This window comes from Augochlora pura, chromosome 7, assembly GCF_028453695.1.
Source record: "Augochlora pura isolate Apur16 chromosome 7, APUR_v2.2.1, whole genome shotgun sequence".
Classification (NCBI taxonomy): Eukaryota; Metazoa; Arthropoda; class Insecta; order Hymenoptera; family Halictidae; genus Augochlora; species Augochlora pura.
Genome location: NC_135778.1, coordinates 35,605,627 through 35,849,339, shown reverse-complemented (window position 1 = coordinate 35,849,339; position 243,713 = coordinate 35,605,627). Strand labels below are relative to the sequence as shown.

Genomic DNA, 243,713 nt, shown 5'->3' with positions numbered 1-243,713 from the left:
CTATTATTATTATTATTATTACTACTACTATTACTATTACGATTATTATTATATTTTTCCTTTTTTTTTTCTTTTTTCTTCTACATCGTACCTACTAAATTTTAGTTTCATTTTTATATGGAATATTCAAATTTATGGTATTATACGTATACACATCTATATACACTTTTACAAGCAACAATAAAAAGAAAAAAAAACAAATGAATAAATATTTTAATCTACATAACTATATTATTACGTAATTAAAGATATATGGAGACATTTGCTACTTATATATTTGTCAAATGTATCGCACGCTCGCGCGTGTGTGCGTTTGGAAAGGTTTTTTCGCGGGACGGGCGCAAAAGGCATTTTGGGACACGCAGTGTCTGGTTATTGTTGATACGGTGTGCGTTGGGTGTTACTACATGTACCAACGACCACGGTGGGTGATAGATTAGTGTATGTACAGTTGTTCCGTGAACTTTAAACGATTTTTCTCGCCATTTTACCTGTCAATTCGCCTTCGCCTTGGCGGCCCGCGGCGATACGTTTCCAAAGCCGGTTATATTAAAAAAACTATTGCAGTTCTTTGAAACATTGTAGAAACATACGTTCTTGCCTTTGCGCATAGGCTGCAAAAATGCAATAATAATATATTGTGATGCTCACAAAAGCACATAACATAATTTACCAAAATTATAATGTTTAAAATATTTCTTGTGATTTTGGAAACTGTTATATTTTTTATTTTCCTGCCAATTGTTTAATTTGTAATGTTGTTCTTTGTTCTTTTTTCAATAAAGTAAGCAAACAGACAAGATGGAGTTTTTCATTCCCTCGTTCCGCCAATTTCTGATTCTCACATTAATTCTATTACGAATCATCTCGGAATTGTACGGCCGATACAGGTGCAGGTACCAGATACAGGCGCTGACACAGGTATAAGAACGGGTAAGAGAAACAGATGGTAGGTATGGAAAAGAAACATATTTGTTGATCCTTTGAACAAGCAATGTGCCTGTATTTCATAAATAATGCTTTAATAAATATCATTTTCTTTATTTTGCTTGTTTTATTCTATATGAGATCAATCGGAGTCGTCCGAGTCACGATGGTATTGTTGCTTGGACAGTTCCTCGTGTAACTCCAGAACATGTTCAATCGGCTTTGGTTTTCCATCTTCTCCGATCCGACATGGTGCCACTAATCCTTCCCTGAAACAATGATGTTACGATAGAATAATCTCGAATCACAATATCACCACAGATGCCAATTATCTGTCTATACTGACCTCGTTAATTTATCTACCAAACCTACAAGTTGCATCGCTTCGTATTCCTTTTGCTCCTCCGACATCCCTTCCAAAGGATTTGGTTTTGGAAGTTCAAAGCAACCGGTCACTGGGTTAATCCTTGGATGACAGTGGAATATTAAAAAGGGAACCTTTTCAAATTACCTGGAATATCTAAATTGTATATTTTTTCCTTAATGTTCATACTCACTGCTCTCTGTGCTTCAAATACTCTTCGGTTTCGCTGTCTTCCGATTCCGAAGAATAATCTGCCTGTACCTTTTTTGAGAATAATAATCCCTTATTTGCGAACATCCCGGCAGCGTTTCCATATCCTGTGTACTTTACCATGCGACTAACTGCAAGTGCCATACTATATAATTTTCATCTACTTTTCCACTATTCCATATTACATACACAAACACACGCGTACCATTCTCTTTGCAGAGTACGAACAGAAACTCGGCGACTAGATCTCGTAGCTCTGTCAAAGGAGAAGTTAACAATTTACACAGCTTTGCCCTTAGAGTCGTCCCCTCTTCAGGACGATGCATTACATCTTTCAATGGAGGTAAGATCTGAAACAGACAAAAGACCATGGTTAGAAATAAAAAATGGAGAGAGAAAAAGAAAACAACGGAAACGAAGAAATTTCTTCTACCTGTAATCTAGTATACTTCCTTATTAATCTTTCGGTTTTAGCCATCCTAATCAATGCTGTAATGATCGGACTGAGATTTCCTATTAAATCGCCCTTACTCTCCAACCTTTGGTCTAGAAATTTCAATAGAACAGACACGGCTGACATGTTCACACCTTGAAACACGTGCTTCCCTTTTTCTTTTGTCGGAGGTATGAACGTTGAGTAACAGTTGTATGGTACCACTGTCAGTAAATTTGCTATGTTACTGTGACAAAAGTTACCACGGAGTAAGAAGTACAGTAATATTAAGCCACAGTGACGGTAGCGTGCAGAGTCTACCTTCGAAGATCATCTTCCTTTCTGCATTCCAACAACAGCAACTTGTAAAGAGTTGAAATTAAATATTTATCCTTTTCTTCGTCTTCCTTTTCTTGATCGCCTATCAAGTCATCGGTATGCATGTACAAATTGAACAGTGCTTTCAATACTTCACATAGCAGCATCGTGGACTCGAACTACAAATAAAATTTCAAGAGAGTTTTTTCTGGACTCGAATGTAATTACAACTATTGTATGAAACGACTACCTCGATAATACCATTCTTCTCTTCTTCGCATTGAGTTTTTATTCTTTCCAACATTTTAACAACATACGTGTCTCCTCTCAGATTTGTCTTAACTATTTGTCTCGTGGAACTGTTTGTTGCAGTGATTAAAAATAGGATTCTTGTATCGAACAGCATAACATTGTAGGAAGTGTTGCTATCATACTGTCCCATGCGTTCAATAAGACAAGGTAGACAAGATATTGTAGGTGACGCTTGTTGTACAATTGTACTATTAAATATGAGATTGCATAGTAATTTTAAAGCTTCAATGGTAACTGTAAAACAAGGAAGAAAGAATTGGAAGGAAAGAAAGATTGCGTATATACTATACTATTGCAAAGACAAATAGCTTACCATCGGTGAAAATAGTCTGCTCCTCTATGCTAGTATCTTTCAAAGCTGCCTTTCCTAATATTAGATTCAATCTGTCATCCGTAACTAACTCGTTCAAATTTGTTTTATCACGGCTATATTAACAAGGAAAAATAGTAGAGTTACTGTAAAGTATCTAATGAAACAAACAATACCAGTAATTTTGCAAAATATAACAATTTGTTGGAAAAAAAATAATTATTCAATATGAAAGGATAGAGTGAATACGATAATAACCGCAATTATACTTTTTTTGATAATAATCGTAGTGGACATGTGTTGCACAATGGTGCACCAAATACCTGAGAATTCGTAATGCGGATAAGCAGTGTTGATGAATGGAAGATTGCGAATTGTCGGACAAATAATTGAATAGAGTCTCCCATAGCTTTTCCCGTAATTGATCTTGGTTTAATTCGTCGAATGTGGTCTTGGTTCCGTACTATAAAAACATAAAAATATAAAACATGGAAGTGCCAATGAATAATTAGTTTGAAATGCTCCTGTGGGAAAATTGAAATTCGAGTACTGACGTCTTCCTGGAAAGTAACAATGTCCTTGGAAAACTCCTCGTTCGCATCTGAGATTAATTTCTGTGCCAACGCGTTCATGTCGATTCAAGTATGTCAGGATTCTGGAAAAATTGTAAAGAAGCACGATCGCGTAGCCCCGTGGCTCGCAGGAGGTTGACAGCTGCAGTTCTATAATCGAACGTTTGCAGCAGTTTTTCGTTTTCAGAACGTTTCACGTTGCGATCGCCGATACATCTAGGTTCATTGACACTAGTGTTCATACTTTTCCCGCCAGATGACTGTAATGTTCGAAATATCGACTGAAATGCACACAGCACAGTACAGTACATGCACATAGTACAGCACAGCGTAATACTGTTCACCGTACACGGTGTACGTACATGTAATTATGAACACTATCTACATTTTACACTTGCTTTACACTATCCAATATCAATTACTATACCGTGCTATAGGCTACATCCTGTGACGGCATGTGACTATCAAGTTGCATCACAGATTCGAATACTACGAGAGGTTCGATCAGGATTCGAGAGTCTTTTTGAATCTCGTTTTGCTCGGAAGTAAATGTATTTGATTGGAAGAACCGGACCCTGTCTTTCGTATGTTTATATTCAGAAAAAGGAATAGGAAGCTATTAAATGCGTATTAAAGAAAGATATACCGAAAGGTATAAAATAACTTTTGTAAGGGAAATCGTTTCTTATAAATATATTCTCACATTACACACCATTTACACCATTCGCATGTGTGATTTCTTCGGTTCAGATGAAGAAGAACCAGAACGTTTTCTTGTAGCTAAATTCGATATGGCCTCGTGAAAACGTTTTATCGTGGATCATGATCGATAATGTAACGCACGTGGGACCCAATAAGACGTAAAACTTCCCCAAGAAACGAGAAAGGGCGTGGAACTAGCAGTCGACATGAAACAGGTTTTCCTATATTCGCGGGGCCCCTACTAATTCTTGAGATAACTATTTAATCGATCTCTCAACGTTTTTCCTAACCTACAATTTATTCGAAGCCATTCTACAATCTACAGAATCTTGAAATCAATAAGAATTCTATTTTTTTCAGGACGAAATAAATATATTTTTAGTCAAATGCAAGTTTTCATTCAATATAATACTTGTTAGTACATTTACTGAAAATCTTGTCGATACGTATATTGTATATACATATATGTAAAACAGAGTTTTACAGTACTGTACACAACTCTTTTTATAGATATACACTTTTAATGAGAAATTTTTTGAATAATCAAATGGTTTTTTTGCCAATCGTATTATGTATATACGTATACATAAACATATGCATGTACATAAGTAGTATGTACATATGTAGCTAGCAAATCTCGACTCTTGGTCAACGGTCCACCGATAATCTGGTTCAACGACTTTCTTCCAGGCATTTCTTCAACTTTCCAGCGCGGATTACATCACATCCCTGTAATCGTTCTGGCTCCGGTCGGGTTTTTTCGTTTCTTTTTTTCGCCCGGAGGAGAAATGACGATACTCGGAGTCGGAAAAAATGCCGGAGAAACGGCGTTCGAGGAGACCGCGCAGCGGCGTAGAACTTGTTTCAAGTCAATTATTTTGCTATTCGACAGGAAATGAGAAGTATCAAGACGCATTGTTGTTTCCCCGGAGGTTCTGCGCGCTACAGCAGAACCTGTATATTGTATAAGGGATTGATTTTCCATTCGCGTACAATTTCCTCATCGATTCCTCTGTGCCCTATTATTTTCTCCATCGAAAACTCTACGAAGCGATCGCAATCGGAAAGAACTTGTTTCTATGTGCATATGCATAAAGGTTGAAACTGTTTTACAAATAATCACAAGTTCATACCGTTCTGTAACAGTATCGTAAGTTCATTTCAGAGCTCAGCTGGATAGTGATTTGCTATGTCATGTTGCAGGAAGTAGTTCATAGGCGTAGCACGGCGAATTGCGATATCTGTCGAAGAAATTCCGAATCTTTGTTATGGAATTGCACAACATTGAATACGGAGGAGACCCCGGAACAGTTAAGCTCAAAGTTCAATGTTTGAACAAAGGAGACGCTTGCTTTCGAACCGTATGTACTATTCTTGTCGTCTGCATTCGCACGAATCGCACGCTACAAAGGCTTTCTCTCCCTCTCTTTCTCTCTCTTTTTTTTCTTCTCCCTCCACCGGGCTATTTTTATCCGCTTGCCGGTGGGGGCGGCGACGGAACGGGGAAAGGGGAAAAATTCTTCGTCTCGTCGATTACGTGGTTGCGTTGGATGTGCATTAGGCGTGGCTAGGAAAAGAGCAACGATACAACAGGTGCCTCACAGGAAACACGCAGCCATTGTCAGGTTCCAAGGACACATTGCGTATAAAAAAAGTCCTACCATCTCGTTTTAGGTAGGCATAAAAAGGACGGGCGGCAGTGAATAGAAAGAAGAGGGGTGACCTTGGTGGGTAGGGTTGTCCAAGCGCCGCATGCTGACGGGAACGTCGCTCACAGATCCGTAAATTATGTGGCACTTTCTAGCTCGGCCTGGCGTTGAAATCGCCATGCTTGCTCCTACGCCGTTGGAAAGTAACCAAAAGGATATGTTGGCAGTCGGTTTGTTGCGCATATAATTTTCATTGACGCCACCCTTCCGCTCTGTCGTTTTGCCGTTTTTTTGTTTTCTTCGCGGTTGGATACAACATTGTATACATCGTGGATTGTAGGTTGTACAATACATATGTTACCAGAAGTTTAAATAATTTGCGGAAAAATGTATCGCGCGTCGCATAGGACACCGGGATACACGGGATCGTGAGCGACGGTCGCAAAAAAAGCAAGTTCTGGATATTATTTCAGTTGGTGAAACTTGCCAACTCGAAGCTTCGAAGTCATAGTTTTTCTCAAAATCGTACGAACGGCGGCGAGGGAGGGGGACAGTGCACGAGTGTGCGTTCATACGTGTCTCGTGCACGCTTAGCAGGCCTGCTAGATGCATTTTTAGGAAATGATGCATATATGTGGCAACATCGCACTGCAGGCTAGCATTCCACGTGATCGGGACCGGTTTGCGGGTGTCGACCCACTGACACTCGCTTACCACGGATAAACCTATGGGCCAGCTATAAGGGTCTGCACGCTGTGACAAGGCCCCATGCCCTATGTCTATCCGATACACCTTACTAGTTTCTTTTCTTTGATTGCGAAGGATCCTTGCAGTCAAAGGATTGCAAAGGATTTATATCACATTACAATCCTCATAGCATCTAAATGTACGAATACTTTGAAAATTGATAGAGGTACGAAATAGAGAACTCTTTTACGCAATTTTAATAAGCTCGGAAGAATAAAATATTGCTCTTGTCGTGAAAAAGAGAGAGAGAGAGGGTAGTCCGATTTTTATTAACACCTTGTAGGTAGGTCGCGTCCCATGAAAGGGATCGTCGGTTGATGGTGCTATTGCAAGGCCATTGACCGAGGGGACTCCGATCGATGATCAGCTACCTGCTCCTACTGATACATTGTTCGCCATACAATGGCGAAAGTATTTCTGGTCTGGTGGGAACCCTCGTGCGTCAAGTGTAATTATTCTCTGTAACCGAAAGCATTTGGTTCTCCTGTTTAAGATCAACCTCCGCCAGGAGCCGGCTTTACCGTGCACCGTGACATGCCGAACTGCCGGAGAGATTCGGACACTGGTTACATCGAAGTGTCGGGTGCAATGCCCCATTCACCTGCGCCGCATCGCCACGACGCGTATCAATACCCCCCTCCCGCCCCCCACACCCTCTCAATAGTCTAAATCGAATGATTACGCGAGCGAACACAGCAAACAAGCAGAAGAACATAGAGAAAAGTAAACAGAAAAGTGAAACAGTTATCGAAACGGACATTTTCCGTTAGCGAACAACGATGTATCGAGACTCGCGATAATTTTGACCATCCTGAATCCAAGGCTTAGTTAGTCCAATTTGTTACTCGAACCTGTTGACTGACCTGAGTCATCGTCGCGTACTTTGCCTTGCGGTATTCCTCGACAGCCAATCGAATTACACTGTAATTGAATCGCATTCGAGATATCTATTAAAATCTTGCAATAATACGTAATGCATGACGCGCAATCGAATTATTTTATAATTTTACATAGCTGCTGCACGTTAATGTGAATTTCGGAATCCGAGCTTTTCGTGCAGGATAAAAATTGTAGGACGGATTTTGAATGTTGTAGGACCGAATACGAAATAGTGAACTGCGAGAATAACGCGCGACAACGAGGAGGGCGAACCTGTGCGAGCGAAGGGAAAACAGGTTCTCGCCAAGGGATTGAAAAAGTGCTTAGGTCCACCTTTTCAGCTGAAACTAGGCCCCGGCATCCATGTAAAAGTTTCCCCCCTAAAGGACTCTATTCCCACACCCACATCCACATATCCACATCGTCGCACACACGCGCAGTATGCGACAGCGCATGCAGTATGCAGTGTACGCAGGTGTAGGCGGTGCGTATAACGGTATATCAATTGTTTTTCTTCGTCCACGGCCTATACCTGTACAATATATTTTCGTCAGTTTCTATACAATGAATTTTTCTTATCGTTCTAGCAAGCCTCGGGAGGAGCAAAGATTTCGACGAAAATACGCGAGAATACGGAATCGAGACTACACCATGCTATCTGTAGACCCGATAAGCAAACAGTTGGTATCCCTCTATCATCGCTTTGCTCATAGATAATGTACAGCGCCGTATGTATCTATCTATCACTAATAAGTATATCCCCGATATGCGTTGCGGTTTCCGAGAATTTATTTTTCCCCGTTTTCACGGCGATGTTTCCCTCTATTTCGCTGCTATTTCGTATTTCCGTTTCCCCTGTCACCCTTCCATTTCGTGTCTACGTTCCAGGGTCCTTGGACACCTTTCGCTGGTCCTGGCTTCGCCTTTTTCACGAAAATCCGGTTGCCTTAAGACAAGAGGGTGGCCGCAGCCTGCTGCTAAATCTGGAACACCGACACGCTGCATAGGACCCGCATAGTATAGACGCGCGCATCTTAAAACACAACGATTCCTGGAGACTCCGCGTGTATGCACGCCTAACAAACATGCTGTTTCGTCCGCACTGTGTGTTTCTTCTATTCGATTGCTAACGAACTACCAAGCAACAATCTACGACCAACTATCGAAAAGTAAATCTTAGTAGTTCATGTTATCTTAAAGTAAGTAGTGTCGAATAAAGAATCTGAAAATTTTTCGGAACAGCAGCGAGCACGATGGCAATCGAAATGTAATTTCAGGTTCCAATGATAAACCAGCCGAAGAAGTAATAGCAAAGCATCGACCGATTGCTGCCTGCCGGGTGATGGGTCAAGTATCGTACACGTTTTTATAGCTTGGCCTGACCAGTTGTAGCTGTACAATGCAGTGTGCAGTGTTTAGTATGCCACTGTGCCGTAAGGACCAATAAAACTGTGCAACTTGGTCTAACTAGCATACGCTTGTCTACGCGTTGTCTGGTTCGACGATCGCGAAGAGCGAATAAAGCGGACGCATAGAAAGGGAACAAACGCAGACAATATTCTTTTCGTCCGTAACACGTAACACGTTATCGTTCCTGTTTATCGTGTCCTCTTCTTTCGTCGCACCAACTCGTCGAGATAATGCGAACAGAGAAATCCGAAACGTGTACGTTCGGTATTCTCGTATCACTTTGCGAGGCCGTGGCAGACAACAAAATGGCAATTATCAACGTTAATCGTACCCTGATTTGTTAATATTGTTATTGTTAATATTGTTATACCTTAATTGTTAATATTGTTTACAATGCTGCGAGCCATTGCTTGACGTTATTATTATTTTTATTATCATTATTAATATTATTCCTTTTATTATTGCTATTACTATTACTATTATTATAATATACGATCGTATGGTTCTTTCTACGATTTTAGGCGTCCCGGGTTCTAGGTAGCGAAGAATCGAGACACCACCATAAGTCACATATTTGATTTGCGTAGCTGCGGAGGGTTCCAGAAGCCTGGGAAAAGTCGTAGGATTTTATAAGGAGACGCAGGCGCAATCAGCGGTCACATCGCAGGACTGGGCGTGGTGGCAATTTTTGGGGACGCTTACGAACACGCGGGTTTTTCGCCCTCGATGCCTCAACGACCAAACGACGCACGGCGAGTGCATTAGCGATGGCTTCGAGCCGCTTCCAACTAATTTTAAAATAATCGAGAACGATTGATGCGAATTAGTCTACGTTTTCATAAATGAAACGACATCGTAAAATACGCGACTCGTTCGAAAATCTAGTATACCAATATCGTTTTACGATCGTGCAGTTAACTAGCTCTGCGATTAACAGCCAGTCTATCAAATCTTGTCGACGACTGACTCGATAAATCGTTAATTAACGATTCGTTTTTCCGAAAATAATTGAAAGACTGCGCGCGAGGATCGAATCGGCGGTCGAGGCTCCGACGATTGCAGCACGTTAGCGTTAAGTTGATTTTGTAACAGCATTTGTCGGTCGGAGCTAGTATCTTTTTATTAATATCGTATTGCGTTTCTTTCTCAGCGACGAAGAAGTTAAAAGATTACTGAGGGACGAACGAGATTAACGTCAGCAGGAGAAATTCGGAAATTCTCACGACTTTTTGTCGATGAAGGAAGGACAGTTGTTCGGAAGCTTGCGAGTTTGAAAAACTAGGAGTCATCGCTTTTAGCCGGTGATATCCGGGTAAAAGACGTGGGTGTACGCAGTTACAAACACGTCGACGCAACGGTGCTACGCACGCCGCAGCCGCACGCATACAACGGCACGTATGCACTGGTTGCACGTGTATGCGTCGTATCCCGCAGGATATTGGCCTAGGCGCTGTGTGATTGGCCGATCGTGCAACCAGGGTCGACGATGCCTGTGCAAGTCTTTCCTCGTGTGTGCTATTCAGTGGCGTAACGCTGTGGCTTCGCATTTTTTAGGTTTTTTTAGCTTCACCATCGGAAAATCGAATCAGCCGACGTATCTTTACAGAAAGACTTTTATTAATCTATGGTAACGCCACTCGGTAATGCAAGAGGAATCCTTGGTACATAAAGTTGAGATCGCGTAATGTCACGAATACTTTCTTGCAACAGCAATTATTAATATATTAACTAGCAGATTGCAGATTGTTTCCTTAAATTTTTATTTTTCTAGTGTGCTGCGAAAGTCGGAGTTAGGTTCATCGTTATATTCACCACAAACTCAAACATAACCACATAAGTAAACATTATCTCGCAAGAAATGATGAAAATCTTTTACGAACGAAAATATCATGAATGCAAAAGTTGAGAGCTAGAGAGAGAGAGGGGGGGGTGGGGTGAGAGAGAGAAGAGAGAAATTTGCGAATCTATTGCATTTTAAGGTAAGTCAATAGACTGTCAAAGATTGTTCTAATAGCGATGCATGCACAACAGAAATGACCCGTATTCCTTATCGACAGCGTGTACTTGACTCGAGGATCAGTTGCGCAGGTCTCCTAGAAATATTTCGCATTAGAAGCGCGTCGGTTACGCCACTGCGATGCTACTCGTGCTCTCCTCGCACATACATAGAGACAGAGGCAGAGCCAAGAGGTACACGGACAGGGAGAAAACAGACAGCCAGCCGTCGCGCGGATAGAGGATAGAGAGATGGCTAAGAGGAGAGAGAGAGAGGGAGAGAGAGTCCGAGAGATAGAGCAACGCACCAACACATGCCGGCACGGCCACCCCTATGCGAGTCGGGCCATGACCAGCTCTTGGCTGAGTACGTCTTCTAAACGCACGGTTCGTCAGTGGTCGCCGAGTAGGTCGTAGGAGAGGGTTTCTGTTCGCGCGTCTACTTCGTCCTGACTGCGGGTGTGCACTCGTATCACAACGACAGATGAGTTGACGAAAATCGTGTTGCTCGATGTACAAAAAAATAGAGGAAAATCAAGAAAAGTTGAAGGAGCTTGAAGAAAATTGATAGAAAATTTGCAAAGCTCTTCTGTCTACAAACTTGGAAAGGAAGCAAAAAACGCGCGCGCGCGCGCCCACGGACACGGAGCGAAGGCAAATAAAAAGAATCCTGCGATGAACGTAAGAGATCTATCTCGTGACTATTCCTGAGAGCAGACAGAAATTGCAAGGGAAGAAAAACGCGGACTGAGCTACGAAGATAGAGAGAAGGAGAGACCGCGCACGAGAAGAGAGAGAGAGAGAGCGAAAGAGATAGAAAGAGTGGAAAATTGTATTTTTCTCTATATTTTATTTATTCTATTTCCTCCATGGTCTCGTGCGAGCGCGCGCGCGCGCAACAGTGTGTCCGAGCACTCGTGCCTCACTTTTACGCCACTCTGTGTCCATGCACAGATCACACAGTCGAATGAGAATGAAGTTGCGAGGTTTGTTTTGATCGGTCCGTTCGCAACAAGTCGAATCGAGTTTTGCGCGCCGCACGCGCACGCGTCTTCGGTCATCATGCTAAATAACTGAAGGGTGCAAGTGGATCAGTCAGTCAGTTGGTCAACAAAACTTTGCAGCTGACCGGTGGAAACTCTGAGCGCGGATCGAGCCGCGGATGCGAGTGCACACGCCCGCAGGTTTGTGGGTCTAGTAGCGTATACACCTCGGCGGCCATTTGAACGTTCGCGGCGCCATTGCCATCGTCGTTGCCGTCGTCATTGCCATTGCCATCGCCATCAACGTCGCTAACCAGGCAAAGGGGCACCATCTCTCGCAGAGTATGTGACAGTTGCAACCATTCGTTCATGATTGTTGGTTTGTAGAGGGGTAGCAACTGTTGCCGCGGTTTCAATTTATATACGGCATGGTTAAACTAGCAGTTATTATTTGAATCGCGTGTTCGAACCTTCTCGCGGAGGGAGAATCGATTTTATCGGGGTTTGCAATCGCACAACTTCCGCGTAGTTTGTACATAGTAGTTTGCCACACGCACGCTCGTTCAGCGCACGCGCGTTGCTTTCGCCGGCTGTTTTACGCATTTTCTCGTGCACGTATTAGGCAGGGGATATAGATCAGGAGGGGGATAATTCCATGGGAGTGAGTCACGGCGGAGGTAATTACCGAATTTCGTTAACGACTTTTCACTCTCCACCGCGTTCGCAACTCTACTCCCCTTGAATTATACTCGTATCTCGCGCTCGGCTTCGAGAGTTATCTATACATGGATTGAGAAATTGCTCGATCGGTTGAGTTTTCGTCTAGCGGATCTCGACGAAGGTAGAGCCGGAATTTGGTAAAATTTCGAGCAAGGTCTACGATAGAGGTCTAGGCTAGAATATTTTCGTTGGAATATTTTAGTCGGGTAGGGCACCGGAAATCTTGGGAGAGAACCCGGATATCTCTCCGTTTCACCACCACTGATCTTCGCGTCTTTTTCCAGGATCCGCCACGGCGATAAGATCGTTCCCACGATGGCGAGCACGTCGCAGCAGTATTGTCTGCGCTGGAACAACCACCGTTCGAACCTGCTGACAGTATTCGACGAGCTGCTGCAAAACGAAGCGTTCACCGACGTAACGTTGGCGGTGGACGGCGGTGCCTCGGTCAAGTGTCACAAAATGGTGTTGGCCGCCTGTTCCTCCTACTTTCAAACGTTGTTCATCGACCTGCCGTGCAAACATCCGATCGTTGTTCTGAAAGACGTCAAGTACTCGGAGATCAAGGCGATCCTCGAGTACATGTACCGCGGCGAGGTGAACGTGGCGCAGGAGCAGTTGGCCGGCCTGCTGAAAGTCGCCGAGGTGTTGAAGGTGAAGGGCCTGGTGGAGGAGAACGGTTCCGGTTCGTCCTCGCAAGGTCGCCGGGCCGGTGTCGAGGAGGCGGAGACCTCGATGTCGCCTCCGCCGGCAATCAGCACGAGCACGACGAGCAGCGCGGCTCAGAGCAGCGGCCACGCGTCGCCCCCGCACTCGACGGGCGCCTCGTACAGCGTCTACGGGAAGTCGTCGGACAGGGGCGCGAACCGGCTGCCGTTGCACATGTGGCAACTCTCGGGGCTGCCCATCCCACACGCGGGCTCGAACCATCAGGCGGCGCCGTCGCATCATTCGCAGCACTCGCAGCATACACAACATTCCCAGCACTCGATTCTGTCCGGCTCCTACGACAACGGGTACGAAACGTCGCCGCTGAAACGAAAGAAGCTCTCGAACATGTTGATGAACCGGGACACGCCAATCCTCAGGACGGTCCTCGGCCAGGGACACGCGGACAGCTCGCAAGGCATCCCCCTGTTGCATCCGGACAGTCACGAGAACAATCACTTCAGGAACAGCAGCAGCAACGGCTCGTCCCACGAACACGACAGACGAAACAGCGAGGATATCTCGATTCAACAAGGGGTGCCCGCTCACAGCCCCTACACGGACGTATCCATGATGGACGAGGACGATAAGCAACCTTCGCCGCAATCATACCCCGGGGACGTCAAGTCAGGTAAGGGAAATTTCGGATACCGTTGTGCATTTAGTTAGATATCGTCGCATGCTTAGGCGTACGATTGCACAAGGTATAAAGTAGGAGGTGGTAGGTACAAGGTGAGCAAACCTTGGGTTAGGAACAAACGTTCCAGAGACAAAAATTGAAACACGCTCTTTGATTTTATTCCGGCAGAAATCGCGAATTACGTGCCAACGCAGAAGCCGGAATGGAAACGATACAAGCAGTACACGCGAAACGACATCATGTCCGCGATCGAGGCGGTACGTTCGGGAATGAGCGCGTTACAGGCGGCACGTAAGTATGGAGTACCATCGCGAACCCTTTACGACAAAGTGAAGAAGCTCGGAATCACGACGTCGCGGCCTTTCAAACGCGGCTCGAACGGCAGCGGCGCTTGTTTCCCGTACGGGATCGGCGGTAACGTTAACGGGAGCATATACGGCGGCGGCCTCTCCGAGAACGAGAACGAGAACAGCAACGCGGTGATCGAGAGTCCTGCCTCGATCCTAGACACGTACAAGGCCAGGGAGGCTTCCGTCGACCGCGAGATGTTGGACATCACCCGATGCAGTCCCAGCCCTCTTCTACACTCTGCGAAACAGCAGCAGGGCAACGAGGACCAGGTGGAGGATCTCTCTGTCGGTCGGAAGTCGGACGTCCGTGTAATCGTACCACCTACGTTGACCGTTAAAGAGGAGGAGGACGTTGGTTCCGATTCCTGCAATCGTAACTGAAAGCGGCGCGAGATCTCTTTACCCCGAATCGGGCTGGAACGAAGAATGAGAGACGAGTAGTCGGGGTGGGAATCGGGGAATGGGAAAACGATAAAACGAAAACGAGAAACGAAGGGAAAAATGATCGAAGGCCAATCGACTCGGTAAAGCTCGATAAAGCTCAGGGATAGGCAGCGCGTTACCCTCCTACCGCTAAGCCGCAGACGGACTAGCATGGAGTAGAGTAAAATAGAACAGAGTAGAATAGAATAGAATAGGATAGACTAGGATAGAATAGAATGGAATAGAACAGAATAGAATAGAACGTCGAGAACGATACAATGAATTACCATGAACCGGTAGAAACATTGAGACACGGGTGGGGGGGAGGGGGTTAATGTATATTATCCTCTTGGATTATTTTACGGAAGACTGATTAGCGCATCGTAGACTCGAGAGACTGAAGCACGGGTTATAATCGCAGTTTGCGCTCCAAAGTTGTTAAAGCCTAATGCTAATTTACCGAGAAAAAGTGTGCCTTGCTCCAGCGATATCGCGAAATCGCGGGAAACAAAAAAAAGAAATCGAAATTGGCGAGATTGAAATTGTACCATATTGTCGTTGATTTTATCGCGTTTAAAATTAACGCGAACGTATTCGTACTCGCTCGCCTTACACGCGAGAACATATTTTTATTATTCGAATCGCATTGAGCTTTAAACAATTTCGGTGGACCAGTGAATACACAGACGTAAAACTTTTATTATTTTTATTATTTGTGATTCGATATATTTTGATTCGTTTTTTTTTTTCTGCAATCAACGTGGGCGGTACTATTGGAGTCTTATCGTAATTTCGATTTGCTCGTATATTATTTTAGCGATATTGTTTTATTTTTCTTCGAAGAGAAATATTCCTATCATTAAGCATTAAATGCTGTTCCGTACAATAGGATTGTATACGAGTTATATACGCGTAGCCCTGTGGGAGACTCGAAACGTGGAAAGAAATTGATAGATTCGAATTTGATTAGTTTCGTTAACGACTGAGATATTGCTGTTAATTTGTTCTAACTGTAAGATATTACATTATCGTTACCGATCTTGGCCCTGGGATACAGCTGCAATATTGCTCAATATTACGCATTATACATACAGTACACATAGAACGAACTACCTCGTATCGTACAATGAACAAGAATTGTTCGCTTATACTTTAAGACTGATGAACCGAACCTGCGTTACCAGCTCGTCGGAACCGAATGGTTTTTCTTAATTTTATTTTGCATATACTGATATATATATATATATATATATATATGTATATATATATATATATATATTTATACAATATGTATATGAATATATATATATATGTACACACGGAGAAGAGAACAGTGTATGTGTACAAATAGATCGATTCTATATACATAATCGATTTATTCATATGCCAGAGAAAGATATATAAATTATGAAAAGTATATTATATATTACAAGATTTATATTTGAATCGCGACTTATCGTTAGTTGTAAACAAAAGAGAGTTGCAGTTCTCACGAGCGCGTATTATATCGCGGCACAACGGTTGAAGGACGTCATTTTACTCGGTGCTGCCTGACAAGTTGCTTCGTGTTCGTAGTTTTGTAGTTGATTTTCTCTCTCTCTCTCTCTTTCTCTTTCTTTCTTTCTTTCTTTCTTTCTATGTCATTCACAACTTTGTCACGCGTTGTCGAACGAGTAACCGACAGATTAAGATCGAAGCTCTCTCTTTATCGCGAGCGCGTGCCCGCGTTAGATCTCAATATTGTACAGAAAAGAAGCAAAGGCTGTCGTCACGACGTATGATTGTCTCGTTACTTATGGATCTCAGATTTTATAGTACAAGTTGCCAGTTTATTGCAATGACGATGTCGACAATGATCGTGTCGGGCTGTTTTGTAACAGCGAATTTATCGTGAAACGATTTCCTAGAAAGACTGCGTTAAATATCCAACTACTCGTTCAACTTCAGTTTCACTGTATAGTTTAGCAACAGGTGCAGAACGCTCGTTGTATACGGATATTTACACACCGATAAGTACAAAACCAAAGCTGCCTTGAAACATTTTCACCTCAGCATTCCATACCCTCGTTCATGTAGCAAAAAAGAAAAAAATAGCGTGAAAGGCGCGGCTCGAATTCTGATCCAACGTTTTGAATTTTGTTCTGAGAAAAATTGGGATTCGAAAATGTTTTCCACGAATGGAAAAGAGGTGTTTGTGATGATCGGCGAATTTTTTGCTCTTTCCAGTTTGTACGGATGCGGGGAAAAAAAAATTTTTCAACAGTTTGAACAGTTTGGAACGGAATTCGAGCCGCATTTTATTAATTAATAAAACACGTGACACAGAGTACCTGGACATTGATCGCGCGATGCGATCGCGAAATAGAATGATATTTATAGAGAAAAATGATTGACTTTAGACGCGACGGTTCGTCTAATTCGCCATATAGCAATATAAGCAAATATTTATAGCCGGACAATGCGCGTAGACTTGCGTGTGTTCACAGATTTTGCGAGAAATATTAAACCGAGATATATGTATACATATAGTTTGTGTTACAAGTGCTTAAACAGGGAAACACTGGTAGTTGCGCCGGAAAGGAGGAGACGATCGTAATATTTAAAGCATATCGAAAAAGTCTGATTGTTATTGTTAAAGAAACTTATATACATGCTTGTTCATCTACCTACAGTGTGATCGCAATTGCGTACGAGCAACTTAATAAAACCGGAGGTATTGAGAAGCAAATGCGAGAAGAAAAAGAAAAAGGGGAAGAAGGAAAAGAGGAAAATCCGCGATCGAAGATGTTCTTTTAAATTATGCAAAATATCTAATCTTAAAATGAAATATTATCTCTCGAGGATGAAAACTTTCCTCGACGCGTTAAATTACTTCGATAATTTTAAGCGACTCGGATTGAATGTGTGCGGAACGGAAGCAAAATTTGAACGTTTTGTATTCGCGTAGCATAATTTTAACGAACACGGTTAGACGCAATTTACGATGCCTTACGACATTCGAGAAAGTAAAACCTTAGATATACCTATAACCGTTACTGGTTTAAGATTGTACATAATCAGAAGCAAAAAGGGAGAGAATGGAAATGCCTTTGACTCGTACGAATAATTAGCATCGTATTATTTTTTAAGACTGACTTTCTCTGCGCCGAGAATTCGCCATACGTCCGTTTTTACGTCGATACCAACGTAACACGAAATTCCAACAAATCCAACGAACCATACCATTTATTACACCTTTCGTCGCATCCGCGAATCTCGGAAAGAACTATCGATACCGATTTCAAGTTCCACTGACTGGATACGTGTTACTAAACGTGTACAAGTTTGTTATTCAATAAATTATCCTTAGAAAAGCTGACCAACTATTTTGGATTAAACGCTCAGACCAGAAACATTTAATTATTGTCACGGTCCTCCTAATTACAAGTTTCGTTCATTTTTAATTTCAAGCATCGAGCATCGAGTCTCGAGCAATATATGCGCATAGAAAGCCCAACCTCCTGCAGTCTCTCACCGCAAACTGAATTTTCTGACAGTGTCGGCACTGTATGCGGTCTTTTATTATTAAAAAATCCAGTCTCGCATATTACAGTTTGATTCGATTTTTTGCGGGTTTCGAGCGACCATGCAGCGTCGATTGGACAGAGGAGAATCGGCTAGACTGGTTGTCAAATTACCGACAGAGTAAATTGACAGCCAGTAAATTGATGGCGATATTTCGAAGCTCGGTCGACGAGAGGTACAGCTCCAAACGGAATAATGGTGAAACGCTCAAACTGTTGACCGAATAGCGGCAATCGGCTACATAACCTTAACATTAAGATTTCAACGGAAGGGAACCGCTGTCGTTCATTTCTTCCATAGCGTCGGTAATTTTCCGAACAGCTTGGATGTTTTGCCACTGTACTGATTGGCGCTGAATTCCGCCGTTTGAAACTAGTCCCCTTTATCGTCATTTGTCAACGTACGATAATATAAATTGAAATATAGCTGAACGAATGCACTTGAATGTATTCGGAAGACCGTGATTTGAAAACATTTCGAATTAAATGATTCTCTTGTGCCTGCTGTTGCAATCCTCTTTTGGAAGAATCGTTCGCTGGGAAGACTAGCCGATTGGAAAACTGGTGAAAGTGGTGGAGAACGTATAAAACTGGAAAGTGGATAGCAGAATATATTTCGTCCTAGAGTAATTGTCTCAGCGCGTATTAGCCACTCGATGTCAATGTATTCCGCTCACTCGCAAAACATTCATCCCAAGTTATTTTTATTTTATTTGAAGCGCGATAAGCTTCGACCATTCATAGACAGGCTTCCGATCAAATTGATCCACACTTTGGTTCAGGTCCGGTTTCGGGATCGGGATAGGGACCGGGATCGGAATCGGAATTGGAATCGGAATCGTAGTCGGATTCATGTCCGTCACGCGAGGTAAATCCACGACGATTGACCTGCTGAAACCGGCTGCTTCTATTCGAACACGTTACTCGGTAAGGCACGTCTTGTTGTACAATGTATACCGTACGCAATGGTAAATGCCAAATGCTAAAATGCACGCGGAACAATGCGCCCGTGCATCTACGCGTTGACTACTCGAATGCACGATAAATTTTCCGGCGATTACCCGGAAAAATGCGTCAATCAGGTCGCCGTTCGGTCCTTAAACGCTACGTAATTGCAATAGATATGTTCCGTCCGTTTGACTTAAATAGAATTCGTTTCGTCGAAATTCGTTCAACGAGGTGACGAGGATAATAGATGATTCGCGGGATCGCCGAACGCGTTTCTACCATAGTCGTACACCGAGTTTGCCAGGTCGGTTTTTGCACCCTCGTCAGTCTCGTTCTCGTTTCGTAAATTAAACGTTACACAGATATTCTAGAGAGAGAGAACGATTCGTTGGTCAAATCTCGAGACTTTCAAGGAAGAAAGATCGAGTGCCCAAGCGTCCGTATCTCGCACGATGGATCGCATTAATAAACACTTGGAGGAGTCGTAATCACCGTTGACGACGATTCGAGTCGGCGCTGCCTCGGCAACCGAGATTCCAAGTAGATTTCGATGCGATTCGCGAACTAGTTGTGAAACTCGGCCACTCCGTCTGCCATTCCGTCGATCGCGGGACCCCGTAAGACGTAGGATATCCTAAATATATCGTAGAATATCGACGAGCTCGGTAATCAGCGTTCCGTAACGAAGGTACTACGACACGACTGAAATTGTCCCAGCGCTAGGAACAAGAGTGAAAAGCCGGAAAAGCTGAGTTCGTTGGGTTCGCTCGCGTTAATTTTCCTAGCAATTAGGCTCTAGCTGATTCTAGCTGTTCCGTTTTGGCCGTGTCCGTCGGCCCGGATAGACGTGCTTGCCGTTGCGTCTGCCTCGACTGTTGCGACAGCTGCGCCTCCTGCGAGGTGATGCAAAAGGGGACAGATTGCACCGCTCGACGATCTCGATCGGCTCGAAGCACTTGGAGGACATCGACGTAGTCGGGAGGCGGCGAGGCCGGCCGTGAAGCAGCCTGGAACTGCGACACGCCGTAAAGAACGCCTATGGACCTCCTCCAGATGTTGCGATGCCTATGATTCTCTTGTTCCAGTTGGTCTTCTCGTCTTCTGCACTGGGAAGATCCGCTCTCGGTCGAGTTGCTGTCCTCGCTGGTCCCAAGACCGGGGTCTCTGTCTTCGAAGACGGCCAGACTTGCCGCCGGACTAGCTTGTAGGCTCTTGACGCTTTGCGCGTTGCCTCCGGTGGTGCCACCGCTGGCTCCGCAGCCTCCGGTACCACCTTTACTGCCGCCGCCGCGGACGCCGCTACAGTGGTAGTACGAAGGCGAGAAGCTGGGATGAGGGATCGCGTACGATTGGCGAAGCTTCGAGGCCAGATTCCGATTGTCGTTGTCTTTGCCGTGCTCCTTGCCGTCGCCGCAGTTCGCGCCCGCGTCCGCGTCGTCGACCTCGCAAGAGGTGGGTCCGAACAAGGATAAGAGTACGGGCAAGAGGAACAGACCGTGCATGGCGCCGATGAATATCACGAGGAACACCATCTTGAAGAACACCATGAAGATGTAAGTGCCGGCCAAGACGAGCGCAATCAGACCAAGTATCGTGGACGTGGCGCCCTGAACTATCGGCAGGCCCAGGCTGTAGAGGCTCTCCCTGACCCTATCGTCCGGCGTTTTCTGTTTCGAGCTCATGTACGCGTAACAAATGTGAGCGGTGAAGTCGACGCTGAACCCTATACACATGATCAGATTGATCATGGAGATGCTGTCCAGATTGACGTCCCAGAGCGCCATATAGCCGGCCACCCCCAATTCGATCGAGATAATGCAAAAGGCGACCCAGAGGCAACAGAGGACGTTAGGTATGAAGACGAAGCTGATCAGCATCATGATCAGCGCGCCGAACACCATGCACTGGATGCTGGTGGGCTTGACCAGCTCGAACTGGTCGAAGAAAACGAAATACGGGTGAAACACGCTGGCGTTCAGCGGCGACTCGGCGCAGATTCGGCGGAGCTCCTTCACCATGTCCTTCTCTTGGTTGGTTCCGCTGACATTCACCGCCTGGATCAAGAATCTGCTCGCCACGATCCGCTCCTCGGACTCGTCGAATTTCACGTCGACGGAGAAGCTGTCCCTCGGCAGCATAGATTCCTTCAAGTTCTTCAAGAAGACGGTCTCGTTCCGGAGGTCGATGTCGCTGATCTTCGCGTAACCGAGGAAGGTTCGCAACCAGCTCTCCGTGTAGATCGGTGAGCTGCTGATATACCGGCTCGCCTCCAGAGACCTCGTCAAGTTTTCCACCTGCTGTTGAACGATCGGGTCGCTGTAGTCGTATTCGCCGCTCAGCACGACCTGCAACAGGATACAATTTCTTAAGTTCGGTCGTTCGACGATTCGCGTACACGTCGTCGTTGTCGCGGTTCGACGCGACAAACACGTGCGCGCGCACGCTGCAACCGTCGGCAAGGATCGACAACGATCACCTGTATTCTATACGGGAATTCTCTGAAGTAGTAGTCCTGTCGGTCGTAGAACACGATCGAGTAAGAGTCGTTTTTGGAGAGCTTGCGTCGGTCCAAGCCTTCCTGTAGGGTCGTCAGTCCGTAGAGCGCGCCGGCCAGATAGCAGGCGAATACCAGGATGACCAGGACTTTGATCGGCCGACAGTTGAGCGCGGTGGCCAGATAGTCGCGGAACCAGCTCATGCAGCCGTGTTCAGGGTTGTCGACCGGGTTGTACGGGTCGTCGTGATCGACGCCACCGGTGCACAGCGCTTTGTACAGCCAGGATCGGTGCGCTGGAAACGGAAAACGAAATCAATATGGAAATGCGACGAGGGAGAATGCGTCGAGCCAACGTTGTCGAATCCAAGTTGTTAAAAGTGTTATGTTACCAGGCCTGGCCGTTCGTTACGTTTCCATTCGATTACATTGAAACGGCATCGCAATGTCTCGCGACGCGCGACGGTCGTCGGTCGATTGCGAAGACAAGAACCGTGAAGCGGACCGGTGTCGCACGTCGCGCCGGAGAAAGTCCAGCGAACTACTTACGTAACGGTCAGTGATCTAACGAATTAACGACTCTGAAACGTAACATACGGCGTGCGAGCGTCTCGGCGTCTCAACTACTTCGGCGGCTCGCGGAGCGGCTGAGCGTCGGCTCATCCCAGCGCACCTTTTCGACGTAACGCGTACGTCACGTACGAAGTAGGTTCCCTCTGAAATCGAGCGGCAAACACGTGTTCTGGCTAAAGAGAAAGTCGAGCGCGCCCGCGGATCCCGATACCGAATGTTTCCCCAACGTCCTCTGCTTTCCTCGCTTTGCTTTCCTTTGCATTGCTTTGCTTGCCTCAGCGTTGTTTAACTTCGCCTCGCCTTCGCTTTGCTTTCTTTTCACCCTGTTTTGCTTTCGTTTGTTTTTGTCCGTTCGCTACGTAGCAGAGATCGCGTAAACGCGGACGATCGTTCGCGTAACCGAGCCCGACGCGGACCTGGTTCGAGCACCGAACCATGGAGTCCCCCGACACAGCTGCCCGAAAGATTTTCTTATTACGCTTATCCACGAAGAAGTTAACGTAGAAAGTAACCAGTCGAGGAAAATAAATGAAAGTTCAAATAAAAACACGTCGAATGATACGTTCCCGGCACGTGAAAGTATTCCGGGTAACGTCTTCTTTGCCTGCGAATGCCTTTCTTTTGCTTTTGCCTGCGCAGCGATAGGTGCGAGCGGACGAGCGGGCGGCTTCGGCGCCGAAGCAAGAAGCGCGCGCGCCCGAGCGTTTTCACATGCGTGTTACGTCTTAGGTCGGATGTGATAACCGGTCGAAGCGAAACGCGTGGCTCGCGTTTGCCGTGAAAATTCTTGGACGATGATTGCGCAACGACAGGAACGGGGAACGAAAACGGAAACAAGTATCGTCCGGTTCCACTCGAATGTTCTCTCTTTCGCTTTCGCGCACCCGATCGAATCGGCAGGGTTTCCCTCCTCGATCGTTGACTACAGTCGAAATAGCGAATTCGCGATCTCGGCGATCTCTCGGTGTTGCGTGGCCGGTAGCCGCTTTCCTCTCTCGCCACTCGCTGCTCGGAGCTCGCCACTCGAAGCTCGCCGTTCGTCGCTCGTCGCTCGCCGCTCGCCTCTCGCTTCTCGCCCCTCGTCGCCCAGTTTTCGCCCCTCTCGTAACGGATAGAAGATAGGCTAATTATTCGCGTAGATTCACGTTTCTCTGGAATGTTCCGCTCTACTTCCGCTTGTTTCCTTTTCTATTGCTTTCTTTCGTGTCTGCGATGCTCCGAGACGCTTCGAAACGCGCCGAAAATGGTCCACAGTTCGCTAAAATATGAACTTACAGGACTTGGAGAGCGGCTGCACTTTGCAGCAGACCAGGCTGTGTCGATTCTTCTGCTCGCAGTAGCCACTGATGGCCACGCATCCGGTGAAGAAGGTCAGATGAAAAATGAAAGTGAAGACCACCGCGAATCCTAAAAAGTATCAAGCGGACCGTGCAAGTCAGAAGATCGTTCGAATCGTTTCGGATCGGTGGGAACGGTTTCGTCCAACGACTTACCCGAGTAGATGCAAAAGATCTGCACCGAAGGGAACGGCGAGAGGATCCCAATGAAGAACGATATCATGTCGGTCAGAGAGGTGATCGTTATCGATACGGCTGCTTCGCTTAGCGTCGCGGCCATTCGTTCGGGTACCGGCTTCAGGATACTGGTCCGCCTCCAAGCCGCCAACATGACGAACGTGTCGTCGATTCCGATTCCTGCGAAAGATTTCGTTGATCGTCGTTAGCTCGCCTCATCGATCCTCGTCGATCGTATATACAGCGTAAAGATTTTCGGGATCGTCGATTACGATTTCGATTGCGATACGACCGAGCGGCCACCGGCGGATTCTCGTGGATTGCCGCGAAATCATCAACGACCGGACGGTGATTTACGTGAAAAGCGGAAGTCTCCTGGCTTTTCTCTTTGGTCGCGGTTGCCCGAGCACGCCGTCGATCAAATGCGCTTCGTTATCGATAATGATCGAGCAGCTGACCGAGTCCGAGCGTACCGCGCGTTGCGAAATCCCTCCCCCCGATTGTTTTGCGTCCGTCCGCCGGAGTCGCGGGCATCGCCGAGAGCCTTACTCACCGATCATGAGAAAAGGCGCGGCCAAGTTCAGGCCGATAAAGTCGACGCCGAGATAGATGCAGAGGCCGAAAGCCGCTACCGTGGCCATCGCGGCCGACACGTTGCCCAAAAGTCCCAGCCATGGTTTGCTGCGTACCCAGTCGGTCATCATGCAGGTCACCACGGAGAACAGGGCCATGAGAAGGAACGTGCTGGTGAAATAAGGCACGATCGTCTTCGTGTTCTCCTCGAGTTCGAGTTCCAGGGTCCGCGAGGCGAACCTCGCGGTGGCGATATGCTTAAACACGCCCTCCTCTTCGACCGTTTTCAGGGCGTCGAGGAACGCTTCCTCCCAAGCTGCTCCGCTGTTTCGAGAAGAAACACGATCGATAAGGAACCATTGGTTTGCGCCGCGGTGGCCACCGGTTTCGGTCCCGGGACAACTCACATGGCATCCTGACGAGCGTTGTCGACCGTGAGGAAATACGCCAGCTGCATCGACGGCACGGACTCCACCACCCGATCCTCGTTTATCACGCTCCCGCCAAAGTAAACGGGCAACAGGTGAAAGACCCAGGTGACTGGATTCAGCATCAACGGGAACGTCAGGTTCAGCTCCCTCTTCTCCACGTCCCTGGAAAATGCTATCGTCTAGTTACAAAGGAAGGTCGCCTCGCAAATTTGTCGATTTCGCGGTTTGTTTTTTTTTCTCCGTCGAACGCGACAACCCGGCCGAAACCTACTCCATGATGTAACGAAGATTCAGAATGTCGTTGGAGAAACATTCGTCCAGCCATCTGGCGCAGATCTGTTCGTAGGTGAATACTTCGCCTTCGTAGCTCGCCTTCGCAGTTCTGATGATTTTGTCCAGTTGCTGGAGCTCGTCGAACACCGCGGTCTTGAGCAGATTGTTGTCAGCGTCCTTCGAAGTGACGATCACGTGGCCGAAACGACCTGAAAATTGTTGCACGGGAGCTCAACGACCAAACGGTGGAAAAAGACGCGAGAATCGACTCGATAGGAGGAAACGCGGGAAAGGAGGTGCGGAGGAAGCCGAAAGACGGGCCGTGCCCTCTGCGCTTTCTCTTTGAACCGTAAACACGAAGAGAGTCGCTCGTCGCTTACGTAAATATTCGGAGCCTGGTGTAATTTCGATTGCGATAACGAGCCGGGTGGCAAGGTTATTCGAGGAAGTTGACGTTTACGAGTCGATACGTGATTTCGACGGAGTCTTGGGTAGGCGTTGAAGAGCGCGGAGAAACGGCGAGTCCCCCGCGTGGTTCGAGATCCGAAAGACTCACCTGGCCTCGTGATGCGACCCAGGTTGAACCGGTGGCTGTAATTGACCTTGAAGTACTGCTCGACGATCGCTCGCTCCATTTTGCTCGGTCCGTTCGTCGGCGAGAAGAGGTACTCGGGATCGATCTCGTAATGAATCCTCTGGTAGCCGGTGAAGCAAATGAAGGCTACCAGGACCGGGATCACCACGAAGTAGCCGGGGTGGTGACCAACCACGAGGCCCAGCTTGTGGAACGCTCGGTTCAGGAACTCGTCCACGCAGGTCAAATTCTTCCACATCTGCGAACAAGTCGAATCCCGGATTAGATAGTATTCCACCGAACGAACCGACTATGGATCTAATCGCGATTCAAAGCCAGTAATCGACGTCACGCGACTTTTCAAGCGACGAGAATCTCTCTCTCTCTCTCTTTCTCGTTATTGCCGGAAGTCCTAGGAAATTACAGATGCGAGACAAATAGATTAAAAAGCGAGCCCCGTTTCAACTGTATCCGAGGAAAAGGGAAAACGGACGTAGCGCAACAGGAAGCAAGATCGATTTCTTTTGCGCCTCCGCTTGGTCGTTACCATGTCGGTGAAAAGAAAACAAAGGGAGATACGGGATAGGCTATTCGAAATCGAAACGACTGGCAACGCGACGCGACAAAGGTGGTGGCGACGTTGGCGACTACCATTGTTTGTGACCGTCCGCGACGGTTGATGACGGCCCGGTGACGGTCGGTGACGGCCAGTGACAGCCAAAACGAAAGACGGAAGGAACGGAGACGGTATTGTGTTCGCAGCAAATGACACGGGCCCGCGCGGTGCACGACTCCGCGCGATTCACGATTCAGGCACGTCGCTCTTCAAATAGCACGCTCGCAATTAGTTTAACGACGTAGACATCCGTCCGTCGAGTCGTCCGTCCTCAACGTTCTCGGTCAACCGATGTTCGCCGAACGAGCGGCCAGAAACGAATACGGACGTCGGTCTTGACCCGGATCTTTTCGAAACAATGGACACGGCGTTTGGGATACCGACGCCGCGGAATGGCGCGGCGAGAAGTTTGCGGAAGGTTTGCCGATTGGTAATTGCCGGATCGCTAAAACCGCCGGCGAATTTCCGCGGGATATCGATCGCGTCTCGTGATTAAGGACTGTTCCGCGAAGGCGAAGGCGAAGGCGAACAAACCCACGTGACATTAGACGCGGGCTCGAGCCAGAGACGCGAGGAGGCGAGCAACCGTTCACCGTTGATCCCACTCGATCGAAGCGCGCGTTGTTCGATCGATATCGGTCCTTTGTTTTTTTTCCAACGAGAAACATCATCCTTCCGAGGTCGTGATTCGGAAGGAATCAACGGAACAACGTGCGCGCGTGCTCGCGTGGACCTAAACGCAATCGCAAGCGGTTCCAGATTAGCAGGAAACTCGGAAGGAGCGGTAGACGATAAGTTTCGGGCGCGAACGCGCAAGCGAACGACTTTCTAAAAGCGTTTGCGTTCGATTTCGAGTTTCGGGTACTCGCGCGCGACACAACGGACAGGGAACGGAGAGCCTGGGACACCAGGCACGAGGCGCGCGACGATGATTCGCGGGCCGGTCGTCGCGCGGACCTCACGGGGACCGAGATCTTTCTCCATCGCGGAGAAAGTAAGCGGCCATTGGGTAACAGAGGTGCTCGCGCTCGTCAGCTCGGCGGCGCGCCGCGCGGCACCCGCGTCGACTACGCGCGCCTTATTCGATCTCGGGCGATTGAATAACGTTCGCGTAACACGTTCGACGGGCTCTTTTATTCGCCTTTTGTCCGCGACCGTACAAATTCGTAACAAGCTCGGCTCGAGTAACCATTCCGACGGACACAATTAAAAGTCGATGTTACACAATACGCGTAACAATAAAGTCGCGAACGTATCAACGGGGATCTTCCCGGTTACATCGTTCCGTACAGAATTCATCCTGCGCGTTCGTCATCCCCTCTCCACGTTATCCTAATTATCGGAGATTCCTGAACGATTTCATATTCGGCCGCAACACGAACGAGCAGAGTTGTTTCGCGCGAACTCGTCCGTTTTGCCGAACAACGATGGGAACGGGCCGAGAAATTACGACAGAACCGTCGTATGATTCCGGTCGCGTGGCCGGTCATACGCGTCGGCAGGAATATCAACCGGTTAATTTCACTCGAGGCGAGGCGGTCCTTGTCCTCGAAACTCGAAAACCGTCGCGTCTAAAACCGGCGCGTTTGCCCTTCTCGGTCGGAAAAAGCCGCGAGTCGGGAAAGACCGCGACGTGTTTCGGGGACGAGAGACGCGTCCCCTCGACGACCACGCGGAATTTCTCTTCCGACGAGCACGTGGGAACGGAAGCGAGCTATTAACTGCTTTGGATCGCAGCTAAAGAGCCGCGCGACCGCCCACGACGAAAGTGCAGCGCAAAAATCACGAAATAGGATAATTCTCGGTGCTTTCACGGCGTGCTTTCGCTCCGACGCGCTCGCTCGCGTTTACGCTTCTTCCACCGCTGCTTGTTGCCATACTTGCGCAAGATCTTACGTTTTAAGAAGGAAAACTTTGAAGTATCGCCGAGGCTAGGCGAGGCGAGACGGGGCGGGACGGGGCCGAGGGTTAGACGGGGAGAGGACTGCGTGTTCGAAAGGAATAAAAACACGAGAAAAAAATTCGATGGAAGGTTGTTTGTCGCGTTCCAAGATTTTTACCGCGCTCGAGACACCAAGGAAAACTGCGTCGACTCCGGCGGTCCGTTGCAAAATCACCGGCTCAGGTTGATCGACGTTACGGTTTCTCTACCCTGCCGCGGTTCGAACCGAGCCACTTTGAACAGCTTCCGGGCAACGTAGACGTTGTCCACGACGAATCGCTTCTCGCTCATCTGCCGCGCTGATCGATCGCGAGAGTCCGCGACCCGACCTGATCCGACTTCGAATTCGAGTTGAATACGCGCGTAGCCGAGCGCGCTTTGCATCGACCTCGCGCGAAACGAAAGTAAACGCGACGGTGACCGTTGGCCAATCATCTCCACGCGCACGGAACAGTCGGAACGTAATTTTGTCGTTGGACGAATGACGAAAGAGCAGCTGTGCGCGGCGCGCGTGCCTCTTTCAAAATCGAAGAAAAGGAGAAGAGGGTATCCGGTCTCGAACGGCCCGCGACGGAATCGTTAGGTTCGTCGTGCCGAGAAACGGCGGACAGGCTGCAACGGGCTTGTCCGTCTCGATGGAAATGAAAAAGAATCGACGCCGTGGTTTTGGTCGCTTCTGGTTAAGTCCGCTCGATAAAACGAACGATCGCTGCCGGCGCGGCTAACTGTTACGACTCTCCCGCGCCATAAAACCAATGCACCGTAAAAATCCCTATTCCCCCCCGTCGAGCATCAATTTCCTTATCGGCCCCTTGCGAAATTCATTCGGCGAACCGATTTCTTTCTCCGCGAGGATCCGACGAGAACAGAGCAAACAATTTCCATTTCCGTTCACGATTTGCGCAAGCTTCCTCTTATTTGTCCCGAGGCGATACGAAGCGGGCCGCGGGTCGGGCAACGCGGACGACGCGAACGGGGCCGCGAGAAATCATAATCGCGGTGCGTTACGCCTTGTATTTTACAGCTCACATTTTGTACCTCGCGTCTCGTGAACGAAGAAAACGCTTTCGAAAACGATTCGCGCGGACGCGAACAGTGAATCGGAACTTGTAAATGTAACCGTGAAACAGACACTTCGAAGCCAACGTTCGATCGACGATCGACAGGCATAGGTTGTTTTCAGAAATCGTCACGCGACAGCCTTGTTCCGATTTTTCCACGGCTGACCCATTGGATTTTGCAACGCTCGCCACCACTGTACGAGCACAGATCCAAGGGGGAAAAAAGGGCACGCGAATGCATAATTTCCTTTGGACGACGCGTCGCCGCGTGCCGCGTCGCGTCTATCTTTCCGAGATGCGTGGCCGAGGTCGCGCGACGCACCACGCGTCTCTCGATCGGCGATCCGTGGATCGCGGTACGGCCGTTATCGTCCCGATCCGCGATAAATCGGATAAACGTCGAATCGATTGGCGACGCGCGGCGTCGGGTATTCGCGATTGGTCGATCGGGGCGCGCTTCGAAACTTGGCGGAAACGCTTGTTCGCGTAACGGTTAACGGGCGGCGGGCAGTAGGCAGCCGGGCAACGATGGAAAAATAATGAAATAATAGTTATGCCGCCTGTTGTTGCGCAAGCTGCGAGTCTCGGTGAAAGCGCGTTAAGGAAAAAAAAGAGCAACAATTTCTAGAGACTCGTCGTGAATCGACGACTTTTCCGTTTCACCGTAAAAAGCGTTAGCGTCTCGAATCGATCATCGTTCGTGGAAATAATTTTACTTGGATGAGAATTCTCGCTGCGTTACGATCGTTCGTTAGAAATTCTGCATATTAGGTTGCACGCGGCGTGCAGTTACGGCACTATGCGACGCGGACGAAACAATTCGGTGGAATAGAACATGGTTCGCCGAAGTTTCTCCGATCGTTCGCGTGTACGCTTCGCGCCTTGCTAAATTCAATTTGATTTAAAAACCAACGAAGATGGTGGAAGCGCAAAATCGGTGTGAAATGAAGACTCGTAACTCTTTCGTTGGCATTATCCTGTAATATCCTGCGGTCTACAGTCCACGGTTTACGGTCTACAGCCTACGATATAGGGCCTACGGATCACTGATTCAACTTCTCTTGACGTCACTGGGAATCGCGCAACGTGACCGTACTGCCGATGGTTTTTCGATCGCTTTTGAGTCGCCGATCTCTCGATCTTGACCGATATCTTTGTCAATTCTCCACCTTTTCTACGGGCAGAGGTTGCCGATACTATTACGTAAAAATTTTGCTGGAATCTTCGAGTTCGAACGTTAACGACACAAAATATCATTTTTACACGGCCCGTAGAAGCTATCAAATATGCAATATTAAATATTACGGCATCCTCTGTCTCTCGTTCTCGTTTCATTCGCGATTCCTATCACGTTTTCCATGGTCCGCGAACGAACGTGCAGAGAACGCAAAACGCACGCGATTGCGAGCGAACCGGTCGATTCTTGGACGCGTTCTGTCGTGACGCGTCGCGTCGAAATGATCGATAGATCGTTGTAGACTCTAGACTGTGAATTATCGCCTCGCCTCCTTCAGCCGCGGGGCCCCGAGTTTCCCAATTTGTAGCAAAATACTCGCCGATTTACACGTAGATCCTTGTTTCGCTCGAGTCGCCGAATCGTTGTTGCTCGGCCATTTTATATTAAGTTGGTGCATATGAATAATATATACTATTTAGCCTGTGTGAATACTATATACTATTTAGCCCGTAAAAACTGTCCTGAATGGACAAAATTTTAAAATAGTCAAAGTCGCTTGGCGAAAGATCCACATTTTATAAAATTTTATATTTTACTTCAGTTATTGATTTTTCAGTTATTTTATATTTTACTTCAGTTATATTTTACTTCGGTTATTTTACTATAGTTTACTGATCCGAAAAATCAGAATTTCTCGAAGACAGACACCTATGAATTAAACTCGCGTTGGGAAAAGTGTATTGAAACAAATGGGGCACATTTTGATTAACTCAACAGCTTCTGAAAAATGATATGCAGTTTTATATACTCGCGTAAAAATCCGATATTTCATACGCGCCAACCTAATACAATACTTTGATACTTTGCGCAGCGATTTGCATTTCCAACAACGTTCGAAAAACTTTCTACCAATTTTCGTCTTTCCCTCGGAATTAACGAGCGCGGCTGAAATTCGCTGAAACTTACGTGGAAGCAATCGTAGGTAATGGTTTTTACGGTGTCCTTTTAAAACGATCGAGGGACGAACGGTTCTATTGGCGCGCTTCGTTGTGAAAGCTACCGGTCGGTCGATTTTGCTCGTGAGCCGCGTTAAACGGACCAGTTACCTTCGAATAACCGGCCGACGAATCGCGGCACCGGCAACGATTTCGCTAACGATTCCAGTAACGCTTCTCGGTCTTATCGAACGATTTCGAATAAATCGCCTGTGATTGATCGGTTACCGGGAGCTCGAATGCTCGATTACTTTCGGAGTCGAACGATTACAGCGACGGCAAACGATTCGTTTCGACGGTCGATTTTGACACGGGCGATTTTGACGGTCGATTTCGACTCGGGCGATTTTGACTCGGGCGATCGGAACGGAATGGAAGATATGTCGGCCATAACGGCGGACCCGTCGACAACGAGATACGCGAATTCCCCTCTGCACCGAGGTCAACGGTTTGTTATGGGAACGATGATGTTCCGAGAGGGTAGAAACATCGACTCGAGACGCGGCGCGGCAGTTGATTGACCAGAGGCTGCGCCAGCAATCGCAGCGCAACGCAACGCGTCGGTCGTAGCAAAGCGAACATTCGCAATCAATCGCGTAATCGCGACATGCAAGATAGAAGCGAAGAAACGTGGAAATAGAGAAATGTACAGCGTAACTTCGGGACGATAACAAGAACAGCCGAGTGCGTCGAAACTAATGAGAACAAATGATACGTCGGCGCATTAACCGGTGTGCCGAGCCGCGTCTCGTTCGATCGTTCACGACCGCAGAGGCCGGACCGAAAAGCGAAACCCGGCGAAGGCGAAGGCGAAGGCAATAGGCGAAGGGGCCCGAATCGTTCAGTTGATTCCGTCGGACGATTTAAACATCGTCGAACCACTTGACGAAATCTCGCGTCAACTCTTTGAACGGTCGCGGAACAACCGCTCTCGCAGTAGGCGTAACGTCATTCGGTAATCCGGAGGAAACGATCGCCGCTAGTTTCGCGGCGCGACGATTCGTCAAGAATTCTTTTCGGTGAAAGTGACACGGAACGGTTTCAAAAGAATTCCCAAGAGATCTAAAACTTTCTTCGATCCGTCAATTTCTCAATCGTGTCTGGAATGGCGACACCTGTCGCTCTATGATCATTTACATTTCAAGGAATGTTCTGAACGCGATTCGTACGTCAGCTGTTGCGCTATATCAAGCGGCAACTTACGGAAAAGGGCGAAAGGAAAAGTTCGCGCCTTAAGGAAATTTAAGCAGTCCTTCTCCCTCTCTTTCTTTCCAGTGATACACACACGCATTAGAGAGAGAGAGGGGGAGAGAAAAAGAGAGAGAGAGAGAGAGAGCTGACCCCGTTAAATTGTTTGTTTGCCGTACAAAACTGCTCTTTAAGACGGTCGAGGATACTTGTTGCGCACGCGTTCCGTGAAACTACCTCGATAAGCGATCTACGAGGAATCGAAAGTTCAGAAAACGAAGAAATAAAACCGGAGAATGGGAGCAGGAAAACGTAGTCGGAACGATTACGTGGCTGATGCGAACTGCGGACAGTATCGGTCTTGTAATTTCTAAATTTAATCACGACATTGAACGATACCAATTCGAGTAATTTCGTTCACAGCTTCCCGAAATTCCCCCTATTTCCGTATCCCGCGGTTCGCATCAGCCGTGAACGCTGGCATCGTCGACCAGCAATCGCTTTATCATCGTCTCGATCGGTACCGTTCGTTCCATCGATCGAATCCTTCGCGATTCACTGTACGAAATCAACTCTTCTACGTGCAGACGCGTATGACCCTATTGCATTGCGTAACACGGTCGTCTCGATATTCTTCGGATACCATTTTGATATCGTTTCGATAGTAATCCTTTCGACGTCGACGATATTCAAGTCGGCACCTACGAGACCGAACTACGACTACGATAGAGATAGTCCCCCGCGAGTGTTGATCAAATATATAATCGAGCTCTTTTGTTCGCAGCGACGGCACTTCGACACCTGACTTGGCAAACCGATATGCAAAAACTGCGATGGTTAAACACGCTCGGTTCGTCACCGTCTACGGCGGTGTAGCCCTACGCGAGGCGCGTTAAAAGTTCGCAACGCGATCCTCCCTGGTCTCGAATAACTCGAAACAATCGGGACTCGTGTTTCAGCGCGGTCCTGTCCAAGTCTGCGAACTAGTCACCGTTTAACCGGGCCTCGAAGACTCGCGGCGATGCACGTGTACGTACGTGCGGCACGCACACGATTCCTTCTTATCGTCGAAATCGGGAGGGATCCGGAAGGGAAGACCGAGAATCGCAAAATGCGGGCGCGCCTCGTCCAGATGCTAGAGCCCTTTGGTCCACTCGTTTCTAAATCGACGGGCTCTCTAACCTTGGTTCGTCGAATCTTCTTTTCCAAGTTTACTATATTCAGCCTCCACGCGGGTCGTCTTTGTCGTAGAGAGCCTCGTTGTCGTTCTCGGTATTCCTTCCGTTGCTGTTCATCTGCACCACAATGTGCCCGGGCATCGACGAGTCATCGTCGACGATACAATCAACCAACAAAAGTGTCGCGAACGGGACCGTGTTTGAGCAGTGGCGCGGTGAAATGCTCGATTCGAACTGTGCGCCGATACACACGCTACTAGCCGCGAGCCGTCGGAGACTCTCGTGAGAGTTGCGAGTCCACTACTCGCGAGCCAGGACACGCGCCTCTCGCCACCACTCTCGGTCTCTTCGGTCTTCGCTCGCACCCTCTCTCCACGCTCTTGCCGCATTGTTCCTTTCGGCTTGTCGCGCGTGTCTTCCCCGGCCGAGAATTTCATATTCTTGTACTTTCGCAATTCGTCCATCGGACGCGAGGCTGGCTGAAATTTGAAACAGAACCGTATCAACGTTACGCTTCGAATCGTGTACGACAGTTTGCGGACGATGCTCGACGCGTCTCTCGCCGGCAAACTTGTTTCATTTTGGAGATAAACAGAGAGATAGACTATTGGAAAGAGAGAGAGAGAGGGGGGAAGGGCGTGTAAAAGGAAAATCAAATCGGAGATTTCGCGGATCCAATTCACGGAGCAATATACGTAACGCGCGACGACGATCCACAATCCGCTATTCGCTATCCATGCGGTAGACGGAAGCAATGAACGTCGCTGCGCTTATCTCGTTTGATACTTCCTTCCCAGCTTACGCGTGTTCGTATAACAGCGTAAGCTGACTTTCTACGCGTTCAGAGACTGTAGGAGCCATGTACATGGTCGAGCACGACGCGCGCGACGGCCGCTGAAACGAACCTTTACCGCCGGACAAGCGCGTCGCGTTGTTCTCGCAAGGTCGATTCGTAAAATCGTATACCATTTCGCAAACGCGCGCATTCGATCGGCGAATCGGTCGCGCATCCTACGTATCTCTCGCATTTTCCCGCGGGGGACTTAGACGAGCGGCGCGATAAGACCGGGGCCACGCAATGCCTGCGATACTGCGCGTATGCAATTTACGTAACGGAACTTGCGGGACACGTATGCGCAACCCACAACCTGTAACCCGTAACTCGGAGCGAAATTGCGATCGAACAGTATTGCAAGCGACGTGCGACAAGCGACGGCCGACGAACGATGGGCGACGAACGCAGGCCACGACTAGATTGATTAATGCTCATCAAGTTCGTTCCACCGGCTCGTTCTGGAACTTTCGTTCGCAAAGGGGAAAAAGTCCGCTCTAGGCGAAGTCGCGTTTCGACTTTCGACGGGCTTTTGCGACGCGATCGGCATCGATCGATCACCCGGGTGATCGCGATCGAGTCACGGCCGGGGTCGCGTCCGTCGGATAATGACGCGGCGGAAGACTAAAGTAATTCTCTGCTAAACAAAGGGGGAATTCCATGCCCGAAAGAATGACGGGAACCCCGCTTCGCGACGATGGTCACGAAGGCCGTGAATTTCGAATCGTGTCGACGATCAAACCGCAACGAAGAACGCGGCCCGATCGCGAACAATATCGCCGTGTTCGTCTCGGCTACGATTGCGCGAGGTTCGTTACCGCTGCTCGCCGTGTTGCAAGTCGCGAGGATTGAATAAATGCCCCCTTCCTACGGGAGCGATTTATTCGAATTTCATGTGTATTTTGCGAATTTTCACGAGGTCAATTTACGGTTCATGGTTCAGGATTGATGGCGCACGGCGCGAAGCCGTGCTGCTCGAGTAGACTCGCGACGAGAAGGGAAGCTTGCACCAGCATCGGCTTGGCGAGAGAGAACCGCGCCGGTGATCGCCTCCGAGAGTCTCGCGACTGAGACAATTTGCTCTCGTTTCCTTTCATTCTTTGGTCAAGTTTCACTGATTCGGGTAAAAGTCCGCGTCCGCTGATTGCGATCTCAATCCGGGCCGGCGGTGACCGAGCACGGCGCTGTTCGCTCGAACAGCTTCGCGCGCTCCGGTCCCTACCGGGAACGGGAACTGGGTCGTTCCTAGTCGACACCTAGGGTCGCAGAATCTCGAGAAGCTGCCAAAGTCGGGCGAAGCAAAATATTATGAAATCGATTAGAAATCTCTGATCGCGAACGCGTCGAGTCCGCGGACTAGCGACTCGCGAGACTTCGAAACCGCAACTTTCTCTCCCTGTCGGTTACAATGATTTTCCACGTGCATCGTGCATCGCGCATCGTGCCTCGACCAAGTCACGCGAATCCCCACAACTTTCTCGACAAATCGACGGAAATCCGAGGATAACGAAACATTGTGCCTACGCCGCGAAACGTCCCGTACGCATCGTCTCGACGAGTAGCGCTGCTGCTGGTCGCGTTGATCGCAGATCGACCGCTTTACAAACGTTTCGCGAATGAATCCGTGCTAACGCGTTCGCGACGCGGCAAGTGGAACGCTATGAAACGCAATTAAATACGGCGCGAGCCCGGATAGCGACAACGGTGGCAATGATCTTGCCAAGGCTGCAAGATGAAGCACGTTCGTCGCGGGGGTCGCTCGCGATCGGACGATGAACGATGCTATGGAACGGTCAAGATGCTTCGAAACGATCCAACGATTGGATCCCCTTGCAACGTTCGCGTTCGATTCTTTCTAGTCCGCATGGTTTCTATGTCAACCGATCGCAAAGTCTGGACGACACTCGTCGAGAATAATACCGACGAATGTGAGCTACTTTTCCATCGAACTATCGTCGACCGTCTCATTCGATTCGAAACGAGGTGGTGCAGTGAAACGACCAAGCATAGTCGATTGTTAAAATTGTTTTCTTTCTTAGGCCGATAACAATGTGATCGAACGGATGTTGATGTCATCGTGGGTCCATCTCCCGGTGGAGACCGATCCACGCACACCACGCGCACCACGAGACCCACGCGTACGTGTATAATACGCTGAGGGTGGAGCGGAGTGGAGCGAAATGTAGTAGAGCAACTGCAGAGTGGCAGAGTGTAGAGCACGCGTCTACCCGTAAATATGTTCCGTTTAAGGCTGATGGCTAGATTGTTCGTAGTTGACTACGGGCTCTCTCGTATCAGGCCAGTTACCTCGAGTTACGCGTACATCGAGCTCGAGCTCGGTTCCGAAGCAAGCTCGAGCTCGTGGAACTGTAATCGGACACGTTTACATCGTCTGCCGACTGATTGCCAATTCAACGACCCCCGCGACCCGACATTTGCGCCGACACATCTCCTCGAAAAAGTTGCGTCGCTCGCCGCCGTTCCTTCGGAATTTCTCGAACCCTGTCTTATATTTCTATTCTCGTTTTATTCCACTTCTCTCTTTTTTCCCTCTCGCACGATTCCACGAAGACATAGTTTTGGGGAGACTTGTGACCATCGTGAACACGTTTTCGTTCGCCACCTCCGGTGGCTTTCGTGCGCGGATCCCTGAAAGCACGATACCTTCGCGACCAATGCGTTTCGTGCTCGAACATCGGTGAAATCGGGACGCGTCGACGCGATGGGTAAGACAAGATTCACAGGTATGCCCGAAATCGGAAATAGATACGGCGACGCCTGCGCTTCTCGTTCACCTACTTTTACCCCCTTTAACGGTAGAGAACGAGACGGCTGCGTTTGCGAACATTCACCCGGCGTATACAATGTAGACGTTCCTCTATATCGCGTACAATATCAATCTGCGTGCGACGCCGCGATCTACGTTTATCCGTCTAAAGTTGTACTTGTAAATCTACGTTTATGCCAATCGTATGCAGTATACAGTGATTGCATTAATCACGCGTCCTTCTCTCGTAACTAAAAAGCGCTTCGAATGCCAACATAACGTTCGTAGGAATTCATCTGTCGCCCGTTGACGGGATGATCATTTTATACGATGGCCGTTGGACAAAAGTTGATTGGTGCGTGTATGTCCGTTGCTTGTGAAAGAAATCTCGAACACAGGATCGAGAGCAAGACATAACAGAAATAAAGAAACGGACGAAATATCTGATCGAACGCATAACAGGTGTTACGATAGAAAGGGATGCTAGTTCACCGGTTCGAACTTGACGAAGATGTTCGCGTCACACACTTTCGTAGGACGAACTCGCTTGTACATCGTGCTGGATCGAAATGAATTTGAAACAGAGGGCAGGCCAATAGAGAGACGAACGTTCTACGCATGCGGCCACCGATAACCTACTCCTGTCGCAAGAAACGCGGATTATCTGCCCGTGGTCGCAGAAAAATAGTCGATTAGGGCTCCCGGTTACGCTTCCGTTTCGTTCCGTACTTTAGAATCGCCTGTCGTACGTCTCACGCAAGTGCGATTAGCGAGGTGACGTTGCTCAGGTGGAAACCAGTGAGGGTGAGTTTGGCGAGATGCTAGCCAGAATCCATTACGTTCGACGATTCGCACCAGTCGCGCGCTCTCTCGCTGTTATCGCCGAGGGATAGGAAGGATAAACAGAGAGAAAGAGAAAGGGAGAGAGACGCAGCGTGTGTTAACGTTTTAACAGAAGCAGAAACGAAACCAGAAAGCAGCGAACCTCGTGGCAAGTCAAATTTGGTGTCGCAATCGATTCAACGAGTCGAACAAATTACACGAATAATAGCAATTGAAATCTAGACTGGCCAATGTCACGAGTAAAAGGCTAATACCTAAGACGATTCCGTGAGGAGCCTCGATACCGTTTGTACGACCGTTCCGCGTTGATCGTTTCTTCCTAGAGACCTCGGACAGTGTCTGGATCTCTCCGGATATTTGGGAAGTAAACAAGCCAATAATCGGTCAAAGGAATCTAAAGAAAAGTCAAGCATGTTAAAAGAGATACGACCGGCAGCGTCCTTCGACGTTCTCCCGTTCCGATTCGAGTCGATTCCGGGGTTCAGGAGTAGGCCGAAATCAGAAAATTTCCCTAGCGACTATCCAAAGATATCTCACAGGCTTTCGAATAATACGGCAAAGGGATTATGTAGCAGAGTAGCCGGTGAGAGAGGATGCATACGGGAGCGGTGTCGTTGAACCGGATTCATTCTGGTTGTTCGGCTCGGTGTCGGTGTCATCGTCGCCGGCATTGTCGTTGGCGACATCGAGGCCGCGATAACCGGATCGAGGGGATCTGGCTCGAATCGAAATCTGTCATAAAATCCAGGAAATCCATTACAAAATGTTGGCCGAAATGGTTCGGCTGTCCTACCAGCATCGAGCATTTTATTGCTACGTGATCCTCAGCGTCTGGATATTCCTGCTCGTTGCCGGTAATCTGAATATTCCTTTACACTCTACAAATTCGCTTTATTTCTCATTCTGTTTATATTTAAATTCTAGCTATTCGTTTATGTTGCTGCAAAATTCTGTATGGCACTGCATACCGCACGCGTATGCGTTCACCCGCGATAGACCTAGAACGTTGCTTACCTTGATAAAAAAAATAAACAATCGTTCAAACTCCGTGTCTTATCGCTCATATTGTGCGCTTCGTGTATCGTACCATAATATGAACGTGTAGCGCTACGCTATGCATTACGCCGAGCATACGATACGACATACGACTAGTTTCCATTGTTGTCAGTTTTCTTGACCCTGCTTTTCAGACTTTGCTGCATTTTGTGCTTTCCGAGACAAATTTTGTTTTCTATTTGTTGGAACGGCGCGCGTACGCAGATGCTGTACGAACGTGTATACGCGTCAAATTCAAAAATTCAAAGTCAAAAAATTGTATTCTCAAAATTTTCCAGGTATGTACAAATACGTTGGTATAGACGAGAAGAGTTCTGTACAAACGAGAATCCTGGGGAACGACGTTTCCGTTAGAGAGTATCCTAGAAATTTGAAAGCTGACGTAAAAACCAAGAAGATATTCCGATTTTGCAATCCACCCAATGAAATTGTTACAGAATCAGAAGGTACCGAGAACTACTCTACGCAGACTTGATAATTGCTCCGATTACCATGTATTATTCTATCCTCCGTTGTTCTCCTAGGAAAATTGGATGGAAATCTAACGCTGAGCGGTGTTTTGGTATTTATACGGCACGGAGACAGAGGCCCGTTGGGTCATGTTCGAAATATAAGTATAGTAAACTGCGGCGGAGACTTTGCTTCTACCTCCGAATTGGAAACCGTCTATCAAAACTATGTCAACTTCCTTCAAAACATCTCCAGCTATTCCAGAACGGCATGGGCACAATTCCTAGGACCCTTCCATGGTTTTCCTATGTTGCCAGCCAACTCCAAGGACTGCAGAATCGGCCAATTGACCACTCTGGGCGTATCTCAACTCCTGAAAACAGGAATCGTTCTTAGAAATGCTTATTATCATAAACTTAATTTGGGGAACGGTACGATATCCGGCAGAGACGTGGTCGTATACAGCACCAGGTATCGTAGGACTGTTCAAAGCGCCGTTGCATTGTTGTACGCGCTCTTAGAGACCGACGGCTTCCAGAATCTTGCCAAGATCAGCATGCAGGAGAGTCAAAGCTACGCATTTTGTAATACCGACTGCGCGTGTCCTGCGGCAGAGAAATATTTCAAACAGCATGTCAAGGTAAAGTTAGATCATTTCGGCCGGTTTCAATGTCCAAAGCACGTGTATCGTTGGCTCCCGATAAGACGATTAACCGGACGATTACCTGAAATGGTTTCAGGAAATGTCCGATCATCTAAAGTCTCATCCGGCGGTTGCGGAACTAATAAGACAAGCGTCGAACGCGGTCTTCGAAATACCGGATCAGGCACAGATGATGGATCCCAACACGTTGAAGGACGCATTGTTGACCTACGTTTGCCATGGAGCTTCTTTACCTTGCGTGGACTTAGAGGCGCAGCGAAGCTGCGTCAAGACCGAACACGTAACAGGGCTGTTCGCCTACAGCGAATGGGAGTCGAAGCAAGTGGCTAAAAGCAGCAATCGTCGAAAATACGGGTTACTAAGGGCGTACGGGCTTCTTCGGAACATAGTATCGTACATGTTACGCATTATATCCGAGGCGAAGCCGAAGATTGTCTTATACTCGGGACACGACAAAACTCTTGAGTACTTGGCAACCGCTCTCGGCATCTTCTCCGACAAATTGGCCACGCCCCATTACGCTTCTCGTTTCGTGATCGAGGTTTATCGCATCAATTCAAGAAACGTGAATCATGTAGCCAGTGATTTTTATTTCCGCGTAATAGTCAATGGAAAAGACTTTACGCAAAAGATACCGTTCTGTAAGAACGCCAATTTCTACAGTGCTAGTTACACGGAGCGATCGGATACCGACAGAGTTCGTAAAGATTCGAAATTGTGCCCGATCGAAACCATCATTCGCCAACTTCACGACGATTATTTTGCTCCGTTCAACGCGACCAACTTCAAAGACGCGTGCAGCAGTCGTAAACGCGGCTAATTCGAACGAAAGTACATACGATAACGATACGTTGTACGACGTACAACATACGGCATACAGCATACGATATACGATACCGAAGTCGATATCAGAACGGTGGCCGCACTTCCATCGACCAGGGCTATCGACAAATCGTTGTATTCCATTTGCACGGTCGAATCAATATTCCAGAATACTGCAACAATTATCAACGTAATAACCGGACTGCGGATTTTATGCTTTTACAATAGAAAATTACTTTCACTCTATTAACATCGTTCAAAAAAAATTTGTATCCCGCACAAAAGATCCGCAGTCTAGTAATAACAAATATATGCATGAAAACGTTTCAATTTCAAATGTATGCACCGATTCGAATTGACAAACTGTGAGAAATTGTATCGGTACATTACGGAATGTTTTCGCGAATGATTTAATCGTTCTCCGACGGTCTTCTTCTCGAGTTCTTCCGCGTGTCGATTTCGAATTTGAAATTGCTGTGACCTTGAACGGGGACGAGTAGCAAATTTGTACGTTCTACGATATTTTACAAAGAAAGTATTAGAAACCTTCGAAAGATTCCTTCGAACTGGACTGTAGATATTTATGCATTCTACTTTCTGATTTCGACACACTTGAATTCAGAAGAAATCCGACCAGTCGAACACAAATATTCGATAAACGTTCGACCAGCAACAATTTTCGAAACACAAAACCGTACTCTGGAAGTGCATAAAGTCTACAGTCTAGTAGTAATTGTAACGAACCACGAAATTACCAAAACGATAGGAACGAGTTAATATTTAAACTATTAAGATAAGATTTGCACCGTTTTAGACTGTAATTATAAACAAATAACAAAAGAGAAGCCTTATATTCTTAGGTTACGTTTATCAAAATCGAACGTAGCTTTAAATACATGCAATTTATTGTATGATATCGATGCTATACAAGGTGTCCTGAAATACACGATGCAATTTGACAATGAGAAACAACGAAACAGCTTTCTTCGGATTGTATTTGATATTTTATGACACTCTGTATGGGAGCTAGACGATTGCCATATATAATATTTTATCACTCACCTTGTTGTAAATATGTAAATACCATCGAGTATTCGTCAACGATGATCGGATTTTTCAAACATCGGCGAGAGAATCGTAATTAAGTAATGCTTAAGAAAGTGTACGAAACCATAGAATCCTGTATATCTTGCTATCTTCGTTAACCGTAATCGTACCGGTTTTAGTATTGCTTTAAACTCGATCTACTTTCTTTTCCAGTGTCAAAGTAATTTGCACTCTACCAAAACAGACCTGACCAGAATCCTTTTAAAAAACAATCCTGCTATCATGTTGTTGGTCCACGCGGGTCCACGACCTACGTCTGGTGGACTCGATCGGACTCCGGGACTCATCGTCGTACTCGATCAGACTGTCGGAATCGGAGTCGGGTAACTTCGGAAGCGTTCGGACCTACACTTACGGCTTACATTGTTGTATGCCGGATAGTCTACCTGTAGGATCCACCCGATGTAACAAATTTACTAGAGATGATGTCAAAACGAGACGTTTAGATTCACGAAAAAAATTAATTCGAAACATTGCAAGGTTTTGAAACTCTCAAAACACGGAATACTTATTCTTTTCAATCTTCCTTTTTTTTTTAAGGAAGGGCTATCTGTATGGGCAAATTCTTTTCTGTTAAAATCGAATTATTTATTGAATGTATGTAGGTGGACAAGAATTAAAGGTAGTTACAATTGAATATGTTCTCGATATAAACAATTGTTATGGATCGATGACGTAGTACCGATTAAAATCACTCTATAGACTAAACATAAACTCAATCGGATTAAATAAATAAAAATAAGTTCGTATCGTGTGATCGCAATGTCTTCGTAAGTTGTTTATATGGGCACAGATTGTTGTGTTCCCAGATTTCAAGAGTTTCCAATCACACAAATGGCACGTAGTTTCGTATTCCGAGAACTTTGCCCTTCTATTTTCTATTTTAGTTTTACTATCTTGTTTAAATATACAAACATACCGAAACAATACGAATTTGATTGATTCTTGCCTTACTAGTTTCATAAAAAGTCATTGCATAGAGTTTATTCACGTTATAAAAACTTACAGTTCAATAATAAATAAATACTAGACACTTATTGTATTATAGCATAGTTGACAAGGCACAGGTTCACATCCTTGATAGGCTTAACAAAGTACAATTACATATAACTAATATCTATCGAACCTTTGGTAAAACTTGGTATATGAGCACAGTTATTTAGCACTAAAGTTCTAGTCTTTTCCGGGTCGTTGAAAATTGTAGTAGCAACTCTTAAAAAGCACACAATGTGGTAATCGGTGACAAGTGCTCGACGCGTATCCCAACAATTGCAATTACTATGTTGCAATCTTATTTACATACCATAAGAAAATACATGCTCGCGAATGATCAAATCCCAGTAGAATATTCTTAGATTGAAATGCCCGATAATCAATTCCGCGAGATCGTGTGCAATTCGGTTTTACAATACGTCTATCATGCTTGCCTTCTCGCATGTCGAAGACTCGAATGCTTACGTTATATAATACTATTCGGGATGAATCTGAGGATTTACAGATTTATTCATCGTTAAACTTAATGTCTGTTGAACGTGTCTTAACCGTTGATAATACTGTTCAAGCATGAAACCGTCGTAATTACCATCCTCACTGGAAATTTAGGAAAATGGCAGAGTATTAAAGAAACGACGAAACAAATGACATCGTTCAAACGAATTAAATAAACTTGCTTACTTTGGGACAGGTCTTTCTCGAACAGGAGGCGAATGATTCATGGCAAGTTTTTTTACCGGCACGTACGAATGATCCACATTCCACAGCAATGTCTGGACACCTATTCTTCTGCCCATGCTAGACCGAACGATCAACCACTTCATTCTATGGATACTGATGAATACTATAGCCGCGCTCTTAAAACGTACTCGCGGAGACTTCTTGCGATGGCCTGCGGTAGCATAGGATCGTTGTTCGCTGGTCAATTGGGCGAGAATGGACAACGTGTTCTCCTCAGATATCTGATAACCACCTACAATGGTTAGCAGGTAATGCTTCTGGTAAGTCAAAGCCTTGCGCCTGCTATCAGCTTGCATATATTTCCCATAGAAGTGATGCAACTGCACAGAAAAAAAAATTAGTCTGTCGTGTATTATAACATATGTTGTATTAGACTCGTATATTGAACTACACCGGGTCAATAGTACTAAAGACACGGAGAAATCACCTTATCCGCGTAATCTCCACTGATCGTTGGGTTCACATCGTGAGACTCGATGCCCCTTTTCAGACGAGATTCGAGCAATTTGACCCGTTGACCGAGTAGCTCCTTATCCTCCAGCGCTTTCACAAGCTTCTCTTGAAGCATGCTTTTCTCGTTCAAATACTTTTTGTTGCTGTCGCTGAGATCCTACGGAAGAAAGCGTTATATTATAGGTGCATACACACAGTGCGGATTGGTAAGCTAGTGATATCCTTCTAAATACCTTGATCTTCTGCAGCAACTTGGTAGGCGTGGTGATCTTATCGCCACCGTATCTGCTTTTCAATTCTCTAGCCAACTCCAGTTCCCTTTCCGCGGACGATCTCAATTCCTGTTGCAACTCTGTGATCGTGTCTTTTAATTTTTTCTCTTCATCTTTGGCAGCGAACAATTTCTTGAGCAAATTCGTTTCGCTCTCCCGAAGACTCTCCAGCGTTTCAGCCAGTCTCATCTCGTGTTCACGCGACTCTGTCAATTCCCTCTTAGACTGTTTCATGTCGGCTTCCAAGTCCACCTGTTCAATAAAAAATTTCGTTGAAAGTATCGAGAAAACAGCGGGCAAGCAAAGAGTCGAATAAACCCGCTTACACGCGTACTAACCATCACATCTCTGGCGTTATTGAGTTCCCTCTTCAAACTCATCAGTTGATTATGTTCGCTAGTACTTTGCTCTTGCCGTTTTATCTCCGCGTCGGACGTTGTCTTGATTCTCTTCTGGAGCCATTCGCACTCTTCCTCCCGTGCTTTCAATTCCTCTTTGGTGCGACCGAGATCCGTTTGCAAATGGTCCTTGATTCCCTCGACCAGAGCAAGGCTGCTTATCAATTTCTCTTTCTCCTCCACTTCCATCTCCAGCTGTTTTTCGAATCGATTCTTTTCCGATTGTAGCTTCCTCAAAGTGTCCTTCAGTTCCGCGCTATTACGTTCCTCCTTTTCCAAGCTTTCTATCACCGACAAATACTTTTTCCTCTCAGTTTCCAAAAGGTCCGTCAGTTTTGGCAATTCGTCGGACTTTTGGGACTGTACGTGCTCCTTCATCAAACTCAGCTGTATCTCTAAGCTTTTGTGTTTTTGTCGTAACAAGGAAAGATCGTTGCGTAGTCTCGCCTCGTTGTCCAGAGAAGTCTTGAGCTTGTTCTGAAGAAAATCGATCAACTCCGAGTCCTGCATGTGACCGGACTCCATCGATCTATGCTCCTTCTCGATTTGAATCTTCAAGTTTCGAATCAAACTTCGCTCGGAGAATAATTCTTCGTTGAGCTTAGCAACCTGTTTGCACTCCACCGCTAGATCAGACTTGAGTTGGAAGATCCGGCCTTCGTATTCAGCGATCTGACACTTTAACATTCCCCTTTCGATCTCTAAGTCGTCTTTTAACTTTTTCAATTCGTCGTTGATCCTATTCGCTTGACTCAATTGTAATTTTAATTCACTGCTCCTTTGTACGTCTTCTCGACGAGGCTCTCTGGTTTGAACTTCATTCTCCACTTTACACATACCATCTTCCTGGTCGGTTTCGATTGCATTCATCAGCCGTCTGTCGAGATGCGCTGACAAATCCAACTCCCTCTGCACCATATCTTCGATGTCGGTATCTTCCTGTGACCGTTCTGTAAGTTTGAAAGTTCGTTAGCAATTGTCCAGCAAATAAAATTGATTCTTTATTGTATTATCGTATACCACATATATAAGAAATATACTCACGCGTGACCAACTTTAAATCCGACAATTCCTTGTTCAACTTATCCATCGCATTCCTCAGCTCGGCGTTCAGTTTTTGTTCTTCTTTCAGCTTCTTTCTGAGCTCGACCACATTACCGGACTCCTTCATTTTATTCTGTATAGTCTCCAAAGCTCTGTGCAAACTCTTGCTGTCGTCGTTCATTTGCCGTATGACTTTGTCCTTCTCCTTCAAGTATTCCTGTAGATGATGGATCTCTTCGTCCTTTTCGTTCGATGGCGAGGATGCCCCCGAAAAGCTAACTCGTCGGACCATTTCCTCGAGTCGTCTGATGGTCTGATCTCTGTTGTTCAAACCTTCGGTCATTTCTCGTTGACACTCGACGATTTCCTGTTTAAGCAACTCATTCTTGGTCCTGAGTTCGTGCAATTGTTTGTCCTGGAGGAGGACTCTACCCCTCATAGTTTCCAACTCATGGGCGTTTTCTCGCAACAACGAGGCACGCTTGTTCGCGTGTTGTTGCTCCTTCTCCTTGATATCCTCCTTCAGCTTGCTATTCTCCGAACTCAACTCCATGATAATTTTCTCATTGATCTGCATCTTAGATTTTTGCTCCTGGACCTCCGCGGTTTTCAATTTCAGAACGTTCTCCACCTCCAGAAGGTCCTTTTTGATTTTATTTTCGGACGTTTTCGACAACTCGTACTGGTTCTGATAGAAGCACTTGTCTGTCGTTAGCGTCTCCACGACTTCTTTAACTTCCGCCTGCAACTCGTTGTATAATTTTTGCAGGGACAGTAAGTCTGTCTCGCGTTTCGCCAAAATTTCAGATTTCGTTCGCAACTCCTCTCGCACGATCTCCAATTGATGTTCCAACCTTTTCATTTCGTTAATGTACTCGTTGATCGAAGTTTGTGCGTCTTTTGCAACAAGCGACTCGTCGTCGACTTTACCATCCACTTTATCGTCGATGTAATACTCGTTCTTCTTCACTTTGTCGTTCGTTGGCGTGCCATTGTCCTCCGAGGTCCTAGAGTCGAGTTCAGCTGGCTGCGATAAATCCATTTCCGAGGACTGTTGGTTCGATATGGCCGATAAACTCTGAGATTGAGAGCCCAGGTCCAACGGTGGCACACGCAATCCAATTTTGCCGGTGGTACTGGTAGCAATGCTATCCAAAGGCGAAGCCGCTGCGGGGTCATCTATGTTTTTGACTGAAACGAACGGCGTGGGAATTTTCAAAGTAGATACGCTTGGCAACGCTTGAGTGAAATTCGCTCCACGAACGGCTTCTGACGTTTCTTCGCATTCCGAGTGAATCGACAGAATGTCGCTCAAAGTACGGGCACTGTTCTTTGGTTCCGTCTGTCGAATCAGATCTCTCAGTTGCGTCTCGTCCAGGTTCAACGAGGAATAGAGTTGCAATTGCTTATCCTTTTTCGACAACTGATCCTTTAGGTGATCGATTTCCTCGTTTTTATCGGCCAGCATGCTGTCAATAAGCCGCGGCAGTTCCAATTGAGAGTGTTCTTGAACGCCTACTTTCGCTTGTAAAATCCTATTCTCCTCCTCGACAATCTCCAAGTGCTCTCGCAGCTTCTGGATAGTAGACCTTTCCACCTGCACGACATTCGCAATCTCGGATTCTTTCTCCTGCAACAGTTGGCTGACTCTGTCCAACTGATTCAGCGTGTCCCTCAATTCCAAGTCCTTCTCCGCTACGGCGGACTCTAATGATTGGAATTTGGTATTGGCTTCGTGAAGCTGCAACTCGAGCCGCGACGTCGCTTGCCTCTGTGCAAAGGGCGCATTCTGCTTGTGTTGCTCCAGACGACCGCGCATAGCTTCGATTTGATACAATTGCTCGGATGTGGTCTGTTGCAAGATCTCTTGTTCCGCTTGCAATTCTTCGTTCTGGTTTTTCAATGCAGCCACTTGCATCTCTAAATCTTTAATCCTCTTGAACGCGACCTCCTCGGCTCTCGCGTGTTTTGACAGCTTCTCCTTGAGCTTGAGTAACTCGTCCAGTGGCAACATCGGCGGTGAACTGGGATCGTCTGGAGTAGGGCACCGTGCTGCGTCAATTTGCTCTCTGATCGATACGTCTTCGCTAGGTTGACTCAAACTTAAATTGGAGCTGCACATATGTATCGATTCCAATTCTTTGATCCTTTTGTCCAATTGAATTTGCATCTCGCGAAGCTCAGACTTCATTTGTTTCAGAGCAGTAGAATTTGTGTTAAATTGTTCGGAACTCAGTTTATGTTTCCTCAAATCCTCCTGTAAATCGGATCGAATCATATTGTTATGTGGGCACAATGTGCATGTAATGTTTCGAAAACCGATCGAGAAAGTCACATGTCCTACCAACCTGTAAGTGATTGATATGCTCATTAAGTTGCTTAATTTCACTACCCATTTTAACTGTGTCCAACTCTTGCACCAATTCTTGCTGGTTCTTGGTTTGTGCGGCAATCACAGTTTCCAGTTGACCGATTTGAAGCTGTAAAGACTCCTCTTTTTCAGACTTGGATTGCAGCTGTTGCTCCAAGTCTGTAATAATGTCTCGCAGCACCCAGATCTTGTCGACGGCTGCTTTCAGTTCGCTCTCGGTCTCAATCTTCTTGGCTTCCGTGTCGGACATAAGTGATGACATTTCCCTCATTTGAGATTCGAGAGCCTCCACCTAAATTACCCGGTAATTTTCTCATTAGTAGTCCGTGTTTGTACCGATTCGTTAGAGTACAACACCACGTCCGATTAGAAAACAAAAACCACCAACGTATAAAGCATACAAGTATGTTGTTAGGAAATATAATCGCCACGATTTTATCTAACTGTATGCCCCAAAAACTGTTGTAATTGCATGCAAAAAATTTTTCAAAAAATGCTTAACATGTAAGCAGTATCTTGCTCTTTCGCTTTTTCTTTCTCTACCTAATATACGCTCTGCTTGCCTGCAACGATACCAGTTATTATTGTAATAAATAGTAGAATACCACTCACAGTTGCAATGATGTCAGATGTTTGAAGTACAGGTACCTCTGACGTTGGTTCAGGTGATAGTGTAGACTGCTTTGTGCGACATACAGAAAATCAAAACCAGAGTGCAAGAAAACTTGTGTTAATACAATCAGTGACGATGCGTGGTTACAAGCTGCCTAATCGCAGTTAAGTATAATATAAACAATGATAATCGTAGAAACAATAATTAATTAGCAAAATATCCTCCACGATTTATCGATTAGCCGAACCATTCTTTGCATACTCGTCGAGTCAGTGAAAATTATGGAGAGAGAGAGAGAGAGAGAGAGAGAGAGAAAACCCAGCCGGAATGTATGGAAACGATTAGTAGCTTCTTTTAGCCGAGTTTTAAGTATTATTTGAATCGCACGAAAAGTAAGTAGAAATCATTGCTATTCGAATTGCGGCAAAATAAGGTAAGATCGTTCTTGTTCGCTTTTTCCCATTTACAAACAATCAAACATGAAACTACCTCCGAGGTGATACGCAAGTCTCTTCCTTTTTCGCGTTCTCGCTCCTTCAGTTCTTCGTGCAAAAGATGTATTTGCTTCGCTGCTTCGTCCCGTTCCACTTCTCTTTCGCTCGCTTGTTCATCCAAGAATTTGCGCGTCGCTTTCAATTGTTTATCAGCTGCCTCAATCTACACATATTTCCATTGAATTAAACTGTGTAACAAATTCACCTTTAGCATAAATTATTTATATTGTATTGCGTTGTACTTTATTTTATACTATTAGAAAAGTCATTAATCCATCAAACGACAACCGAATGGTATACGGTCTGTTTAGTATTATTTTTGTTATTTGCAAGTAGCATAGATGAAGAGAAGGGACAAGAACGGATAATTAGTTAATGTACAATATTAATCGTGTGCATGCGAAAGAAAATTTGCCATAACACTACTTGGTAGTTATACGTGCTACAGCGTTAATTGTGAGACATTTTTTACGAGACGTGAGAATTTTCCAGTTTACATGTAAGCAATGCTGAGATTAACTTACGGAACAGCTTTTATAATAGTATTAGTATCTCTATGATTTACCTTTCGGCAGCAAACCCTGTGAATGTATGGGGGAGGAGTAGGTTCTAAAGGTACCTGCCGGCAAGACAATAGAATGCCAATCAATTCATTAAAAACAGTATCACAGACCCAGGCATAATTGTAATCGTCTATTATTTTATCTTGTTCTTTGTTTCTCTTGTGTTTCCACTAATACGAACATTACTAATATCCACACTCTTTGTTCTGTTCCTTTCAGACACTGGATTCAGATCCAAATCGAAATTGCATATGCATAATTAAACAAAAAAGATTGAAAAAGTGAACGGTGATGCATGAATAACGAAGAGGCTAACTAAAAAGAAGATTTTGTGCAATGTGTACAAACTATACCAGTAAGCTGATAGGTACAAATAATAAAGTACCATATACAAAATTCATTTTCAATATGCAAAATACACCACAACTTGTTTCTATATGACATACCAATTCTATGTAATAAAAAAGACATGCAATATCTGTGCACCGTTCCTCGATAAACTCCAATTCACATTTACCTGTTGCTGTAAGTCTTCTTTCTCTCTCCTGCCATCCTCCATCAACTTGTCGCTCTGTCGACACAATTCCTCTATCAGTTGCAACAAGACTGTACAGTCTCCTCCTCCGTTCGACAATACGTGCCGCGCTAAAAAATCAATTGAAATTCCGCAGAATGTTAGACGTCAGACGAGAACAATAACAAATCCCATGTGTTTTTTACCTTTCTCCTGTAGGTGCGAGAAATCTTGCAAGGTAATTTCTACTCCTACATCGTCGTTTTCACCGTAACCTTCGGTAATGATCTCTTTCTTGTTTTCTAAGTTAATCAATTTCCTTTGGAGATCAATAACAGTGAGTTTCAGCTGCTCCGTTTCCTGTTCGTAATTCAAAATCATGGATTCCGCTTCCTGCAGCTTCGCAGTCAGTTGTTCGTTCATTTCATTCATCCAGCCGATTTCCTTCGGAAAAGAGCCACTTTGGTCCCGGCCCTTTCTGTTGGTAATCGCGAGAATTTCAGCATTCTCGGACCTTAAACGTTGCACACAGCTGTTCAATTCCTCTTTCAATTTTTCTGCGATGTCGTTCTTCTCCTTCAATTTTGTCTGCCAAGTCTCGCTATCGCTGTTTATTATGGATATTATTTCTGCAGTTTGCGGAGCAAAGTGAACTCGCTGAATCTTCAAACCAGTCGAATTTAATCTCGACGAACTTGGACCATCATGTTCTTCGTTTTTCAACTTTTTAACGTCTTCCGTGTTTTCTAACGGTCTCTCATTACCGACACCATCGCACAATTGTCTCTTGACAATTTCACCGATCAGAGTATTGTTGACTTCCTCTTCGCACACAATAAAATATTTTAGCAGCTCTTCGACCAAAGTTCTCAAGGTAGCACAAATTTTGTACAAACTATTTCTGTAGAAGCAAACGTTCAATTATGAAGTCATCGATCTAATGACGAACTACTACTATAACGCAAGATAAATACCTCTCTTCGAGAACATCTGAATCTCCAACCCGGGCCAAAACTTTGTTCGAATCGATGGCGGACACACCGTCTCGAATTTTATTCAGCTCCTCCTGATGGCGATCTATCATTCTGGCTACGTTGCGCGAGTATTCTTCCTTCAGCCGTTGCACTTCCGCTATATGAGCATCTTTCAGTAACTGCATCTCGCGTTTCGCATTTCCGGTCAGTTTGTCGCGTAACTGTAGCAACTCTGGCGACCAAATATCATCAACGTCCGACTCGACTGACAGGAGAGCCTAGGTTCATAAACGATAATCATGTGAAAGAAAGCCCGATTACCATTCATCACAGAAAAATACATCGTTTTGCTACATTGGTCTTCTTTAGACTTTAGACTTTAGAAAAAAAAATTTATTGAAACACTTAGATACGCCCGTAGATGAGATGGAGAAATTAAATTCCTGTGTATCTAAAACTACCTGAATCTGTTCTTGAAGGGCATTAACAATATCCACTTTAGCTAGCCCAATTTGTTCCTCCAACTGATGGTGATAGGCTGCTCGCAGTTGAGTTAATTCGCCGTTTTCCAGCGCACCCGCATCCCACTCTGTTTGACAATGCTGCATGCACATATGTATGGTCACACAGTAGCATGTTAGTTACAAAGGAAATGGTACAATCTGGCTTTTATCGGGTACATGTAGCTTAACGAAAACTATTTAAAAACTATTCACAACAGAAACATGAGCAATCGCATGCATTTTCTTTAGATAGGACTGATCTAAAAGTGAAACCTAACAAAGTAACAGATTATTATTAGTAAACGACACATGTCATATGACACTTCTGCTGAAAAGAAGGCCACTTCAACACACAGAACATTTTAAATACAGTAGAAAGAAACAGGGCGAGACAGATAGAAAAAAGAGAAACGAAAAATGCGTAAAATACCATGTACTCGACCGGTATAGTAAAATACTTACACGAGTCACCATGTTTCGTAAGAATTCCACTTTCTCTGATTCTCTTCTGTTTCCATACAATTCTCCTTCGTACTTCATCTTTTGTTCCTCCAGCTTCTTTTCATAATGCAATTTTACTTCCTGTACTTCTATTATTTTGTTTTGCAATTCCTGTTGCAACGCTTTAATGGTTGTCTCGAGTTCGCACTTGTTAAAAGCATTGCTATTCTGTTTCAATTGTTCGTCCGCCAACGCCAACGGAGAAGCAACCCTCGAACTACGTTCGGAGAGATTATTCGAAACGTTCATGCAATCCCCGGCACCACCGAAATACAAGCTTTCCGTCAAGTCTGCTATCTCGCTGTCGTTGTCGGACATCTTCTTCGACTGCTGACTAAAGATTTCCTCCGAATATTGCTTTTCCATCAGCAGACATTTTTGCTCGAAGTAGGTCCGCAATTCCTCCATCTCCTTGGCATGTCGTGTTTCTAATTCCGTTTTCAAATCACGTAGCTCCGCTGTGCCGTCTTTCACGCCCGATACCAACGATTGAACTTTCCTAATTTCCGACGTAGTTTCGGCTTTTATCGCGCTTATTTGCTCATCGTGAACACAAATCAACGCATCGATCTCCTTTCTCAGCGATTCTTTCTCCGCTCGGAGTTGATTCACAGATTCTTTCAATAAATGCGCGGTCCTTAGCTCCTGTCTCAAAATCTCATTCTCCTCGTCGACACGATGTTTCTCGGTGATCAAGTTGTCCATCAATGTCGAGTAGTGTTTCGCTTTCTCTTTAACTTGATTGTAATCGAGCTGTGTCTCTAGCGAGCGTTCCAGTTCTTTAACCAATCTTTCGTTTTCCTCCACAGTCGATGCCAACTTCGCTCGCAACGATGTCACGACATCGGTGTCCGACGAGTCATTGTCCTCGCTGTAAAAAAGCCGGTTGGTATCTCTGCTTTGATCGTGCGTAGCATCGTTGGACAACGTCGTAGTATCATTCATGCTTCTACTGAATTTCATTCGCATCGTCGAAGTATTATCGTGCCTAGACATCAGAACAGATGAATCGAATTTGCTCTCATTCAACGCCAACGTTTGATTCAACTTCTCTTCTACCTCCGCGCATTGGGCCCATGCAATGGACAATCCGTTTTTCAGCTGCTGACACTCCTCTTCGGATTTCTGAAATTTTTCCGACAAGTCTTGCACCTGCCTCAGAGTATCGGCGAGTTCTGCTTCCTTCTGCTCCAAATTTATTTTTAGTTGTTTAATCTCCTGTTGGTCTCCCTCGGCTTTTTCGAGCAAATCTCTCGAGCAACTCTGGCTATTGGTGTCAATGGTTTTCAACGAGTTAAGTTCGGACTTGTATTTGTCGCACATGTTCCTCGTGTCCTTCAGTTGCTTTTCGTACGACTTTTTAGTCAGATTTGCTTGCTCGAGCTCCTCTGACGTCTTTCGAACTTCGCTTTCGAGATTCTCAATTTTAGCGATCAAAAGCTTTTCTAGTTCCGCTTTCTCTTCGAGTTTCTGTTTTGTTAGGTGAAATTGAATCGCAACTTCATCGAAACTTTGATAAGCGGTTTCATTCAGGCCACTGAACGTGCTAGCATTGATACCGCTAACTCTGGACAAGGATTTCTCTAGATCGAAGATTCGATTGCTCAAAGTTCGTTCGTGCACTTGACTATTTTCAATCATCGACTGAGCCGCAGAGTATCTCGACGACAAATCATCTAATTTGAATTTCAAACTGTTGTTCTCATCTTTTAGTGTCGCAGCATTCGTTAGAGCTTGTTCTAATGAACGTTCGATACTCTCCTTCGATTCCAGAATCGCGGTCGCGGCAACGTATTTACACGTGATATCTTCCAATTGTAACTTGTGCAGCTTGATCTGTTCACCTAGCATTTCTCTATCTTTCTGGTGATCCAACTCTAGTATTTGATGTGCGTTCTCATATTGAACTTTTAACTCGTTCACTTTAGCTTTGTACTGACTCAGTTCGGCTTGCGCGGTTTGCTGTGATTCCGATCTATTTACTAATTCGAGCTTTAAAGTCTCAACAGTCTTTTTATAATGACCCATCTGTGCTTGGAATATGGAAAGTTCTTTGGCGTGCCTGGTTTCGAGATCGGGCAACTCTTTGTTCAAACGATCAGCCAGTATTTTATTTTCATCTTTTAACTGTTTCAATCGTTCCTCGTATTTTTCTTGAATATTCATTATCTCCGTTTCGTGTTTCGCAGCCACCTCCTATGAAAAAGTAAATGTAGAATCATTTGTTTAGAAGAAAGCCTCCGTTGTGCTACATACTTTTAACTCCTGTTGATGTCGCGCGGTATTTATGTTTGTCTCAGTTGTGAATTTCTCTAAAATATGTTTCATGTCCTGCTTGATTTTATCGACGCGCGCCTCATATTGCTTTTGCTGTTCCAAAGTTTCTGCAATATTCAAATTCTTATCAGTTGCACCCAAACGAATCTGTTCATTCAAATTGTTTATTTGCAGCTTGTAGTCGCTGATCTCGGCATTCCGAGTGTCTCTCTCCATTTCCAATGTACGCTCATGTTCTTGAATCTGTATCAGCTGGCTGTTTAATTTTTCTATTATCGATTTCTGGTTGCTCAGAGTAGCTTCCAAAGCATCGATCTAACAAGAAACCCAATGAATTCAAATGAACTATAAACGTGTAAATACAACCGGATTCATTCAACCGAATGGTTCCTATGGTAATTCCTAATACTCACCTTGTCCTGCATGTTTGCGCTATTTACAGTACCAGCACGACTTTTGTCCGGGATCTCTATGGCATTTAAAGAACTTAACTGAGTAACAAGATTATCTCTGGCAGATAGTGCTTGCTGCAGGGACCATGTCAATTCCTCTATCAAATTGTCACGTTTGTTTATAGCTTTCTCAAATTCCTGCAACTGTTTAACAAAACACACTGTAATTTCATCAACATACGTATTAATACAAGGTGGGCAAATCAAAATCGATATTTGAATGTCACTTCATCTACCAAACACCTATATCAGTTATGTAATATACCTTTGTATGATACAATGATATAATATCTTTGCCATGTATGCTACTGTTTTGACTCTGCGAAGAATTAGGGGATGAAGCCTCTGCTCGTAAGTGGTCTATCTCTGCGTGCAAAGCTTCAACTATGGCTTCTTTTCCTTGTAGCATCTCTTCCAACTGAGCTACCCGCCCGGCTAGTCCTTCTAAATCACCGTCTGCTTCTCCCTCGCTCATACTGACGCTACTTTGGGTCACATCCCTTGATGATACACCCTCGTGCATCTACATTACATGACAATAAAAATTTCCATATTATTTGTTGATGTCGTTTGCGACAAGAAAATTGTTTGTGTACTTACATAAGACTCTCTGCGTCCAACAGATCTGTCGATACGAAACGATTCCTCGTCTGAAGCATCGTCGGTTTGACTATGACCCGCACCTTTGGCTTTATTAATTCTTTCCACCTTGTACTTCTCCAGCTAAAAAATACACCATGATCACTCGATGTGCATCAAAATTTATACTCGATATTCCAGACTGTTTCTTGTCTGTCTAAGTAGTGACATTTTGAAGAAACTCATAGTTTTGTCGAGGGAAAGAATGCAATTATTAACAATAAAATAAATCAAAATAACGTGCTCCATTTAGATGAAAAATTTGAAAGAAAAATTTTTTGAAACATGTTCAAAATATAATAGTTGACAGTTTTAAACACCACGGAAGCTTAACTACATATATAAACAGAATCGAGTCATGTAATGATTGTTTCGGGAGATAATCAACAATACCAACCCCGGTGAAGAACGAAATCTGTGAAATAGGAATTAATTGCAAACAAAGAACGAGACTTTTGGTGCTTACCATTTCTCTGCCTGCTTCCAAAGAGCGTCTTCTACGTTCATCATCGTCCGTTACTTTGCTCATTTCATTAAAAAAATCAAGTCGACAGTCGTTTAATAATCGACCAACAATAAACAATGTCAATAATTAATTGTAGAATATCCAATGGCACGATTGTCATCCATTACATTTCAAAGCATGTGTCTCAAACCGTCCACCGATTCGATAAACGTTTGACCGTTGTGGATTTATAAAAATACGAATAGCTATGTACAGTGTGGTATCGTAACCATATACCATAAACCATAAACCTTCGAAGTGGAAGATATGGGTGAAGGAGTCTTCATTTGTGCAATATCCTCTCTATATCACAGTAATGGGTCCAACTTCCACCAGACCGTAGCTTGATTCATTAGCGAGGGTCAATGTAGAAATTTTCATTGCCCTGATTGGCTGATGAACTATTATTCGAAGTAACTTTTGCCTTAGCGTAAGTGCAATCCACAGTTTTGTTTACGAGTTAGTAATGAAAAAACAATGACCAATGATAGACGGATTTGGTTAGTCCGAAGCGGTTGAGACATAACCTAGGTGAAACAAGAAATTGCGCGCGAAAAATAATTGGAGCAATTTGTCATAGATGGCGCTGCCGTCCCCTCTTTTAAATCTTTTTCATTTCGACTAAATGAATACATATAGTTTTGATCAGCAAGAAAAAATGTTATTAAAACACAATAAACGCTGTTATTTATGATTGATAATTAAATGTAAATCACACGTTCCTTCAATTTCCTAGTAGAGAGTGCAGCGTACGTCTTGTTTTAAATGTACGTGCTAATGCCACATGGAACAGTACGTATATAGTTACATAATATTAACATGTGATTCTAATCGCATGTAAATCGATTGATTCGCATCTTTTTGAAATTTAGAAACTATTTGAACTAACAGCATGAAATCGATGAAACGATATAGAATGCGCGCGTTGAAACAGTATTTGATTGAACGAATGTACATGCACATGGCACGTGTATGTAACGTACAATTCGTACAGTCATTCGCAATTGTATCGTGGAAAAGTTGGTGAATTTAGCATCGAGTGCGCAGACGCGTGGATTGTGTGCGAACGTGAATTGTGGTAGGGATAGGGAATAGGGAGCGCCATACGTCCGGTGCGGTCGATGCGATCAGTTCAGTTGCTTCCAGTTGTTTCCGAGCTTTCATACGGGTTTAGTTAGTTTTTGATTCTTTTGCGTCTCTGTCGATTGTTTCGTTGAATCATTGAGACAAGTGCCGAGTAACGTCGTCGAATCGCTGCGCTCAACGAGAACGACGTAGTTTATGACGAAGTGTAATTCGCGAAGTGTGTACATTCAGTGTCTCCGGTTTCTTGTTTTTACCAGAAGTACATGCTGCTTCCCGAGTGACAGAGGAATTGTGTTGTAGAGTCGAAGAATGCTGAATCGCGATACTGCGATACACCTCGTCGCCGGAGGGTGGGTTTCGCTTTATTCCCCACCTACGATTTTCTCATTTTCAACTTTTTGTTTTTCATAATCCATGTGAACGTAATCCTTCGAACGTGTATTCGTGATACATCGTCAACGCCGGTTACGTGCGTTTCAAATCACTCGTAGATTTTCGATTAGATGCGTTGTGCGCAGCAATGATCACACATCGCACGTGAAACGTGAGACACAAAAGACGCGCGTATTTTACGGAATCGTTACGAATCCGATTCACACATTGTTTTTGCTTCGGCCAAGAATGGATTACATAAGCCAACCGAATAGTATTAAGCTATGCTTACCAGTACTTCCGATTATGCGGGTTTCTAGCTCGATAACATTTCTCCGGAGAGCCTCGCGACAATAATAATCCTTGTTCGAGAAGAACGATCATAGGGTGTCCATGTAATTAAACTGTTGACGTTTACGAATCAAATGTTACATGACATATTTTCAAAATCAACATTACACACGATTGTGCCCAAATCCGTGAAAAGATTGTTCGTGTTTCAATATGTCCGAAACTTTATTCGAATCCTACAGAAAATGTGTGCAGGACCAGATTTATCACATTTTGTGTTGCAGTTGGAATTATTCGCAATTTTGTGGATTTTGAAAATGGAATAATATTAACGAAGGTTATAGCGAACAGGAAACTCGAGGGGAGATTCTGCGATATTGTAGCCGGCTAGATTTACGTCATCTTTACCGGTCACATCTTCCGTCTTGCGCGTGTGTGTGCGTGAGCGGGAACGCCAGCTTTGCATTCGTAATCGGGTATCTACAGTGGATCGTGGAAACAATGAAATATTCGTAACGAATGTTTTTATAATTAGGTGCTAAATTTTCCGAAATACTAACGCGATTCCAACGAAAATACCCCGTCTGGAAAAATCCGAGGAAAATCTTTTAGAGCCAGGTGTAACCGTGAAACTATACGTATAGCAAATTCCTGTTGCATCATTAGACTTTTGGCGCTAATTACACATTCGAGCCGATGATCCGTGCTATGTACTGATCTTTTGCAATCTTCTTTGCAGTCTTCATAATCAATGCATGCGTTACCAAATCTTTCGAATAGATAATTATAGAGAGAGTAACGTTAATAATAGCGAAAACAACAGTCGTTTATTTTGGTAGAAGAAATTCTACTTTGTCGTAGCAGATAAAACACCTGGATGCGTTCCAAGTTCCGATCGATTCAAGTTTTCGTTAACGAAAATTCGAGTACTTTGTCGTGCAGCTACCTGTGTGCATTGGTTATTCGCACTATAAATTGTTCGAATTTAGAAACCGGTGTGTATTTTCAAGTATCATAACGTCATTGCTGCAGATTTTTCGTGATGATTCGTACAGAGTATCGTGCGGTTGTCTCGACGTGCCAAGGCATTGATATGATTTAATTTGTGCATGTATGAAGAACATAATAAGTCTGGGGATCGCAATGACGACGAACAACGGGTCGTTACTTCGGCAAAATTTCACGCGGAAATTTCTGCAGGTTCTCGTTCTCAAACATACTGTCAATTTACACGTTTGTTAACGTGGTTATCGAGCAATAGCATTGCACCGAGTTGGCATGTGTATAGAGACAATACGAAGCGACCAAAGTTTTTCAACCCATGTTTGTTTTGCATCTTATCGTATTCGTATTCACGATTGGGGTTAATTTCATGTGCAAACTGCCGCTTGTTGTATCGCGCGATGCTATTTGTTATTTGAATATGGACTAAGTTGACCGTGTTAAAAACAACGCCAATCGTTGTTAAACGAACGACCTTAACATCAAATTAGTGGCACAGTCTCGTTATTTTGTTCCATTATGTTTTATTTTGTTATATCGTGTTCCATTTTGTTCTAACTTATTTGGTTTCATGTTTTACAGAGTGGCCGGCACCGCTGGTGCAATAGTTACTTGTCCTTTGGAAGTTGTAAAAACACGACTGCAGTCTTCTTCTTCTGGTTTTTACCCACCTCCGATAAACAAGGAGCTGACTTCTGGACACGTGACTTGCAAGAGCTTTCCTAAACCGGAACAAAGAAGGCGTTTATGCACAGGAGGCTACACTAGGTAGTTATTATATGAGAAGCTGATTCGACGGTTTGCTCAAAACAACTAAAGAATCTCTGCAAGCAGTTGGCGCTATGCATTTTTTGGACAATACCAACACGATCGCACAACAAATAGATTCTTTAATTATTTTGGGCTATCTCTTCATGTTATACTAATAATCACAACTCTTTCAGGAAATTGAAGTAAGCATTGTTGATAGATGTAAGCATTGAAAGACAAAGAAGGATTCCTGACTTGTTAAAGCTGTTTTGTCTTTAGAATACGTCGTGTAGAAGACAAAACACATCGTTTGAATTTAATTGAATCTGCTAAGACATAGCAGTACAAGAGTTCCACTTAGATTTTCAGAGGATCTACGATGACGATGAATATATTATGGTTTCGTGTAGACTTAGAAAAACGAGGGAGCAGTCTGTAGTCTGATAGCCTGCAACACGTAAGGTGCAACGCGTAACATACGTCTCCTATCAACGCTCTTTTTCCCTCTCTGTCCGTTCGTCTTTCTCCCTCTCTCCTCCCTCTCTCTCTTAATGGAATCCTTTGATCGTTGAAATTGCAATCGGCTTACTCGTTTTCCTTAGTTATCTTTAAAGTACGAACTGAAAGATTAACCCTCTTAGTGCCAGCGGGCCGACTGCCTCGCGGGCTTAAACATATTTTATAACTAAAAATTTTGCTGCCCAACATTATATTCCATATTCTTTAAGTCACAAAAGAACAAATAGTAAAATTGTCTTCCAGGAAATCGGAATTTTGTTCCTTATAAAGCTATTCATATAAGCGCGCATATCGAATCGGCCCGTGTCATTCTTCGCATGTACTCCGTAAAATGCCTGGCACTAAGAGGGTTAATTTATAACAGGCGCAAACGTTCTCGCGCGTCTGTTTGTCGATGCGGTAGGTTCGAGCAGATCTGCTGGATAGTTTTTTTATAGATTTAAACACCGAAAATATTCCATTCGGGTACTGACCGCCGGGCATTAAAGTAACAAAGTATTTGGATTTACTCTAATTTGGCCGTGTACGTATACTGGGCGTACTATCTATAGTATCTATACTACCTATGGATGCGCCCGCTACGCTTGGCTGTTTGTGTCTGACTAATTCTCGCATTCGTAGAATTCCATGGCCGAAAATAAATTCTCGGCGGTGGTACATTGTGCTCGGGAATCCCTGAGCGAAAGTTTGAACCTCTTATTAGCAAGAAGTCGGTCGTTTCAGCTAACAGTTTCGCATCGTTGATCCCCATGTACGCGAAAATAATTCTTTGGATACCCTAACAAAAATAGAAAATCTGATAATAATTGCGTACGTTTGCTGAATCTTCTGTTACATGAAGAATAAACCTTTGAAAGAATCTTTTAAACAAATACTCGAACCATGGAAACAAACACAGCAGGAGGGTGTATGTATACAAAATATGTATGTATGTACGTACGTATGTGTCTAGCATTGGAACTAACTTAGAGTTTCTGGATAGATACTAGACAAACATATCACGAAAGCGATAAATCGACCAATCGGTACTTTTTGTTACAGGCATGCTCTGGTTGCTCTATCTCATTTTGGGGTGCCCACCCCTCCTGGTGGCTCTCCTCACAGCCACTCGGCTCCGGGTATCTATCAATGTATAAGATACATCGTCCAGAACGAAGGGACTCGTGCACTGTTCAAAGGGCTTGGTCCGAATCTCGTCGGCGTAGCTCCATCGAGAGCAATTTACTTTTGCGCCTACTCGAAGAGTAAGGTCGCCTTTAATTCAATTCTACCCCCGGACACGGCTGTCGTTCACGTTTTCTCCGCATTCTGTGCTGGTAAGTTGATCCTGTTGTTTCGTTTTCGTCAGTTTCCCTACCAAGGAAAGGAGGGGAAAGGAAAGAACTAGCTGCGAGAGGATGAGAGAGGCTGAAGAAAGGGAGAGAGAGACGATCAAGCGAAAACAGGTTAGAGGCGAAAGTGGAAAAACATTGGGATGAAAAGAGGTAGTCGGCAATGTAGCGCGAGGTCTTCCGATCGACTTGTTCTACACGGAAGGAAATAGATCGTATATGGCCGAGGCATTGCCCGCCTCGTAATCTCGGACAATACACGGTCGTTGTTATCAGCTCTTTTACTTTCTTTTTTTCGTGATCGACTAATCTAGTTAGCTTTAGATAGGAGAAGCTCAGTGGGGTCACGTCGCGCGTCATTAGTCTTATCTACCGAATGGATTCGTCCCACAGAACGTTTACCGCACGGAACTGATACAAGGAGTACGAAACTGATCTCCGCTCTTGTCTTTGAAATTTTTTGATTGCGCGCATCAATTATTGTATGTACGCAGGCGTGTATAATACAGGAAGGCGCAACTGCTAGAAGTTGATCATAGTTTCGGATTTATGGTGTTCGTAAGCTGTTTTAACGAAAGGTATCTTATCCGATGAGAAACAAACTCGTACCTCGGATATTTGTCGCGAAGAGACTTTGCAGGGGTGCTTTAGCACGATAAGAAGACGATCGTAAACAGGATCGTTTACGTTTCTTTCAGCAGGGTTAGTCCTGAAATCCGAAGTGGTGTGGAACCCCTACCCACGGTCCTTGACCCCGTGTCGATACGCGTTCGCGGTCTGATAACCAGGCAGCAGTTTCTAGATTACTTTGCATAATTTCTTGTATGTAACATCGTCGGTCATTAGTCTCTAACAAACAATGGTTTTAAAGGATTGCTTTGACTATTCCCGAGACACGCGGTAGGCAGAATCGAGCGTTTCTTGCATGCGATTCGTTCTTCCGATTCAGCGAACGAAAGGGTGACTTTTAATTTCATTTTTTCGTTTCCGAGTTTCACCGCCCGTTCACATTTTCTCCTATATTTTTCTATTTTCCACAGGTTAACCTGTGCGCACAGGCTTTAGGATACGCGATAGGGGACGAAACACGGACGATTGCTTCGTTGTTTCTATTTGTTGCGTGCGCGAGAGCGATCGCGTCCAATTGCCACCGCGACCTTGGTGCACGCACGGAACAATTGGGCCTCGTTTGTACTCGCGTCCGGTGCGCGCAGAGAAACTATCGTCTAGAGTCTATTCGCAAGTCTAGGCGATTCGAGACAGCGTGTTCGCTTTGGAAACGCGGGGGTACACCTGATGCTGACCCGGTCCCCCAGGGCAGGTCTCTCATAGTTCGGATCGCGCGTACGCACGGTCTTGACAATAGTCGAACCAAAATAGTATTTCTTAAAATGACGCAATCTACCAACGTTGTTATTTCAGTCGTAGATAACGACCAACTATGTAGTTAGACGCTATTGCGTCTTTACGATCGGTGTTTTCGCGTTGCGTGCGCGCGCGCGCGTTTCTGTTTTTCGACTGACTTTCAAATGCCTGTTGGAATAATTTGGAATTAATAGGTGCACGCTCGTTAAGGCTGGTTTTGCTCGGTCAATTGGTTGCAGCGAGACAAGCGCGTAGCCGAAAGTGAAAGTGCATTATTAATTGCGTTGACGCAGGCCAGACGCGCGCGGCCTTAGAATATATTGAAAATGTTTTGATGCGTCGATAATTTCTTGGATATCGCGACTTTTGCTGATCCTGCGAATCCCTTAACGTGCGTTAAAAATGCTCGTTACGCTCGGGAATCTCGAAAAACGCGCAAAACAGATATGAGAGACACTGCCCGGTGCACGCGTCTATTTTTATCCGAACGGCCGGTCTCGGTGTTATTTACAAGTGACTGAAGCAAAACTAGCAGCGTCAGTTTATACTTTTGTACACGCCTCCGGGGAATGCGAGGCAAGGCGATGCACTCGACGTACGCGTTCCGTGTTTGGTCGAGTCGTGGGATTCGGAAATGATACTGGAAGTAAAACAACTACGCCGTGCGCTACGTCGATTCTTTTACAGACGCGCGAGTGCAACGCTCGGACGTAGCTTCCCAGCAACGCGTTTACAAAAGGGCGACGGTTTCAAGGGCCGTGACTCGGGGGACCCAGGGGTGGTACCTGGGACCCAGGAAACGTGCGCACGGTAACTTGCTAGAAATAGATGTTTGATCGAAAACCGGCACGAACGTGATCGCGATCCATCGACCTAGCTTGCGACACGTTTTACGCGACGCGCCAGCTCGATATCCGCGATAGAACGGGGAAGAGACGATTGCATCCGTTCGACCTACCTCACCAAAGTACTTTAGAGCCGCGTAGCTCTCGGATACCGGACGGAGGAGGGAATCGTGGTGCGCCGCAGAGATGGGCGGCTGGCCTTCGCTTTGGCAGGCCGAGCGACGCGTTTAGATCTCGCGTTCAGAAATACTGGTCTCGAGTCTCGGAGTCTCGGGGATCGCTTGCGCAATCCGGATGCGTCGTCGCGACGATAAACGGTGCGTTGGCCGACGACGGTTTTCGACGAACTGGGTCAACGCGTCTCGGTATACACTTACCTGATCGGAAATTCTGTTCTAGATAGCTAGCGAATCCTTCGATGCTGCGAACCTACGCGCACGCTTAGGTACAGTAAGTCGGGACTCCGTCCTGCTGCAAGCAGACGAGCTTCGTGTTCGGCGAGTCGACGAAAAGCTCTTTCACGACACCATTTATCGTCGCCATAGAGTATCGTCGGCTTCTTGTACCACCCAGCTCGGGGATCTCGATGTCCATTCCGATAGCCTTGGTGTAGGAGCCCGTCGGGTCTGCCAGCATCCTCACCTGTGTTTTAAAGTCCGCGTAATTGTACGCGTCGAAGCCGAATTTCAAGTCGCAATCACTGAGTAATTATAACTGAACCGATCCTTCTTTCTTTCTTTCTTTCTTTCTTTCTTTCTTTCTTTCTTTCTTTCTTTCTTTCTTTCTCTCTTCTTCTTTTCCTTCAACATAATCGAATCCGACCGAAATAAAAAAAAAATAAATAAATACCGAAATAAATAAAGCAGCGTTTTTGGCGAATAGTTTAACGCGTTTGTTAACACTGAGACGAGAACAGGCCGTTGCGATCAGCGGCTCGAGATGCGTGGCGCTACCTTGTTCTCTGCACCCTTGTAGTTGCCCCAGGCAGAAACAACGAACGGGTCGTTTACGGAGACGCAAACGATCTCTTGGAATCCTAGATACCTCAGGTCGGCCGATCTATTGTAATTAACGCAATATTTTTGATTGATCGTAGAGATATATATTATCCGTGCAGATTCGTCCTACTTTTCTATGAATCCTCTCAGATGGACCTTGGAACATCCTGGTACAAACGCTCCTGGCACTCCGAAAACAATGGCCCGTTTATCAGACAGCAGATTCAAAATATTGGTTCGATTGCTCGGTAGTGCTTCGTACAAGGTCAGACTGGGCAGTCTGTCACCTATTCTGATTCGGGGCATCCTCGATATGGCTTCTCGGAGCTTCGTTGACCGTTGCAAAATCAGTCGGAAAGCGAGCGATTCGTTTATTTTGTTTACCGCGGATCGGTTAGCGCATCGCCTCCAATCGAAACTAATCGAATCGAATCGAGTCGTGTCGCGCGGCGTCGATACAAATCCTTAAGATCCTTAAAGTCGGGTTTAGTGGCTCGCAACTTTGCCGGTCGCATCGTATAGGATCGCGTTACGAGTAGTCTTTACATTTGCATTTATACGGAAAGGTGATAATGGGACCAGAAAATAGAAGGCGAACTGTGTTCTAGCGGACGAACACGTTTCAGGAGCCGTGCTAGATAGCAGAGCTCTATAAAATGACCCGCGCCTTGTACAACGTGCATCTTGTACCTTATCAAAGAAAACCGTCATTCGAATGCGTTCCGGGAAAGAGTTTCGTTTCAAACGTTGACGCTCGTTGCGGAAGTACTCGAGCGTCCCCCCTGAAACTGTGCGAGTAAACCTCCAGGAAACTGTTCCCAGTGGCCACGTACCGATCGGATTAAAGACACGTGCGTTCATTTTTCAGGTTTCGTGGCATGCACGTTGACAAATCCTATTTGGTTCGTGAAGACCAGGCTACAGCTGGACCACCGAACAAACAGAATCACCGCGATGGAATGCGTGCGCAGGATATATCGTCAATCGGTACGGACACATGTTTCCCCGCTGTGCGCTGCGTAGCTAGACGAGAGGACAACGGGCACACCGCCGGTCCATTCTTTTGCGTTCACGGACTCGGTCCATCGACCAAGACTCGAAACCGAGATTAAGATGGGCAAGTTTTGTCGCGGTTCGACGGATAACTAAAAAATACGACGATCGTCGTAATTGCGCGAAAAATCTCGCTCGCTCGCAACTGGTTCATATTTTTTGCAAAACTTGTTTTGAATGTCGCGCGCGCGCGTGGGGAAGGGGGGAAGACATTGATTCCCCATTAGGACTCGTAGCGCATCCGTGAACGATGTAAAGTGTGTACTCGTTTTAGACGTTGGTCAGAAGTTTGATCACCCCGAGGATGTCGTTGCACCGTGCTTGGCATCGTAAAGGCATACAGTAGGATGCATACGGCACAAGAGTTTCCCGTCTGGTGCATGGTGTGTGGTTGATCGCGTTGCATCGCAATTCATCGCCACGGAAACCTTCGAGCCACGTTCATCGATCATACACGCTTGACTAGGCAAAGTAACATTGTACTCTTTTCGTTGATCGATACCGAGACCCGGAACAACATGAACAACTGGCACAGCCACATTTACAACTTAACAATTCTCGAACACCTATCGGGAAAACGGTATCGATCGATGACACGACTTCTCGGATTTTATTTTCCGATAAGTCCTGAACGATTTCGAGCATCCTCGTGCGTCGGTGACCGGCGCTTTGCCCGGTTAAAGTCTTGTCTCTCGTCTCGATTAGTGTCTCGATTTGTCTCGTACTATTGTTATTTCCGTGCATATTGTTGTTGATGCTTAGGGCGGAAATATTTTAAGAATGCAATATGTATACGTAGAACCATAGAACGTGAAAATTCTAGACTTGGCAAACGATATCGTTGCAACTCTATACGCTTAGGAATCGAGCAAGGAAACTACCGAATAGAATAGAGAAGAACGGTCCCCCGGTTAGGCAGCGATCGCGCTTTCAAAAACGAACAGAAACAATGCGAATGAAACGTTTACGATTGATGAGCGACAACTGTATGGGGAAAAAAGTGATTCGTTTGGAAGGCGAGTTCGATCAGTAGAAATATCCTTGGATCGTGTTGGAATAGTTTGGACAACGCGATCGCATCGCAATTGCTCTCGCGTCAGATCTATAATCGGCTAGCGCGATCTACGAATAGTAAAACGAGATTAAAATATCGATTGCGATATTTAACATGTCTCGGTTGGCGAAAACAACGAGATCGTCTTCGTCGGAACGATGCGTGGTCGGGGCATCGCTGGTCCTGTTCTATTATCTCTCTTGCTCTGTTCTGTCCGGCGCCTCAGCTCCAACGAAACACTCGCTATTCTTTTTCGAAACGAAGGCCATGTGTGTTACGGCCATGATATTTTGTAAACGCGGATAGAGGGCTGACGCCTACTTACGAAGGTGCTTGCGAGTCACAAACGATATATTATATTCGTAACTTTGGACCTCGTTCAAACGTAGAATGTCCATGTCTATCTCTAGACGGGGGACTTTTATAAATTAATACGGTGATCGACGATTGCAACATTGTTCCATTAGCCGGCCAACATTTTCACTTCCGACTGTCCAAGCGCACGCGTGCGATCATGCAGTCCAAGTGTGATCTAATAACTCTGTACCGATAACGAGGCCCATCCGACAATCCGTTTGCATCGTAACGTCGTGTGCGGTACAGATATCAATATCGATAATAGCGATACGATAAAGCGGTTTTCCAATCTTACGCCTTTACTTATAAGATTTACGTAAAAACGACGTTCGCGAACCAGAAAATTTAACGAATGAGGACAAAGCTGGCTTATCGATCGTCATTGAAATGTCAAATACAACGCGTCTGTCTTATCGCCGCGGTGGTCTGCGGATATCTCTAGTGTGCTCGAGATTATTTGCATTGTCGGAGACAAAGACGCTGCGTTAGAATCGTACAATACGAGTATAATGAGATTGCTCGCGATGCGATGTAACCATCATCGGGATGACACGCACCGGACAGATGAACACGCTTTGCTCGGATCCTTTCAAACGTTTTTGCATTTCATCTAGTGTAGGAGAACCAGAACGTGCCAAATGATTAAGCGGTTCTTCGATGTTTCAGGGGATTTTTGGATTTTACAAAGGCATCGTGGCATCCTACGTAGGTATAAGCGAGACTGTGATACATTTTGTAATCTACGAGGCTGTGAAAGCTTGGTTGGCGACGCTCAGGACCAGAGTCACCAGAGCGGACGACAGCAAAACGATCGGCGACTTCCTCGAATTTATGGCGGCGGGATCCTTCTCGAAAACCATCGCGTCCACCATCGCCTACCCCCATGGTAAGTAAGGCGTGTGTATTCTCGTTCTTTTCGCGAGTTTGCGGCAGACTTTTGGCAGTTATCGATTGTTATCGCGTTTATAGATCAACTATGGATATTTTCAAAATATGTTTTCGAGTCGTTGCCAATGCCGCGACGATTGGCTTTGATTCAAGAATCGGGTTTTAGCGCGCACACGTTTCGTAAACATGCTCCGAAGATCTACGAAATCGCGTCGGTGGCGGTAACAATGAACAGCTCTTTGACCAGCAGCAGAAGACGATGCACGATCAATTCTATAGGATTTCCTGGCTTGTCGCAGGACTAGGATGCGATCAACAGCCGCGTCTCGTTACACAGCTATCGCGGATGAAACTAAAGATAGGACGCGAATCGTATGGTTTCGAAATGATAATACCAGCCAGCGAACGTCAGCCAGAGTTGGCCGTTTCTATCGATCGTTGTACGTTTCCAGGGAATCGGCTACCCTATGTCGATAAACCCTGTTTAAAGTGCCTCATTGGGTCGTCACTTTTCGATCGACCTCCTTTATCTAGGACGAACCGGAAAGATTTCTAACGGATCCTGTCGTTTGCAGAGGTCGCGAGGACCCGATTAAGGGAGGAAGGAACAAAGTACCGAACGTTCTGGCAAACTCTGAGAACGGTGGTCGCCGAAGAAGGGCCAAACGGGTTGTACCGCGGACTGGGCACACACTTGATCAGACAGATACCGAACACAGCCATCATAATGGCGACTTACGAAGCTGTGGTGTACATTCTAAGTAGGCACTTTCATCAACGCACCAGTGGAAGAAACAGCATCGCAAGCAACACCGGATCACAGTTCTACGCGGAAGCAAAGACGAAACGAGAGCTTGCCTAGGGCTTGCTTACGGCCCCTGAATAAAGGGCCGATGGTTTCTTCGACGAGTCCCGTAGCTGTGATCGATTTGTGAATACAGACGTCCAAGTGTTGAAACGACGAGGCGTCCAGACGCCAGGGAGAGACACTCCGTTGGAACCGTGTTGTTCGCGCCATCGGTTGGTGCCATATTTCCATATTTGTTACGTTTCAAGGTAGCAAAAGGTATCGCAGCGCGTTGAACGCTCTGCACTCTGTAAGTGTAGCAAAACGTAGTCCTTCCTCCTTTCAGGTAGCATACATTCATACACGGAACACCGCTGTCTGTAGTACCCTGCCGAGAAACAAACGGAACACGAAGCGGGAACCACATCTGGATTTATCGAGTCGATTACTTCCAAGTACGAAGCGAGTTTTGCGCCTAAACCTCACATCTCACCTGACCCCGCCCCGCGCCGCCACGACTCGTCTCGTCTCGGCTCGTCTCGTTCCACAACAATCATTGAACAGTACTTGCATTGTTATTGGCGCGTTTGCAATTGGAGTTGCAAACCGCAACTGCTCTTCTGTTAGCCGTGAAACGGTCAACAATTTTTCACCCGTTTTAGGTAATTTCTCTTTTCCTTCCGGTATTCCGGGGTTTCCGAAAACGCTCCGCAGCTTTCGAGTTCAGTTCTGTTACTGCGGAACTGCGCGCGATAGTTTTCTACGGCATAGCTAAACTCACGACTTTGAACCGATGATTTCTGTCTTCTAGAACGCAAACAAATTGTTAACAATTACAGATTGGTAACCGATTACCTTTTTAACGCCTACCGAGATCACTTCTTAGCTACCATCGAATCATGCGATCATACATTTTCGTTGTTCCTCCGTCTGTAATATTTCGTATCTCGCGTCGTAATTTTCAATTCTGAACGATCTTTCGGGTGTGCTTTGTATTCAGCGTTTGCGTAAACATGTATTATTACTATTGTTATTCTATCATGACTTAGTTACGTTTTGTTTTTTGCAACCTTATCACGTATCAACGACACAGCTAATCGAACGGAACTCCTGAGACAATTGATGCTGTTTAATCGCGAAATCAACGAAAGAAGAACTCTATAAGAAATTGTACAAATCTTTAGTTTGCCTTCTAAATCAGTTTTCAGGAGTCGCTTAACGAACATCGTTCTGTCGTTAGTATTTCGAATGCTGATCCATAGCAACGATGAATTCTGTAAAACGTAGCAATAAGTGTTGTGTACATAAAATAAAATTGCGGTATATCTAGCCGTAGAGTTGCAGCCATTTGTATTTTTCCGATTGCATTGATTGTACCGTTGTTTGCACCGTCGTGGAAAGCGAAAAAGAACAATGTTTCTATAACAGAGGGCAAGTATTATTAGTCGCTAACCGATTTTTTCGTTTTATCGACGGCCATGGTTTAACTGAGAGACTTGTTGAACAAAAGGGGTAAATGTTACGATGTAAGAGAGTCGATAATAATGTTTTGTTACCGAGATTCTACCTGTAACACGTTTGTAAGTTGGTTCGCGTTATCCATTGCCCGTTGTAAATTGATCAGTTGAAAAAAGTGATGACGGTTATTACATAATATATCAGGTTTTTAATTTTTATACAGGTGTTTGGCGAAGTTATCCGCATGCATGATTAGATTTATTCGAGTGTTCTTGCTCACTACTCCTTAGAAATTCGAAGATCCAAGTTCCTCCATATTTCGAAATTTCAATGAATATTTATTATTGCATCAAGAAATTTGCTCGCGATAAATTCAAGTACGCCACGACTAATTCGTGATTTTATGTTACTCAGGTGCCGTCGGCTTCGTCTGACAAATGTAGACGATGATGAGTACATGACCGTTTGTTCTTTCCAAAAGGTGTTTCGACCTTCTTCGTTCAAAAATCTTGAATCTACTTCTCAACAAATTATAAAGCGTTGAACCGGTGTTTCGTCTTTTACGATCTTATTATCTTCCTCCTACGATCTTCGATACTTTTCACTTTTTCGTTTCGCCAAAACAAATACAACATCCAAATTGCAAATATTAAAAGTACAAATATAAGAGGCAAATAGAATGGTGCGGGAAAGACAGAGTCATTTTCAACGAAGACTGACTCACATTTATTGTACTTAGCATGCTATAAAATTGGAGGTATAAACACCACCAGTATATCTTTCGAGAATCTTGATATACGAACTGTTATGAAGTGCGTACGCGCGCGTATGTGTACATGCATACGTTTAATAAAATCAACGAACAATATTGTTGTACACCGCATATTTTTTAATTCCTTAAATAACTTGAACCAAATAGCGTATCCAGGACCGTTTAGCCTTTGACTCCACCTTTTCTGCTTCTGTAACTGGAACCACCGGCGCCGCATTCCGAACAAGAACAGGACACGGGATAAGTTATCGGCTTCTTGTATATTTTGCGGTCTTCGCATACTAATTCGATTACGCGTTTCGCGTATTCTGTGGGTTGACAACAACGGCAATCGACAACCGGATTCCAATCTGTGAGAAGAATGAAGAAAAGTAAAAAAAAAAGGGAAATGAACGCGTTTGATGAAACAACAGTTCTAGTATAGATGCTGCGTTAGCTTTACCTGCGTCAAAACGGGAACTGGATTCACATTTTCCTCGACATTGTGCGATTCCATCAATGGGAGAAACGTTCTGGCAGAGTCCGTGTCTGTGATGCGTAAAGGTAAACATGCCGAGTGTGGCGCCCGCGTCCAGGACGTTGCTTTCGCACTGGTCAGCTACGACGAAACTTTGGGACGTGAGATTACACAGGTTGCAACAATCACGAGTGTAAATCGAACCCGGAGGGCAGTCGGTTATGTCGGGACAAACGACGGTGCTGGTGCTCACGGATAACTGATTCCCATGATCGATGCAGGCATACGAGGTGCAATTATCGGGAGACGTCCAGCTCGTGTTAGCTTCGTGCAACACGTTTCCGACCACGCAATGCGTTTGCTTGCATCTTCCGCAGCATTGGCCGTCTTCTCCTTCCTCGTACGTCCAACCGATCGCACAGTTCCTTTGACATACCTCCACCTCATTGTATTTTGTCAGGCTCGAATTCAAAACGCATGATACCGTGACACAGTCGTCCACCATAGATTTCCATTGTTCGCCAGGCTCGTAGACCTTCTCGTTGTAACGGCAGCCGGTTTTCACGAGCCGTGGACAACATTGGCCTGGAATATACTGGTTTTCTATTCTAAATTCCATGTCCTCCAAAGAGTCGGCAAGCGGACACTTTTCGACGACAGACCGAACGTACACGGTTCCGTTGGTACTGGACTCGCAAGTGTACTTGGTGCAAAAGTCAGCCGAGTACCATTCTTCGTCGATATTTCTTAGTTGACTGTCAACGACGCAAGCAACCGGAACGCATCTGCCGCAACAAATGCTGCCCCTGTCGTCGGTGGATCGGTATTCGAAGCCTGCGTCGCAAACAGTATCACATTCCTGCACTCTGACCTGTTTTCGCACGCCTTTCTCGTCATGAACGCACTCCATCGAAACACAACTGTCCTCGGGATCCGGTCGCCAGACCTCTCCAAAATTGTACACTTCGTCCAAGTGTATACAGGCGGACCTCACGAAGTCGGGGCAACATTGATCGTCCGAATAAACCTCTTTGACGACGAAATCATCGGTGTCCGGACGGTCCTCGGTTCCCAAACAACCGCATTCGATCGTAACGCATTTGGATTTTGGTCCTTCCGCTGTAGGTTGACAGATGCAGGAAGTGCATGTTCCATCCATCCATTGCTCCCCTAGTTTTTTGACCAACACTTGCTCCGACAATTCGATCTTATCGCTCGTTTCGATAGTGTACAGGCAAAGATCGTCGGGCGGTGAGCATTTGTGCTCGGTGCAACAAGCGTTCTCGGACGCGATAGTTACCAATCGATGGTATTGCGGGCATGTTGGTGCCGAAGGACAGGACTTCGGATCGCAGATGGTCATCGATCTTGGACAACATCCGGAAGTGTTGGTTACCTGCACGTAGCCAGGAAGGATCGTCTCGACTTCGACTGTCGGCTGTATGGCCAGCGGATCGGGACATTCGGACAGCGGTAGACATTCGCAAATAAATTTCTTGCATCCGTCGGCGTCGGTCGATAGCTTCATAACTTGACCGTAGCCGCAATCCGGCATCGGAGTTTCCTCGCAGAATGGCGCCACGGTTGTCGCTCTATCGGCTACGGGGATACAAACGTACTTTGTGCAACAGTCGTTTTCCGTTCCATTGACGACAACCGGTTTCATGTTTTCTTCGCAGATAGTGTTCACGATTGGGCATTCGGTTTTCTGGCAATTGACAACGTTTCGGTCGCAAAAGCATCTGGTGCAGACATCTGGTGACCACTGATCACCAACCACGTGGCCTTCTTGATCGCAAACGAGACATTCATTTCTCGGAATGCAAGTGTTGTTGCGAAGAACGGAATCGCCGGGACAGAAGCAGCCCTCCTCGACGTTGTTCGCGCACCTACCGAGGCGGTCATCGTCGTCGTTCGATATCTCGTTGACGGTCTCGCACGTCTCCGTGCAACCCGTTTTGCACGGTTGATACTCGAGATTCGGCGGACAAACGTACGGGCATATCTCGTTGGTTCTCCAAGTCAGGCACACTTGCATTTGCCGGCATTTTCTCGCATACGCCTCGAAGCTATCGCAGAACCCGCCCCCGGTGCACAAACTCTCTTGACAAGCCATCAAATATGGCATCGGATCAATAAAGTTGTGACATGGTCTGAACTCTGCGAGATTCAATAAGTTCCTGCATGGATCTTGATCGGCCGGCGGCAATACGCATTCGCTCTGATTGCGCGTAGCGCACGAATCAGTGTTGAAGTCAGTGCCGCGCGGCGATTCTCTGACCAGCCAGCTGTTACCAAAGTCTTCCATGTCGTTGGCAATCTAAAAAAAAAAAAAAAACGGTAGAATCCGGTGGATAACGATCAACGATAATCACCTATGGTTATATATCCTAATATATCGTACCTCCCCGTTTTGTTTTCTCGAGTCGTCGTCGGAATCGTCGTTGCAGTTGCCGCAAAGACCCTCTACCGCTCCTCCGAAGATGTGCGAAGGAAGCGTCAGGGTAAAGGCAAAGTTCGCCGCATAAGCGGTCACCTCTAGTTGCAGCGAAGGTATCAGTAAACGCAGCTTCTCCGAGGGTGTTCGCTCGAGAATCAACCAGGAAGTGTTGAACGGATATACGGTCACCTTTGCCTGATCCACGGTCGCTTCCAACTAGCGAGAACAAATACGACGGTATAAAATATTTCGACTTGTTTCATTCTCCTTCGGTTTTTCTGTTATTTTTACCTCTCGAAGCATCGCGTCGTTGGTCACACGAACAACGTGGTCTTTGTAAAGCAGCGTGAGCGCTTCTACGCAGCTACCGGTATCAGTATCGGTATTGCAAGCTCTATTCGAGACCAACACTTGATACGCGTGACCTTTCTTTTCCTTTCTATCATCGACAACGTCTCTCGACAGAACGTACGTGCAATTACCATCAAACTGGACGTTCTTTCTATCGAAGCTAATAAATCTTGAATTTCCGAGGAATTCGCAGGTGCAATCTTTGCATTGCGTCGCAGGCACACACTCGTCGCCGTTACGAATCGTTCCTTCCGGACAGAAACATCCGGCGAAACACACTCCTTCCATCACCGGGCATGGATCTATTTGCTGCAAGTTGTCACAGCTGGTCTCGCATTTGTTTCTACAAAATCAATGAAAATTCGATGATGAACGAGTGCTACGATATCGAAATTTTGAACAAGCTACGACCAACACGTTTCTAAGCTCACCTGAAGCAGTCCTTGTGAACAAACGGTGTTGCGCAGATGGCAGGACAATCGTGAGTACTTCTCCAGGTGGACAGATCTATGTCTAAATCACCGGCCTGGCATTCGGTAACGAAACTGGTCAACGCGCGACAACGACACTCGTCGTACGTTTGATTGCTGCGCAGACAATTGCACGTGCTTTCCATGCAACAGGACACAAACTTGTCCAGATTCAAGATGTCGGAGCACATCGCAAACGACATATCTCTGACTGTGTCGCAGATCTTCCAGCTATGCGCTTGCAAGTCGTACGGACACACCTGAGGGTCGCATTCCGGCACTCCCTCCATCGCCCAGCTATCCCCGAATTCGGCTGTGCTTCTGGCTTGATTTCCATCGGGCAGTTGCTTATCGTTCCACGCGTAACCATCGAAGTAGCCGCATAAACCGTCTACCCGCGAGGCCAGCTTCGTAGAAACGCCTAGTTTCACGTTCGAATTCGAGTCCCAAATTACCCAGAACCCATAGTAATTGGACACCAAATACGTGATATCGCCAATCGAGGATATCTTGAACAACGAGTATTTGTCGCCGATTCGTGCCAGCTGATTCGGGACGAAGCTGTATTCGTTGATTACGACGCTCATGTCCGGATAGAACAGAATCACGTCGTTGTCCAAAGTCACCGCCAGATTTCGGCTGCAGTGACCCGTCCGCGCGTCGCACTGCTTTTCCACTGTAACGTCGGCGTCGTTAACGAATCAAAGAACTCGATGCCGTGGCATATGCGTCGGGCACGTGTACCGACAAGTATCGAGTGATTTACTTACATGTAATATACCACTGGTTGGTGTACATATCCCTCGCTAGAATATGGTTGCAGACGTCATACTTGTAGTCCATCCGGTCGAACGTGGTGAACGTTCTCCCTGTTACGTTGCAGACAGCTTCCACGGGCGCAGGCGGCTTGCAAGTATACTTTCGGCACTTTTCGAGTTTGTACATGCTCATCTTTTCATAAACTACTGTGTAACCCGGTGGACAAGATGCTTCTGGACAGGTTTGCGGTGTACCTTGGTCGAGAATTGGCGGTGGTTTGTTGGGTATACAGACAAATTGTACGCATAGAGTTCCGTTTTCTGGTTTTTTAACCATCTCGGCGTCGGCTACCGTCGACCAAGAGTACCGCTGCATCGACTTCCTGATAAAAAGTGTTTCCATACGTTACTGCATTACCATTGCGAGACAAATATTTGTGCGTCCAGTCTGCTACATACCCCTTAATATGACCGGATCCTTTGGTTCCGCCATGGCCTCTCGACAAAGATTTCACCCCAGACTTTCGGCTCGATTTCTTGGAATATTCGAACGACTTTGATTTCGATGGTCGTATAACGGTCTTATAACCTGCCGGACATACTGGATCTAGGCACGGTTCCGGTGTACCTGAAGCAATGCGCCACTTTCGAAACGTTTTGATTCTATTCTTCTTCCAGATCTTCTTGATCCAAATCGAATTTATCTTACCAATAGTTGACGCGATAGTGGATGCATTCTCCGAAGCAGAAGGAACGATGGTCGTAGAAGTCGTCGTCTCTCGACAATCAGTCTCGTCGTCGGGACAATCTTGAATACCGTTGCACCAGAAATTTTCATTGATACAAACCTCGCTGGTAGGACAACGGCGCATACCCTCTGGACAAGGTTTGCACACGCAATTGCACAATTCGTTTATCACTGGTCTCATTTCGGAATCGCGACAAGCTTCGCATTTCTTTGGCTGACAGAAACCGATTCCGCCCAAAACGCACATGCACTCTTGGCAATTTTCGTCGATGTACTTCGTGCCCACGTTGTACCTACGAGATAATAGTAACGATCGAAGAATACTGCGCGCTCGTCTGAACAAAATATTTTGAATCACGCGACCACTCACGAAATGTGTCCCACCACGCACGGACATTCCTGTTTGGTAACGCAGGAATTTCCGTTCCACCAGTCCGATGGTTCGAGGCACGAGCAACCAGTTTCATTCTTGTACGGTATTCCCTCGCAAACGTTGCAATTGCCGATCATAGTGATCGGCGTTGTTGATTCAGGATTTCCGGTGGTGGATCTCGTTGCGGAAGCTATACAAATCGGATACATGGCAGATAATTTGAAATTTATCGATCCGTTTGAAAAATATTGTTGATCGATCTACTCACGATACGGTTGGAAACAACCGAGAACTTCTAGTTTCAAGCCTATACGATCGTGCCATTTCACCGGCTGCACTCTTAAATGCCTCGCGTGCAGCGGCTTGTCGAAATAGTTCTTCTTCGGCGTTTCGGAGTCAAAGTTGCCCAAGTAGATCTTTTCGAGGCCATTTTTATCGAGCACTGGGTTCCAGTGACGATTGTCGTTACTATAGAAGACTTTGTAAACGGTGGTCCACGTGCCCTCGCCGCCTTTTGTGATAATTCCCGTTAAGGTACGAGGCTCCAGGAAATCAATGTTCACGTATTGATACGGATTGTCTAATTTCGGGTGCCAAACCTGCGGCGACGTCAACTTGAGATTCGGCAATAAATCCGTCGCAGAGGAAGACGCGGAAACTTGGTCGATGAAAATCAAATCGTTGTCCAATCCCATCGGCTCGTCGCACGCTAACAACGGGAGAGATGGAATCTATAGTTTATCTGGTACCGAATGTTTATCACAACCTGTTACCTGGCTTGACAGTGTCCTCGGCGAACGCTTCTGTTATCACGGGAACACTCTGCTCTCCTACAGTAGTGCCGAGCGCGAACTCTTGGCAGCCGAGTAACTCTACCTTCGCCGTTATTCCATTGTGCCAAGTCAACGGGTTTATTCGAACGACTTTTGCTTCCACGGGTTCGTCGAATTTTTGCTGAACCGGTTTAAATTGATCTACGGGTCCTCGAAATAGTTTTGGTTGTCTATTGTCGTCCAAAACATAAGATAACGCATCCCCGTTTTCTGAGAACAGTACTCTGTAGCTGGTGACAAATTCTTCTTCCAGACCACTGCCTTGCATAATAACGCCGTAGACGGGTTCCGGTCTCGGGAACTCGATGTCGAGCCTACAAAACATTGGTACGACAAGACCGGTCTTCTCCTCGTTACGATAACTCTGTAAACAATGTTGCTTACCACTGGTCCGATGATTCGTACTCTGGTTTCCAGTACTTTTCTACCGAGCCTCTGGCGCTGCTCGCATTGAAGGTAACTCGACCGTTCGAAGATTGAATTAGAGGAACGAAACGATTACTGGAGCAATATGGTGGCGGATGAACGGTGCTGATCACTACGATCGTTGGTTCCACCAGACTCGGGGTTGTTGATTCTTCGTAGGGCGAAGGAGTAAACGGAGGTGTCAATAGCTTCTTGGTCGTAGTTTCCTGGACAATATCGGTACATAACGATTTGTCGCAGGTGTAAAAATTATTGATACACTGACAAATCTCGCATTCCGATTCCTTCAATACAGCCCCGGGAATAATCGGTTCTCCTTGATGCGATTTACATGTACAGTCGGCTTCGTTGACACAGGTCGCGATATCCCTCCAGAATTTCTCTGGTGGACATTGCGCTCTTTCTCCCTCTGGGAGGCATCCTAATTCAAAAGAATATTTAACACCGCGAACGACCAAGCCACCACTAAAAAAAACTGATATGATTCGATACCTGGCACACATTCGGAACCAGCATTGCAAAAGCCTTCCCTGGACAATAGGTAACGATAGTAGCTGCATACATTGTCACATTTGATGGCGCACTCGTTCCACGTTTCGCCTTCCTTACAAGCCTCTGAAATCGAAATAACAAATTTTATTCTCAAGCCAAGACCGTAAGAACAACTGATCATACTTGTAGTTGCAACGTTCTTCTCGAAAGTTGTAAATATCGTGCTCTTAGAGTTTGTCGTTTTGTCGACTGTCGTCCACTCATTCTTGCCAGTCGACGGAATTACGGTTGTCTTCACGAACGCACACTCTGGTCTTTGCGCGATAACATTAGCTGGCCAGTCACAAACTTGCAACTGTGGATTGTAGAACATGTGCTGGCCACACGACATTTCCACGAGCTCGGTTCCATCAAAGCCTGGCTTACATTGATAAAAAAGATGGCAGTCCGTGGGATGAGGCTGAAAAGGATGTTGCATGCTACATTCTTCGTGTACCGTCTTTTCCGTGGTCATTGGTAATTCTAAAAAAAATCAAAATGGCTCAAATATTGATGCAATAGGACTAAATAGGTATATTACAATGCGCGGCAGAGAGTTGTGTTTCTACGTATTTACCGTCGATGCTGCTGGTTGTACTCGCCGAACATTGACACAGAACGCTGATTTCAAAGTCTATACAAGGAAGGCCAGGCTGAGGCTGACAATAGAGTCCACGCTCCAAACTACATTCCACGTCCAAACCAGTTTCTTTTGGTGTTAAATGATGATTTACAGACCTACATCTTATGTCGACCATAAAATCTCTACTGCAGATTGCAGATTCCTTTACGAGCGCCTATAATATTAAAACCACGATATCGTAGAAATATGCGTGATGAGACAGAACGGACGCACAGCATCGTATCTAACCCACGTGCACACATACCAAATCCAACAATGTTGGCAAAGGTTCAACATCTTTCATCTTTCTGCCCTTGTTCGTTGCATCCTGATTTATCCAAGCTGTCCAACCGTCTACGCATCTTTGAGGCTCTTCCAGTGGAACGGTGGTCGACACAAAAGTATCGGTAGTCGTGCAGGGTTCTCCTTTGCACAATACCTTACCACGACTGCAGAAACACGTTTGACAATTGTCCGTACTGATACTATCGCCTTCATAATATGTAATCTGCAATAAAATCAATGCGATTACCTTGCTAAATAATAAATGAGACAACATCTGATCTCACTCGGTTTCTTGTTCAACATACTCCGTTGATCTCGATGCAAGGTGATTTGCAACTTTCTTTAAGGACACACTCTGCGTAACTGTCATTATTGTAGACATGATCTTCTGGACACGGTTTAATCGAGCACCCTTCGACGCAAGCGTCTTGGGAGCACAGGTGAGACTGATCCCTCAGAGTCATCAGATTGTCGCAGGTTTCGTGCGGACAAGTTGGAACACAAGGAGAATACATGCTACATTTTTCATCGCATTGCATGGGACAGAGTTCCTGGCTGCGCCACTTTATCGGAACACCTTTTGTGCCACATTCGTGCGCGTACGCTGCCAACGATGTACAAAGGCATTCGCAATCTCCTCCTAAAAAATCAAACATTCGATCAAGACCAATCTCTCTCTCTCTCTCTCTCTCTCTCTCTCTCTCTCTCTCTCTCTCTCTCTCTCTCTCTCTCTCTCTCTCTCTCTCTCTCATACCTGCGTCACAACCACAAGTATCAAAGATGCAATTGCGCAGATAACTTTCAACTTGAACTTCTGAGTGACATGGTTGAAAAATAGAAGACTTTAGCACATCGCACTGTTGCACTGCCCATAATTTCTTCTCCGGGTGTTGTTCGCAAGGATCAACAACATCTTTAGGTTCTGGACAAAAATCGTGCTTCTTCCAAGAATCTCCGAATAAGTTTGCAGACACTTCTGATATACCACCAGAAGGTGTTTTAAAATCGTCCTGACTATTGTCGTTGTAATCTCCGCACAATCCCTTCGTACGACTTTTCCATCTCGGATCTAACTTTAAATAAACTCTAGTACCTAGAATGCAACCAAGTATGATTATGCAATTGTGGTTAAGCAAAGAATTTGATTTCGATTGATGGAACTGTTATAAAGAAAAGCGAACCTTTGTCCCACTGAACGGTTAATCCCAGATCGGGTGCATCGACAAATACGAATAATCCAGCCGATCTCGTTGTCAGCCTGTTAAACTTTCCCGTTGGTAATTCTTTTCCTCGCGTTAGAACGATAACTTCTGAATTTTCGTCATTTCCGACCGACAGAGTAATTGACTTTGAGCAAGTTACACCTGTTGTTCCGCAAGGTACATTTTGGATCGATACGTCGAAGGAATCTTCGGTATTCAACGCGCCCTTTGCCAAAACGTAGTCGCAATTTCCTTGAAAATCGTACATCTTCCCATCGAACGTCTTATAATGAGAATCACCCCAAGCAGAACAACTCCCGGCGCACGATCTATTCGTACAGTCCCATGTCCCGTTCAAGCACTTACAAGTGTTGCAGTCATTTTGAATGATAGAGCCATCGTCGTAACTTTGACCACCATGATGACAAGGGCAAAATTCTTCCTTGACGCAATCGCCGCCTAATTCGTTCAGAACGTAACCGGGTTCGCAAATACAGCCAGATTTGCAAACGGTCGGTTTTCGAGCATGACTTTTCTGCATGTTGCGACAAGTTCGAGCCTCTAGCGGTGCGCAGTCTGTAACTTGGAGATGTTTGCTCGCCACGCAAGAAGTTAAAAGATCTTTGGTTGCCGGGTACTCCGTTACTTCATCAGGTGTAGCTTGTCGACAGTTCCAAACACCGCCTATCGAAAAAAAATTATTGGTATCGCTGATGATGGTTTCGATGACAAGGATCCATGACATACCTGCACAGGTGCAAAGTTCGGGTGCTTTATTTCCAGGTCTGACTTCCTTGTGCCCTGCTTGAAATTCAAATCCTGCATAAACGCAGGGGCATTGTCCGATCGGAATACATTCTCCATGAACGTCTAACGTTTCACCTTCTGGACAGTTGCATCCTTCTACGCACTGTTGCTTACAATCTGGATAAGAAGATATGTCTGCACAGGATCTTGTACAACTGTTCCCGCAAATCTGATACATCTGATTTCCAGGACAATGAATTCTACATTCATCGACGTGGAGACGCCACAAGAGATTCACTCCGTGGGAAGCGCAGTCTTTCGCGTATGCCGCCAATATAGGACAAAGGCACAACTCGAGATTCACTTTGCAAGAGCACATATCGAACATGCAGTCCTTGTAAAATGTTTCCGGATCCACGTGCCAATGGCAATCTAATGAGAAGAATGGCGAATGAGATCTTTAAATTGGTCGGTCTCTTGAATATTTCAAATATTTACCTGCAAATATATCGCTGTACAAGTGGGAACAGTACTGTTTCGCTGTTGCCCGTTTCTGCGGGTTTAAGTCGCAAGGATGATCCGATAGATTTTCCAGGACATCGGGGCACAGCTCTTCCGTTTTCCATTTATTAGCGAAACATACCGATGACTGTTCCGTATCGCCTTCCGGCGTAAGGAAATCATCTTTTTCATTTTCCGAGAACGTACCGCAAAGTCCTCTAGTTCTACCTAACAATATAATAATGCTTGCTTACAAAGTAAATCAGTACAAACTATAACTAATAATGATAATGATGATGATAATAATAATAAGAGATTGATGGCTCGAACTTACCATGAAATACCGGTGGAGCGTTAATATATACGCGAGAAATTCCATCCCACCATATCTCTAAACCATTTGGTAAATCGATTACGAGAAATATGCTGCTGGCAACGCGTATTCTTATACCATCAAGGATAGTGGGAAGCACAGCTAAATCATCTCCGTTTACCGACACCACGCGATTTTGCTTCAATGCTACGGTGGTTTCTTTGTAATGGATCGTCACGGTTTTCGTACAGGACGGCGCATTGCTTGGAACGAGCCCCATACTCTGCAAATAAATCAGCACAAGCAAAACACATAAGCGCAAAGTATCATTCGTTGATGCAGCATAAAGGATGGACAGGTCGGGCATACCTCTGTTATCGCACCAGAACAAGGTACATTCTCTCCTTCTATGGAATAATCCTCAGCCTTCATTAGATAATATTTACATTTCCCCATGAAATCATAATGTTTTCCATCAAATGTTGTATAGTGAGGATCCCCGATGATGGCGCATCTAGCACTGCATCTAGCCTGAGTGCATATCCATTTCCCAGAGAAACACGTGCAGGTGTTACAGTCTTTCTGCACGCTCTTGCCTGGTTCGAACAGCTTGCCGCGTAATCGGCACGGACATTCTTCGAAACTTATACACTTTCCTTCGTGCGCCACGGTTCCCTGTGGACAAAAACAGCCCTCCTCGCAGTCCTCAACGGTTGCTAGCATTGTCCCTGCTGCGGACCAGCACGACGACTCCGTTTTTGAACCGCAAGCCATGTATACTCGTCCATTGGTGCAACGCATTGCTAAATCAATAGCAGAATCAATCAACAAAACCATATTATCGCTATTTCTGCGTATTCTCTTATATTTGAACGTGAACACACTTACGACAGGTATCGTTGTTCCTCCAGCCCGACAAAGATATTACTTTCTTGTGCGCGCATTGTCTAACGTAGACATTCATTGTATCGCAAGCGCATTTTCTGCGGTCGTCATCCTTGCAAGCACAATAATCCCATAAGCACGCGGTCCGCAACTCGTCTATGCTAATGGTGTGCGCGCATGCCAGGAATCTGTGATCAGATAGAAGACTATTGCAAAAGCTCACGGCTTCGCCGGCAGTAAATGGATTTGATTCGCAAGAGTGTCGGATATCCGGATATTCGTCACAGATCTCTGTGAAAATAGTAACAAATTAATAGCGTGTCGACAATAACGACAACGACGACAAGAAATCAGTGAGAGACAACTTTTCAACAATACCTCCAATATTTTCTATTCTCCAAGTAGAAGCAAATGTTGCGATGCTTCGCGCACGATCGCCGTTTCTGCAGATCAGATCGTCGGCTTTATCACCGTTCATATTACCACAAAGACCAACAGTTTTGTTCCACATGTTCTCCAGAGCTTCAATTTCCAGCATCAGAGCTCCGTCCCACTTGAGTCGAATTCCGAGCGAATCTAAAGTCACTATGATAAAGTGCGCCGACAATTCGACCCTTATAACAGACAGTTGTACCGGAATAGGTAGCAATTTATTCGGGGTTCGAAATTCTGGAATACCAAATACATTCTTCGTAAGAATGTATTCTTTGTCCTGAACATAGATCTTTATGATCCTGAAACAATCTTGCGTTTTGCAGGTCGGACTGTTCTCTGCTGTTATAGTAAAAACTCTGTTCTGTGCTTCTTGAATCAGAATATGAGAGCAGTCGCTGTCAAAGCTGAAAATCTTGTCGTCAAAAGTTTTGTAGTGTACTCCGCTCCAGGTGAAGCAGGTCTCTGGAACTGGTCGCTTCTCTTCAATGAATAACACGTTATCTTTCAGAGAAACGAACTGCATCTGTATTCAGAGAAAACTTATTATCTATTTGTTTAATTATTGTATCGCATAATGATTATTACCATGTTCGAGGTAGTATTATCGTAAAGATTGTTGCCGCTATTAATCGTGGGAGCTCGATTCTTATTCGAGCCCAAAATATCCTGATAGGTCCATGTATGATTCGTTTCCCTTACATAGGAATTATACGTGGTGCCCAAAGAAATTACATTGGTATTCTCACTGTATTTGCATTGGGGTATTGGCTGAGGTTCGAAAAGGCCAGTCTCATAGGCACATTTATATTCGGTTGCAGGAGGAAATTCGAATTCTACTCCGTCCGGACATTTCAAACTGCATGAATAACTGTTACCGTTGCTGGTGCAGAAAAAACCACCGTTGAATCCCATTTTTTCTCCATTGCAAGTATTGGCAGCTATATACAATCAACAACAGTTACTTTTCTAATTCTATACTCTATAATTTGTACACTATACACACGATACTTACAGTATTGACATTGCAGTCCTCGATACGCCTGCGGACACTGACAAAGGTTCGACGGCAGACAGTTGCCCCCGTTTTGGCAAGGAGGATTACACACAGCTAAGTCGTTTAAAAAAAGTTTACACGCATCAACTTTTATAAATATAATGATTGTATTTTCAAGAAAATCGATACGTACGTTCGCAGTCGGGCACAGAAACCCAATCTTGTTTGCTAGGTACCCAGTCTCCATTTTTACAAAGCAGATTGGTGATGGAAGTGCCGTCGGGAAATGTGAAATTTTTCATACAAGATATGGTGCATGATCTACGATAAATAATAGAAAACAAAGGTCAGCATCCAGTCAAGCATAATAAAATGGAACTCAATATTCGTCGAATAACATACTTGGAATTACAATGCTTATGAGAATTAAGTACAGTAGGTGGATACTCCATGCATGGTTTATTCTGATATTGACACTGTGGTCCGATAAAGTCTTCGGGACAATTACACTGGTGAGGAGCGACGCACACTCCATTGTTCAAACACTCGGGCATACAAATTGCTGAACAGACATCCGAGATTTAACGTTACAAGCTACTATATAACAACGTACGTTCCATTTTCTTCTCCAAAATAAAAAATAAACTATCAAAGATCTTGGAGGAATACTCACGTTCACAGTGAGGTACAGAAATCCATTCTGTACCAGAGATGTGCCATTGTTTATCTTTACAAGTTACAGCCAACTGCGTAACATCATTTGGAAATTTATAATTCTGATTGCAGCTTGCGATACATCCGCTGCAGACAGAAATGGCATGTATTTATATACAATATATATTTCCTTAGTATATGCAATCAACGTTAATAATTTATTTATTAGCGGGCGACAAGTTACCTATCCATCGAACATCGAATGTTACCGTTCACAGGTGCATCCGGTTGTTTGGTGCAACCTCCTACAAACGAACGTCTTCTTCCAGCGCTTTTAGTCCTCTTAACGCCATCACCTGGTCTGCTAGCGTCATTTAACAGAACGCTTCTATCGAATAAACGCACGTAATTCATATACTTGTCAATCATCAATTGTTAAATATGTTTACAATTACGTTTGCAATTACGCTTACTTGGTAAACTCAGAAGACTCCTCTGTATAATCGACAGCAACTACTTGGCTCGTAATGCTGACGATTATCGCAATTTGAACAAATACTCTTTTGCACAACACCATCTTATTCGAGGAACAACGCTTGAACCATTATCAATGTAATTGTATGGAACACGTTTGAAAGCTTACTCTGCTAGTAGAAGCAAATTAATGCATTTCTTCTTTTATACAGCCTCCCAAAGGAAGTACATGGCAGATAAATAAAGTCCTGCTCGATAAGAGAATTCAAAGAAAAAATATCAGTGAGAAATGTAGGTCAAAAAAAGTGGAGAGTTCGGCCAACGGGCGGTTAATGAACACATTCAATATTTATTGTTTTCGATAAAGATGTTACATAGCAATCACTTTGTGTTGAATTTTTTTACATAAATACAATTGTATATTATTTCAGGTCCTATGCGTATATCCGCAAAATACAACTAACAATTACTTTTCTCGCTTTTTTAAAACACCGATTACTCGAATTTCGAAAATTCATAGTTTCGTCTAGTTGTACACAAAGTAGAAAATACTCTCTTTCTCTCTCTACGCTTTTGACACACATTTAAGCCTGGAAATGCGATTTGATTATCACGGTCATTGCAAGCGTTAATAACTTCCTAATTAGTTAGATAAGGCAGCAATGGTATAACAAGGGAAATTCTTATCAAATAGCACCATTCCCTGTGTTACCGCACTGATATCAGTGAGACTTATTAATCTATAGCGGCACGGTTATAACCCAGGACATTAAAAAATGTATATATGTAGAAAATAAAACAAATAAATAATTAAAAGAGTATTATATATTAATAATCTATGAAATCGATATAAATAATACGTGAACAATAATGACAATAACAAAACGAAGAGAAACGATTTGTTAAAAGAGTGTGTTATTTATCGGAATTCATGTCAATTTTCGGAGGTGGAAATTCAATAGTTAATTTGTTCTATTGTAAAATTTACGTTGATAATCCTTGCTCATTAGCTGCTCGGGTTCCAAATATTTCGAATGCCAAAGTTCATAGTAAGCATCTGAAGAAATATTATTCAAATGTGTGATATTGAATTCTTCTTCCAGTGCGATCTTCCATACCTGAGGAAGATAGTAACCGTTCGATTAATCTCGTGATTCCTTAGATCAAAACACGTTAGATGGCATAATAAACCTACATCTTCATCAGGTATAACCATTGGCGGTCGTTTAGCTCCGAAAACACTTTTCCTTTCCAAGGTATGTAGGTGGTATAATAAATAGTGGAAAGTATACATTTTATCCGGTTCTCCAACATTAAATGTGACAGACTTAAAAGAGCAACACTCGTTTTTTATCGGATACAGAGCACGAGTCCAATAACTACCAGTTTTTACGACACCCCACAACAGTGATTGTAAAGAATACCCATGGAATGTACCTCTTAACTGCTGGTCTCTTGTATCTGAAGGATAAATTCCCATAGATGCCAAATGTTTAGCTGAAAATGTACGTATAAATACGTTATTACATAAACGCTATATGTACATACATATACACTACAGCATAAAAAACAAAAAGTTTTAAGCATCATAGTATATACCAAGATAATAATCCTCTTGCTTCCAGTACTTGCCACCAGTTATACATTTCTCAGGAGTATCGAACATGCCTACCAGTTTCTTTAGAACTCCTACACTTATTACATATCCTGCATTAGCAACATTATATGATTGTCCCCACAAGACCACCGCATGACCTAAGTAATGATCATCCGTATGATTCAATGGAGCAAGCATATACCGTAGATTTTCAGGAATGACCAATGTATCGTCTTTTACCAATACAAGCCATTCCAAGTCTTCGTTAGCTTTCCAAACATAGTTGAAGGCTTCGCATAGTAGTTGCCACGAAGATACAAGCTTGGTGTCAAAAGTTATTATAGGTACTAAAACATCCTTTTTTTTACCAAAGAAATAGATGTTATTACAACGTGTTCCCCATGTATGCCATATAGACCTCGCAAGTTTGACTTTTGTTACAAATACAATGCAAGTTACTTGAACATTAGAACTGAGCCAATCGGACTCAAATTTTTCATTTTTTTTTTTTTAGGTCCATAAAGATAAGAGTCCAGATTAACGTTATCAACTCGCATATTTGCGCTTTTCAACCATTTATTATAGGTTGGATTTTCTCCCGATGGTTGATCTTTCCAAGTCTGAATAATGATCTCTTCCTCGCCGTTCCAAGTGTCGGCAAGCCATTTCAAAAGAGTGCTTCTCTGATCGAGGCTAGAGCTCGACGAAGTGCTTTCGCAAGTAGATCTAACACTAAATGCGTTATGAAAAACGAACACGAATAATGTACCAAGGAAACCAATTCCACAACCAACCATAAAAGGATGATGTCTACTTCTGCTAATCATTTCATCTAGAACAATCTTACTTCCAAATTGTCAATATTAATTTATACAGACTTCGATTTTCTTCTTCAATGTAATATTTCGGAAAACCTTTCTACGAACAGTCGCGTAGCATTCAAATGAATATGCGACACGTATGCATGTTGCCAATACATGGATACAAAATAGTACCCCCATAGGGGCCCAAAAGACTTAGTAAGATAAGAGCAGGTATAGAAATTGTTCTTCGTTGATTGGCTGACGAATCATTAAAATGGTGGAGATGAAATGTTTTACAAGAAGGTAGTCCATCAGGACACGGTGGAATAAAGAGGAGTAGGAGTAGGAATAAAAAGTATCGATAGTACTATCGCAGCTATCAACGGTAACTAATAATCGACTCTATGATCGATAAATTTCGACATCCAAGATTTAGTGACTGAAATATAGCTTTATGTATTTTGTAGTTGAGTAGGCATATTACGATTCGAAAACAACTACAGAGAACAAAATATCTCTTTAGCTGCAGCAATGCTTTTATCTGAATCAACACATTCCATACCAACGATTCATATATGCAGTCCTGAAACCTAAAATTTCTCGCAGAGACCACCATCAATGTTAAAAGTTAGGTGCGCAACTTCGTTGCAGTTTAATGTAGTAAAATAAAACTATTAAAATCGAGTTTTAATCACAATTCTTTATTATTAAGACCAATAAGTTGACTAAGTTTTAGGAGAGTTTTATTGAATGAATTACGAGGCGTAATTTTTCGGAACTAATGTCCTCTCGGTGTATGTCCGATATAATCTGCATTAATATCATTATCGAAACTATTTTCTAATTAGGGAAAGAAAAACAACGTGGACACAACAATTTCGTTAAAGCTATGAAGAAATGAGAAGGACATATTTCCTCTTTTCGTTCGTTCTTTTTCTCTTAATCTCTGTTACTTTTATTGATATATAGTACGTATAATAATTTATTTATATATATATATTCGTCGATATCGAATATATTAATATTTTATCAGTTTTCTCTTTCCATAAATTAAATAAATAACTCTTGACTGTGATATATTATTAAACAAAATATTTTACAAAAGTAAATTAGCTGTAGATTGCCAGGTGAAGAGTGAAGATACACGTTATTACTATATCGTCTATTCAAAAGTAACTAGACATCCCAGAGTATATTACTCCGTATATACGTGTGATCTTTGGCGAACTCATGATTATTCTTTTATTTGTTCATCAAATAGCAAAGTAAGTGCATATGTATATATATACATGAATATGCATACATACGCATTTCATGCAAGAAATCGCATTCTTGAATGCGCGGGATGCGCAATTCGAAGACTCAGTATACATTCCATAGCAAAATGAAAGATAATTCAAATTGCAAGTCACGCACAGTTTTATCCACTATCGTCGAAGACCAAGTGTCGATGTTACACGAATCATTCATATATATATTGCATTGGAGGATAATTCAAACCCCCCCTCCCCCTCTCCCTCTCTTAGCATACTCATAAAAACGTCTTGTGTTGTTTCGCTTCTGAATAAATGAAAAAAGGAAAGAAATAGCGAATGATAAATAAAAACGGGTCCGGACAACATGGAATCCGAAAAAAGACAAAGCGACCGAAGGCAGGGGCGTGACGACATGATGCATGACACATGATACATGATTATCATCAATATCTCCCACACGCGCACACAATCTCCGACGTGTGGTGCTCGACGCAATGCGAAAAACGACCCAGTTCGCCATCGTATTCTGTGTTTAGTCGCTTTTCAATACCACACGATAAAGTAGTATCCGTTTAGACCAGGGATAACGAACTAGTGGCCCGTGAGTCGCACGAAACTTTACCGTCTCAACTTTCGCTTTTCTGTATCGCTGAGCAATCGAGGCTTCGTCGATGTGACGACTACGTCCACCTAACCGGGGTTAATTCCGAATGGTAACCCGAATAAGATTCTGTGCTTGGAGAGCAGCTGTAGTATCCTTGCATCTTAACAGTCGACTCGAATGTCCGACACGGCGGATGACAAAGAATAATTTTGATCGTCTTGTATGATTCTGTGCTATCGTTGGTTAAAATATAACGTCTAGACGACCAGACGACTAGGTTAGACAGCCTGAGGATAGAGAAATCCGACTAATAATAATCATTATTGTAGATTGCGTGCGATTCCAGGCTTCGTATAAGTTCGTCACCCCTGCATTACGCTATGCTGGACTGAGGTATCGAGAGGCAAGATGGTCGTTTAACTCTAGGCAATGGCGTAAGGTTACAAGTGAGAGTTATGAGGCTGCTGTTCGTAAAACAGTACGTAGGCTTCGCTGGTGACGACCGACCGTGACGAAACCACGGATACCCTACTGTCGTTGTACTCGTGCCATTCGCCCGAGTACGGATGCTTGCAATACGCGGTATAATGACCGGAATATGTGGTACCCGAATGGTTCGCGACACCGTACAAATTGTAGGTGCAGCCCGGAACCCTGGGTGCGGCGAAGGCACTGAGATCCAATCCCGTCAATGGAAAGTCCACCGTTACGTTCAGCTTGCCGCGGAATCGTTCCATGGGTGAGAAACGTTTCAAGTCTACAGGATTGTTTGTATTAAGGAAAATACGCGTAAAACATTAGGTCCTCCAAGCAGAAAGAGGTTACCGTTTCGAACGGCGATTATCAAATAATTCGAAAGGATACGAATAACAAGAATCTTCGGGAACTTGTGTATGCTGAAGCTTTTGGTGCACTTTCTCCTCATCTGACACTTTGAACAGGTCGGCTTCTCGTCACCATCGAGGACCTCTTCTCGGGTAAAGTGTTCCAGACACTGACTCAACTTGACCGTGCCGCTCCTGGCTGGTATTGGCAGGCTCAAATCCCAGAAAGGATCCAACGTTACCGATACATGGTCGCAAGCTGTACAGCGCAACGACGAGCGTAACTGACCGACGAACACGTCCACTATCATACTGTCCTCGCTGCGCAGGTAACGTTTCCAGCTCTCCACAGCTTTTTGGCTATCCCTAGACGATCGAGAAATTCAAAAATATTACAACGTATCGTACGGTGGAATAACGAAAGAAGAACAACAAAGAAACGCGTATAGGCGAGCTGGTATAAAAAGAAAAAAAAACGATCGCAACGATTTCTTACGTATACATATCCGGGATATCGGTGTGAATCGGCGGTGGCTTGACCGTCACTCTATTAACGTCCTCGTGGAGTCCCTCTAACAGATATCTGAGAAACTCTTGCGCATCCTGTTGACTGTATCCCATAAATCTTGGCGCAAATCTCTGTATCTGTGACTTGAGCGCCGTGGTGTTCACCACATGATCGCCACCCACTTCCCACAATTCGTGTATCACCTGACTGAATGCTTTGATCAAAGCACCCTTCATGCTGGACGTTGTCACGTTGATATCCGCCAGATACTGTTCGTTCAACAGGTATTCGAGCAACGGTCTTGTGTTGCTCAAACATTGAATCACGCTGTTCATGAAACACTGAAAAACACGTGGAACTGTTCATAAAATAGCATTAACGCGTTTTGGTTCAAAAATACATTGTCATCGTCAGTATTGGTGAAATATATCCAGTGTACATGCATATAGTATAGTAACAGAGTATGCTATACTCACTGTATTTCCAATATTCCTCAACCCGTTCAGTCCGCATCGCTCATCACGATGCGCTTGAAGCCGATTACGAGCCGCTTTGTTCGTCGGACTTCCATCCTGTGAAATAAATCGTGGTCAGTATTTGTTTAATTTGAAACGCGCGCTCTAAAAAAAATAGTTGGTTTCTACGGGGGGTTACAACAACAGATCGTCAGATGCCGTCGCGTTTCTCTGATAATAATACGACGCAAGTTAGGCTCAAGCATCGAGGATATAGTTTTTGCTCCTTGGAACGAGAACAAACGAAAACGATTCGGGAGCGAGGTTGATACTAGACAATAAGCGGAGAATTAACTTGGGGACCAAGGGGAAAAATGAGAGGGGCCTGGTATCGGATTCGGCACGGACCAACAAGTTTACTCTCTCGAACCTACCCGTGAATGTAAATAAAAACCTTGAAGACTGTAATTTGGAAAGTTGGAAAATTTCAAGTTAAGAATTGAAGAAGAAGAGTTCGAGTAGGTTTTGCGATGGAACCGTACGCCTGCTAATCCGCACCTAGTACCGAATTTCGAGGATCACGAGTTAGCGCACTCCATACGACTTGACACGATATTAGCGTTAGTCCGTGTTATCGGCCCGATCGAGGGCTCTTGGTCGAGATCGCAGCCATCCGTCCGCAAGAGCTGATGCCGGAGTCGCAGCAGGTGACGGATAACACGCACACGGTACGTACATTTCTCGTTGCGTTCGATCTCTCAGCGTCTCGATTATTCCGAACAGAAAATAGACCCAGCACACGATTTAATAATGTATAAAAGGGACAATGGTGCGAATATCGAAAGAGCATCAGAGCAGCCGCGACGAAAGAAGGGGCGGATAAAATGAAGTTGCCATTGTTCCGTCCGTTCGGTCGTTAGCTTGGGCCGCGTCTATCCGCTGCAAAGGAGCCTCGCGAATTCCTGTTGCCAGCACTCACCTTCGCGCGACTGCTAACCGGAGGAGGCTGAAGAACCGCAGCGCGGACGGACACTACGGATCCGCAGAACCGCGTGGAAGCGAGACCGAACGACACGGTGTGCTTCCGGGACGTTAGAGGCGTCGAGACGCCCAGCATGAACCCGTAGACGAGGAGCATGGCGATCGCTAGCCACAAGCACCACAACCCCCAACCCACATAGTGAGTGTAAGCCAGTTTACCAGCCGACGGGTTGCTAGCTGTACCAGCAAAAAATAATATTTTCTCCGTGATCGCGGGCGCTGATAGCACGATCCAGAGGCTACGGATCCGACGCGCGTGTAGAGTACGTGGGACCGATCGAATACTCAAAATCGTATATCGAGAAACGTTACGAACAGCCTTCGCCCTATTATACTTATTACGTTTTTCTTTTCAGCGTCCGCGTGGATACTCTAAATAGGGGACACGAAAATGACGCCTAGAACAAGATCGTTCGCGTAACAAACAGATTTTTAAAATCGATTTTGACACATCGATGATATTTGACATACAGAAGGTACATTTTTTTGTATCCGGAGTGTCCAGTCCAGTATAACCACGATAGTTGGGAGAAAGATTGTCTCTCGAAGAAAACCGAGTTTCTCAAAGTGTCGACCCCTCTCGAAAGTCACCTTTGCCAAACCGATTGGTCGGATAAGCGGGCGCCACCTCCCCACTCTGAGGCGGTAAAATATGCTAATTAATCGCGACGAGACACGTGCGATGGCGAAGTAGCGAGTCTAAGCTACTGTCGTGGAAAGAATAGCGAGGAAATGAACGGCTGAAATACGAAAGAATAGGGAGAACGTGAAACTGCAGCTACGATATCACTGAAATAAAAACGGCAAAGATGATGACGACGACGCGCGGTTCGACAAGTTTCAGCGGCACGAGCTCCGCAAGAAGAACGGCGTATGCACTCGGTGTGGTGTAACGCGTGCGAGCAAACACGCGCGTTTGTTGCCGTTACACAAGATACCGTTAGGTTGTGAGAGGTTCGCGGTAGCCGCGTCTCTCACTCTCCCGGTGAGAGAGCTCCGATCTATTAATAAAAGGCAGGCGGCAGACCGACCGCCGTGCGAGACTGACCGACGAAAACATGTCCGAGAGACGAGAACGCCTGCGCGAGGATTCTCGATAAACTACGTTTTACAAGTGTCGTATAACGGATGAAACGTTGCGGGTGAATAAACAGAAAACCGGAACAAACACCTTTCGACGCGTATGGTTTTTCCGCGGCTTCGTCGCATGCTAAACATTCCCGGTATTCGAATACTTGTCTCGCAAGAATATTTCGCTCGCTTCGCTTCGTTCCAAATACTTTGCCGAGATCTACTTTGGCGAGAGGACACGCGCACCTCGAAGACACGACTGTCTCATATCGAGGCTGCATGCTTTTTTGGCTATACGCGACAGCTACGCGTTCCGAGTACGATTCGAATCTTTCGATCCGGGTGCTATCGAGGTCTTGGACGGACGCGATGTACCGTTTCCAAACTAACGGGTCGTCGGTTGGGTCTCACGATGCTTGATCCGGTAGGTAGCTTGCGAGAGGGTCGAAGTAGGTCACCACTGGTGGAACATCCCTGCCCTAGAATAAGCGATAACTTCGACACGAGCTAATCGGAGGTGTTGCCAAAAGCATCGGTGACACGCGAACGCAACACTCTTTTTTTCAACGCGTTCGCGTTATCCTAACCGCGCGCGGCTGGTAGCTATCTTCGATAAATTAGCACCGACTGATTGGGACACTCACAAACTGATCGGCTACGCCGCGATAGAGACTTTGATGCGCCGTGGACGGTGCTGTAGGAGACGAAGTCAGATTACTGGCAGTGTTCGTGTTCCCTGAGAAGTGACCGTCCGGTCTCCTGGAAGTGGAAGGCACGGCTGGGTCATCCCCGTACTGACCGGAGGGCCGTCCAGCCACGCCGTTCTGCAAGACGGGCGGTGGAACAATGCCACCCGCGAACCTCGTGCGATCGATATCGTAGGACGCGTTTGCGGAGGGTGGCTGATTCCGAGGCTGTTCGGCGTCTTCCAAGATCTCAGGATCCTCGGTGCGTCCTCCCTGCAAATACGCGATCGCGTCCTCTATGCCACGCATTACCTCGTTATTGTCGACGACGATCTCGAACTGGTCTTTGGTACACTGCTGTTGGCGTTGGTGTTGTTGCTGCTGGTGATGGCGTAGTCGGGCGTCGGTGTGCTTTTCTTCGCCGTTGTTATTGATCAGCGGTTCCGTGTTATTCGGATTAGTGGCAAGGTTAGTGAGCAAATCGAGCTTAACACCTATCAAACCGGCACCGCCAACACCACCGGTTACGGATGACGACAGGAGGTTAATCTTAGACGAGACCTCGTCGGCCGTTCGATGAGCACCGGCGCGTTGTTGGCGGTGATGGCGGTTGTTCAGATTGCTGTCGTCGTCTTGGTCATTATCGTCGGGGTCGTTGTTGTTCACGCCGTATTCGCTGCACGCGTTCTTGCCATTGCTGCTGGTGCGACAATTGCCGTTGTTGTTGTGCCGATCGTCGTCCACGTCCTCGTCTTCGTTAACGTCGTCTTCGTTAGCGTCATCATCGTCATTGTCCTTGTCGTCGTTACTCTCGTCCTGGTTCGAGTCGCGGATGGTGCCGCGCTCGTCGATCGTTACCTCGCCAGGACACGCGGCGGCACTCTCCGCGCGAACATGCCCGCTGGTCAACACCGTGCTGCTGGCCAGTGAACCTCCTCTCTTCGACCTTGACCAGAGAGCTGCGCTGCTACCGCCGGCACCGGCAGCCGTCGAAGACGACGACGAGGAGGAGGAAAGGGAGGATTCCGGTCGTAGATCTCTGCTGCGCTCGACCACTTCTCTCTCGTCGCCGCCGAACAGCTCGGTCAACGATGAACCGGTTGCGTGGTGTTTCCAATGGTGATGCCCACCGCCACCACTGCCGCCGCTGCTGCTGCTGCTGCCGCCACCACTGGTGACACTCGTCTGTCGGATGTTCGGCACGTAGCCGAACGGTGAGTACCTGCTGATGATTTCAGCTGTGGTAGGCCACGTCGACTCCAACGGCCGGGACGACGAGGAATCCAGTCCCGATCCCCGTTCCTTCGACGACGAACCAGCGATCGAGATGCTCGAGGACGACGAGGACGTCGACAATCCGTATCTACCGCCGCCAGTGCCGTTTGCGATTACATTTGTAGCCGTGCCACCGCTCCCGCTACCACTGCTACCACCCGTATTGCTGTACGCCGACGACGAAACTGACCTGCAAACGTTTATCCAATGTGAATATCGCTAACATCGTTACATACGGTCGGGCCCGTGGCCAAGGGCTACCCTCCGCGCGCCACCCTCTCCTCGTACTTCACCCTCGTTTCTCTAATTTTTTCGAGTTATGCAACGATTGCGACCGTATACGCAACTCGCTCGGCATATAAACACACGCACGCGTGCAAACTCGTGCTACCTGTATCCGAATCAGAAACTGAATGAATAAACAGCGCCATCTTGGCTATGCGTTTGGATTGGCACACGGATCGTTGGGTCATACGCGAAATTCGTGCTAGGATACTTTGCGACAATCTTCGATCGCAGCGCAACGAAATTTGTTTCCGATCCAATTTACTTGCCGATATATATACGACCGAACACTGTACTCATCGAGTTATGATTTTGAATCAATTCAAACACGATCGCGTAGATGAAAAATCCAAAAGAAACGAATAGTTTTTTTAATAGAAATCTGTTTGGCCGACGAGTGGTCGGACAGCTGTGAAAACATCGCGACCTAGTTATCGAATCGATGGCGCTGGTGTCGAGTCGAGCCGAGCCGAGCCGAGCCGAGCCGAGCCGAACCAGCCAGCCAGCATCTTAACACATTTCCGTGTATCAGGGATTGCTCTCACCTTACGGGTGAGTAACGAGAACGGCTGTAGTCCGATAAGTAGTTCCTGCGGATGCTCGAACCAGTCGACGGTAACGAGTAGTAACTGTAGGGCCGATCGAGTATGAGCTATTTAATATTGCATAATCGCACATGAAGAAAGCCCGGGATCGGCAGCGCCTACGAAAATAATAAAGCCCGCGAAAACGACTGCCGACCCCGAGAATCCGGGGATAATTAGAATCTCGATACCGAGAGATACACAGGACTCACCTGCTCGATGGGTAGTAAGATCGTCTGTACTCGAACGTGTAGCTCGAACGGTAGTCTGAGCTCGTGGAGGACGTATAGAACGAACCGGTGGGTCGGTAGCTTTTCAGCTTGGTGGAGGAGCTGCCGATCGTGGAACTACCGGTGCTGCTGCTACCGCTGGAACATCGCCTGCTAGGAGAATGCGGTGTCATTGGGCTGCTGCTGTACGAGACTGCTACGGCGCCCGCCTGTCCCCCACGGTGATATGACATTGCACCCTGGGTTCACCAGTCTCTCAATCTCTCTCTCTCACTCTTTTTATCTCTCTTTCTGTCCCTGTCTTCCCTTAGAGACTTGCCTGAATCCCAACAATTTTGGAGAGAGAACGGTGAGTACAGTGTATCGGTAAACCTGGGCGCTATAGGCTATAGGCTACAGACTGTACGCTATGCGCTATAGGCTGTAGACTATAGGCTATAGCGCGCAGCGTCGGTGACCTATCTTGACTCAACCACAGCCTGACCGCGCAACTTAGCCCGCGCCGTAGTTTCGTAGCCGTTATCCGTTAAACGATTCTCGAAATTGCGAACATTTTCATTCCGATATTAGCCGATTATTATTAGATCGATCATTTTATCTCGCTGTTTTATGGTTGACAATATTCGATCCCGAACGAACGGAATTACGCCGAATCAAGACCGTCGCAACCTTTTAGGTTATAGTCTGTCCCCTGTCCCCGAGTACCTACTCGAGATGCTGAATCTACGATCCCGCAAGGTCCAGTCAACTTCCGTAAGAGCGTCCACGTTCGTTTCAGACCTATCGATCGACCCCTCTGTAGCGTTCGTTTTCGGCAAGTTCCGGAGAAGAAGAGGAGAAAGGAAACGACGCGCAGCCATCATCGGCTGGAACCTTCACTCGAAAGTCGTGTTCCAGCTTTAGTTTCCGAGGTCGACCTTGTGCGACTAGGTCGCGCCACTTCACCTTGTCCCCTTTTCTCGTTACAAACCTAGCCGTGATGCGATTCCTAGCTCCGAACACGTTTGCTCGTATTGTTGCGTTATTGGGGGGAAGACCGGACCGTGGTTAACAACGAGAGCCAAAACACGGTACTAGCTTGATTTGAATCGTGTACACATGCACATGTACACGTATAGAATTATTTAATTCATCTTTAATTCGATTTCGTCGAGGTTCAAGCTCGGCCGTCCCACAAGTTCGTAGCACTCTGACGAAAATGGTTTTAAGTAGAACGATTCGAGCGCTGTTAGTCAAAAAAGAAACAAGAGGAAACAAGATGCGAGGAAATTGTTAGATGAAAACGCGACTCTACCCTTATTGCGACCACCGTGTCCAATTCTCGCGCAAACGTGAACACAAAACGAAGAAATGCCAAAGGTCACTGGGTCGAGCTAAAAAAAGAAACGGACCAACCTTGAGCCAGGAAAAATGTAGAGCGTTCAGGAGCTACATCGACTGTCCGTTTCAGAGAAAGCATATTAAATTTCACGTACATTTCCCAGCAATTTTCATTCTCTTTACGAAACTGAAACGTGTTCTGGAAACGGATTGAGAAACAGAACGTTCAAGTTCGTTCAAATGAACCGATTGTTGCGACAGTTATAGCAAAGTGAGTCACTACTCGGAGCAGCATTTACGCTGCCGAATCATTTTGAAAAATCAGCAAAGGCGGCGCGGTGTACGATACGGAGCGTCGAGTGGTACGTTTCACAGGAAAATCGTTGGACTTGCCAAATAACTAGCGTCAAGAAAGCAACTACGATTCGCATTTTTCCTCGGGTTTTGGCACACGGCCCAGTTTTCACCGGAATCAGACGCGCAGAACAAATGCGCGGAATATTTCGATTTCACTGAAAATCATTCAGCATTCGAACGTATCGGTTACCGATCGAGCATCGCGATCACAAATAGTTCCCGTTTTCGCCACGACCATTACTATTACGATCGGTCCCATTTCAAACTGCTCGAAATCACTTGGGGAATAATGCTGCCAGACAATGATTCAACAACTTAATATCGAATTAATTACTGTTTTTCCCCTCGAATTTTTAAACGCTTCTGCAGAAAAAAAGAAAAAAAATTGCGGACCCTTGACCAGGTTGTAACGAACGGTCGTATTAATTTGAGTTTTCAAGCTGAGTAAGCATGATAAAGACGCGACGCTGCGCACAGATTACGTCTCTTGCGTTTCATATTATGGGCAAAGTCAATAACGCGATTATGTAATAACGTAAGAAGCACAATTGAAGTTATGCAACCAATCCTGCAACGTGAACCCACGATAAACTGCGGTCAATCGTCCCATTTAATCCTTTCGAATCAGTAACGAAAATTTCAGTTCCAGAGAACCTGTGTTTCAATGCCCTCCCACCATTTACGAAAAGGAAAATTAGTAGACATGACGCAAGCCAATACAGCTAATGCACTAAATTGTGCCAACAACAGTGAACCCATAATTTTTTGTTCCTTTAAATTAAGACGAATCTACGTTTTCAAATACTCGAGAACTACGACAACTATATGATTGGATCAGTTCGTTCGCAATGAAAGGAAGAAATCATAGTTCGCGAATTTTTTACGTTATTAACCATTTCAGAAATTCAAATGCAATTATAATGTAATAACAATGATGTAATTACGTAACGACGTAATCGCATGCTTCGGCAGGCAGCGGACGACGGAAATTTAGCACAATCATTTTTTGTGCTAATTGTTTTTTTTCCGGATCGATGCAACCTATATCTGGCAGTAATTCGTCTCAAACAGATCACGATGAAAAATAACCGGAGAAAGAGAAATCTATTTTGGTAAACTATCCTTGGAAGAATTTACATTGGAAACGAGGTTTAAATATTCGAAAGCCCACAGAGAACGAGCACCGAGAGGAAGCGATAGTTGTAATGCAACGCTGAATGAGTGCACGTGGACGAGAAATACTATGGGTACCGTTCTCGCGTGCAACTGTACTTGTAACACGATTAATAAAATCGATTCGAGTTCAGTCTACCTAACGGAACGAGTCACTTTCGACCAACGAAACGTGTGAGTAAGTGAGTACTGTATCGTATTACATAATATAAGGACATGCTCGATGATGTCTAATTTTAAGGCGACACCGTTTAACTGGAAGGAAACAACCAGTAGATTTCCAACGTACGAAGATTGTAATTCGATCCAGCTTTGCGAGGTATAAACGGTGAAAATTCAAATTCACAGCATGGCAACTATTCAAATATTGTAACTACGACGCTTAAATGTCTCTTCGCTTCACCCTCGAACGACATACTTTTTCGATAGAACATAACCGTGTATACTCGCGATCATTTATCTTTTTATTTATCATTCTTTTCAATATATTTTTCATGGTATTCCTTTTATATACGTTATGTTTTTTCTCATAGGCGTTGCCGAAACATGTGAAAATTGAAATTAGTTGTCAAAAACTTGTCGTTAAGGTATCAACTTTCGCAGTCTGGGTCCGAGTGGACCCTAAGTCTGTTGTTCGAACGTTAACGAATGTTTCTTGTAAGTACATGCGCGCAATATAAAGGTTGAGCAAAGTAAGTACGTTGACTAGATATTTGATCGGTTAATTGTGTCAGTCACACGATCGAAAAAACCTCTCTCTTTCCAATAAAACGAACGTGCATTGTAACCACTCCTATGGGTGGTAAGAATTCCAGGGTCCATTCAATTAGTAAGAGAAAATGGCAGAATTGCTTGAACGTTGCGAACACTTCATTGGGATTCTATGATCGTCTCATAAAAGATGATTCATATTATCAATATTTTTCACGTTGCGTCTGACTCGAGACGTTCAATGCTTGAATCGATTCACATTTTTGTAAATACTCGTAAAATAATTTTCTACGCGAATGCGTTTTTCGGCACTTTGAATATTTTTATCGAGCTGTTCCAATTTGTAACCTAACCCCGTGCTCACGAGGCCAGGAAGAAAAAAGACGGATGTGGTTAACAGGAGAGAGAGAGAGAGAGAGAGAGAGAGAGAGGAGGGGGGAGAAATGAGTAAAAGAAAGAAAAAGAATGAGACACAACGAGAGGACGAGGAGAGGAGACACACACGACGACGCACGCATAGGTACACATACAGCAGCAGCCAGCAGAACAGCAGACACATAGAGAGACAGATAGAGAAAGAGAGAGAGAGAGATGGAGAAAGGCGTTGGATGGAAAAAGATGCGGCTATTTGGATGGCCTTTGGTATTTCTCACGTTTCAAAAGTTATTTCTCGCAAGAATCGTGGGAAATCATGATTCAGCATGCTCGCGTACGTTGAGAATCGAAAGTCGGTGATAGGAAATTTAGAATATAACGAGATACTCACGGCTTCTGAAAGCGGAAGCAACTCGGTTTTACTCGATAGATAGTCGTGTCAGGGGCCAGGAGTTTACCAACACGCAACGACGACTCTCACAAAAGTTGACGATGAGCGATTTCCCATCACGGTCGTGTATCGCAAACGCGAGAAATTTACGGTGGCTCGTTGCAAAGACGAAAAAAGGGAAGACAGGCATAGGCCATCCCTCGGTGCTCGTAGCTTTCGTTGTGACGTCACAGCGACCAATACTCGAGAGACTTTTGATGCAGCCGAGCCGAGCCGAGGTGAGCTGAGGTGAGAACGCGGAGACAGTCCGATAATCGCGCGACAAGAACCTCGAGAGGTATGGCCGATTTACGGGCACGTTTACGTCGATCACGCTAAAGCCGTGGATAAACAAGAACCACGATTTTGTGTATCAGCCGACACCGTGCCGCTGGCACACGGTTCCCTTAAACTTAACACGGTAAACCGAGTATTGAATTACCTTTCCTCTTGACACTTGTGCACACTTTCCCTCTCTCTCTCCCTCTCTTCCCCTTATTCTCTCAAGCTGCTTCTCCTTTTTTTATGATACGACACACGCCAACACTTACTACTCACTAATCAGGATCAACAGCACTCCGACGATTTCGCTAGCGCAACGTGCGAGCAAACAATATGGCGATTACAAGGTTACCGATTTCCGCGTTGACAGTCATCGCTTCCGCGACTACCGCATTCTGCGCTAGCGCAGATCAAAATGCTGTATTGGTTTCTCCTGGTAAGACCCCGACCAGTTCGTGCTGCCATCTTCGCATCCGCCGCGCGCGCTTTTTCAATTAACAATAATAGCCGCCTCGACGTCTCACCGCGCCGCGATATGTTCACTTTCGATCGTAAACAACTATATATGTACTTATGTAGATCATTCTTTATATATTTTTGACTAGTCTAACAGACTGTATTCGGGTAGATATGAAAGAAGAATTTATTTTAAATTCACATTAATCAGAACGATTCTGTGTCTTTGTTACACTGTTTCTCTACGTATTCAGCAGCCATTTGTTGAACTCGTTCAACATTCTGCTGCGTACCATACTGTTCTTCGAAGCTAATAAACTTCTTGAACAGAGTCTTCATCTTCCTCGGCGGTAACGTCTGAACGACTGCTCGCTCCAATACTTTCCTGTATACATAAAGATAGTATCTTAAAAGAATTTCATTATATTATGAATGAATGAAATTGTAATTATTGTTTACCTTGCAACGTCAATGTCATTAGATTTGATTAATGAGTCTACGTAACACGACCAAATGTCCACACGTTTCGGATAAGAACATAAAATTTGTTCAAACAATGTCTGGGACCTTTGTTTGTCCCCATATTTGTTCTCCAGGAAGGCAAATTTCGTCATCAAATTTACATCTGCATAGAAAAATATACATTAGAATTGCATTGTTATGCGCGTTTAATTTTACCTTATTGTATACCTTATCAATATATACTTACGTTCCGACGGCGGCAAAGACTGCAATGCTCTTTGCATGATATGTCTTGAATTCTCTGTCAAACCCATTTTTAACAATACCGTACCACAGTCAATCCATACTTGGGGATTCTGCTTGAACTTACCCAGCATAGTATTTATTGTCTTTTCTAATTGTACTTGTCTACCGGCTTCACAGTGTACAGTTAACATGTGTGTATACACTTTTATCGCATCGTTAACCCTTACCGCTTCTTGAAAAACGTCGTTCAATGATTCGAAAGTTCCGAATTTTGATTCCAAGTTCAACCAAGCATTCCACACGTTTAATCTTTCATCCTCCTCCCTAAAATTAATCGTTTTCACAGCTCTTCTGGCAACTGCTCTAGCTTTCTCAATCTCTGTTGTCTGCAAATGATATGCCATGTATTGTAACCAGATTATGGAACTGTCCGGGCTTGCTAGAACCAATCTATCGAATTCATCGACAGAGTTTGGTAACTGATTACTGGCATTTGCTTCTTCTCTTTGACGAATTTCACGTTCCTTCTGTCTCTCTTGTTCTCTACGTTCAGAAGCATTTAACTTTTTCTTCTTATGCTTTGGTTGTTGTTCTATCTCATTCTCGCTATCGCTAGACAATTCTTTTTTCTCAAGAAAGCTAAGATCCGGTTTTTCATCCCAAAAGAAACCACATTCCGGTATTGTTGTCTTTTCTTCGTTGTTACCAGAAACTGTGGTATCGCATATGTCACTCTCTTTTTCATCTTTTATCAGTTTCTTTTCATTTTCCTCTCTAATTTGCTTTGTACTTGTAGTTTTTTCATTAAAATCCTTCCCTGTATGTTCTTCAATTATTGAAAGAGAATCTTCAGTCTTCATCCTTTTAGCAAATATTTCTTTATTTTCTCTTTGTTCCGCTTTTCTCTTTGCCTTACTAAGTTTTTTATCTGTAATATATTTTGATTCGAATGCAGATTTTATCATACAAATAGGAAGAATATCAGATTCACCAGAATGTAGCACCATGTAACACCTAATCTTTGCATGAACAACATAGGGCGACAGGTCTGGTTGTATATCATTTATGTGACGTCGAACAGGCATTGCTGCCAGAGAGCCTTTACCTTGACCTTTCAAGAGAACTAACAGGAACCAATCATTTACCATTAATATTTTACCACGGATTAATTTTCCCTCGGGAATCCGTAAGCATGTATTTTGCTTAGTAGTTATACCTTTCATTAGAGACGGTAACATTGTCATTTCAACTACTTCGCGTACATAATCCTTCCACATAATGGTCCCAGAAATGGTATCTCCTACCTTCGGATTGTGAAAACAATGATCTTTCCGTATTATTCCCAATAAGTTGTTTTCTAATTTAACTACAATACCGCTGTCTGTACTTTGTTCAACTTTTCCTGTTACTTTCTGTCCTAAAATAACAGAGGAGATTGGCTTACTTTGATAATAAGAATTCTTTGATAACTCTGCCAATTTATTGAAATGTAAATTTAATGTGTCCACTGTTATCATCATTCTACTCATAGGATCACTTAATCCGTCGTATATTTTCTTCAGAGTTAACGACAATATTAGTTGTTTATTTTCTTGATTGATAGAAATAATTTTTGCAAATAAGACTTGATGCTTGTATAAGACATTAAAATGACTAACATTACTGTAAGAGACATATGAGAAAGGTGATGAACATCCTGTGACAGGTAATAGAACTCTTATACCATCTGGTTCTATGTCCCTCACTGAACAAGGTATACTGTCACCAATTTTTAGTTGCTCAAATGTTCTGTAATTTTGTTCAGGTATAAAAGTTCTGGACAAAATTAAGCTCGGTGTTGTAGCAAACACTTTGGCAGAAAGCGTATCTCCGGGAATACACTTTAATGCTAACATAGCTGCAACATCTATACAAGGTGACATGTGTCCTGCAGGCAAAAATCCTGTGCTAACAGTTTGTCCATCCTGTTTACTTATTCTTAAATATACACCTTCCTTAGACGATTCTGTAATTGTTCCTTCTACATGTTCTCCAATTACAAATACAGTTTCTTTGATCGCTTTGTCCTTGGTTGGTATACTTAGGAGTATCTTCCCTGAATTTTTATCTACAGATTCTATGGCAACCATAATTGTTTGTCCAATAGAATAATTCCAATGTTCAGAGGATGCTCTTTTATCCAATGCTGAATGTGGAACCCAACCTTTGATATTACCAAAAAATTTAACTAATAAACCACTCTTCTTTATTTGTATTATGGTACCATGATGTTTAGATCCTGGTTTTGATGCTTGTATATTATATAGGATAGGTAGATTGCTATGTAAGAGCGATTTTTTCAAAGTAAAGTATATTCTGTTCTGTGTATTATCTACAGCTAATACCATAGCATCTACCTCCTGATCGACATTAAAATTTTTCAATTCGCTTATTCCTGTATCCGATATATGTTCCGAAGTAACGAGTCCATATAGTCTACCAATTCGAACATTAATGAAACCAGTTGCTGTATTAATACTTGCAATCTTCGCTTTGACCAAGTCGCCTGGTGTAAAGTCGGAAAATGAAAAATATTTTTCTTGCAACAACGAATGTTGCATTGTACAAACATAAGTTCCATCAATCCAACAATATGATAACACTCTACATTTATGTTTACTAGCAGGAACAAAAGTTTCAATAATTTTATCGAAGCTGACGTTTGTCCTTTTCAAAGGTAAAAATCCTCGGACTCCGCTCTTTGTCAGTTGTAACACAATTCCACCAGACTCTCTAAATAAAACTGTAGCTTCCTCAATAATATCTCCTGGTTTTATAGAATCATCTTTAGGCTTATTCACTAATGTACTAAAGTATCCGAACTTCACAGTTGGTAAAATATAAAGTAATTTTCCAGTAACTTCCATACCTTTTGAATATTTAGATAGAGGTTCAGTTAAATAAAGTTGATTTATGTAGCCTATATAATTATTGCCGAAGGAAACATACACTCCGTTAGGAAGAACTTTTTTTATACGCAATTTACAGTTAGTTCCTGGACTCAAGTTATCTAAGGATTGAATTTCAATGTTGTTTATTGCTTGAACGAGCCCCAATTTCGAAGATAACTTGATAGTTGATGTGTTCTCTCTTGTTTTAATTTCTTTTACATGACATAGAAGCTGTTTACCCGGAAACAAATATTGTTTGTTATTATGATCTTTAGTAGGTATGAATCCTCTTGCATTCGTTAAGCCTGTGTCTACAACATAACCATGGTCCTCTATACTGCTTACAGTACATATTATTTTTGAACCATTCCTCAGATCATTGGCTTTTAAATTCTGATTTATCAAATTAGGCTCAAGGGATAAAGTGATTTGCCATTTGTCTTGACGTTGTATACTTTTTATGTAACACACAATTTGTTCTCCAGTAGAGTATAGTTCAGATAAAGGCTTAAATTCACTGGACGAATTATCCTCAGATTTAAATAAATTTTTCAATAGATTTGTATATGATTCGCTAATATCTGAAACTTGAGCATAACCAAGTAAACCACCAGGCAGAGATACAATCATACCATACTCTGTTACTTCAGAGATACATCCCAGTACTACTAATCCCTCGCATATTGTTGCATATGATAAACGTTCCGCTGTATTAGCTACAAGATTAGGTTCCTCTTCATTAATTCTTTTTGCGTTTTTTCCCTCATGTTTCTTTTTACTGACTTTCTCACGATTCTTTTGTATCTGTTGAGATAAAATTAAGGTATAATCTACGTAATTAATATACCTAATAAACAGCCTAACTTGTAATTAAATAATGCAACACTCTAACTTACTAAATCCGTTATTGGCTTCTTCTTTTGAAGTTTCTTCCCTCCTCTTGGAAAACTCTTTAACGTCATCTAAAAACATGTTTCATATTATATATTATGTAGAGACATGAATTACAAATATTTTGATTTCATACAAAAATTTACCTTCGTAGTTTTTAAAAGAACCACAAACTTGTTTTCAAAACGTGTTCCATTTGCACACGTTCTCTATGTCACATTTAATATCCACAGGTTATGTTAGCATTCAGCAGCGCCACACGTGATAACTTTATTAAATATAATGTACGTAACACTTATTCAGATGATAACGTAGATTGCGTATTCAATATAAATGCAGTAAATATATATATTATTTATTTCAATTGTGAATTAAATTTATCGTTATATAGTAATGATATTTATTTCAATATTTATACATACATATATATATATATATATACACAATAGGGCGGTATTTACAATACATTATTTATCATCTAATGCTTTCTCTGTCCTAGATTTTGGGATATTACTTTTTAACATTTTATATGGGTTAACTTCTTCTGCTAATGGTGGTATTAACCCTGCTGCAACAAATCTACCCTCATCACACAAGAAGTTAAACACACCACACGCACGATGTACAGGAAGTACTTCCACACTGATCCTTCTATCTTTTAATATACTTCTAATACGCTGGATCGTCGTATAGTCATAAGTCTTTTCTAAACCTAAAACTAGTATATCTAGTTTTGGTTCAACAGTAAGAAATAAAGATAATGTCTGTTCATTGATATCTTTTCCAGATTCAATATTCCAACACAACATAGTTTTCGGAAAAATTGCAAGAGGACCGATGAATGCAGAATTATTATTCAACACGAATCCTACCTGTAAAATGTATAATATAATTGTATGATCTTTACAGATTAACATTGGTAGAGTAGATTCAAATCGAAATTTGTTTATTATATCAACAATTCCATTCGAATCTGGATAACTTAAATATGAAAAAAAAACATTATATTATAAATTGTTGTAGATAACCTTCGCAACTACGTACCGGTAAACATCTGTTTATTAAAAGTCTTGGACCAGTTTCACAATTAAGAATTGTGGCAGTTGTTTTACCAGACCCTTCGTATGCTAAACCTTTCATGTGTGAACAATGTAATTGTCTGAAAACAATGAAATTTTCTGATCATTTCACCGATGCATGTAAGATTCATAGAATTTGAGTAGTCACCTGAAGTTGTATAGTAAGCGATTCACAGAAAATATATTTCTGTGCGAACCCATTTTATTGATTTATTTTAACAATATATAAATAGAGCAAAGAAGTAAAATTCATTAATAAAATACACTGTACACAGTAGTAGGGGTCCAGAACGGTCTGGTGTTTTTCAATAAGTACGTATGCATGGAACTAAATACATACATTTAAAATCTATACAATATACAGTGATGTCTCACCACATCGCGCATCCAGTTTCGCGCAATTCGTTTAAAAAGAGAACAGGAAATGATCGAGAGAGAGAGAGAGAGAGACGAAACGAAAGCAGTGGACTCTATGTGTCAGTGACCACGCGGACGGGAACCTACCCGTCTTACTGATCCATGTATGTGGTCTCACTCTTTTCGCGCACTCGTGTATTTGGTCAAGGTGTAACTGTTTCGCTTGCGTTGCTCTTATATCGTGCTCTCTTGCCACTTCCTCTCTTTGCCTAAAACTGTGAGAGCAGCACTGTTTAGCTGTGGAGTGTTAACCAATCAAAGAAAGGCAGTTTCTATACCATACCTCAAATTACTGAGTTCCTTATCCCGTAGCATAGCGTAACATGGTGAGGTAATATTGTAAGTGCATACATCAACGTTACACGATTTTAAAATCGCGTACATGTACGCCTACTGGCGCGATTAGGAATCTGCGCGTGTGTATTCGTATTCCGATTATGAAACATCAGTCGAAATTGATTGTCGCGTCCGCGAATTGTATTATACGTATGTATTATACACGAGGTACAATACATACAAATTCACAGACAGTTCCGTATTATATACTGTACCATTCTTAGACCTTGGACCGTCTAAGGTACCATCAACCTGATCCATGTTCTCTAATGTTTTTCGTAGTCTATGATCGTTATCGATAATTACTCCATGGTCGTACTTGATTGGTCGGTTTAAATAGAATCAGAAATTCGCCGGCACGTACGAAGAGGTATGAAAATATAAAGTTCACGGCGGCAAATTGAATCTAAGAATATCCTATCGATAGCTGCGTGCTGCATCGCATCATGTATCAGGCTGTATTAGCTGCATCATGGAGTTGTTCGATCAGTTGCAACGACCCCTTCCTATTTTAGTGTATTTTTAGAAATATCGTATAGAAAATACTGTGTCACGGGCGCACAGTTATTGTATTTTGACAAGATATTGACGACAGTTCGTTACGATAATGAGCAAGGGTTGTTGGAAGTTTGACGACCAAGACAGAGGTAAGCAAGCAAAATGTTATAGGTTAGAAAACGATAAGTGTCAGAAATAATAAAGATTTTAGATCCTGTAGTTATGTTTCGTATGTTACCGGTACATATACCGGTGAAGGATTGCAATATATCGTGTATTTTAATAGAAACTTCTCACAGCATTGTACGTAGACCTCGAGGATGAAGAAACGGAGGAGGATAAAGAAAAGAAAATATACAGCTACTGGGATCGAACTCCAGATATACTTCTAGAGGAAATTTTCTCATATCTGACTATGCGCGAACGATATTATGCATCGTTGGTATGCAAGTCGTGGTATCGTGCCTTTAAATTGCAAAGTGTTTGGGCAACTTTTACATTGGAAGATACTACACTTACACGGGGTAAATTTAATTACTATAGCGGCTGGCAATACGTATTGGATCATATGAGAACCTCTACATGTTTAAATAAAGTTGGACGAAATTTTCGAACGTTGGTTTTTGAACCCATGCTAAATTTTTATAATCTTTACGAATTCATGAATATGATATCTTGGTACACTGAAAGACAAGGATCGGATAATACATCGGTGGCAGGAGTTGGTACATATATTAGACGACTGAAGTTTACATTTCCTTGTAACATGGCAAATAGAGATGATCCTGATCATGTCAGGCTCTTTGGAACTGGTGGAAAATTACTAGAGGCATTGAAAAGACTTATGCGCAATTTGTGTAATATACGGTGTTTAGAATTAATAGATCTTATGTTGGATAGTAAAGAAGCTCTACATTTAATGGATGATATTTGTGCAAATTGTACGCAAACGTTATCTAAATTAGTACTGATCAATACCACAAGGTATTATTGTCCCCTTCTTCATGTGGGAGTATTTCTAAATTTGAACGTAAGTTCTATGTACAGATTTTATGCAGAGAACTTTAGTAAAATATATCTGAACCCTTTATTTAATATATTTGCTTCATTTGCAAAGGTGTTGATCATTAGTCCTCAAAATCTTCATGAGGATGTAATAGACTTGATTGGCTATACTAAATTAAAACACCTTCATATTGTTCAAAATCGATATAGTCCAAAGGATACCACAATGAGATTGGTAATTACTTTATTGCGTTAGTTTAAAACTAATTCCCTTTTTAACTTTCCCATTTAATTTAAACAATCTCTTTGATTCAGCCTAAGAGAGCATGTTGGATAAAAATGAGAAAGAATAATCCTTATCTTAAAGTTCATTTTGAAGTAGAAAGTTATAAACCCACTGATATACTTTTGCCCATTGATTTATTGGAGCATGGAAGCATTCCATGCCATAGTATTGTTCTGGACAACCCGAACACACAGGTCAGTGTATAAGATTGAATTTAATATTATTAGTTTATCATTTAATAGTTAAATAAAAATTACAGATTTCATCCACCACTGTTTCAACTCATGGGACATTTTTTGAAACAACGATAAAAGTATATGCATTCAAGGGGCTAACAAGATATTTTCTACATAGGAACTTTGCGCAGAGATTAGATGAAACATTAGTGCAATTTTGCAGAATGTGTCCAAATCTTCATACTCTGGTAGCATTTTGTGTTTGAACAAATTTCTGATGTAGTAGTTCGTGACAGCTTCCTTGTGATGCTAAGATTCTAACATCTTCTTATAATGCGATGGCATGCATTCAAATTTTATTGTGCAAAAGACTTTATTGGTGTTTGTGTAAGTGCTATCTAACTAAACTATAATCTATTGTTTCAAATGAAATATTTGTAGAAAACATGGAAATTGCATCTTGAATCTTTTAGAGATCTATTTATATACATATATTGATGTGGCAATATCAATGATCTGTGAATAGTGTACAAGGCAACAGATTTATATAGAGATCAATTATTGTATCAATGACTTGGAAGCCAGTCGGTGGGAGGCAAATATTTCACCATGACACATTTGATAACTTGGCTGAGGATTGAATTATTGATGTCAGACTAACAAAGCCAAATATCCCCGATGTTTTGTACTCACTCTTGTTATGGTTAATCTAATTGCGATATAGAAGTAACTAACTATTGAATTTCGGAAAGATGTTTACAATAAACGATTCAATTATGTTTTTCACGGGAAAACTATTTTTTTCTACAGATGATTCGAGATAAGATATCAACGGCCACGATTTTGGAAATCGTTTCCACTGCGAAGTCTTTGCGCTGCTTCTATGTTCGACGAAATGCAGTGTTGAAAAGATGCGATAGGGATTGGTTGAAAATAGCAAATTGGTCTCCAGAGCATTACGAATGGATTAAACAAAATAGTCGCAGTTACGAACTGACAGAGAGAGAGGTCTCGAAAATATTGAACTACAGATGGCACATGTTATCCGAAAAAGAATTTAAAAATCAAACGTTAAAGCTACATTTGTAAGAATTACGCACGATTACAAATCCTCTCTGTAAGGCAAATTTAACCAGCATTCAAAGTCTTGTTTTCTTTCTTTATATAAACGACCGTGTGCCTTTATACAGTATGTGTACATAAATGAAATTGCGTGCATAGTTATTGGATATAATCAGTGCAATAACATACACCTATTTGACCCAGCTGTGATGTAAATATAAGTATTTAAGAAATGAATTATTTACAAGTTCATGTGGACTGTTATATAATAAAAATACAAGAAATGCAAGTATTTCACTGTATATTTATTATGTAATAAAATGAAGAACCTTACGCTATATCATAACTTATGTAATTATGTACAATGCCATTATAGATTTTTTTAATGAAACAACCTATTCAGACAATTACATTTCATTGCTAAATCGAACGTAGCATAGTATTTTACTTATACTTTAAATAAAACTGGTAAACTCAACAATTTTCAGTATGTTGAATAATATTAATAATTTTATTACTACATACGTATATAAAGCAATAATAAGATGTTATCGTACCAACTATTTGTTGTATATACATATACATTTTAGTTTCGTACATATAGAACGTAAATAACTTCAAATAACATCGGATGATAGCATTGTTTTAAACTAATCGAGAACAGGTTCAAACAAAAATTTCAATTACATCAGCTCAAACAAAATTCAGTTATAATATTTTTATCCACGATTATTACTATTTACAATTTTTTCTAGTTGGTTATAGAAAATCCAACATTCAATAATTTTTTAATTACCAAACAGTTATAATAAATAAAAAGTATATTCGACTTTTCATTATTCTAAATCAAGTTATCTAATGTATAAAAGCAGAAAGTTGAAGAATTACTGTGCCAAGGCTGCTGATCGTTTATCTCTGTTCTTATTGCGTAGAATAGTGCGAGCCTTAAATGCAGCTGCATTCATTAACGTCTGTAAATCAGTCAATTAGTTAGACATATAATTAAAGAACCTGCAGTAGTTAAATATGGATTGTTATGTGAGTGAACTTACCCTTTCCAATTTTGTGGTTTTTTGATTTGATTTGACGGGTAAAACTTTATTACCAAGATGGAAAATTTCGCGTAAAAGTTGATTTTCTGCAAGGTGAATATTAATACCTGGACCTAATAATCTACAGCATGCGTTATATTGAGTTCGAGCACACCATCCTTCTAAATATAGAATTTCTTGGCCGAATTTTACGTGCATCTCTGACACAGTGTCTTCCTAATAATCAATAGAGTATTAAATACTACATAATAAAATGAGTATAAATTTCTCATTATCACTATGCAACTTACTTCTATATAACGAAGTATATCTCGGAAATTTGCTCTTTGTTGTTTGCGATCCTTCTTTGCTCTGTACTTGTTCGAATCGGTTGCTAATTCTTTCAATACTTCGATTAAATCCAATGACCAATTTTGTTCATAATCACAGCAGAAGCCCCTACCAAGTTCAAATATCACAGCAAGAGCTTCTCCAGCTGATAACCTTACATCCAAATGTGGTGAATCCAATAATTCACGTAATCTGTTCAGAGATCTAAAATACATACGACTCGTTTTATTGATCTTTTTATTCATGTTTATACACCATGGTTCATATTCTGTAAGTATCTGTAGTAAATTAAGTACGTACGGCATGTAGTTGTTGGATCTATTACTTGCAATAAAATTATAGACATCAGCTGGAGACATAATTGTTAAAAGAAGAGTCCATGAAGAAATGGCTGCTGCATGTAATGCTGCCATTTCTGTTGAAATAATTGGTATAGCTCCATTTCCCTTTAAGTAGGATCCAGCAAAAATACCAGATAACAGTTGTACAATTTCAAAAGTATCTGCAACATCGTTGCCTGATAAAAACTGATTCATCGCCAAGGCCCAGCAACACTGTAATCATAAAAATCATTGTGAGAATATTCTATGTATACTTGTTAAACTAAGATTTATATTTCTTACCTCAGAGCGAGCTTGGGTTGATGCAGATGTATCATTAATTATGAAAACCAAAGTATTTTTCAAGTCCCTGCACACTGTTTCAGCGCTTTCAAACGCTCCCAATTGTACACAAAGTAAGGTACTCAATCTGGCCGCTGTAGACTGCTCTTCTGCACGACCTTTCTTCAGACCTCGTTCTATGGAATCTGTGATGGTCAGCTTTCTATCTTCGACAAAGTCCGGTACATATTTGAGGGCAAATATTCTTTCCATTCCATTAAAGCAACCTGTTCTACCCTTTGCACTTCGTTGTGTTAAACCATCTATCGCTTCCTTTAATTTGTCTTCAAATGCTTCTTGTTGTGCAAACTCATCTACTTCATTATCATTCACCTCATCTAACACGCTACGATTATCAGATTGACTGCTGGTAACACTACACGCATCATTGTTAACAGAATCTTCGTCAGATGTTAAATCAGCTCTTTTTCCATGGTGATCTGTGTAAGAAATAGTTTCTTCAACATTCTTCTAACCATACATATATACATATGTATATTTGTCCAAAGTTTAGAAACTTAAAAACTGACCCATAATCATAGTTGCTTCAATCATACGACTACAATTATTTACAAAATATAAATATAATTGACAGATTTAATGAAATGAAAAGATAACAGCTGTTCAAAACAAATATCATGTTATGTAATATAAACAGCTTCTACTGACAGTGAATATAATTGTACCATATGTGATACTCTATAAATACTATAAAATATTAGAATTGAAAGAATGGAAATAAAATTAATCGAGCGAATATACTCCGTTCTGCGTTTCGTAATTTATAGGAAAAATAGAAGAAACATGAAATAATATGTACGTATTTGCAACGTTAATTATCATGCTCCTTAACATTTCATAAAGCGTTTCCGTTTGTAGCATGCAATCAGCCGTGATCATTGTTGTGCATAAATAGTATATAAAAGTAACATTTATCTCTGTAAATGTGTAAAAGTATAATATTATTTAAAATTTTGATATTATGTTACGCAAGATAATCTAAATTTATATGAAGAAGCATGGTTGGTCGTGAAAAGAACGATTCAGCTATCTAACCTTCCATTTTTCATGTAAGTAACATAAAAAAGAAAAGAACGCAATTGAGACGAGATCTTTATGTTCTGGTAATAGACATCAAATTATCGAAAACCATGTGTTTTAATAATGCAACTGATGCGCAAAATATCAGTCAGAGCTGCATCGCGTATCTGGTACATTGAATTTCCTCGTTTGCTTTTCGTATGACTAACCGAGAGATCCATGTGAGAAAAGCATGAAAGTCACATGGGAATAGGTGTTGGGTACTGACGCGGCGTTGATTCAGTCTTAACAATATCTAAAGATACTCTATATTAATCAATAGTCAATTTCTTGGCTACGGAGTAAAGGAAATATTGTGTCATTACCGATGTTTAAAAGAACAAAGAAAAGAGACGGAAAAAGCTACATTTCGAAGAACGTAGCAGTGACGTAAGACGAAAGAACAAGATTTCTACGCAGGATGACTCGTTCGTCGCGAAATTTGATAAACCAACGAATCATTCTAACCACGTGTGCTCGGTTTTTAATTTCTAATGATCATTTCATTCGAAAATAATAATCTACGAGATAAGAATTAACGTAAAAAATGATAAAGTAAGTTCTTACTGGATTTTCCTCTTCTACCCCCTTTGCCTGGCATCGTTCTTCACTTTCCTTATTGCACAATTGATACTAATGAAAATACTCGATCAAGAGGGTAAATGTCTTGCACTAGTAGCTTTCCTTCGTATACTGAACGCTCCACATGAACTTTTAATAAAAACTTGGTAGAAACTCATTAACATGGTGCGAACTGTTCAAAACATACACGTCGAGACAGCCTGCAACGGGCTTTCTCAAGTGCACTGTCTTTCACGAAATCGCGACTCGCGAACGTGCCCGAACTTGGACGAAGATGAAACACCGAAACGCGTATGGCGCATGCGCCGCATTTATCACATCGCCATGGATCGGCCAATAAGATTCTCGGTGTCGTGTCCCGGACAAACTCAGTTACAAAATCGCGCGGGAAACCAAATTTCTAAGAAACTCGAGAATTTTACGTGCACAGATGCGTACATACTATGTACACGTGTACATGGCATATGTATAATCGACATCGACCAATCAAAGCTAAATCACGTGATCTTTTCTGTAGCCATTGTTACGTTTTGTTTTGCTTTGTTCTCTGCTTTCAGCTACTCTGAGTCATTCATTTCTGGACTCTGACTGACCTAACCTGCCTCTGATCTTTAATGCCAAATGGTCAAATTAAACTTCCATGTGTACCCGCAATCACAGTACCATCCAGCCTCAACGAAGAGTTCATGTCAAAAGAAATAATTAATACCGTTTTAACCACGATTAATTTTATTTAGAGAGGATAATGTGTAAGTACAAGGAAAAGATTAAATACGATTATCCAAACAATCGATTGTTATTTTGTATTTATGAAATAGAAAAACAACATTTATGAAAATACATATAAACAACCACTCTAAGTTTTTCGTAAGAATAACGCACTTTCGATAGACATAGTGTCAACATAAGAATAACAATGAATGATCTTGTCTCATACATACGATTTAAGAAATAATGCGGCATTTTTAAATATTTCAAAGAAACGGGATGTACTTACAATACATATAATAAAATTATACGTGAATACGGTTATAAACATATACATTATAATATCTATATTACAAGATTATATCAATCTGTTCGAATTGTATATTGCTATAGTACAAAATTTAACGTATTCAAAGAGTAGTAAATGTTAAAAAGGTTGTACCCTATTTCTTCTCCATGTATATCGCTGGACACTTATCAATATGTCAGTCTATTCCAAGCACCTGGATCGTTAGAACAGCAAATTTGATAATTTTAGCAATTATATTTAAATCCTATGAGATATCAAGAACAAAGGAAAAGTTTTACCACGTGTTGAATGCATTATACAATTTTCTTCTGTGTCATTGTACAAGATTCATATATTTCATATTAAAAGGGCTTACCTTACGATGCATTTTATACAATCATAAGGTAATAAAAAGTATGGTAGCTTGACCATACACATCTGTCAGTATTAGAGAGAATGATGCAAAACTTTATCTGGTTTGTTCAAACTAATTTCATTAAAAAGACTACTAGACTCGAAGTCAATAACAAACTAACTGTAAATGTAGATGCAGCGTTTATACTGGCCACTAAATCTTTACATGGTGTCACTCGTAAAATAAAGTTAAATATGGAGTCTACGATGTTAGCAGGTGTGGGATCTGAACATTTCTCCAATTCCTTAACAATGCAACTTTGGACAGTGGAAATATCCCTATATATGAAATATTAATGTTGTTAATACCATTATTGTAGTACTATTTTGTTCTATTATTTTAACATCTACTTACCCACACTCTTTATTACCAAGTACAAGAAGATGATCGATACGATTCAATCCTATAAGCGAGCCATTGTTTGCATCCATAGGTGGAATGTATTTGGCAAAAGTATTATTGACACAGTTTTCAATTTCCTTTTGTTTCGACTGTAAACATTCTGGTCCGTTAGCAGATATAAAAACTATAAAGAATAAGAAATATGTTTAACCAATGTTTTTATATATAGAATTTTTGTCCGCATAGAGATGTCGATATTTGTGTACATACGAGCAATACGATCTCCTTCCTTGAAACAAACAAAATCCAATAGAGAATCGGTAATATTTAATAGTATTTTCCTATTCTCCTTTTCAGATGCATCCAAGCAAGGTTCTATGGCTGCTGTGAAATCGCTGACACACTTCTTAAGCTTGGGTGTTTTATGGCAGTAGCTTCTAAATACTATGTCTAAATCTCCAGTAGGTTTATATTTCTCCATCTCTGCTACAAGATCCTTGATGTTTACAAACGATTTAAGGCATTCTTCCAATTTATCTTTAGCTTGGACAGCGTTCTCGAATACACCTTGACCTCCATTCTTCTCGCATTTTTTTTTAAACAAATCTTTTGCCTCGTCAAGAACTGGTATCGCGGATGCGTTCAAAGTGCTCAAATCTGGAAGAGTGGACGAGTTTATGTTTTTCAAGTCGTCGGAAACTTTATTCAGCACATCGTTCACACTTTCTTGAGAGCTTGTAGACCCAACGAAACCTAAAATAAAACAAAAAAAACGGCGGAATAGTTCATCTTATTAAAAGTAATCCAATCAGTAGTTTACCCTAGGAAGAAAATTAAACAACAGAATTAATCCCTACACGGTCTATAAACGCTTTTCTAAGGCTTCGACTTTAAGTTGATAAGTTTCAGTACAGGATAATGTTTGTTTCTCGCAACGAAAGCGGAAATACGCGTGTCAGCTATAGTGCTTCGATTACGAAACACTAGAATCTAGAGCTCGTGGCTAGAAGACCCGATATGAATTAGAAATTCCAGCTTATACATTTTACGTCGGCATATTTTGTCGTTTGTTATTATTAAGTATATGAATTCTGTGGAATACAATCCAGCAAATGAAAATGCATCTGAGGGGGGCACAAGTACAAAGTACAAAAACTGAATAGATACGTAGTCGTCACACGTGCACCGTAATGACTGTATAGCGACAGTCCCGGTAAGAAAGAAGATCTGATAGTGAATCGCGATTATTATTATCATCTAATCTGTACATTGCAAATATTTGGAATATTTAGACGGGAAAAGTAAAAGTAACAATCGACACCATAACCATTCGCCTCTAATGAGAATTCGAATCTACCTTGTTGAATTTCACGCTACGACCACTTTATCGATTATGCGAATGTGATCGAAGGTCGCCCTATCGTTTCTTGAATCGTGAATCGACTACGATTGAAGTTTGCCATACTACTCTTGACGGAACGATGTCACGAATCGCGATAAATATATAGACAGCCCGCAATACATCGTTCACAGAAAAAAAACCGATCGTATTTCAAACTGACACTGACACAGCGCACGTAACAAGAAGTCCCTGACATCTAATCCGATGATAAGTGAAGTGAATGTAAAAAAAAAAACATACGGCATCCTCGGGACACCTATATGATTTTGTGTACGCGATCGTTTTACATTTATCGAATTTGCTATCAATACGACTGTCTCTTTCGTTCGCTGGATTTCCTTCCTTTGTTGTTTATCGGGCTACATTGCCTGGTTGTGTCGTGCTCGCGAATCGTTCCGGTTTCTCTACTCTGTCAACGTGGATCGAAAACAGAAACACGAGTTCTTACGCGTTTCCTTAGCTTCTTAGCCTTTGTCGACGGTTACAGAGATTGTCGGTGGGGCGGACTTACCGTAAAGGAACAGCACGGCAGTTATGGTCGAGTACTTGATCATTTCAGGTTCTCTTTATTTTTCACGGAGAAGGACTCGTTTCACCAAAAAAAGAATAATTTTACAAAATGCCGTGAGCTAAGACGGCGAGAAAATACGCGCCGCTGTACGAGCGAGATGGATTGTACACCGTTTAGATGCGCATCACTGTCACGAGCGTGTTCGCTGACTCGACGATTCGACTGGTCCAAGTTCCCGCTCTTGCTTCGTTATTACGAAAGGCTGACAACTTTATGGCTTGCCTTACGTCGACTACCGATTTACGAAGCGACGCAAGGAAAATCGGTGAAAGGCAGGGGAACGAAGATGAAAAAGCAGGACGTAAATTGGGAAGTGGAGTACGCAACGACACAATCTCAAACACTTGAACAGAGCAACGCTTACTCCGATACTGAATCGCTGAGCGCTTGCGCTCGGCTTATATAAATCAGATGGACACCTCCTTCACGCTCTTTTGCGCTCCCTATGTTCCATTTCGCGTAAAATCTTTTAAAATTCTTTTCATTTTTACAGATCATCGCCATTTCAAGCGATTTTAGAAATGCTCCTCTATCCTTCGTTTGCCAAAGAACAATATACCTGAATATTAACGATTCCAAGTGTTGGTAGGTGATAAAAACTGTGGATATAATTCAAAAGAAAATGTATAAAATTTTACTTTTGTCTTCAATCAGTACATGTTTGTGCTCGTTTTAAGAGTACGGGGAATACATGATCAATGTGGAAAGCTACAGATAAAAATATTTTAGCAAAATGCCAACAGTTTATTGTTCCTATTTTTGAAACTGTACTTGTTTCCAGCCATTCATCTTAAAACACTTTAGGTATATATCCTATTGATTTATATAATTTTGTATTTATATTACATAATTATGGAGTTATAAATACATACATTCCATCTACCGTAGTATACGAAGCATCGGTGGTTCAGTGGTAGAATGCTCGCCTGCCACGCGGGCGGCCCGGGTTCGATTCCCGGCCGATGCAATTCTTTATTTTTTATTTTATTTCTTTCATTTTATGTCCCTATCGGACCGCAAATAGACAAAGGGACGTATAATTATAACAAAACAAGAGAGAGGCTGTATTCTATAAAAAATGTATTTATGTATGATCTGTATTATCCGTTTCAACTAGTCACTGTTGTTCTAATGTATGTATATGTATACAACTTCGACACGCGAGAGTTATAAATACTACACAAACAGTTTTAACGTAGAGGATACCCGAGACTATGTTCTAAAAAAGTATTTTGCGTATCGATTGAAATGCAAACGCGCGAAGGCTATAAGATGGTCGTTAAAGTCTCCAAGACCAGCTATGTATGTATACATCCAGTGTCTTTATCCTACTTTCGAAGATATTCATTGTTATTAATTAAACGCTTCACAGAATTTCCTTTATGTGTACAAATAAATCTATGAAACACAATGTCGCCAAAAACATACTGACTCGATAACCTTTTAAATACAATTTAGTTGGATATTCAATTCTTTATCTATACGATAAGATTGTTCCCTGATATCGCAAGTCGGCTAATAAATATTGAATAATTGCAATAGAATGTTAGATGGTTCATCAACTTGCTGCTACATATCAGTGCAGTAGTAAAAACTGTTGCTATCTAGGAATCGATATCGTAATAATTATTTAATATCGGGTAAATTGTTAAACAGGTTATTAGATACGTAGTACACTGTTGAGCATAAACGTTTATTAAAATGTTTTATGGTAGCATATCAGAGTGACAATAAATTGTAATTTAAGCAAAGCGATACGTAGATGTTTCCATCATTTTGTTCTTTTAGTGTAAAATGTGACACTGAACTTGGCAAAGCACATCAAATCGATCGTGTTTCTTTTGGGTCATGCCGCTTCGAGTAGATAAACACGAGTGGGGTTTACACTGTATTGGACCCTGTAAGTCAATTTCTGTTCCTTACACGCTATGCGCATCTACGATTCATGTAACTGTGTAATAGTATAATACTTAAATCGCAAAGATTCCCAACATGGTCGATGCAGAGCACTCGGCTTTTAGGACCAATTTCATTTGCAGATCGTTCGCGGAACCGTTTAGGAATAGCTGCCGAATGTCTATGAGAAGCAATAAAGCTGATGTTGCAAGATTATTTGCTCGTTGCCCTCATTATGGAATAGCTTACTTTACAAACAAATTGCGTCCGAGAAAACGAGGCTAAAGTCAACGTGTTTAAATCATTAATTATTACATAAGGGAGGCCTTATAGCGTACGAGAAAGAGAGAGAGGGAGAGGTATGTTCGCCTTTCGGTTCGTAAATAATGAACACAACTGTGCTGCGCGGATTACCAAGCTGTATAGGTTTGCTGTCGGCATTGACCGTGAAAGCTTAACGTCCTTGATAAAGCCGGTAAATCCGAGTTTGTTGTAGCTGCGTACAAAGTTCAAAGCTTATAAGCATTTCGCATCATTAAGTCAAAGTACGCATCATGGTCGATGCTTGCGCTGATCGCGCCGTAATAATTCATGAACTCCTCCTCGGTGACCTGCAATTAATGTCGGTATGGAACGCTACCTGTACGTGTAAATATACACAAAATATCAAGAACTTTTGAAAAGAACAGAAAAGAGCCCTCACGGTGCCGTCTCTGGTATTGTTTTGCTCGAAATTGGCCAGAAACTTATTCAGGATGCTCTCTTCACTCTCTTCCCCACTTATGTAACGAGGATGACATTTCACGTTATAAACGCCTTTCAGATCGTCGATCGTGATCACACCGTCTCCAGTTTTGTCGAGCTTCTTGAACGCCTGATCGACAACATTTCTGCGGCTCTGCGACATTGGAGGCTGTGCAACAAAACGCTTTCTCATGATTGCTATTCGATACCTCAGGCTATTCGTCCATTTCGAATACAAACATCCAGTACCCGTATGGCAGCTATGAATTCGTCCACGCTGACATTTCCGTCGCCGTCTACGTCGAATTTGTCAAAAATCTCTTTTACCTCCTCATCCGAAACTTCCAAACCGGTCTCCACCAAACCGTTCGTGAACTCTTCAAGGTTCAGCTTCTTGTTACCGTCATCATCCATGCGACGGAAAACTCTGAAAACCGACTGCGTCGACAAGTGTCTTTTGGAAGTTTCATGGAATTGAAACAATTATACAAATGGAATCGAATGTCGACTCACCTACCCAGACCGAGGATACCGTTGGCACCTCGAGCCAGGCAGAGCAGACGCAGCTTCTCTATGGAGTCCGTGGCTGTATGTATGGCCCGTTGGGCCTTATTGATCATCTCAGTCTCTTGCCTGGTAGTCGCGCTCTGCGGTCTGTTAAAAAACATCCCTGCAAGAGCAAACCCGTGCTTCGTTGACTCATACAGCAACGACGATGATTCAGATGTCCAGGAAAGAGATAGCGCGAGACTGAGTGGCGGGATAATGCACGAAAAGTGGGAGTTACGGTAATGTTCCACATTATACTAATGCAGGATTACTACCATCTGTCGCACTGATTTTTTCAGGTTTCCAAATCCGCGAGAAATGTTCCATTTTATATTTTATTGCGAAGTGTCAATAATGAACTGGCACCATTGAATGCCTGCTTCGCGTGTCATTAATTAAATACCGGAAATATGTTGCAATCGTTCTTTATTTCGAACTCGTATAAGGAGTTGAGGAAACTATCGCGTCGATTTTAATGCAATTCATCGTAAATTAATCGATTAAAATAATCTGCGTGACGTGCGTGTCTTCTCGATTGGAGTAAAATTGTTTTATTTTTAAATCGATATTATTATTTATCGTAACAAGGTATCTATTCATATGTATTTTCATTTAGTTTTGTTTTATTTTCCGCATTAACTTACCTTGATTTTAAGGAAAGAAAGTTGGTACCATGCGCGCCAATTTTGGAGTAGATTCTTGACGGAACGGTGTTCCGAAAATAAGTAGTAGAAAAAGTTTGTTACTACTCCGAAGAAGACCGGAAAACGAATGATGGTAACTGGTTCCTTTGGCACGTCTAGTCGCATTCAATTGGTCGGCATACAGTGGATCACACGTATGTTGATCGACACCACGCTCACATAGGAAAACAAGGAGTGCTGTCGTGTACAATGTCCATACAATAGTCCGTAGAACGTATCCATAACGACCAAACAGCCACAACACGTGTATCGGCAAAAATTTCACACATGATCAATTCCCAATACCGATTTCCTATCGATGGACTATCAGTTGCACACGAGTATAAGGCGGCACCCAGCATGCTGCTTACTGGACAAAATTCTGAGAGCTTACTCTAGCTGCTCGAAAGAATATCTTACTCTGCGAGCTATGCAATCTTTCATTTCTTCTTTCGCGTACAATTATTTAAACAATTTTATGGACATGCGACTTTTTTTGGTCTCATGATAACTACATCACGTGGTATGCTCTAACGCGTGTAACTGTTATAGACCATTATAAACGGTGTTGCCTAAGGATTTTAGCCTGCAGACTCTATGTGAAGTAATCCTTTAATAGTTTTCAACATTTACTTGGCGTCTCGTCATACTACACAATGGTAATATCCGGTCTTTTCTTTTAATGATCAGCTTACTTAACGACTCATTTCTATCACTGATAGTGATTATCGATCTTTAACGTTATATCCATCATATTGCCTTGTTAGCAAAAAGTAGTAATTAATATTGGAATGAATGTCTTAGAATATGTACGATATCCTTTTTTGTTGAAGCAATTTTGCATCGAACTGTATAGACGGCTAATGGGCAAGACCTCTATTACCATTTCAGTGTTGCTTTCAGCGTTACCGTTAGTTGACGCTATCACAAAGCGAATATCTTCTATACTTCATTTGTACTACGAATGCTTGATACATTGTATTTGGATACAATACATAAGTGTATAGGGCGCGGACATTTTTAAATGTCGTCTATCCATCAATTCAATATTCTGGTTATAAAACAGGTGCTACAGAAATACGATATAATGTGTAATTATTTGTATAGACAATTGTGCTATTCATAAATACGCTATCCTCACTAAAAAGCTTAAATTTCTGTAATATCGGTAACGATGAGCGCGATACGGAAATTGTAACGGAGCTTTTGGATAGTGGTCCCTATTTTACGCATATGTAACTAAATACAACTGTACACATATAATTTAAATACAATTACGAGTGTACGTGTTATATTATGATATATTATTTCTAACAAAGTGACGGTTTGCGAAATAACTTGTATCATACACCAATCGCCTCGTTCGTTGATAGACGGAAGAACTAGTCGTATTTTAGACTCAACCGGACCTAATCCAGGTACCAACTAAGTGTCGAATTTATTCTTATGACTTAAGAAAATGACTGCTTTTCGGCAATATAGGTATAACACACATATATACATACCGGAAATGAAGGAGGGGGGAGGGGGCAACAACAATGATTAATAAACGGTTTTATATGTTGCAGAAAAAGTCACAAAAATATAAGAAGCTGTGTCATTATTTACATAATTAGTTTTATAATTGAAATTGAAAAGCAGTCAAAATGACTTGCTTAGGCAATCTAGTGTTAAGTCCACAGAGATTCTAGTTATCCCTACCTTACCATTCGATGGTAATCGATAAGAGTTCACTTGCTTTTTTTTATAGGAGTAGATAGGAGCGTATCATGGGTATAATATGTATAATAATGATTATATCTGGTGTATATATTTATGCATACATGTATGGAAATGATACAAATGAATGGTATCCGTGCGTTAACTTAGATTTTATTTAGAATAACGAGAATTAGAGAAGAAAATTCTAGAACTGCTGAATTAAATGTATTACATTTATTCACCAATAAGCAGAGGACATTTGGATGGAGGAGTAACCGGCTTATCTTTGATTGGTTATCGTGCATTGCGTGGGTCCACGCGATTGGTGGTTGCTCCTGGGTTCCTCTTGTTATAACACAGCGTCGTGGTTGGAGTATGTGACAGTCGGTCATAGTCGGTGTTGAAACAGCGAAGCGTGGCGTTTGTGTATTAACTCTTGCATTTTCGCTATTTTTCTTGCGATTACTCGTGAACATTTCGCGATCGCAATGATGAAAGCGTTAATATTGATATCTGTTCTATTCTTTCTGGCAGGTACGTAATGTTAAATAGTATATCGATAATTATACAGCGAAAACGCGTGTCGCCAGTAAACGTTAATTGTATCATAATAAGAAATTTCTCGTTCTCTATTTAGGATTTGCCAAAGCTGAAGATCAAGTTGACGAAAATGTTGGAACGGTTGAGAATGATTTGGGTTCCAGCCGAGAAGGATCCCGGACAGGTTGTACAAGTTCTCGTTTTTCTTTGCGTTCAATCTTTTTGTATTCAGATACACTCCTTTTCCTAGTTTATGATATTCAAGTTTCAAAAAAATATTCAATAAATATACTTATTTAGTCAATCAAAGTACAAATAATTGAATTGCAGTTCTCACCTAACTGAAAGCTGTGACATTTTTTACATAAGTTATAACTATTTATGCGTTTTACAGATGATCAGGCGGTTCAGAGAGAAGAGGAAGCTATAAAGTTAGATGGATTAAATGTTGCTCAAATGAAAGAGCTCAGGGAGAAAGCTGAAAAATTTGTGTTTCAAACTGAGGTTAATCGTATAATGAAACTTATTATTAATTCGCTGTACCGCAACAAAGACATTTTCCTTAGAGAATTGATATCCAATGCTTCGGATGCTTTGGATAAGATCAGATTATTATCGCTAACAGACAAGAATGTTTTGGACAGCAATCCAGAGTTGGCAATCAGAATCAAATCTGATAAAGAGAACAAGATATTGAGTATAACTGATTCTGGTGTTGGTATGACCAAAAATGAATTAATTAATAATCTTGGAACAATTGCAAAATCTGGTACAGCGGAATTCTTGGGCAAAATGCAAGAAACTTCCAACACTCAAGATCTAAATGATATGATTGGTCAGTTTGGAGTTGGTTTTTATTCTGCTTTCCTAGTGTCAAATACTGTAGCTGTTACGTCCAAGCACAATGATGACAAACAATACATTTGGGAATCCGATAGTTCTAGCTACAGTATTGTAGAGGATCCGAGAGGAGATACCTTGAAGAGAGGAACGACAGTAAGGTACAGAATATATTATTTGTTATAAAGTGTTTATTATTTATTTTGTATCTGCGCAATGTTACACTGTAAATTAAGTTAGCAAATTTATTTGATAAAGCTAATTTATTTATTGTTGTAGCCTTTATCTGAAAGATGAAGCATTGGATTTCCTGGAAGAAGATACAATCAGAAATTTAGTAAAGAAATACTCGCAATTCATCAACTTCCCCATATATTTGTGGAGCAGCAAAGTTATTCAAGTCGACGAAGAAGAAGATGAGGACGAAGAAAAATCTATAGAGGAAGATGAAAGCAAAACAGAAGAATCTACTAAAGATAAGGTATTGGACGAGGAAGATGACGCAAAAGTAGAGGATGCCGAGGATGAGAAAAAGACAAAGAAAGTCGATAAAACCGTCTGGGATTGGGAATTGCTAAATGATTCAAAGCCTATATGGACTTTGAAACCATCGGAAGTCGTAGAAAAAGATTACAATGATTTTTACAAAGCGTTAACGAAAGACACCCAAGAACCGTTGGCAAAAATTCATTTTGTAGCGGAAGGTGAGGTCACCTTCAAATCGCTTCTATTTATTCCAAAGGTCCAACCTGGTGACAGCTTTAATCGTTACGCTACTAAGTCGGACAATATTAAATTATACGTTAGAAGGGTCTTTATCACCGATAAATTCACCGACATGATGCCCAACTATTTGTCCTTCATTTGCGGTATTGTTGACAGTGATGATCTACCACTTAACGTTTCTCGCGAAAACTTGCAACAGCACAAGCTCATTAAGGTAATCAAGAAAAAACTGATCAGGAAAGTCCTGGATATGATAAAGAAGATTCCCAAGGAGGAATACGACAAGTTCTGGAAAGAGTATAGCACGAATATTAAACTAGGTGTAATTGAAGATGCTCAAAACAGGGCCAGACTGTCGAAACTATTGCTCTTCCACTCCTCTACTCAGAAGGGCACTACTTCTCTAGCAGATTATGTCTCGCGGATGAAGCCCAGTCAGCAATACATCTATTATATTGCAGGCTCTTCCGAGGAAGAGGTGAAAAAGTCTCCGTTTGTTGAGAGACTCGATAAGAAAGGATACGAGGTATTGTATTTGACTGAAGCCGTTGACGAATACGCTATTTCAGGCCTTCCTGAATTTGACGGCAAGAAGTTCCAGAACGTAGCAAAAGAAGGTTTCTCTCTCGAAGAGGGCGATGAAGCCAAAGAGCGTATGGAACAGCTCAAGACAACTTTCGAACCGTTAATCAAATGGTTGAACGATATTTTGAAGGATTATGTCAGCAAAGCTCAGGTGTCCGAACGTTTAACGGATTCTCCCTGCGCTTTGATCGCCAGTATGTTTGGCTGGACTGGAAACATGGAGAGACTCGCGATTTCAAATGCCCATCAGAAAAGCGACGATCCACAGAAAACTTATTACTTGAATCAGAAAAAGACGTTGGAAATTAATCCAAGGCATCCATTGATTAGAGAACTGCTACGACGCGTAAAAGTGGACACTGCCGATGAAACAGCGAAAGACATCGCCCTAATGATGTTCAGGACAGCTACTCTTCGATCCGGGTACATGCTTAGGGAAACTGCAAGCTTTGCCGATAGCGTGGAACAGCTTATGAGGAAAACTTTGAACATTCCTCTGGATGAACAACCGGAAGAAGAGGAAGAAAGTCTAGAAGAAACAGAAGAGGATAAACACGAGGAACTGTAACCTATGAAAACTGTATTGCATAAGTTTAAGTCTACAGTAGCTGTATAACCATACAATGTATGGTTACGCAGTGTTCGATTGCGTTGTGCAAGATGTTTATTACTGTGCTTTCAATCGAAAACGAACTATTGTCATTGTACAGGAAGGGAAGAGAGCGTTCTTCGATCCTTCTTTGTAGCATTTAAATTACTTTGTAATGATATTGTTACGAAAACAGAAAGTTGAGGATAAAATATTCCGCTGCGTACTAAGTTCAGTCATCGTAATAATATACATTGTAGACATGTCATAGGCTCACCTTCGATAACGAATTATTATTATTATAATTTATTTCATTCAGTTTTTCCACTTCTTGTTTTTTAAAATGGTGACCTAAAAGGGTTATTCATCGAACATAATAAAACATAGCATGTTTGTGAAGCGAATGAATGTGTTTGTATAAAAAGGTATTAAAAGATTACTGAAATATCATAATGGTTTTATATTTGAGCATCACCAATTGTACTCTGTGTGATAAACATTATCGGCACACCGATTCTCTGTATTTTCTCTCATAAAAAGATCGGACGATGTATTTCTATGATTTAAAATTTATGAAACATACGCGCGCAATTAAAGTTTAAATAAAGTGCGTGTAACATACGAATCGGCAACATTGATCGTATAAAAGCTTGAAAGAAATGTTTGATATTCTACGGGTTTTCTTCAAGAAAATTGCTTAAAAGGCATTTGGAAGAATATATTTTATACACGATTCTAGGGACTTTTCTGCAATAACTGTCTAATATTTTATATTTTTGCGATTCGCATTTTCAAAATAATGTAAAATTATTCGTTTCCGGCATGGCTAACGTTTCGGGAGACGAACCAATGGGAACGCTTGATTCTGTTGGAACTGGGACAAATGGCGTAGATATCCGAGCGCGACCGAGCGCTCATTTCCGTTTTCGAATCCGACGTCACCTACTCTGAAAGCCCGTGTGTTTTGTGTTTCTTTGGGGCCACGATGATTATCGCTAATTTAACGTAAGTATCGTCAATTTTCTCGGATAAAATCGCGTTGTTCAGGTTCAGTGGGATTCGCGCGGTGTCGTTTGTAAAAGGAGATTGGTCACGAAACCGTGTGAATTTCTTTGCGTAAGTTTCCCACTGAACAGCGAACAGCTCACTCGCCATGCCGGTCTATAAAGCAGTCCTTTTTCGAGCACATTTAATTCGCCGAGAAACATCAGAATTAATCGAAACCGGCCGTCTCTATAACATTTGTGTATCAACGACAGCTTTGACAAGATCAAATCTTCCGTCAATAGATAAAGAACTCGACGATGATATACAAATGACCACATATAAACAAAATAAATGGCGTCGGTATAGTTCTACTCAAATGTGACAAATTTTCGATCCTCGATTGTTTCTTCGCTCATTGACGGGTCGTCCATGCGACACTGTACGTTAACGAAAGTGTGTTCTCGTTATGCGATAGAAATCTATTGCATATTCGTATCAGAATTTATAGTATATTACATGCTTCATTTATGACTTTTATTGCTCATTTGTTAATAAGCGGTTCTTTTGCCGTAGTTACTAATTACAAAGCGTGTGAGCAAGCAGTTTAATATTCTTATTTTAAACGTTGTACAAATGAACCTGTTAACAAATAAAATTAAAAATATATTTTGTTAATGACAAATGGCGTTCATTACAGGTTGAAATTATTGAAATTGAAATTAGATTTCTTCAAGTTGTAAACGTATCTGAAGCAAAATATTAAACACTCTCACCTATAGTTAATAAATAAGTGAAAAGAAGTTGTAACAGGATACGAAAGACTTCAACATTTAAGTAGTAACTTTATATCACAAATTGGTATTGTGATCAAAATGGGCATCCAAGATCTGCAAGTCTTTCTGGATAGCAACTATATACAAGGGGGATCTGTACCAGTCGATCTGTTGAAAATATCACGTACTATTACACAAAGACAGCACAATCGTATCGGTAAAGCACAACAATTACATTCTGGGAAGTTGAAGTTAGTTCTCGATGGGGAATGCTGTTTGGATAGATTATATGGCGGTTATTTCTCAGGTACATGTTCTCTCTTGTTCATAATATTTTATTGTAAACAAATATCAACGAGCATTCGAAAATTCAGATTGGACTTGTGGAGGACAATGGAATCGAATGCTACAGTTTCTAGCAGTTCTCATACAGGCAACAGAAATGTCAGGCTTGGAACTGGCTGTATTCTTCAATGGATGTTTTGAATCTCCCAGACGTGCAGACTGGATACAAAATCAATTACAAGTTAGGATTAAAGTGAACAATGTAAGCTGTTCTTTCATTTGTGTATAATATAATACAATTTCTACAAAATCTGTATAATCTAAGGGAATCATTTTTGCAGGTATTGAAACACATTTCAATAAAGGGTACTCCACCACCGAAAATATGGTGGACTCCACCAGTTTGTTTAAGAACCAGTCTACGAATGGCTTTGAGACATTTAAATGTCACAGTTGTAAGTAAAGTTACTTGAAATACACAGTGATTTGCTGTTTTGGCAATATATTGTTTATTTTATTGACAAAACAGTTATGCAGCATGGATGACCACCATCAGGAAGTAATTGCTTATTGTCGTGAAAATAACTTCAATGGATTGATTGCCGACGACGCAGAGTATGCAGCATTTGATCCTCCACGATATTTTTCTTCTGAACAGCTGAAACTTACGTACAAGGTATACCCATGGCCTCTCGGAAAGCTGATTGATCTCGGAAAGCTGGTGACTTTGCAGGCGCAAGATTGAATGAAATTTAATATTTTAATTCAAGGGCTCCCTCGACACAAAGGAATACATACTTCCCGAACTTCTGAAAGCATTGAATATACCATCTGACAGATTGTGCTTGCTAGCTGCTCTGCTTGGAAATTATATCTTGACTGAGCAGGATTTGGCTGATTTTTATAAGAAACTCAATCTCAATACTAATTTAAACAAAGTAAATGCGGATAAAAATGAACTTACGATAAAAGCAATCGCTAGTTTCGTTAAAGACCTTCCATCTGTTGAACTGGATGTGGTGGCACAAAAGGTGTTTGGAACTTTGTTAGATGCAAGGTGCTCGAAATTGCGGCAGTCCGTTCAGTACTATATTAATGGAACCAAAGAAGGGTTTTTGCATTACAAACCGGTAAAACAGAACAAAGGTAAGTATTATAATACCGATTCTATGCATTGGCTTCTATTGTACAGTATTCCTGGGTTAGAAAACTAACGACGATTTTAGTGCATAAATTGGACTCGAAACAGAACACGATACAAACTCCAACATCAAATTCAACCGAAACGCCTGCAACTTCGGATGCCGATACCAATTTGGAGACGTCCAAGTTTGCGTCTGAAACCGTGGAAAGCGAACGCGAAAGTCTAAATGCGTACAAGCAAGCGACAGCTAATGCAAAGTCTGCTCCACAAATTGTAATAGACCCGCCCGGTATTCAGGGTCACGGAGATGCCGATAATATTAGAACGGATGAAGTGGAACAAAGTAAGGCAAAAATAAAAAGTAATTTAGCAAATGAATTCGGCGAGGTAATTCGGTAAATTGCTATTTAGGTAATGGACATGCTGTAAACGGCACCCACAACCTTCTAATTAGCTCATCGAGTTCGAGTAGCAGTTCTTCTGCTACCTCTCCATCTCACGCCACAGCCGATTCTGCTAGGCAAGCGGAGAAAACAACTAGTATTCCGACCACGGTGCCAGAAGTGATGCGCACCGCTTCCGAGAGACACCAAAAGGGATTAATGTCTCCTCATATCTATCAAATTCTTATTGCCGGGGAGATTAAGCTACCGGTCCTTTTAGAAGACGAAAATCACCGTGAATTTCCATCTATTCATCTCATTTACAGACCTGTTCGGCAGATGGTGTACGCGATATTGTTTAATCTTCATCATCGAATGTACTTGGCTGCTAAAAGTAAAGAAAAAGGTGGTAAGTAGAATAATTGTTCTCATCGGTCGTTGTCAAAGTCGTTACTGCATTCTGTTGTTTTTTTCCGTAGATAGTGAAAAGATTGAAGTCCCAGATGTTATTATAAAAGAGTGGGTATGGTCGAAGTCGAATCCGTATCAAGCCCCAGAATTGGTGAAGGCCGAACAAATAGGTTGGGGCGTTCCTACGATTCAACGTTTGTGGTTTGGGTGAGAGACTTTTATCTTCATCGATGTTGTTAGGCGTTGATTGAATGCTTAAAAAGTGGACACAAAGAAAATGATATGTTGCATACTTCAGCACAGGTATAGATGACAAACGCCGTCGCCTGCGAGGATTCTTGACATGTATGAGGTCCGACACACCTCTCATGTTAAATACCACCTACGTACCTCAACACTTGTTAGTGATGGCTTGCGTATTGAGGTAATTTTTTAAGTGTTCCACTTGTAGGAAGGTTATAAGTTCTTTCAACGTGGACAATCCTCTTCCAGATACATCATGTCATTCTCGGATATAATCAAGATCCTACGTCGTCAAGAGCTAGACGCTTTCATTGCGCAAGCATTTTCACCCGAACTCATGAACGCTCAGTATTTACAAGATCTTCAGGTATCGGGAATAGATACGTACATCAATTTTATTGAATGACTTACTGAACAAATTTGTCTCTACAGCTTCCTTTAGTAACATCCCGCGGAGTACAGCTAGCTACATTGTTTATGGCTGGCGTTGAGACTGCTCTCTTGGCTAACGATGCTTGTGGCGCACCAATTCCATGGTTAATGTGTTGTCCATGGTTATATTTCGACGGTAAATTGTTCCACCACACGTTAGCCCGTGCTACGATTGCGAAAAACCTACTGGAACTGTGCAGTGGTCACGTAGAACGCGTTGTGAAAGTTGATCGGATGAGGAAAGCTGTATTGGAGGGTATTAATGTTGTTTTTGCACGGCCACCGATGCCCGTTGCTCCAGGTAATTCTCGATCAACTTATTTTTCATAGATTTCAGATATTGAGATAGGTTTGTTTGACCATGCTGTGTATATACTCTACTAGTGGTGTGTTTTCGAAGTGGAAGAAGAATAGATTCAATTATTTTGCTCCGTGGTCTTCATTTTTTACTTTGGCTTTCAAACTCAAAGCAGATACAACTTGTTTCGTTCCCATAGTATGTTCGTGGGTGACCGTAAACCAAATTTCCCCAGGTATTCGCGTGTCGGTGCCCCAGAATATTTTAGCCGCCAATTGCACAATTAATGACAGTTTGATGCGTGGCCGTGGAAGCGCGACGATGCCCCAACGCGGATTGATGCGTCGTCCTATACCGTCGCGCGGTGGTCAATTAGAAATTGCCGGAGTTGTCGTCGGTCAATGGGGTCCCAACTATGGACAACCCGGACGTTTGCCTCAACCGTTGCAAGGTCATCCTCGTGGACGACTTCCACCGCAGGTAGAATATCCCGTGTGCAATAGTAGCAAAACTGGAACGTTCACTGTGTATTTCTCGATTGCCCATAGTCACTAGAACCTATCGCTTATCGACAAGCTTTCATAACTTATTATGGCTGCTCGTAACCTATTGTCATTGTGGACATGTGTTTTAGATAACATCGATTGGCGGTCTGAAATATGGTCTTCCACGTGGGTTCACACCCATGGCTCGATCAACATTTCCAACACGTGGAAATAATCGCACACAAATAGCAGGACGTGGAAAAAAGACCCAAATGAAGGTAAAACGATAATTAGATAATTACATGATAAAATAAGTATTTTACTGTTTCAGCTATTAATCGATATACATTTTTAGGCGACTGGAAAGAAGAAGACCACCGTAAAGAAGGGCAAGGAATCCGAGAAAAAAGACAGCAGGGGCCGAGGTAACGGTGTCGATGGAATAACCGATTATAAGTAAGTCATTGCTTCGATTTGTGTTTGCAACGTCCGGGCAGCCACTCTCATGTGCATGATCCTTCATCCGAACAGCGATACGATTTCGAGCACGAATTCAACAAAGGAGGCACTGCCGGTGCCAGGCCAATTTGAAGATGCCGTCGAGAATGGCAAAGGGATAGAGAAAGGCCAAGGAGACGCTTCTCTTGTCGGTTCGGTCGCTGCTCCGGTTGCCGCTGAGAATTAGGTATTTATGTATACATGACTTTTTATGGACTTTTAGACACTCCCGGATATGACTTAAGACTGCAATCAAAAATCTTATTATACTTGTAACGAGGTGATTGTGCGGCACACATTTGAACGATTTTAAGCGGCAGAAGATCCAAGCCCGATGTACATTATTCGTCTTCCTTTTGTGCAAAAAGGTGAGATGAACTGTTACTGCCGGGTGCTTGCGTCTAGTTTAGAGACGCAGTGATAGTAGTAAATCGCTATAATGCACAACGGTGCCCAGAGACCTTTCAAATGTCCACGCGCAGAATCACTCGATAATGTCTAAAGCTCTGATGGGGCCAAAACTAATTAAACTAATATAGGAGACAAGTCATCGGTTAACGTTAACGATGTCAAGAGACTATGTAACAAATACATACACAGGATAGAGACCCGTTTCGGACGTACACAATACGATGTCCTCACTGCCAAAACGTACCATTCAATGCGTAAGATACAAAAATGCGAAACAAAGAAACAACAACAAGATAAAAGACAAAAAAAAACAGTAAAAAGGTTGAGAAAACATGGTTAGTAATAATGAAAAAAAGATTTAGAAAAGAGAAACGATAAAATCGTGTTTGTGCTAGAGATGAGCGTTGTTTCAATGTACATCGCGCTCGGAAATCACCAATGGAATGAGAACTCGACTGATTAGTGTATGCGTGCGCTAATTTTACTAAACGAGAACGAGTCGTCGTCAGCTGCTAATAAGTATTTAATTCTTAAGAAGTGTGATTATTTTTTTTACAATGAAAATATATATTTTCCTGTATTATATGAAATGCTCGCATTGACGGTCTCAGTACTTCGATCGACTGCAAAACCGGACAGAGACATTGTTTTATGTTTGGAATAGGATCGATCGATGGTATTCTTGTCGTTCCTGGACGACGGAAAATGCACGGGATAGAATACTGAGACGTTCATTAGCAAATGGAGACTGACGCTTTTCATATAGGTAAAATATATATTTATATATGATTTAGATTAGAGGTTTCCGATATATAGCATAATATATCTGAGTAAGCTGTGAATGCTCGGTGAGCGGGAGTGTGCGCATGTCATGTGTATAGAAAGTACGAGCGAGACTAATATACTGCGAGAGAGTGCGCGCAAGAGAGAGAGAGAGAGAGAGCCTGTTTGATGTAGAGTGATTGTTTATTTGCGAATCGCTGTGCGGTTAGAGAGAATGGTATATTTGCGTGCGAGAAGAAATTGCGAATGAAATTATTTAGGGAAAATCCACAAAAATGTATATAGAAGTTCGTGGGTATGTTGAAGAATGTTGGTACTGTGTGGACGAGCGGATCGGTGCGATCACAAACGGAAAGTTTGTGCGAGCGCGCGCGTGCACACAGCACCTTAGAAATATATATTTATTTGCTGTTGCAACAATTGAAAGAGGAATACGTTGTGTGTGTGCGACTTCGGAACGAAATACCAATTTCTGCACGACAATTGTAATCGTGATCTCTCGGGGCTTACCGCGGAAACGTAGATAATAGAAGCGGAGGAGAATCTATGCTCACGGTATGCCTCGGTTTCGCTTCGAAAATATGCTACAATGCCGTCGCAAATTTGAAATTCTATCATTTGAGGCGTACTTTTGTGATTTGAAATTTTGTTAACTCTGAGAATGCTGGAGAATGGAGTACGGAAAGTTGGGATTTCTTTGTAAACATATTTGTAGAACGATTGACGTTTCTTTTTCTGTTTGGCTTTTGCTCGTTGGTGTTCAAAAGAAATCAGTCTTTTAAAGATGTTTGCGTCCTCGTGTAGCATATTTTAAGAGATGTATATCCACTGTTTAATTGTATATACGGATAGTTACTTTAGAAGTGACACACAGTGTGATTGGTGTACATAAAAGCGCATCCGTGTTGCGCGCTTGCCGCGATAACATGGGTAGGGGATGATTATGTTAAAACAAAAACAAACAAGAAATGCTATTTATAGCGTAGAATAGTCGGAGAGACTTTCTACCAAAGATCATTGGTGAATGGATTATATCTGTCAAGAATGATATGCCGAAGACATGTAAAAACGGAGAAACAAGATAGCACGACAGAACACGATTATTAAAGGGAGAGGGAAAGAGAGAGAGAGAGCGGAAGCCTCAAGGCAAATAGAATGTGTCTTGAGCGTGCAGAGTTAATTGAAAGGCGAGTAAGAGAGAACGAGCGAACGAAAGAAAGAAAGAGAAACCCATTTATTGAGATAATATAACGAGAGATAAGAATAAAAAATGTTATATTTTTGTAGATTTGTTATTGCGTAAAATGCATTAAGACAATGAGAAACTTTATATAATTTGAGTGATGGTTAAACAAGCCTGAGAGTGAAAGGACATTAAACAAGTAAGATCACAGAAAGAGAGTGAAAGAAAGAGGGAAAGAGGGTAGAAGAATGAAAGTGCTTTAGACGATGATGGTATGTTGAAGCTAATAGGAAAACACATGAAAATTTTCATTGATCCATCTGTGTCCCTGGAATTCTCAGAGACACTGAGTTGCTTGACGAATAAAAAAAAATTAGTCGATACAAAAAATGATTAACGAGTAGAAATTTGAATAATAGCAAAAAGAATAAAAACCAAGATGAAGAACACGTGGATATTGTGTCAGACTCGATGCGAGAGCTTAAGCGTATAATAAACAGTTTTCCCAAATGTAATTCGAAAAAGTGGAAGATTGCTCGAAATGGAATTCTCGAATTTAATGAATGCAAGGAGACGAAGTTTCACGAACGAACAAACTGTTTCTTCATAAATAAACGATTCGTTATCGTTTCAAGATTTTCAATTGAAGGAAAAGAGATATACACGCATGTGTGTATGTATATGCGCATACATACGTAAATAAAGACACATTGTTTTCGTACGTGTGTAAGTAAAAATATTCGAGAGGCAGATGCTATCATGTGAATCTTCTTTGAACGATCAATAAAGAAAACTAAAGGTCAAGTTATTTGCGATAGCATATTGTACATCTAGAAATCTAGAAACATACAGTTTTCAGATCCATCAGAACGGACGGATGAACGGAAAATACATTCGAAAGTAAATATAAAAACGCCCACTATACACTTTCGAGTAATGTTATAAAGATTTTCTTTCTGAGGAATGACGATCGGATCGAACATTGAACATTGAAAATGTGTACATACATAAAAGTCATGATGATAAATGCGAAAACTAAAAAGGTATGACACAAACACATGAGAATATAACACAATATGATCGGTTGCCCATGTGAACAACACAAGCAACGCGAATAACGTATGTGCAAACAAGGAATAATTTCATAATGATAATAATAATAATATTGATAATAAGTAAATGCAGCGAACAAGCAATACATGGACATAATATAAAGCAAAATGGAGGAAATGTGAACGAATGAAGCGAAACAAAAATAAAGCTGCGTCTCAAGTAATGAAATCCGCATTTAATAGAACAACAGAAAAGTATCGTAAACAGAGAAACAAGGCAAACGGTAGTGTACGGCGATCAAAGATAAGAAATAAAAGTATATGAAAAGTTGAATGTAATACGATCGACGATAAAGAAAAGGGACGCCCGCGCCAGACTCGTGCCTGCCTGCCTGTCTGCATGCTTGCTAGCCTATCGCCTACCTATCTATCTACTCTCTACCTACCTACCTACCTACCTATCTGTCTGTCTATTTACCTGCCTACCTACCATGCTTGTCTGCCTGCCTTCCGTTGTAATAAGTAAGGAACGATGAAATAGGGCAAAAAGGAAAAAACAGTAAAATCGGATATATGAAGTGTAATGGGTAAAAGTAAATGAATAATGGAAAAGTATAGGGGCCCACGAAAATCAACTCATCCGAGGAATAAACTCTCTTGCGTATGTACCTCTAGAAGGTAAACTAATTTTAATCCAAACGATCTGTTCACGCGATTGCCGTTGTGGTAAAAGAAACAAACAGAGAAGGCGAATATTATTGCATTTAAAAGTTCTAATGTACCACTAAACTTTACGCACTTGGTATACGTAAACGATACTGAAAATTGGAACCGAATGATAGATAAACGCTTGTTGTACAAGTGAGAAACGAGAGGCGCACGGTGCAATTCGGAGCGATATCGCTTTTCTTCCTGTTTTCTTCCTTTTCCAAATCCGTTTTCAAACGACTATGGACTGTACTTTCTCATTGTTTTTTTATGTTAATTTTTAGTTCTTCTCGAAGTTATTTTATCGCGGTTACGCTTTCGTTCAGGAAACCGATCCTATTGCGACACTGTTCACGCAAAGGTGAATCGTTCCTTAGCGAACAAACAATTAATTAGCAATTAACAAATGTAAAAAATCGTTCAGTTCCGTCTTGTTAACTCTACTTATTATTTAGCTATTCGTTTCTTTCATTTCCTACCATTATTGTTATTCGAATTTTTGTTCTGTGTTTGATTTTGTAATTGCATCTGTGTTCAAGTTCTGAGTATTTTCGCGACGAATCACACAATGATCATATGTATATACACATAGAACGAATATATCTACAAAAAGATGTATAAAAGAAAATCGAGCGGATCATTTAATTTCAATGATTTGTTTTGTATGGTTTGGTTGCAAAGACCACAAGCAAGATAAGATAGGAAAAAAAGTGATGAGAAGAAGATGAAGAAGAGGCAGAGATAGAGAGGAATGTCAGGATGATCGGAAACGCAATCGCAATTATTGTTTAGCTTGTAATTCTCTGTAGAAACAAGCAACTGATGGGCATTAAAAAAAAACGTTCGATGCTTCTTCTGATTTCTCTTCTGGAAAGATACGAGGGATGCATGGAGAACAATAAAAGGACAATGAGTCGTTACGTAATGCTCGAACACGTAAATCTTAAGTTTCTCATTTACCATAGTTTCTTCGCTTGCATACCTATAAACGAGATACATTAAAAACTACGGTAGCAATGACAGTAATTAAAATAAATAACGAATAAATAATGAAATAAAACAACAAAAAAACTAATTAATAAAGTGAAAAAAAAAATACAAAAAAAGATGATGTAAAAATTAAAGGAAAATAAAAAGAACGTAACATTTATCGATGTAGCTACAAGCATATGTGGGCCCCGTTCTTATATATTCTTATTAAATATTACGATAACACACACAACATGCATATTCTGCTATTATTTTTTATAGCTAAAGGATAAAACGACGAAACAAGGGAATGTGACCCTATCGTTAAAAAATACAAACTCCGTACAGAGGGTACGTTTGTAATATACATTGTAATTGTATCGTTACAATTTATAATCGTCGAAATGTTTTTTCTTCGTTTTCGTTTTCAGTGTCTCTCTCTCTTCTTTTCTTAGTTTTTTTTTTTTTAAATTATGTTGAAGAAAGACACAAGTGTCATTGTCTGAAAAAAAGATGAATTCGTTTGCTGCTCGATGAAGGAGACACGTAGTGCGAATGATGGATCGTGCTCTTTAGAAACGATAGAATACTATACGCGCGATGTACGACGTTGTTAGCGATTATGCGGTTAGTTTAATCTCTACATGGGTCGGTAGGTTGTCGTGTTGTTGCATAAAACAGTCCGAATGGAACACGCACCTGTAAAAACACTCTGTACCGTGTTTCCTCTTGGTTTCCGTGATGACAAACGTTTCATCGCCGTTTAGTATACCCAATAATATCGTAATTAAAACAAACAGGAAAAAAAACAGACTAACAAATAGCTCTGTTAGTTTATTCGATTGTCGACACATAAAGCTGCACCGCAACTGGTGCAACAAAAGAGCTTCTTTTTAGAGGTGCAAACAACCGATCCATTTCGGTCCTTGCATTTTCCACTGAATACAAACACACGAACGCTCGCGCACACACATACACACAGGGACAGCCAGACAGACACAGTCACATCGATGTATTCCTGTTGGATAATTCTACCTTGTAACTGTTGTAACATATACCCCCATTCATGTCTTAGTGTCAAGCAGAGCTGATTCTATGCTTTTGCTAGTTTCGATAAACTGGTATAAAAGAGCTAATTAAACGAACGGGTCGATAAAGATGCAAAAGTTTGAAGGGAGAAAAGAAAGGAAGGCAAGTAGCATACGCGAAATCCGTATCAAGTTGTTCATGGTTTAATAAAAATGAAAAGAAAGAGGAATGAAGAACGTATGTCGTATGTCGTCGAACGCTTTAGAGTGTAGATGGTGGATAGGAGAATTGTGCAAATTCGGATAAACACAAATGTTAACATCAATCTGTAAACTGAAGAATCAGTGCTGGCGAGAACACGAGGCAACCGAGACTTTATTATAAAGCTAACAACAACAAAAAAAGCGTCACATTTAAAGGTACTTTTAAAACAGATACATATTTGGAACGTAGGAGGTAATCATTATATAAATGTAGTGGCAACTCTATAATACTACAAACAAAAAGAAACCAATATATTCAATAATTATTCGAAATATTAAATGCAAAATGCACTTCTAATGGATGTTGTAAACAATTTAGAGTATTCAAATTTCATCGACATATTTTTGCGTGTGAATCTGTTGTTTGGAATGCTACCACTCTGCTGATTGAATGACATTTTACTTTTCGATCAGAAGAATAAGAAAGCATAAAGGGTAACCGAGCATCCACCACCAAGAAATTAAATAGGAATATCTTTTCCTTGTTTTGTCTCGAACGAGCAGAGAAGCTTCTCCAATGACAGATGGTTTAAGTTTGTTTCTTTTAAAAACCTACATAATATATGAAAAAAAAATATATATATATTATATATTTACCTTTGTTCTTTCACGTACGAAGAAAGAGAAAGCAAAAGAATGGAGAAAAAGAGAAACGCGATTAGGTACATAGATGCAAAGTAACGCTGCGAAAGTTTCAAAGATCCCCTTTGTTTAAGGTAAAACGCTTTGCAGTACACTGTACAATTTGAAGTAAAGGAAACAAACTTTCAGTGAAATTTTGTAAGAAAGCTGTTCGTGTGAGAGGTTTTTTTGGAGAAGGTTGGCTGACATTTTCGGAAGTTAACAATGATTTATTGAAAAGTGTTGTCATGTCTTGAATACGATTAAAAGAACTGCGTAAAAAACAGATGAACATAATCTTGCATCCGTCTCATCATCATGCTTTTATCTCTTTAACATTCTACGTTCTCCAACCATGTTTCCCTAGAAGCTTAACTGTATGCAAATGCATTGACATGCGACAGTTCGCAATACCCAGGATATGAATTCAAGTGTTCTTGAATTCTCTTACTCGCTATTACTATAAACAAATTCGATAAATATGTTTCTGTATACATGTATATTAATTCGATAGCGCTTTGTATTACAAGACACCGTGTTGTATAGGGTAACTGTACAGTCGGCTTTTATATTCTTCTATGTCGGTAATGTAATTTATTGAACACGTGTCATTTTCACACTCCGAACGGAGGATATAACTGAACGGATACTTTGTCTCTTCGGTTTTTTCCATCTCTGAATCGGCTGGAAAACAAGTGTAAGTTTAACGTCAAATTTTGGATATACGCTTCGCTAAAAAAATTTCAGCTTACCGTTTTCTTTTCTGTCACATGTGTCAACAATTCCGTTGCTTTCCCTCTCTGTCTTCGATGTTCCAACCACATGAACGCTCAGCTTTCTAAAATTATTGCCATCGCTCATATGACGATTGATCCATTCTCTGAGTTGTTCGATTTTTATGTTCTCTGTCACGACTATCTGCCTTTCGATTCTGTCGAACATATAGTCACCCGACGCGATTTCTGTCCAATTTCTGTCGAATTCTTCCTCTAAGCTAATATCAGCGCTTTGCTTCTGTTTAGTCAACGTTTCCTTCACAGTTTCAAACTCCTTCGATGCCGTCGTGTCATCTAGAATCTTTTTAAAGATTTTCAAGAAATTCTCGATTCTGCCATCCACATGTTCCGTAGAATATTTGTCCGCTTGGGAACAGACGGTAATGGAATAGCCGTAAATGCCGGAAGTGTCCCTTACAAGACAGAAGACGTTGTAGCCAAGTTGTTCTTCTGTTCTCAGCCGATGAAACATCAGTTCTTCCATGATCATCTGATCAGAAGTAGAAAACAAATTAGTATCCATAAAATCAGAGTGTTTGACGTCGATCGATCTACACTTACAATGAAAAGTTCAATTATAATTGACAATTCCATGGATGCTACACCGGACTGATAATAATTTGTCACGACAGAGTTTACGTCAGTCTTATTAAAGTTCCTTATTTTACAGCAGTGAGAGCCTACAGGTATTTGATTGACTCTAATCTGTGGCTTAGTGTTGGGCAGTAAAGGTCCGCACTTCAGTATTCCAACGAAATTGTTCACGTTCTTGATAACGTCATCCTTGGTCATGTTTCCCTGCACCAAGCTTTGGATATAAATGTGATCGGTCAAGTGCTCGGCGAACTGTTTGAATTCTTCAAACTCGACCTCGCTGATTGCCATGTGTCTGACATTCATTGGCCAATGAACTCGCAGCAAAATGGATAGTCTCACGTCGCTGAAATATGATTCATAAAAGTAGGGTGTTGAACATTATAAACGTATTAAAATATGATTTGTCACATACTCCGCTAGCTTGTTGGGCCGCAAAAACTTATTGTAATAGCCTTTAATTACTTCTTTCTTCATGACATTGAAAAATTCTTCCGTTATCAGTTGCGAGTACTCGGCAATGTACCTTGCAATGGTGAATAACACTAACTGAAAACCAGACAGTTCACAAGAAGGAGAATACATGAGCCTGAAAGCATGGGTTCGCAAATTACAGAGTAAATTGTATTTCACTTGTACTTACTGGAACTTTCTGATTGAATCCACCCACTTTCACAACGATTCCTTTGTCATCCGTGTAGATTTCATAATTTAAGTTTACGACCAGCGCAGGATACAGTTGTTCTGTCATTAATTGTCTCAATGTTGTAACAAACAAGTCCATCATGACAACGCTGTGAATTTAAAACCGTAACTCTGAACAAATGAAGAATATTGTTCGAACAACGTTACAATTGTAAACGTTTACCTCTTGGGCGTGAATGTCTCTGCAGGTGTTATAATATAAAAATTCATATAACACTCGGGCATTCTAAATCTGGGGTCGGGCCGGTACCAAACTTCGGTCAATTCATCCGTATAGATTTTTGTGGGGTACTTGGGAATCTCTGCTGGCATGGGTATAAGGCTGAAATCGTCGATAAGGAAAATATTTGGCAGTGCTAAATGAAACTCGGGGTATGGTTCTATGGTGCGCCAGCATTTCACCCATTCTTCTGGTATTTCTGTGTCCATGTATCTGGTTTTGAACCATGGCTCGGTTTTCTTCAACTCTTCCTCGTTCAATTTCTTGTCAAAAATTATTATGTTCACGTCGTCCGGAGTCAGATAATTCATACACGCTTGTATAGCTTCGGGATTGTATTCAAAATACAAATAGTTACCGGTTATATAGTCTTGAGGCGGATAATAATGCATATTCTCGCATAAATCTTCCACATTATTTGCTGGCAGTGCTTCATCTTCATACCTAAAAACAATATTAGGTATCTGATTTGATACTTGGAACAGACGCCGATCTACCCTTGGCAATTATTCACCTGAAAGTCATCTCCCTTATTTTATGTATCTCGTCATACATTCGTTTCTGAGGTCCTTCTTTACGCACCATATTAATATAGGAGAACACGGCATTCAGTACTTCCTGTAGATGTTCGAGTCCCTGTTCAGTCAATTTGAGCGACAAAGTGGCCAATAAATACATAGAATTGTGCTCGAAACCAATTTCTTCCACATCGCTGCAAATGTTCACACACCACATCTTTTTCTTCAAGTAACTCATCAGAGAGCCTTTTCCTTTGTGTCCTATCACATACAATACGTACTCGTGTGGTTTACTTTTGTACATGTCTTGCAACGATGGCATCACCCATGTTAAATCCACCTGTAGAATATCGAAGCTAGTTTGAAATTAAGCCACCAAGGATTGTTAATTACGGTACCAATCGAAAGAAGGATTACCAGTACCTGGCACATATTTTTCACGGGCTTAATTTTATACATTCTTCGAAAACTCGATGTATCAAAGGAATTTACTCCTTTGAATGGTGTAAAATCAGTTGGTGGTAATCCGTTATTTGGTATATTTGAGAAACACTGTTTTACATAATCTTCCAACACGTCCAATGGCAATTTAGCCTGTAAAAATTCGCAAAATATTTCATTTCATCAAAATAAGAGCAAAAGTTTAGAATATATACTCACTTGCACGGCAAGTTTCATTCTATGAGCACTATAGTGTCGTTCTCTAAACTTGTGTAGCTCCTCGTACAACTTTTCATCGTCTACATTGTCGCGTAATGTTATCAAATTGCCCCACATGAATTTCATCGCGGGATGACCTGGTTTTGCGAAGCTACAAAACATTTGCTCTTTCCGATATAGGTCGACAGGTAAGGCCATTTTGAATTCTGTAGAGTGGATTTTACTTTATTTCATATCGTTTCAAAATGAAGATTATTATTTCTTGTCACGTGGGCCACGTACCGCTTTCTACGATTTCTCGTTCTTTGTTTATAGTATCCTTTTTCATCAAAGGTTCGATAAAAAATTGAGCAAATCGGTCCAGAGCAGATAAAAGATATTTCTCTTGTGTAGCGAAGTAGAACGTTGTTATTTCGCAATTGGTAGACGCATTGTCCATACCTCCCCTTTTCATGATAAATGCATCAAAATCATCCTCCTATAAAAGCATCAGATATTGAAAGATTAATATAGAAACCGAATGCTTAAAAATCATGCTAGAGATCAATACCTCAGGATACTTTTTTGATCCCATAAAGACCATGTGTTCCAAAAAATGTGCAAGACCAGGAATTTCTGGAGGATCGCTAAAACTTCCTACACCCACAGATAAGCCACAAGCAGCCTATATAAGAAACACGCATAATAGATGCATGCTAAGAATACAAACAATTCACATAATACCATTGTACAAACACAAAATCATTCAATATAAAAAATACCATTTTCTCTTCTCTCTTCAACCTTTTTTTATGAGTAGAGGAATCCTTTTTATCCGATCCGTTATCCTCTGAATGTTCATCTCCCGTATTTTCATCGTCTTCATCTCCCTCACAGTTTGTCTCCTCATCCTCTTCGCTGTCATCATCATCTTCATCTTCTTCACTATCCTCATCATCTTCGTCTTCTTCGCCCTCGCTGTCGCTAGGTATTGCATTCACTGATAATCAATTGAATTGTTACAGTTGATGCGTTAGTATTACAAACATAGAAAACGAGCAAAATCTATCAATTGGTTTCCAACAGTAAGTCACCTTTTACTTTACTGCTACAGTCTTGAGATTCTGGAGTATGCATATCCGAAATCAACAAAGCTATCAAGCCATTTTCCAATTGAATCACTCTAAACAAAATTAAAGAAAATAATGTATAAATGAATTGAAAAAACAGCAGCTGCATGCTATATTATAACTAGCCATCACCTATAATCTTTTTTATCATTTTCCGATTTAACAGGTACGTCTAGATAGGTGACCTTAACCGGCGACATCGTCGTTGCGCCATGTGAACTGTCTTCATTATGATTTTCGGTTTCCATAATGTCAAAAGGTGTAGTGCTGGTGTTGTTGAGGTTATGTCTGTCGGATATGGTCACGTTGCTGGTTGAATTGATAGAAGCCGTAACTGTTTTCAATTTTTTCTTAGGTGGTGTCTGAAGGTGTCTTTTTGACATTATCATTAAACTCGGGGCTTTTTTAATCCCACATTGAAGTACCTTGTGAAAACGGTATCTTTGTAAATGTGTTATCATGTGCCACTAAATCAACCAAGTTACATTACGTCCTACGATTTAATAGTATCAATATTTCTAATGATTGATACGATCTTTTATCGTACGAGTGTTCATGAAATAATCATGAAAGTTTAATCAAGAAAACGTAAGATCATACGACGATATGATCGTTTTATGTACAAATGTAGGTTGTATATGAGAGAATTCAGCTTTCACGCATCATATGTACATATACATATGCATACATACATATACTCGTACCCAAACCGAGCATCACCATTGTAAGCAATAAATTATTCTTGAAACTTTTCTGCGGAAATATTATTTATTATCATTAGTAAAAAATATGTACATGTACTCAAATTATATTTTTCCATTTGATATTATCGTTTCATACTGCGCGTATGTACTGCATAAATACGTATAAGTATCCAAACTGTTTACGACACAGCATTTGACAAATAAAGTAATATTATTTTTTCTTTTTTCTTTGCTGTTCCAAAAGTTATCGATAATCGAAAGACGCGGAGCTTCTAAGGTCATTTGAAGTTAATTTTTCCTTAGCGCAAATGCAATCAACAACTGTGTTTACGAGTTATTAAAGAAAAACAGTGACCAATGGGAAGTTGAATCAGTTAACGCATATGCATTCATTGGTCTTTAATACCTTTTTAATTGTACATCAGTTCATTTTCATGCATCTCGAAGATCTTTGAAAATTTAAGAATAGTACCATTTCTACAAGTGGCCTTCTCCAGTGGCGAAATCTCGAAATTGATTTTGGGGTCCGTGCAGTGGCAAAACGCTCAAACTGTTTGCCAAATTACCAGCAGCAGAGTTTGGTTAACAGTTTGAACATTTTGCCGCTACGACGGGGGCCGCTATCATTAATTTATTCCGTAAGTAATTTGGCAAATAGTTTTGCTGTTTTCAACTGCACGGATTGGTGCTATTTGAACGTTTGAAGGCAACAGAAAATTTATGCTGAAATTGCTTCTTACAGCCATGTCATTTGTAGCTTACAAGTTCTCGGTAATTGTTTTACTCTGATTGGCTGACCATCCAATGCTGAGACAGGATCAGGAAGAACTGACTACAGATTGGATGTACAATGCAATGGTGGAGACAAAAGCGATTGTTTTGCGAGGAAAAGAAACTTGTAGGAGTTTTAGTTGATATTTACGTACTATAGAGAATCATAATCATCCTAGAGATTTATTTAATAAAATTGAAATTATTGAAAGTTATAGATGTGCTGATTTCATGTCCTCTTGTTCACTAGTTGTTTTCCCTCTTTTCTTTCAACTGCGAGGGCAACACTGCCTCACCAGTAAATTGCTAACCAATCGGAGTAAAGCAAATTTCTGTATTGACCTTCGCTGATGGATCGAGCTGTGGCCTGGCGGTGTGCAGAAGTAGGACCCATTACTGTATTATGTAGATATTGGAACTCCCATACAAGGTGATGTAGATTACAAATCTGTACGAAGCAATAGTGCATCGACTATCAACATCATTGAGTTCTATCGTCAACCAAACCGAATACATTGTTAAACGGTGGAAGGTATACTTTTGTCATAATTTGCATCGATTTCATTGCACTATATTGAAATTTATTGGACAAACGCTTATTTTTGTGTATTATACTCAGTTACACGTAGAAACTATAGAAATGAAGTTTGGTTAGGCAATGTTAATGAGCTGTGTAGCTTAACCTATTTCCGGTGTTATAGAACCAAAAATGGCAAAGGAACTGGATCAAGGATTAAGGAAAGCGTTCACTCAGCTTCAAGAGAAAATGATCGACACCACGCAAAAATTAAAATTAGCGGATATGCAAATAGAAAAGTTGAAACGATTGAAACTGTTCGCTGATCTCACGCTCAAAGAAATAACCTCTTATCCAGAAAATACGAAGACGTACGAATCCGTAGGTAGAATGTTTCTTCTGGACGATGTGGAGAACATTAAAGCGGGTTTGGACAAACAAATGAAGACAGCGGATGAGAATATGGAGACCTTAATGAACAACAAAATATACTTGCAACAAAACTTTAAAGAATATGAAAACAATATTAGAGAAATGATTCATCAAAAACGAAACAAATACACGTCCGGGTAATAATCGGTTTCTCGAGGACTGAAACACTGTTTTATCTTTATTTATTTTCAAGACACTTTGCAATATATCTGTTTCTTTTAATTACCATGCTAATTGTAATTTCATCGTCGGTTTTATATTACATATAATATAAGAAATAAAATAAAACCCTCTGTCGAAACGTGGACATCGATAATGTCTCTATTTAGTCATATGGATATCATAAACGGTTCTAAATTTAAAACTGTTGGCATTTAGTTTTTAATTATTATTCATTTATTCCAGTAGAATTAATACATACAACAAACGATTTTCCGTGGTTTGATTTACTTTATACTTAATCAGTCACTCTTCTCTTTCGCTTTCATTCTTCTTCACGCTCTCGTTTGAATTTCTTAGCTAGACAATATTTAAAATTACCCTTAAAAACGCATTATGTCTCAACGCAGTAATTTGGCAAAACTGATTAACGAAAAAATGAAATTTAGAAATGCTCTAACGTTTTCCGAACCCCGGGATAGAAAAGATCGAACAATTAATATACTTTCTCAAAGACCAGTTAACGTAGTTTCGCGTAGTTAATTACGTTCGATCGTACGTAAATTCGTAATACTAACATAATGCATGGGGCGTGACATGCGTCTCCGATTTTATTTATCAAAAACTATATGATACTCAACTGTGTCTGTGAGTTTGTGTGCATGTGTCCATGAATGTGTATACGTATGTATGTATGGATGGATGGATGCGTGTACTGACATACGGTGCAAGCAGAATGTAACGACAGTATGTACAAAGATTATGTAAAACCTATTTACTTCGCTGTGTGTATTCTCTCGTACATTTCGAGCAAACGAATTGTTTCCCGCGATGTCAAGTATATAGTACATATAGTCCCTATATAATGTATCGATTTTATACGGAACACGTATATTTGCATTAAGTATCGAACGTGTATTTTTTTCTGTGACTGCGATCTTCGTGATTCGATTAAAAAGTTAAAAGAAAATACGGGAAACAGAGTTTAACCATGTACTCGCTTATATGAACCCATGCATTACGGTAGTCCGTATGCAGTTTACAAAATTAATATCTTTTTCCTTCTTCTTTTTGTCAGATACAATATGCAACGTCAGTCTTAACTAAAATGATTGCCATTGTACTCTGTCGTTGGTTCTCGCTATTTCATACGAGTATGGGATCCCGAAATTAAATTGTCAAATGAAACAAACAGATCATTGCGAATAAATTTACGCGAACGACTGTTTGAATTGGCGCATCTTATTATAAACAGCAGAACATTTAAAACTTCCGCGAGTCGTGGAAACTATTCGTCACTTAAACAGGTTTGCTTTTTCCTTATTTAAGTAAAATGGTACTTATTGTTAAGGTTGACGATACACCGGTCAGTCAGTGAAGATATATAAATTATGCTCTCATTGGAACTGAAGAAAATAATTTACGCGCCCTTCTACAGACATCGCATGTATAAATATAAAAAAAGACATGAAACCCTCGATGCTAAACGCCGAATATACATGTAATAAATACAAGAATCAATGTAATTTAGATGTTAAGATATTACGCGCCGATTTGTGTGTATGTGTGTAATACGTGTTTCCTATTACGTTTTCTTTGAAATCTTAGCTCTAATAAAAATTCAGCTAGAAATCGTAATGTACGAAAAATAATACAATATACACGATTTCGTGTCAAAGTAGGCAGCGTACCGTGCTACCTCGAGTTATTCTGATTGAGCCACTGTTCATCAACCGTTCGCTCTTCAAGCTGGAACAGAAATTGTTTCGATGAGTAAACCGGTTCTCATTACATATCCGATAACGGATTACAGTTTCTCATCGTAACGTTACCTGTGAATCCTTGCGGTGGTTGACCTGGCACTGAGTATTGTGGTCGGAAATTGCCGAAATTGGCTGGCCCCGCGAAAGTGGCTGGCAACTGACCGCTAGAAAAACCTGCAGGATATTGTTGTGCCAAGAGAGCTGCTTGACCAGACTGAGAACTGCTACCGCCTGGTGCAGTCGCAGCTAAACGACTCAATATCGATCTCTCGGACATTTGGAGTCTTTGTGCAACAGGTGGAATGCGAGCCAAAGTAGCCGGTAGACGACTCACATCCGACTTCATGTCGGACAATAGTTCCTCCAATTGATTTAGTACCTGTATGAAATGATGTAAAACGAACGATGATTAGTTGTTACCGTTTCATCCGATGGTAATCGACCAAAAATTGATTGTATCTAAATTCACCTTATGCAACACAGCATTCGCTGGTTTATTACCGGCAAGACTTTCTTTGCTAAGATGTTGGTGGGATTCAGCAAGGCACTCGACTTCGGCGAATCTAGCATTCAGACTCATAGCAGGGTGATTAGGATCCTGCGTTAGATTCAGGTACGCGGCTCTTCTCAACTGTTCCTCTATCACTAATGCTTGCTCTAATAGCTTGAACCGGCGAGCCAAGAACTTGTTTTTTATTTCTAAGAAGTTACCTTTGCCTACATCCATCTTGAATGGTTCGTTTATTATAGCGAACCTACGAAAACGGGAAAGAGGAGTGTTAAAGAAGGGAACGAGCATTAGGATTTGATCGTAGAAGCTGTTACTACCTTATGTCATTTTGGATGTCTTGCCAACGGCCGTAGCCGTGCGTAACGATACCGGCTAAAAGCCAGTAATCGTGTCTTCGATGCCATATCTCGTATTCGCGACCAGGTACCGCAGCCTTCTCTTCGTTCAACCATAACGTATGTAGTTCCGTGAACCCACCGTCGGCGATGTTAAACATAAATTTCCGTTTGGGTTTCAACACTTCCGTTTCACAGTCCTTCACGTCTTTCTCCTTATTGTCTTTTTCCTCTCGCTTCTCGATCTCTTCCTCGTCGTCTTTAACGATTACTACATCTTCCTCGGAGTCCTGTTTCAGTTTGTTGTCATTATTCTCGGATTTTTCTTCTTTCGTCGAAGATTTCTCGTCCTTGGTTTCCGTTTTGTCTTTCTCTTTATCCGAAGTTTCTGTATCCGTGTCCTTTTCCTCCTTCTTTACGTCTTCTTTGTCTTTGTCCTTCTCGATGCTGCTATCTTCGTCCTCCTTGGAATCTTTGGACTCTTCCTTCAGATCTTTCGCCTCCGGACTCTAAAGGATAATATATTCTCTATAATTCTCCTATTCTTGCTTCCAAATGAAATCTTTTAAAGATAAAACACGATCGACACAAACCTCCTTATCCTTCTGTTCTTCCTTGATATCCTTCGATTCGATCGAATCGGAATTTGCTTTTCCAGCGTCTACCGCGGTTCCAGGAGCGGGCATCGGGGTAGGAGTTGCGGCAGGACTTGGACTAGGAGCGTTCGAAGTGGCAGGTGTGGCACTGGTACTACTGGTCCCGGTTGCCGCGTCACCACCAGCTTCTATTTTCACCGGTTCGACAGGCTTTCGAATCATCTCCGGCATCGAATAATATCCATTGATGTGCTCGAACTCTTGAACCTGAAGAATCGATGGTTTCAGCAGAAGAAAAAGAAGAACCTAATGTCGTTGTCGGCATAACATCATAGCCTATAAAAAACCGTACCTTCTTCCTGATTAGCGACATTACACCGATTCTCGTCAAGACGTGTTGCCTGCTGAGTCCTTCTCTCGGCACACCGTCTGCGAATGTCTCGGCATTGTCGGCGCCAGGCTCGCAGAGATGCCGCATGAACAGCGATACGTAAGCCTTGAAATTTTTCTCCGATTTACCTCGCAAATCTCGTACCAGCCTAAAATGCGACAATATACTTTAACAGTACTTTAAATTAACTGACTTGGTGTCGTATTCTGAGCGGGTGACTAACCACTGAGAGTTAAACGCATCCTGCGGTGGCATGCCATATCGCATGATTGCGTTCAAGAATGCTTTCCGTTGTCTGGCGTTAAAACCCAATACCTAGAAGATACGAGTGGCGTTAGCAATATTTTATTCTACGGAGGCAGTTCAGAGTAAAGCAGAGAACAATTCAATGAATGTACTTCAATGTTTCCGTTGACTCTGGCGAGTAACGGTGGTAGGGGTCTATCCTTTTCATCTCTTCTCTCCAATCTTCGTCTGCTTCTGCGGGACAATAGATCTCCGTCGCCCTTCTCGTCAAAGTCGTCGTCTTCTTTGTCGTCATCGCTCGGCGCGCTAAAATCGCTGTTGTAATCAGACAGATTCTCCTGCCAAGGTTGATCGTCCCTCGTTCCTTGTTCCCCAGTTACTACACCATCGTTGTAGTTGACCTGTTTACGTACTCGTTTACCTAAGAAAAATCGACATTTTAACAACCCCACTTCGAACGGTAAGCGGTATCATAATATTGTTCAAACACGCTCACCTTTTCCGAGGGTTCTGGCAATATCTTCTTGCTGCTGTTCGTAATGATGTCGCAACAACTTAATCCAATAAGCAGGATCCGTGTTCTCGGCTTCCTGTTTTATGATCTCCGTATCCGCCTCCTCTTCCGTTTCACCTTCCTTGGTCACGTACGACGCCACTTTGAAGGAACTTAGGTATTCGTTGGCCCAGTTCTCCTTTTGTTCGATACCTTCCTTGCTTCTATCCAATAGCTCAGCAACAGCCTTGTCGTCGTAGTGAATCGCTTCGTCCTCTTTACCTTCTTCCTCTTTGAACAGTTCCTCTGTGCCGAATCGCAAAATATCGTCCAGTTCTTGTTTGCTAAAATTTGCGCCCTTCCCACCCATTCCGGGTCTAACGACCAAATGCGTCAACATCATTTTCCGTTTGGCTACTTGGGTAACCCGTTCCTCCACTGAATTGCGAGTGACGAATCGGTAGATCATTACCTTGTTGGCTTGACCGATCCTGTGAGCTCTGCTGAACGCCTGGATATCGTTGTGTGGATTCCAATCGGAATCGTATATGATCACAGTATCGGCCGTGGCCAAGTTGATACCCAGTCCACCCGCGCGTGTGGATAGTAAGAAAACGAACTGTTGAGCACCAGGAGCATTGAATCTGTCTATCGCCTCTTGTCGCTGGGCGCCAGTGATGTTGCCGTCGATTCTCTCATACTTGTATCCTTCACCTTCGAGATAATCCTCCAGAATATCTAACATTTTCGTCATTTGCGAGAAGATTAGTACTCTGTGGCCGTCGTCTCTGAGCTTCTTCAACATTTTACTGAGCAATACCAGCTTGCCTGCAGCTTTGATCAACGCAGAGGTCTCGTAACTACCGTTTGGCGCGGTTGGCGCCTCTTGAGACGCTGATGGAAACAGGTACGGATGGTTGCAACATTTCTTCAAGTCCATCATGATGTTCAACAACGATACTTGTTGACCTCCTCCCTTTGGATTTAACGCCTCGAAGTTCTTTGTTAAAATGTATTTGTAATATTTCTTCTGCATCGGCGACAGCTCCACGCGGACGATAAACTCTGACTTGCTCGGCATGTTCTTCAAAACGTCGGCCTTCAATCTCCTCAACATGTGAGGACCAAGCAACTCGTGCAACTTTTTCACCTGTTCTTCCTTTGAAATGTCCGCGAATTCATTCTGAAACGCGGCCAGATCGTTGAATTTGTCGCGGCACAAGAAGTTCAGCAGATGGAACAACTCTTCTAGGTTGTTCTGCAATGGAGTACCGGTCAATAGTAACTTGTACGCAATGTTGTAGGACGCCAGGAGTCTGAAAAACTTGGACTGATTGGATTTCAACCTGTGCGCTTCGTCTACCACCAGCACAGCCCAATCTATGGATCCCAAGCACGCCGAGTCGATAGAAATTAGTTCGTAACTGGTAAGCAATACGTTGAACTTAATCTGGGAAGATCGGATTTTCGACGCTCTACCACCGCGTACAGCACCCTCTTCGAAGGACAATTCGTTCTCACGGATCACTATACGGCTATCCTTGTCACCTGCAACCACAGAGTTCACGATTAGTAATTGTACAATCTATAGATTCACGTTCTACATCAGCTGTGTTCACTAACCCACGTATGTAACGCAGTAGAAATCAGGCGCCCAAGTTTCAAATTCACGTTCCCAATTGATGATTGTCGATAGCGGAACGGAAACCAAAAACGGTCCTTTGCAGTGTCCCTCTTTGTACAGCGAGTATAGAAAAGTAATAGTTTGGATGGTTTTTCCAAGACCCATCTCGTCCGCCAATATAGTATCTATACCTTGACCCCATGAATATCTCAACCAATTCAGACCCTAAGGAAACAACGATAAAATTATTACTCGGATCAGATATGGCAGAAGCACATCGTCGAATATACTCGCCTCTAATTGGTAAGGATGCAACTGCATTCCTGTCTGATCCAAATATTCTGGCTGTCTTTCATATTTCTTTTTCAGATCAGTAGTAGGTTTCTCGGGCGGTGGAGTGTATCGTTTGGGTGTTCTTTCCTCGTCGTCTATCAGCTCGCGAGTTTTTGACTTTTTACCTTTACCTAGCGAATATAGAATATAAGCGGTTAGATTCATGAGCTAACGATGTTCGCAGAGGAAAAAAGAAAGAAACATAAATGAACCGACTGTTCTCACCCTTCTTGCCCTTGCGGGAGGAACTGCCGTCGCAACAATTTGCTGCCCTGAGATCCAAATAATATTCGATCGCCTGTTTCAAGCCCGGAATATCTTCGTGTTCGTCCTCCCAAGTAGCCTGATCGTATCCCAATTCCCTCCACTTAACAAGATAAGTCGCCCGGCCGTCTCTCGAGAGACGATGATTAATTACTCGATGCACTACAAGCCACTCGGGTCGAACTCCGTAACGATAGAATCGTTCTTCTAAATTATAGTCGTCTCTATTCGTAGCACCATCCTGCTCTTTTAATCGCTTTACACGAGAATCGCTTTCGTCCAATGGCTCTTCCAGCTTCGGCGGCTCGTCCATATCGTACTTTCGCGAGTAATTTCTAAACATGAGCGGATGGAAAACATCCAGTTGCAACTCTGTGATCCAATCACAATGCCAGTATGACATGTCTGCCCATTTCACAAAAAATTCGCGTATTTTCCGTTGCTTTGGAGCAGCCTTGCTGGTCGAAGGTTCTTCAGACGGCGTTTCTGAACATTCTTTCCATCTCCATGTCAAAATCTTGGCTACTTTTCCACGAAGAGGTGGACAAGAACATCTGGGACATTTCCAATCGCCGTCAGGAATTTCGGAGAGCGGTGGATTCAAGCAGTGCGTGTGATAGGCGCTGGTACAACTGTCGCAGCACAGCAATTCACCGCCGTCTTTACATATTCTACAGAACTCCATATGTTCATCATCGTCTTCTGCCGCACCTGTAAAACGGTCGCTTATGAAAACTTATTGTCAATCACATTTGATCGTTCATTTTTTCATGTTACTTGAACACGTGGGGAAGGATGCGGGAAAAAGGATTCTCAGGGAGGTACCTGTAATACCTTCTCCTTCGCAATGAGGACAACTCCATTTTCCTTCGGGAGTCTCTTCCAATTCAGGTTCCAAACACACTAGATGGTATGCTCTAGGACACGTGTCGCACAATATAATTTCGCCGCCTTGTTGACACACTTCGCAATAGTCCTGATGATCGGTCTGTAAAATGAATAATTAAGGTAAGAAAGAAATGAAAGGGACCGAGACGAACTCTTAATAAACAGAAATTGAGATCTATAATACCTGTAGTCCCTCTTCTCCATCTGGAAACTTGGATGTGGTTTTTGTCTTTTTCTTTTTCTTCGTTTTGTTTCCAATTTTAGTTTTTGCCTTCCTGCGAACGGGAGGTTCTGCCGGGGGTTCGACACCGCTCTCTTCGGCATTCCCTTTAGTGGTCCCGTCCGCGCCAGAGGGTTCTTCAGCGTCTGCCAGCATTTGTTCAAACTCCATGTCAGAGTCTCTGTCAGTACCAACTCCACTCCCTTCCGCTTCCTCGTCCTAAACCACAAAACGAACACATACCGATCCGTAACAACAACAATTTCAATTGTAAATCGGTATATATTAAAGAGAAATTTCGAATTTAAAGTTAAATATTAGTAGTTGATTCTCTTTACCGAACTCCCTCGTTTGCGCTTCCCAAGTTTAATCTTTAACGTGGGCACTTTCGAAGCTTTCTTTCCCTTCTTGGCTCTGGAACCCCTCGATTTTCGTTTCCTATCACTGTCTTCGTCATCATCCTCTTCGTCTTCGCCTTCCTGTACCGCGCCACTGCGATTCGACCTCGAATTTCTATTATCTTCGTCCACATTGGCAGACGATACATCGGCGTCGGGTTGTGTGTGGGGATTCAATTCGGAAAAATCTCGCCACTTTGCAGCTACCAACATCATGAGTTTCGACATTGGTACCTTCATTATAAAGCAATAGAACAGCATTAATTAATCTAAAGAGTACGGTTCGATACCGACAATATGATATTTACTTTTGGATTTTCTTTAGCTAGAAGAGGTCTGACGTGTTGTTGAAATAATTTGTATGTTGTTAAATTCTGGAAATCCGCGTCGGTATATTCGATCTGTACATCAGTCAATCCGAATGTATTACAAACTTCTTCAATAGTAGGCATGCCAGTGGTAGGTTCCTGGCTCGGAGGAGCCGGTGCTGTGTGACTAGATGATTTTCTTGACGAAGATTTTCTACTTTTTCTATTTCCTGCATAGTCACTATCATCTCCGCCCACATCGCCTGTCTCGCCCCCACCTCCTCCGAAGTCGCTTTCCTGTAATTTCAATATAAAAAAAGCACAAAATTATATGATCCTAACATAATTCCTCCAATCCGAGCGAAGTTCTAAATAAAATAGTTACATCTCCAGAATCAGATTTTTTCTTCTTCTTCTTTTTCTTTCCTTTCTTGTCTTCACTACGCGCTTTCCGTTTCTTTCCCTTTTTCTTCTTCCTTTCCTCTGGCTCATAATCGTCGTCTTCTTCCTGTGTTAAAAGATACCATCATTAAATCATTCAGTAGTCAAGAATAGAATTTTTAAACTTTTACTCACTAATCTCTGCGATTCTTCAGCATCAGACGATCCATCCACTGGCTGACCAACAGTTGAAACTTGACCCCCAGTTTCTTCTACATCGTCTTCACCTAAAAGTAATTAATGCAACAATGAACATTGAATACTTAGTACTGTGTAACACAGTGCTTACGATTCAAATATAGAACTGGTATTGTATACTTATATACTATGCCTTTGATATAAAGCTATAGATATTGTTGTTACATATTAAAATGAATCAATTTAGCAACAATTAGTATTTGTTCTGCAAATTTAGTAAATCTAAAAGTTCTAGTAATTTGCCCTCAAATTTTTCTTTTTTTTCAGAAAACAATGTCTGTGCTTCATAAATATAATTGTAAATAGAATACGTAATCGAGGCGAAAAAAACGGGTCTGTAATAATCAAAAGCTTCGTTATGTAAACATTTTTTGTACACCAGGCAGCGTCGTATTAGTAACCGTTAAATCAATAGTAAGATTTATAAAAATCGAATAGTTTCATTCATAAGTATTTCAACAACTTGAGAAAAGCAGATAGTCTGAAAAGTTTCCAGCTAAAATATTGAAGCATACATAGTTTAATATAGCTAAAGAAAGATATTGATGCTGTGATAGAATTAATACAAAAATATAAATTATTTCGGACTAATTCGCTACTTCGACGAATGCTTTATGCGAATGGTATGTCCGCCATTTTCTTCGAAAGGGCTCACACCACATTGGTTGCCTATAATTTATGCTCGACGCTATAGCGGAACTCAAAACTAATAAATATTATTTCGCCGAAAGAATAAAATCTGGGAAAAGAAGCGATTCTCTTTGAACATATGACATTTTTGAAATTTTTAAAAGTTTCAGATCAAAGAAACTTTCTTTCTTTTTCTCTCTCCCTCCCCCTCCCTCTCTCTCTCTCTGTTTCCACGCTTGCTCGTATGATGTATGCACATGTATATATAAGCGCACCTGTGTAAGAAAAGAGATTGGGTGTGGAAGTGAGTTGTATGCCCGCGCGCTTGCGCTCGCGTGCGCGCCAGCGTGTGTGTGTATGCGTGCACGCGTATGTATGCCTAAACGACGACGATTCGTATTCCAGTCGACCAAACGATTGAAAAACTAATGTAACAGTTCGCGAGATAACTTTTATACTTCGTTTGATCGAAAGATCAACACATTTCGATATCGAACAGAATCTTTGCGAACGTTGATAATAACTATTTGCGAACAAAATGACCAATACAGATTGCGATGGTACTAGACACGCGCCGAGCGCGTTCAAAGGGTGCGTGCCTCCCAATTTTTCACTAATCATGCCAAATCAGAATATGAAAGGTTTTCTTCCCGTGAAACTATGAATTTGTACGATTCATGAATATTCGTACAGTATTCGTTTCAATAGGAGATGTGCATGAAGCATTTTGAAAAGGTTGGAAAGCATTTGGGGAGGATAGTCGAAAATTTTTAACGGACAATAGGAGTACTACAACACAGAATTGAGATGAATAATTTCTGTAGAAATACGTCGTAACATTGACAGTGATTCGAGATCACCGAAATACTAAAAACTGTACGATTTTCGTGCAACTATTGGATGTAAACAATAACCTATAACCACCGATGAATCCCGTCGCGTTTACACGAGGTAGGAACGCGTTGCGATCGTAAGAGAATCGGAGAGTGAGAATTATTTGACAATTGGAAGGTTAGTTAGAGTTTCATTGTTACAAGATTCGATGTTCGGTGTAGCGGCATTGAACGATACTTGGAATATTCGTTGTGACTAGACGGGGACGGTCTGATCTTACCTTTATGGAAATAGCGGGTAAAATGGGAAAAGAAAAGGACGATAGGTAAATGCGAGAGGAACGACAAGTACAAGGGGACCGATTGACATGGCAGCCATCGTATGAAAAGCGCGCGTCCTGCGTGCAGCGAGGACGAAAACACATAACTTTCCGGCAGCGAGTAGTATTCATGAACGAGCGTGGCTGTACACTTACCCGCGTAACTCTCGTCCACCTCCTCGTCGGACGCCATGCTCTAAAGCCACGGATTGATGGAAATTATTACTTCCGAAACACCGGTCGAGAATAACGTTTCTCACGTGAAAAAAAGACACCTTTTAAACCAAAATGACATTAAACGAGGCTCGGTTTCGACGCCGATGGTCACCCGACGCTTTCTTTCCCGTCCTTTCTTTCGATTTTCGGCGTGCGGTCGCGCTTCGTCAATCGCGTACGTGCACCGATGTGCACCTACTGCCGTAACGTTTCTTCTCTCGCGCTATTCGTCGGTTCTCCTCGTTCTTTCCCCCACTATTTTCCAATTTCAATTCCCCTCTCTGTCCGCGTGAGAGAGTCGTTTCTTCTTCTCTCTTCCTCTTGTTTCCCTGTACGTATGTATGCATGCATCCGTGTCCTCCACACTCCGCCGTTACATTACACATGTTCTGTAACTGAATCGCTGACAATGAGTGTACACGAATGGTTCTACTGTGTTACCGTGTTGCATTTAATACATATGCATTTTTTTTCTAGACTCCCCTAGCCCCCATCGGTGCCATATTCGCTGCTGCTGCATCTTCGAAAACCGTATTTTAGATTTTTCAAAAATATCCCTTCTCCACCTCTTCTCGCTGTCTCTCGCTTGTTCTCATACCTTTATATATTTCTTTTCTCCTCGGTTGATTTCTTTCGTCCTTCCTTTTGTTCGTCAATTCTAACGAACTTTTGAACCATGGTGCTACTCGTTACATCAGTCCTGTATCTTTTTTTTTTTTAATTTCATTCCTCTGTTTCCCTCACCTTTTTTCCTATCGTTATCGGTTAATGCCAATCTCATTGGTTCGAGATTGCACGATTTTAAGTAAAGAAATTTGAAAAGATATCGTATCATACGGAAATCAAGTTTAGAAAGAACTAATCAAAGGGTTGAATTGAAATGAGCGAGAATACCTTATATACATATACAATCGATTCCTTCTAATTTTCAAATCATTATAATATTATTGTAAGCTTAGTAAAGATAGAAGTTGCCAAACTGATCATATATACATGTGCAAGTAAACAAGCTCTGTTCATTTTACGGCAAAAATGATACATAATTCCTATAAAGAATACGAACGGTTTGCATATATACGGTATATATTACGTTCGGCATATTCCTCCATTTTAGTTTCATATAAATTGTGAGAGTTGCAATTTTCCGTAGTGTACGTGTGCAGACTTGTATACATATACGAGCGTTTCAATAAGCTCGTGTATCAGCTGCCAGCCTTTTTGATAAAGACAAGATAACCAAACGCAATCAATATGCATCACTTTTTAAAAAAATACACCGCTCATATTCAATTTCAAGAATTATCCGTAATATGCAAGTTATTGATTTTCCGCGTTCGATATCCTCGAGTTGTCGATACATACCAGTATTAGTAAAGTAATACAGGTTTGATGATGAATAAAAAATTATTACACTTATTCGATTAACTATTACCGCTCATTGTCCGTAATTATATAACATAATTGGCACGTGCGATACGTTTTCGCGTGTACCTCAACAGAGGACACAGCTGATAACTTTTAAATCGTTGAAATGAATTTATAACTGATGCATACATACATACATATTTATAAACTTATGTACTATGTGAACTTTCTGTCATTTCTAGTAAAATTTCTACGCGTTAAATAATGCTTAGTTCTTCTGATTTCGGTTTCAACGAGAAAGTAAGGTCCTAGGAAAATCTGCTGATAATTGTAACACAAATCATTCGATTAGTCTCATTCTTAGTCTCTGACAACCGACAGTGATAGTATCCCCATTTTGTTGAATTTCATTTTGTATCGCGAATTCTGGAAATATATAGGAAAGATTCTCAAAGTTCGTCACGATATTATCATTTTATTTCTTTATTCATAATTACCAGAAATTACGAATTATCAAGAATGTAATACACGTCTTGTACAGGGATACATACCTTCATGTAACGTGAATGGAAATTTATTTATATGATTTATACGTAACAATCTATTTACAGATATGAGATACACATATTATGAGAATCTTGCATACAAAATGGAAAAGTAATCCTATAGTATTCTTACGTACAACGACCTTTCTTCGTTCTAAACGAGCGATATACATTTATAGTACTGATTCTAAAATGTAGACATATTTAATACATTACACAAAAGTTATAATATATAGATAGACATAATACATCATCAGGAATGAACGAAAGCAATAGAATACCACAAGGAATGAAGTATGACCACCGAACAATGAATAAAAAGATAACTAATCGTTTCGCTGATTTATATATTATTTCGTTATATAGCGGTTAGCATCAACTAAGGACTGCAGTTACTTTGTAATCGCATTTATAATACTTCTCTTAGCAAACTAGATATAATGAACATTTATAATCAAAAATTATAATTTTTGATTGCATAGATTTTAGTCAACAAAATTTTGTACTGCATTCATTTTTTATTACATATCAATGAAATCTAGCACTTTAATAGATATTTAACTGGAACATACGTTTGTTACACTTTTACATATAATTATTTTTATTCGTATTCGATAGATAAAGAAACAGATAATCATCAGAATGTTTCTTTCCTTAGCACACTGCAATTCCATAATTAGAATTATTTGAATGACTTCTGATGAATATCGTCTAGGAAATTGATAGGACAAATCGAAATAGATTTGCAAAGATAAAAAAATTATATGCGTTATACTTCCTGTCGACTATTACTAAGCGCGATAAGTCCTTTCTTTTTAATAGCTTCTGCCACAGCTCTCTCTAAAAAGTTTTCTTGTTGATAATTGTCGTCTACTTTGTCCAAGTCCCAGTCATTATAGTCTTCCATGTTGCTTGAATTATTCAGCCTTATCGAGTCTGCAGATGTAGTGGCGATAGAATTTCCGAAATTCCCGAAATTTCCGCTGTAAAAACCATTGGATTGAGAAACAAGCTCTACCGATCGAACTAAGCCATGACTACGAATTGCCATTAATACTGCGGTATCTTCCATGTCGTTTCCCCTGATCGCTTGAAATCTAGATTCTTGTAGGGGATAAGAAGAGGATGTTCCCATAACATAATTCTCCAACGATTTGTTCATAATATTATCCAAAAATGCTGCTGTCAATTGACACATCTGCCATTTTATTAATTTTTCTCTGGTGTGTCTTTCTGCTTCGTCATATTCAATATTCTCTGAATCTTGTATCGTGTCTTCCTTCTCATCCCAATTTTTCGTCTGCAATTATATTTTAATTAATTAATTATCTAATAAAGTAACTCCGAGAAAAGAAGAGACGAATGGTGAATGTGCATTTATAGATTAACAACAATAATCTTATTGATTGTATTCTATTAATTATTTCAATTACGCGATTTAATTACCTCTTCCCAGACAGTCTCCTTGAGTTTAATAAATCCTGTACACTGTCGTTTCGGTGGAGCAGGACTTTCATGTTCATCAACATCAGATTCCTCGACATCTGATAGATAATTAAGAATTTCGTCGTCAAAATTAGTAGCGCTTTCGGCCCCCTTCAACATTTCTCTAGGAACATTAAATGCCTATTAAAAATTGGAGATTAATTCTTAAATTGTATTAACATCGGAAATTGTGTTCGTTTTTCCTATTTGAACAATCACAAAACAGAAAAACTGAACGGCAATCGACGCTGATTGTCAGAATACGTACAAAGCGTACCGCACACACAATCAAACAGCAAGAATCACTTTTGACAGCTTCAACATGGCTACTTCGCTTTTTGATGTAACATGGAACAGAAAAATGTGCGCATCGTTTAGAAATTTCGTAAGATGTTGAGACACGACTCTGATAAAATAAAAAGAGAAGCACCACTTTGAAACTACACAAGAATCGTACGTGTGAAAAATTTCTTTTAATTCAAATGTAGATTTGGACCGATGTCCGTCTCTACTGCGGTTGTATGTTGTATATGTACATACTATATGTATTTCAAAATGGCGTAAACATGTGTTCACAGTGTTCGCGAGAACTGTGACGTCCATTCTGTCAAGCGTGATTGTTTTTCAAATATTTCAAACGAATTCCCTTCGATATATTCGATCATTAGTTTCACTGGTATGGCAGTCTGTGGCGAATACATTCGCAGTCAATTTCCAACGATAGACGATGATTTGTATCAATACGTGGAAGGTATGTACCGATTAACCTAACCTGAAAATTGTACAATTCCTGCATATTATTCAAGTTCGATACATTGTATAAAATCTTTTGTCGCGTAAAGGTATCCTAGACAGCTCTAAAGATGATTTCGAGGACGCCGACGAAGTATACGAGGCAATCGGAGAAGTGTTACACGAAGTCGCGGAGAAACCAGAGAATGAGGTTAGGTCTGTAAACGTGTTCACATTTGTCACTTTTTCTATGTTTACGACGATTATATCCTGACTGCAGTGATATTTATGTACTTATAGCAAACCAAATTACTTTAGCACATCGAAGGATATGTAAAGATTCGGCTAGCATTATATTTTATTTGGAATCTGAACAAACTATTGTTTGATATTTTCTTTTTGAAACATTCTACAGTATTAAATAGTAGTATTAATTACATTTGCTTAAAGTTCCATGGGATGGCTGTGTCATACAAATGCTACTAAATTTACCATCATTAATGTTTGAATGTATTCGATATTAAACTCTGCTCTATCTTTGTATGATTTCGTTCCTAGCAATCTCGAATCTAGAATTTTCTTATATGCAGGCAAATATGCGTCAAGTTATTGGAAATGTTAAAAGGTGGTTCGAATGACGAAAACGTTGAGAAAAGGAAGAATGGGGTAAACAAAGTACTAAATGCGCCTGTTCATTTAGGCACTATGGCTGCTACTTTAGAGGCTCAAGTAGAACAAATTAAAAGTATATGGGTCACCACTAGAGACGATGCTATGGTGAGTTTATTAGTACTGTTGTTGTTAAACGAATAATAGCAATATATTGGTATCTTTTTGTTAATCTTTAGAAAGTAGATGCAAAAAAGTTGGAAAAGGCAGAAGCAAAATTACAACAGAAACAAGAAAAGCGTGTCAACGAGTCAGCTGGGCGTGTTAATAATGTGTTGCCAGGTATTGAATCGGCGAGTGCCAGTCAAATGACAAGTAAAAAGGATAGTCGTATGGAGACCAAGGGTGGTGTAAATAAAACTCAAGACATAAGGATAGAAAATTTCGATGTAGCGTATGGGGACAGAATTTTATTACAAGGAGCTGATTTAACTCTAGCATTTGGTAGACGTTATGGTCTTATCGGTAGAAATGGTCTTGGCAAAACTACTTTATTGAGAATGATATCTAGGTACTAAACTATACATTTCTCTATCGTAGAAAAAGCTCCAATTAAATATAACATCGCTCTTTGATTTTATTTGTAGCAAACAGTTGAGAATACCATCTCATATACGAGTGTTGCATGTAGAACAGGAAGTTGCCGGCGACGATACATCCGCGTTGAATTCTGTATTACAATGCGATTATGAACGAAGTACGTTGCTCAGCAAGGAAGCAGAGTTGCAGGTAGCAATAGAAAAAGATGGTGGAAAGACAGGGGACGCATTAGGTGAAGAATTAGCTAGAGTATACGAAGCGATGCAATTGGCTGAAGTGGATAAAGCCCCTGCTCGAGCGAGCGCTATTTTATCGGGTCTTGGGTTTTCTGTTGAAAGACAATTATGGCCAACCAAAGCTTTCTCTGGTGGCTGGAGGATGAGACTTGCCCTTGCGAGGGCACTGTTCTCTAGACCAGACCTTTTATTGCTTGACGAGCCCACGAACATGCTTGACATCAAAGCGATTCTTTGGTTGGAAAAGTATCTACAATCGTGGCCGACTACGTTACTGGTTGTTTCGCACGATCGAAACTTCTTGGACACGGTATATAAACTTACTAAACAAATATTATTTTTTCTTTCTATTGAAAGTAGAATAGAATCGAATAAAATAGGCGACATAACGTATTTTATGTTAGGTACCAACTGATATACTGTACCTACGGGGACAGAAAATAGAAGCTTATCGAGGCAATTACGAACAATTTTCGAAGACCAAAGGAGAACGTGAGAGAAATCAGCAAAGAGAATACGAAGCACAGCAAGCTAAAAGAGCACACGTGCAAGAGTTCATCGATCGATTTCGATACAATGCCAACCGTGCTTCTAGTGTACAGAGTAAGATAAAGATGCTGGAGAAATTGTAAGTTAAACATCATTCAATAATATGTGGTTTAGTAGAAAACTTTTAGACGAAAATGAATTAACATCATATTACACTTATTGATAGACCGGAATTGAAGCCAATGGAGAAAGAAGGAGAAGTGACACTTCGGTTCCCAGATGTTGAACCACTAAGTCCTCCGATATTACAACTCAACGAAGTATCCTTCAGTTATACGGGAGGAAGCGATAATATGATATTTACCGGTGTAAACCTTACGGCTAGTTTGCAGTCCCGTATCTGTATCGTAGGAGAGAATGGTGCAGGTAAAACAACAATTTTGAAAATAATAACAGGTACTTTAAGTCCAACCAGAGGCACGGTGCACGTTCATCGAAATTTAAAGTTTGGATACTTCAGCCAACACCATGTTGACCAACTCGATATGCGGGTTTGTCCAGTTGAATTATTGCAAAATAATTTTCCAGGTATGAATCAGTTTCGCATAGGAATTATGCCATTGTTAGATACTGTAAATTATCACTTTGTTGTTTTATGTCACAGGGAAACCTATCGAAGAGTATAGAAGAATGTTGGGAAGCTTCGGAATTACTGGTAACTTAGCTTTACAAAATATTAATTCTTTGTCTGGTGGGCAAAAGTCGAGAGTTGCATTCGCGTTAATGTGCGCGGCCATGCCAAATTTCTTAGTCCTCGATGAACCCACGAATCATCTTGATATCGAGTCGATCGAAGCCTTGGGCAAAGCACTGAATACTTGCCAAGTAAAATTTTTCCTCCAATTTTATTTTTACTTTACATGGGAGCATTTACTAAAATAAATAAACCTGATAATGTAACTGTAATAATTTCAGGCCGGCGTGATACTAGTCTCGCACGATGAAAGATTAATCCGCATGGTGTGCACTGAACTTTGGGTATGTGGAGAAGGTTCTGTGAAATGTATTGAAGGCGGTTTCGACGAGTATCGTAAGATTATTGAAAGAGAACTCGAACTTTAAATATCGTTTAAAATTTAATCGCTTCATCATTCTTTCGGGTCAAGTTACCGATATAAATATGTTTGTTGAATTAAATAAATACAAGGGAGGAGGAACGTTCGTTAAAAGATGTTTCTTATTCTGCAGCAGTGCATACTTCAAGTTGTTTATCGATGTAGGTATTTATCGACAACCGTGAAAACGATATATTGCGTAATATATATTTCACTGTCATCAATAAAATACTACGAGATAGACTGAGTTTGGATTCACAACAAGTAGGATTAGGAAAGTATCACATTGTTTCACTGCCAGATACAATAACTACATCTAAAAAGTTCTGATATTTAATATTGTACATTAGTAAATAATAAAAGGTCGTTGTTATAAATAAAAGTATATAATATTCTATGTTTTTCTTATAAAAACCGTTAGAAGTTTACATTGATAAATATACATAATCAGTTAGCATATTATTATTGCAATTCTTCATTGCTCTCAGAAATACCATACAACTGTTTCGTACAGTTTTTATATGAATGTACACAACTTTAAACATCGTTACGATGTTACAATTTAATGCAGTCTTATACCACAACAATAATACTTACGAAAAAAAACTAAAAACATTTCTTTCTCGGTAAGACAAAACTTTTAACGCGTATAATTATGATTAATATAATTATTTTATTTCCGTCTCTTTTCCATCTAATTGCTTCTATTTAGACTTGCATATCGTTGTAGAAACGTTCCAAATGTTATTAAAACTATCGTGTAATGCAATAATTAAAATAAATTGCTCGAAAATATTTGATGTGCCAGAGAAGTCTCATTATATTGCCACAGTTAACCCCCGGATGATGTGTTTAATGGTACCATTGTATTAGAGATAGAAGACGCTTGTTGAGGAGGTGCAGGAGCTTGCTGTTTTGCAGCTGTAATTTGCAAACATATTTTACTACCTTCTTTTTACAATTTAGAAACATTATTGTATACATGTAGCTACATTTAGCAATTGTTATCTGTATTATACTTGTGCATCAAATATGTAAGCAATTAATACTAGAAGGTTTAGAAGTTAGCTTAGTGTCAGTAATCACCAATGTGATGCATACTAATCAAAACCATGTTTATTAAGTGTATGGAATGTGTAAAATACCATGTTATATGTGCTTTTTCTGTATACTACATTTTCATTGTCCAATGTAAATATAATCTCTGATGTCAGAACTTACAGACAACGTGAAAAGTTATATTCGTCATGCACTACATTCATCATGCATGATGTAGTATTAATGGTGACTCATTTGGTGTTAAAGAATACAAGATGGGGAATGAGTAAGTTATGTCTTATATCTTAAGGAATGCACGTGTATGCAGGAGATTTTTATGCAAATTTTACCCTCGGACGACGGATCATTTTAACAATTGGAAGAATAATTGACAACGATTCCATTAATTTTCAGCTTTTTTCACTAATTTTGTAAAACATTTTTGAAGATATAAACAGCTGTTTGTTTCATCCAATTTTTATAGACGGAAGAATTAGCAAACAAATTAAAAGTACTCGGGGTCAAAATGATGCGGCAACCACAGACCGAGGATTAAATGTTACAGAAACAATTCATAAGTATGTCGTCTAATGATAAAATTTAAAAATGTAGGCGACTGATATTCAAATTTGTTATCCTCACCATTTCTGCTACTGTAGACTTTTGGTAATCCTTTGAACGGCTCCGGTGGTGGAAAACTTGCGATACTATGAAACATTTCTGCAAATCGTACTTCTAGATCTAAAGTACCCATAGTTTGGCCATTGCGCATAGAAGAACTTCTTGTAGGAGGCGTTGGTGGTGGTGGTGGTGGTGGAGCAAGCCTTTGATGAACAGCAGGTCTGTGTGGAAGCGGGGGAGGAGGTGGCGGTATGCAAGGAGCACTGACTGTTACTCTAGATGGTGGTGGAGGTGCGACCCTTGTAGCTGCACTAATCGAGCTACTTGTTCTGGAAGTAGGAGGAGACGGAGGTTTCGCTACTGGAGGTCTGAGAATTCGATTCGTTGGCCTTGATTGACTTTCATTTAAACAATCTTGCGATTGATGCAAAGATGGCGGCGTTGGTGTGAGCACAGGTGGTGATCTAAGCAACCGCATACTTTGTGCTCTCGACACGCTTGCTCCTGTCGTCAAGTTTAACTTTTTTGGGGGAGGAGATGGTTTGTGCATTGTACCGGATGGCGTTGAAGGTGGCTTGGGTGCAAGGATAGGTTTTCCAAATCCTTTGGATACTTCTGTATTGGCATTTGAAGAATCCGTAACACTTTGACCCTGATTTAAATTGGATTTCTGAAATACGAATCACTAATACCTCAAAGTGTACTTATAGGTTCTATTTGGTATAATTTCTAGTACTCGTACCTGTCCAAATACTTGTGGTTTTTGAGTAGCTGGTGGTGGAACTGGAGGTGGACCACGTTTTATGCTCTGCATTGCCGATTGATTAAAATTTGAATTATTGGCGTTGCTTCTATCCTTTTCACCTGAAATTGGTCTAGCTCCTATGGGCTTTAGTTTTGGCATACCACTAGAGAATAATCCACCCAATCCCGTAGGTCCTCCATTATTTGAATTACTAATACTACCACTTATCGTGTTAGAATTATTAGCCTCCCTATTATTCAAATTTCGTGGTTCATTTTTTACTTTACCTAGCAATAAAGAATAATTAATATAAATGTAATTACAAACAGAATATGTATCCAAAACATATAGTAGCAATGTACCGCTGATCGCAGGTCCACTTTTATCTACGGTTACAGTTTTCTTTAAAGCTTTCCCAGCTCTGATCGATTGAAGTAGCAAATTTCTATCTTGGTCACCAGGACTGGAGCTAGATGCAACGAGTGCAGGAGGCGGAGGAGGCGGTGGTGCAGGCATCCTTCAAATTTTTACAAAAATATTTGGTATTCCTGGTGAAACGTATAAATCGATCGATTAATTTGAACACACGATGCGGTTTTTGCAGGCTCGACTTAAGTTATAGTTGATAAACGACATGATAACAACTGAAGAACATATTAAAAGATAAGATTAGATCTACAGACGAAACGGTAGAATTAGGTTAGCATAGAAATAATTTCTATGTTCAACCGGACGTTTTACGTCAGTATTTAAATACTTTTTTTTATCAAAGTGAATATTTCGAGGAGAAAATGCATGAATAATTTGAATTGCTTACCTAGAATTGACAATAGAATCCTCCTTCAACGACAGCACAATCTTCGAAACTACCGCACAGTCAGTGTCAGCCTTTAATTCAGTGTGAACGAACGGAATCCACGGCCACGACATTCCAAAATTTTCCACAACTCGGACGCATTTAAATATATCGATACATTGTACGAACGCAAGTCAATGTGAACTCGATGTGCAAACGAATCATCGAGTTTGAGCACATACCGATAATTCTTACCCGTTTGTTTACAGCATCGACGAGTAAGACTCGATCGAACTGTATACGTCGAATGCACCTGAATTTAATACACACAGAGACACGGCGCACAGTTTTCACAGTATATATGTACCGCAGTACGTATGTATCACACCTGGGTCTGGAAGATGAAATAAGAACGGCATATTTCTCGTCTAGCTATCTTGTGATTGGTCGTAAAAAATAATTGTGCAGCGTCGCGCTTTCCGTTAAAGAAGTCCATTTTGAATTCTACCAACAGCGCTTCTAAATTCTAATTCATAAAATTTTCAATTTATATTATCATTTTTTTAATAATATTCCAAGGTTCTCTTATCTCTAGCACATATAAAACGACAGATCTATCGTTCCTAGTTATTCATGTATTTTTTATTCATATATTTTATATTCATAATTTTCGATAATGACAAAAAACGTAATTACTGCTCTCTTGATTTAGGAAATGATTGATAAAACGATAAATAATTTTATTGATTTTTAAGAACAATAAAGTAAAATATTTGTATCACGCGACAGATTGAATGCTAGAACAGTAAAAGAAAAAAATAATACTTACGTTTTATTTGAAATGCATGTAAAAAGCATCGCCTTTTAATAAATGTTGTAATTAATATACAATAATATCTCGTGTAAACAGTACAGATTATTACTCTCACAAAGTAATTTTTCAATATTATTGTTTATACGAAACAAAAGGGGTTAATCGATTTCGTAAAAATGCAAAATAATCATACCAAGTATCTGGTTACTTTTTACATTTAAATTAGACATCTAAGAACTATGTCAAAGAAGATTAATTGTTAATAAACATTATGTTACAATAAGGTAAGAACTGAACCATATCTATGAGTCATAATATAAAAAACGGTTTATATGTGTAAAATTCTTTTTGTGCAAAATTTTTTACAATTAATATACATTATATACATATTTACAGGTCATTTCAATATAAAAATAGATTCTATGCACTATGAATTACAATAATCCCTGTAAAAAGTTTCTGCTTTCCATTTGCTTTGTTCATTTGCAGAAAATAATTGCAATAATCTTTGTAAATCGTCGTAAACAATTCAACGTTACGTTTATTAATAAAAATCTTTTCTTGACGTTGGTTACACAGCAACCAACCAATCAATCAATCAACTGATCAACTGACCAACCAACCAACCAACTAACCAACCAACCAACTGACCAACCAACCAACCAACCAACCAACCAACCAACCAACCAACCAACCAACCTACCGACCGATCAATCAATCAATCAATCAACCAACCAACTAACCAATCAATCAATCAATCAACCAACCAATCACTCAACCAACCAATCACTCAACCAACCAACCAATCACTCAACCAACCAACTAACCATCATCTAGTTAACATATTCGTTTAAAATCTCAAAGGCAGTGAAATGTCACACTGCACAAATAATTCTGATTTACTCGTTCGTTACATGATTCGTTGGTTGAGCCTTAATGTCGTCCATTGGCTCTGAAATAACTATATCAGATTGTTCTTCTTTATGAAGGGCAATAATGATTTTCTCTTCAGTGGAAGATTGACTATCTGACGAGCCTTCCTGCGTTGAAGTAGCTGCTTCCTGCAATGTATGAAAGTTAAAATGAATGTTACCAACTCCTGCTATATCCAGGATTAATCTGCAGGCACAGGGCTGGTTCATATACAATTTTCCTTACCGTACTTCGAATCTTCGTGTGCGTTTTTATGTGTTTTGTTAAATGATCCGAACGCATGAATTTTTTCGTACATTCAGGACACTGGAATCTTTTCTCGCCAGTGTGTGTTCTACGATGCCTTTGAAGCTCGTCCGATCTGGTAAATTTCTTACCACAAAATATCCAACTACAAACAAATGGTCGTTCACCCGTGTGCCACCTCAAATGAGCTCGCAAGTGACTGGTCTTTCCGTAGACTTTGTTACATCCAGCTATGTGACAAACGTGTTGTCGTTTTCTGGTCATGTCCCTGTTTCTGTGGAACGATATCATATTTATTAAAATGTAGTTGTATTAACAGGATAATACAATATGCAATGGTGGTTCACCTATCACCATCGCCGCAATTGGGACACGTGCAAGCGATTCTTCTTCTGTGTTGCTTATTGGAATCACTTTCCACATTCGTGGATGCTGCGGTGGTCATTTGATGTTGATGCGAAGTAGGCGTAGGCGTCGTCAATGTGTTGTTTGAATGGATAGTTTGAAGGATCTGCCATTTTGTTGGATCGTTCGAGTCTAACTGTACCGTCGGTGCAGCCATAATAGGCGCAGCTGCAGTCGCGGGTAAAGCTTGCACAGTTGCAGGTTGAAGTGCACTTGCAGGTATGACTTGCACATTACCCAAACCTGGGATGTTTTGTACGGGTATCGACTGAAGAAAACCATTGGTCGCATTCATGCCACCTGCGGGCTGAAGTTGCATTATACTGCCGCTACCAACGCTTCTCATCATACTGCCTTGTTGGGCAGTTAAATTTGCTAATGCAGAGGCAGGAATTAAAGTTAATTGTTGAGCTTGAGTTCCTGTAACATATGAATATAATATATTGGTATTTTGTGGAGGAAGAAACATATAGAAGCGTAGGAATGATACAACCCGTGTTTCTTCATCTATTTCGAGGGGAAGCGGTATTGCAGAAATATTATTGTCATTAATATAACATGCCTGTAATCGTAATAGGTTGTACAGTGGGCTGTGCTGATTGAGCAGCAGGAATATGTATAACTTGACCACTAGCTAATTGCCTGGCATCGATACTGGTTACTTTTATATCACCTTCGACAGATTCTGGTGGTCTTGTCAGAGCTGACAATGTTTGCACATCAATTTTTTGACCATCCTTCGTCGTGATTACATTACCGCCCGCTGCAACCGGTCTTCCAAGCGCGCCAATTCCAAGTACCTGTGAAAATTCAAGCGAATCTTCAAACTAATGTTTTATACAATGATTTAATTAACGACTCGACAATCGTTTGTTCTTTTACCTGAACATTGCTCGGAGTTGATACGCTTGTACTCCAAGTTGCTACAGTGGAAGATGGGGCAGATGATTGTTGCTGTGCTTGTTGGACTTGTTGTTGTTGCTGTTGTTGTATCACTTGTTGAACAACCTGCTGTACTTGTTGTTGTTGTTGTTGCTGCTGTTGTACCTGGGCTTGTGCAGCTTGTTGCTGTTGTTGTTGTTGTACGGATTGCAACACCTGTGGTTGGGTTTGTTGTTGCACCACTTGCTGCTGTGCTTGTTGTTGCGCAACCTGTTGGGCCACCTGAGTTACTTGTTGACTCTGTAACGTGGAATTAACGTAATATACTAAAGCAACGTAACTATATCTTGGTGTAAAATATGTTTTGCTCACTAGTTACCTGTAAACTCTGAAGTTGCGGCAAATTGGCGATTTGGACTTGTTGAATTTGTCCATTCGGCGTGATTATTTGCGCCATTTGCGGTATTTGCTGTGAGTAAACGTGAAATCAGAAATGTAGGAGTCGAAGGTTGACGAGAGTCCGCGAGTGCGTTAGGATTTCAGAGCGACTTCCGAAATTATATCATAATTATACATATAATTATAATATAGTTGTAGAAAAGATTTTCCCCTCCTTTTCGTTACATACCTGAGTAATTTGTGGTATCATTTGTGTTGTAGGTACGTTAAAAACGCTAGACAACGCTTGAACAGGAAAGTGCACCGTTTGATAGACTGTCTGTCCATTGCTAGCAGTGACTGGTACTTGTACAGGCACAGTTTGTTGAACGTGTTGCATAGGAAATTGGAGGGGCCTCACTTGTACACTTTGCCCTACAATTTGAATTGTGTTATGCCATTGCTAAACGATTTATAATTAGTGGACAATACATACCTGTTGGCAGTTGTACAGTCTGTCCAGTGATATTTTGTATGATCGAAGTAGGAAAAACATTGGGTGCTCTTATCAAACTGACAGGTTGGGGGGTAATAATGGTCTGACCATTTGCCAGTTGTACTTGCTGACTAGCGAGTTGAACCTGTTGACCATTAGCTGTAGTAAATTGCATAGTTGGCTGAGTTTGATGGTGTCCTCCTGTCGCGGACATAGCAGACGATGGTATGAAGAGTGCCTCCTGTCCGTCGATATTAACAGTTTGCATCTGTGGTATTACACTGTAGCTAAGTTGCTGTTGTGGCTGTTGCTGTGATTGTTGCTGAGCCTGTTGTTGCTGCGTTTGTTGCTGTTGCTGTTGCAGCGCTGCTTGAGCTTGAGTACTAATTAACTGAGCACCCTAAGGTCATTACATAATATTTAAACGCTCTCTATCATTTATCTGGCGTGTAAGCGATTACAGTACACTTACTTGCAAGAACTGTTGCGGCAACGACTGCACAGAAATGGTTTGAGCTCTCTGTTGGTCATGCTGGGGCTGCTGAGCTTGTAAAGGCACGAAATTTTGCAGCTGCTGCAACGTAATGACTTGCGGTTGCTGTTGTGCTTGTTGCTGAACATCTTGTTGTTGTTGCAATTGCTGCAGAACGTTTGCGCTTAAAAAACGGATCTGTGGTTGGGCAGTTTGCTGTTCCATTTGCTGTTGCTGTTGCTCAGCCTCGTCTTGCTGTTGCACCTGTAGAGGATCATGGTCTTCGATCTCCTCCTGCAGATTAATGTTTCCAGTAATTAGTCTTAGTTTTCAGTAATGTTTGCTTCTCCCCAAAAGATTTAGCCTACCTGAGCGATGTTCCTCCCATCCACGCTTCGTTTCATATTGAATATATCGAACGTGTATTTTCTTGAACAAAACCAACAACCTGAACGTCAACGTTAATTTTACGCGTTAAATACTCTTCTGCTAGGAATTCATCCTTCGTCGAACGAAACCGAGCCGTCTACTTAGTTCGTGGTACATGAAAACGCTCGCTCCACGAGCGTTTGATCTGAAAATTCATCTTTTTCTTAGAAAACTTTTACAGTACGTAGCCGTCGACGTCGGGCACTCGTTAAAAGAACGTATATCAGGAGAATTGGTTTGTTCGTTCTCCGATCGGGGAGAAACGCATCTCGCGCGATCCTTACACCCGGAGCTTAGACGATTAAAAGAAGACGCGTCCGGCGCCCGGCTGGACGTCAACGAAACCTACGGCTACACGGGGCGTACTCTTAAGAAGCTTCACCGACTGAAATGTATATCGACACGTGCAAAGACCACACTCCGAAGACAAAGAAGGCTAGAGAGCACTCCTCGAGAACCCGATCGAGGACCGCCTCTCTACGCCCCTGTTCCTGCCGCCCCACCCGCCTCTCGAAATATCACACGCCGTGGCAAGGACGCGCATACCCACCGACACCGACCGACACACAGGCGCGGAGGCGCGCGACGTATGTCGTCACACCCGCCCACTCGGTCGCGCTGGTCGGCTCATAGCCCGCATACACTCTCGCACACACTCTCGTATACCTGCGATAACGGGGAAGCCAGCCTCACGATGCAGCCTCCACCCACTTTGCGCATGGGACTCCACCTAACTCGCGAACTAGCACGTGTTTCTCCGCGGAGACGTCCACACTGTCTCCCGCCACTGCCTTCTACCCTTCGGTCGAGCGAATATTTCGCCACCTCTGCTACACGGTTGATTGGATCACTCGGGCTCGGGCTCGGGACAGTCTCGAGGCGGCCATATTACAGAACACAGCGAGCCGTCGTCGACTCGATTGTTCCTGTTTAACGTCGCGTCTCGATTACGAATTACGGACAGTCTATACCGAATTCATCCCTTGAAACGCGCAACGTTGGTTTATCGTCACCGTTATTGTTACGCGCGTGTCTCTCACGGATCTACATATTCGAAAGCTACACACTAGCACACGCAAGCTCACGCGCGCGCACGCGTAGCATATGTGTGTGCATACACTACGTATAAATATATGTATATATATATATATGCACTCGCTGTAGACGTGGTGGATGCGCGCGAGCGCACTACCGTCACTCTGAATCACCCCCAATGATCCAACCAATTACTCGGCGATTCACAATATTCCTTCTTTGTCGATGTTTTCCATTTTCTTGGCGTTGTTGTTGTCGTACGAAGCGAAACCGAACGACGATTTCGATGATGGTTAGGACGGAATGAACGAGCCCGAGTCGACGCTACGTTCAAAGTTGCCGCCAAAAGCATCGACCGTAGATGCGGTCGAGCCGATATCCCCGTTCCGGCGTAGCAAAGCTTCCTTCTTCGCAACGAACCGATAGATTCTCTCGTTCTCGATAAACCGTGGACCACCGTGTACCTTGGGAACACCTGAAACGCACGCGATCGGATTTCCAACGTGATTCAACACGTGCACGTATTACGCGTCCACGACAACGTGTGTTGGTCGGCCGTCCCTCGCGAAAACAGGGCTACGAATACCGCTACGAGACGACTACTTTCGCCGTGGGGCGGTACACAAGGTGGCAACGTCGCTGTCCACGAGACCAACGAACGAGCGTCCCGATTGGTCGCGCTTGGATCGCGATTGCCGGCGTCGAGCAGAGGTTCGTTAGACAGGGGCGTATGCAGCAGCCGTCGGACGCCCACCCCGTCAAAGAGGGATAAACGATGCACACCTCCTACTTTCTCTGGCCTTCCTTCCCCTCTTTTTAACAGAGCTGCCCCCCCCCCCTTCCCCGCTCCCCACCACTTATCACAGTATGCTTTCAGCCTTTCAACCTTTCGACCTTTCAGCTTTTCAGCCTTCGAGTCTCCGAGCCACTGTCAATTCGAAGTCAAGTCCGTGCTGTGCCGGGAAACACGGCCGGCGACACGGCCAACGATATGGCAGCATCGTTATCGGACATTCGGTTCTTTCTCTCATTCTCGCACTTCGTCTTCGGGGTCAGGATTCGGAAAACGTGACGCCCGCCGAATCACCGAAGCACAGAAGGGAGAATGTATGCTATGTTCAACCCTCTTATGCCGCCGTCTTTTTTCTTAACGCTTTTGCCAACGTTCCTCTACCAACTATGGGACGAATGTACATACTGCGTTTCTTCCTTCTTATCGAAATTTTCGCTTTTTTCACAGATCCATGATCCAGTCCCAAAGCATATGTATTTTTTCAAAAGTTACACTAGCGTCAACTAGTCTTCCGATGTGTTTGTAATCTACCGTGTAGGCTATACGTTCGTGAGCATTGTTTTTTAAGGTTAGGTATACAACGTCATCGAACTATGTCATTTATGCATACACTATGCGTTCCTATAGGTATTAGTCAGTAACCGGTAAAGAAACAGTCACAAATCGTGATTTAGTTTCTGTTTTTATTAAATATATTGCTTCGGTTTTATTCAATTTCTGTGAAAGTTGAATTGGCAGTTAATGTTAAAGTCGTGAAAAGAGTGTAAACTTCATGGTTGGGAAAGTCAGGGAATGGTAAAATGCATATGTTCAATCTAATGATAGTTTAATACGGGTTTTATTAAGTCAATGATAATGACTAATGATAGCGAAATAAATGAATGTTTAACACATGTCAGGTGTACACGTTGTTGTAGTTTTGCAATGTTAGAGATAACGAATTAAATAAGGAGTTATTTAAATAACATTTATATAGATTGGTTTTTTAACATTAACAATTAATATAATTTATAAATAAAATCATCTCATCAAATACTAAAAAGTAAGATTATAGTACGGCATAAATTAACCTGTAGTACAGGACTGTTATGTGCAATGTAAAAGGACAAGACTATTCGTGGTACATTGTTCTTGTCATAGAACTGCACTGTGTTCCATTTTCATAGTTGCAAAATAGTTTTAATGATTATGATCGTTAAAATGCCTGTCACCTGTAACGGGCTGCAAGCGTTTCTGTTACTTACACATGAAAGTTTACAATGCGAGATCAAATGTATAATTTCACATAGATCGTAACTGGTATATCTATAACGGTATAATCGATCATCGATGCATTTATCTCGATCGTGCTGCATTTTGCAGAAAATGTATATACAGACACGGAGCACAGCAATAACGTGGTGCAATTAAGACGCTGTATACAAGATATTTACATTAACGTTTCAAGTTCTTACGACCTTGCCGTTTTCACTGTTCAAAACTAAGTAGATACCGTCTAGTTCTTGTTTGAACTTGGAGGCTGATTGCGATTAGAAGTTGTTGTAGAAAGTACGAAATACCAAGTGATTGTGGAACACACTTGTACTAAACTGGGCTATACTTGAACGTGTTTGGGGGGTGAATTAAGATTATCTATGATAAACAGTTTGTCGCGTGATGGTTTTTCCGATGCCTTAATCACATCGCAAGCGTTTCATTTCATACGACGCTGCATATTTTGAAGCTCTTCACAGTCCACCACCCGATCTTTCCACGCTGATTTGTTTCTTCAATATTTCTTGTTCATGTTGCGCCTCCTCCATTTCTGCCATTCTTGCGAAACGCGAGTACGCTACGTGTCCGGACTTGATGGCCGACATCATCTAGGGGAAAGAAACAAAGTAAATACAGCTTCCTATCGTTTCAGACTTATCATAATAATCAAAGAAAAACCAAAGGTTGCAGAAAATATCTTAAACAAGTTTCGCCGCTATCTGGCACAAGAGCAGCGTGATACTAAAATTACTTAGAAAGAAGAAAGAAAAACAAAGCAGCACAGTGTAAGTGTAATAAACACACCACAACAGAAGACGAAAATCACTACACGTTAGACAACGTTCCTTCCTACTGATGTCACAAATAGTGAGTCTGTAGTATAAACGTAATGGGGATTCAACACTGTTCGTGCAAGTAAAAGACGATAGAAAAGAAGAGTAAGAAGTTTGTTGTTATAGTTTTTTCGGAGCATTATGTGTGAGTATTGGTATCCAACAGGTCTTGCGATGTTACTCTTTGTATTGGACGTAAGAGAAAGATCGTAGTATTATGCAACAAAAAAAATGTATGAAAGCAGCAGAACTGTATTGAAAATCTGCGTGCGAGCTTTCACAGACCTGAAGGTATTCGTCCAATTCGACTTGACCGTTCATATTAGTGTCGATTTCGCATAGAATTTCGTGAAGCTCTTCACCAGGTACTTCCTTGTCACCGAATAGCTGTGAATGGTAAAACGGTAACTATTAAATGGATGTTCTATCTATTTACCTGCAGGTAGTCTTGTAGTTCCATTTGCCCATTGTAATTGAGATCAATTTCATTGAGCAAAGTGTGCATCTCATCTTCTGTTAGCTTAATGTCAAGTACCTGGACATTGACAATTACATGATACCCAGTGGACAGGAATAAAAAAGAAACAGAGAAAAGTATTGTATGCATGTGTAGGTAGAAAACTACAGCTTATACGTACCTTAAGTCCTCGCCTGATATCATTAATGGATACGTATCCCTTGTTATCCTTATCGATGATACCGAAACGTTTAATGTACAATTGTATCTCTTCTTTCGTTAGATTGATGGGTATCTTGTCGCGAGAAGCACGGTTGACCATTGAACCCATTTCGTTGGCAAGGAAATCACTGGCCATTTTGTGCTGTTTCTTCTTCTCATCTTCCGACCAGTGCAATTCTTCCGCCATGATATCTATGATACCTGGAAGGGCTTCCTGCGCCGCTTGAACGTTGAGGAACGCTAGTCTCAATCTTCGCGCGATCATGTCTATAGTTGTCCTTGCGTATTCACGGACTCCGTATCGAATCTAAAAATAAATTGAAAGATTTCAATTCGACACTTTCGGGTCGAATAGATTTGGCGAAAGCCATAGTATTACGACGCTCTCACCTCGGCATCGATATACGGAAATTCGGGATGAATCTTTTTGCCGATGATCGGCCACCGTTTGCCTGTAAGAGAAGCCATCTTTGCCACGGCGAATGCTCGGTCCCCGTAGCTCTTTGCCAAATGTTGGGCAACTTCGCATTCTAGTCCGAAATCTTGTACTAATCTGATGTACATGGTCGGACCCCAGCCATGAGCTCCCTCCAGAAGAAGTTCTCTGGTCTGACAGGGTCTCTCTGGTGTCAAGTTGCAAGCTGAAAAATTTCCTCAGGTAATTAGTAGGCTACCGATAACATTGCCCGCGCGCGCGAATACGACCCAACTTTTGATTCGTTGGTTAATCGAATGTGTGAAAATTACAAGGAAGTACCTTTGATGGCTTCGTCGATCGTTTCTTCTGCCATCGCTCTATAAGTCGTCCATTTGCCACCGGCTATCGTGATCAGTTTCGTAGGACTAACGTGCACGATATGATTTCTGGCCAATGATTGTGTGTTCGGCTTGTTCGGGTCGGAGACGAGCGGCCTGATACCGCTCCACGCAGACAGCACGTCCCCTCGACGTACTTCAACGTCTGGGTTCAGGTAATTCTTGACCTCGTGTAGGATGAACATAATTTCGTCTTCGGTCGGTCGGGGATTATGCGTGATGTCGCAAGGCAAATCGGTCGTTCCTGCAATAGTTTGCTTTTGCCAGGGAAGAAAGAAGATAACTCGGCCGTCGCTGGTTGCCGGGTCTAGCAAACCCATTTGGTCGGGACTGCAAGAAACGCGTACTACGATGAGTAGAGTCGTTCGGTTTCGGGAACTGAAAAGACTCTTTTGAAAAGACAATTTACCTGTAGTAACCAGGAAGAACGATATGAACGCCAGAAGACGGGGCGCAAATAGTTTTGACGCTCTGGTCATCCATTTTTCTTATATGATCCGTGAATGGCCCGGTCGCGTTTATGATCGCCTTCGCTTTCACGTCCCATTCTTCTCCGGTAAGCTCGTCCCTGACACGAGCGCCGGTCAGTACTCGATTGCCATCCTTGGACAAGAATTTATTTCATGAAGATAAGAACACGGTCTATGCGAACGTGCCTCTACGAGTAACAAGTAGTAAGCGCGGATCAATAGGAATACCTTATCGAGGCCTTTCAAGAGATTAACAACCGAAACGTGATTCACTACCGTCGCACCGTGTCGAGACGCAGTCAGAGCTACCGCCAAATTCATCCTGGCGTCATCCTGCTGACCTGAATCAATCGAAAAGATACAAATGGAGATTATAATTATTGACACGCGCCGTCGGAAAAGAAGAGCACAACGTACCATCGTAGTAGACGATAGCTCCTGTAAGCTTATCTCCTTTCAACATCGGAAACAGTTCCAACGCGTTGGATTTGCTGAGGAAGTACGATGACTTGACCGTTTTTGATCCAGCGACAATGTCATACATCTTTATGCCAAACCAGTAGTAAGGAATTTGCCACCACCTGTTCAAGCAAAATCGAGTATAAGCGGACCATGGGAATGCAGAATTTTCAAGGAGTAGCCGACGTACGTGTAAACCGGTAACATGATGGGCAATGGATGAGCCAAATGGGGTGCGTTGTGAAGCATCGAGGCGCGCTCCTGTAACGCCTCCCTGACCATTTTATACTGTTCCATGTCCAGTTGCATGATGGCTTTTTGTAAATAACGTACTCCACCGTGAATTAGTTTCGTACTTCTCGAAGAAGTGCCGGATGCGAAATCATCCCCCTCTATCAGAGCCGTCTTCAGACCTAAGAGTAAATAATGAGTACAAGTCGCGTAATGTTTCCAAGAAAGCGGCACATTATAGCAATATATATTCCCACCTCGTGTGCAGGCATCCAAGGCGCATCCTGCGCCGGTTGCTCCTCCACCGACGATGAGAATATCGTATTCACCATGTGTCTTCAAGGTCTTGACTTGTTCCTCGCGGGTGGGCAGCGGTCTTTTCGTTGGTCTGGTTTTCAACTTTTCGGTATATACCTGCAGCAAGAGGAGCAACAATACATACATACGTACTAGAGATATTTTTAATCAACCCGAACCGGAGTAACTGTTTTAGCATCCGCCAGCAAACACGAGCTAGCCCCGATTGTTTTGTGCGTTAACTGATGTGTTAATGGATCAGGAATCAGTGAATTCAAGCAACGTTCAAGATCGTTCTCGAAATTCGAAAATGACCTTATTTAAGAGAAAACAAAATTTTGTAAAATTATAAAAGTTTACAAAATCGAGTTTTTGCCATAAACTACCGTTACCCCGAGCACTGCGAAGCTTCGATCAACCCATAGGAGTTCCACCGTTTATAGGGGCGAGAAGGGATTGAGAATGATTTGTCGGTAGTCGTTGTCGACACGTTAGCGGTGGTACGCAACATAATTATCGCAGCAGTACGCTGATCTCACTGATTCGTCGCGGCAGCCTTGACCGAATCAATTTTAGTCGGCTAACTAATCGAATCAATTGCGTCCACGTTTAGGCGAGATAAACTGATTTCTTAAACTCGATTAGACTCCGGTGGGCGCGTGTGCTCGACTAGACGACAACCAAGTTAGTTAATTGGTTTTCTCCGCTAGCTGCCGAACGATACTGCAGCACACAACGACGCATTAACCGTGATTTTCGAATCAACGATTCGCATCGCGTTTGAAATAGTCTGGCTCGCGATCGGTCTCGCTTTTGGTCTCTGGCCTGGCACGGACCTCTTTTACCGGCAGCGAAATTTTCGCTGGCCGTCTACGAGGCACCCGTGCTGCACCTCGACCTTGACCAGTATCTACGCCAGACGTCGAACAGACCTAATTTCCTTCTTCTTAGCTTCTAGTTTCGTTGAATTAAGCTTAAGTCTGGATTCCGGGAACGGAAGAATTAGTCGACGCGAATATCGTTCTCCATGAAATTCCATCGAACGATATCGCGTCGACGATACTTACGACATTGTCAGACTTGAGCATGTAGGAAGTGAGTGCACCGGCGCCTACGGCACTCGTCACCCCTACCAGCAGCTTCAACGATGCCATTCTTCGTCGCTTCTAGTCGCAACGACAATCTTCCAGGAAAGATCTGTAAGTAGGAAATGCGAAACAGTTAACGATGCGTCCCACCAACACTAGCACGAGCACTCTTATTAGTGTACATGTCGTGGAAAATACTAGCCCGATGGCTTCTATCGTCGTATCTTATCGTTTTCGATTACCTTCGACTGTTTTTTCCCTAGTTACATCATTGTTACATCACGTTAAGGTCACCACTTGTTACGTTTTAAAAAACCTCTGAATCGAACGTCTCATCGTGCCTCTACTCTTTTAACTGCGCCCGTCTATCCGTTTCCTTCTATTTTTAGCAAGTTACAATTCTGGTTTCGAAGACGGTCCTTGCACGCGACAATCGCCGTTATTCGATAATGGTGGTCCGATTCAACCGACCAACCGAAAGCTAAAATCATCAAGTACGAGCAACGAGATAATTCGTTGTTAACCAGCCAAAAGATTAACGAGTGACTCTTCTCGATGTTTGGCAGTGTATCAACAGGTGCCAAACTGTGCGACACGGGTCACGAGTCACGACTCACGAGTCATGACTGCGCGCGCGTGTGTGTCCTGCGTGCGCGCGCGAACCCGATACATGGCCATCGAACGTGCCAAAAAATTCGAATGGTTCGTTGGCTCTTGCATGGTCCACGGTTTAAGTTTAAAAGATTGGTCGGGATTGGCAATGTTTCGAACATTCCATCGTGGTATTTCATCCGCAGCTGATCGCACGTGACAGTATCAATTTCTGTGGTCACGAATCAAGTCCGCAATCATGTAGCAGACAACGAAGTACCGTAGGAAGATCTCGGATAATACGGCCGAAACGAGTCGCTAGGAACAGCTAATAGTTATTATATTTTTACTTCTTCTTCTTCTCTCTCTCTCTTTCGAGCTCTCTCTTGCTCGATTTAGAATATATCGAACTCGATGTCAACGCTGCAAGCATGTACGTGGTAAGGCGAACGATAACAGTGTGTTCAGTTGAATGAAATTTCCAATGTCGAGACATCGAGTGATTACGGAAAATCAGAAGCGGATTGCGTGCATCAGATTGCGTATACGATTCTTCGTAATCGCGAAGATAAAGCATGTCACGTGTTATCTTGTAATTAATAAATGTAAAGCATGTGGTGACGGTTATCTTGTAATTAATAAATGACAACTTTGAGGAAGTATCAGACCCGTGGCAAAAGGGCGTAGGATCTTCAATCCGTTTGCAGATTTTCGAGCAGGAGCGCGCAAGCGTCGAAGACAACGGTGGTGTCGTCACGTCAGGTGGACCGTCCAACGCGAGAAGGATTTCCCCAAGCGGGGCCACTGACTTTTCGAAGGAATCTTCAATAAATTTATTGCCCGGCTCGTATTTTCGAAAGCGAAACTGAATTTACAGTTTACGATATAATATGTAAACGGTACCGTATCGGTGACCACCGTACAGTTTCTTGCTGTTGCCTATGCGAATTTGTTCGCTATACAACACGGTTCACGTGTTTTATCGTTCGAATTAATGCAATACACGCTAATTAGCGTAAGCAATGTGTAGCAGGAAAAAAGCCTCTGACGCGGAGCAGAATCAATTAACAATATATGTATTGCAAAGATTAATACCGACCAATCTGCTACGTTTCATAAAAAATGGTAAATTTTGTTATTAACCATCGAGCGAAACCATCGTGGTACTCCGCTCGTGAAACAATCGTCTTTTATCGCGTCGATAGACTCGATTAGTTTTCCTTGTTACACTGCAAAATGATCTATGTCACGCGATAAAACGAAACGTCTGTCTACCTCCGACTCAGGAAACGTGTGCCATCGACATTATCGTTCTTACTCGTCGTATGACGATATTAATGTCATTCGACAATTAACCAAGTTGTCCGACGAATATTATCACTTCTTCTTATCTATCTCAATAATCGATTTTTATACGAACCGAAAAATTTCCAAGTTCCCATTGACCCAGGTTTTACGCGATGAAAAAGACCGTGATCGCACGCGCGTGTGTGTGCATGCGTGCGACGTCTGTACTTGCTCGGTAAAATTGTGTGTCGAAAAATAATTCACATGACACTGTTTGAGAGACCTTGACAGTCCCCAGAAGCACGTGGGGATTATGTAAGCTGACGCGATCGGGTAACCAGCCAGATCTAGTGTTCCTCATTTCCCCAGTCATCTTTCTTTGAGTATGTGTATACATACATATATATGCGAGTCAAATGGGAGAGAAAGGGAGATAGAGACAGAGATAGAGAGAGAGAGAGAGAGAGAGAGAGAGAGAGATGATCTACTTGGCTGAAAAAATGATGTATTCTATAATAAAACGTTCGAAAAGTGAGGAAACAAAGGCTTGCGACCGTGGACGGTACCTGAACATCCTATTGCTATGTCTCCACGTACAGAAAGGAAACACCTTGATACGCGAACAAACCGTGATAAAATACAAAGCCGTAAATATAATGTCGTAAGGCTGTGTTTGAAAATAGCCAGACCACGAATCCTGTGCCAAATTCCTTCATATGTCACTTACAATCGTCGTGTTCTCATTTCTATGTTATAGATATGTGCCTTATAATAAGATCGAGAGAATCCGTAGCACCCAAAGAACGTCGTTGAAATTTTGAATTTTTTACATACAGTAAAGCGAGCCTAGATTAATATCGTTTCTAAGAATAGACTAATATCGTTTGCTTTGACAAATCGATCGAATGCTTTGCCATTTCTTTGCAATGGGTTATAGTGATTCGGGTTAGGTTATGAAAATCCTGACGGAACAAAAGACTGAGGTCTTTGCATAAGCAATAATTGAAAGGGGTGGTTAAATACTAATTACGAAGACGCGACTAACACGGTTAACAATAAATCGAATGTCATTTCGCGAACGAACGACTTGAAAATCATTTGTATCGCCAATAATGTGTTAAACGCTTACCGCGAAAGTGATCGACGACGGCTACTCCTTGCTGTCCGTTTCTCAAAAAACAGATAACCGCTGAACTAACAATAAGATTCAACGGTGTACATATTCGATGAGGATGCCGGTACACATTTCACTGAATCACACGACCGAGCAGACCGTAGTGTAGTGAACGATCGGAATCGGACAAGAGTTGTGAAAATGTGGGGCGACACCGTCGCGAGCATGCATTAACCACTAGAGGGCTGCAAATTTCTATCCCCTGTCCACATTTTTTTCAGACGCGTTTATAAATGCTTGATTGTCTCGCACAAGAAACGTGCTAAACAGCAATTCGGCCAGTTTGATTAGTAGGTTCGATAACAAACGCATCCTTTTTCCGCCAATTTCTAATTTAAATAACCCGCCATCGGTTGACCCCGATAGCGTCATCCATGGCAAATTGCTCAAGTTGGTAGACAAGCGATATACCCATGGGCAACTGCTTTCTCGACCGAGATACTGATTATATTTGGCGTGGTTGCGCGGACTGCGCGTACCGCATATTCGAGAGAAAGCTTATTTAATAATACAAATTATTGTTATGTACAAATTATTCGCATAATAGACGTGATTTAATGTTCATTCGAATCGAGCTTCCCACCTTTCTCCGCTCCCTAATATTTCTGCAGAGGTTCCTATTTCGCGTCTACCGAAATGCATAAAATAGTGCACAAATGTGTCGGATTGATAAATGATAATGATTAAACTCTTTATCAAACAATCTCCGTAATTCCGTGTTAGATGGCTTGGAAATTACCGACAACTCCCTTTTCATCGGTCATGTCGCTCAATAGTTTCGGTATATCGTCACTGCATAGATCGGCGCTATTCAGACTTTTCAAAACAGCAAAAATTTCATGTCGGAATTTATATTGCTACTTGTGAAACATTGTGGAAGTAGTGGCATGAATAACTTTTTTCAATATTCAATATTGAAACATAGAACTAAAAATCGTTTATAACTAATTGACTTGAACATTCAAAACATTCAGTTTTCTACGAAACCTATCTCTTCAGCAACGGATGAATGCGTGCACCCGTTCTACGTTGACTTGGAGGAATATTATTCGCAATAAAAAACTATCTCCATACAGCAGTTTATGAAATTTTTATTAAAAACATGTATCGTTTATTATTGCATGCAACGAGTACATGAAATTGGGTCGACGTCCTACATGAAAAATGGATACAAATGAAGAAATTACATTGCCGAAACTCCTGTCAGCGAGCTATCCGTGCGAAACTGTATGACTTATACTATACATATATAGGCATTCAATACGTGCATTCGTGCATGCGTAAATACGTACGTACTCGCATACGTATGCGTTATACACTGCATACGTAGTGGTTCAAGTACGAGCGAGCGAGTACGAATACGTACATACTGTGTTATAGACAGCTATACATACTAGATTGGCCGTCGAGATCGTGACAATAATTCCCCTTCTGGGAAGTACGACCAGAGAGGGCCAAGGAAACAGCTGTTCTGCTGGATGGTTGCTTTGACAGTGAGGTTGAAGGATAAGCGAATGTTTTATCTACACTTCACGCTTTTAAATGATATCGCGAATATTCCGTGGCGAAAATGAGAATGTCGCAGTCAAGAGAAAACGGCAGATCGACACGCTGAAAATCTTTAACGACAAGTAAGACCATTCGGACAATCCTGTGTAACCTCTCTTTCATTTTTTAACCTTACTTCCGTTAACGAATCTGCTTCTCGTTTTTTTTGTTGTTTTTTTTCCTTTTAACAACAGCATCGTGTTACATTTTACGACAAAAATCCTCTGGAATTGCCTCTCGAAACGCACGAATAACCTTTTCTTTAATTAGGTGACTCAATAATTGAGCACAATGGACTAGAGGCAGACGTAAATTGACAACCAGTTTTTTATTCGCGCGAGAATTAATATCATCGTTCTTGGCACATCGCGATTGCTTTTCGATTACGTTTTATGCAATTTCAATTACATATTGTGTGTACAGATTTTTCAATAGAGCAATTAGTATGAAATACTGTTCCTTCTTTTTCGAAGAAAAAACGTTGTTTTATCACATTCTTTTCTGTTGCGTTTCAGTGTGGTAGAATTAAGGGAAGATGTCGAATATCAGGTACAATTCAATGCTGGGGAAAGGAGAATGGCTATCATGGTCTCTTTGTCACCGGAGTTTCCGTTGGAAAAGCCAGTGCTTAGGGTTTCTCCACCCGTGAATCATCCTTGGTGCAATGAATATAGCGAAATCACAAGCGCGCCAGGACTACTTAATGTAAGATTTTTTGGTCTGATATTTTTAATCCTCGAATAATGAGCGAAGATCATAGCAGTCGTGTATACTAGTTTACAGTGCACAGCGATCTTGGTCGAGTTGTTCAAGCAATTATTAGAGAGTTCAGTAAAAGTCCTCCACGGTTACTGGAAGATGTCTCTCCAGGACCTGTTACGTCACATAGAGGTAAGCTTTCCAAACCATCCGAATTAACTTGGTGTTTAATCTTTGTGTTACATTATTACAGATTTACAAGGAAGGAATTCCCCGTCGTACTCCCTGCAACACTACTCTGATATACCACAAACATCGTTCAATTCTTACCATGCTACCCAGTATCCACAGTTCTCTTCAGCTAGTACAAGTTCTTGTATTTATAACTATAATCAAACAAATGCAGGCACTCAGTATGCCATGGACGGATGCACAAAATTTGGGTCGCCATCGCAGCATTCGTATAATCTCTCTGGCTCTAGGAACCAGTCGCTGCACGTCAGGGATCCGACAAGTTACAATTCCAACCACGGATCGTATTTAAATTCACATTATACAAACGCCAACTATCATCAACAATCGCTGACGAATCAGTTACAGACCAAAGCTCCGCAGAGCATTGTGTTTCCAGAACTGAATAACTTGAGCAATGAGGAATTGAAACGTCTTAGCGAGGACGACGACAGACTGGACGAGTTCTTGAACAAACATTCCGAGTTGAAAGACGTTCACGCATCCATCGACGACGCAATAGATTGGGTCCAAAAAACTGCCGGCAAGTTATTTGAATCCCTCTTATTGCACAATTTAATGTTTTCAGTTATTTGTTGGTTCGAAAATCGCTGAATTCTACAAATCTGTTTTTCAGAATCCAACATTGTTAAAGAACCCGAGCTTAGAGAATTGCAGTCTGACGTAGCGAATAAAGTGCAGACTGTCGCTGCATTGAAGGCTAGATACGATCAGCTGATACAACGATACAATAAATTGTCCGAGGTGTTCACTCCGGACCATATAAAGGAATGCCTGAGAAAGGCGGCAGACGAAAGCCACGAGGAGAGTGAACGGATTGCCGAGGATTTTCTCAACAGGAAAATAGACGTGGAACGTTTCCTCGGCACGTACATCGAGTGTCGAAAGTTGGGTCAAGCACGAAGAACCAAGGAAGAGAAGCTGGCGCATCAGTTGAACGAATTAAAACGGGCCGGTTATTAAAAGCATAGGAGCAGCGCGTATAATCGTCAGTTTTTTTTCTATCAGATCGAATAAACTGTGTAAATAACGCCTAGTTAAATTAAACGATACTGTGAATTCGAATGGCATTCGTGTTTACCAGAAAAATTTACGAAAAGCAGACAAAAACATATTCTACTATAATGGTAACGGCATCACCTCGCTGGCAGAGAAACACTTTTACAACATAATGCTACGTTACATCATACCGCTTGCTACATACCGGAGCTGTGTCGAGATTAGTTCGATACATCGTGTTCATGCATTCCAAACGAATAATTGGAAACGAATCGTGGCTGAAAATCGATTCGAAAGAATTTTTGTGCGCACCTAAAAAGAGTTCGATAAGAGAGAAAGAAAGTAGGGGTGGGGTCTGCGTGTATGTGTGAAAGAAAGAGAATAATGTATTCGTGTATCCGCAGAGATCGATTCGATTTCAGATGTACTTATCTTTCCGTAAAGAACGTGTTTGTTGAATGGAATTCAGCATGTTTTCGTTGCGGGTCACCTTTTTTACCATGTAAATTGAAAGATGCGCGCAAGGAAACAACAGATACGAATTGGAACGGTATCGTTTTTTCAAAGATTTTGCTATTTCGGCGATGTTAATTATTTATCCTAAGGATGTTCCTAATACAACGTAGATTGGAAAAAAGAAGAAACTATTTAGAGAAGCGTGTGCAAAGTCTGACGAATGTGAGAATGCTTTCGTTGCTTTTTTCTAAAGAAAAATTACAGTGTGTATGTATTGTAATCCTCTTGTTAGTTGGATCGTTCACGTCCTGTTAATTAAAAAAAAAGCACGATTTGCAGAACAGCAACGCGTGTTTTGCGTTAGTGGATCGGACATGGAGATGATCGCGTGTAAACTGTAAGTTGTAAATAATTTAAGAACAGGAGGAAAAAGAGAAAACACCGAATTTTTAATAAAAGGAGATATAAACTCGACCGTATGGTGTTCACGATCGTTTCTCACGATGGTTTTGGATGAAAGGATAAGGCGTATAAGTAAAAATGCAACCTAATAATTCTCTTTTATTTACGTACAAACGCTCGTGCTTCGTCGTTAATTCTTTCGCATACCTGTTCCCTTTATTATTAGAAAAATAACATTAATAGATGGAATAGGTTCCCTTTCCTTAAATGCAACACGTTATCTCGCTCTGTTATTAAATTCCCTCACTAATTCTTATTCTACTACTTCTTCTTATTCGATAGATGTACATGCAGATCAAATAATTCTTGTCCCTTGTAGCCAGTAAACAGCAATTCAAACGGCAAGAAATACTTGCAAGTATTAGTTTTCCTCTTACTCTGAATAATTCGACTTCAGAAATTTATGCATCATAGTTATGAAAATATTTATGAAAACGCACTGAAACAAACTCTAAAATCAATTCTCATCGCAATATAAAATTCCAAGTTTGTACAAACGTCTGCAATCAGCTAACAACGCGCTCAACTCTTTAAATTATTATTTGGACTGTTCTACAATCTATTCACTCGATCAAGGATCAATGAACGAGATCATTATGTATCGAGTACCATTGGTAACTCTGAGCCCTTCGTGGTAATGAGTCAATCTTCCAGGATGCATCAACATCCAGCCTGGTTTGGTGTCCGTCACTGAACAATTGTACCGAATGAATCTGCAACCTCCGCCTTCGTAATCCACGCCTGCCCTGTTTAGAGCGATGTTTATCGTGTACGTGGAACTGTCGTGATGTGGTTTCAATAACGGTTGTTCGTCAGGCCGATATCTCACAACGAAATTCATTAGAGCTCGAGGTGGCTACAACATAAATCTATAGTTAATCACTGAAGAGTTGAAATCATTTGTACGTCCCCAAGAATTTTTGCCGCATTTGCAGTAAAAATCATTGGAGCCGAGACTAAAAGCTGTTGAAATTACAATATAGTTACACTAATAAATATTTATTTTTTATTACAGCCGTTTCTACTCTGTGATACTAAGAGTCTCGATTTGCTTATACAATTGTAGGAGGTACGAAGCCAATGATCAGGAAGCGGTGTGCATCCGATTTAACGAAGTAGGGAAGGAATGAAATAATTGTGCGCATAGGTGCTGAGAAAACTTGTGTGCAATCAAAACGACCTATTCCCGAATTTGTTGAGGTCTTACGCTCGTATAGTAGCCTACAAAAATATGCTCTTGCAAGGGGCCGACATATTCAGTAAGGAAGTACAACCAAGATTCGTGGAGGCCGACTTGTCTCATGTGTATATCTCGTGTTGGAACGGCTTCGTATCCGCCATCGATACGTGGATCCTACAAACGAATCGATGCATGCATTATTAGATGGTACAAACTGGTGACCTTACGTCGTGATAATATCCGGTAAACACGAGCTCCTGCAGGGGTCTAACGTACTCCTTTAAAAAGTATAGCCACTGCGGTTCGTAGTTCACTTGATTCATATGAATATCACGGGTCGGTACGTTCTCGTAACCACCCGTTAATCTGGGATCCTGTTGATACGATTGTTCTTTTAAGCTAGAGTTTCACTCGTTGCAACTTAATGCATCGCAAAGTACAACGTAAATAGAGAATATAATCGTAATAGACTGCGTATGTTTATACTCTTACAGATGTTTTTACTATATATATGTATAATTATATCTTTAAATAATATATTTCTGTACATTCTATAAATGCATAAAATCCACAGTCTAGTCATTAATTATATTTCATACATTATTTGTTCCATCGGACCACTTTCCAAACGCTTCCATAATTTGTACCAACTCCTTGGTAAACCTCTCGTTAACAATGGGGAACCAGTATACGTCCGGACAAGGCTGCAATGAAATTAAATTAAATTTGGTGAAAAGAGATGAGAATATTGATTTTTACAGCTTACTTGAATGGGAGTCTTGTCAGGATTAAAATTCTCTGAGTAATTTTCATGTATATATCTTTTCTCCCAGTCCAATTTATTGTCTATCATTTGGTACACATCGGGATTGGTCATAGAAATGTCATAACTGTCTGAATTAACCAGATGTCCGAAATCGATCCTGTTGCTGACATACATAAAAATATGCCGTTCTCTGTTTGCATGAGCAAAAGCCATATCGGTGTCCATATCGCCCTCCGAGTAGGATGGACGAGTGTCTTTGTTGCTGATTAATGTGGCATTGATCAAGTAACTACTGCTGACAAAGGGTACGTTCCATAGACCCCTGAAAAGGATTATTTTATACTTAAAATTTTTCTAAAAAGATTACTTGTTACTTGAAGTATTCAAGTTAGTTATGATATCATAACTAATCCGAAGAGATTCGTTAAACCAATTAATTTTAAATCTCTTTGAGCCCCTATTCTATATTTTGTAATCAAGAAATATTAGAAAAGAAGGGTCGATCTCGAATTAAAGGCGGCTTTAACGCGAATGATTATAATGCTCTGATATTTCGACATTCTCAAAAGTTTAAGACCGCCGTAAAAACAAAAGCACACCATGAGAGATAGCGTTGTTTTTCAAAGGTCGACACTTAAATATTTTGTAAGGCAATCGTTCTGACATTGTGATTGGCCGATGACTACATTATAATGGGTTAGGCATAATTATCCAATTGAGATTCATAACTCTGTCACCAATGACAGCATGCATGGTTCTGGCTCATTCAAATGCATGGTCCACTCATATTTTAGACTGTAGAGACGAAAGGAACCTAAAGCCTATCTGAAGAAGTGTCTTTAGATAGTTGGTCAGTCTACGGTGTGCCACTCTGGTTGCAAACACTCATTTGCCAATATAGTAACAACAGTCAAAGTAACAGCGAAGATCCTGCATGCCGAGATCTAAATGAGACGTTTCTGGATCAATGTACATACAATAATAAACATCTATTCTCAAAGTACCGAGCACAACTCAACCTGTAAAATAGAGTGTGTTAAATGCAATCTGATCTAAACAAATGAGAAGATGGGGACTTGTGTGCCTGTTCTTTGCCTGTTTACTGATTGGTACAAAAGCAGCCAAAAATACTGGAATCAGAGGTAGCAGTAGAAGCCGCATTGGAAGAGTCTACAAGTCTAGGATACCCATTCTGATTCCTCATCGAAACCCAGCTTGTGCCAATTATTATGAACACAAAGATGTGAGTTATCAATAATTAGTATTATCATATAGATAAAAACGATACAAGAGAATATTGAAATATTTGATACCACAGGGAGCAAGAATAGTGAAAGCCTCTCATTTTGAGTTGGATTACATGCTAGGCAGGAAGATCAGTTTCTTTTGTATGGCCACTGGAATCCCAAGGCCTGAGATTACTTGGTTGAAGGACGGGATTGAACTGTATCATCACAAATTCTTTCAGGTATTTTTATTGCTCGGTTTACGGAAATCTAAATATCATTAAAATTTAAGAACGTGAAATATCAATTTGTAGGTGCACGAGTGGCCTGTGGGCAACGACACGCTCAAGTCAAAAATGGAGATTGACCCTGCCACGCAGAAGGATGCTGGATATTACGAGTGTCAAGCCGACAACCAGTACGCTGTTGATCAACGCGGTTTCAGAACCGATTATGTTATGATCACATAGTGAATCCTTTAAGGCTCTGACAACATTGGCAACATCAGTCTCCTACTCTAGAAGTGACAAAGACCTCTAGAATAATTTTCAGACCACTGAAGTTTAATTGTTCGTAAAGAAGTAATAAAAGTGAATAGAAATAAGTGTTTTAGATTACTGATGAGTAAGCCTCCTTAGGTTCTATGAGCCTAATTGATTATCACAGAAATTCCAACGAATATTCGTAAGTGACATAAATCGGTTTTCTTTAAAACCTAAGTTCCATCTGGATCATTAAGAATTTTAACGCGTGACTGCACACGTTGGAAATTCATAGTTCCCCCAGCTCTTATTCATTAAATCACAATTGGCTCTTATAGGGGTGGTGTGCGTCTGGTCTGGGAGGAGTGAAACATTCAAAATGGTTCACCGCTTGCAAACCTATCTATTGTAACAAATTATTGAGACATTAAAAAGTTCTAAAAACAAGAAAATATATTCTAACAGAAATTTGAAGAAAGTCAAAGCTGGGTTGAACTTAGCTGTAAACATTGAGTTTACTCGACAAGTTCAAATGTTTGCGGCGTCTAAAGTTCCGAAAATTAATTAACAGTAACAGTGACGGTAACGGTAACTGTAAACCGGTGTGTTCAGTTCTATTAATTTTAATTCTGCACCGTTTGATTGCGTTTGCTCGGCAATGAGTGCTCCATCGTGTTCTGGTCAAATTGGATTTAAAATTCATTGATCACTGCAACGCAATAAGTGTCAAGAGAATAATCAGCTCTCACGTGTACACTACACAAGTGCTGTTCCCTAGTATTTGCCTATACGTTTGTAACAGATAGGAGAGGACACTAGGGGAGTAATGATTAGGCGACTGTCAGTTACATCGGAGTTCCGTGTGATCATCGTACGTTGCCTGTTCTGTTCGGTGAGTATCAACCAGAAAAGCGAATAGTTGCACCGAAACACATCAAAGAATCTTAAATTCTTCACTAATTCTAAAAACTTCCAAAAAATTTCCATCATAATTTTCAATATTAATGTAGAATTGTTTGGTTCGTTTGTTTTTAGACTACTGCTACAAAGATCCTAAGTCATTGACCTAGTCATGTCGCGCTCTATGATGATGTTAGTGTTGTTGCTCATTCTGTTATTAAATAGCCAGGAAATTCTTGGACGTAGAGGACGTACCAGAGGTAAAACTAGATCGCGTCTCCAAATAGGATTGCCCATAACTGGGAAATACCGTGATCCAGAGAGTGATCAGTATTACAATAATAACAATGTAAGTAAATTCGCCAAAATTTCTTCCCCTTTTTTGCAACTATGTCTTAAAAGTTCTAACAGAATCTTTCTCCAGGGTGCTAAAATACTGTTGGCATCGCACTTTGATCTAGAGTACGTTCTGGGTCATAAAATTGCCTTCCTGTGTGTTGCGCGTGGTAATCCACGTCCACACATCACATGGTTCAAGGATGGAGCCGAGATCTACAGCCATTTGTACCTACACGTATGTATATTACAATAAGTAACAGCGAAGAAGCCGTCTAACTGATGGAACATGTTTAGGTACATGAATGGCAAGTCGGACCAGATAAGGTGAAATCAAAACTAGAGATTGATCCTGCAACTCAAATGGACGCTGGGGTGTACGAGTGCTCGGCTGATAATATGTACAGCATCGACCGCAGATCCTTCAAGACTGATTTTTCTATTGCTTTCGATTAAGTTTGATGCTTCTTTGAGCGACTAGCGCGAGTAATAGCTTGAAAATGGAAGTGGAACCCTTGGAATATGTATAATACATATTACATTTTATATATATATATATATATATATATAAAACATATATATATATATTATAAATATATGTAGAATTATTATATATTACCTTTAGAAAATAAATACACTTTATAGAGAGAAAAAGAATTTTTAACACTCACCGTCTTTCATTCTTTACGATTTCAAGGTAATCGAAACTCCTAGCGTAAAATCCATCGTCCATAATTGCACCCCAGAAGTTACTCCACATTTTAAATGGCCTAACCAACAATGGTGCAACAATTCCTCGTTGCTGCTCCACCAACAGCTTCAACGTGTACTCGTTGTCCAAATGAGAAATTGAATCGACAGAGAAATATCCAGAGCATTGCTTCAGCAAACAGTAGTCCCTACAATACAATCGATTGCTTGAATCTCAATCGAATTGACAGCCAAATACTGGAGTTAGACTACTTATAAAGCTATAAGTAAAATCTTGAATTCTTTGTCTTTCTCGCATACATTGCCAAGTTCCTCGCATCGACTTCGTTTACGCTATCGCTGGCAAGGATTTGCTTGTTGCTCCTGTATTCTTTCGCGTGCTTCCTCATGAATTCATTTACGATGGGTTGATGATACTCCACATTGTTGTGAACAAACAGATGCAGTTTCGATTTCGGATAAGCTTGATTATATATTAATCCGAAGAATTCTTCCAAGAAAGGAGTGGGCCTCTCAATGAATATGGCGATTACTAGGACTGGATAAGTTTCTGGTATTGCTTCATTCAGTTCTACTGTGCCTTCCCAGCACATAACACACCCTGTTTCTGAATTCCAAGCCTGAGCCAGATAATTTCCTAACGAATTTAAAGACAATTTGCTACGACCATTTCCGTGAAGTATCAATGGTTTGGTGTTGTAAACACTATTGATGAGGGAAGCTTTCCCTCCCTCAAATTTCAGCTCCACATCAGCTGTTAACAACAATTTCGTTAGTACTTTCCCTGTTGGTCATTAGAATCGATAGATATTAATCACACATACCCACGGCTGCATAGAGACTGTGAAATATGTCGGATTTATGGTCCAACTTAATATTATGCTTTTCTCGTAATTTCTCATCCAGGTAGACTTTAGTAAAGAACAGTTGATCGTCGTCTGTATCTTCTATAGCAGCATAATGTAAGATATCATAAATATCTGAAAAATAACCAATGAAGCCTCCCGAATTTAGAAAACGCTTCCCCTGCGTTGCAATTGGATACTTGGATGCTAGGGATTTATCTGGCCAACATGATCCCTCTGCAGAAAACAGTATTCTAGCATTCATGTTTTTGAACTTTTCGACTATTTTTGCTAAGCCACCCAAAAAGATCACATCGTAACTGGAACAGTACAATTATCAATTCTTAAATTAACACAATTTTATCGCAATTACTTGTAATTTATGTTAGGTGCAAAGGCTTTTAAATTGAAACCTGTCTGTAAATATTATAATCTTCTTTTTGTCGCCTTTATAGTCTTCCAAAGCTTTCTTCAAAAGATTAATTTTATATCCTCCTCCTGCATGAGTCATATTGCCACCTTTCCAAGTTTCTCCCATTCCCAGCACGTTCAAGTTATTCCGAAATCCATAGGTATCCACCGACGAAAGGTATCTCTTGTATCCATCGGTTTCAGCAGTAGCAACAGTAAATAACAGTACATCTGGAAAACATGTAAGTTGAAACAGTTGAATTAGAGAGAATTTACAACTATGGTCATACAAAGTGTGCAATTTTATGGAATCTCACTAGATGCATTAAAGTTTAGAAATTCTGTTGATGCACTGTTATGCATGCAGGTGTAGGCCAATTATTTTAACAATACCAAATAATTTTTAAAGAAATAATTAGAACTTGTGAGAAAAAAATATCCACTTTGAGAAATCCTGATTCCTACAGTATCAAAATTACACCAGGCCTTGCTTATAGTAGTAGTAGTAATATTAGTAGGAGTACGGAGGTTCGTCTATTTCTGGTACAATAACATCAACGTATGGGCTCGTCCATGGTTCTCATAGCCGCTGATTTTTTTTGGAGTGACATCATCTGAGTGTAATACATATCAAACAAGTCGGGTTGCGCTATGCATTACGTAATTTCTCGACTTGTCGCACATATTAGTCACAATTAATTCGGTATCGAAGTTGCTAAACGAATATCAAATATTCGTAATCAATTAAAACATTATCTCAATTACATCAGAATCCCTGTTTAAATGAGGGACAGAAAATCGGAATATTTAAGTTGCTGCGTGGGCGCACGTGTGCACACATACACATTCATTTGCATGTATCATGCCCTTGTAACAGAAAGTCTTTAGTGCATTTAAATAAATGCACAATGAACCGACAATTGGATCAAATTAGAATCAAGTGATTAGAGCTTCCCTAGGTAATGAAGAGATCTATATTTAGAAATCTATCCAGTTGAAATTTTTAGGAGATTTTTTGCTTATTGGATGTTTCCCGATTCCGAGAATCAGACGGACGAAGACCAACGCGGAATCTAACCGGAAATAGAGTGATAACTAGTCCGTACTCGTTCTACTTAACCACCGAACATAAAAGATCCGAGAACGAATTACCGTTTTTGCCGCGGTAAATATGTGCAATTGAATTCATAAGATCAAGGAAAGATAATCCATCGGTTAATAATTAAAATTATTCATAAAACCTATGACGTAATTTTGCTTCTGTGGAAGTATTGTAATCAAAGAAGCAAACAGAAATTATTGATAAAACTTCAATAATATGTACGTCAATCGGATTATTTGTCTGGCTAGGGGTCCAGTTTCCAGTACCACAAATGCTGGTTAAGAGGGACCTCTCTACTGCACATGTAAATATCATTTAACAAAGGCGAGTAGAGGCACTGGTGCATGGCGATTCAGAAATGCACGATATATACTTGCACCCTATCCATTTCATGTACCGAAATCAACCTAAATTCAATCGTTTTTCCAATTATAACATTCTGTAGTTGAACGAGCAACAATAAGATTTGATTTATATTATTGACAACAATTAACAATTAAGTAATTCATGGAGCAAATGGCTTTTTTACGAATGCATACTTGGCGTCGCGTATAGGAATATACATTGTGTTTCGTCATAACGTACGAAATCGGTCAGAAAGAGGTCAACCATTCTCAATTCAGTGACTCGATAAACGAGATAAATGAATTCTACGTTTCAACACAGTTTGAGTTCATCGTTGAGCGCGAAAACTACTAAATCCACAAGATGCGCCACGAGATAAACGATTTCAATAATCGATCGATTTCATAATCTTCCCGGGTCAATGCACCGGAACTTTCCTCGTCGGATATCCATAAAAAGAAAAAACTAAATAACTCCCGAACGAAAAATATTTATTTCCCTTTTTTGAAAACCGCGGTGCCAATATTCTACATCGATTGGTACTGCATTATCCAGATTCAAAACAGATAGTTTACAAAAAAAAGTTACCTCTATATATTTGTTAAGACTTTTATAATAAAAGCCATATTCGAAATGTTTCGTCAACTTTATTTTTTTAAACGAGAAAAATTGCAGTAAAGCGACTCGTTACGAATACGACGTATTCGAGAGAAACGATAAATGTTCCTTAAACGTATACCGAGCGGGCTTTTAGTTGCCCGAATGATCGAGAAAATGTGTCGTGGTAGAAATATAATAAAAGAGAACTTCTGTGGGGTTCGAACAACGACAAACACGAAAGTTTTCATTCATATTTTGTGAAGAATTTCTTTAAGAAAAAGAAAAATTTATATAGTAGATTGTCCATAGTAAAACGATCGAGTGGGCTAACATTTAGTTTGAGTAGAGGATCGAAACTATTTACCGTCTATATCCGTCGATGGCAGAGTCTCGGAAACCACGAGGTACGCGCAGAACAATGTCCAGATCAGACAGCACCCGACAATTTTTCCAGACATTTTGTCAACGGTAACAGAGATGTGTACACGAGCGCGGCGAACTCACGGTTACGACTAAGATCAACTCTGGAACACCGGCAAACAAGCTCTCTCGCCGCTGCTCCCACGCTCTTTTAACGAAAGTTACTATCTTCGATGTGCATGCCGATGACACTGTCTCCCGTTTTACCACGGCAACGCAATGCCTTTACAAGCATGCTTTGTAACTGGATACGATTCTTAAAATGCTGGAATTGTGTCGAGTATGCGTTTCCATTGATCAAATGAAGATGGGATGCGTACAGTTACATGCATACTATGAACGGCTTGCAAGGAGACCGAGAGACGATTAAAGTTGTACACACACATACCTAGGCTCTACATACGAAGTGGCAGTTTGCAAAGTCCTATAGTATATTGAAGATAACGACGATGGTTAACAGTTTACGAAAAATTCGACTTTGATCTCCGTTACTACATCTTTAATCGCTAATTTGTATCTTATTACATTATGCAAGAAATATTTCGAACTCGATCTATACTTTATAGGTTAACCTTTTCTATTATTGTATATGCGTTAGTTTAATGTAAAATAAAGTTTGTCGATTATCTATGAGTTAATGACCAAGCGTGTTACAATACCTTTCTAATGTCTACAGACGATTATGGTTAAACGGGACACTGTTGTCAATTCAATGAGATCCATGTAAAAAGACAAGCGAGATAGAACTTCTTACATTAGTTCCGACGTAGGCAAAACAAATGTGTACCATTATCGATTGCGCGAGTGTCGATAAGTTGGGCGAATGTACTCGCGATGGCGCTGTATACAACAACACGTTACATTGAATGGTTCGTTTGAAAATTCGAATATTGAACATTTTTTAAATTCAAATGTTCAAATTAAAAAATCAACAGCAAATTTCAAATGAACTATGTCGAGACATAAGCAGGTTTACTCACCATTTAGAGCACCGTTGATAGTTTCGTTCTTCTTGCAGTGTTCATCGATCACTTTCTTAAATATATTCGATAATTTACATTTATACGAGAGGTTTTCATAGCCGTCTTGACACGCACTGAAACAAACTTCCTCGATCGACACAAGGAGATTTACATAATTTAATAACAGGGCACTTAACAACGCGACTGTTTTTTTTCTGATCATATTTACTTGCCGAACAGTTAACTATTAACAAAATTAAACGAAATATTTCTCTTAACGACAAAAGAAGCTGTCTGGATGTATTTCGTTCTTGTTACAAGCGCGACTTAAAACATAATAAGCGTCGAACACAATCATTAATGGCCGATGAATCGCTACTGTAAAGCCATCCAGGTGGACGATTCAAATATTTATAGGTAGAATGAAATTGGAAAGCGAGACGGATCACAGTTTTTGCTGGATAAAAGAATGTCGGGCCTATTCGCCATCATAGCATACCTTTTCCCTATTTTTTACTTTCAAGTAATGACACCTCAGGTAAAATCATCTTTTCATGTAAATCTTACTCCTTAGGTATGTACTATTCAATAAATGTTAATTTAAAAAACAAAAACAAAAATATTCAGTGGTATGACAGAATCTTAGTTTAAGCCTGATTTTCCTGTAAGAGTGCAAAAGGTAGTTCTCCTTCTGTCTAGAAATATGTATAAAGATAATGTGTCATAAAAAAAGAAATTACATTGCAATGAGAAATAAAGATTGTGTCGCGTATGTAGGTAATTGAATTAGGTTGGAGAGCCGAACAAATACCCAACAAATGGGATCAAGCTTCCGTTTAATATGATTACTGGGGCAGCAAGGCAGACGATGCTGAGGCTTCTTTCACGTTTCGATGGAAATTCGCTAGCCAGTGTCCGTGCATCGGGGATCGGCAACGTTCCGTTTCCAGTTCCGCGGTAATTTCTAAACAAACCGGAACAAGTCCAGAAAATGGGGAAAGATGATTCTGAAACGGTGGCCTTGAAGAAGGAGCTGGAGGATCTAATCAACAAATGCAAGGTTGTATTAGAAACGCTGTAGCATTAAATACAGCAATGTTCTTCTTCTTCCTTTTACACCAGGAGGATCAAAAGAAACAACAGGACACCACCTTGGAGGAGGCGTGCAGTAGTGTGGCAGACGCACCCAAGGTGAAATTATCAACAAAGAAGTTACTGAAGGGACACATCAATAAAGTGAATTCGGTACATTACAGTGGCGACAGTAGGTCAGTCCTAATCCATCAATTTCTCCTCCGTGGTGTAGTCAAGCGGAACAATTGTGATACGAGCTGGCACGGGTACTGACTTTACGGTTAAACGTACTACGAAAAAAGTCTATTCCGATTTTCAGGCATTGCGTGACCGGCTCGTTAGACGGTAAACTGATCATCTGGGACTCATGGACTGGCAACAAAGTCCAGGTGATTCCGCTGCGTTCAGCATGGGTGATGTCGGTAGCGTTTGCTCCGTCAGGAAACTTTGTCGCCTGCGGTGGTATGGACAACATGTGCACCGTTTACGATGTGAATAATCGCGACGCTACAGGCTCAGCCAAAATAGTTAGAGAGCTACTGGGCTATGAGGGCTTCCTGTCTTCCTGCAGGTTTTTGGAAGACAAGAAAATCATCACTGGGTCCGGCGATATGAAAATGTATGTTGACCTGAAATATATGATCTCGGTTAATACCATGACGACATTAATCTTTTCAGTTGTATATGGGACTTGGAAGCAAACAAGAAAACGACAGACTTTTGTGCGCACGCTGGAGACGTTGTCAGCATCAGCTTGTCTCCAGATATGAACACTTACATCACTGGATCGGTAGACAGAACATGTAAATTGTGGGACTTGCGAGAGGAAACCGCGAAGCAGACATTTTTTGGCCACGAAGCCGACGTGAATTCTGTTTGTGTGAGTATGGATCGTGGGATTCAAATTCAGGTCGTTGAGACTCACAGATAGGAATTTGGTATGTGACTTTTCAGTATCATCCATCGGGACAAGCCTTTGCGACAGCTTCAGAAGATAAAACGGCAAGGTTGTGGGACTTGAGGTCAGATCAGCAAATAGCAGAGTTCAAGCCTCCTAGCGGAAACCCCGGTTTTACATCCTGCGGATTATCCTCGAGCGGTAGATTTATATTCTGTGGCAGTGATGATAATTCCATTCACATCTGGGACACTTTGAAAAAACAATACAACGGTGTGTGTTCCTAAAAATACCTAACGAGTTAGATGATATGTCCAAAACACTTTTTTATTCTATTCATTCTTACCTCTGTTTCTAAAGGAGCAATGACGGGTCATGAGAATCGTGTGACATCGCTGAGCGTCTCCGGAAATGGTATGGCTGTTGCTACTTGTTCATGGGACCAGAATGTCCGAATTTGGGTTTAGAAACCGAAAGGGGACTATTAGTATCGTCTCAGAGGAGGAAGAAAAAGGACTCATTCAAGTCTGCGCTTCATTTTTTCTTAAGTTTTTGATATAGAGAAGAGTAGGCTTGTGTATCAAATTACACAATTACTCTAATAATTGATATCTCTACATGTAAATGACTGTAGCATCTCCTGATATTTTTATTTTAAAGCACAGAAACTATATTCTGTGTCTCTGTTCAGGGCGATAGTTACTTGAAGCGTAGCACTTGAGAGAATTTGCTTTCATTTGTTTTCTAAACTGAAAAGTAAATAACATTAGAAGAAGAAATGTTAAATAAAATGCAAAATTAACAAACAAAATGACGATTTATAAATTTAAACACATTGTTGGCTATTTCCTCTATTGATTAAATTTATGTTACTGTCATGAAATTCTCCAAGGACAGTCTCAAATTTGCAATTTACAATCTGCACAGATTTTACTTCTACATTATACATTTAATGTGTCTCTGTAATCGATGTTGCAGAGCGGTGTGCATTGTAAACAAAGAAAATATATATATATAGATAGATAGAGAAATAGATAGATAACGCGCGCGCGTGCGTGAGGGAGGGGGGGAGAGAGAGAGAGAGAGAGAGATTCTTCGTTCGTGATGACTAATACTTAAGGATTTGGTATTCGTTAGGCTTAAGTCTCGATGAATAAGGTGCTCCTTTCATCTACAAACGAACTGTTATGTTTGACATAATCTTTGTCGGAGGGGAAGCTAGGCCAGTAGCTACACTCTCATTCCCTACATGATACATACACGCTATGTATGTGATACATATGTTACTGCATACTCAAACGAGTCGATATCGCAACATGAATCACTTCAATTTAGCGGTTAAGAAAAATTACATGTGTTTACTACGCATGCAGAAGATAAGGTAAGACGGAAGGTAATCGAGAATACTCTTCGATAACAGATTACGGAGAAACAATACTCTTACCGGCGAGGCTCATAACGTTAAGAAGTATTTCGCATAAAAGTATTCAACTGAAATATATAATACATACACGATTTGTGACACGAAATAATTGCAGATACAAAATCGAGCTTAAAAAATCTTACGGTAATTATATTATGTAATTTTATGCTTATGTACAATCGTTTGCCCTCGTAAAGGACACGCGGCTTTTGCAGCGACTCACAAGTTGGTGAAGTAGGTGAAACAGACAAGGAAAGATCTTCATCCTGCTAACAAGGAAATTGAAAACATTATCAGATTTGGCTGGTGCAAATAGCATAGACAAGATATATAACTTAATGCTTGTCAAATTCACCTTAATGAATTAAAATTAAGCTTTGAAAAATCAATTATGTTTCAATGTTACTTTGGAGGGCTAGTCGTGTGGGGTTGAAGGATCTTCCCTTACGAGCGACGCAGAGAAATAAGAGAAGAGAGAAAAATAGAGACTACATTAAAATCCATCGAGGTGAATCAAGAGGGCCACGATCACTGTAGCCCCAGCTTCTTTGGTTGCCCATTTGTTGGACTCAAATTGGGGATCACTGGCATCCTTCGTACCAGAGCTGATTGTATATGAACCCGGTCTAACCAGCAATTGAAACGCTGTGGATGCATTTAACTTTTTATTCGATTGTGTGTCGATGTATCTAAAAGAATATATAAACAGTTAATTATACGAAATCACATTGTTTCCTGGAATAAGTAAAACTACTCACGGATATTTTTTGGTGAATTCCTCGGACGCGGCATACTTTATACTAGGGGAGAACATTACTTGAGGATTTTGGTCCTCCGTTTTCATATTCATTGTCAAATTACTGACGTCTAGCTGCTCTTTTGTCATCAGTTCCCCGGTATCCAAGATCAATCTGTAAATAAAAATTCACATTTTATGTATGCACAACATGATTCCGCAAGTGTTTGCAACGTTGTCTTACCTGATGGCATCTAAACGTATTCCATAGAAAGCAACATGCCACTTGTCTGTGGTGTTCTGTGGAATTTGATTAGCATTGATGTTTTGTTTAAGCGGAAACCTGGCCCAACCAACAGGTACAGCGAACTCTGCCGGTGGCTCGCCTTTCTTGCAGATTGCACTGTCTCCTTCAACCTTGTAGCAGGCGCTGCAATAACACAACACATCGTCCAAGGAGAAGAACTCCTCCGGTAGAATCAGTGACTTCTTTAGTCTCGTGCAGGCCTTCAAGTACTCGCATTTCTTCGGGGGTATGATATTTGTTCCGAGGGGAGTGGACGGAGCCTGCAGTAACTGTAAAGTGAGGGCGCTGTGATTGGAGGTAACATTTTGTACTGCCAGAGTTGGGTTCCCGCTAACACTATTTTTCTCGATGACATTGCTCCAAGCTATGTTCGAGCGTATCTCGTTCAAGCTAGAAGAAACAGTGTTTGAGATATCGGACGCAGTGTTATTTAGAGTATTCTGTGAGGAGAATATCTGCGACGAACTCAACATGATCTGATGGGCGGCGCTTAGATTGTTCCCTTGACTATTGGACGCTATGCTTTCATTTATCGCATTATTGCTGTTCAAGTTATTTATGTTGCTGGCGCTGTTCGCGGTGCCGTTTTTTATGTTAATGTTAGTCGCATTATTAATCTCTACATTTGTACACTCGCTGTTTCGATTTAGTTGGTTTGAGTTATCGTACGCCTTGCTCTTCTCGCACTTCGGCTCGTTCGCATCTGCATTCGCCTCCATGTTACTGCTATCGGATACACCAGGATCAGGTTTGCTCTCAATTTTTGCTAGATGTGCGTTGTCGCTGTTTAACGCTGAGTACTCAACAATACTGTCCCCCTTAACATTCGAGTTGCACTGACTGGACACGCTCGGCGAGGTAGAGGATGAAAAATCCGAGAATGTGGCTGCTACTATATTCTCCTTCTCATGACACTCTAGATCAGCCTTTTCTCTAGAGTTCTCCGTGTCTTCTATCTTTGCTCTGATCGTCTCCATGGATGTTACAGTCGCAGTGTTGTCCACAGGAGCCGTGGAGAACGCCTCAGGATTATTCCCGACAACAGAGATCTGCTCGCATTGGCCGTACAGGTCAAAGACAACGTAGACGTAAGGTGGTAGATCCGTCGCGACGACTCCTTGGTCTATGCCGTTAATAATTAATCGTAACCTATTCTCTTCGTCGACGCATAAACCTACCACCGAATTCAACTGGAGATTCTCCAACACGGCGCCGTATTTCGTTTTCACCTGCTCAAAAATATATTGAATAGGTCCTTAGATCGCCATTCTTTGGTCTACTTCACAATTTAATCGAACATTTACCCTAACACCGTTGTGTGATATCCAATCGCTGCAAATGATCCATGAGTGCTTTTTGAAACCAAGTGCTGTCAGAGGAAAGTTTGCCTTCTCTGGTGAGATGCAAGTCACCCCGCAGAGAATGTTTGACACCCACCGTTCATTTAATTTCTCTACTTTTACTAAGAATGGTTTACCCTTTATCAGGGGACGACTGGACATTACAACGCCTTGGAGAATATACAGAATAAATGAATAACGTGTTATAGAAAGTCTTGTACTACTAAAGCTTGTTGATGATTTGGTACCTTGATTGTAGCTTGCCACCCGTCGTGCAGTAATTTTAGATTCCAACTGTATGTTCCTTCCGTGGTTCTCATGAAACTCATAGTTCCAATCGGTCTCACCTATCGAGTGAACAACAACAGGCTGTGTTGGAGTCAATACTGCTTCGTTTGCCAATTTTCCCTCAGATACATCTATCGACGTGTCCATTCCAGCATCACTTTAAATACAGAATTGTAGTTAAAAAATCGATGATAGATTCGGTTAAATGAACATACTTTCGTAGAACTGGTGGCATAGGATCCAATAGCAACTCCAAGGAATCCTGTAACCTCAAACTGGCATTCGGCGAAACCGCAACCTGGTTTTGTTGCTTCGTGCTGGTAATATTCACAGCCACAGTGGTGCCAAAAAGTTCGATGGCAGCATACACACCTTCCGGTATATTCGACGCTGCCACCCCCATGTCCTCACCGTTTATATATAACTTTAAGTTACCTTCGTGTGTGCGTTTCACTCCTATTTTATCGTTTACACGTAGCCATTCTAAGCTTGGACAGTAATTCATGCAGAGTACGTATCCATTGTGTCGAATTTCACTGCCTACGATAAAGAAAATGTTACTAGAGATTCAACGAGTTTACGTTGTTATTAATTACCTGTCAAATACCAAGCATCAGGTGGAATGGATCCCATACCAGGCACGAGATTCATGGATGTTAACCAGTTACCACTTTCATTATTAATCACCCCTATTTTTAAGCAGCCGCTCCACTCTCTGGCAACTTCTTGAATCGCAATTTCAAATATTTCGTTGTTCTCTAATGCAGTCTCGCTCAGCAGTACAGCATTATTGTATTCTCTACACCTTGTCGCAACAGTTCTGTCATTATTTAGTTGAATATTCAAGCCGACGGACTCGTGAAATTTATGCATGATCTCGGTCTGTGCTTGTAGTTGGATCACAGAAGTAGGCTGCTGGCTGATACTGTTCTCAGATGGTAAATACTGTTGCGTTATGGGATCTCTACGTTCGGGTAGTACAATGGTCACCTAAGAAGTACATCCGAATATGAGAACCGTACGGTTTTTACAAAAAATGATTGCTGTACCTGAACACATTGACCGTACAGGTCAATCACAGGGTACACGTGTGGCGGTAATCCGGTACAAGCTGCTCCCTGATCTACTCCATCCAAATAATAATGCAAGCTACCATCCGAACAACGCATCATACCAATCCTATTACCCTCCGCTACCTTGTCTAAATCACAGGCGTAGTTGTTTCTCACTGTGACACCATCTCGCATAACGTTTGATCCAGATAACATCCATGTATCGTGATCGATGTCTGTCATGGTAGATGGAAACACCAATTCATCGGGTCTTATAACAGTAACGCCTACAATATGCACGCTTTTGTTAACATTTTCTATGATCGACAGAGAAATAAATCTAAATTAGAAATACTCTTAAATACCCGCTTCAATAGCTCCTGTCCACCGCTCCACCATTTTATCGATAGTCACTTCGAACATTTCGCCGTCCCTTAGCGCACGATTCGCTATCACAATTGCTTCATTGAATTCTCCCAACGCTCTAGGCCTCAGAGCAGTTAGTCCATTGTTTATAATTTTCGCGTTCTTACCGTGTATGTGGTGAAACCTTAAATCGCTGTAAATTATAAAATGGACATTCAAACATTGAACGACAAACCCTGAATTTCAGATTCTGTATGACACGGATTTTACCGTTTACAGACCTATACAAAGTAGTATTGCTAAAACTTGAATTGTTCGTGGTGGGACTGTAGAAGTCCGTATTATCTACAATTGTTGCCTGTGCCGCTTGCCCGTAAAGATCTATTACGCCATAAACTCTTTCAGGCATGTTCATGGCTGCGGCACCTTGGTCGGCACCGTTCACATAAAAATGCAGGGTCGCGTTATCTTTTCGCATAACACCGACACGGTCTCCTACTTGCAGTCGATCGAGATTCTGTCCGTACTGATCTATAATTGCAGTTCCGTTATGCATCACTCCATTTTCCGTCATCATCCACGTGCCGGATCTGCAAGGGATATGACCACCTTCGAGCAATAACACGGGCGATAAACTTAACATAAATTTCAAAGGGATGGGTATGTATTAACAACAGTAGGAAACAGTACTACACACACCTAACGTTTGTCATTGTGAATGGGAACTCCAGCTCGGTGGGAGAATGTGTGGTGACTCCTATTTCGATAGAACCAGCCCACTTTGTCACGATCTTATCTAGCCTGACTTCGAACAACTCGTTCGGTTTGAGTGGCCTCGATGTTAGTACAACCCCGTTGTAAAAATCATCCATTACACTGCAACATAGACGTGTATCAATAGCACGTCCCACAATACATTTGTGTATACATATTTCAAAAAGATTGTTTACTTAGGCCTGTGTGCAGTGCGGCCATTATTAATTACTTCTACGTGTGTACCGCAAATAGAGTGGAACATGAGCCTATCTGGTGGTTCCTCCTCTGTTTCTGAAATTAAAGATATTTAGATTTAGATATAACGATACTATAGAATTGAAATGGTCTGTATAAGAGAGAAAATTAATAGGCGCACCATTCAATTCCTGAAGCTGCAACGTGTTTCTTCTAGTAACAAGATTCTGTTCCTCTCTTTCGTCACGATCCACGATTGTTACTTTCACCGTCATGCCATAGAGATCGATGACGCCCCATACACCTGTAGGAACTTTTGCTGCGATTCCTTGATCTAAACCATTAATTATATAATGAAGATTTCCATTACTTCCTCGTACCATGCCTACTCTGTCACCTTCCTACATTTTAAACGATATACGATTAGAAATCCGTTTACTGTTTATGTACATATACAAATAAATGACGTAAAATATTAATGTTACCATCAGCTCATCCAGATTGAATTGTCCATATTCGCGACACGTGCCCTTTCCATTTACTAAAATTCCACAGCCAGACATCATTGTTGTTCCTGAGCGCATGTTGGTCATTGTTGCTGGAAATTCTAATGCTGTAGGACTATGCATGGTTACTCCAACTTCTATGCTGCCTGACCACTTGTGCACGAGCCTATCGATTCGTACCTGTAATAACATAATTTATTATAGAATGATGTACAGTTATACAATACTGACGTCCATTTACTTCCTCTGACCTACCTCAAACAATTCATTATCCCTCAGTGGCCTGTGAGTCATTACTACACCATTATTAAATTCATTTAAAGGTCTTCTCCTCTCAGCAGTTCTGGCATTGTTTGAAAGTTTGACCATAGATCCGACCCTCTCGTGAAACCTCAGTCTATCCTCTCTAATGGCAGCAAGACTTGGGTTCTTAGGTAAATTAACGTTCACATTAACATTTAAATTAACATTCAGATTAGCGACTAGATTAGTTGTGGAGGAATTGGATGCTTCTCCAAGGACATAGTCGTTATTGATTATGACTTCATCTTTTGGATCGTTACATAGAGCAGGGGTAACTTGTGGGTGAATAATAGTCACTTGTACACAATCACCGTACATATCTACAACTGCAAAAATGCGTTCTGGTATATTGGTCACAGCTACGCCTTGAGAGATACCATTGATATAAAATACGAGCTCATGCTGAAATAGAAGCAATTGAAAACCAAATAGAATTAAATAGATATATAGAATCATCGATGTACAAAGTTGGAAACTTACATTGGATGTCCTTAGTACACCTAAGGTATTACCTTCTTCCAAGGTGCTGAGGTCCATTCCATACATTTCTACCATTCTGTTTCCATCATGGACAATACCAGAGTTGGTCATAATCCATGTCCCTTGAAAAAGACTAGTAGCACAGGCAGGCAATTCTATTACCTCTGGATCACATTCTGTGACTCCAATTTCTATGCTGCCGATCCACGATGTCATCTGAACAGGATACAGAAATAACATAAGTGTTAGATTTGGTAGATTGAGAATTTCTCTTTTTTATTTTGTTAACAGTTTAACTCGTTTCATTTTTAAAAGGTAAGGTAACGTAACCGATCACCAAAATTATTGTAAAGTTCACGCGTTTGCGAACCACGATTTGTCGCTTGACAGATTTTGATCTCGTTTACGATAGAAGTTTTACTTAGTATAATTAAATACACGGTACACACGTAACTTCTGGTGAATTATGTTGTAAACAACAGATTTTGACGAACGCAGGAAAGTGAGCAGTAGGAAAATCAAAGTGACACCAAGATGTCAATGGTTACCTTTTTGTCGATGCGGACTTCGAAAAGTTCTCCATCCTTGAGCGGTTCTGCGCTGAGTACCAGTCCGTAATTGTACTCGGAGAAGTCGCGTATGGCCGTGCAATTGTTGTTTGTTAAAGTAACTCGATGACCGCATCGTTGGTGAAACATGTCGACCATTTGTTATCCACCGCACCGACTGTCGACATGTAACCAAACACTAAAACACCAAACTATGCATCGTCCCCTCTCCATCGCTTCTTCGATCCGTCTTTCTCGAACCGATGAGGCGAGCGCATGCTTCGTCTCACTCCAACGTGTCGGAGGAAGATTTTAATCTATGTATACATATATGCATTGTAGATACAATATTATAAACCAATTCAGATGTAAGGTAAAAAAATGTTTGCGCCGTTTTAATCAATAGACATCAATAGACAAAATAACAGTCGAACAATACCTTATTCAGAAAAATACTAGTCATCGACTTGATGTCCCCATCCAACAATATAACAATTTTTCTATTCCTCCTTTATGACAGTTTTTATATTTGAAACTAAGAAAGAATTTCAATAATCAGCTCGCTCGTGTATGCTATTTTGATGCACATTATGCCAAATGTTTTCCAGAAATTCGGAATTACAAGAAAAAATTTATATTATCCGCCATTCATTATTGTTCTTCGAGAAACGGAAGCTCAATGAGTCGAATCGAATGGAGTCGAGCTGAATCGAGTCGAGTTGAGTCGAGTCGAACGTGGTCGTACCAACTTGGAATTAGAATCCAATTGTGTTCCAAGTTTCAATTCCATATTCCAAGTTCAATTTACTTTGATCGCTGCCCTGCCCTATTATAAACAGCTGATTGCTGATCTTGATCGATTCTATTTTTCACTTTTCTGGACGTAATTATGGTGAATTTATCGGTGTTGATATAAATAGAAAAGAAGAAATAATAATGAAGACTTCGCATCCTCTTTTTTTATCTAAGAAAATAAAATTGACCTTATCATTGATAATGTAAGCACATCGTCTAACCTTTTTCACCATCCATTGATCATCAAAGAACATTGTTTGAATTCATATTTTTGTTAATAATGTAGAGATATGTGCAGTTGTGACAAGACAATTGCATGTGCAATTTACTCAAGAAATCAAGAAAATTACAAGTGTATTAGCAATCAGGAATTCTTGCGTGTATAAATACCCTATAACATTCCTCAGATTTTGGAGGGATTTTGAGGAAAATGAAATAAATGACGCTTGTTATTATCTTCTATGAGTCATGTTGGTGATTAGACACGAAGATGAATACTGCAAAGCATAAAATATGGTTGGGAATTTATCAATGAAATATTACAAACAAAAAGAAAACAGAGACTTATATACATTAATCTTTTGCAGTATGGTCTCCGACTTCTTTTATCCCAATATGGGTGGGGTGGAGGAGCACATTTTTAATCTATCCCAATGTTTGTTGGATCAGGGTCACAAAGTTGTGGTGCTCACTCATTCGTACAGAGACAGAGTTGGAATACGTTACATGACCAATGGTCTGAAAGTATGTATTATGCTTGTTTATCAACAAAGGCTGCTCGTATATCTATTTTGTAACTAAATAGTTTCTTTTTCAAGGTATACTACATACCGGTAAAGGTCTTCTATAATCAGTGTGTTCTTCCTACTATGATCTGTTCCATTCCTCTGATCAGATATATTTTCATAAGGGAAGAAATTCAAATAGTGCACAGCCATTCGGCATTCTCTGCCCTTGCTCATGAAGGAATGCTGATAGGTCGATTGATGGGATTAAAAGTGAGTTGACAATCTCCTGTAAGAAAAGATCAAGATTATGGAATAGTAATTGTAATCAAAATTTCAGACAATTTTTACAGATCATTCACTTTTTGGTTTCGCTGACCCCTCTGCAATCTTGACAAATAAATTTTTAGAGATATCGTTGGCCGATTGTGATCATTGTATATGCGTATCACACACAGGTAAAGAGAACACGGTACTAAGAGCCAAAGTTCCAAAAGAGAAAATCTTTGTTATACCTAATGCAGTGGACACTACATTATTTATGCCGGATGTTAGTAAACGGGACAATAATTTTAGTAAGTTCGCCATCTACATGAAGTACATTTAAAATTTCAGCTGTATCGCACTTGCAGCTCGACACACGCAAAAGATACACAGTATTACTAATACTCCTCCCCGTTGTTAATTGTAGTTACGATAGTCATAGTGTCGCGACTAGTGTATCGCAAAGGCGTCGATTTATTAGCTCGCATTATACCCGATATTTGTAGTCGGCACGAGAATGTGCAGTTTTTGATTGCTGGAGATGGTCCAAAAAGATGGCTGATCGAGGAGGTACGAGAAAGAAACTTGTTGCAGCACAGAGTCACGTTGTTGGGCAGCTTGGAGCATTCTGAGATCAAGCATGTTCTGAACAAAGGCCATATCTTTCTGAACACTAGTCTGACTGAAGCATACTGTATGGCAATCGTCGAGGCTGCCTCCTGCGGGTAAATGTCAATCAATTTGGAAACATTAGAGCTGTAAATTTATCTTTCAGGTTTCTTTATCATAAAAGTATTCATTCATCTACAGGTTGCAAGTGGTTTCCACGAAAGTAGGTGGCATACCTGAAGTATTACCTCCTGATTTAATTTATTTAGTGGAACCCACTGTATCTGCCCTTGTTGAAGGGCTGGAGACTGCCATAACTGATTATAGGGAAAATACTACCAGATGCCTTTTCGAAGCCAATAGAAGAATAAGTCTGTTTTACAACTGGTTCAATATAACCAGAAGGACTGAAATAGTATACAATTTAGCGAGACAAGAACGAAGGAAGACTTTAGGCGAACAATTAGCAAACTATGTTCGCAGTGGAGTGTTAGCATATCTGTTGGTTGTGTCGTTATGCTATATTATTATACAAATTTTCGAACTTCTTGTACCAAGAAAGGTAGGTCGTATCAATTATGCATAACTCCGAGTGCTACTTCTTTTGGTTTGTTCATTAAAGATCGAATGCTTTCAGTACATCGATATCGCGAAGGATTACACAGATATGAATGTTATACACGTTCATGGAGATGGAGAAAAAGATTAACGATCTCTTCCTGTAAACCGGAAGCCGGTGTCTATGTTCTCCTTAGACCAAAACATTCCAACAATTAGACTACTGGTACAAATCTTAATACCTTCTTTTATATCTTTTATGTACGTATTAAAAACCAAAAAGCACAGTGTCTGAAGTACAAATACAATTGTTAGCGAAAATCGAGTCGATAAAAAGCAGAACTTTTTATTACTTCTTTCCTACGTATCGTATCACAAATGCAGTCCGATCACACCATACGTGAAAATTGTCTCATACATTTCGTTCATATATTTTTAATGAAATACTTTTTATTATGATAGTTGTAACATTGTATTCATGTGTCCGTATAATATTCGTTAATAGTTCACAGTTATAGTAAACTCACACAATGCTCGTTTACGTGTAAAATATATTGCATCGTTGGACATTAAAAAATACCTATATATTACGTGTAGGAATCGCTCGCATTCACAGTTCATGACACGTTTGCTCATTTATTTATATAACATAATCTACATTATAGTATTTTTAACTTAATGCACCGGAAATACCGTGACACAAATCCATCGCGCGTGTTCTCTGTGTGCATCAGTGTATGTGTACGAATGTGTAACTGTTTTTATTCACAATTCGTCTCAATAATCGTTCATGAAGATATTCACAGATACAGTCATATATTCAGCTTAAGCAGCTAAGTGCAAAATTTGTTCTTTTATTCTCATTTAATATCACGATTTGGAGATGATCAAAGTTTAATAAATGAAAAAGAAGAAAAAACAAATGAAAAGGCTACGTTGAAAATATAATAATATTTATTTTTATTATGTTGTACGTTAGATACAATAATAATAATAATAATAATATTAATAATAATACAATATCAATGATTTGTTTTCTGTGTTCTGCCTAATTAATTATCATTGTATTACTGTACATTTATCTATTTATACATAAATCTTTCACTCAAGGGTCTATGGTCTTCTCCTAAAAGATACAGCCGTTGTTTCTATCACGTGCTAAGAGAAGATCAAGGAACCTTAATCAACAACCATTATAAATATTAAGAGCGGTTCGATCAGTCGATAACATTCGTCCCGCTTAGCATATAAGAACAGAGTATTCCTGCCAATTCTCTTCAGTTCCTGATGGTTTTCGTTTCCGATTTAAAAAAAATCAAATTGGAGGGAAAAGAAAAGATCAGCCTGGCTCTCTGGGATACACGTAGATGTATATCGTACTAGAAATTCTCTTCTTCGCGACATCAAGAGAGATCTCGTGTAACAATACGCTTACAAATAAAACTTTAAAATATTAAAGGAAACGAGATGGATACTGCTTGCTCTCCGATCGACCGCCCCAATGTTGATCAAGGAAAATAGAGATATGCCGTTGAAAGTGAGATCCACACGTAGCCACACGCAGCAATCGAACCGGAAGTGTCCCTTAACACTCGTTGACCGGGGAAGATGAGTCCATTCGTCGATCACATCTGACCACGATTTTCGAATAACTTTTTCTGGTTTCTCTATAAATCGTACACATGCAAGTAATATCGTTAATACGAATGCTTTTTTTGTAATTTTTCCTTCGCATCAATGTATCCAAAAGCGTTAAGAAAGTACTAGAAGAGTTCTCGTCACCCTCATGATATCGCCTCCATACATAAGTATAATCATTTGATTCGTTTTGATATTTAAATAAAATTGTCCTTTACAGTCATTCAATGAAAATCTATTCTTTCCCATACTTTTTTCTTACTATCTCCCTTTTCTTAGTCCTTTGTGTCCAAGGTAATAGAACTTTTAACCGAAACCTTAAAAACAAAGTGTTTGAGATTTACTCATTGAGACACACAACGGATAAGTATGATCCTAGATAAAGAGCTCGTTGAGATTATGATGGCGCCGCGATAAAGCAAGAAATCCATAGGATTCATATACACATCGACACTCAATGTGATAGTTCCTGATAGTTCCAACGATCAGTGCACATTTTATGAATCAGCATCATATGTCCGATCGAGCTACCGCACGACAGATTTATTTTCCTCCTTGTTGCTCTACGTCTCGTTTTCCATTCCGTTTCGGTTCAAATCTTTTTGGTTTTATGAGTATACAGTATTGCATTCGTAACGTTACGGTTCTCCACGTATACACGAGTTCTAATCAATCGACATAGATCCTTCATGTTCACAACAACGAAGAACCATTCCGGAAGTAATGGTTGCGTGCCTTCTCTGAATCAGTGGATATCGACCGCTTTTTCTATATTTGTTCCTCGAAGAAGTGTGAATTATATGTACAATTTTAAGTTCACTTTCCTTTCCTCGTTTCGAGTATTTAGTCATTCAGTTCGGTGATACTTATGAAGGGAATAATGCCATACTGCGAGAAATGTGGTGTGTGTGTTTGTGTTCGTGTATGCGTGGGTGTCTAAAGTTCCCATTAACCCACAGAGTGAAAGGATACAAATGTGGGGGACCAAAGATTATTCTTGCATTAACCATAGAAAAAGAAATCTTAAATATATATTATGTATATACGTATGTGTAGTCGGTATTGCTTTTTGTTTGTTTTAATGAAGTACTCGTAACGGGTTCCTCAGAACTGTCATTTGGCATCTACAATAAATAAATAACGAACCATACTTGTAACTTGTAACGGGCCAAGCGTCGCGAATTTCCGTGGGTGTGAGGGATCGGTAAACGGTTCCAGGGAAGTGATTCACACACCTTCACCGTAATCACGATCACCGACGTTGATACGGTCAGGTGCTGCGGTTACGCTGAACCCAAGAATCCTATTATCAACTTTGTACATTTTTCCCTTCTTCGGTTTTTTTGATTTTCCCTGAGGAAGAAGATCTTATTAACGAATGTCCTTGAATTTATTCTTCCACGTTCAAGTGCAGAATGGAATAATTGCTACAGCTCTTAGAGCTGAACGATTACTTTGAGGCCGAAAAAAATGAAATACTTTGAGAATTGATTACCTTCACCTCCTGAAATTCTGTGGGCGCATTTGGATTAACGGCAGGTGCTGGTTTGCAGAGATCGTCTGCCTGTGCTTGGGGTCGCTGGGCCGACCGCCATTTACTGCGCTTATCTAAGAATTGCTTGGCGAACTCCGAGCTCTGTTTATTATCACCTAGGTAGTCCCGAACATATTCCTTCACTTCATACGCGGACTCGATGTCTCGCAGAAATCCGACGAACGTGGGTACTGGAAATCACAAACGGTATCAGAGGACTATTAAATCAGAACAACGTGCCCGCAAAAAGTGATCTAAAAACGACTTACTGTCCACGGACACTTGTAAACCGCTCAGTGCCTTGTTGCACCATTGTGTGAAATCATCTACCTTGGCAGTGTTCTGTTCAAAAAGTTTCTTCACTAATTCCTCTTCCCTCTTATTTTTGCTCTTGTTCACCTTGTTAGTTTGCAACATCTGGTTATTAGAAGGCGATTTGATTGTGACGGACTGCTTCGGCGGTTGCTTTGCGGTTGGGGTGGTTTTGATTGGAGTCGGGTCATCCCAGAAACCGCTGGTACCACCAGTATTATTCGGCCATGCTTGGCTGCTGCTAGACGCGCTAGAATTCGTCCAGTTCAAGCACTGAGAAGCAGTGCCCCAGATCCCAGCATTTTGCAGCACGTTCGTCGCCTCCTTCTGACCAGCCTTCTCTTGACGCTCCCTTTCTTGCTGCTAATGAATGATCAGCGTTAACAATTAATAACACACAATTACCGTTACACGACTACCGAAACAATACGAAGCAATACTATATGAGTACCGAAGCTACGTGTACGTGTTCTCTGTGTTTTAGTGTTAGGGCGGGGAAGATGAATAAGTACCTTTACCTTGGCGATGCGCTCCTGCTCTTCTTGCTGAATTTGCGCGAGACTCTTGACCTGCAACGGTTTCGTCGACGATGTAGCCTTCTCCGCCCATTTGAACTGCAATCGTTTTGACGAATCGGCTGCCGATGTCTCCTGAGTCGCTTCCATGGCCTTCTGCTGTGCCAGTTGCTGCTGCATCATTTGTTGTAACCGTTGCTCCTCCTGCAACGGAGTTTAGAATGTTACTTGTCTGTTCATACAGTTCCTAGACTGCGGTTTAGATTATCCTTGCGCGCACAGCTTTCTTCTCCCGCTCGAGTCTTTGGATTTCGGCAAACGAGTTGATAGGTGTGGGAGGAGGTGGTGCACGAGGAGCCTGCGCCCAGGGTGCTTTACTTCTTTCTTGTAGTTTCCGAAGTGCTTCCGCTTCCCGCCGTCTTTGTTCCGCTCGTCGGGCCTGCTCTTCAGCCTCTGCCTGTTTGCGCGCGTCTGCTTCTTTCCTACGGTAACAGATGTTTCATCAAATTTCACGACCAAGCGAGGACATATAGCATCGTAATCGGCGCAAAACCGTACCGCATTCTCTCTTCTTCCTGCTTTCGTTGCTCTTCTTCTAGCTTCTTTCTCTTCTCATCTTCCTTTTTCAGCTTCTCTTCTTGCTTCTTCATTTCTTCTTTCTTTCTTTTCTCCTCTTCTTGTTTTTTCTTCAAGTTCTGTTCCTCTTGCTTCCTCTTCTCCTCTCGTTTCTTCTCCTCCTCTTTGCGTTTCTTTTCTTCTCGCTTTTTCTCCTCCTCCTTCCGTTTCTTTTCTTCCTTTTTCTTGCGCTCTTCCTCTTGCTTGCGCTTCTCCTCATCTTTTCTCTTTTTTTCCTCTTCCTTTCGCTTTCTCTCTTCATCTTTTCGTTTCGCTTCTTCCGCTTGTCTGGCCTGCTCCTCTTTCTTCTTTTGTTCAACTTCTTCCTCGGCTTGTCGCTGCAATTCCTCTTGCTTTCTCAGTTCTTCTTTCTTTCTGTCTTCCTGTAACCTAAGGTTCTGTTCTTCCTGAAATGCGATTCGGTATCTTTGATGATATTTGGAATTTTGTACAGATTAATAACTAGTTTTTTGATCGTTTACTAACCAATATTTGCTGTTCAGTCTTTATTTCTTTCGTATGTAGATCCCACAAAGACGTAGGCATCTGTCCAGGCGGTACTGCGGGTATCGGTCCAACCTGCGAAACGCAACTTCAACTTAACATTACCCGGACAGTTTCACCTAAGATTCTAAGATGATCCATTAATGTTTATCATTAATATGATTGAAATGATTCAGCGTGTACCTGTGCTAACCAGTTCTGTGCATTAAATTGTGGAGTGATTTGTGGCGGAGGCTGCGGCCAAACGGTATCCACGTGCGCTGTCTGCGGATGACCGTTTGCATTAACATTCAACTGTCGTAACAACGATTTTATAGGATTGTCTTGCTGTGCCGCGGGTGGGGGAGTTGAATTTATATTCGTTTGCTGCAATCCCGGAATATTTTGCATTCCACCCAATTGTTGTATGAGCTGTTGTATAGGATCTACAGCGGGAGGATGAGCTGCTGTGTTAGAATGGGGATTCGACGTTAGGTGAGTGGCGTCTGGTTGGAGTTTCGCCTGTGAATGTTCACGTGATAAAATTAATTAAGTGACGAACAACGTTGCAACAAACTTGCAGATCAATCCATAGCACATTCAATTTTCTACAAACCTGCTGCATTTGTGAAAATAGTTGCATAACTGGATTCGAAGACTGAGGCGGCAAATGAGGTACAAACGGAGGGGAGGAGATTGCTGGTACTTCCGATATCTCCGCGTTTTGAAGGACGAACTGACAAATCAATTGATTCTGTTCGACAGGGCTCAAGGTGGCCCAATGCTCGGACTGAGAAAGCTTCGCTATGGCGGTCGTTCGCATTTGCCTGAGCAGCATCTGCTGATTTTGCAGTAACCGCATATGCTGGTATTGAAGTAAAAGAAGTGGGTCTTCTATACCAGTCTTTGGTAATGTAGGTAAACCGGCGGGTACCTTGTTCGATACCGCGGGTATTCCCTGATCCGTTAACTAAAAGAATAAAGCAAACGTAAGAAAACAATTCTGAGTATTGTTAGAAATAAATTAAAACGACAGAATCAACTATACCTTTAAGGCAGGAATAGGAGGTCCTGGGTTAAATGGAACTCTACCACATATTTTCATTAACTCCCCTAAAGTTGTGTACCGCTCGTCACAAGTTCTCCTTATCATCAATCCAGCGGTGAAGTAACCAGATTTACACCATTCCGCCATTTCGCTTGCTAAGAACGGACCCTGAACTTCACCCTGTGGATCACGGTAAAACCATTTCTCCTGTCCACTCGTCGATGGAACTGTAGAAGGTTGGTTACCAATAGAGGGCGGTACACTGGCAGTAGTTTTCTCCCTATGACTCTCTTCGTCCGCCATTAATTTTGCTACTAATGCATCCGCCTCTTCCTTCATTCTGTCCAAGTCATCATCGCCTTTCTGCCTGGTCTCCTCTGTCCCTGTGCCTTGCACAACGATGCTCTTCTGAGACTCTGTTTGCAACGGGATCTGTTGTCTCTTCGCGACTGAAATCGGATGGTCCACCTTTACTTCTACCTGAAGAATCTCCTCTCTACTTTTCGTTTTACTTGGAGATATAACGTTCCCCGAACAGTCAACAGACGTCGACTTCCCAATCTCGGTTTCTCCCGTGGGTTTAGTCATGACTGTGGCCGTCGTACTGCTTCTTTTTTTAACGTTTTCAGACGACAACGCCGACACCGACGCCAACGTCGACGCCGGTACCAATGTCGATGCCGACACCGACGCTGATGCCGAGGCAGACGTTGGCATTGACACCGACGCTGGTGTCTTCGTAACTACATTGTCCGTCGGTGTGATCGATGGTTTCATCGACGGCGGCGAATTACTTCTCCTCTCCTTCTCGGTGAACTTATCTTTGGTGTCAAGTGGGTGCAAAGACTTCTGCCTTTCTTTACTGATTGTATGGGTACTAATTGTACTGCTCGGTGGACCGCGGTTCAGAGGTTGTCCCTGAGATGAGCTGTAATGTAAATGCTTTCCACTAGGTTTCGTTGTACTACCAGCACTCCCCTCGGATACACGTCGAGTCCTTGATTCTTGAGTACCACCTGCACTGATCACTCCATCTTCGTCATCGTCCGAATATATTCCACCGTGGAACGCTCCAGAAGCATCAAAACTGCCTCCGCTTTCGCTGGGATTTTCGGTGGCCCTAGAATACGCAGTTTGTTATGTATTAAAACTAAATTACAAGTACCCCAGAACGATAGTGATCCTATCCAAGCGAAAAGATACCATTCAGGAAGGTTATCATGATTAATATCATGATGATTTGATTCCCAGGTACGAGCAATACGGGCTGGTGGATGATGACTTAGATCGTGCGAGGGTCTGTGATTCACGCGGTGCTCGAATCTTCCACCTTTGGTTACACCTTCCTCTCCTTCTCCTTCGTTTCGATCTAATCTATCCCTATCCATGCTTCCTCCTTCACGCCAACTGCTTCTACCTGATAACGACAATTTAACTGAAGCGGTAACATTTGTTGCCCATTGGTACGAATTAGCTACTCAGACGGGCTCTAGTACTAACCTCCCCATTTACGCCAGCCGTCGTCGTCTTCTGTACCAGCGCCACGATGACGCCGCCAATTACCTTCCACAACGGAACCACCACCAGGTCCACGACTCAATTCTTTTCTAGGACTAGTAGAACCATTCCATTCGCCCGGATCTGAGGCCCCGTTTCTTTCCGACCACCCACGTTCGCTTTGAGATCTATCGAACGGGCGGTTTCTTCCCTGGATATACGAAACACATATTCACTATTTAATTAAACGGCAACACTCTTCCATTTTCAAACAAACGTCGTGTTTCGTTAGAGTACAATAACAATTACGTACTGGAAATGGCATGCTATCAATTCTTCTACCATCTCCTGAATCATCGAAACCAACTCCTCGAGAATAATGGGACGAGTACAAGCTTCCCCTACTACTTTTTCCTCGCACTCCACGATCGACGCTTCCACCCCTACCTTGACCACCGACATTGGTTATTCCTCCATTCCACATTCGCTGAAAAAAATAGGATATATTAACTTATTTTATTAACCATAATCGAATTACATCAACAAAGCTATATTAAACTTGATTGACCAAAAGCAAATTTTCAATAAATAAATTTTCTAAATAAAGATAAAGAGTATAAAGTTAAATAGAAAATGATAACTAAATAGTCATGATTATATAAAGTACACAACGGTAGATAGGATAGTGCTATGAAGAACTGGCACAAGGGCTCCAGTGTTATATTTATAGATAGAAACTGACTTCGTGAAGCAGTTCCCAATATAGGATGCAACAAGAATATACAATTGTTAAATGATATTAATTATTATTGTGTACAAAGATTGATAGATATGAAACTATATTAGAAATATTAGAAAGAAAAATTTAATTTGTCAAGATTAATGGTAGTTTTAGGTATTTTTTAAATTAAATTCCTTTTTAATGTTGAAATTGTATCAAATATAAAAGTATATTTCATTAATTACCGTTTCATCTTCTGTCATTTGTATAAGAGCCAAAGGAGGTTGAGTTTTCTCAATATATAATGTTGAGAAATTTGTCAATGATTCTGGTGGCTTACAATTACGATCAAATAGAATTAGCATCTCTTCTCTTCCATATCTATGTTCCGCTAATTGGTAACGTGGAGTAGTTAAACTTGTAGTACCTCCACCACCTCCACCATTATTACAACTGTCTGCAGACAGATTGCGCAACCTATGCAAAAGTTGACAAAAGAAAAAATATATGTATACATACAAATCATGATGATTGTGCGATCATTAATGAAGACTACAAACCATTCTGGACCAAATTTCATAGAATCCGTCATGATGGGCTATAAGCTGAAAGATACAAAAAATCTTGTTAATAACATGTACGATCCATAGATAAGAAATTTTGTTAGTAGAAATATGTGTAAACAACTACAGAAGGTGCAACAACAGTGATCTCGACACAAGTCGTGTCTACTTGAACCTGTTGCTCAATGAAAATTGAACAAGCCATGAGTGTGGAACATCAACAATGATGGCAATAACGAAGAAAACTTCTCATTCGCGAAAGAAATATTCGATACGGCTAAAGAGCAGAATAAAAGTAAAGGCGAAGGTGAAAAAGCACAACAGATAGTTGGCTGAAATGCTCTCTTACAGGATTCTACAATTTTTTTCAGGATCGATTATGCATTAAAGCACACAGCAATACCGTCAGAAATACTTGGTGGTAAAGATGTTAGTACCAATCAACACAGACATTCAGTTCAATTGAAATAGTACGCATTTATTTATACGTCGTGCTCCTAAACAGGCCGATTTTCGTGAGCCCAGGTGGCAACGTTAACCAAACATTTTTCTCGTTCGTGTATGTCATAAAGGTTCGCGGACGTCGTTCTGTTTATAGTGAATCAACAATCATCAAACCCGATTGCTCACAGGGATAGGAATACGAGGTGGAAAGAAGCTACAAATGACAAAAATACCTCACTGATCTTCGAAATTACTGAGGATAGCGATACAACACACCAATATGGCTGATGGTTTTTTTTGGGGGAAACGAAGCGCATGCGGGGACCCTTGCTACACCTGAAGCAATCGAAAGTCTCTAGAAAAACTGATTAGATTTTCTTCTAACAATTATCTGATGAAACATGAATTTTTACTTTTCCCAATTTTTCTTATTTATCTTGTGCTATCGTAGAATATTTGCTAAGTTAGAGGCGTCTTATCTTAAAACATACATATAAATATGTGTAGATATATACTGTATCATTTGACTTTATTTACCCTATGTGTGTATTTACGCATTTGTTATTGGTTAGTAGCCTTAACTACTAGACGTCTTAAAATTGAAAATCAATCTAAAAGAAATGACCTCCTAAATACATAGTTTTATATCACATCACAACAATTTCTCTTTTATTGAAACAAAGGTACTTTCCTGTTCATTGATAAGAAAGACTATAAAGACAGGTTTCTGACATAAATGTAATATATTTGTAATAAAATCAGACAAAATAATGCGGTTTCTTGACTATTATGCCATATTCTGCAACTGCTGGAGTGAGATCCTCCATAGTCAGTGTATAACGTCGATCTTTTCCTTTTGTTTTAGTGGTTTGATTAGCCCCACGAGTCTTGCAATGTTGTAGAGCATCATTTGCTATTTCTGATATGAATTTCTGTGCTGCCAAGGAAACCAGCCTTACTCTATAATTAACAAAAATATTTTTACAAAAGTAATTTAAGTATTAAATTCCAATATTTATGAGTTCTGTATTACATTCTAGGGTCTGTGGTATTGAAGCCAGCTGTGTGTAAATAATGTTCACTGATTGCATCTGGTACCTAAAAAAGACATTTATCAACCACTGCAATTTCTACTTCAAAGTAACGAATATTACATCGAATTATCTTTTTTATTACCGTTGGAGTATAATCTTCAAGCTGTAATAAAAAATCAGAAAGGGGCTGTCCAGCTGTTTTTGATTCCTCATTTCCACTGTACATTGGTGGGGTTTCTCTTCCAAAATCTTCTGCCATTTTAATAAATACTTCCTTCTGTAATATTTCAAATCTAAAGAAGAAGAGTATTACAAATTACGTATTTATCTGTTCGTTCTTAAACTTTTAATTCTAACCTCCAAAATAATAAATAAATAAATATGCAAGAAACGAAAACTTTAAGTAAATGTAATAACTACGTAAAATGTTTCTTTCGAATGCAATATTGATTCCTTTAATCAAATGATATTAGAATCAGCATAACGTTCATTAATGAAATCACAAACAATGTAACTGTGAAACGAATGCGCACTATACTAACGAGCATGTAGCATCAATGAAATTCAAACATTTGCATACATAACTGTTATATAGTGAACCTACTCTTGCACACCTCAAAGCCGCAGCTTGACCCTTTAGCAAGGGCTGATATAGAAATTTTCTTTGCTCCGATTAGCTGACGATTCACAGCTAAGACAGGATCCACTGCGGATTGGATGTGCAGTAAAATGGTGGAAATGTGCGCGCCAGCTCAAAGAATAAAAGAAGCGTAAAAGAATATAAAGAATACGTGTATATATATATATATATATGTGCAATTATAACCTCTCAATATGTATGCATGCATCTTTCGCTAGGGAATGCATTAGGAGATGTATCTATATATACTCTAAGGCTCTCCATGTTCAAAGGGAAATGTGTCTATCACCTTCCCGTAGTTTATTATATTTTGCATGTAATTTCGTACACTCTAATTATCAATAATGTGTAATACTTCATTTATAAGCCATCACTGTAATATTAACTTATTACATAATGCAAACGTATCAACAAACAATTAATAAAAATTTACAGTCTCGTGAAGTGCAATTAATATTCATTTAAAATGCAATGTAAAAATTCTTTGTTCATACAGAAATGCATCTAACAAAATTATGTTACGACAACTGTAAAGTCTTTTTTAATGACAAAGATGGAAGCAATGAATTGCTCTGAACTTTCTCATATTTTAACGTGTTTAAACGTACACTCTGAGCAATTTGTTCTACTGTATGTGATAGACCATAATAATCCACAAATAAACCTTCTGGATCCACCAAGTACATGATAATTGTATGGTCAACCTAATAAAAAAAACATTGGTATTAATATTTTACACTAAAATTACCAAGTAATATTATATTACTAACAATGTAATCTGAATCTTTGTCCTTGGGCCCACTACTATAGTATACTCTATAAGCTTTACACACTTCAGCAACCTGTTCTTTGGAGCCAGTCAGGGCAACAAATTTATCAGAAAACTCTTTGATGTATTTCCCTACCACCTCTGGTGTATCCCTATCTGGGTCTACAGAGATAAATATTGGTTGCACTGTTGTACTGTATTCTTTTTCTGGAACATGATGCAACAATAAGAACATAAAATGTATTACAACTATTAATATTTCCTAGTGTTAAAGGCATACCAAGAAGATTGACAACTGCTGTTAGTTTCTCAAGTTCATCAGGACATATGTCTGGACAATGCGTAAATCCAAAATATATCATGACCCATTTTCCTAAGAAATCATCCGATCTAACTAATTTCCCATTGGAATCAATCAGTTCGAATTTTCCTCCTATTGCAGCTTTTCCTATTTCACGTCTCCTTTCTTTTTCCAATAAAAGATCTTTCTGCTGCTTCAAATAATATATATACAATATAAATGCTCCTCCAAGTATACTCGTGATTGTTGCGCTTTTCACTGTAATAGGGCTCTTGATTTGAAAAATACGTTTTTCCTTCTTTGGTAACGATCTGAGGTCCATTTTCTGATATGAATTTTTCCACGTATTTATACATCGAATATGTAAATAATTCTGTTTATATGTATACGCATGGTGCAAGCACTTCTAAAAACAGAACCGAACAATATTTATTTAACGATTAACAAGGAAATTAAGGAAACAATGCGAAAGAAATATTTGAGTACACAGTTATGAAAATACTACTACTTGTATCAATCAAACCGTGTATAAATCGTCCGTATTTCTTTACACTTCAGGATACATCATTTTTAATAGTGCTTACGTTTCGAAGAATTTGATTCGTACATCTGTTAAACAGCGAGATCGATTGATTAATTAAATTTGACATTGTTTCGCCGGGACATTTAACAACCATTTAGAGGTTATGTGCGATGATGAGTCAATGAGATAAATAACGGAAACACGTGTATAACACTGGCGCGCGTAATTTAAAAAATTCCACGCTCATATCTAGAAATTTTTTTAACGTGATGCATTATAGAAAATTGTTTTCAACCTACAATCTATTATATATTAAAAGTTTGTAGTAATAAAAGATATTATCAAGAATTTATCGCTGACCATTTATTTTCTTTAATGATCTCTATTTACTTAGCATTCACTTGTATCGTGAAAATAGATATTATTAAAGTAATTCATGATTATAGTAATGCTTATAAATTTTGCTGATAATAATGAACTTTATTGATTTCCTTACGGATTACAAGTGATAGTTTGTTTATAAAATATTGCATTCCTCGAGTCGCAGGACTATCAATTTTTCTTGCGAATTCATTACAGCATTTCGCTTGCAATACTCCCATCTGGAAGTCATTAAAATAGAAAATAAATTGAGAAATTATCAAAAAATAAATTCGATTATTTAGACATACCTGTTTCCTTTTCTATCTTCTAGGGTAAATTTATTTATCAATAAATTACCCGGATAATAATTCTTATTCAAATTGTCTTCTGCTTCATCTAAAAAACTCTGATACCAAACCTGTGCCACTATCATTGACTGATTATCGGGATGTGATTGATATCTCATGGCAGCGATACTATAGAATGTCAGTCGTTTATTCTTCCGGTTTAGTAATCTTGAACAAATATTTTGACAAAAATGTTTACATTCCAAAATAAGATGAAAGATTGATGTGATTGTTTTATGCAAATCATGTAATGTATGTATAATTGATAGATAGACCATCGATTAAGATATCTCTTATCAATACATTCCTTACGGGCATTCAATCTTGAACGTCGTATTATATTGTTCAATTTTTACGAGTATTATTCCCGCTGTTCTTGCAGTGTCTTCGGATATTGTGACCGACGCTCTGTATGGCTCCCCTGGCAAAAATAAATGGAAAGCTCTACAATTGTATTTACAATTATTATATGTCCAATGTGTTTTTCAATTCATACCACAAAATGGTTTCTCCTCCCGAGTTGGTAAATAATAGATGCCCAAAGCGCCTTGATCAGCTTTATAACCCATTTCTTGAGTCCATAATGTTGACTCCATGGGAAAACATAGCCCACTTATATAAGACTTTGTTCCTTGAGGACATGGCCAGGCATTGAACTTGCACGTTTCATTAGCCATTTGAACACTTTCCAGGAAGAGAGCCCAAGCTCTCAGATGGCTACAGGCAATCTCCCTAGTTAAGCCATCCTCTAAAGTAGTTATCAATAGTTATTAATAGACAGATAAATTTCTTAATCGCGCCGAAGGAAAGAGGACTGTACCATTCATGTGGCTAACGACGACGGAGTTTTTCACATCGCTACAGCCAGGCTGTTCTCTGCCACCATTTGGAAAGAAGTCGATATGACCAAGGGGTTTTAAGAGCCCAAACCCATCCGTAAAGTCCTCTGATCCGTCCGTATGAATTATGTCTACAAGTCGAGCATCAGTTGCATCCAGTTTTCTCGATTTTTCTCTGAACAAGTGGTTCCTGAAGAATGGAGATGCTGGATCTAAACCAGTTATACGCCCCAAAAGATGATTCCTTTTTTTGACAATCTCCGAGGCGCAACCAGCAATATGAGCGCCAAGACTAAAGCCGATCACATGAATATTTTCGGGAGGAGTGCCAAGACTAATTACATCCAGAAGAACCAAACCTAATTGACGACCTACTAGTTCGGTGTTTGCCACAGCTGCTGAATACGTTGTCGCCGCGCCTCTTGTCCAATCCAGTACCAGAATATTTATGTCTTTCTGGAAGAAAATTTATGATACAACAGAATATGGAAGATTCCCACCTAAATTCAATTTTTTTCCGTTTCAATGTTAAATTACCATATCCAAAAGGCCTTTCACAAGAAGAATGGCACCGACATCGCTACCGCTTCCTTTATAGCCATGTATGATGACATTCAAAGACTTCTTTGCATCATATTTTGATTGCAAAATAGACTTAAAATCATCGCCGTACTGAATACTGTCAGGCAAATCCTGTTTATCACGAGTGTACAGTAAGAATCTGGTCTGAATTATGCTCGGATGTTGTGGAGCTCGCTTTAATGCCAAGTGAGTAGGTGGATTAGTAAAGCAGCCTACTAAATCAAAGCAAATTTTTGGTTTCAAATCGGTTCGTATCACTCTTCTTTTATGCAACATCATACTGCTTTTCATAGTTAAATGTTTTGCTAAAAACAAAAGAGAAACATCAGAAACTTGATTAAAATAATTGAAAATTCTGATCTCAACATACCTGTACGTTTAGCATCTATGAACAATATGATGACTAATAGAAAAAGAATAAAACTTTTCCAGGAAACAAATTGCATCTTTTTATTGACCTTTCCTTGATATTAAAATTTTAGTTCTGTCACAGTTTTCGTTTCCTTGTTTTTTTCATCGAACGTTCTTTTCTACTTCCTCTGAAACAAACATTTATAACTCGTTTCTTTAGGCAGTCTTCCTTTTTCACGATTACAAAATACAGGAACTAATCCTTTTCGCAATCGACCTTTCACGTATTTGGAACAGCCATTTTATCATTCAAATGAACATTTATAATTGACTTAAATAAACAATTCGGTCAAGACTATTTTGAACAATTTAATCAAAACAGTTCAAACATTAATATAATACAACATTAAACGAATCAAACTTAATATATATAAATATACACAAATAATTTTATTCAAAGTGCTCTTCTTAAGTAAGTTTATTCTAAACGAAGATAAGAACAATGAGGTTTCTATTCCAAAATACTTGAATAAATAAATTAGAAGTATTATTAAGCAATATCCGTTGAAAAAAGGGTAAAGTTTGACCGGCACAGTTACGACTGACTGAACGAAATGCACATGCATTAACTGCAAGACTTTCGCCCAGTCACCAACGATTATGCTATGTCCCCCTTTTACACCAACCAATATGATGTAACATTTAGGATGTCTCACAAGAGCAAACAAGGGCTTGTTGAATCCACAAAGCAGACTTGTTGCTTTCACTTTGGTCATTTCAGTTGGCTCTATTAACGCATTCACAATAGCAAAAAAAATTTATTGCCAATATCGTATTAATAATGAATTTTTTCAGCGATTTTTGTAATACATACCTGCATGATTGTAAATATCTGAGAAAAAGATAAATATTTCATTAAACAGGCATGTATGAACATTAGAATTTAAAAAACCTAAATCTTGAAAATTTGTTTAATATACTCAATTAAATATCATACTTGTACAGGTGTCTACCGACATTTAAAAATTTGAAAACTACGTGACAGATCAAGATATGTCGCAGGTGTTCTCGAGATAATGGATCGACAATCAACTCGCTGTCTCCCCTCGCAAATGGCAATTTGTCACCTAATCAACGATAAGAACATAATTGATAATTGATACACGAATCTGTATTTCGAATGAAGATGCTTTATATAAGGTTGGCGCTAAGGAAGTATCAGTGATCAGTCTGAAGCATCACTCCATAACAATGTTGCTACTATTCACCTTCTTTTGCTATGCTGTACCAGTGGTATTGGGGATTCCTATATCAGAGTACGACTCGATTAACGATGTAGACTTTAGCAATGAGAATTTGGGTCTTGTTCCTCTTAAAGATGCTCCATCCCCTGTAAGTCAAATTTTCTACAATTAGGTCAGACACAGATTATACAAATCAGTACTTTGATAATTAAAAACTTACAAGTTTCACTGTTAAGTAATGGTGTTTTACTTCTGAAAGCAATTTCAAATTAATAATAATGTTACAGGCCTTACGTGGAGAAAAATTTGGATACCAAGGAGAAACTCACGAAGTTACCACTACAGATGGATACATTCTGCAAATGCATAGAATTGTAGGATCCAGAAAGAGTCCTAAAGCCAACAATAAACCTGCCGTACTTCTCATCCATGGTCTTCTGGACTGCTCCGCAACCTGGGTGATAGGAACCCCTGAAAAATCTTTAGGTATGTCAGACTAATATTGAATTCTTTCAACTTATTTAAATATAAGCAGCAACAAATATTAAATGGGATTGTTATTGTTCATAGGATATCTATTAGCAGATTGGGGCTATGATGTGTGGATGGGTAACGTACGCGGCAATAGGTATTCCCGAAAACATAAATGGTTAACTGTTAAGGATAAAAAATATTGGTCGTTCAGTTGGCATGAGATGGGGATATATGATCTACCAGCAATGATTGATCATATACTGAAAATAACTAATCAAAAGAAAATCATGTACGTAGGGCATAGTCAAGGGGGCACAGCATTTTTAGTGATGGCAAGTGAACGTCCAGAGTATCAAGAAAAGATCGAAGCAGCATTCCCATTAGCCCCAGCATCGTTCGTGTCCCATATGTCAAACCCTTTCATGCGGATGTTGGCCCCCTTCGTCGATGCTCTTGAGGTAATATTCATTAAATAATAAAAATAAATAAATAAATAAGTAAATAAATATATAATTTTTAGGAACTCACAAATATGATAGGCATGTACGAGTTCCAACCGTCGAGCAAATTTATACAAAAGGTAGCAGGAGTTGCTTGTAAAGAAGAAGCAATTACAAGTCCACTGTGCAGCAGTGTAATATTCCTCATTGGTGGACCAAGCTTTACACAGTTAAATAGGGTGACTAAAACATTTCCCTAATACATATAAATATTGCAATTGTATGGAAGACGATATTGTTATAAATTTTAATTTGTAGACTCTTATACCTGAAGTTGTTCAATATGATCCTGCTGGAGCATCTGCTAGACAGTTTGTACATTATGCACAATTAGTTAATTCTGGTTAGTAATTATAATATTAGATACTTTTGCAATAACTACAATAATTACTATAACCATCGTTTCTGTAGGAAATTTTGCACAATACGATTATGGTCTATTTGGTAATTTAAAAGCATATGGTCGCGCTCGTCCTCTTAAGTATAATCTCGCTAACATCAAGATACCTGTTTATATATACTATAGTAGCGACGATCAGCTAGTTAGCGATAAGGTTAGTTTTTTATAATCATAGTAAATCTGTTAAATATGCAGTACTTTGCAAATCTAATTCTATAACCTATTCGCAGGACGTAAGAAGATTATACAAAGAACTGCCTAATGCTCAACAATACCTGGTACCACATAAACAGTTCAGTCATTTAGACTTTGTTTGGGGTAAGGATGTCGACACATTAGTATATAATAGAGTTTTGAGCAGGATGGAAGTTCACAGAAAAAAGTAAGCCAACTGGATGTACCGTTTACTTGAAGGACGACTTGTTTATATACATATCATTTATTATACTATTAAGTATACATTTGTCAATTCATATGCAATCTTAAAAGAATGCTGTACAATAAAATAAAAATATATTTTTGTCTTCTACATTCACTTTTATAAATTATGTTAACCTAAAACTATTCTTCGAAAAATCCTAGTTTCATTGATTCATGTTGGTTGCAAATTATGCACTAGCTATTCACATCCTGTAAAAATTTGCACATTTTCGATCCTTTCTAAGCAAGCGCTTGCATCCCCACCATCTTAGTGCGCATCCAATACGCAGTGAATCCTATTTAGGATTATATGGTTAGCCAATCAAAGCAAAGCAAATTCTATACTTATCTTCGACTACTTAAATAAGCTGTGGTCCAAAGTCGTATAGAAGTGTTGTATGTTAATGCATGTGAATGCTTACATGCATGTACATACATGGTTTAAGCGTAGTAATGTACGTACTGTGAATTTAGACGTAACTTTCGTATGCATGCGCATGGGGAAATACTTCTAAAATAAGGAACGTAAGCCTAAAAATATCCCTATAAAACTATAGAAATTTAATTTCCAGCGTCTGCGCATACGTTTTCTTCTAGACCAATGAAACCAATGTTGAAGAAATTTCAAACTTGAATTCGTTCAACCAAGTTCAACGTACATACCACAACGGATGCTAAGCTTTTTCTCCTTCTGAGAAGAAAATATTTTATTCAGATCTATTATTTTATATAACAAGACAATTGTAATGAAAATAGAAGAGATAGAGAAATTATGTGGTTATAACGGTAATAGTGGTTCGTGAAAACGATGTAAGTTTTAATTATTGCGTACACAATGTCATATTGTATAGGTAACAGATATATGTTACGTATAAACGAAACAAGGTTTTCGGTTTCATTGAAGTTTATTCTTTCTTGCAGATTGAACGCGACTATATGTAGATTGTTTGCAATAATTTTCTGTGACTTTCTTCTAAAGAATTATTCTATATATTAATTATATTTTAATATGATGGACAATTGTTATGCACCACAATGGGCAGATTTTGCTAGTAGCCCACAATTATCCTCTGACAGTTACTTTGAGGTGGAGCACGAAGTACACAATGCACGAATAGATTTGAAGCCGAATTTGAAATGTGATTTATCCTTACCATGTAAGGAAGAAGACATAGAGGAACCATTAGATGCAGAGACTAATTTCGATGACAGTTTAGAATCCACACATGGTCCACGCTCTAACGTAGCATTTTTCATAATGCACAATAATAAAAAACAAACAGGGACAAACTATAATGACGTAAAAAAGGATAAGAAACCATTGAAATCTGATCATTATTATACATGGGACATTCCTATGACAGAGTTAATGTCAAAGACTAAAACAGCAGTGGTGCCACCGAGGCTTAAAGCAGCAGCTTTAAGAAAAGAGATTAGAAAGAATACCTGTGTAAAGGAAATGAGAAACAACATCCTTCATAAACCTGTGCAGAAAGGTAATATACAAATTACTTTGATGAACATAGGAAACAAAATAGTAGTAGTTTCAGTAATTGATGAATCTTTTATGTTTGCATAAAATTCTTTCAGCCCAACGAAGACAGTCAGATAAATTTAAAACTAAACAACCGCAAGGAAAGGTTCTTACATGTCAATATCGCAGACGAAGTCTAATGAAGTACCAGAGATGTTCGAGACAATTTGTGAGCATGGCACAGGCCATTTCCAAATTCCAAAATCAAACACCTGAACGCTTTCATACTACCAGCAACAAGGATTTAAAGCTAGGTCCTTTAATGAAATCAAAACAGCCCCGACTGAAATTGACTGATCCAGTTTCCCCTACATTAAGATGTAAACAAAGAGTGAGGCGTACAAATGTCTTGAGTCAAGCGGAACGCGAAGCTTTGGAAATAGAAGAGATGAAGAAGTTTCAAATTAAGGCAAATCCTGTACCGGTTAATATTTTAAAAAGGCCATCTGTATTAAAAAAAGTTACAAAAAAACTGAATACTGTTACAGAGGAATTTAAATTAACTAGTAATTCAAGAAATACCCATCACACAATGGTTTTACAATTGCCTGAACAATGCAATAATGAAAAGATTCATAAGAACACTGTATCAAAGAGTCGTCCTTCTAGTGTGTCTATGGTTCGAAAAAACGATAAACAACAGACTCAAACGAATGTTAAACCAATAACTCAGTCCACAAGTGACACGATTTTGAAAAAAAATAATAAAGTGCAGACTCATAAGAAACCTCAATCCATGGATGGTTCTATTAGTGTTTCAACTGTTAGAAAGACCAAGGAACAGATGTCTGGAAACATTAAATCAATGAGTCATTCCTTAAGTGCTTCAAACATTACTAAACATGTAGGTAAAGAAGAAGCACAGAAAGATAGTGTACCAATCACTCGTTCTCTCAGTGCCTCGACTGTCAGAAAAATAAGTAAAGAACAAACAAATAAATGTTTTGTATCAAATTGTCACTCTACTAATGCATCCAGTATTGCCGTAAATAATACTGCGAAACCAATGATGAGTGTTTTACCATTTAGCTTTGAAGCACGTAACAAAGAATTTCAATTAAAAAGAGAGGAGAAGTTGAAGAATCTGCAAATGCAAGAAGCGATTAAACTTAAAGCAGAATTCCATGCAACACCTTTACCAAAATTTTCTAAGTCAACAAATTCTGTTAAGGAAATTGTGGCAAAGAAACGCGTAGTAGTCTCGTGTCCCTTTAGCTTTGCAGAAAGGGACAAATGCTTGGCTAAAAAGAAAGAAGCACTTGTGAAAAAAATACAGGAGAATGATAAAAAGGTACCCGTGTTTCACGCGAATCCTGTTCCAACTTTTAAACCACTAGTAACAAATATTGTGTCTAAAGAGAAAAATTGTAACAAAAAGAACATGACGAAACAAATAAAAAATCCTATTGATCAGGAGAATAAACAACCAAATATTGTAAATATAAATGATCAAAAACAAAAAAAGGGGAAGCAAAGTGCGAATAATGAGACGCAGAAGAAGCCATTCAAATGTACCAATAACGATAACGAAATTGTGAAAGCCAATCAAAGGAAAAGTGTGTTCAAATTAAACACTGATAAAAGAACGAATGTTCGAAATGATTTTGATGGGGAGCTGAAAAAGAGAGAACAAGAAATGGAAGCGAAACGGCAACATGGAGAAACACAAAAATTGCTAAAAGAAAAACATGAAAAAGCTAAATTACGGAAATTTACAGAAGTGAAAGCAGCACCGATTCCGGTCTGCAAGCCTATGATTATACTAAAATCTCCTACACCGCCAACCAGTCCCAAAGATCCTAAATGGACAAACAAGACAAATAAAAATAACTAAAAAGCACATGTCAAGTTTGAACTTCTAAATATATATCTTCTATGATTGCACTAAGTAAATCTAGTGAATATATTGCCAACATATTCTTATGTAAAATGATATTATACGTGAGACAGTATTTCACAGGTACTTTTTTTATACAGGGTGTTCATGTTAATGCTTTGTTTTTCTTTTTTAAGTAAAAAACGATGCGATGTCTCCTTTCGTACTGTTTTTTGACGTTAACACCCTGTATAGGATAGTGCAATGAAACTATAGATTTATAGAATATATGTTTTATACTGTACTTATTAATATCTAAACTCTTAGCAAAACATTGCATGTAATCGTTCACATTGTTTTCTACAACATATAAGTGAAATAAATATTCATAAAAAGATTACAGGGAAAATTGAATTTGAATGAAATCAGTCATGCTTAAGGAAACAACTGGTTAAAAAACACGATAGATTTTGTAATAATTATTTCACTGTTATTTTATTAAATCGCCTTACAATAAATTTTTCATAGTAATCTCATATAAACATTTCTTTTTAGCCAAGAGTTTTTTCAGACCATACCTTTTGAAACCTCTTGAAAAGTTTTTGAACACTGAATTACTGGCAATACGATCAGAGCAGTAAGAAATATTCGAAATTTTTTCTGTAAATGGCATAGAAAAATTCTGATACCGATTTATCTTGAATGTAACAAATACGATATAAAATTAAAAGATTTATCGAATTTCAGTGGTCACCGTTCCAATAAATAAAAAGAACCAACGTCGTTGCTTACTTCCGCTCCGTGTCTAGTTTTAACTATAACGTGTTTCTTTATAGAAGTTATAAATATCTCGCATCTTTAGAAATATATTTATAAATTATTCGATGTAAAAACAAATTACACTTATCCATAAAATTACCATTTTTACACTGACGTGTACATCATTGAATTGTAATTATTATGTGTCTTAGAAACATATATATTCTGTTATTCTTTTGTTCAGCGTTATTTATCTACCTTTCCTTTGTTGTCTTTTATGGGAAATAATGTAAATAAAAGTATAGAGAACATTATTTCTAATCACATGATGTACACGCCAGCGTATTTCGTCACATAATGTACAAATTACGAATCGACTTCATAATTGTTTACAAATTCAACGCTTAAAATGCATGGAAAAGGACTTTTAATCCCCCTTCCCCCTTCTTCTCTCCCTCCACCCGCCCACTCCGACTAAGAAATGCAGAATAACGGTTAGTATCGTAAAGAACATGTTGAATACAAAACAGCAACTTTTTTCACAGCAGTTTAAGTAACACAAATTATACAACCACAACCATCATTTTAGGTGGACATTTGATGGTCTTGTGCTTGTTTAATATTTTCTTTGAAAATCAGTTAAAATTATATAACGTTACTATGCATATTCCACGTTCCTTTTTTCTTTCTTGTCTATAAATTATATTCAAAGTGTTAAGTAGTATTTATGTCGAGGCAACATCGGCACACGTGTTTTGCAGAATAGAGAAGAAAATGGCAGACTCATTGTATAGATCCAAAGAAATCGGCCCGTCAAAGCTCTTTCAACAGAGTCGATTTTGCATTTTTAAGTTTATCTAGTCGCCTTTGTAAATGTGAATTTGCAGTCTCTAATTCTTCGACGCGGCCTTGGGTCTCTCTGACCTGCAAAGAAAAAACCACAAGGATAACTTAGTAATTATTTCCGATAACCGAATGAGTCATAAGTTGGCTCAAAAAGCTAATACTGACTTCTCTTTGAAGTTTTCGTTTTTCAACTTTTAATTCGTCTTCCGCCTTCTCTGATGCTTCTGCGGCTGACTTGTAACGTATTACTTGACTCTCTAGCCTGGCTACAGTGGCTTGTAAAGTCGACATATCCTGCTCTGCTTTTTGTAACTTGAACTTGTAATCGGCTAGCAATTTATTTGCTTCTCGTTGCACGTCCTCAGAATCTGATAGACAACCTGTCACCCGCAACAAGTGCCACAATGTTAAAAGAAAATAATATATCACATCTCGACGTGAACGCTTACCTAATACTGAACCAGGTGATTTCTCCGACCTAATACGATTCCTGGTTTCCTCTAATTCCAATCTTAAATGCCGAATTTCGTCTTGTAATTCCTTTTTTTCAGAAGCGAATTTTCGCAGTCGAACATCTACAACATTCATAAACGATATTATATTATTTTCTCGTCCGAACACGAATGAGTTTTGTTGGTCATTGATTATGATTTGAACGCACCTAATGAACCTTTCCCAACATTTTGCAACAACTCTGCTGCTTCTGTACTGACTAGTACTCTTCGTCTTGGACGCGGACCGTTTTCAATATCGTTATTTTCGTTTTCATCACTCTCTTCATCGTCAAGAATAACTAAACCATTCTCCTAAAATTATTAGATTTTTGATATCGATAAATTCGAGAACTAAAATCACGACATAATGTTAATGTATACTAACTTGTATAAGCGTATCTCTTTCTATTAATTGTGCATGGCATATATCTAAATCTTCTTTCAATCTTTGACTGATTCTTTTCAACTGTTCAGATTCTCGATTCTTCTCTCGAAGTTCCCTACGAAGTTGTGCAACTGTTTCCTCTAATTCTTCCAACTTGTCTTTCAATAAATCAACTTGATAGGCATAAGAAGACTTTTCATTGTCTAACTGAGCATTTGCTATCATAGCCTTTCTAAATTTCTCTTCAAACTCCTTCAGTTCTAACTGCAAGAAAGATAACAAATGTATCTATAATATCGTTCTCACGACTGATGAAGTAGAGGTCGTTTTACATACCCTGAGATCTCTACTTAAGCCTGCATCTTCTAAAGAGTCCTCAGAAGACCTACGACTGGATTGAAAATTGTTGGAATTCGTAAGGAGACGCGTCGTCCTTACAGAGTCTGGAGTTACTCTCATTGTCCTATTAACGTCGGCTGAAATAAAGTAAAAAGAGAACTATATAATTTTCTTTGACAACAACATTATGTATTCGAGTATATTCTATAACACATACCGGAACACATGTCATAAACTCTATCCGCATTCTCTTCTGCCTCTTTTTGTAGTCTTTCTAATTCACGCATTCGTATTTCTCTTGCTTCAGCTCTTGCATGTCTCTTTGCAGCTAATCTAGCTTCTGCCTGAAAGTATGTATGGAAAATCCATCCTGTTACCAAAAACATATTTTCACATTCAATTTATTATTGACACATTAACAAATGATATACAAATGCTCTCATAAATATATTACCAAGTCTGAGTTGTTCAAGCTTGTGTACATATAAGTGCAAAGCTTGATTAATCAGCTTTGAATACTTACGTTTTTTTTTTTTATAGTGTAATGAATAGATAAAATATTAGTTACGTTAATGATATGTACATTGCCTATATATGTATTAAAATTTCAAGAACTCTTTTCGTTGTTGCAGAAATAATGGATCCCCAATTATACACAATCATGCATACACATAAGCACCAAGGTCAAGCATACGTACAGCAACTTATTCAATGTTGTCAAAATGATACTTATACAAAAAATATTTTCTTGTAAATAATATATTTTTGTTTGTTGTAATCTTATTTTTTGTTTACTACTTTGTTGCTTGTAAAATAATCAGGCCATACCTCCTTGGCTATCTGATCAAGTGCTTGATCCTCTGCCGAATGCCTTGCAGTGGTCCGCCTACGTCCAGCTATAGCAGCCTCCATTCTTTTCTTTGAGCTTTAATAAATGCTTTTCACTCTGATACCAGCAACTTGTGCTAGACAGATCCAAGTCCTTCACCGCACAAGAAGACAAACCACCACACTATAGGACAAAGGGACATATGCTAGACCAAGACATTTGTGAGCATGTTTTTAAGCATGACAAGTACGTGTGATGAACAATGCCACTAGATATATTATGTAAATGAAAATAATAATGACACTTAGAAAGCATTCAGGTTAAAATAGGAAAACTTGTTAATCCTTATGCTATAAAATCCTAAAGCTTTAGCTTGCAACTGTTTCCATTTCGGTATGTTCTAGCAAACGGATTAACTTTTCTACTATCAAAGTAATACCTGCTAACCGAGTTGAAACATTAATGGCAATGTTACGCAACCAAGTAGTTCACAAATGCACAGTAGGTGTTATCGTTGTGTTTTATATAAATGTTAAGGTAAACCATTATGAACAATGTAATTGTATAGGAGGACACTCCCTATCTTACAGATAAGAAGCAATATCTCTCAGGGTAATGAATTTTTGAGCACACTAGAGTTTCTTTTCAAACCAATATACAATTTTCTGTTCATTCGCAAACGGATATGTTAATAATTGTTTGCACGTTGTCGATTTTTATAATATTAATTCGACACTCAAAATATTTGTAATTAAATCGGTAATCTACTATGTATGTACATATGATATATCTACATGTGCGCGCGCGCGTATGTGTGACGAATACTGGTCAAGCCCGTACTTATCTGCGTATGTCGGGTTGACAATACCCGGCGGCACACGCGAGGATGGTTTGGTTCGGTTAAGAGGTAAATTGAATTCAGCACAGACAAAAACAGTTCTTTCAGTTCTAACGTTACAACGTTTGTCACGCTAAGAATAATACCTTTGCGACACAGTTCTCTAATTACGTATTTGCTTGCACTTTGTGCATCAAATGGATAATAAACGCCGTAAAAGATTCCCAATGATTTCATGTGTAACGGCAACTACACACGGGAATAGAAAATTCCGAAATATAATGTGTTAAACGCTATACATGTTGCTCTCGATGCATATATGCGTACCCGCACATATATACAGACACACGCTTCACATGTACGTGCATAGGACATAGCGCACGACCGTGCGCGGGTGCACGTTCACACACATACGGACACACACGATGTATATATATATTTATATATACATACATATATATATATATAAATATATGTAGAAAGAGAGAGAGAGAGAGAGAGAGCTCGCGCATTTACATATGACAACCAAATACATACATGCAAAGAAGACTTCAATATATAGTCAGTCTTTTTTCCACAGTATGTATATAATTTCGTGGCTGCGTGTTCTTGATTAAATGAGACTTACGGATACACGGAAACGCTGTCAGCCAGCGGATAGCAGCATCCTTCTTTCCAAAGAAGTTGCACGAATGCGAAAATAAACCAGATGACACTATAAATACAATCGGACCAGAGAAATCGGATGAGTTCGGCTCAAGCACGATGACCATCCGTGGCTAGGGTATTAACAATGTGGTTCAGTGTCGATCACGGTCCATAAAATACATGGAATAAATTTGATATCTAGTGAAACGTGAGGCGAGAACGTGACACAGTGGCCGGAACGGAAACGGGAACGGGAACGTAATCGCCTCAAAAACAATCCTTCAGAAACGAACGCTTACAAGAACGGTGCGCCGAGTCGCGCTCAAATATAGCGGAAGACACATTTTTCGATCGAATAGAATTGCACCCCGGAACGGCGATGCATGCGAAATGCGAATGCAAAAGCACGCGTACAATCTGCGCCGCGCCTCAAATTACCAAACATCGGTAGCGTCATCTGTGCGCCGACCACGTAATCACGTTTCTTTGTTATGTACATGTCTGTCGACAACATTGTCGTTTGCGAATAGCGATCGTAGCAAATCAAATAATGTACATTGTAAATATGCTTGCCTTTGAATAAATATCAATCATTTGACGAGTACTTCGATGAGTATAACAAATTCATCCCAAATTACTACAATTATGTCAAAGTGTATTTACTGATTTCAGAAGCAGCGTCTTTACAGGTAATGCCACCTCTATGGACTTTTCCGTAGATCTAGAATTCTTATCATTATTCTTAAGAGCACAGTCGAAGGTACCTTTACCCGCATTGCAATTGCACGACACGACAAGGTCATTTTCATGGCCAAAAACAAATCACTTACTCCTGCACATTTTCGACATAAAAATTGTCTTTCTTCTAATTGGCTGACGATTCACTGTGGTTTGGATGCGCAATAAAATGGTAAGGTTGTGCGCGCCAGCTTGAAGAGCCACGAAAACGTGCTGGAGTAGGACGCATTACTGTACATATTAAGTAAACTTTATTGTGGGAAAACGAGTCAGCGAAATTTAATAAATTTAGTTTCAGAAAAAGAGTCGTCTAAATGTATTGTCATACTCATCGCGGTTGCTCTGTGTGATGATCATTTTTTGTAGATTAATCTCATTCGTTCTCCAAATAATCGATTACTTTTCTGTTATACATTAACAAAACTAGCCGACTTTCAAATCGTATTTATGTGTATATATTACTTGGAGGATAATTTTTTCGAACACAAAGAAAATTTAGTACATGACCGTTAAAAGCATATTTTTCAGGTGATAAACTCCGTACCCTCATTAAAGTACGCGACAGCATTATGGTTGTTCTTCTTATTACTATATATTGTGTATCAATGAAAATATAAAAAAAGATTAAAATTTACGGATGTAATGAGCACGCCCGTTACATCATATTTTGTTTTAAGCTGCACATGACTTCATGAAACATTGTGTTGTCACATATAACGTAAATAATCTATATGAGAGTTAATTACGCTTCCGCGACTAAGCCTTCCAGAAATTTGGATTTTGTTGTAATCTTCTTTCAAAAGTTTCGTACCATCCTTGAATAGTGGAAAGTGGTACGAAGTTCTCTGTTGGATTCGGTGTCATTTGTGCCTGAGTCACAGAGAAACTTGATACGTAATTCAAGAAACTGGTTAGCATTTTCTGCACAAATTCTAAGAAAGAATTTGATGTAGCTGCAGTCACTGTAGCTGCCTGTAATTCTATAGCTCCTAAAGGTTCTATCGAAACACCTATTTGCGCTACATGTGAGATTTTTCCAATTCCAAATATTCCTAGGTTACTGTTCTCAAACTCATGATTCCTTTTCAGCGTTGATATTTTGAATATAGCTGATGGTTTAGCATTGGAAATGTATCCAAGGAATTGCCAATTTGGCGGAGCATTGGAATCCGGCCAACTAAAATACACTAAATCGATGAAATTTTAATTAATAAATGTTCTTATATTTTATCAAATCATTAAATTGTAAGATATACCTGCACCACCCGTTCCATCAGGGAAAATTATAGTACCTGTAAGGAATACCACAATATGATTTATGTTATCCGCGTCAGGTACAGTTATTAAGAATTGGTTTTCTCCTATTTGTTGAAAGTCCGTCTGCACCTACAAGATATTTTATAAATAAGACAAGCAAGTCGTGATTCGTTATGATAAGTTAACGCATTGTATAATTTAGGAATAGATGAAAATGGTTGAAACTAAAGCACAAACAATAGACCAGTTACATCTACAGGTTAACTAAGCGATTAACTTCTCAGAGTTACAAAATGTAGTTTATATATGTTAGTAACGTGGTCACATGAAATTGACAGATTTGTAAACTGTACAAACCACATGCAGAAATAAATTTTAAATTGATTATAAGATAAACTAATACTCACTAGTCGACCAGACACAATTATGCCAAGCATTTTTGCGTACGATCTAGAGCATTCTACTGTCTTCTGGTTATCGCACAATGCTAGAAAATGCACGGTACACATGCAACGATGTGATACCGTTCAAACATTTACGCACCGCGAGACGGATATTCGTTACTACGATGTAGAAAATTATATGAACAGAAACTCGATCTGTAGATAGACCCGTAATGGGTCCTGCTCATGCGTACCACCAGGCCGCAGCTCGATCCATTTAGCGAGGGTCAATACAGAAATTTTCTTTGCTCTAATTGATTGACGATTCACTTAGTGCTTACGATTTACTAGGTTCCGCTGCGGATTGGATATGTAGTAAAATGGTGGGGATATGCGAGCCAGATTAGGGGGGTATGAAAAGTGTGCAGGAGTAGGACCCATTAATGCATTATTTACATTTAATTTATTCTTTATAACAATGATACATTTTCGATTATATTTCGTGCTTGTATCGAACATCATTTCAATTTGAAAATTAAAGCACTAACACAATATTTATATATACGATTTGAATATTTAAATCCACTGTGATTTTGACATGATAGTGTAAAGTTTACATTGTAAACGCTAGGTCTCTGTTCAGCGCAAATTGAAGCAGTGGAGAATTACTGAAACTGTTAGTTGAAATCGTTTGTCGGTAATTCTGTGTACCAGTTTCAGTATTTTACCAATACGCTAATTGGCGCTGTATGGACGTTGAACAAAGCTTTGAAATGTCGCCAACAGATGCGCTACTGTTTGGTTTGCAATTTCAGCGTTCTGTCGCTATGCTAATTGGCGCCAAGATAAGAAATTGCAGTATTGTCTAAACACCAATAACATATATATGTTTGTAGAACGAAAAATAAAAGAAATATAATCACAGTATCGATAGGTACTATAGACGCGTTTATAAGAGATGATTTTTCCAATATATTACTAATTGTTATATATTTGGTGCAATACATTTATTTGTATTACGTGTTCTTTAACTTTACGTGTTCGTAAGAAAATACAAGTATTGTCATTTATATTATTCATAACATATAGAAATTTATTCAAAGCAATTTATATTATCATACATATTTATTATATGATTATTATTATACATGATATATATATTATAATACATA

The 243,713-nt window shown here is 41.1% G+C and overlaps 39 protein-coding genes, 1 long non-coding RNA gene and 1 other non-coding gene across 105 annotated transcripts; 16 read left to right on the top strand and 25 right to left on the bottom strand.

Moving 5' to 3' along the window:
- Nucleotides 1–964: 964 nt before the first annotated feature.
- Ric8a (ric8 guanine nucleotide exchange factor A) lies at nucleotides 965–3,652 on the bottom strand. Its single transcript, XM_078185221.1, has 10 exons — nucleotides 3,429–3,652; nucleotides 3,198–3,337; nucleotides 2,878–2,990; nucleotides 2,503–2,798; nucleotides 2,256–2,431; nucleotides 1,935–2,181; nucleotides 1,707–1,851; nucleotides 1,485–1,632; nucleotides 1,274–1,393; nucleotides 965–1,196 (listed from the first exon to the last, which is right to left on the bottom strand). Exons 1-10 carry the CDS (start codon nucleotides 3,504–3,506, stop codon nucleotides 1,070–1,072), a joined length of 1,590 nt encoding a protein of 529 aa, XP_078041347.1. The 5' UTR covers nucleotides 3,507–3,652; the 3' UTR covers nucleotides 965–1,069.
- Nucleotides 3,653–11,079: 7,427 nt separating this feature from the next.
- Nucleotides 11,080–14,643, top strand: LOC144472238 (uncharacterized). 3 transcript variants are annotated; one of them, XM_078185155.1, is made up of 3 exons: nucleotides 11,080–11,195; nucleotides 12,816–13,870; nucleotides 14,048–14,643. In XM_078185155.1, exons 1-3 carry the CDS (start codon nucleotides 11,143–11,145, stop codon nucleotides 14,608–14,610), a joined length of 1,671 nt encoding a protein of 556 aa, XP_078041281.1. In that variant the 5' UTR covers nucleotides 11,080–11,142; the 3' UTR covers nucleotides 14,611–14,643. The 3 variants fall into 3 exon arrangements, with proteins under 3 accessions (XP_078041281.1, XP_078041282.1, XP_078041283.1); XM_078185156.1 differs by lacking the exon at nucleotides 11,080–11,195 and adding an exon at nucleotides 12,049–12,153; XM_078185157.1 differs by lacking the exon at nucleotides 11,080–11,195 and adding an exon at nucleotides 12,484–12,488.
- Nucleotides 14,644–18,834: 4,191 nt separating this feature from the next.
- Ptr (patched domain-containing protein) lies at nucleotides 18,835–34,013 on the bottom strand. Of its 2 annotated transcripts, none has more exons than XM_078186704.1 (9): nucleotides 33,757–34,013; nucleotides 25,578–25,854; nucleotides 25,020–25,230; nucleotides 24,725–24,910; nucleotides 24,298–24,641; nucleotides 23,724–23,924; nucleotides 23,506–23,637; nucleotides 21,640–21,953; nucleotides 18,835–21,508 (listed from the first exon to the last, which is right to left on the bottom strand). In XM_078186704.1, the coding sequence occupies exons 2-9, from the start codon at nucleotides 25,852–25,854 to the stop codon at nucleotides 19,952–19,954; spliced, it is 3,222 nt and encodes a 1,073-aa protein (XP_078042830.1). In that variant the 5' UTR covers nucleotides 33,757–34,013; the 3' UTR covers nucleotides 18,835–19,951. The 2 variants fall into 2 exon arrangements, with proteins under 2 accessions (XP_078042830.1, XP_078042829.1); XM_078186703.1 differs by lacking the exon at nucleotides 33,757–34,013 and adding an exon at nucleotides 26,247–26,350.
- Nucleotides 34,014–37,981: 3,968 nt separating this feature from the next.
- Nucleotides 37,982–42,255, top strand: LOC144473893 (2-phosphoxylose phosphatase 1). Its single transcript, XM_078188271.1, has 4 exons — nucleotides 37,982–39,048; nucleotides 39,529–39,696; nucleotides 39,775–40,340; nucleotides 40,441–42,255. The coding sequence occupies exons 1-4, from the start codon at nucleotides 38,958–38,960 to the stop codon at nucleotides 41,182–41,184; spliced, it is 1,569 nt and encodes a 522-aa protein (XP_078044397.1). The 5' UTR covers nucleotides 37,982–38,957; the 3' UTR covers nucleotides 41,185–42,255.
- Nucleotides 42,256–43,741: 1,486 nt separating this feature from the next.
- On the bottom strand, nucleotides 43,742–56,792 carry LOC144473892 (uncharacterized). 8 transcript variants are annotated; one of them, XM_078188262.1, is made up of 20 exons: nucleotides 56,562–56,792; nucleotides 56,057–56,179; nucleotides 55,722–55,979; nucleotides 55,418–55,600; nucleotides 54,984–55,319; nucleotides 52,689–54,923; nucleotides 52,185–52,325; nucleotides 51,724–52,001; nucleotides 50,956–51,650; nucleotides 50,753–50,880; nucleotides 50,238–50,291; nucleotides 49,668–49,835; nucleotides 49,178–49,246; nucleotides 48,543–48,857; nucleotides 46,195–48,451; nucleotides 45,091–46,100; nucleotides 44,714–45,004; nucleotides 44,455–44,637; nucleotides 43,968–44,347; nucleotides 43,742–43,883 (listed from the first exon to the last, which is right to left on the bottom strand). In XM_078188262.1, exons 1-20 carry the CDS (start codon nucleotides 56,622–56,624, stop codon nucleotides 43,763–43,765), a joined length of 9,288 nt encoding a protein of 3,095 aa, XP_078044388.1. In that variant the 5' UTR covers nucleotides 56,625–56,792; the 3' UTR covers nucleotides 43,742–43,762. The 8 variants fall into 8 exon arrangements, with proteins under 8 accessions (XP_078044388.1, XP_078044389.1, XP_078044391.1 ...); XM_078188263.1 differs by having other exon boundaries at nucleotides 49,178–49,243; XM_078188265.1 differs by lacking the exon at nucleotides 49,178–49,246.
- Nucleotides 56,793–57,712: 920 nt separating this feature from the next.
- Nucleotides 57,713–70,645, top strand: Rim2 (replication in mitochondria 2). Of its 5 annotated transcripts, none has more exons than XR_013494592.1 (7): nucleotides 57,713–58,036; nucleotides 59,934–60,119; nucleotides 61,662–61,936; nucleotides 66,028–66,146; nucleotides 68,290–68,509; nucleotides 69,087–69,531; nucleotides 69,645–70,645. XR_013494592.1 is itself a non-coding variant. In XM_078187398.1 (7 exons), coding segments are annotated over exons 1-7 (984 nt in total). In that variant the 5' UTR covers nucleotides 57,713–57,995; the 3' UTR covers nucleotides 69,089–69,226. The 5 variants fall into 5 exon arrangements, 3 of the variants coding, with proteins under 3 accessions (XP_078043524.1, XP_078043522.1, XP_078043523.1); XR_013494593.1 differs by having other exon boundaries at nucleotides 69,087–69,567; XM_078187398.1 differs by lacking the exon at nucleotides 69,645–70,645 and adding an exon at nucleotides 68,811–68,951 and having other exon boundaries at nucleotides 69,087–69,226.
- Nucleotides 70,624–86,189, bottom strand: Hml (hemolectin). The gene is made up of 32 exons (XM_078187395.1): nucleotides 86,027–86,189; nucleotides 85,798–85,941; nucleotides 85,573–85,700; nucleotides 85,302–85,461; nucleotides 85,093–85,220; nucleotides 84,918–85,013; nucleotides 84,491–84,843; nucleotides 83,849–84,428; nucleotides 83,474–83,761; nucleotides 82,955–83,388; nucleotides 82,607–82,868; nucleotides 82,270–82,500; nucleotides 81,772–82,203; nucleotides 81,004–81,708; nucleotides 80,577–80,915; nucleotides 80,128–80,462; nucleotides 79,803–80,045; nucleotides 79,493–79,712; nucleotides 79,060–79,398; nucleotides 78,877–78,999; nucleotides 78,343–78,805; nucleotides 77,899–78,272; nucleotides 77,394–77,834; nucleotides 77,123–77,315; nucleotides 76,714–77,045; nucleotides 76,464–76,632; nucleotides 76,017–76,387; nucleotides 75,208–75,922; nucleotides 74,717–75,119; nucleotides 74,390–74,641; nucleotides 71,971–74,305; nucleotides 70,624–71,878 (listed from the first exon to the last, which is right to left on the bottom strand). Exons 1-32 carry the CDS (start codon nucleotides 86,128–86,130, stop codon nucleotides 71,691–71,693), a joined length of 11,880 nt encoding a protein of 3,959 aa, XP_078043521.1. The 5' UTR covers nucleotides 86,131–86,189; the 3' UTR covers nucleotides 70,624–71,690.
- A 173-nt stretch (nucleotides 86,190–86,362) lies between these two features.
- Nucleotides 86,363–88,761, bottom strand: LOC144471954 (C1GALT1-specific chaperone 1). Its single transcript, XM_078184573.1, is given in 4 exon segments — nucleotides 86,363–87,145; nucleotides 87,223–87,524; nucleotides 87,627–88,125; nucleotides 88,128–88,761. Coding segments are annotated over 4 exon segments (1,281 nt in total). The 5' UTR covers nucleotides 88,452–88,761; the 3' UTR covers nucleotides 86,363–86,989.
- Nucleotides 88,762–89,107: 346 nt separating this feature from the next.
- Nucleotides 89,108–102,290, bottom strand: LOC144471949 (uncharacterized). 5 transcript variants are annotated; one of them, XM_078184564.1, is made up of 8 exons: nucleotides 102,055–102,290; nucleotides 97,229–97,565; nucleotides 96,978–97,061; nucleotides 94,831–96,337; nucleotides 92,096–92,191; nucleotides 91,608–91,960; nucleotides 91,152–91,477; nucleotides 89,108–91,044 (listed from the first exon to the last, which is right to left on the bottom strand). In XM_078184564.1, exons 2-8 carry the CDS (start codon nucleotides 97,477–97,479, stop codon nucleotides 90,728–90,730), a joined length of 2,934 nt encoding a protein of 977 aa, XP_078040690.1. In that variant the 5' UTR covers nucleotides 97,480–97,565; nucleotides 102,055–102,290; the 3' UTR covers nucleotides 89,108–90,727. The 5 variants fall into 5 exon arrangements, with proteins under 5 accessions (XP_078040690.1, XP_078040694.1, XP_078040692.1 ...); XM_078184568.1 differs by having other exon boundaries at nucleotides 95,434–96,337; XM_078184566.1 differs by having other exon boundaries at nucleotides 102,171–102,290.
- A 205-nt stretch (nucleotides 102,291–102,495) lies between these two features.
- Rrp5 (Ribosomal RNA Processing 5) lies at nucleotides 102,496–107,107 on the bottom strand. The gene is made up of 5 exons (XM_078184563.1): nucleotides 107,026–107,107; nucleotides 106,885–106,950; nucleotides 103,060–106,792; nucleotides 102,810–102,975; nucleotides 102,496–102,735 (listed from the first exon to the last, which is right to left on the bottom strand). The coding sequence occupies exons 2-5, from the start codon at nucleotides 106,948–106,950 to the stop codon at nucleotides 102,558–102,560; spliced, it is 4,143 nt and encodes a 1,380-aa protein (XP_078040689.1). The 5' UTR covers nucleotides 107,026–107,107; the 3' UTR covers nucleotides 102,496–102,557.
- A 153-nt stretch (nucleotides 107,108–107,260) lies between these two features.
- On the bottom strand, nucleotides 107,261–108,891 carry LOC144471956 (NADH dehydrogenase [ubiquinone] 1 alpha subcomplex assembly factor 3). Of its 3 annotated transcripts, XM_078184578.1 has the most exons (4): nucleotides 108,659–108,891; nucleotides 108,463–108,590; nucleotides 107,924–108,038; nucleotides 107,261–107,751 (listed from the first exon to the last, which is right to left on the bottom strand). In XM_078184578.1, exons 3-4 carry the CDS (start codon nucleotides 108,017–108,019, stop codon nucleotides 107,347–107,349), a joined length of 501 nt encoding a protein of 166 aa, XP_078040704.1. In that variant the 5' UTR covers nucleotides 108,020–108,038; nucleotides 108,463–108,590; nucleotides 108,659–108,891; the 3' UTR covers nucleotides 107,261–107,346. The 3 variants fall into 3 exon arrangements, with proteins under 3 accessions (XP_078040704.1, XP_078040703.1, XP_078040702.1); XM_078184577.1 differs by lacking the exons at nucleotides 108,463–108,590; nucleotides 108,659–108,891 and adding an exon at nucleotides 108,107–108,426 and having other exon boundaries at nucleotides 107,924–108,057; XM_078184576.1 differs by lacking the exons at nucleotides 108,463–108,590; nucleotides 108,659–108,891 and adding an exon at nucleotides 108,107–108,426.
- Nucleotides 108,869–112,030, top strand: LOC144471951 (uncharacterized). 4 transcript variants are annotated; one of them, XR_013494365.1, is made up of 6 exons: nucleotides 108,869–109,358; nucleotides 109,509–110,239; nucleotides 110,327–110,449; nucleotides 110,530–110,694; nucleotides 110,760–111,063; nucleotides 111,203–111,398. XR_013494365.1 is itself a non-coding variant. In XM_078184570.1 (6 exons), exons 1-6 carry the CDS (start codon nucleotides 109,319–109,321, stop codon nucleotides 111,763–111,765), a joined length of 1,503 nt encoding a protein of 500 aa, XP_078040696.1. In that variant the 5' UTR covers nucleotides 108,877–109,318; the 3' UTR covers nucleotides 111,766–112,030. The 4 variants fall into 4 exon arrangements, 2 of the variants coding, with proteins under 2 accessions (XP_078040696.1, XP_078040697.1); XR_013494364.1 differs by having other exon boundaries at nucleotides 111,150–111,398; XM_078184570.1 differs by lacking the exon at nucleotides 111,203–111,398 and adding an exon at nucleotides 111,487–112,030 and having other exon boundaries at nucleotides 108,877–109,358; nucleotides 110,760–110,924.
- On the bottom strand, nucleotides 112,023–115,700 carry LOC144471953 (interferon-related developmental regulator 1-like). Its single transcript, XM_078184572.1, has 6 exons — nucleotides 115,430–115,700; nucleotides 113,744–114,222; nucleotides 113,421–113,674; nucleotides 113,081–113,324; nucleotides 112,791–113,006; nucleotides 112,023–112,709 (listed from the first exon to the last, which is right to left on the bottom strand). Exons 1-6 carry the CDS (start codon nucleotides 115,461–115,463, stop codon nucleotides 112,623–112,625), a joined length of 1,314 nt encoding a protein of 437 aa, XP_078040698.1. The 5' UTR covers nucleotides 115,464–115,700; the 3' UTR covers nucleotides 112,023–112,622.
- LOC144471958 (uncharacterized) lies at nucleotides 115,057–116,797 on the top strand. The gene is made up of 2 exons (XR_013494366.1): nucleotides 115,057–115,417; nucleotides 116,002–116,797. It is a non-coding gene; the product is annotated as an uncharacterized LOC144471958 (long non-coding RNA).
- Nucleotides 116,229–119,539, bottom strand: LOC144471955 (27 kDa hemolymph protein-like). Its single transcript, XM_078184575.1, has 4 exons — nucleotides 119,112–119,539; nucleotides 117,469–117,951; nucleotides 117,211–117,382; nucleotides 116,229–117,134 (listed from the first exon to the last, which is right to left on the bottom strand). The coding sequence occupies exons 1-4, from the start codon at nucleotides 119,152–119,154 to the stop codon at nucleotides 116,924–116,926; spliced, it is 909 nt and encodes a 302-aa protein (XP_078040701.1). The 5' UTR covers nucleotides 119,155–119,539; the 3' UTR covers nucleotides 116,229–116,923.
- Nucleotides 119,540–120,067: 528 nt separating this feature from the next.
- Nucleotides 120,068–120,138, top strand: Trnag-gcc (transfer RNA glycine (anticodon GCC)). The gene has a single exon. It is a non-coding gene; the product is annotated as a tRNA-Gly (tRNA).
- Nucleotides 120,139–120,828: 690 nt separating this feature from the next.
- On the bottom strand, nucleotides 120,829–123,265 carry LOC144471957 (calcyphosin-like protein). Its single transcript, XM_078184579.1, is given in 6 exon segments — nucleotides 120,829–121,678; nucleotides 121,771–121,980; nucleotides 122,061–122,238; nucleotides 122,325–122,465; nucleotides 123,005–123,046; nucleotides 123,048–123,265. Coding segments are annotated over 6 exon segments (795 nt in total). The 5' UTR covers nucleotides 123,170–123,265; the 3' UTR covers nucleotides 120,829–121,576.
- Nucleotides 123,266–125,109: 1,844 nt separating this feature from the next.
- On the top strand, nucleotides 125,110–128,471 carry Gp93 (heat shock protein 90 Gp93). Its single transcript, XM_078184569.1, has 4 exons — nucleotides 125,110–125,278; nucleotides 125,382–125,468; nucleotides 125,679–126,285; nucleotides 126,404–128,471. Exons 1-4 carry the CDS (start codon nucleotides 125,233–125,235, stop codon nucleotides 128,001–128,003), a joined length of 2,340 nt encoding a protein of 779 aa, XP_078040695.1. The 5' UTR covers nucleotides 125,110–125,232; the 3' UTR covers nucleotides 128,004–128,471.
- A 461-nt stretch (nucleotides 128,472–128,932) lies between these two features.
- On the top strand, nucleotides 128,933–141,268 carry LOC144472908 (constitutive coactivator of PPAR-gamma-like protein 1 homolog). The gene is made up of 17 exons (XM_078186349.1): nucleotides 128,933–129,029; nucleotides 129,709–130,091; nucleotides 130,159–130,331; nucleotides 130,411–130,524; nucleotides 130,599–130,745; nucleotides 130,840–131,215; nucleotides 131,296–131,556; nucleotides 131,625–132,005; nucleotides 132,076–132,214; nucleotides 132,306–132,431; nucleotides 132,500–132,617; nucleotides 132,683–132,983; nucleotides 133,216–133,460; nucleotides 133,615–133,743; nucleotides 133,821–133,921; nucleotides 133,997–134,150; nucleotides 134,503–141,268. The coding sequence occupies exons 2-16, from the start codon at nucleotides 129,884–129,886 to the stop codon at nucleotides 134,148–134,150; spliced, it is 2,973 nt and encodes a 990-aa protein (XP_078042475.1). The 5' UTR covers nucleotides 128,933–129,029; nucleotides 129,709–129,883; the 3' UTR covers nucleotides 134,503–141,268.
- A 142-nt stretch (nucleotides 141,269–141,410) lies between these two features.
- Nucleotides 141,411–146,168, bottom strand: LOC144472907 (nardilysin). Its single transcript, XM_078186348.1, has 14 exons — nucleotides 145,697–146,168; nucleotides 145,529–145,617; nucleotides 145,217–145,434; nucleotides 145,006–145,119; nucleotides 144,738–144,933; nucleotides 144,456–144,661; nucleotides 144,219–144,389; nucleotides 143,792–144,135; nucleotides 143,221–143,721; nucleotides 142,996–143,146; nucleotides 142,768–142,901; nucleotides 142,320–142,698; nucleotides 141,735–142,248; nucleotides 141,411–141,666 (listed from the first exon to the last, which is right to left on the bottom strand). Exons 1-14 carry the CDS (start codon nucleotides 146,023–146,025, stop codon nucleotides 141,506–141,508), a joined length of 3,507 nt encoding a protein of 1,168 aa, XP_078042474.1. The 5' UTR covers nucleotides 146,026–146,168; the 3' UTR covers nucleotides 141,411–141,505.
- Nucleotides 146,169–147,425: 1,257 nt separating this feature from the next.
- Pfdn1 (prefoldin subunit 1) lies at nucleotides 147,426–148,295 on the top strand. The gene is made up of 2 exons (XM_078186350.1): nucleotides 147,426–147,571; nucleotides 147,741–148,295. The coding sequence occupies exon 2, from the start codon at nucleotides 147,749–147,751 to the stop codon at nucleotides 148,127–148,129; it is 381 nt and encodes a 126-aa protein (XP_078042476.1). The 5' UTR covers nucleotides 147,426–147,571; nucleotides 147,741–147,748; the 3' UTR covers nucleotides 148,130–148,295.
- Nucleotides 148,296–149,041: 746 nt separating this feature from the next.
- On the bottom strand, nucleotides 149,042–159,415 carry Mi-2 (chromodomain-helicase-DNA-binding protein Mi-2 homolog). 3 transcript variants are annotated; one of them, XM_078186344.1, is made up of 19 exons: nucleotides 159,096–159,415; nucleotides 157,094–157,185; nucleotides 156,903–157,025; nucleotides 156,518–156,814; nucleotides 156,150–156,443; nucleotides 155,776–156,030; nucleotides 155,529–155,691; nucleotides 154,665–155,414; nucleotides 154,401–154,570; nucleotides 154,106–154,331; nucleotides 152,486–154,030; nucleotides 152,142–152,410; nucleotides 151,967–152,058; nucleotides 151,705–151,909; nucleotides 151,350–151,619; nucleotides 150,739–151,265; nucleotides 150,380–150,665; nucleotides 149,980–150,289; nucleotides 149,042–149,896 (listed from the first exon to the last, which is right to left on the bottom strand). In XM_078186344.1, exons 1-19 carry the CDS (start codon nucleotides 159,130–159,132, stop codon nucleotides 149,892–149,894), a joined length of 5,916 nt encoding a protein of 1,971 aa, XP_078042470.1. In that variant the 5' UTR covers nucleotides 159,133–159,415; the 3' UTR covers nucleotides 149,042–149,891. The 3 variants fall into 3 exon arrangements, with proteins under 3 accessions (XP_078042470.1, XP_078042471.1, XP_078042472.1); XM_078186345.1 differs by having other exon boundaries at nucleotides 151,705–151,891; XM_078186346.1 differs by having other exon boundaries at nucleotides 151,705–151,891; nucleotides 155,538–155,691; nucleotides 159,096–159,414.
- Nucleotides 159,416–160,975: 1,560 nt separating this feature from the next.
- On the bottom strand, nucleotides 160,976–163,153 carry LOC144472288 (uncharacterized). Of its 3 annotated transcripts, none has more exons than XM_078185237.1 (4): nucleotides 163,091–163,153; nucleotides 162,819–162,884; nucleotides 162,512–162,691; nucleotides 160,976–162,365 (listed from the first exon to the last, which is right to left on the bottom strand). In XM_078185237.1, exons 1-4 carry the CDS (start codon nucleotides 163,151–163,153, stop codon nucleotides 161,835–161,837), a joined length of 840 nt encoding a protein of 279 aa, XP_078041363.1. In that variant the 3' UTR covers nucleotides 160,976–161,834. The 3 variants fall into 3 exon arrangements, with proteins under 3 accessions (XP_078041363.1, XP_078041365.1, XP_078041364.1); XM_078185239.1 differs by lacking the exon at nucleotides 163,091–163,153 and adding an exon at nucleotides 162,981–163,084 and having other exon boundaries at nucleotides 162,512–162,674; XM_078185238.1 differs by lacking the exon at nucleotides 163,091–163,153 and having other exon boundaries at nucleotides 162,512–162,674; nucleotides 162,819–163,084.
- Nucleotides 163,154–163,163: 10 nt separating this feature from the next.
- LOC144472286 (ATP-binding cassette sub-family F member 3) lies at nucleotides 163,164–166,495 on the top strand. Of its 3 annotated transcripts, none has more exons than XM_078185233.1 (9): nucleotides 163,164–163,301; nucleotides 163,393–163,493; nucleotides 163,873–164,059; nucleotides 164,131–164,462; nucleotides 164,539–165,037; nucleotides 165,132–165,355; nucleotides 165,443–165,804; nucleotides 165,881–166,101; nucleotides 166,192–166,495. In XM_078185233.1, the coding sequence occupies exons 2-9, from the start codon at nucleotides 163,414–163,416 to the stop codon at nucleotides 166,336–166,338; spliced, it is 2,052 nt and encodes a 683-aa protein (XP_078041359.1). In that variant the 5' UTR covers nucleotides 163,164–163,301; nucleotides 163,393–163,413; the 3' UTR covers nucleotides 166,339–166,495. The 3 variants fall into 3 exon arrangements, with proteins under 3 accessions (XP_078041359.1, XP_078041357.1, XP_078041358.1); XM_078185231.1 differs by having other exon boundaries at nucleotides 163,170–163,301; nucleotides 163,856–164,059; XM_078185232.1 differs by having other exon boundaries at nucleotides 163,170–163,301; nucleotides 163,393–163,498.
- A 147-nt stretch (nucleotides 166,496–166,642) lies between these two features.
- On the bottom strand, nucleotides 166,643–169,897 carry LOC144472287 (uncharacterized). Of its 3 annotated transcripts, none has more exons than XM_078185236.1 (5): nucleotides 169,553–169,897; nucleotides 169,098–169,283; nucleotides 168,733–169,022; nucleotides 168,012–168,660; nucleotides 166,643–167,252 (listed from the first exon to the last, which is right to left on the bottom strand). In XM_078185236.1, the coding sequence occupies exons 2-5, from the start codon at nucleotides 169,249–169,251 to the stop codon at nucleotides 167,164–167,166; spliced, it is 1,182 nt and encodes a 393-aa protein (XP_078041362.1). In that variant the 5' UTR covers nucleotides 169,252–169,283; nucleotides 169,553–169,897; the 3' UTR covers nucleotides 166,643–167,163. The 3 variants fall into 3 exon arrangements, with proteins under 3 accessions (XP_078041362.1, XP_078041360.1, XP_078041361.1); XM_078185234.1 differs by having other exon boundaries at nucleotides 169,098–169,252; XM_078185235.1 differs by having other exon boundaries at nucleotides 168,012–168,642; nucleotides 169,098–169,252.
- A 751-nt stretch (nucleotides 169,898–170,648) lies between these two features.
- On the bottom strand, nucleotides 170,649–176,398 carry LOC144473023 (uncharacterized). Of its 2 annotated transcripts, none has more exons than XM_078186548.1 (11): nucleotides 175,253–176,398; nucleotides 174,526–174,731; nucleotides 174,158–174,451; nucleotides 173,686–174,085; nucleotides 173,440–173,624; nucleotides 173,191–173,280; nucleotides 172,812–173,111; nucleotides 172,492–172,729; nucleotides 171,872–172,349; nucleotides 171,504–171,798; nucleotides 170,649–171,406 (listed from the first exon to the last, which is right to left on the bottom strand). In XM_078186548.1, exons 2-11 carry the CDS (start codon nucleotides 174,559–174,561, stop codon nucleotides 171,245–171,247), a joined length of 2,478 nt encoding a protein of 825 aa, XP_078042674.1. In that variant the 5' UTR covers nucleotides 174,562–174,731; nucleotides 175,253–176,398; the 3' UTR covers nucleotides 170,649–171,244. The 2 variants fall into 2 exon arrangements, with proteins under 2 accessions (XP_078042674.1, XP_078042675.1); XM_078186549.1 differs by having other exon boundaries at nucleotides 172,603–172,729.
- Nucleotides 176,399–177,233: 835 nt separating this feature from the next.
- Nucleotides 177,234–185,709, bottom strand: Gpo1 (glycerophosphate oxidase 1). 3 transcript variants are annotated; one of them, XM_078186000.1, is made up of 12 exons: nucleotides 185,549–185,709; nucleotides 182,521–182,650; nucleotides 181,414–181,570; nucleotides 181,116–181,338; nucleotides 180,884–181,047; nucleotides 180,695–180,807; nucleotides 180,406–180,599; nucleotides 179,938–180,326; nucleotides 179,571–179,821; nucleotides 179,140–179,487; nucleotides 178,938–179,036; nucleotides 177,234–178,276 (listed from the first exon to the last, which is right to left on the bottom strand). In XM_078186000.1, exons 2-12 carry the CDS (start codon nucleotides 182,605–182,607, stop codon nucleotides 178,142–178,144), a joined length of 2,160 nt encoding a protein of 719 aa, XP_078042126.1. In that variant the 5' UTR covers nucleotides 182,608–182,650; nucleotides 185,549–185,709; the 3' UTR covers nucleotides 177,234–178,141. The 3 variants fall into 3 exon arrangements, with proteins under 3 accessions (XP_078042126.1, XP_078042124.1, XP_078042125.1); XM_078185998.1 differs by lacking the exon at nucleotides 178,938–179,036 and adding an exon at nucleotides 178,787–178,888; XM_078185999.1 differs by lacking the exons at nucleotides 178,938–179,036; nucleotides 185,549–185,709 and adding exons at nucleotides 178,787–178,888; nucleotides 184,553–184,638.
- A 1,240-nt stretch (nucleotides 185,710–186,949) lies between these two features.
- On the top strand, nucleotides 186,950–190,865 carry Vsp37a (Vacuolar protein sorting 37A). The gene is made up of 5 exons (XM_078187884.1): nucleotides 186,950–187,224; nucleotides 187,657–187,846; nucleotides 187,918–188,032; nucleotides 188,094–188,615; nucleotides 188,709–190,865. Exons 1-5 carry the CDS (start codon nucleotides 187,136–187,138, stop codon nucleotides 189,053–189,055), a joined length of 1,263 nt encoding a protein of 420 aa, XP_078044010.1. The 5' UTR covers nucleotides 186,950–187,135; the 3' UTR covers nucleotides 189,056–190,865.
- Nucleotides 190,083–200,547, bottom strand: Plod (procollagen lysyl hydroxylase). 7 transcript variants are annotated; one of them, XR_013494637.1, is made up of 10 exons: nucleotides 199,278–199,826; nucleotides 196,869–197,097; nucleotides 196,435–196,775; nucleotides 195,911–196,364; nucleotides 195,571–195,798; nucleotides 191,956–192,277; nucleotides 191,789–191,893; nucleotides 191,466–191,563; nucleotides 191,217–191,363; nucleotides 190,730–190,865 (listed from the first exon to the last, which is right to left on the bottom strand). XR_013494637.1 is itself a non-coding variant. In XM_078187883.1 (9 exons), the coding sequence occupies exons 1-9, from the start codon at nucleotides 200,516–200,518 to the stop codon at nucleotides 190,581–190,583; spliced, it is 2,316 nt and encodes a 771-aa protein (XP_078044009.1). In that variant the 5' UTR covers nucleotides 200,519–200,547; the 3' UTR covers nucleotides 190,083–190,580. The 7 variants fall into 7 exon arrangements, 5 of the variants coding, with proteins under 5 accessions (XP_078044009.1, XP_078044007.1, XP_078044006.1 ...); XM_078187883.1 differs by lacking the exons at nucleotides 191,217–191,363; nucleotides 199,278–199,826 and adding an exon at nucleotides 200,314–200,547 and having other exon boundaries at nucleotides 190,083–190,865; nucleotides 191,417–191,563; XM_078187881.1 differs by lacking the exons at nucleotides 191,217–191,363; nucleotides 199,278–199,826 and adding an exon at nucleotides 199,993–200,122 and having other exon boundaries at nucleotides 190,083–190,865; nucleotides 191,417–191,563.
- Nucleotides 192,633–195,556, top strand: LOC144473736 (immunoglobulin domain-containing protein oig-4). 3 transcript variants are annotated; one of them, XM_078187889.1, is made up of 5 exons: nucleotides 192,649–193,198; nucleotides 193,274–193,439; nucleotides 194,734–194,912; nucleotides 194,988–195,137; nucleotides 195,197–195,556. In XM_078187889.1, exons 1-5 carry the CDS (start codon nucleotides 193,016–193,018, stop codon nucleotides 195,353–195,355), a joined length of 837 nt encoding a protein of 278 aa, XP_078044015.1. In that variant the 5' UTR covers nucleotides 192,649–193,015; the 3' UTR covers nucleotides 195,356–195,556. The 3 variants fall into 3 exon arrangements, with proteins under 3 accessions (XP_078044012.1, XP_078044015.1, XP_078044014.1); XM_078187888.1 differs by lacking the exons at nucleotides 192,649–193,198; nucleotides 193,274–193,439 and adding an exon at nucleotides 194,445–194,555 and having other exon boundaries at nucleotides 194,699–194,912; XM_078187886.1 differs by lacking the exons at nucleotides 194,734–194,912; nucleotides 194,988–195,137; nucleotides 195,197–195,556 and adding an exon at nucleotides 193,496–193,884 and having other exon boundaries at nucleotides 192,633–193,198; nucleotides 193,274–193,423.
- Nucleotides 200,548–201,117: 570 nt separating the features above from the next.
- Nucleotides 201,118–203,085, top strand: Gbeta76c (guanine nucleotide-binding protein subunit beta-2). The gene is made up of 6 exons (XM_078187885.1): nucleotides 201,118–201,355; nucleotides 201,418–201,563; nucleotides 201,689–201,988; nucleotides 202,048–202,249; nucleotides 202,324–202,540; nucleotides 202,628–203,085. The coding sequence occupies exons 1-6, from the start codon at nucleotides 201,287–201,289 to the stop codon at nucleotides 202,732–202,734; spliced, it is 1,041 nt and encodes a 346-aa protein (XP_078044011.1). The 5' UTR covers nucleotides 201,118–201,286; the 3' UTR covers nucleotides 202,735–203,085.
- A 14-nt stretch (nucleotides 203,086–203,099) lies between these two features.
- On the bottom strand, nucleotides 203,100–210,778 carry Neurl4 (neuralized E3 ubiquitin protein ligase 4). Its single transcript, XM_078187878.1, is given in 17 exon segments — nucleotides 203,100–204,379; nucleotides 204,449–204,601; nucleotides 204,671–205,962; nucleotides 206,038–206,243; nucleotides 206,322–206,518; nucleotides 206,577–206,901; nucleotides 206,958–207,351; nucleotides 207,411–207,700; nucleotides 207,779–207,972; nucleotides 208,061–208,369; nucleotides 208,479–208,655; nucleotides 208,730–208,831; nucleotides 208,833–209,131; nucleotides 209,216–209,416; nucleotides 209,492–209,941; nucleotides 210,020–210,235; nucleotides 210,568–210,778. Coding segments are annotated over 17 exon segments (5,160 nt in total). The 5' UTR covers nucleotides 210,727–210,778; the 3' UTR covers nucleotides 203,100–204,183.
- Nucleotides 210,779–211,332: 554 nt separating this feature from the next.
- Pig-a (phosphatidylinositol glycan anchor biosynthesis class A) lies at nucleotides 211,333–213,854 on the top strand. Its single transcript, XM_078188216.1, has 8 exons — nucleotides 211,333–211,565; nucleotides 211,649–211,878; nucleotides 211,950–212,106; nucleotides 212,181–212,360; nucleotides 212,428–212,662; nucleotides 212,779–213,076; nucleotides 213,162–213,522; nucleotides 213,598–213,854. The coding sequence occupies exons 2-8, from the start codon at nucleotides 211,853–211,855 to the stop codon at nucleotides 213,667–213,669; spliced, it is 1,329 nt and encodes a 442-aa protein (XP_078044342.1). The 5' UTR covers nucleotides 211,333–211,565; nucleotides 211,649–211,852; the 3' UTR covers nucleotides 213,670–213,854.
- A 22-nt stretch (nucleotides 213,855–213,876) lies between these two features.
- LOC144473874 (GIGYF family protein Gyf) lies at nucleotides 213,877–223,204 on the bottom strand. 8 transcript variants are annotated; one of them, XM_078188208.1, is made up of 17 exons: nucleotides 223,122–223,204; nucleotides 222,442–222,486; nucleotides 222,127–222,358; nucleotides 221,474–221,647; nucleotides 221,164–221,371; nucleotides 220,867–221,080; nucleotides 219,664–220,783; nucleotides 219,232–219,585; nucleotides 218,820–219,137; nucleotides 218,619–218,711; nucleotides 218,076–218,539; nucleotides 217,798–217,999; nucleotides 217,515–217,721; nucleotides 216,960–217,365; nucleotides 216,652–216,881; nucleotides 216,392–216,509; nucleotides 213,877–215,185 (listed from the first exon to the last, which is right to left on the bottom strand). In XM_078188208.1, the coding sequence occupies exons 2-17, from the start codon at nucleotides 222,471–222,473 to the stop codon at nucleotides 214,950–214,952; spliced, it is 4,608 nt and encodes a 1,535-aa protein (XP_078044334.1). In that variant the 5' UTR covers nucleotides 222,474–222,486; nucleotides 223,122–223,204; the 3' UTR covers nucleotides 213,877–214,949. The 8 variants fall into 8 exon arrangements, 7 of the variants coding, with proteins under 7 accessions (XP_078044334.1, XP_078044336.1, XP_078044337.1 ...); XM_078188210.1 differs by having other exon boundaries at nucleotides 216,960–217,362; XM_078188211.1 differs by having other exon boundaries at nucleotides 217,521–217,721.
- A 324-nt stretch (nucleotides 223,205–223,528) lies between these two features.
- Nucleotides 223,529–224,496, bottom strand: LOC144473878 (transcription initiation factor TFIID subunit 10). The gene is made up of 4 exons (XM_078188221.1): nucleotides 224,465–224,496; nucleotides 224,065–224,199; nucleotides 223,922–223,986; nucleotides 223,529–223,848 (listed from the first exon to the last, which is right to left on the bottom strand). The coding sequence occupies exons 1-4, from the start codon at nucleotides 224,468–224,470 to the stop codon at nucleotides 223,647–223,649; spliced, it is 408 nt and encodes a 135-aa protein (XP_078044347.1). The 5' UTR covers nucleotides 224,471–224,496; the 3' UTR covers nucleotides 223,529–223,646.
- Nucleotides 224,123–226,347, bottom strand: Scox (Synthesis of cytochrome c oxidase). 4 transcript variants are annotated; one of them, XM_078188219.1, is made up of 5 exons: nucleotides 226,217–226,347; nucleotides 225,612–226,038; nucleotides 225,333–225,538; nucleotides 225,171–225,266; nucleotides 224,123–224,215 (listed from the first exon to the last, which is right to left on the bottom strand). In XM_078188219.1, the coding sequence occupies exons 1-5, from the start codon at nucleotides 226,307–226,309 to the stop codon at nucleotides 224,210–224,212; spliced, it is 828 nt and encodes a 275-aa protein (XP_078044345.1). In that variant the 5' UTR covers nucleotides 226,310–226,347; the 3' UTR covers nucleotides 224,123–224,209. The 4 variants fall into 4 exon arrangements, with proteins under 4 accessions (XP_078044345.1, XP_078044346.1, XP_078044344.1 ...); XM_078188220.1 differs by lacking the exon at nucleotides 224,123–224,215 and adding an exon at nucleotides 224,802–224,935; XM_078188218.1 differs by lacking the exon at nucleotides 224,123–224,215 and having other exon boundaries at nucleotides 224,842–225,266; nucleotides 225,612–226,035; nucleotides 226,217–226,321.
- Nucleotides 226,348–226,620: 273 nt separating this feature from the next.
- On the bottom strand, nucleotides 226,621–230,116 carry LOC144472662 (pancreatic triacylglycerol lipase). 3 transcript variants are annotated; one of them, XM_078185956.1, is made up of 11 exons: nucleotides 230,102–230,116; nucleotides 229,906–230,027; nucleotides 229,635–229,764; nucleotides 229,512–229,529; nucleotides 228,657–228,825; nucleotides 228,242–228,591; nucleotides 227,686–228,160; nucleotides 227,362–227,613; nucleotides 227,178–227,286; nucleotides 226,827–227,033; nucleotides 226,621–226,757 (listed from the first exon to the last, which is right to left on the bottom strand). In XM_078185956.1, exons 5-11 carry the CDS (start codon nucleotides 228,730–228,732, stop codon nucleotides 226,673–226,675), a joined length of 1,554 nt encoding a protein of 517 aa, XP_078042082.1. In that variant the 5' UTR covers nucleotides 228,733–228,825; nucleotides 229,512–229,529; nucleotides 229,635–229,764; nucleotides 229,906–230,027; nucleotides 230,102–230,116; the 3' UTR covers nucleotides 226,621–226,672. The 3 variants fall into 3 exon arrangements, with proteins under 3 accessions (XP_078042082.1, XP_078042081.1, XP_078042080.1); XM_078185955.1 differs by having other exon boundaries at nucleotides 229,512–229,764; XM_078185954.1 differs by lacking the exons at nucleotides 229,512–229,529; nucleotides 229,635–229,764; nucleotides 230,102–230,116.
- LOC144472664 (lipase 3) lies at nucleotides 229,833–231,784 on the top strand. Its single transcript, XM_078185957.1, has 7 exons — nucleotides 229,833–230,029; nucleotides 230,169–230,367; nucleotides 230,452–230,813; nucleotides 230,876–231,034; nucleotides 231,114–231,198; nucleotides 231,267–231,409; nucleotides 231,486–231,784. Exons 1-7 carry the CDS (start codon nucleotides 229,889–229,891, stop codon nucleotides 231,639–231,641), a joined length of 1,245 nt encoding a protein of 414 aa, XP_078042083.1. The 5' UTR covers nucleotides 229,833–229,888; the 3' UTR covers nucleotides 231,642–231,784.
- A 632-nt stretch (nucleotides 231,785–232,416) lies between these two features.
- On the top strand, nucleotides 232,417–235,502 carry LOC144472423 (uncharacterized). The gene is made up of 3 exons (XM_078185492.1): nucleotides 232,417–232,485; nucleotides 232,597–233,171; nucleotides 233,266–235,502. Exons 2-3 carry the CDS (start codon nucleotides 232,685–232,687, stop codon nucleotides 235,041–235,043), a joined length of 2,265 nt encoding a protein of 754 aa, XP_078041618.1. The 5' UTR covers nucleotides 232,417–232,485; nucleotides 232,597–232,684; the 3' UTR covers nucleotides 235,044–235,502.
- A 13-nt stretch (nucleotides 235,503–235,515) lies between these two features.
- Nucleotides 235,516–240,622, bottom strand: LOC144472424 (leucine-rich repeat flightless-interacting protein 2). 11 transcript variants are annotated; one of them, XM_078185501.1, is made up of 9 exons: nucleotides 240,144–240,285; nucleotides 238,677–238,860; nucleotides 238,066–238,192; nucleotides 237,846–237,985; nucleotides 237,510–237,773; nucleotides 237,292–237,436; nucleotides 237,080–237,205; nucleotides 236,796–237,010; nucleotides 235,524–236,708 (listed from the first exon to the last, which is right to left on the bottom strand). In XM_078185501.1, exons 2-9 carry the CDS (start codon nucleotides 238,758–238,760, stop codon nucleotides 236,598–236,600), a joined length of 1,212 nt encoding a protein of 403 aa, XP_078041627.1. In that variant the 5' UTR covers nucleotides 238,761–238,860; nucleotides 240,144–240,285; the 3' UTR covers nucleotides 235,524–236,597. The 11 variants fall into 11 exon arrangements, with proteins under 11 accessions (XP_078041620.1, XP_078041619.1, XP_078041622.1 ...); XM_078185496.1 differs by having other exon boundaries at nucleotides 235,518–236,708; nucleotides 236,796–237,205; XM_078185500.1 differs by lacking the exon at nucleotides 240,144–240,285 and adding an exon at nucleotides 239,662–239,994 and having other exon boundaries at nucleotides 235,518–236,708; nucleotides 236,796–237,205.
- A 718-nt stretch (nucleotides 240,623–241,340) lies between these two features.
- Nucleotides 241,341–242,731, bottom strand: LOC144472426 (protein OPI10 homolog). Its single transcript, XM_078185505.1, has 3 exons — nucleotides 242,566–242,731; nucleotides 242,158–242,287; nucleotides 241,341–242,088 (listed from the first exon to the last, which is right to left on the bottom strand). Exons 1-3 carry the CDS (start codon nucleotides 242,665–242,667, stop codon nucleotides 241,658–241,660), a joined length of 663 nt encoding a protein of 220 aa, XP_078041631.1. The 5' UTR covers nucleotides 242,668–242,731; the 3' UTR covers nucleotides 241,341–241,657.
- Nucleotides 242,732–243,713: the final 982 nt, after the last annotated feature.

Bases quoted from the DNA above. Each gene is read 5' to 3' on its own strand.
- Ric8a (XM_078185221.1), bottom strand. From the start codon at position 3,506: ATGAACGCGTTGGCACAGAAATTAATCTCAGATGCGAACGAGGAGTTT. The intron at 3,338-3,428 runs GTCAGTACTCGA...ATGTTTTTATAG, and splicing joins TTGTTACTTTCCAGGAAGAC to TACGGAACCAAGACCACATT. The intron at 1,852-1,934 runs GTAGAAGAAATT...TGTCTGTTTCAG, and splicing joins GGAAGTATACTAGATTACAG to ATCTTACCTCCATTGAAAGA.
- LOC144472238 (XM_078185155.1), top strand. From the start codon at position 11,143: ATGCCGGCACGGCCACCCCTATGCGAGTCGGGCCATGACCAGCTCTTG. The intron at 11,196-12,815 runs GTACGTCTTCTA...GTCTTTTTCCAG, and splicing joins CATGACCAGCTCTTGGCTGA to GATCCGCCACGGCGATAAGA. The intron at 13,871-14,047 runs GTAAGGGAAATT...TTATTCCGGCAG, and splicing joins CCCCGGGGACGTCAAGTCAG to AAATCGCGAATTACGTGCCA.
- Ptr (XM_078186703.1), bottom strand. The intron at 25,231-25,577 runs GTGAGTCTTTCG...AACAATTTTCAG, and splicing joins GGGTCGCATCACGAGGCCAG to GTCGTTTCGGCCACGTGATC. The intron at 24,911-25,019 runs GTAGGTTTCGGC...AGCATTTTCCAG, and splicing joins AATCTTCGTTACATCATGGA to GGACGTGGAGAAGAGGGAGC.
- LOC144473893 (XM_078188271.1), top strand. From the start codon at position 38,958: ATGTTGGCCGAAATGGTTCGGCTGTCCTACCAGCATCGAGCATTTTAT. The intron at 39,697-39,774 runs GTACCGAGAACT...TTGTTCTCCTAG, and splicing joins AATTGTTACAGAATCAGAAG to GAAAATTGGATGGAAATCTA. The intron at 40,341-40,440 runs GTAAAGTTAGAT...AAATGGTTTCAG, and splicing joins ATTTCAAACAGCATGTCAAG to GAAATGTCCGATCATCTAAA.
- LOC144473892 (XM_078188262.1), bottom strand. From the start codon at position 56,624: ATGAGCAAAGTAACGGACGATGATGAACGTAGAAGACGCTCTTTGGAA. The intron at 48,858-49,177 runs GTGAGTGGTATT...CGGGTAATTTAG, and splicing joins CATCTGACATCATTGCAACT to GTGGAGGCTCTCGAATCTCA. The intron at 45,005-45,090 runs GTTAGTACGCGT...TTTATTGAACAG, and splicing joins ATAACGCCAGAGATGTGATG to GTGGACTTGGAAGCCGACAT.
- Rim2 (XM_078187396.1), top strand. From the start codon at position 57,996: ATGCTGAATCGCGATACTGCGATACACCTCGTCGCCGGAGG. The intron at 58,037-59,933 runs GTGGGTTTCGCT...CATGTTTTACAG, and splicing joins ATACACCTCGTCGCCGGAGG to AGTGGCCGGCACCGCTGGTG. The intron at 66,147-68,289 runs GTACGGACACAT...TCGATGTTTCAG, and splicing joins GCAGGATATATCGTCAATCG to GGGATTTTTGGATTTTACAA.
- Hml (XM_078187395.1), bottom strand. From the start codon at position 86,130: ATGGTGTTGTGCAAAAGAGTATTTGTTCAAATTGCGATAATCGTCAGC. The intron at 80,916-81,003 runs GTTCGCTTTTCT...GTTGCATTCTAG, and splicing joins AACCGTTCAGTGGGACAAAG to GTACTAGAGTTTATTTAAAG. The intron at 74,306-74,389 runs GTACGATATATT...TTTTTTTTTTAG, and splicing joins CGAGAAAACAAAACGGGGAG to ATTGCCAACGACATGGAAGA.
- LOC144471949 (XM_078184564.1), bottom strand. From the start codon at position 97,479: ATGTCATATCACCGTGGGGGACAGGCGGGCGCCGTAGCAGTCTCGTAC. The intron at 97,062-97,228 runs GTGAGTCCTGTG...TCGGCCCTACAG, and splicing joins TCTTACTACCCATCGAGCAG to TTACTACTCGTTACCGTCGA. The intron at 96,338-96,977 runs GTGAGAGCAATC...AAACGTTTGCAG, and splicing joins TCTCGTTACTCACCCGTAAG to GTCAGTTTCGTCGTCGGCGT.
- Rrp5 (XM_078184563.1), bottom strand. From the start codon at position 106,950: ATGACGTTAAAGAGTTTTCCAAGAGGAGGGAAGAAACTTCAAAAGAAG. The intron at 106,793-106,884 runs GTAAGTTAGAGT...TTATCTCAACAG, and splicing joins AGAAGCCAATAACGGATTTA to ATACAAAAGAATCGTGAGAA. The intron at 102,976-103,059 runs GTAAGTATATAT...TTTTCTATGCAG, and splicing joins GTCTTTGCCGCCGTCGGAAC to ATGTAAATTTGATGACGAAA.
- LOC144471956 (XM_078184576.1), bottom strand. From the start codon at position 108,159: ATGGGTTCGCACAGAAATATATTTTCTGTGAATCGCTTACTATACAAC. The intron at 108,039-108,106 runs GTGACTACTCAA...CATTGTTTTCAG, and splicing joins CGCTTACTATACAACTTCAG to ACAATTACATTGTTCACACA. The intron at 107,752-107,923 runs GTACGTAGTTGC...TACATTTTACAG, and splicing joins TAATAAACAGATGTTTACCG to GTAGGATTCGTGTTGAATAA.
- LOC144471951 (XM_078184570.1), top strand. From the start codon at position 109,319: ATGAGCAAGGGTTGTTGGAAGTTTGACGACCAAGACAGAG. The intron at 110,450-110,529 runs GTAATTACTTTA...TCTTTGATTCAG, and splicing joins AGGATACCACAATGAGATTG to CCTAAGAGAGCATGTTGGAT. The intron at 110,695-110,759 runs GTCAGTGTATAA...TAAAAATTACAG, and splicing joins TGGACAACCCGAACACACAG to ATTTCATCCACCACTGTTTC.
- LOC144471953 (XM_078184572.1), bottom strand. From the start codon at position 115,463: ATGCCAGGCAAAGGGGGTAGAAGAGGAAAATCCA. The intron at 113,007-113,080 runs GTAAGTTGCATA...ATTGATTATTAG, and splicing joins ATATACTTCGTTATATAGAA to GAAGACACTGTGTCAGAGAT. The intron at 112,710-112,790 runs GTAAGTTCACTC...ACTGATTTACAG, and splicing joins AAACCACAAAATTGGAAAGG to ACGTTAATGAATGCAGCTGC.
- LOC144471955 (XM_078184575.1), bottom strand. From the start codon at position 119,154: ATGATCAAGTACTCGACCATAACTGCCGTGCTGTTCCTTTACG. The intron at 117,383-117,468 runs GTATGTACACAA...TATTCTTTATAG, and splicing joins GGAAGGAGATCGTATTGCTC to TTTTTATATCTGCTAACGGA. The intron at 117,135-117,210 runs GTAAGTAGATGT...TTTCATATATAG, and splicing joins CTTGGTAATAAAGAGTGTGG to GGATATTTCCACTGTCCAAA.
- Gp93 (XM_078184569.1), top strand. From the start codon at position 125,233: ATGATGAAAGCGTTAATATTGATATCTGTTCTATTCTTTCTGGCAG. The intron at 125,279-125,381 runs GTACGTAATGTT...TTCTCTATTTAG, and splicing joins TGTTCTATTCTTTCTGGCAG to GATTTGCCAAAGCTGAAGAT. The intron at 126,286-126,403 runs GTACAGAATATA...TTATTGTTGTAG, and splicing joins AAGAGAGGAACGACAGTAAG to CCTTTATCTGAAAGATGAAG.
- LOC144472908 (XM_078186349.1), top strand. From the start codon at position 129,884: ATGGGCATCCAAGATCTGCAAGTCTTTCTGGATAGCAACTATATACAA. The intron at 130,525-130,598 runs GTAAGTAAAGTT...TTGACAAAACAG, and splicing joins GACATTTAAATGTCACAGTT to TTATGCAGCATGGATGACCA. The intron at 132,618-132,682 runs GTATCGGGAATA...TTGTCTCTACAG, and splicing joins AGTATTTACAAGATCTTCAG to CTTCCTTTAGTAACATCCCG.
- LOC144472907 (XM_078186348.1), bottom strand. From the start codon at position 146,025: ATGATAACACATTTACAAAGATACCGTTTTCACAAGGTACTTCAATGT. The intron at 145,435-145,528 runs GTGACTTACTGT...ATTGATTATCAG, and splicing joins CTGTAGCAGTAAAGTAAAAG to TGAATGCAATACCTAGCGAC. The intron at 142,249-142,319 runs GTAAGTGTAGAT...ACTTCTGATCAG, and splicing joins TTATAATTGAACTTTTCATT to ATGATCATGGAAGAACTGAT.
- Pfdn1 (XM_078186350.1), top strand. From the start codon at position 147,749: ATGGCAAAGGAACTGGATCAAGGATTAAGGAAAGCGTTCACTCAGCTT.
- Mi-2 (XM_078186344.1), bottom strand. From the start codon at position 159,132: ATGGCGTCCGACGAGGAGGTGGACGAGAGTTACGCGG. The intron at 157,186-159,095 runs GTAAGTGTACAG...AATTACTTTTAG, and splicing joins GGTGGACGAGAGTTACGCGG to GTGAAGACGATGTAGAAGAA. The intron at 156,815-156,902 runs GTAACTATTTTA...TTGAAATTACAG, and splicing joins AAAAATCTGATTCTGGAGAT to GAAAGCGACTTCGGAGGAGG.
- LOC144472288 (XM_078185237.1), bottom strand. From the start codon at position 163,153: ATGGACGTCACAGTTCTCGCGAACACTGTGAACACATGTTTACGCCAT. The intron at 162,885-163,090 runs GTATGTACATAT...TACATCAAAAAG, and splicing joins GCCATTTTGAAATACATATA to CGAAGTAGCCATGTTGAAGC. The intron at 162,366-162,511 runs GTAATTAAATCG...ATATAATTGCAG, and splicing joins AGGAGACTGTCTGGGAAGAG to ACGAAAAATTGGGATGAGAA.
- LOC144472286 (XM_078185231.1), top strand. From the start codon at position 163,229: ATGGCAGTCTGTGGCGAATACATTCGCAGTCAATTTCCAACGATAGAC. The intron at 163,494-163,855 runs GTTAGGTCTGTA...TCTCGAATCTAG, and splicing joins CGGAGAAACCAGAGAATGAG to AATTTTCTTATATGCAGGCA. The intron at 164,060-164,130 runs GTGAGTTTATTA...GTTAATCTTTAG, and splicing joins CCACTAGAGACGATGCTATG to AAAGTAGATGCAAAAAAGTT.
- LOC144472287 (XM_078185234.1), bottom strand. From the start codon at position 169,665: ATGTCGTGGCCGTGGATTCCGTTCGTTCACACTGAATTAAAGGCTGAC. The intron at 168,661-168,732 runs GTACGAGTACTA...TTCGTATTTCAG, and splicing joins AACCACAAGTATTTGGACAG to AAATCCAATTTAAATCAGGG. The intron at 167,253-168,011 runs GTGAGGATAACA...TGCAAATTACAG, and splicing joins AGTCTACAGTAGCAGAAATG to CTGCAAAACAGCAAGCTCCT.
- LOC144473023 (XM_078186548.1), bottom strand. From the start codon at position 174,561: ATGAAACGAAGCGTGGATGGGAGGAACATCGCTCAG. The intron at 172,350-172,491 runs GCATGTTATATT...CATATGTTACAG, and splicing joins ACAACCTATTACGATTACAG to GAACTCAAGCTCAACAATTA. The intron at 171,799-171,871 runs GTGAACCACCAT...ATCGTTCCACAG, and splicing joins AATTGCGGCGATGGTGATAG to AAACAGGGACATGACCAGAA.
- Gpo1 (XM_078185998.1), bottom strand. From the start codon at position 182,607: ATGGCATCGTTGAAGCTGCTGGTAGGGGTGACGAGTGCCGTAGGCGCC. The intron at 179,822-179,937 runs GTACTTCCTTGT...GAAATTTTTCAG, and splicing joins GATCGACGAAGCCATCAAAG to CTTGCAACTTGACACCAGAG. The intron at 178,889-179,139 runs GTACGTATAAGC...TACCATTCACAG, and splicing joins ATATCAGGCGAGGACTTAAG to CTATTCGGTGACAAGGAAGT.
- Vsp37a (XM_078187884.1), top strand. From the start codon at position 187,136: ATGATATCGCGAATATTCCGTGGCGAAAATGAGAATGTCGCAGTCAAG. The intron at 187,225-187,656 runs GTAAGACCATTC...GTTGCGTTTCAG, and splicing joins CTGAAAATCTTTAACGACAA to TGTGGTAGAATTAAGGGAAG. The intron at 188,033-188,093 runs GTAAGCTTTCCA...ACATTATTACAG, and splicing joins ACCTGTTACGTCACATAGAG to ATTTACAAGGAAGGAATTCC.
- LOC144473736 (XM_078187889.1), top strand. From the start codon at position 193,016: ATGAGAAGATGGGGACTTGTGTGCCTGTTCTTTGCCTGTTTACTGATT. The intron at 193,199-193,273 runs GTGAGTTATCAA...TTGATACCACAG, and splicing joins ATTATTATGAACACAAAGAT to GGAGCAAGAATAGTGAAAGC. The intron at 193,440-194,733 runs GTTTACGGAAAT...TCATTGACCTAG, and splicing joins TCAGGTATTTTTATTGCTCG to TCATGTCGCGCTCTATGATG.
- Plod (XM_078187883.1), bottom strand. From the start codon at position 200,518: ATGATCAGAAAAAAAACAGTCGCGTTGTTAAGTGCCCTGTTATTAAAT. The intron at 197,098-200,313 runs GTGAGTAAACCT...CATGTTTTCCAG, and splicing joins TATCAACGGTGCTCTAAATG to ATGTACTGTTATTTACTGTT. The intron at 191,564-191,788 runs GTATGAAATATA...TCGTATCAACAG, and splicing joins GGTCCGATGGAACAAATAAT to GATCCCAGATTAACGGGTGG.
- Gbeta76c (XM_078187885.1), top strand. From the start codon at position 201,287: ATGGGGAAAGATGATTCTGAAACGGTGGCCTTGAAGAAGGAGCTGGAG. The intron at 202,250-202,323 runs GTGAGTATGGAT...GTGACTTTTCAG, and splicing joins CCGACGTGAATTCTGTTTGT to TATCATCCATCGGGACAAGC. The intron at 202,541-202,627 runs GTGTGTGTTCCT...CTGTTTCTAAAG, and splicing joins TTTGAAAAAACAATACAACG to GAGCAATGACGGGTCATGAG.
- Pig-a (XM_078188216.1), top strand. From the start codon at position 211,853: ATGAATACTGCAAAGCATAAAATATG. The intron at 211,879-211,949 runs GTTGGGAATTTA...AATCTTTTGCAG, and splicing joins ACTGCAAAGCATAAAATATG to TATGGTCTCCGACTTCTTTT. The intron at 212,107-212,180 runs GTATGTATTATG...TTCTTTTTCAAG, and splicing joins ACATGACCAATGGTCTGAAA to GTATACTACATACCGGTAAA.
- LOC144473874 (XM_078188208.1), bottom strand. From the start codon at position 222,473: ATGACGGATTCTATGAAATTTGGTCCAGAATG. The intron at 219,138-219,231 runs GTTTGTAGAAAA...GAACATTCACAG, and splicing joins TATTTTCACAAATGCAGCAG to GCGAAACTCCAACCAGACGC. The intron at 216,882-216,959 runs GTAAGTCGTTTT...TGTGATTTCCAG, and splicing joins TTTACAAGTGTCCGTGGACA to TACCCACGTTCGTCGGATTT.
- LOC144473878 (XM_078188221.1), bottom strand. The intron at 223,987-224,064 runs GTAATAAAAAAG...TGTCTTTTTTAG, and splicing joins TTGAAGATTATACTCCAACG to GTACCAGATGCAATCAGTGA. The intron at 223,849-223,921 runs GTAATACAGAAC...TGTTAATTATAG, and splicing joins AATACCACAGACCCTAGAAT to AGTAAGGCTGGTTTCCTTGG.
- Scox (XM_078188217.1), bottom strand. From the start codon at position 226,309: ATGGTTGTTAAATGTCCCGGCGAAACAATGTCAAATTTAATTAATCAA. The intron at 226,039-226,216 runs GTAAGCACTATT...TTCTGTTTTTAG, and splicing joins CGAATCAAATTCTTCGAAAC to AAGTGCTTGCACCATGCGTA. The intron at 225,539-225,611 runs GTATGCCTTTAA...ATCATGTTCCAG, and splicing joins AGCAGTTGTCAATCTTCTTG to AAAAAGAATACAGTACAACA.
- LOC144472662 (XM_078185955.1), bottom strand. From the start codon at position 228,732: ATGCAATTTGTTTCCTGGAAAAGTTTTATTCTTTTTCTATTAGTCATC. The intron at 227,614-227,685 runs GTACAGTCCTCT...TAACTACTTTAG, and splicing joins CGTCGTTAGCCACATGAATG to AGGATGGCTTAACTAGGGAG. The intron at 227,287-227,361 runs GTATGAATTGAA...TATTTTTGCCAG, and splicing joins GGAGGAGAAACCATTTTGTG to GGGAGCCATACAGAGCGTCG.
- LOC144472664 (XM_078185957.1), top strand. From the start codon at position 229,889: ATGTTGCTACTATTCACCTTCTTTTGCTATGCTGTACCAGTGGTATTG. The intron at 230,368-230,451 runs GTATGTCAGACT...TATTGTTCATAG, and splicing joins AACCCCTGAAAAATCTTTAG to GATATCTATTAGCAGATTGG. The intron at 231,410-231,485 runs GTTAGTTTTTTA...ACCTATTCGCAG, and splicing joins ATCAGCTAGTTAGCGATAAG to GACGTAAGAAGATTATACAA.
- LOC144472423 (XM_078185492.1), top strand. From the start codon at position 232,685: ATGATGGACAATTGTTATGCACCACAATGGGCAGATTTTGCTAGTAGC. The intron at 233,172-233,265 runs GTAATATACAAA...AAATTCTTTCAG, and splicing joins TCATAAACCTGTGCAGAAAG to CCCAACGAAGACAGTCAGAT.
- LOC144472424 (XM_078185493.1), bottom strand. From the start codon at position 240,288: ATGGTCATCGTGCTTGAGCCGAACTCATCCGATTTCTCTGGTCCGATT. The intron at 237,986-238,065 runs GTATGTGTTATA...ACTTTATTTCAG, and splicing joins AGTTTATGACATGTGTTCCG to CCGACGTTAATAGGACAATG. The intron at 237,206-237,291 runs GTGCGTTCAAAT...TGAATGTTGTAG, and splicing joins TGTTGGGAAAGGTTCATTAG to ATGTTCGACTGCGAAAATTC.
- LOC144472426 (XM_078185505.1), bottom strand. From the start codon at position 242,667: ATGTGTACCGTGCATTTTCTAGCATTGTGCGATAACCAGAAGACAGTA. The intron at 242,288-242,565 runs GTGAGTATTAGT...AATATCTTGTAG, and splicing joins TAATTGTGTCTGGTCGACTA to GTGCAGACGGACTTTCAACA. The intron at 242,089-242,157 runs GTATATCTTACA...TCATCGATTTAG, and splicing joins TGATGGAACGGGTGGTGCAG to TGTATTTTAGTTGGCCGGAT.